We start from the raw sequence: 288,358 nt of genomic DNA, 5'->3' as shown, positions 1-288,358 counted from the left end.
TTGACAATTGAAAAGAACATCATATGCCTTTTTATACCCTGCTGCTTCAAATGTTGAATTATAGTTGCAATGGATGAAACTTTGCCGCTAATTCATGAGTGCTGCGCGAAGTATCAACTTTCAATACGGCGTTTAGCCTTGTGACGGGGCTAAAATCGCCCAAACTAACGACATTTTCATCAAAATCACCGAATGTATTACGGGCCGCTTCTGTTACATTTGTCCCCGGAGGATACTCATATTTACAAATAACAAGCATTTTTTACTTATCATAATTGAAAAAAATGTTCGAAGGAGAGGAAATTAAAAGATAATTATAAACTAACTAACGTTTGACAGAGTAAGAGTGTAACAACCCATTAAAAAATCAGGCGCTGTCAGTAAAACATATGGGATTTCGTAACTGTGCAAAAAAATTAAAATTTTTTAGCATTTGATACTTTATGACCCAATAAATCACGTGCAGATTTCACATGGAGAAGACTCACCATCTGCGCTAAGTCGAGGAGTATTTGGCTTGGCTGTGACAAATCTCATAGTGAAAGCTTGTACGCCAGATGCGCAGAAATACGGACAGGATTATGATGGTTTGCATGGGGCATTGGCCTATAGAGGACTATGCCGCCAGACTCGGCTTGCCCTACAATTCGCATACCTGAAACCGGGGAGAGGAGGGAGAAAGGCTCAGGCCCTTACTTTGCGATTGCCCTGTTCTAGCTAGCGCCAATCGTCGGACTCTTTGCAAACATCAAAGAGATCTGATATCTTTCGTAAATGGTTGGCTCTGAAAATTGGAGGCTTATATTGCTATCCACAAGACACTATTCTGAAATCATAACGTCGAATAGAAATTCACTCCAGCTGCATGTGCAAATGCGTACCAAATTTCAAATCAGCATTTTAATATAAATTAACATAACTATCAACTGTACATTTTAACTAGAGCATATTCCCATGCAGATTAATTAAATGAATTGCAGATTAATCGCACGGTATAGAAATATCGGTTTCCATTTCATTATTCCGAAGTGGTGGGAGATGTGATGTGTCAACTACGACGCGAAACTAGATGCCAAATTAGAAATAGTTATGCTACTGATGCCACTTTTGCCTACTGTCCATGAATATTAGGATAGATTGAGCATTGAATCACTAACATCATATTTCTTCGCTAATATCTCTTAAAGTGCCTAACGCTTCTTCGAAAGTGAGTGAAAACTAACATCTGTTGATAATAATCCACAGGAGGCCAAAGATCACTCATGGAATACGAGCATGATACCCACATTAAGCATTAATGAAAAGAAATAGCGGACACGATTTAAAAATAAGTTACTGCCTTAAGTCTTCTATTGATTCGGTTCGGTTACTGCCTTAAGTCTTTCGCCCAAATCGGCAAGCAATTACTTGGTTGCGACTTTTGTCTGCTGTAGCAACCGCCATTAGCACTCCACGGTGTGTTTTTCCTTTTGCGATCGATAAACACTACCCATTGAATGCGGGTTATGAATTTGACGCGTTAATAATAATTTTAACTTCCGAAAGTTTCTAACAAATCTAGACAGTTGGCCAATGATGAAAGCAAATTCTTCTGGTAGGCTTCGAGGCAATGAGTACAAGCGTAACTCTCATTGCTCGGCCAGATTGACCTATTTTCTTTTTTCCCAGGTGGAAGAAAATGAACCGGTTGTAGAATCTCGCGCTGCAACGTTAATTTGCAATAAAAATTATGTTTTCGGTGGTTTTCGTTTTATTTTCAGGTGTTGTGAATGCTTGTTTTCTTATTGAAACTTGAAAATCGCTGTTCGGGATTTCTCATGGCTATTTATCTGATTAAGAACACAGAATGAAAATGTAAAGTCTAAATTTGAAATGTAGGACGAGGAGGTTTGTTGGTTATGAATACCTTTTGGATTTTTGAGCTTTTACGAGCTTTGCTTCAGTTATTATATTGCAAAATTGTAGGTTATGGAGGTAGAATTTAGCAGGTGCATCCCAGGTGGTAAGTTTAATATACACACTTGCCTCGTGAATAATATCTAACCTCCATTGTCAATTGTATATTTGGTTTTTCAGCTATGCTTTAATTTATATGAAGTAATCTACCATCTTTAGATAACATCGAAAGATTAAACGCAAAAGAATGTAGAACGCTACTACAAGCTTTCTACTTTTTATTTTATTGCCGGCTGACGAATAACTGGAAGTGGATCTAACTTCGAAAGTGGTCAAAACGACGTAGTTCGGAGCATCAAAATACATTACTAATCCTTCTTAATCAAGAAATTCGGTTTGCACACTGACTGGTATTCTGCTCGGAGTATCATAATATAAAAGACGCCTTGGAATGCTTACATATTCACGGCATTCCCCGAATCGCGAATAATTTTCTCGAGAAACTCATTTATTAAAAAAATAGTATAAGATGGCTTCATTAGGGCCGAAGATTCTTTAGTACGGGAGACTTGGGAGAAGTTTTATTTTGTAGAATTGGCAGTACGAACTAGAATGTTTTGTTGGTAAACATGTTCCGCCTGTTTGATTTACCCTATACCTATCGTTCTTTGTGAGAGAAGCACCTAAGTACACCAAACCATGAACTTGTGATTGATGTATTTCTTCATATTTGTCTGATGATTTCAGTCCTCTTTTCATCTATTTTTAGGAAACTTTCCTTCCCCACTTCCCACCCTTTGCCTCCAACGTATCAATTTGCATAGACAACTATCAAGAATGATTTGTACAGTAGCGTAGATTCGAGATTTTATATTCCACAAACATATTGAATAATGCAGAGACCAGCCCATCATCCTTCGAAGTATCTTGTTAACTGATTTTGTATATTTATTTGAGAACTAGTCTGGCTCACTGCCGTTTTGATGAGCTTGGTTGGAACTTCAAATTCAAACAATATCTTTAACAGTTGCGAAGTGATTGATGAATGGTGATCAAAGTTATATCCCCAGTATTCCTCTAACATCTATTTCACAACAAATATCTAGTCAACCACTGACTTAAAACATTAATAACACTTTTTGAGACGCGTTCGAATCTTCTTCCGATTATTTTTGACAGCACTTTGTAGCATGTACACAACCAGGTAGAATTTTTCACCTGTTTTAAGGTTTCGTTGAAAACACTGTCTGTCTATCACACGTGGTTTTCGCATAAACACTTACACCTATTGACATGAAATTTGGTCCTAAGCCATACAAATAAGATGCTGACGTCATAATTAACGAGAATAATTGACATTCGAGGGAAATATTAAAATTCCATTCAAGAAGAATCTAATTTTCCCTAGCCCTTTTTAAGGTTTTGTATTAAACAAAGTTTGCGGGTAGTATCTAATTCAGAGAGAGAGATATTTGTACATTAAACCAGCGGTATTCAATATACGTACTATATATGTACATATTAATCCTTTTGTGCACGAAGTACATCGGAAATATGGGTACGATCAATTTATATACGTGCATATATATGTACAGGATTCGGATATAGGCAGTTTGCTTGTTTAGGGTGAGTATATTATTTATGTGGCTAGAATATGTACGTACGTCTTGTAGTTTGGAAAAATATAAAGGAATATGTTGGATTTGTAGCTATGTACGGATAGAAAAATGTGCCTTTATACCTGAAGCGCGAGCTTCCGGTATTCCGACTTGTTTATATTTGATGTTGATTAAATTCATGGCATTTGCTAATAATATTAAACTCAATGGCAGTAAGTGCCCAGAACTAAACGATTTCAATATCTCGGGTCAATGCTATCAGTCAATGGAGAACTATGTTATGCTCCTCATACAGGGAAACACAAAACCTTTAAGCGTCAAGCTTCCGGTTTCCCGACTTGTTTTAACTAGAGCTGATACAGAAAAATTGAGTCATTAATCGTCATTAAAAATTGGACTAATATCATGTAACATACGACAATCATCGAGCGGCATATGATAGCGAAATGTAACGCGAGGTAAAATCTCGGAGGATTTTGAAATCCGAAGCGGAGTCCGCTAGGGTTGCAGCCGGTCAACGATATTATCTTTTCTTGTTATCGGTGACGTTCTTCATGCTGCCTTATCCCGAAGACGTGGAGGAATTCTGGACGATAACATCTTTTCTCAAACACCCCGACTATCCTAATGACATCTGTTTGCTCTCACACCGGGCCATGGACCTTGGCCAAATGGCTCTGGATTTGGAAAGAAAGGCAAGTAGAATTGGACTGAAGGTAAACACCAACAAAACCGAGGTCATCGCACCCTCCCTATCCGCATAAATGGGCAAGGCATCAAAAGCGTCGATTAATTTGTATATCTAGGAAGCGTGGTTTCTATCGGCGGTGACATCGAACTGGATGTTGCCGGCCGCATTGACAGCGCTAGATTCGCTTTCGCTTCTCTCTCTAAAATTTGGAAACACAGTTATCTCAACATCAAGATCAAGTTGAAGCTGTTCTGTCCTAGTGTTCTTTCTGTGTTGCTATATGGGAGTGAGGTGTCCGGATAGCTCAGTGGTTAGAGCACTGGGTTGTCATACGGAAGGCCGCGGTTCAAATGTCGCTAGTGGCAGTGGGGTTTGTATCGTGACTTGACGTCGGATACCAGTCGACTCAGCTGTGAATGAGTGCCTGAGTCAAATCAGGGTAATAATCTCGGGCGAGCGCAATGCTGACCACATTGCCTCCTACAGTGTTCTGTAGTGTACCGTTACGGCCTTGAATGAAGTGCTCCAACACACTTCAAGGCCCTGATCCAATATGGACTGTTGCGCCAACGATTATTATTATTATTATTATATGGGAGTAGCACATGGAAAGTAGACTTCACTGTTACCCAAAAGCTTTCGTCAATACCTGTCTAAGTGATATTATAGAAAAACAAGTCGGGGAACCGGAAGCTCGGCGCTTCAGGTATGAAAGCTTTTGTTTGCTTCTTCTGTGAGTATATTTGAGTGTAGAACTATCCCATTTGTACGTAGCCCGTTATGTATATGCATTTAGCATGTCTGACTACCCACTTTAGTGTGATATTGATATTTAGCTGCAGTAAATTTACACGGTAAAGTCAAGTTTGAACTACTGTAACTTTGTTGCTAATAATATTATTTTGATCAAACTTGAGGATAATATGTTTCATATTATATTCTATACTATTACCAGCTTTTATAACTCTGGGGTAAACTTAAGGGGGGTTTTACTCAATTTCCCCAAAAATATATTAATATACTATTATCAACTTTATTTGATAAGATATCGATATGGAGAGTATTTTGAGGCTTGGGCACCATATAAAGGCAGCTTCATGATTTTTTCCGATTGTTCGGTTGGGTAGTTTCTGAGAATGGGTCCGTTAAAGAAATCATCACTTTCAACCCCTCACACTCCCCGCCTTTCTAAAAAATCACAAAACTAAAACCGGCTCCGAAGCCGATGCCCAGACATGCAGTGAGTGATATCCTTCTATGTTAGGATTAAGGGGGGGTCCTCATATATGCACCCCCCTTTCTCATATATGCGAAAGGGGGGTGCAAATTTTTTTTTAACCGAATTGGGTATCAAATAAAAGGTCTCGATTAGTACTTTCCGAAGCCGGTCTTAACTTTGACACTTGTTAGAAAAGCGGGGAGTGGGTGGGGTAGAAAGTGATGATTTCTTTAACGAACCTCAGAAACTACCCAACCAAAAAATCGTGAACCTGCCTCTATATGGTGTCCAGGCCCCAAAATACTCTCCGTATCGATAGCTGCTCAAATTAAGTTAATAATAGCATATTACCATATTTTTGTGGAGATTGAGAAAAAACCTTTATCATAGAGTTAAAAAAGTTTGTAATAATATAGAATATAATATGAAGCATATTATCCCCAGGTTTGATCGAAATCATACTATTACTAACAAAGTTATAGTAGCTCAAAGTTGAAAGTGTAAATTTACTGCAACTATCAACACCACACTAAAGTGAGTAGTCTGACATGCTAAATGCATATACATAACGGGCTACGTACAAATGGGAGTGTTCTGCACTTAAATACACTCGCAGAAGAAGCAAACAAAACCTTTCATACCTGAAGCGCCGGGCCAGGTTTCTCCACTTGTTTTAAATTATTCCAACAAATTCGTATTTTTCTAAATAAATAACTGGTAAAAACCTTATTTTTAGAACTTTTTTTTCAGAAACGCGTCATTTTGTCAATTTTCATAACGTTACTCACACTGATTGATAATTTTTTTTGGTTTTTACTTTTCGGATAAATATAACAGGCAAAATGGTTAACATGGTCCACGTCCTATTTTTCTGAAGGGTCAACTTCAGTGGCATTTTTACATTTTTTTTTAATTTTGAAGAATTTTTATTTTTTATGTATTTAAAATTAATGTAATAATAAGTCTAAAAAATTAAAATATCCTTTTTCTTTATTTTTATGATAAAAAAAAACCCACAATATTCAACGCCTAAAATTTTGGAGCTCTTGACTACCGGGTTGGTTGGTTATATATTTTAAGCTTCCATCAAAATCATATTAAAATTTCCTGTTCAAAAGCAAAATATGAAAAAACGTTGAAATTTCAAGCGTCAAACCGTACTACTACCTTAAATTACGCCACAGTGATCCCAGAAGTATCTAAACCTCACAATATTCTAGCTTTCAATTTTCATTGAATATTCACATTTGGTCTTAGTCCTAAGAATGGAAAATTGATATGCGCACACTTTGACTAATTAGTTACGATATATCCGAAAGTGGAAATTAAATATTTTCCAGCGTCGTTTTCAAATTGTTTTTGTCGACTAACGGTTATCCAACGAATACAATAAAGTTCATGTGCACATTTCTTGATATGAGCACACATTAATTTATGGAAATTCATATAATTTTCACTCTAATCCATTTGTTAATGCCATGCACAATTGAAAAATAAAAGATTAGTGAAATTTTTCATTACTGTGGATCATGCTCAATTTAGCAAGCTTTGCTTTACATTTTTGACAAACGTGTAAACAATGAATAAAAGAAAAAAATACAATAAAACGGAGTTATTCCAAAAGGAAAGGGGATTCACAGAGTAATAAAATTAATAGTTTCTCCGTTCAAATCGATGTATCAATTCATCAAATTCTAATTAATGAACAAAATCTAATAGTACCACCCACACGATCATATTTTATTAGCCAAACCAAATGTATTCCTGGAGAAAACATCATCAACTAATGTTACATATAAATCCAGTATTTGTAACAGACTTTGAATGTGTAATGTTTGGTTTTCTCGAGTAGAAATAATTTGGCGAAAAATGGGTTGAATTGTTAACAAAAATGAAGAGAAAAGAGAAAAAGAAAAAATATTTGCAAAAATGCTAAAATATGACACATCCGCCATTGTTGCAATAAATTTTTATGAACATACCCACGTTCGTAAATTGGTAAGTTTTATTTAATACATGCATTTATTTAGACCGATGGTCATTTAACACATAATCAATGAACTGAACTTTCTTTGCACTTTCTTCTTCAAGATTATGCTTTGGGATATCTGTTTATTAATTTCAATTAAGAGCAGCTTCAACGTGAAACAATGAACGCCCCAAACGGAATGCCTTTTTCATTTTGTGCATATATTATAGAGGTTTGCGGAAGACAAAGCTGGTATTTAAAACTGCAAACAGGCCCAAAATGTGTTAATGAAAGCATTATCAAATGGACAATATTTTGAGTTATGTGGTTCAAAGTCATAAGGCCATTATATTCATACTTTCATTATTACTTAGGCCACATATGAAAGTGAAGCGTAATTAAGTATTTTTCACAGACATACATTCAATGAAATTGCATATTGTTTGATGACCTAATGATTCGTCCGAGTAAAAAAGAAAGAATAATTCATTCCAGTTATATGTATTAATGTATGTAATAACCAAGGTTGCTTTAAACTGAATGAATCACGTCAAAACTCGTTATAAAGGAGTGAGAACTTTCGTCGCATGAAATCACGAGTTATTATTCTTCATTTCATGACCGTTTAAGAAGGGGCTCCCCATACATGTGAATTTAGGGTAGAAATTTTTTTTTACAGAATGTGGCCACGTGGGGTAACAAATGAAAGGGCTCAATTAGTACTTTTCGAAACACTTTCCATGCTATGTTTGATATCGGGAAACATTTCGTACTTTCTTATACATTTACATGTCAATATCAACTACTCGAGCCAGATATATATATGTATTTATATGGATAGGTAAATGAAGCTTTCTGGTAGTGCATAATTTAGATAGATATATTTGTACATTGAACAAGCGGTGTTCAATATATATACTTTATATGAAAATATAGTATGTATATTTTTATGCACAAAGTAAATTGAAAATAGGTGTACGATCAAATTGTATACATGCATATAGAATAAAGTATTCGGTAATAAGCAATGTTTGTTTGTTTATAGTGAGCATAATATCTATGTCTGTAAAATGTATGTATTTCTTATAGTTTGAAAGTATGAAAGAATATTTTGAGTTTGGAAAATATAGGAATGGAAAAATGTGGGTAGAAAGTTTCTCACATAAGTTGAAACAAAGCCTTTGTACCCGAAGCGTCAGTTTCCGCTATTCCGACTTGTTTTGGTATACATTATTGAGTTGTTATTTTGGTTTTAGTATTGTCTTAAGGTCATACGATTTCGTCCTGCATCAGAGCGGGTGACATAAATTCCCCAGTGAAGCTGAGAAAAATGATATTTTTGGTTATCGTAAATATGCACATTGCAATGGGTGGATAGTGAAACAAATTTGACATAGTTATGATATTATTCTTAAATTTGCGAAGAATACAGTAATTGAATAAGTAATTACTGTCGAGAAACCGGAAGCTGGATGCTTCAGGTATGAAAGGTTTTGTCTGTTTTTTTTATAAAGACATTTGAATGTGCATTTGTTCCTTTGGTACGTAGCACGTAATATATAAATATATTATGTGAGAATATCCACCTTCAGATGATATTAACATTCAAAGTCTTGAATTTGACAACCTTAACCTATTTTAACTTTGTTAGTAACAGTGCGATTTACACCAAACTTGGTAAGATCATTCTCCAAGTTAACCCTACATTGTTGCGTGATGCTAGGAGGAACTTAAGGGGGTTTGGCAGTCAATTACTAAAAATTATATTATAGTAATATACTATAGCTAACTTTATTTGAGCAGATATCTGTATAGAGGGTATTTCGGAGCCTAGGTACCATATAGTGGCAGCCTCTTGATTTCTTTTCAGGTTTTTTTCGGTTGGGTTGTTTCTGAGAATGGGTTCGTGAAAGAAATAATCACTTTCGACACCCCGCGCTTTCCATAATTCCAAGAAATTTCAAAATTAATGCCAGCTTCGGAAAGTACTAATCGAGATCTTTCATTTGATACCCTGCATGGCTATATTTGATGAAAAAAAATGTTACACCTCCTCTTGCATGTACGGGGACCCCTTAAAGTCAATGTAGAATTATGTACCTTACTGTATGCGTGAGCGTTCACAATTCCTACCTTTCCACCAAATTTGGTGTCATTCGCTGTAAACATCTCTGAGAAAAATCCGTGTGGCAGACAGACAGGCAGACAGACAGACAGACGGACAAACAGACAGACAGACTACCAAGGAGGAAATTTGTGCAGCGCTCAGACAGCAATTGAAACTGGATGACGTTCACGAAACGGATATCAAGAGTCTAAAGAGAGCGTACGGTGGAACGCAGACAGTGACCCTAACTATGCCTATGGCCTCAGCTATAAAAGCACTGCCTGCGGGTAAAATCCACATCGGTTGGGTCGTGTGCAGGCTACGCGAGCAAATTCCACTAAAAAAGTGTTTTAAATGCTTCGAATTCGGACATATGGCGAAGGATTGCACTAGCACCATTGATAGATTTAAACTATGTCGAAGATGTGGAGAGGAAACTCATTTGACGATGGACTGCAGTAAAAATCCTCACTGCCTTCTATACAGGAAAACCAAAAATTGCGATTGTAACAACACAACGGGGTCCAGCTTACAGGATTGCTTTAAGTACCCTACGTAGATGAGAGTCACCCAGGTGAATCTAAATCACTGCCAAGCCGCCCAGTCCACAGAAAGGGTATGAAGAGGAAATCGATGCTGTCTACGAGCAAAACAAAAGCCTCCATCACGGCTTTTGGGAAACAGACATAAGTGGAAAGGCTGCGTTGTGGGCTTGCGGTAATCGAACCTTACAGCAAGCAATGAAGCAACGCGAACACAATTTTATAAGGGTTACGATCGATGACCTCTATATTATACCGCCCCGAGTATGACAATACCAGAGTATTGCAACATGCTAGATGGACTGGCGAGAGACGCCAAAGATCGCAACCCCAAAATTATTGCTGGCGATTTAACGGCTTGGACAATGGAGTGGGGAAGCCAGGAAACAAAGAAAGGGGAAAAATCCTACTCGAGGTTTTCGCCTGTCTAAACGTCACCCTGGCTAACATCGGAAGCGTAAACACCTTTAGGCGTGGAGAGCTGGGCTCCGTTGTAGATTTTACTTTTGTAATTGATTCGCTGGTCAAACATCTAGCGAAGAATACATGCATAGCGACCACCAAGCGATACATATTACTATTGATAAGGGACTCAGAACAATAAATCCTCACCTGAAGAAGCCAGAAACAGGTTGATCATCAAGAGCACTTGATGAGGATACACTTCTGGAGGTATTGCAGTGGAACGCTGAGTTTACTGGAACCGCCATAGAAAAAGCTATGGAACTTAATCTATAATGGCGTTTTATGGTTTCGAGTAGCTAAACAAGCCGTTATCGTCGGATTCGCAGATGACGTCATAACATCCAATCACCGCGACGAAATACAGATATATGCAAATGAGATTATATGGACAACCACGTCTTGGCTTAAAGACTACGGGCTGGAGCTTGCCGACCACAAGACGGAGTTGGCGTTCTTTACAAAGCGACGGAAACAGAAAATTGTTGAAATTTGGATCGGGGCGCATGCTGGGGGGGGGGAATTAATATTCAACTCCAATTTGTGCTTTAAACCCCACTTAAATCTCAGAAAGCGGCGACTATCAACTCAACATTGGCAAGGATGCACAGTCGACAATTACTTTTTTGGCGAGTCGTCAAGTCAGTGCTTTTATATGCGGCACCAGTGTGGGCGTTGGCGATAAAAATCAGAGAAAATCGTAGACAGCTTCAAACTGCATGTCGATTAAGCGCTTTCCGAACATGTTGCGCCTACCGAACAATATCTTATGAGGAATCAGGAAGCGAGCCTAAATAAGCAAAGTGAGCGTATGCGGTCATTGGCTGCATGGTAAATAGAGTGAGACCAAGTAGAGAATGGCCGGTGGACACACACGATATGACTCTATTCTTAACCGGACACGGCGGATACAGGAATTACCTCTATAGGCTCGGTCTAGATGAATCGCCCAATTGTCCTACGTGTGAAGGTGCAGCCGAAAATGCAGAACACCTTTTGTTCGATTGCCCAAGATTTAAAAGCTCAAAGAGAAAGCTTGAAACAGAGCTAAATATCCGTTTAACGGTGGAAAATTTGATAAAGTACATGATGCAATCATGGGACGCGGTGGTTGAAACGGATCCACCAGCGGCTAAAGGCAGCAGAAGCGGAGCGGAGACATAGAAGGGAAGCTACTGCAATTAACGCCACGCAAAGTAGTAGCAGCTCGTTTACAGTGAAGAGCTAAGAACTGAACAGCCCCGCGAAGCAATACCAGAACGGTGGCCCGTATGGCCACAAATAGTGGTATGGCCCCCGACAAATGTGCATACTAAGGACTTTTTCGATGCTTGCTTACTTTAATTCTTAGGCCAACAGATTGCCATTTCGTCGATTTCGCTTTCAGCAAGATAATGACAACATCCGTTTATGATTATATATTTTTTAAGTTGATCTAAATCTTGATTATTGAGAAGATTTGAGCAATCCCTGGTAAGAGCTTAAAATCTCACTTGGTTTACTTGGGATGAATTATACAATAATTTGTTTCAAAATTTAGTCCATTCAATAGATAACCGCCTATCTGAGATAATTTTGATATAATATAATAATATATATATAATATTATAAAATTAAATGGTTGTTTTGCCAAGCCAAGTTGCAGCAAACGTGAATCCGGCGTCGGGTTGCTTCTAACGACTACCGCAATGTGCGCTCTCTTACCTACGAGCCGGTTTCTGACACACTTCTAACTGCAAGATTCCAGTCCAGGTTAAGAAGCATCACAATTGTACAATACGCACTAACGGAGACTTCCGATATATTGGAGAAGAATGCTTTCTACGAGCAATTAAGCACAGTTCGGGGGAGGTTTGCTAAAGGGCAATCTGATCGACCGCTTTGCGATGAGTAGCAAATTTAGGCATTGTTTCGTGGATGTGCGTATCACGAGAGGCACTAACACTGGCTTAGAAAAGAATCACCTTTTAATGGTTGCTTACCTTGGCTTGGATGTTACTCTCGCCACTTCTCGCAAGGTGGAGAAGATGGTTTCCCCTAAGTTCAACATCGACCGCTTGTATTATCCAGTTGTCCCTCAACAGTGGGATAGGCTATCTTTTCGATCGAACGGTAGATATCCTGAGTAACCCGTCTGATAATATCGATGAGTATTGGACCTCCATCAAAAATGCTCTTTTCTCGGGTGCTACACAGGTTATCGGACCCGTCCAAAAGGGCGTCATAAAATTTGCAGGGCTCTAAAGTCATGGAAGCAGAGCGATGAAAGGAAGTGAATGAAGGCTCTCCTGACCGCTGTGATAATTGGAGGAGTATTTGCGTGCTCTCTGTCGTCGCAAAAATAACAGTTAAAATGATCCTGCAGCGTATCAAAGGACATTTCGAAAGCTTGATCGACAGAAAGCAGGCTGGTTTCCACTCCGGATCCTCCTGTACTGACCACATCAACATTCTACAGATCATTTTGGAAAAGTCCGCGGAGTTTAGATCTTCACTCCACCAGCTCTTCATTGATTTGGAGAAAGCTTTCGGTAGAGTGAACGAGAAGCGTTTCTGGAGTACTCTACGCAGAAGGGCATTCTAGAAAAGCTAATAGTTATTATCAGGCCAACATATGATGGAACAAAATGTCACGTGCTGCAACGAGGCAAAATCTGGCAGGATTTCGAGGTCAAAAGCGGAGTCTACCAGGGTTGCATTCTGCCATCGATATTATTTCTTCTTGTTATCGTTGACGTTCTTCTTGTTGCCTTGTCCGGAGGACGTGGAGAAATTCAGTGGACGATGACATCTTTTCTCAAATACTATGATGATGCCATATGTTTGCTCTTTCACCGGGTTATGCACCCTGGCCAAATGGTTGTGAATTTGAAAGAGAGTTAGACTGAAGATAAACACCAACAAAAGCAAGTCTGGCGGGCCATCGCACTCTCCCTATCTGCATTAATGGCCAGAGCAGCGAAGACGGTGATCAATTTGTATATCTAGGAAGCGGTGGTACCGAACTTGATATTGCCCGACGCTTTTGCTGCCTTGTCTGAAATCTGGAAATGCAGTTAGCTCATCACCAAGATTAAGGTGATACTGTTCTGTGCTAGCGTTCTTCCTGTGTTGCTATATGGGAGTACCACATGGAAAGTGAGCTCCACTATTACATAAAAGCTAGAAGCTTTTGTTAATACCTGCCTGCGTCGTATCATCTGAGTGCGCTGCTCTGGCACTATCTCTAAAGAAGAACTTGGTCGGCGCATACACTTGTCACTCGTACGCACTGTGATCGGAAAATGGAAGTGACAGTGGAAAGGTCAAACATTAGGGAGATGCGACCATTGCATTGCTGGTCACGCCATGCAGTGGAATCCAGTCTCCCGGGATGGTCAACGAGTGAGTTTGGGGTAGAACAGTAGAGGACGAGTGCGAGTGTCTCGGGGAGTCGTGGGGTGTGCTAAAGGGCATTTTAGGTAACTGCAAGCGTGAGGTGTGAATGGGAATCATAAATGTAAATTAAACGCGTTTTCCCCTCAGTAAAGATGTAAGAAAGCATAACAAAATGATTGACATATTTGGTGATTTTTGCAAATGTATACCCTACCGATGTAAAAAATCTTTAGACGGAGTAATAATACCGGTCCCGGTTGTTCCTGTAAGTATTCAAATTTTTCCAAAGAAATATTTTATTAGTTCCCACCCCAATGCAAGCTCAATCGCAAATAAACATACCGGAAGCAGTAGTCCATATATAATCTCATAGGACACTTTTTTTAAGGTTTTGTGTGAAACAAAACCTTATTAGAATCGAGACGGTGTCTGTCTGTCCGTCTGTCTGTCTGTCTGTCTGTCTGTCTGTCTGTCTGTCTGTCACACCCGATTTATTCGCAAACGGCTAGACCGATTGTCACGAAAATTGGTGAGAGTATGTAATCTGGTGATTCCTTTACATGCAGTAAGTGGCGCCATCTTGTGTTAAGTTTAAGGGGGAGCTCCCCATACATGTGAATGGAGGGTGCAAATTTTTTTTTCACAGAATGTAGCCATGTGGGGTATCAAATGAAAGGTCTCAATTAGTACTTTTCGAACCTGGTTCAATATTTGATATTAGATGAAACATAGGAGAGTGAGGGTTCAAAATATGACCCCCAAAAAGTGTAACAGGTCTCGTTCTCAGAACCTATCCAACCGAAAAATCTGAAAAAAATCACAGTGGTGCATCTCTACGAAATCTAGGCCTCAAAATATATCCGGTTCCGATATCTGCACAAATAAAGTTAATAATAGTATATTTCCACATTTTAGAAATTTACCCGGCACCCCCCCTTATGTTTATCCCAGAAGTACAAAATTTGGCATGCGTGTAATGAAGAACATAATGCACAGTTTGGTCAAGTTTGAAGAAAATCCAACAATTATTAACAAAGTTATAGGGGGTGAAACTTTACATTTTTTTGTGAATTTCGTACACTCTATAACCTGCATGACGTCATCATCACATATCAATTCGTCAATACCACAACGAAATGAGTTCTTATGAATTGGGTCGCAGAGAATTATTTTGTTTTAGTTTTTTAGTTATTTGTCAGCCAGACATGTGTGTATGTAGATATATAATAGATGCGTGCTAATGAACTTTGCGGGTAGTGCCTAATTCAAATAGATATAGGAAGTAAATCGGAAATATGGGTACGATACGTATTCGATAATAGGCAGTTTGTGTGTTTAGGGTGAGCGTGATATCTATGGCTGTAATACGAGTATGTACGTATGTCTCGTAGTTTCGAAAAATATGAAGGATTATGTTGGATTTGTAGCTATATACGGACAGAAAAATGTGCGTTGAAGTTTCTCACATAAGATGAACACAAAACCTTTATACCCGAAGCGCGAGCTTCCGGTATTCCGACTTGTTTATAAAACTAAACCGACTACATGCAAGAAATATGTAGCAAATGTGCATTCTGCTTTATGTTTAGTTTCAAATTGTTTTTATTTTTAATTTAATTTGTGCCTCTTTACGGTATTACAAACGGATACGAATTTTGATGGCCAATGTTCAAAAGTGTATCAAATAGATGCATATTGGGCAACCAAAGAAAACACTCTTTTCTCAGATGCTTCACAGGTAATCGACGACGTCCCGGTGAAGACTGATTGATTAATCACTGCCGATAATGGCGACTGATTGATTAATCACTGCGGATAATGGCGAGCATAACGCGCTGGAGCTGCGATACCATGCGAAATCTCTCGAAGTTCGGCGTAGTGCGTGCCGTGACAAATAGGAATTTGATATTACGATCGTTAGGGGAACAGCTTCCAATTTCAGAATAATATAATATATCGCATCACGAAAGGACTCTGCTGTGGTCGATAATCTTTCGATGGTCTTGTGAGGCTCATTAACGAAGATGAGCAGCTGAAGAGGTGGAAGGAACACTTCACCATGGTCGTTAACAGTATCATATCCGGTAAAATTCCGCTTCAAATGGCTAGTCAACGCTGCATGCGAATACGGATTGCTCCTCCAAACAGAAAAAACATAATCTCAAACGGCGTGAAGCCGCCGCCGGGCTCTCCGCAGAGCAATTCATCGTTGTTTCTGAAGGTGCTACAAATTTGTTACTTGCATTTATACAAAAATCCCAGAAATCTAAAGTTTTCCCCAATGAGTGAAAAAACAGTGTGATCGTTCCAATTCTGAAGGAGGTCACCCTTCATGGGTGCGACAATTGGAGGGGCGTTTACGTGCTTTCTGCTAACGAGACTATATTAAGTAAAATAATCCTCGAACACATCAAAGAGCACCTTGAAATCTTGATCGACAGAGAACAGGCTAGTTTCCGCTCCTGGGCCGACCACACTAACCGCAAGTGCTTGTAATGTGCGGGGTTGAGATCTTCGCTCACCTGCTCTTCATCGGTTTCGAAATAGCTTTTGACAGCATCAACAGAGAGTATATCTGAAATGTTCTACGGGCGTTCCAGAGAAACTAGCCGCAATTATCAGAGGGTGATATGATGGCGCCAAATGTCATGTGTTGCATTGAGGTAAAATGGCAGAGGATTCCGAAGTTCAAAACGAAGTCCGCCAGGATTGCATCTTGTACCAGTTACTTTTTTTGCCATTAACAGTGATGTCACCCATGCTGCCTTGGTTGGGGAGAGTGTAGAAGTGCAATAGGCTATGTCAATTACGTTCTCTACATCCATCTGATAACTGACCAGCTGTGGTTCAAAGGGTCTAGATTTGGGAAATGAGGCAGTCAGAGATGCAATGAAAATTAACACCAACAATACCAAGATTTTCCCAAATTGTTGGGTAATATTCCATTATGATCCCAACGCATTATGCTTTTTGCATAATGTCAAAGGGGCTGAAATATCGAAAAGGATCCCCTCTCATCCTCCGCTGACATTCTGGAGTCTGGGTAATGCATAGAGGTGGGAACGCTTTTCGGTGAAACAATTTACTGAAGTCGCAGCTAGGAACTGACGGACTGACAGAATTAACGTTCGCCTCCTTTTCTGTTTTTGAGACAGCTTTCACCTCATGATTGTTCATAGTCAATGACCGTATCTTGGGTCCTTATAAGTTGCAATTTACGTGGACGAAATTGCCTCAATTTATTTATGATTTCACAAAACAAAACCTTAAAATTAGTGTACCTCATCCATTTGTCTACCGCAAACTTTGCTTGCAAGCAATGACACCACAAAAAATCTGGTGGAAAGATTGAAACTATGAACTCCCATATATGCCGGAAATAACGTGGTTTTCCTCCGAATTTAAGGGGAAGGATACCGATACGTGCAAACGGGGGTGTCAAACTGTTTCTACCGACCAGAGCCATATAGGGTATCTAATACAAGATCTGGTGTTTATAAAGGAGTGCCCAAATAAATCAAGGACCCATTCTCAAAAATTACTCAATCGAAAAATCTAAAAGCTATCATTATGCTGCTTCTTTATGATACTATATCACTATACTTTGGAAATTGAATAGAAATCTCTTTAAATAGATCCAAAAACAATAGAATATAATATAAATTTGCATTAATATAGGATATGGAGCTGCACCCCAAGATATTATAGAATGTCAATATAACAAATAAAGCGAATAGTCGGGTCTAGTCTTTTATTATTTATCACCTTTTCAAAAAAAATTGAAAAAAATCACGAAGTTACCCTCCATATCAATATATGTTCAAATAAAAGCAACAATAGTATGACATATTACCACAATTTGACTAGAAATCGCACCTAAAGTTTATACTGAAGTCATCAAAAATAATAATATAGACTATAATTTAAGGCACGATATTCCCACGATATAAGTTTGGTGGAAATCGTGTTATTACCAATAAAGTTACAGCAGCTCAAAGTATTCTCTTCCATGTAAATTCACTGCAACCCAAAACGCTGAATATCAACATAACCTTAGAGTAGGTAATCTGACTTGCTAAATGCATATACGAGTACATTACGAGCTAAGTACAGTGAAACAGTTCTATACTAAAATATATGTAACATATGTAGTTACAGAAGAAATGCAGAAAACTTCCATATTTGAGCGCCTAGCTTCCGATTTTCGACTTGTTTCCTTTTGAATTAATATGGGTTTTTGAACAAATATATGCCCTGGACGTCAGTCAGTCAACTTTTTTTTTAATAAATATAAATTTAATGGACGATAATGCAAAGCACCGCCTCTCCCTTCCCAAACTGCTTATCTATTGTTCGATTTATTATGATAAACATGCTCTTTTATTCTGATATATTCGCAAGCGGCCTTAATTCTGTACTATTTTTACCAGTTAAATTTGTTGCATAAATTAAACTATAGCATTAAAATTTGCGGTGTTATCTTCGTGTAACACGTTGGAAAGCTAAGTGAGCAATTATAGACTTAGATGTCGTAAATTTTTCGCTAACATAATTTCAAATTATGCAAATTAAATAATTCGGTAGAAACAGGAGTCGTGCCTTTAATTGCAAAAGAAAATAGCGCAATTAATTGTACAGATACGTATATTTTTAATTGCGAACTAGTAATTGCCATATGTGATTCTATTTAAAGGCTGCTTGTTCCATTGGTCCAATTTTTATCTCACTCAATAGCAATATAAAATTATAAAATGCAAAATGTGCTTCAAATGTATGCGTTAATATTATATGAAAATAAACACCATATGAAAGTATTGAGCGAAATACCAGAAAGAACCATAAGTGGCAGGTTTCGCAGTATGTGGACATATATGTTTATATTGCAAATATATTAGATTCTTTACCTTTCGTGTAAATCACTTTTTGCTAACATGGACTTGTATGTGCGTGCAACTGTTGGAATCGTCTGGGGCTAGTTACATACCTTGAAAATAAACGAAAATAGAAAATCTAATTAGTTAGTATCAAAATGGAAAAATTTCAATTTTAGGAATTTATAATCTTAACGTATTCTACATCCTCCTTGAACCTTGAAACGATGAGTGAATTTTATCACGTTTCCCACAAAAATTATTTTCAATATGATTTAAGTGTAAATTTGATATATTTGGAGACTCTTATGAAGAAAGAAGACGGGAAAACGGGAGCTATGCGTTTCACGTAAGGAAAGTCTGTTTTTAAGGTTTTGTCCAAAATAAAACTTTCTTAAAATCGGTTCATTCTTGTCTTGTCTCTGTAATATGATTGACGGAAACAGTGAACACTCAAATCAAATCGTCCTACGCTGAGATTAAGGAGAGGGGACAGCCCCATATATGCAAAAAGGCGCTGTAAACTGTTTTTTCACCAAATATAGCCATGCAAGGTATTAAATACAAGATCTCAACTAGTACTTGCCAAAGCCAATTTTAATTTGTTGGGGGGGAGTGTGGGGCTTCAAAATAATAATTTCTTTCACAGATCCATTCTCACAAAATACACTACCAAAAAATCTATCAGGCTTATTCGGATATCGATATATCAAACATTACCAACTTTTAGAAATTGACCACCGAGCCCTCCCCAAATTCATCCAAGGAGTACCAAATTACGCAGAAACATGGAGGATAGTATCGCGCACAATACCTGAATGTTTCGTGGAAATCCGAAATCAAAGTTATTAATAAACATTTCAGTGAAATACTAAAGTCCCGGCACGGTTGAGCGATCGCTGAGGTACAAACAGTATACCCTTGCTGCCTTCTTGGATATAGAGGGAGCTTCTAACCTGTGGGCTGCAAAATGCGGACTCAGCATAAATCCAACCAAAACGCAACTGGTGCTATGAACAAAGATTGATTTTTTTCTCTAATGTAAAGTGTCTGGGTGTAGTCCGATCCTAACGTACGGCTCTATTGTCTAGTGGCAGGCTTTGAAGAAAAAATACAATAGAACGAAGCTTAATAGAAGAACCGCGTATGCAGGTGCTACTGGGGCTCTGCAGTCCTGCCCGGCAGATGCTCTCAATATACTCCTGCATCTCCTCCCCTTAGACCTCCACATTAAATATGTTGCAGCGTGCAGTGCCGGCAGACTACGTGAATCCGGATGCTGGACAACGAAGTCCTACGGCCATAGCAACATCCTAAATGAAATACCTCGGGAAATCTGGGCATCCACCACGAACTATGCCACACGCAAGCTAAACTTCACGAGAAACTTTGCTGTGGACCTTCCAACCAGGATGGAAGACCGGGGGCCTGTTGCAAGACTATGATACACTATTCTTTATGGACGGATCAAAGATGGCCTGTGGAGTCGGCGCGGGGGTTTTCTCGAATACATACGGTGTATCCAAGTTGTATGGTCTCCCAGGTTTCGCCAGTGAATTCCTGGCGGAAGTACTGCGATATTGGAAGTCTGTCCATGGCAGGAGCGACATTCAAGCCCCAAGCGTAGCATAGCCATTCTGACCGACAGCCAAGCGGCCATCAAGGCAGTTTTACTCAGCGACGACATCTTCCAGGCTGGTGGGGCAGTGCAGAGACGCGCTGAACCGTCTGGGCGGCAAGACTATGATACACTATTCTTTACGGACGGATCAAAGATGGCCTGTGGAGTCGGCGCAGGGGTTTTCTCGAGTACACACGATGTATCCAAGTTGTATGGTCTCCCAGGTTTCGCCAGTGAATTCCTGGCGGAAGTATGGCGATATTGGAAGTCTGTCCATGGCTGGAGCCAGATTCGAGCCCCAAGCGTAACATAGCCATTCTGACCGACTGCCAAGCGGCCATCAAGGCCTTGTACTCAGCGACGACATCTTCCAGGCTGGTGGGGCAGTGCAGAGACGCGCTGAACCGTCTGGGCGGCACGCTAAAGGTCACTCTCATCTGGGTTCCCGGGCATAGGAACATAGCAGTCCTTCGGCGAATACAGTCGGTGTTCCGCTGGCGGTTGTCGGGGCCCGAGTCTACTCGTACTACCTAGCAGCCGCGAGTCTAAGATGGCGAAGGCTTACGGGCTGTGCCAAGTCAAGGAGAATTTGGCCCGCTTATAACATAGCCCGATTACGAGAGCTCCTGTGCCAGACGCGTGCAAATGTATTCAAGATTACGGCGGTCTGCACGGGGCACTGGCTCATAGGGGACCATGCCGCTAAGCTCGGCATACCCTATAATTCGCATTGCCGAAGCTGCGGAGAAGGAAGGGAAACCCTCATGCACTTTCTCTGCGATTGTCCAGCTTTGGCTAGAGTCAGTCTGCGGACACTGGGTAAACCATTCTTTGGGGACCTCAGAGAGATTTCTAGCTGCAGGGTGTGAGAGCTGCTTTCCTTCGTGAATGCTACGGACTGGCTCTGAAGATCCGAGCCGGCTAGACTCTGCCTCCCTACTCCAATACCAGCAGTGACGGTCTTAGGCTGTGGCATCAAAACGGCGCATCACAGCGCTAATTGAGCTCCTCCTAGTGGCCACTGATACCTACCTACCCCCTACTAAAGTCCCATATACGAAGAAGCCACTTTTCCCTAGTTTTTGTGTGAAACAATACTATATTAAAATTGGTTCAATGTCTGTCGCTCCTTCGGTCTACCTATCTGTCTGTCTGTCACACCCGATTTATTCGCAATCGCAAATGACTGAAGCTATCGTTATACATGCGAACGGTGAGTGTATAGAATTCGCATAGAATTTGGTCATGTGGTTTCTTAAATGATAGGGCTCGAAACTGTTCTTACTTCTGTTGCTGGGTGAAATAAATAAAGACTCAAAATGTGTGCCAAAAAAATGTAACAAGCCTCACTCTTAGAGCCTATTCAACCGAAAATTTTGAAAACTATACGAAATCTAGGCATCAAAATAAATCCCATTTTGATATCTGCTCGAACAAAGTAAATAATGGCATGCTACCATATTTTAGAAATTTACCTTTGTACTAGTACATCAGTGTAAAATTGTAAGATATAATTCTAGGAAATTTGAAAGTAATCTAGCTATTGCTAACAAAATTATAAAAGGTTTAACTTATGTATATCATGTCAATTTATTGCACTCTAAGACATGCATGACGTCGTTATCATGTAAAGTGAACTCATATGAACGGCGGAACGCATGGGAACATTTGAGTTTTCCTTCTGTTGGCTCTTTTTGTTATTTGCATATCAGTATCAATTACTCGAGGCGGAAGTTTTCTTGTGGTGGCAAATCCAGAAGATTATACAGTGCGGTGCACAAATGACTCAATGTTTTTTAAAAGCATGAAAATCCTGTCATTATAGTTTCTGTATTGATAACCCTCCCCCCCCTTTCTTTCGCACCAAACGAAAACTGTCCTTATAACATTTTTTCAGTATAGCTATTGTAATGGGGAAATAAATTTTTATGTTTGAAACGTGCTAAGCTATACTACCATATTTAGTTACAATAAGAGCGTTTAGCATTGCAATAACATTCGAAGCTATATTTGGTGCAAGGGAGGTAAATCAACCCGCAACTTATTGCCGATTGATCGAAAATCAATAACCAAAATTATAAATAATATAAATCCGGGGGGGGGGGGGGGGAGGCGGGGGTTTCTGGTAGGCTAAAAAAAACTAAGGAAGCCACTGCTTTTATGAATACCCATTAGTACGTGGACGAATTGATTGAATTGAAAGCTTTTGTGAAGAAGCTCAGCAATCTCAGAAAATAGAGAAATTTTTGTAAAAGTATGAATCATCTTTTTATTTTATTTCTACACAAAAACGAAATTGTTCATTGGTTTTTAGATAATTTGGTCCGACAAGACTAAAGTAAATAGGATATTATTGGGCAAAATGAAGGGATACTTTAAATACATCTTATGTGTAGCCTAGAGTGTAGCACATGTTCTCGCATAGTTTAAGAATGTATTATCCCAAGCCAGAGTAAAGGTATATATCTATTATAATAAAATAGATAGAATAATTCGTAATTAGTATTATTTGTGCGTTGTTGTTGATAATCTTCCAGCTGCACTTAAAACAAGTTTGGAAACCGGAAGCTGGACGCGTCAGGTATAAAAGCTTTTGTGTTTCCCTATGTGTGGCACTTTAAGTGCATTGCAGTTGCACTTGCATAATAATATAAAAATCAACTGCATCAGCAGCTATTTTCACAAATATTTTGCTCTGCAAAGTACTCTATCGCTTAACACTAGGAGTTCAAACAGATACAAATATAATAGCAACAAAGAACTGGGGTGCAGTAACTTCTTCATATATGGGACTTTAACATAATATTTCATTCAAATGCCAATTATTCTCGTTAATTATGACGTCAGCATCTTATTTGCATAGCTTCAGATGCAGTAAATTCACGCAAAATTGATAAGTTTGAATTGCTATAACTTTGGCACTAATGGCCGGATTTCCATGAAACTTGACAAAATTTGGTTGGCGGTTTTTTATCCAATTTATGAAAGTCGGTCATGTACCGTTAGTAAGTTTATTTGAGCAGATATAGGATTTCGAGGCTTAGATTTCAAATAAGTGCACCTTCCTGATTTTTTCGGATTTTTGAGTTGGGTCCTTTCCGAAAATGAGTCCTGTCTCACTCTGCCATTTTGTCTTCTTACTCGGACACTTTACATTCCACTAATATCAGATTTAGAAAGTACTAATTGAGACCTTATGTCAACCACTATAAGCGTGGGATTGCATAGTTCCCACATGTCCACCAAAGTTGGTTCGGATCGGTTTAGCCGTTTTAGAGAAAAGTGCGTGTGACAGACAGACAGACAAATCAAATAAAGCTTTATTTTACATAAAACCTTAAAAATGGGGGAGTATCGACGCGGGGTGATATTTCAACGTGATAATGACCTTAAACATACGGCAAAAATCTTGCAAGAATGGATTAGCAACCATTAGTTTGTGGAGTGGTAGTGACCAAATTCCTAGACCCCTGCACTTTATGGAAGACAGCAAAAGCCAATATTTAAAAGTCTGAAACGATGGTCTTTTATATATATATATATTTGGTTACGTGTCAGTTTGTATTAATAGGCAATGTTTGATTGTTTAGGATGAGCATATTATTTAGGTCTGGAATAGCTGCGTTCCATTTAACACTCCCATCGTTAGCTGCCCCTGCCTCATCTGATGACCGTGCTGGCATCAAATGTCGCCCGTGATGTTTTCGACTGCACTACTCGAGACAACCCGTAGCAGTTGGAGGGTAGTCGTGGTCGCTGCTACAAATGATCAGTTCCTTTGTCCCCTTGGAAAAAGTGTTGAATAAAAATTCAGCAATATGCGGTTCTGGGAGAGACGAAATCGTAGAAGTCATTGTAATTTCAGAGAATCTCAACTCGAAAATTTCTGCTGCAATTGAGTTCCCTAAAAACGTTTTAAACATGCCATAACAGTTAAGCGCCTACAATGCCAATCAACTAAAAGTGTCATTCAAAAAGCTCAAAAGCGCTAAATGGAACGCGACTAATATATATGTACATATCTGGTAGTTTGGAAATATGTATATGAAGGAATATTGTGAATTTTTAGCTTCATTCGAAAGAAAGCATTGAAAGTTCCTTCCATAAGATGAACACAAAGCCATTACTCCTGAAGCGTTCAACTTCCGATTTCCCCACTTGTTAACCTGTTACTCCCTAATCTTGCAATTGATATCAAAATCAATATATGCTAAAGAAAAGCATTAATTGACACCACTCATTCAAATCCAATACAAATACAACTTTTCCATGAAATCCATAAAAAATCATGTTCCTATATGTCTCCCAAATTTCGCTTCGATCGAATAGCCGTTTTCGATAGAAACGCCTATGACGGATAAACAGAGAGAGTGTAAACCGATTTTGATAATAATAAATCATCACTGAATAAATACTTTCGTAACTGCAGACTCTGTTCGACTCTTACTATGCTCCCAGTGCAAATAAATTATTATGTTGGGCATGATTGGAAACTTACATCTTGTTACTCGTATGTCCACATGTGTTCATTCATATGCAAACGATGGAGATTCAATATCAAGTGATGATAGGGATATCTATACCTATTTCTCCAGAAATAACCACATTAAATTTTGATAAATGATTCAAGCATTCCAAACGCAACTTCCAGTTCTTCCTCATTATGTTTTGGTTTAAAATTATCTCTCGAAAATGAAAGTTAAATTATTGTTGACAAAGCCACATAGTTTTGAACAGTAGTTTATTTTATATTTATAATAATTATGCCTAAATATTTTTTCTCTATTCATAGTACAAAAGTATAAATATCTACATTTCAAAAATGTATAATGCCTATGAAAGTGGGTTATCAAAGGTCGCTGTTAATGAGAGCGCAGTCAGTGTGTCTATCTCCATGTCGGTTATTATTAATAATTCGTTTCATTGCGCTCTATTTAGGAGAATAAACATGGTAAACTCAAAGCATGTCTGATATAATCGATTTATCTATGTAATTCTAGATGATCTTTTGCGGAATACCGTTAATGAAGGCAAATGTATGTATTAAGTATATCTACGACTATACACAATATTTTATCAAACTCATCTCAGTTTCCCTTCCTTTATTGTGGTGATAAAGGTTACTAGCCCGTGATGCATGAGCGCTTTAAATTATAGTCATTATTCAAGAATGCCGCCGTGATATTATCTGAAGTACTTTCATTTGATTAGATATGCTTTAACTAAATGATATTTAAACCAAATATTTACTTTCATTTTGCTTTCAGGATACTTGAATGAAGTGCTCTAACACACTTCAAGGCCCTGATCCAATATGGATTTTTGCACCAACGATTATTATTATTATTTCAGGACACTATTAACTAAAACATGAATAGAATAATTAGATCATGCAACGAAAAATTGTTGAACAAAATACCAATCAAAGCAAATGAGTAAGTTTCACAAAGCCATTTGAGTTTTTATATCTGCCTTATGATTGGAAATTAAAATCTAAATACTATATTTGAAATTGTATTTGAGAGGCAGCGGATCCGAATTACAAACATACTACTTATTGTCATCTGTTTTAGATTACCTAGTTTTATTTGAAGCACTCACTTTATTATATTATTTATTGTGTCTATGTAGCGGTAAAGAGTCAGCCAAGTCTACGCATTATCCTGAATGCGTTCTAATGATATTCGTCAGCTCCCTCAAAATCTATAATCTTTCGCGTTTCCAGGCAGAACTATTGCTGTTACCCCCTGAGGAGCATAACCTTTATGGCCCCTATTGGCGGAAACTAGACTATACAGATAAATAAATTTATCGACACATTTGATGCTCTTTTCATAAATGTAAAAGCAAAGAGTGACATGGTCGGTCAGACTGAAAATTGTGGCTTAGCTAGTATTTGCATATATTCAGTCCGATCATCTTTAATTATTTCTTCAAATTTAAATCCATAACTTGGCGAAGAAGCAAAAAATTGTCATCGGCGTAACGAAGTGGTTGAGGAAAAATATCATAGCGCATTGAACTTCTCCACTTCCTCCAGGCAAAGCACCGGTAACGAAAAGCAAAATGCTGGTCGCAGAATGTACCCCCAATGGACTTCACTTTCGACTTGAAATTCCTCCGAGATTTTGCCTCGATGCCACGACCACCAATCAGGGACGAAATGGTCATCGTAATTCATTGACTTAAGAATCATAAATGGCCAACAGCCGATTGAAATACAATCGGGCCAAAGTATAATTAGTCCATACCAAAAAGGCTTCACTCCAGGCAAATGAGCTATAGATCGACTTTCCTCTCTACCATCTTTTCATTAACTTTAGGGCTGTCAACCAGGGCAAACACTTTATGACCATGAAAGAATTTGGTATCCGGACTAAACTAACACGACTGGCTAGAATAACCACGGCTAATGTGCGAAGTCAGATAGAAGCAACATCATTCTCTTTAGCCTGGCTTTAAAAAAGAATGTCAAATCCACCAAATTAGCCTATGGTGACGCTATTACCATAATGGGAAGAACAGCCCGTGGTTGCACAGATGGCACAAGATCTTGGACTACACATTAATGGAGACGTCGACGAAGTACATGGTAAAAATATCAGCATCAAAAACAGAAGCAATAACAAATCAAACAGCATTGGTCAATTAAAATGATGACTGAAACCGTTGAAAATTTATTCTATCTAGGGTCGAAAATCACAAACGATTATTATTACACCTTGCAAAAACTGTGCCTCTTGAAATGTCTCATCACAGGGTCAAACCTTCTACTGTACCAGACAAAGCTCTTGCCAGTCCTTATGTATTCCTCTGAGACTTGGATTCTTAGAACGAAAGATTGCGAAATTTTAATCGCGTTCGAGGGAAAGATCTTCCGAAGGATTTCATGCTTATTACAAGAGAAGTGAACATTTGATTGTGGATTAAATTTAACTCAATCGGGTGCGATGGCCCTATAATTCTGAAAAGTATATTTAGATATGCGCCGAATGTCGTTGCTAACAGTGCCGGTAATAGATAGAAACACAGTTCATTGCAATAAGGCATGAAAACTTTTCTGCCTCCCTTTAAGCTAAGACATCATAGGCGAACATCATCGTAATGATATGTCGACACTGCTCATAAGCTGCGAGAGTTCGTTTCATCATTACCTCTACACATACATGTTACAGTTTTTTACATAAAAAAAAACCTCCCAGATATTTGACTTCTTCGTACAATTGAAAAATTGTTCCCCTCATTTTTCGAAGGTAAAGACCGTGGATTTACTATACACCATTCCGAGGTTTCGATTAATTGCCAGCAAAACCACGTTGACTGGTTTTTGCAGTGCACATAGAACGACCTAGACGCCTTTTCCCAATTTTAATGCTCAATCAATCTTTCCAGATATTTCCGCGAGAAGGATTTTAAGTTGATTTGTTTGAAGCTCTTTGGGTTTAAATAGTCATAAAGTTCTGAAGCCTACATTAACCCTCTGTCAAGACCTAGGCACATAATCCATAACATCGCTAGCCATCCATATCAAGGGCTTTGAAATTCTTAAAGATATTATAGCATGTTTTTCCACTAGTAACGACCGCTCTCGCAGTGTTCTAGTTTCGTTTGTAATACTTTCTTGTAGATATGTTTCCAGAAACAGCCAATTCTCTCCTTCACGCTTTTGTCACCTGTTCTCCCAAATTCTGTAGCTCCCATTGTGTCAACTCTGTAGTTCGTAGGAGTCCCATCCAATTTTCTATGAAAGTTCACTGCGCAGCCTTGGAGTCCCTCTTCCGTCTTCTAGTTCGTCACAGTATATTCTAAAGGTGATTTGATTTGCATTCTTCTGATTTTTTACTAGTCGCTTCTGTGCACACTGACAGTTTCTGAAAGTTAATCGGACTTAATTCTAATAACTTTTACAAGCACGATTCAGATGTCGCCCGGCTTTTGAGTTGTCGGTTCTGTTTTACCACATTTGGCTTCGATAATAGTACAAGCCTCTTTAAATTTCTGTAAAGATGTGCGATTCATATCTTCCAATTGATCTTCTATTGACAAGTGAGCCCTCATTCGCCCTGAAAGCTACCTTTTGTTGTCAGGAAGTTCCCTGAACTTCGTATATGCCGTTTTTTTCCAAAACCCCGTTTTCTAGTACAGTTTGTTTGTCCGCGATAAGTAACTATAGTCTGCTTCTAGCATTCAGCAGTCTTAATTAACCCTAATATTTTTGAAGGACAAATTGTTAAGTCAATTACCCCACATTTCTCTGGCCGGTGAACACTGCGCCACACTCCATGTTCACGACTATAAGACCAGTTGAAGTGACGAAATTAAATAACTTCTCACCTCCAGGATCGCATTTGCTGCTTTCTCATCAAATAAAATAAAATACACCCATTAAGAATTCAAGACTTCTTTTCTATACATACGCGTTTTTAGATCCTTTAGATTAGGTGGAGGACATGAGCAAACCTATGATGCTTTTCCTTTTACCATTTACATTTGTATAGATTTCGCTCGAAATTACGGGGAAAACAACCCGAGATTTACAAGCTGCCTTCGCCTAGATCGAGCAGACGCCGATCAATGCGAGATCTTAGGTCAGCAGCATCAAAAACGATAGAAACGACATAAAATAGCATTGATCAATTTAAGACGATAAAGATAATACGACTTTGAAACCGTTTCCAGGTTTTGTGTGAAACAAAACTAAAACTAAAATCGATTCAATGTCTGTCTGTCACACCTGATTTACTCGGAAACGACTGAACCGATTGCCACGAAATTAGGTGAGAATATGTAGTCGGTATGTCCCTTTACATGTAGTGAGTGGCATAATTTTTTATTGGATTTAAGGGGGAAGGCCCACACACACGTGAAAGGGAGGTGTAAAAATCTTCTTCACAGAATATGGTAAGGTGGGATATCAAATGAAAGGGCTCGATTAGTACCTGACTGATCTCGGTTTTCATATTGGGTGAAATGCGGGGGAGTGGGGGCTCAAAATGTGTACCCCGAAAACAGGTCTAGTTCTCAAAACGTATCCAACCGAAAAATTTGGAAAAATTCACACCGTTGCATCTACATGAAGTTTCAGAATACATCCCGTTCCGATATCTGTACAAATAAAGTGAATAATGGTATATCATCATTATATATTAGAAATTTACCTGAAAATCCCCTTAAGTTCATCCTAAAAGTTCAAAAACACCAGTGTAGTTTACAGTATAGGGCACAATTCTGGTAAGCTGAATGCGATCCAACTATTATTAACAAAGCTATTCAAAGCCAAAGTTTTGTATTTCAAATAAATTTATTGCAGGCAAATCAGCCACACATCAGATCCTCTTTCTATGGCAAGCGATGAAAAAACTTTTGGAATATGACCATTGCACCACATATTCATCGGCTTCAGGGCCGCCTATGTAAAACTTTTTACGGCTATGAGAGAATTCAGTATCCTGACCAAATTGATAATACTGATTAGGTCAACCCTGACCACTATGCAGGGCCATATAAAGACAACACGATCATTCTCGATACCATGCAACATCAACAACGGTCTAAAGCAAGGAGATGCCCTATTAAACATCCAACCGGCAAAGCGATTCGTTCCCTTTTTACCATCAAATCTGGATCAGTGCTGGCGAAGTGCTGGAAATGAAGTCCAGCACATGTTTATGAAATTTATGTAAGCATACGACAACAAAAATTGTACGAATGGAAAAACATGCATGATTTGCTCACATATGCGGAACACAAGACCTTTATATCTGAAGCACCAAGCTTCCGGTATTCGACCTATTCCTATCTAGTGTCGAAAATCGAAACCAATAACAGCTACGACCATGAAATCCAATTTTTGTTAGCAGCGAACATCTAACCATAGGGCCGAACTTCTTACTGTAGACAATGGTCATGACAGTCCTCGTGTATTCCTCGGAAAGCATGCAACGACCATTTGGTTGTGAATAAAATCCGGCTCAATAGGTTCCATTGGGCAGGTCATAATCCATATGATTCAACCCGGAAAATTAATAAGGTAACATCTATGGTAGGTCCTCAAAGGAAGTGATGAGCCAGAGAAGTTTTAAGAATATCGAATTGCTGGGGTTCGGGGCAAAACCGTGATGTCCGATCTCCTTGCTAAGGCAAGTCTAAACTTGATACCGATTATTGCGCCGCTGATGTTGATGATAATTGTTGATTCTAGCCAATTTGATTTCAGGATACAGATTCTAGATCTTGTGGATCTTTCGCGAAGAAAATTCTAGCTCCTTTTGTTGATTTACTACCACAGATGCTTTGAAGTGCTTGACATCACAGAAGCTTCGAAGCTAACTTAACAAACCTTTATGCTTTTAGACATAAATGTAGTTTTATTTGTGATGCAGAATCGCCATCTATTGCGTTCAGCCACCAGCTTACCCATGCTTTCCGCGAAGTTCCTGCTTCTTTGCGTCCGATTTCTCTGAAGCCGGTGGTGCATTAACGCCCATGTCCTCATCCCAAAGAGCGTGGCCTTCTTTTCCGTGCCTTTTGCTGCTGTTGACAGAAAGCCTTACCCGGTTCACGGTATCCGGTCTCCATGAATCTGTGTCCTCATACCGGTGTTGGACCAGTTCCATTCACACTACCAACTTTTAATTCTTCTTCTTTTCCTAGATTCATCTCGTAGTCCCCTATGGGAGTGGCTGTATTCTTCTTTCTGCGGCGTAAATGGTAATTGTAGGTTTTCCACTAAAATAAAGAACATATGTATCTTCCATAGACTTCTCCGTAAAGGACCGTAGTGGTGAACTACCATAGGCTGCCCGATCACGACAAGGTATTGTCTAAACAAAGCCTCAAAAGGAGGGAACTCAATTTATGTGGGACTTCGCAGGCCAATGCAATTGTAATAGATTTGCTTCATCCGCTTTTTGCGTAATCCTTCGTAAGAAGGTGCATCAAACCAACTATTCCCTTCAGAATAGAAGATAATTCATTCAACTTTGTATTTGTTGTTGAAACATGTTTCAACACAAAAGAAGTAATTTTATCAAAAAACTACGATGACTTTTTATGAATCAAATACATCAACCATTACTGACAAAAATAATTGGGTGGTTCCCAATTAAGATTGTTTCATATCTCATTACGTATTACCTTTTGTAAAAAAAATAGCAATTTAGATACTCTTGAATTGGCTTCATAAACTTCATTACAGGAAAAATGAATATGTGGAGAACAGGTTCATTTTATAGAACATTCATTCCTCGTATGAACATACCATAAGCACGCAAATATTCTATATCGCTAGTGTACGAAGGCATAGAAGACAAAAAACTACTTTTCATGGCCACGCAATCATGTTCTCTATGAGAAATTTACGGGAATACATGCATATTTTCCACTTTGTTATAAATTAAGGGCTACTGACTAGTTTACTCAGGTGTGCTTTGCTTCCAAGTACACATAATGTATCTACCTACAAATATCATAAAGCGCAGTGCCAATGCACAGCAAGTGCAATATTGCATAGAAACGAAATAACTGGACTAGGTGATGGATGAATTCGGTATGAGCTGGAATTTTCATCATGTTCTCATCAGGCAATATCTGAATCTGCTGGATTTATAATAAAATCATCTTTAAACTCGGTCAGATCTATTAAGAGCAAATTAATGATGTTATATTATACCAACCAACAGTTCCGGTAGAAAAATTTTATCGGGTTCGAGAGCGAGGTATGTAGAATGAACGTGTGGACTTAACAGTTCGGTAAAGATGCCTCCAAGGTGTTTTGTTGTGTTAAATATTCCGTAACAATGGAAATTGGTTTTAATTGACTTCTGTGTACTATATTGTTTCGCTGTAATGTTTCCAAGTATCCATCTATTTTAGCTCTAAATTCAACAGAAAACACGTGCTTGAGACACCACCGCTGAAGGGTGAATTGGAAGAACTTACTATCTATGTATGTATATTCTAAAAGTTTCTAGTTTGTGCACGTTGATTGCAGTGAAAAACTAATTGGAATACTGCAGCTTTGACTTAATGCATGATTTCCATCATGCTTACAATATGTCTTAAGACTTCAGACGCTGACTTTGTCAGATACATTTCTATGAATTCCGCAGTATTTTATGGTGAACGAGGAACTCAACATATCCCATCAAATAATTGTCAAAATCAAATTTTAAATACATGCTACAAGGAATGTTATGCAAATTATACTTCATCTGCAGTTACAACCTAGATCCATCTTTCAGAAGTTCACTTCTTTGAAGCGATCCATTGTGTAAGTCTAAACTGTTCTGATGTCCTGATCTGCAAGGGCTAACTGCATCGACCGGAACAAGTAGTAGTCTGACGTAGTTTTTGATGAATACGGCGGGTAGGGTAGAACTTCCCAGTCGTGCCCTTCCAAGCAATAACAGCAAAGCAAAATGAGGTCTGTTATCGTCATGTTGAAAAATTAATTTGTTGTGTCTGTCCACCCATCCTGGAGGATTTTCTTAAATACCTCATTTCAAACACATTAGTTGCCATCTGAAGAAATCGTCAGTAATACGTATATTCACCTGCTTCCAACAACTCGTAATACACCACACCCCCGTGACGCCAGCAGATACACAACATAACCTTACAACAATGAATATCTTGCTTTGGCTGCTATGGCTTTACCCACGCTCTTTCGGGTCTAAGATTGGCGTAGTATATCCATTTTTCATCTACAGTAATAATATGATGCAGAAAGCCCTTCTTTGTTATCATTGAGGAAACTTTTCACAATGTTTGAATTTTGAATGACTCCTAGCAGGCAGGCCATATTGTGCGCAGGCTAGACGCCTCAGATTGAAAAGGTCGTCGGCCGACCAAGAACGGTAGAGGCAAAAGACTTCGGGATGCCAAGGACCAACAATTGACACTTTCTATAAATAAGTTTCTTACTGCGGGAACCGCAGCTCCGAGCGCTCAGGCCATTGTACTATCCCCATAAATCGCCTATTCAATGGCTTCCCGCTTACGGCGTTCGCAGGCTTTAGCGAATTTGAGAACAGAGAGGCAGAGAGTGTACAGATTTTTCATCGAGAAAAACCTTACCAAGGGGTCTTCGTCTGAGATCTGAGGAGGTCGGGCAGCTGCTTAGAAAGTGTAGAGCCTAAACCTGGTTCTGGTCTCATCATTGTGGATCCATATCCTCGGCTAGCCAGTCTGTGAGCCTCCTCATTAGCAGCGATGTTTAAGTGCCCCCCCCCCCACATCAGGAATATTTCTTTCAGTTGGCCAAGTTTTAGCAGCACCTGATGACAAACCCATACCAACTGGCTTGATATGTCGTTGCTGTTTAGTGCTGATAATGCCGCCCGACTGTCGGAACAGATTCGAATGGTTCGGCCCCTCCATTTTTGTCGCAGACATTCTTCTGCTGCCAATGAAATGGCATACATCTCCGCCTGGAATATGGTCGTCATCTTTCCATGGGGTCGAACCAGTTCCATAATCGGATTCCCCGAGAACACCCCTGCACCCGACCTGCCCTCCATGACTGACACGTCGGTGAAGATTATTAAGTCTGTAATCTGAAAAGACTCATGGCCATTTATCCACTATTCTTCTCTTTTGGTGATAACGACTTGTCTTTTCAAAGACGAATCTGGAAACCGGATGTTTGTCAAGGAATTATGATTGGCCGTTTTTCCACGCTCCAATGGTGTCGAGTCTATATACGGCGTTGGCTGCTTTCCGTTTCACCTCCAAGTGAATGGAAGGTAGATTTAGGATAGCTTCAAGTGCCGCATTCGGCGTAGTACTCATTGCTCCAGTAACGCTTAAGCAACCAAACCTCTGAATCTGCGTTAGCAGCTTCCTGCTGTTAGCAAAGTTCAGTCTCGGCCACCAAACGATGCATGCATACATCAAAATGGGTTTTATTATGGATGTATATATCCAGTGCCTCCATTTTGATGAAGGTCCCCAGATCCTACCTATCGCATTCCTACAGCACCAGAGCAATCTGCAGGATTTCTGATATTGTTCATGGATATGATGCTTCCACGTTAACTTGGAGTCGAAATGTACTTCTAAATGTTTGGCTCTTTGTGCCAGCTAGATTTTCGCCCTTGCTAAGGTGGTAGTGTATAGCTGCCCCACCTGACGTTTCTTGTGAAAATAACTAGTCTAGTCTTCCTTGTTCACCGTGAGTGCATTGCGGAAGCACTAAGTGCGGATTTCATGCAGAGTTGCATTCAAGCGGTCACATACTATGTCCGCAAACTTGCCGATAATTATTATGGCTAGATCGTCCGCAAACGCTTGGCGCGAAGACTTTTTGTCTCCAGGACCCACAGTTTCTCTCAAGCTAGTTGTAATCATCTGGATTGTCTTCTTAATTCCAGCAATGATTTGATGCGCTTCCCAGGGATCGTGACTCAGACGCTCTATTCTATTTTATGCGTCGCTCCATGTGTTTTCCGCGGATTTCGAAATAGAGTCAGTGGAGGTGGAGTGGTGGAGTGTGATATCGTTTGAGGAGATGCCACCGTGATGTCGATGACCCTTCGCCTGACCACGTTGAAGAAAGTGGGTTCATTAACCAAACTAAGGATCTGCAAATCGGTTTCGCCTAGATACTCCAGTATTCTCGATCTTCCTGCATTGATTGGACTTTCATAACATATGTGGTGAGCGTTTATATCACATCCTTTACTCCCATGCCTTTACTTTTGGCATATTAGATAGGGTGAAATATGCAGACCATCATATCTCTTTATCTCCCTGTTAAAATTTTAGGTTAGTTTAGTCGATGTGGTGCCGCCATCATATAGGTCCTCAACCAAATTAGCCTGCAAGTCTTTTGAGACTACCATGCAGGAGCGGGGTCGATCACTTCCATTATCATACAACAGATCAGCATGCTGGAAGTTTAGACCCCTGATTACCCACCAGCAACCCACGGTTCTTGTATGAAGTATATAAATGTCAGTTGCGGCTTTATAATGCGGCAAATTTATTTGGGAAATGGGGCACTTCATCTACGCTTCAGAGGAAGATGCCGAGGGCTACACATATAGCTGCACTGAGAGAAAATTGGCGTTGAACAGGCTCAGCCTGCTGCTGGTGTCGAGATAGCAACCTTTCCAAATTTTGGACAAAACAACGAAGGCAGATTCAGCGCTGTTAATGTGGCACCCTATATAACATCCGGTAGAAACAAAGCTTCCCAAATATGCAAACTTTTCGATTTACTAAGACGTCCATATCCTCTATTATCTTTAAATTGGTATTTGTACTAGTTTTTGCAATGACCATTTATCACCTCTACTGTCTGGAGCATCGGCATCTCAATGGAACAGCACGGAACTCTAATTAACGAGAAAATAGGAAAAATGCCAAAAATGAAGACAATTTCTTTTATTGATTCTTTTTCATTGCCATCAAATGACATGAATATAGTACTTGCCGACTTTACAGTAAAAATTGGGAATATGGAAACAAAAAAAGGGATAACCGCCCTGTTGCCCTTTATGGTCCTCAGTGTCTTGCGGTAATGAAGACGAGGGTGTTGCATTGTACTAGTGGTGTAACATACCTTGATCACATCCGAAATGAGGATATGCACGATCACTAGTGGGTTGCACCGACCGTGAAAAAATTGCGAGAAAGGTGTTTTCGATGGTATAATTAGATAATTGGCGCTAACGAGAATTCACTCGCCAAGATTGATCTGAACATCGAAGTTGATGGTAAGCGACCAAAAGGCTGGCCGAAATAACGGTGGATACGCTGGAGATCAGGCTTTTGATCGAGAAAAATGGTGTAACCAATCACGACGAGCCGACTCCGCTGGTGAACGGGACAAAGGCTGATGAAAAAGATTTGAAGAAGGAGCAGCTAGTGAAAAAACCGGAAGGCATTAGTTTGAGAAATTTCAGTTAGGAAATATGGATCTTGAAAATGAGCTACGTGACCCGACAATTAGTTGGAGAAATGCCAGAAAAATTAGGTGCTCATTATTCAATTGTCTACGGTATCTGGATTCGATCAAGGGGTGGGTTCCACATCAATTGACGGAGTGGCATAAGACACGTCGATTAGAATTACGCACTCCTCTCTTTGCACGAAACAAAATGAATCCATTTTTACAAAGAATTGTTATATGCCATGAAAAGTAAACCCAGTATCAAGCACCAAGGCATATGCCAAAGGGAAGTCTTCACCCAATGAAAATAACGGTGACCGTTCCGTAGTCTGCAGTTAGTGTTAGTCATTATTCCTTTCCAAGCCCAAGTGAAACAATAGACGCCACTAAGTTCTATACCGTACTCTAAGAAATTTATAAAAAATAATTAACAAAACAGTCAGCATTAGTCAACGGACATGGTGTCATTCTTCTCCAAGGCAACACTAGGCCACATGTATCAAGTACAGCCATGCAGAAACTGCCTCAATTACATAGATTACGAGATTCTACCTCATCCACAATATTCACTAGACCTGTCACCCATTGATTATCATTTCTTTAAACATCACCACTGAGAAAATATTCAATGATGGAACAATTGTTGAAAATGACCTCAAAAAATTCATTGCTCCCAGAAATTTCGATTTTCAGAAAAATGGAATAAATGCACTTGTATCTCGTTGGGAAAGATGTACTAAAGGCTGTTGGTGATTATTTTGACTAAAGAATTTACAATTGGTTAAAATCAATATTATATCAGTTTATATTTTTCATAAAAAAACGGCCGGCAAGGAACTGCAAATATCTACGAGCTAAATGCATTATTCGTAAACCATTTAGATTTGCAAGCTAAGCACAACTATCTTCCGCAGCTTTCTCCATGAGTTGCTTATTCTCATTCTTGAATAAATTCGATAGAAGAATAACACGCAAACTCCGTATGTAGTAAAAGAAACTTCCCAGGCATATGAAGCACTAACCTTGGATTAATGTTAATCGCACGCAAAGTAAGTTTTTACTCAGAAACTCATCATCTCGAATACCAAAAACTAACAGTGCAGCGATCAAAACAGGTAATTTTCACTGCGTCTTATAAACACAGAAAACCAATTGAGGAGTTACGGGTTTTCGTTGACACTTTGAACCTCTACGGGTCGGTCAGGCTTTCGTTAGGAATTTATTCGCACTTCATGTACTCCTCAGGTGCTCCTTATAAAAATTCATTCCATTCACCGTCTACGACTTCTGGCCACTTTCTGACTATGCACATAAAGTCGCCAACAGCATTTGCAAGTAATGCACATCTCCACATTAAACGCGATAACGACGTTGATGATGCCAATGATATTTGATGTTGATGGCCCAACACCATAAAAGTGATCATTATGAGAAAGTTCTGTTTTCAGTGAAATTATTTCTCCATTTTTTACATATTTGGATACCAAACAAATCCAAGTGAAACTGTCTTGTGCAAGTACACATACAATGCATTGGCTTGGAGGAATAATAAGAAATGGATGATGTAGTGAATGAATTATTGATGCTGCTACCTTTTGAGACTTTTCTGCACCTCATCGGCGAATGAACCAAACAATGATGGGTCCCGTCTGCGCGGTGCATGATTCATTCGTAATTGTTTGACATACTTTTGGGTACTCAAACAGGTACGAGCGGAAGGTCTGTGGTTTACGTTTGAAGAATAAGCTGTTGGAAGCCAAGGAGAGCCATTTTTTGTGTGATTTTAAATTCCGTCAAAATAGTGAAATGGAAAATAAGTAAAAGTGCATTTAACCGGGCTAGAATGATATCACTCGCGGCCACTTTATTTCGTCACATTACCCTCTAATTGGGTTTTTAGTTTAGTAACATGTGTCTCATTACAATGCAAAATTAGACCATTTGGTTAATGGACTTGTATGCAGCTTGGAATTGAAGAGAAAGGTATTCTACCTGCCCGAATATTGGCTAACTAGAGAACTTAAGTACATTTTTAAGTTAAGTTTTGTAAGATCTGAGATAACCAATCCAAACTTTTAACAGCCAATTATTTTATATTCAATTTTATTTATTTGCACGACTTGACTATTATTTCAAATTGCAATTTTTTGCAGTTCGTTATCAAATTGTTTAGAAAGCATCTCATTCGTTGAAAATTTGCTCCGAGAAAATATAAAATCACTTTGCAAAGACTAGAAAATCGCTTCATGCCTCATTTAATTATTCAATTCTGCTTTTCTCATTAACAACAAATCATATTCTGCCCACGTTAAAATAGACAATTTCTTCTCCGAGCTAGATGCGTCCCTAATCACGAAAATCCAAAAGCAGACATTGCTTCATCACTGTCTGTTGGAAAGAAATGATGTAAATAGTGTAACAAATGTTCTCTGACCGCAACAACTGAATATACGTGGAAATGAAATTGTTTTGTGGAGATGTGGTTTTCAACAGTTTTTGTACGAATTACACTTTCTTATGTCGATATTTATGAACTTGACCTAATTTAAAAGATGAAAAGATGAGCTAGATTTGAGCAAATGGGTTTCTAATTTGATTTTGATTAAGAAAGTTCGTAAGCGAATGCTCCCACGTGTGTAACTTATGTAATCACATATATACCCTCCCATATTCACATAAATTTGAAAAGGGTTGTAAAATGCTCAACCTTTTACAATATAGCTAGGTCAATAGGAAATAAATAATAAATTCACATTACTAATATTTAAAATTACATACTCTGACATATCTTTAACATCTACAGAAAATGTTGCATATAGCAGGAGTACCAAAAAGGCCAGATTACATATGAGAACTTATACCTACATTCAAAAAATGGAGGAAAGGGCTGTGGACTTAGCTTCTTAGCACAATAAAACATATCAACTAAAATTATAGGACCCTAAATCCGTTTATACAACGTGGGGCCCAATGTTTTTATCTCCGCCTCACGCTCGTGAAGTTTCCCTCCTAGCTCTTTTTGTTTTTGTCAGACCACAATTTTCTCGGGGATCCCAATTAAAGATTTTAATAAAATTATACTTTTTGGGCAATCTAAAAGGACCCGCACTCATGTCCCGCGTGAATTTCCTTTCTATTGTTCTAGTCACTACCATTCACTCTGAATTTCACAGTTTTTTATATGAAATGAAGAGCAATAACGTCATAGAAAAGGGAATTTAGCCGAAGTGAAACTGGGAGGCAGCCATAATAATAAAGAATTTGTTACTTTAAAACCTTCTTAACAATAAGATGGTAATACTCCAGTAAAGTAAAAGTTAAGAATTATCTAGAAATTATTCCAGGTTAGTATGCCACAAGAAGTAGAATGCAAAAGGAAAGTTATTGGAAACGTGGCGTGCAAGCGTACTTCTCAGTTGTTTTATTGCATAATCATGAGGATTTCTAGAAAAGCACTCAATTAATAGTAACCGTAACCTGTGGATGTGGACTGCTCCTCCAAACGAAAGTGAAATCAAATCGGCTTTCAATATACTCAATGGGGCAAGGATTTTGCTCGACAGTCTCTGCCAAGCAACTTTCTCTATTCATTCGTAAATCGTGGACGTTTTAGATCTTCATCGGGGAGTAGAAGGGAGTTTCGCTAAGATTCCAAAGAAAGGCACCCTTCTTGAGTGTAAAAATTATTATTATTATTAATCGGAATCATCCTGTAACGAATGAATAAACACCTTGAAAGCTTGATCGACAAAGTGCAGGCTGGATTCTGCTCTTCGTTTTCCTGCATTGCCCTGCCAACACTCATTTTGGAATGGTTACCTGTTGACCTGCCCGTCATCAATTTCGAAAATAACTTCTGTAGCGTCAATAGGGAATATATGTGGAACACTCTACACAAGAGACGGACAAACCTATAACTACGGTTAGAACGACATAAGATGGGAAAAATACCACGTCGAGGCAAGATTTTTGAGGAATTTAAAGCCCAAAAAAAAGACCCCGATGAGGATGAATTCAGTTCCCGATCCTATTTTTTTTTTGTTATCGACGACGGTCTTTACGCTGTCTTGTCTTCAATGGAACATCGCATCTTTCTCTCACGTAGTTATGGACCTTGGTTAAATGGCTCTAAATTTGGAAGGAGCGGCAAACGGAGGGACTAAAGATAAACACTACCAAACCGAGGTTCTTAGTCTGATGGATCATCGCATTCTTGTTATGTACCTTAATGGGTAGGACATCAAGAGTGTTGATCAGTTTGCCTCTTCTAGTAGTGTTGTTTCTGCCCGCCATGGCCTTTGTTGTTTCGTTTAAAATCTACAAGCGCGTATAAGCTATTAAGGGTAATACCAACATCAAGTTCAGGAGTAGCATACGGAAAGTGACCCCACCATTACTCAAAGACTACAAACCTTCGCTAGCCCCTGTCTCCCAGGTGTCATCGCTGTGTTCTATATTAAGAGAATCCTGACTGAGTTCTTCAGTCTATGATATGCAATGCTATTAACATAGTATGCTGGTCCGAAGTCCATATAAACGAGGAGGGTTTGAGGCAACGTACTTTGTACTATCCTCAGTAAAACAAAAATAAAATGCTGAGACCAGGGAAAGAGATAAATAATGTATAGTTGGAGATGTTCCACTATACTAAATGCTACCTGATCTCTCTTGGTTACAGTTCCCGCGACAGGCCGACAAGAAAATGCGTCCAGTGTTGTTAGAAACAACATGATCGGATCGCGTAACAAGCCTCAGAAAAATGCTAGGGCGTTCACCTTAGTCGATGCGGCAGGACGGACCCTGGTCCTGTCGAGAAATAGGCAAGGGTTTTTGATGCATGGACGGTGTCAGGATATAAGTAAGTTAGTTCAAGCAAAAGTAAAACAAATACATGTCTGCACGTTAAATGTTGGCACCTTAACTGGAAAGACCGAGGAATTCGCAAGAGCCCTTCGGAAAAGGCGCATTGATATCTGCGCTTTGCAAGAAACTCGATAGTCTGGTGTCAAAACCTGCGACATAGAACGCGAACGCGGTAAAAATGGCTATAAACTTCTCTTTTTTGGTAGCCCACACACTAAATACAGTGTTGGCATTGTCATCTCAGAGGGTTTCCGTGATGCCATCAAAGAAGTCGAACGATTTAACGATTGACTGATAATGCTCACCATTATATCAGCTGATCCCACCATTCACTTCTTCATCGCATACGCTCCACAGAGAGGTCGACCTGATGCTGAGAAAGATGCCTTCTGGCAATTTCTCGATGAAAAGACTTGTCAAGTGCCTGCTGACGACTATATCAACATTGCCGACCCCTTGGTCATGTGAGTGAAAAGGCAGACGGTAACAGGTGCCATGGGGAAAGGGGTTTGGAGCGCGCAATGAGGATGGCGAGCGTATAATCGATTTTGCGGACAATCATGACCTTGGACTTATGAATACATGGTTCATCAAACGATTGTCTCATCTTCCTACATTTTATTGTGGGAACAGGAAAACACAAATCGACTATATTCTCATAAGAGGCCGACATTTTACCACTGATCGCAAAGCCGTTCCCCATGAGACCATCACACCTCAACATAAGCCGTCAATTGTCGTCCTGCGCATTAAGCTACCGATAAAACAGCGTGAGAAACGCACTGGCCCGCCGCGCATTAAATGGTGGCGATTTCATGAGAAGAAACAAGAGATGATCTCACTTACGCATTTACCAACCATTACGAAAGTGGAAGAAGAGTGGAACCAAACGAAAGACAGGATCTACAAAGCGGCCTCTGCAACTCCCGGAGTCTCCAAGCCGGGTAAGCGGTATATCAACCGCAGTACTTGGTTTTGGAATGACGATGTTGGAATCAAGGTCCATGAAAAGAAACGCCTCTACCACAAATTTCTCGACGATAAAACACCGGTTAATTGGCAAATTTATAAGAATGCCAACCGAGAAGCAAAGAAAGCGGTCGCTGTCACCCGAGCGGACCATTACAAAAATCTTTATGGTAAGCTGGACATTCGGGATGGCGAGAAATAGGACCTGACGACATCGCATCTTGAACTCTGGAAAGCGAAGAGCTGGGACCCTACACTGTGGCTCAGTGAAGGTAGAGCACCATCTGACTGGCAAGAAAGTACCACTATATGGAAAAAGAACGGCAGTCCAGCAGAATGTTCAAATTAACTGTGAATCAAGCCGGATTTGTCAAGAACTGTGGAAATACTGACGCAATACATGCTGCGCGGTTACTCATGGAGAAACACCGTGAGAAGCGTCGCCCTCTTTACATTGCATTTCTGGATCTGGATAAAGCATTTTACCGTGTGCCACACGAACTAATCCGGTATGCTCTACGACAACATTTAGCGCCAGAAGAACTCGTGCGCTGGGTTCAGTTGCTCTACCATGATCCGAGAAGTAAAGTTCGAAGTGTGGCGAGTGTATCAAAACCGCTTCGTGTCTCTCTTGGTGTTCATCAAGCAAACGCGCTCTCACCACTCTTCTTTGTTCTTGTTATGGATACTATCACACAGGATATCCAACGCGAAGCGCCCTATACACTGCTTTATGCAGCGTCTAATAGCAAAAATTATTTCGAGCAATTTCTCCGAAAATGAAATGATCGTCCCATGCAACACGGTCTCAGATTGAATTTGAATAAAACTGAATTTTTGACTACCGATCCCCTTGAAACAGACACAATCACTGTCAGCGACAGTGACCTGCTCAGAACTGAGCGATTTAAATAGCTCGGGTCAATGCTATCAGCAAATCAAGAACTACGTTATGAAATTGCGTCCCGCGTTAAGGCAACCTCATTATAAAATAAGCTGGAAAAACCGACACACACAACCTAAGAAATAACAATAGTATTTTGTGCAAATCAGGAATGTTTAAATGGCTGCGAATAAGAATAATTTCATCAGTCAGCAGTAAGTTTTTTAATGGTCAAATTAACGACGACAACGAAGAAAAAAGCGAACACCTACAATAAATATTTTATCGAAGAAATTTTCCAATATCCTAAAATTATCATTAAACTTTTCCTCTGGTTGTTGTTTTCAACATGCATCGCATGGCCAATAATAGATCTGATTACGCTGTGTATCAGAAATATATTTCTAGGGTTTATTTCTGTTTAAGGCGAAACAACACCCATGCCAATTTTGCTGGGGACGACAGATGCTGCCCCTCCAATTGTCACACTCAAAACAGGTCCCCTGATGTTGACGAACATACCCTTGTTCCACTGTCTGGGAAAGGTCTGGGACTCCCAAGATTTCCATACGGGTGGAAGCAGCGGATCAGCGTTAGCTGCAGGTACTTTACTTCGTCTGAGTGCATTGGCGGTCGAAATGAGTTATTTTTTGCTTGGAGGAACAGTCCGTATCTGCATGTTACGGTAACTAGCCATTTCATTCACAAAAGGAGGAACTTCACGGGATGTGATAGGGTTAAGAACCATGGTAAAGTGCTCTTTCCACCACCTCAGTTGTTCATTATCGTCGACCGTTGACATTGTTTACAGGACCATCGAAAGATTTGGTCTTTCGTGATGCGGTATATTCCAGAAATCATTGCGATCTGCGACATATTCGTGTTCCCTGACTAGTGCAATAGAAAATTTTCTCTTGTCACGGCGTATACTACGCTGAATTTCTTGAGATTTGGCTAAATATCGGAGCTCACTGTCATCGATATTCTCAGTCGGATTATTTAGTATATAAACAAGTATATATACCACCAAGATATCCCCCGAGCTGTCGAGCGACAACTGGGTCCTACAAGCCATCGATGTTGAACTTAGGGGGTGCCAGCTCTCTAACCCTACGGGAAATGGCGCACGCAACATGCAAGCGAACGTCAGCGACCATCAGAAGGTGATCCCTTTCGATGACGATGTCAGTGCCCCTCTTGTTACGCACATCAAGCAGACAACTCCCAAATCTACTGCTGATAGTGAAGTGGTCGATCGGATGGCTCGTACGGTGCGTCGGTTAGTTGAAACGTAACTGGCCTTATGGCAAGCTCTGTGCTCGAACACTTAGCTTGCCAACACAAACATTTCCAACCCCTTTTTGCAAGCATAAGGAATTTCTTCATTCACAATATCATACCCAAAGTGATACCATAGGTGATAGCACTCAAAATTAATAACCTAATGGTTATTGGATCTCAGATTTTTTGCCAATAACTTTTATATAGGTCCTCTTACCACAGCATAATCATTAAAGAATGGTTTTATATTATTTCCGACCGTATCCGGAAAGCTGAGTAGTTAGAGCACAAAGCTGTCGTATGGAAGGTCGCGGGTCAAATCTCACTGGTGCCAGTGGAATCTGTATCGTGATTTGACGTCGGATACCAGCTGTGAATGAGTACCTGAGTCCGATCAGGGTAGTAATCTCGGGCGTAGTGTACTGTAGTCTACCGTTACGGTCTTGAATGAAGTGCTCTAACACACTTTAAGGCCCTGATCCAAAATGGATTCTTGCGCCAACGATTATTATTATTATCCGAGATGCCTGATTTTACCTGATACTAGCACTATGCCAAGCATTTAGGCTCGGACGATCCTACCTACTTAAAAACTAAAGGGGCACTGGTGGTGGTGGCCGGTGGTAGGTCCGTGGGAGAATCCGTCGAGTACTCCCCGCAACATCGAGCACGTATGCAGAATAGTGTACTTCTGCATGGTTTGAACCAGACTGTGCGAAAGTCCCAGGACATCAAGTGAAGCCGTGAGGGATTTAGGTACAAAACCTGTAGCTGACAATATTATGGGAACTACAACTACCCGCTCGAGACGCCAAATTTCTTTGATTTCCCGAGCCAATGGCTCATAGTTCACCTTCTTCTCCACGTATTTCCGTTCAATGTTGCTATTATGGGGGATAGCAACCTCAATAATATACGCGGAGCGACCCGTCTTGTCAACTAACAGTACGATTATTATTTATATTATTTCATCCTACATGATGTTACCAACTAAAAATTCCATCTAGTCAAATTTGATGGTGAAGTGGCGGAGTCAGTGGAGTATCAACCCTTCGAACTTGCCTCCCAGATTTGACCATGAATGTTTATGTTTATCTGTGTGTTGGTCCCGTGCCAAGGCATACCACTTGAAAGCGAAGAAATTAAAAAGTGTCCAAAGAAGCGAATAGATGACGTAAATGTGAAGACATTAGTTCTATGTCAATCTATGAGGTGCCGACATTATGAAGTGTTATATATTCTCTAATCTGCAGCCATACATTTGATTATTTCACGGAAGCAACGAATATATTATGATTCTAAGATGAACTTAAGGGGGGAAGCCACATAAGAAGACCTTTTTGGACGTACCTTATTGAGATTTTTTTAATCGGAAGGATTATTCTGAATTCAATTGAATCAAATTTGGATATTATATAAGTCATACTCCGTACAACCTTTTGAGAATGTTTTTGAAAAGTTCAAGTTAAAAATGACAGAGTTACGAGACAATATTCTATTGAAGGACGTAACTTCTCCAAACGGCAGGACGTGTTGCGACAATAATTTTTATCTGATACCAAGTACTCATAAATCCACCATTTACATAACGCTACCAGGTTTTATAAGGACATAAAACGATTACCTCCTGGGCGGTGGACCCTGAGCCCGTACCCGATAATCGCTCGCTTCTACTCCTATAAGATCTAAAGTACCACAAATTTTGTTTCGAAATTTCGGGAGCGTATTCTGAAATAGCTGGGCTAACAATCTAATTAATAAAAAAATTCGATTCTGAAAACCTCCTAATGTGGTTTCCTCCTTTAAGAAATTTTGAGCAAAGCATAGTGCATTATCCTTATTCGAGCAGATATCAGCATAGAGGATATTTCGGAGCCTAGACACCGACTCCTGGCAGCTTCACGATTTTTTTTCAGATTTTTCGGTTGGATACTGCCTGAAAATGTGTCCGTGAAAAAAATGGTCACTTTATAGCCCCACACTTCTCTCTTCATCGAGGTAAAAAAAAATGTATTCGGTGAAAAAAAATGTCTACCCCATTTGCATGTATGATGACTCCCTGAAGCTAAGTAATGATGTTCCTGACTGTTCACAGTTCCCGCCACCCAACCAAATTTCATAAGTATAGAACAAACTGTTTCTGAAAAAACTGTCCGTAACAAACAGACAGATGGATAGGCAATAAACTGATTTTAATTAAATTTTCTTTGTACATGAAAACAAAAGCCTCAAGCCTTCAAAAATATCGAAACAACAGAATATCATATCCTACGGACACTAAAACAGCTCTAAGAAAATTACAATTTTTCCGCAATTAAAAAAGCCGAACGTTAAGGCGAAAACCTCGAGATTGAAGAAATTAATGGTTTCATGACGATTTTCATCAAACGTTGAAAGAGAAAAACACTACACACTAATAGTGCCAAGCACAACCAACTAAAGCCAAATGGAAAGAGGTCATTGGACTAAAATCCACAATAATTTTGGGCATATAATTAAAATAATTAAATGCATTGCATTTTTCGATTGGATAGGTTCTGAGAACGAGATCTGTCACACTTTTTGAGGGTCACATTTTGCACCTCACTCCGCTACATTTTAACCGGTATCGACACGGTATCGACACGGTATCGACGGGACTAGTTTCGGGAAGTACTAATTGAGCTGTTTCATTTGATACCCCACATGGCCATATTCGAAGGAAAAAAATTGCTCCCCCTTTCGCATGTATGGGGAATCCCCTCTCCCCCCCCCCCCTTAAAACTCAATACATAATGGCGGCACTTGCTATATCTAAAGGGATTCACAGACCACACGTTCTATCGAAATTGGTCTAGTCGTGACCGAATAAATTGGATGTGACAGACAGACATCTAATCGATTCTAATAAGGTTTTGCTCCACACAAAATCTTAAAAAATGGCTGCTGTCAGAATTAAATATACAAAGACATGACTATTATGTATGGGTTGTAAAGACCTACTAAAATAAGCAAAGGAATGGTGGAGGCATTTAAAAGAAATCTTTCTATACATTAATCGAAAGATGCCAGTTAGCTTAAACCGCACAATACTGTAATCGTCCCAGATAGTAGCCTATGCGAATGCGATAAATCATCATCATCATCATCAACGGCGCAACAACCGGTATCCGGTCTAGGCCTGCCTTAATAAGGAACTCCAGACATCCCGGTTTTGCGCCGAGGTCCACCAATTCGATATCCCTAAAAGCTGTCTGGCGTCCTGGCCCACGCCATCGCTCCATCTTAGGCAGGGTCTGCCTCGTCTTCTTTTCCTACCATAGATATTGCCCTTATAGACTTTCCGGGTGGGATCATCTTCATCCATACGGATTAAGTGACCCGCCCACCGTAACCTATTGAGCCGGATTTTATCCACAACCGGACGGTCATGGTATCGCTCATAGATTTCGTCATTGTGTAGGCTACGGAATCGTCCATCCTCATGTAGGGGGCCAAAAATTCTTCGGAGGATTCTTCTCTCGAACGCGGCCAAGAGTTCGCAATTTTTCTTGCTAAGAACCCAAGTTTCCGAGGAATACATGAGGACTGGCAAGATCATAGTCTTGTACAGTAAGAGCTTTGACCCTATGGTGAGACGTTTCGAGCGGAACAGTCTTTGTAAGCTGAAATAGGCTCTGTTGGCTGACAACAACCGTGCGCGGATTTCATCATCGTAGTTGTTATCGGTTGTGATTTTCGACCCTAGATAGGAGAAATTGTCAACGGTCTCAAAGTTGTATTCCCCTATCCTTATTCTTGTTCGTGCTTGTGTTTGACCAGTGCGGTTTGATGTTGTTGGTTGATTCGTCTTCGGTGCTGACGTTGCCACCATGTATTTTGTCTTGCCTTCATTGATGTGCAGCCCAAGATCTCGCGCCGCCTGCTCGATCTGGATGAAGGCAGTTTGAACGTCTCGGGTGGTTCTTCCCATGATGTCGATATCGTCAGCATAGGCCAGTAGTTGGGTGGACTTGAAGAGGATCGTACCTCTAGCATTCACCTCAGCATCACGGATCACCTTCTCGAGGGCCAGGTTAAAGAGGACGCATGATAGTGCATCCCCTTGTCGTAGACCGTTGTTGATGTCGAATGGTCTTGAGAGTGATCCTGCTGCTTTTATCTGGCCTCGCACATTGGTCAGGGTCAGCCTAGTCAGTCTTATTAATTTCGTCGGGATACCGAATTCTCTCATTGCCGTGTACAGTTTTACCCTGGCTATGCTATCATAGGCGGCTTTAAAGTCGATGAACAGATGGTGCAACTGTTGTCCATATTCCAACAGTTTTTCCATCGCCTGCCGCAGAGAGAAAATCTGATCTGTTGCTGATTTGCCTGGAGTGAAGCCTCTTTGGTATGGGCCAATTATGTTCTGGGCGTATGGGGCTATCCGGCCTAGCAAGATAGTGGAGAATATCTTATAGATGGTACTTAGCAACGTGATACCTCTATAATTGCTGCACTGTGTGATATCTCCCTTTTTATGTATGAGACAGATAATGCCTCGCTGCCAATCGTCAGGCATTGATTCGCTGTCCCATACCTTGAGCACAAGTTGATGAACCACTTGGTGTAACTGGTCGCCTCCATATTTAACCAATTCGGCTGTAATTCCATCGGCTCCTGGCGACTTATGATTTTTTAGCCGATGAATTGCACGGACTGTTTCTCCTAAACTTGGTGGTGGCAGTATTTGTCCGTCGTCTTCAGTTGGCGGGACCTCCAACTCGCCGATGTTCTGGTTGTTCAGTAGCTCATCAAAGTACTCAACCCATCGCTCTAATATGCCCATTCTGTCGGAAATCAGATTTCCCTCTTTGTCTCGGCAGGATGAGCATCGAGGTGTATAAGGCTTCATCCTGCTGACTTGTTGGTAAAACTTCCGCGCCTGGTGCGGTATGTGCGGGAGAATGCGATAAATATCAGGCTAAATCGAAAGTAAGTGCCGAAGAAACCCTATTAAAGATAGAGTTGACAACAAAAGAAGTCAAACTGAAAATCAGCGAAGGGAAAACTATGAACAAAATACAAACTAGAAAAGAAAGAAAACAAGTGAGGGAGGATGGCCATTAAGGAACCAGTTACCATGTTTCTTAAGCATGACGAGCCAGAAACCACACCACCAGATCCGAATTTGGAAACTCGTCCTAACACACCACATAGGGAGAACTACAGGAGAATTCCTAAACGCCTATTCAAGAGCAAGGTAGGCAATTGACTAGGAAGCAGCGAAGCAGGGAACTCGTTTCACAACCCAAATTACACACTGCTTGTTTTTGGAAGTTAGATTACGCGTTCAATAAAAAATGGGGGCAAGATACTTGGGAAATTACGGACCGACTTCGGACTCCAGCGCGATAGAAATAAAAAAAAATAAAATGACGATATAACTACAAACATTTACCTTATCTAAGCATAATTTTTGAATTGCTCACGGTGGAGATAATCACTGGTACCTGGTCATTGGGAAGAAAGTCAGATTAGAATACTGAGAACATTTATGACACAGTAGTTCAGACAAATGTGTATTTGCAGGCTAAATACTGGTACCCTCCCTGATAAGACGGACGAACTTGTAAGAACGCTTCACAAGGGGAGCATCGATATTCGCGCTCTGCAGAAAACTCGGTGGCATGGTCAAAGGCTAGTATAGGTGCCAAGGCGAAACGTTGAAGGGTACCCACGATGAAGCATAAAACCTGGGAAATGCCTGCTGAACCAACTCCAAAAGCTCTACTACCAAACCCTATCTCCAACTCCACGTGGTGACTGCTGGCAGCTCTTTCTTAAAGAAAAGCTGCAGACGGAGAAAGATGAAGGCGAGTCTCCAGCGCCTAAAAACGGAACAAATTGTACCAACTGGCCCCCCAGGTTGGGGGTTGGGTAGGGCTAACAACCCTACACGGAAAACAACTTGTTACGAAGCCACAACAGGAGCCTCGGACTGGACGGATTACACAACGACGAACCCGGCAACGACAACGGAATAACGATTTGCGGATTTTCTCATGGAACGTGCACTCCCTGTGCAGAGATGAAGCTGATGAGCAGCTAGCCGATACCCTATCCCAATATAGGGCTGATGTAACAGTGTTGCGTTGGACAGGGACCGATTTCATGGAGAAGAGCCGCCACAAACATACATGGGCCTCTCCAGACGGAACCACTTTCAACCAAATTGACCATGTGTTGATCGAACGCTGTCACCTATCAGCATTGATGATCGGATCACTATCTCGTTGACATGGTGCTCCGAGCTCGAATAACAACACCACCCAGAATCCCCTCTGACAATCAGGTGAGAGTCAACACTGAAGCCATCCACAACACAGCCCTCCGCGACACCTATAAGAGGAAAATGGATGCCGTAATAACTGCAGTCAACAGAGGACCTGGAGATGAAGCATCAACAAATGATTTTCACAACCACCTGAAGAACGTTATTATTGATACGGTCACAAAAATACTTGGCGCCAGCCGCAAAAAGAGTCGGAACCGCTGGTTGGACAATGAATGTAAGCTGGCAACGGAACGGAAGAATGCCGAATACCGAGTAATGTTGCATTCTCAAAGAACGCGGGCACTCGCAGAGACTTATCACGAATTCCGTCGAGCGGAGAAGCGATTTCACAGATGGAAAAAGGAAGGCTGGGGGAACCAACAATTCTGTGAACTCGAAAAGTACTGGGAGTGCCAATGACTACTTTCATCACATACCGACTTATTGTAGCATTAGCATTGTCATATTTGAGGGTGTTTGCGACGCCCTTAAAGAAGTTAAGGGGGTTAGTGACCCATTAATGAAGCTCACTAGTATATTTATTATATCTGTGTAGGTAAACATAATGTCCATTTCCATAAAGGCTTTGGGACACGCAAAGAGGGTGGCAAAAATGTCGTCGGCACTCACCACTTTATACTTATCAATACATGGTTTATTAAATGGTTGTCTCATCTTCCATTATTTTGTAGCGAGAATAGTTCAGTTCAAAGATTCAAACTGACTATGATTTGATAAGACGCTGCCATCATCTCGCCATCACTGACACCTCAACATCTGCCATTGAAACACAGTGAGAAAGTCATTGGCCCGACGCAAATTAAATGATGAAAAGAGGGGGAGAAAAATCCCTCGGGTCGAGAAAACGTGGAATTAATACAAAAATATTATCTACCATGCGGTCTATGCAACCCTGGAGGTGACTAAAACCGATAAGTGATTTTTCAAATACTTAGCTTTCGAATAACGATATCCAAATGAAAGTCCGTGAGAAGAAACGCCCCATTGCCCGGTGATTCATGTAAAAAAACCTGTAACAAGTGTTGCCCTAGAAAAGGCGTTTAACCGTGTGCCGCAAATTTATCTGTTATGTATTGCGACAACAGTTAATGCCAGAATGTGCTAGGTCAGTTTTCTCCACCGAGATCTAAAGATTAAAATTTAAAGTGGGGCAGTATAGTAAGCCGCAGCATGGCTTTGTTGGGTCATATCAAAGAAGGGCTCTCATTGTACTTCTCTTTGCTCTTATCATGGGCACAGCTACACGAGATAGATCATGTATTTCCAGTGTCCCGCAATTAAGCTGATCTCGAGCAACTCGGTGAAAAGTGGAATGATTACCACTTGTATCATGGTTTCAGCCTGAATCTAAATAAAACGGGATTTTTGACGACCCCCAATCCCTGTTGAAAAGCTACAGTAATAATTTAATTTATCATTCAGACACATTCCAAACCTTCCTCAACCATTCGCGACCAGTTTTCTAAACGTTCGCTTTCGTTCCTCCTTATGGAATTCCCACGAATCAATTCGTATCTACTTAAATCGATTGAAAAAGAAAATAGAACGTTTCCCTCTGAATTACGTTCTATTTCAAGAAAATGAACGAAAATATGCAATTCACTCAACTATTCATTTCCAAAGTTTTTTTCCATTATTTTGGTAGATTTACATCTTGATATTTTCTAAATGTGGACATCAACAAATTTATAGTTTCCATTTTACATTTCCAGACATAATCATTTACTGCTTCGGGTTCTTTGCATAAAAAGAAAGGAAATAACTTGTGTAACCAGTGAGTGTATCTTGGGAGATGTCATGTGTGACATTAAATTGCAAAAATATTCATACCGTCCCAAAACTTGATGTAATTCCACTGAATTTTGAAAATGTGCATTTGTATAAGAAGCAGCCGTTTCAGTATTCATGCGGAAATGAGTTTCTACATATTAATCGCCTCTAGAGAATACCTGCGTAAGTTGGATAGAATCCGTTAAGTGTGTAATGCATACGCAGATATAGTGAATGCGTTCCAGAAAAGCTGAACCCAAATGTACAGAAAGGTAAACAATAACAACAAGAGTATTTGGGCTTACCTATGCGTACAAATCTTGTAATCCTACTCCAAAATTTTCGGTTAATTATCCACAATCACAAACCACTTGATTCAGATGGTGAAAACTAAATCACTAGTGTCAGGCGCTTTGTAACTGCTTAAAACTTTATTATTATATCTCAATTAAAATTATTCAAAGGCACTCTCACATGAATAAAACAATTCGAAAATGTATTCACTTTACAACAATCGCAATGTAAAATTTAACCGGAACCAACACAAAATAAATAATACAAAATCATTGAACGTTAAACTTCGGCCGCGCAATTTGAAATTCAGCGAAAATTAAAGTAGTGTAAGTACGTGCTCCCGCTACAATAGACAATAGGTATTTGAAGATACACAGCCTGCACGGAGGGAAGTGCTTGAAATTTCTTCTTTGATTTGATATCTTCTTTTGAAATTTTGCGGTAAACTAGAGAGGATTTTCTTTATCTTCCACACGAACGCTATGAACCATAATATTAGCCGTTTCGAGCAACAATATTGCTTCGCTTCTTCGACGGCGGCTAGCAGACACGGTACCATTTGGCGGTCTACATAGTTTGTAGTTAGGCGGTTTGATATTCCTCCTTCTTTTCTTTCTTGGTCTTCGTCTTAAAAAACACCTGTTCATCAAATTAAGATGCTGGCATGTTCGGCTTATCACCTAGAGACTGTACCGGTACCTGGGAGAAAGCTCTCGCCGCCAGCAGGGTGTTACATGTATCCACTATCTTCACCGCAGAAAGGTGCATTTCGGAAATGGCCGTCGTAAAAATACATTCCCATTCATGTTAGCTTCTACGAGGCACATTTTTAGAAATATCTTAATAGAACTGATTATGATGTTTTGCAGAGATAAGCTCGCTACTGTTTTTGGTAACATTTAGGTGGTGTTACCATCCAAGAAATGCTTTAAGGGCTATGAGAAAGTGTATAATTGAATTTTCAATCAAGTATTAAAGATTCATCGTTTATTCTAAATGAAAAATTATCATCACCCATAACTGAATTCTATTTTAGGTGACAATAGTTTTTTTCACTTCCTTTTCATTGATGGACTGGAAGCATTGGCAATACCCGCATCATCAGGAGGATACACTCAGTTAAATAAAACAGTGTAGGGCAATACTCATAGTCGGCAAATAGTATAAATATTTTGTAATCTTATATACTTAAGAAAGCAAATGCGTGGAATGAAATTGTTGGAGAACTCAACATCGAAAATAAACACATACTTGCAAAATCCTAATTAGGACTTGGTTTTGACGGGGGAGTGAGGGACTAATTAAGGGGGTCAACCCGCGTGAAGGCCGTTTTTTTGGCATTTTTTAGAAATTTTTTGTGAAGGATTGGATAAAGATACAAATACGAATTTTTCACCATAGATTTACTAATATCTTGAGTGTGCATAGTAATTTTTTTCAGCTCGATCGCATAGTTCGTTATTGAAATACAGAGCAATTTATACACCCATCACCAAAAAAGCTGTTTTTCTGCTGCCACGCTAGAGGGCGTTGTGATCGTCTTAACGAAAAAAAGTAGATGGCATTTTAATTACAGACTTAACTACAGTCCGCAAACTAGGATTATTAAAAAACTTTAAAAGTCAAATTTTTGGTGCCGTGTTAAACTTTTTTTTGTGAATTTTGGTGTTTTTTTCGCGGCATCTTCAATGAATAAAAAAAACAACTGAATGAATCGCAATTATCCTAGTTTGCGGACCGTGGAAATCTGTTCTGAATAAGTGGTGAAAATTTCAAATAATTTCGTTGGATAGATTTTGGGCTATGGTGGCAGCCGACTTTCAACATGCAGTTTCGAGAAAACCGCATTTAAAAAGTAGAATGCAATTTTTAGCCATAAAACTTTAACTGGCAGTTAATCTGCTATACGGAATCCATAAACCTTAGGTTTCTTCAAGAAGCACATGTGCAGCCTTAGCTTCAATTCCTGTTCTTTTAGTGAAGTCATTCGAAGTTCTTCGGACTGATAAATACGCGGTTTATTACGGCGATCGACATAAATCTGGCATGTGACTTATCACATGTTTAACACTATAATTTCCGAACCACTCCGAATATCAATCACTTTACCCATACTTTACACTATATCTAGATACAACTGAAAAACTAATAATGATGCCGCTATACGACATCTGATTGCCGAAATGCCCTTCATACCGATATCTGCTCAAATAAAGTTTATAATAGTATATTAACATATTTTTAAAACTTACTGCGAACCCCGTTAAATATACACTTAAATATAGAACAGCTTACTGGAAAGTTTGATGGAAATCTTACAATTATTAACAAAAGTACAACAGGTCAAAGTTGCCTCTTTTGCGACAAATTGATACTCCCTAAGAGATAAAACGTCAGTACCACATTAAATTCAGTAACGGGTATGCTCAACGTATATGTACTACGGGCTATGCATAAATGAAACCATCCTGTACCTGAATATTATTACATGATAGATCAACAAAGCCTTCCATACTTGACGCCCCGAGCTTCCGGTTTTCTGACTTGTTTTCTATTGCGCCGAAGTGCTAAAACCAGAAGCAGCACCTCCTCATCTGAACTACTCATTTTTAATCAAATTTAATCAAATCATTTTTAAAGCTGGTTGTTAAAAAGCAATCGCTATACTAGATACAACATAACGCGTTGTGTGTTCGAATGCTATATTGCAGATTACCACGACAATCGCGCGATTTATGATCACCGCGACAGATGGCTTTTTGTATGGCAAAGGCTTAAGTGACGTTTAAACATATGGTTTTCATAATATAAAATATGCCCGCAGGTCGATTATCCACACGCATACGGTTTTGTGTTATTTGAGCTCCAAAGTATTAATTTTTTTAGATATCGCGAATTTACGTTTGACGAGCCATAACTCAGTCCAATTGCACTTATAAAAAAGTAGAAAAATTCATTCTCTTTGTTATTTAATATGCTTTGTTTCTTCTTAATATCATTTCTACATGAAATGCATAATTTCCGAGTTATCTCCAAAAAACCGTTGAAAAACATTTATTTTTTCGTCGAAAAAACGACATGTTTAAACATGAATAACTGGAAAACTATTACTTGTACAAAAGATTTTCACTAAACATTTTTTGTTTAGAATTGACCATTTAATTGATTTATATGGTTATTTCGAAAAAAACTCCTACCTCAGGAAGGGGGTGGCACACTTTTCCGGAGGGAGACGCACATCGGCGCGATATAACTTTTGTTTCTTATGCCACCTTCTACCCCTACTCCAAATTTCATGTGAATCGATCTGGACTGAAAGAATTCGGTGGTGGCACCCGATTTTCTGCTTTGATGACTGGACTATAATGGAATTGACATTAATTCTTAGCACGTGCAGTTCCGCAGTTCTCAAAGCGAATTGATTCCAATTAATTACATTCAAAAGTAACTGTCGCAAATGAAAAGCACCGTCAAATTGCAAATGGCGTAATATTCCATCAATACGAGCCTTACGGGCGTGGAGCCTTCCCAACGTGAAATCTTCATTTCACAGCGGGAAACAAAATTACGATGCGTGCGGAATGCGGACGAGAGAAGTTGCGAACCGCACGCAGTTTCAATGTACAATGAAGATTTCGGATCGATAAAATTCGCTCCACGTTGGCAAGACTCGTTCTGATGGCAGATTACGCCATTTGCAAATTAGCTGCGCTTTTCGTTTTAGGCTGCCACTTTTTAATGTAATTAATTTGAATGAATTCGTTTTGAGAACTGCGGAAGGCATTATTTGCGTTGCAAATGCTAATTATTAATGTCACTTGCACTAGCCCCGCTGCTTCCATTCATAAAAATTGAATTTAAGCCGGAGGTATGTGCACTCTTAGTGGCGTTTAATTGTATGATTTTCATAACATTCCAAATGACGTGAAGTGTTATCAAACTATTATCTGTCAATGTTCAATTTTAGGCAGGGTCTTCCTCGTCTTCTTTTTCTACCATAGATATAGCCCTTATATACTTTCCAGGCTGGATCATCCTTATCCATACGGATTATGTGACCCGCCCACCGTAACCTATTGAGCCGGATTTTATCCGCAACCTGACGGTCATGGTATCGCTCATAGATTTCGTCGTTATGTAGGTTACGGAATCGTCCATCCTCATGTAGGGGGCCAAAAATTCTTCGGAGGATTCTTCTCTCGAACGCGGCCAAGAGTTCGCAGTTTTTCTTGTTAAGAGCCCACGTCTCCGAGGAATACATCAGGACTGTCAAGATCATCTCATACATTGCAATTTTAAAAATGAAAAGGGGGACGAAGACGGCTACAGTTTCGTGCCAGAGCAGAGGTAACTCATTAGACGCTACTTCACCTCTGCCGTGGGAGTAGCGTGATCGAATCGGCTCGCAGGTGTTATACTCCCCACTATACTCCCTTTTATAATTCGCAAAACAGGACAAGGGTGCGAATTATATCTAACTTAAATCCGCCCACAGTTCGGATCAAAGCTTGGCCGGAGCTAGACAATTTTTTTTAGAGATGGAGGGTCCTTAAGTATGACACCTGCGAGCCGCTTTGGTCACGCTGCTCTCAGGGCAGAGATGATGAATTGCCTCTGCTCTGGTACGAAACGGTAGCCATCTTCGTCCCTTGGGTGTTAAACACAAAAGAAGGAGTCCGTGGACCATAAACAGTGGGAGTAAGTTGCTCTCCATTTGATCCGGTCCGACATCAAGGGGATGCGGACATAAAACTCCTCAAGCCCTAAACAAAAATTGCAGCTTTGTTTTTTTGTCACAATATTTTTAAGATCGCTACTGTGAAGCTTCGCGTGTTTAAAAGTCCCGTTATTGAAATTAAATTAAATTTGCAAGAAAGTGCGCGTGAAATTTCGGTAGTGACTGGAGTGTTAAATTGTGAAATCCCGAAAGTTACCCAGTGAGCAGGAATACATAAGTTAAGAGACGAAAATCTGTCATTGATCGCAATCGGGAAGGGAGCAGGACGTAGTCATGTGATTGTTTGGAGGTTTTTGGGCAGATATAAAAATAGTAAATCTTAAAAGAGAGCTTCTGGAAATGGAAAAGCGAACCGGATAAGGGCAGTGCGGAGGGATCTTATTTTAGAGAAAATTTGCATAAGAAACCGATTTCTTACATTCAACCAAATAAGAAGTGAGCTTTCGCAGTTTTACCAAATAGACAGCAGATCGAGAAGTACACGCTTGACGCTTACAAGAAATATGTGACTAAAATGTTTACTATTCCCTTAAAATTTGCAAAATAATTTCAATTTTGAACTCAGATGGATTGGAAGGGGGAAATATTTACGGATAAATCTATTATATTTACCAACCGGATGGAGTTCGCCGCAGGATGAATGGGGAGTTGCATCCAAGCACTGTGGTTTCCAGAAATAAGTTCCCTGAAAGTTACATGGTCTGGGGAATCTCATATTATGATTGTAGTAATTTAGCATCCATTGAAGATATTTTTTTTTGTAAGGATTGTGGGGTCCTAAGTCCGCATCCACTTGATGTCGGACTGGACCAAATGGGGGTCCAAACTTTAAAAAATATTAGGCGAAGATGGCTTTACGGTTTCTTACCAGGGCAGAGGGCAAATCGTCAGACGCTGCCTCACTTCTACCCTGGGAGCTGCGTGATCGAAGCGAGTCGCAGATATAAGTGCTTCTTCATATAATTTGCCTCTGCCCTGGTAAGAAATCGTAAAGCCATCTTCGCCTAATATCGATTAAAGGTTCAGTCAATGCAAACGGCATCATAACAAAAAATTATTTGGAGCCGTCTATCGACAGGCTGATTCCTCTCGCAATTGATCCAATCTTTCCGGATGACTCTACGCCATGCTGCAGGACGCAAAAGGTAACATCGCATTTTTTTGTGGTGATTATCATTATTGCAAGAAAATTAAAGGCTAATATTAAAATTACCTGCCTTTTTTACTGGGTAAAGGCAAATTTGCTAGGAATGCATCTCCCGACTTGAAATTGGCCCGGAAATAGTCCAAATTTAAATCAACTTGGGAACTGTTGTGATATCATATTTTTAAAAAAATATGTGAGTTGCAAAAACCCAACATTTGACTTAACCTCAGCGATAAATAATGGTATTTCACTCAATCACTACAGAAAATTGATTGATTTAATTCAAGACAGAATTAAGACAGTATTGAAGGGAGGGGGTGGGCCCAGCAAATATTATAATGCTAACATTTATGTATATATTATATTTATAAGTAAGTTGAAATCTGGTTTTTACGTCCACTTCATTATTAAATACACTGTTTTATTTTTACCTAGTTTTTAAGTTGTAATAAAAGGCCACATCAAGCAAAGTTAGAAAAAATGCTTTAATTAAAGATTAAGGAAAAAAAACCTAAAAAAAAGTCAATTACATAGTACAAGCTGCTCTGTAACATTTATCTGGCCACGAGTGTATATTAAAAGGTCGAAATCGTTCGTCGGGAAGTTGATACAATGGTTTCAACAGTGTTACTTACAACGCTTACTAGTAAAAGTGGGACAAGGGACGAAAAATTGATCGGGGCCATGTTTTGCAACAACCAACCAAAAATAAAACAGAAATGATTGGAACCATCCCATGAAACTATTCGAAAGCATTCGACTGCAAATCATTTCGAATGACAAAATGTTGTCCTAAAAAAACGTTACCAAACGGCTCGCTTGGGCACAGGAAAACATTGATCGGGGCTAGGGTAACGTGGTTGTTTTCGCCGAAGTTTCTTTTTCGGATCCTGAGGTCATACCACGTGCTTTGTGTTCCTCGCCGAAAGAATTTGTCCAGCGCACCGCAGGGTGGGTCATTAGGGCTGCTTCCCATCAAAAAGTTTTGGCTGTTTGCAGCTAATTGACTTCCAAGACGGTCGAAACTTTTAATAGAGCAGTGGTACTGACTACCAGGCGAAAACTTGTCTCAAAAAATGAGCATTGGATATTACAAGAAGAGAATGACTTCAAACATCGCAGTCGGCTCTGCACAGAATGGAAACAGAAAAAATGGTATAGTCGCATTGCACCTCACGCTAATGTGTTTGAAAGGAACAATTGAAAGCTTCGAAAAATCGTGTACTTTAAAACGGTTTTCCAACAAAAAAAACATCAATTCATTTGCAAATTAGACGGAAAGTATGCCTCGGAGATACAGAAGGATTATTCACGCTGGTAGAGAGTGAACTCTTTTCCGATATTATTGCGTATTACCTGGGAGCTCCTTTTATGCATGTATATATCACATAAACAAAAAAATTGCTGAATAAATTATGCTGCATCCTGTTTTATTGTACTGACTGTAAAATCGTTAAGCCAACAATTTTTTTTTGTATTTAGTAACATACTGTTTATTTTGATCGAATACCAATCTAAAATTTGATTTGCCAGGGGTTGTATGATAAGGAACTCGAAATTTTCTCTTGAATTGAAATAGATCCAGTATCATCATCATTAACAGCATAATAACCGTGTTGGTTCTTTGGTTTTTGGTGCTGACGATGCCAGCATATACTTCGTCTTGCCTTCATTAATGAACAGCTCAAGATCTCGCACCAGTTGCCACCTGTTCGATCTAGATGCAGGTAGACTGTCTTAGACCGCTGTTGATGATGAATGGTCTCGAAAATGATCCTGCTGTTTTTATCTGCTCTCGCAAATTGGTCGACTTTAGCCTAGTCAGTCTTATCAATTTCATCAGGATACCGAATTCCCTTATGGCCGTGTGTAGTTTTACCCTGGCTGTACTATCATAGGCGGCATTGAAAACCATGAAAATATGGGGTCATATTCCAACAGTTTTTCTATCACTTGCTGCAGAGGAAAAATCTGATCTATTGAACTGTTTCTTCCATGCTTGCAGGCAGCAGCATTCGTCCGTCGTCCTCAGTTGGCACGACTTCCAACTCGCTGATATTTTGGTTATTGAGCAGTTCGTCAAAGTATCTACTCAACTCGTCGCTCCAATATGCCGATTCTGTCGGAAATCAAATTTCTCTCTTTGTTTCGGTAGAATGAAGATCGAGGTGTATAACACTTCATCCTGCGAACTTGTTGAAAAAACTTCCGTACTCGGTGCCGTTGCTTCCTGTACTTCTCGAGTTTACAGTCTTATTGGTTCTCCCAGGTTTGCTTTCCCTGTCTGTGAAGTCGCTTCTTCAACCGTATTCGCATTCTTGACAACCGTATTGGCGAAATCGTGGAAATAACCGTGAATCAAGCTGGATTTGTCAAAAAACTGCGGAACTACTGACGCAATACACGCTGCGCCGTTACTCATGGAGAAACACCGAGAGAAGCATCGCCCTCTTTACATGGCATCTGGATCTAGACAAAGCGTTTGACCGTGTGCCAAACAAACTCATCTAATATGCTTTACAACAACACTTAGTGCCAAAAGAACTCGTGCGTTGGGTTCAATTGCTTTATCACGATCCAAAAAGTAAAGTTCGAAGTGTGGCGGGTGTATCGAAAGCGCTTAGTGTCTCTGTTGGTGTTCATCAAGAAAGCGCCCTCTCACCACTCGTCTCTGTTCTTGTTATGGACAAGGTCACACGGGACATTCAACGTCCCGCGCCCCATACACTGCTTTATGCAAAAATGATCTTGAGCACCTTGTCCAAAAATGGACAACTGATCCCCATGAAACCAAGCACAATCACTGTCAGCGGCAGTAATCTGTCCAGAACTGAGCGCAGCCAATGGAGAACTGCGTTATAAAATTGCTCCACGCATTAATGTAACCTGGATGGAGTGGTGTTCTTCGTGATCGACGTATCAACGAACGTCTCAAATCTAAAATTTACCGCAATGTCGTCCGTCCTGTCGCCCTCTATAGTTCTGAGTTTTAACCGACTATAAAAGACAATGAACGGCGTCTTGCGATAATGGAGACGAACATTTTGCGTTGGACTAGGCATTCGATAGAGCCAAATGGCGAAACCGATCACGAGGAGCCGACCCTGCTTGTGAATGGGACAAAGGCTGAAGAAAAAGAAGAAGAAGAAGCCGCTTCTTCACTTGAGTTTGTGATAGATCTCCGCGCGTTCTTTGAGAGTGCAACATTACTCGGTATGCAGCATTCTTCCGTTTTGTTGCTAGCTTACATTTATCGTCGAAGTCGTTCCGTCTTTTTTCGCGACTGGGCACGTTTGTGGCCATATCAAGGATAACTTTCTGAGGGTGGTTTTGAAGGTCATTTGTAGATACTTTATTTCCAAGACCTCTGTTAGTTGCCTTTAATACAGCATCTATTTTCCCTTATAGGTCTTACAGAGGGCTTTATTGGGAATAGTTTCAATACTCATCCTCATCTCAGAGGGGATTCTAGGTGGTGCTGCTATTCGGTCCCAGGACACTATGCCAATAAGATAGTGATCCTTGTCTATGTTGATCCACATCTATATCTACATTCCATGAGGAAATGCGCAAATCCTTCATCCGTTTTTGTTGCCACGTCCGTCGTTATAAAATCCGTCCAGTCGGAGGTTCCTGTCGTGGCTCCGTAACTTCAGTTTTCCGTGTAGGGTAATCAGTCCTCAATTGATACAATTTATCCCGTTTTTAAGCACGGAAGATTTGCCTTCATCCTACTCCGTCTGCAGTTTTTCATTAAGAAAGAACTCCCAGCGATTAGCACATAAATTAATACTAGCGAATAGGAAAAACAAGTTTTTATTATTTCAAATAATTTAATCGCTAGAAATACCACGTAGTTACGCTCAGATGCACATCATAGTAGTTCATTAGCATAAACAACTACTTTGCTATACAACAACAAATAAAAACTCGTCATTTTGGAATTTAACGAAATACGTTGTCCGCAGCACGTGAAACCGATGAATTTCACAGTGTCCGAAAATAAATGAACAGGATATTCTCAGCGAACTACCGCTTCGGTTTCAAAGCGAAACCAATCCCGCATCTAAACTGCGCGTACTGCGTTGTATCCTAAGCAGAAGCCACCCTGCTTTCTGCCGATCTTCGCGACGGCAGGAAACGTACAGATGCATCTCGGATGGTCATTCTCAAAGCAGACGTTCTTCTTTAAAATTTTAACAATCATCTTCTTCCACTCTCTGGGAAAGGTCGCGGATTCCTAAAATTTCCGTACAAGTGGAACTAGCGAATTTGGAGAAATAACTGCATTGCACAGTTAGCCGTCACCGTGGATGAGAAGACCACCTTTAGATTCCCTATCAGGACCATCGAAATGTTATTACTACATGCAAGTTCTTTCGTGATGCGATATACACTTCTGCAATTATTGCGTTCTGCAGTATCCTCTGCTTCCCTGACTAGCGCAATAACAAATTCTCTTGTGTCACGGCGTACACTAGGTTGGACTTCTCGAGATTTCGCCCGGTATCGGAGTTCACGCCTACCATCACTAGCAGCGGTCAACACAGCGTTCAATCTCTGTCGGGTGATCGATTTCGACCGCATGGAAGAGGCTGCTTTGCGCCTCCCCCCTGTGGAGCAGTGTAACCGAAAGCGATTGCAGGTGCTATTTTCTCTCTTTGTATGTAATCCGCAACCAAACGAGGGTATGCGTTAGCGCATAGCACTAAGCAATTGTGATGATCCTTAACTTGGGTCGGAAAGCGGCTCCCAGGTCAAGAGAGCGGTAACCGTCAGAAACAAACCGACACCGGATTCGCGTCTGCTACTACTAGTAAAAAGGACATTGCCATTAGTGTGGCAACAGGAGCAAGAGTACTTTCCAGAGTCAGATCATCTTACTTCGCTTAGGCCCAGAATGTCCAAATTTTATCGTTTTAATTTTCGCAAAAGTTGGAGAAAGAGAGCGTTCTGGGAACCCTTGACATCGTCGTCGGCGAGCGTTCGGACATTACAGAAACCAATCATACTCCATTTTCGATAGCCAAATGTCGAAACAATGTGGTGAGTCCCTATCCGAGGCGTTGTTGATTCGATAGCAGAAAAATTTCGAAATTTGTCAATTGCTGGCCTACAAATTTCTACCCCTTTTAGTCGTCTCTTACGACTTTGATTCTATTCTTAAGACTTAACTCACTGGGCATGCTCTGTATGGTTGTGCCCTAATTATGTATTATAATGTCCTATTTATGGGATTTTTAATGCGCTATTATGTTGCTGTATAAAATTTAGTGTCAAAAACGAGGCGGACGGCAGGATGGTCGAGTTGGTGGAATTTAAGCCTGTCAACCTTATTGGTTTGAATTTTAAAGAAGTTTGTGTTCGTCTTTGTGCTTGTCTCGCTTTTGTAGTTGCCCGACGCATTATATGAAAAAAAATCAAAAATAAAAATAAAGAAAATGTGGAAATATCCTATGATCCATAAAGGAAAAAAAAGATGATATACAAATGCGGGAAACCGTAGCCCTGATTGAAAGAAAAGTAATAATAATAATTAAGAACTCTAATAGTCGTTTTAGGGATATCGAATTGATGGACCTCGCGCAAAGCTCGTTTTTATCCCTGAGGGTATAGGGTAGGTTAGTGGGTATTAGTGGCCACTCCGAGGAGCTCAATTAGTTCTGCAGTATACCCTTTTAATGCTAAAAAATCTTAAACTATGCTTACTCTGGAGAGGTAAAAGGGAAGTAGAATTCAGCCGGCTCAGACTTGCACTTACTCAACCCGAAGAGAGCCCCGAACAAATTATTTATTTAGTCTCCGCAGTCTCCTCCTAGCTAGAGATTTGTTTTAATATCATTCTGATGCGCAGTCGGATGTCATTTCACTTTGATCTGCTTAGTTGCGGATACTAGCAACGAGGATTTTGTTATTTAGGTTTGCATACGGAACCGCAACTACATATGGATCCCCTTAGCAATGTTTTTTTTATGATCTCATTAGCTGAGTTTTTTGGCTACTTTCTGGACCCAATATTACATCTTTAGATAGACACACATTTCTGATCAGTTGAACCCAACTGATCTGATCAGCTATCCAACTGTGTTAATATTTACAAACTTTCGCATTTTTCATTTTAACGTTTACTAAAATGCTCCCATTTGCATCTCTGATAGCGCTTAGCAGAGCAGTGTCGCATGAAATCTTACTCAAATCGTAAAGTCATTCTTCAAGACCTGAGTGAAAATATAAAACCAAATTTTAAACCAAGTTTGAAATTTGTTATCGTTGTTGATACCGTGCGACTGCCGAGGAGATTGAATATCGGCCTCTTCATCTTGTGTGGCGAAGGCAGATACTCTATACTCCCTACATGAGCAAAGAGATGGCATAGTTTCATTACAGTTATAATTATTGCTCTTCTAGCTATAAATCTATAGCAGCAGGGCAAGTATGAATAGGCACGCGATTACATTAAATGCAATAAGGTGCGCCGCTTTGCAATTCTTAAACTTCTGAAATTTACGACTAATTGCCACTTGATTCAATTTATCTGCCTTCTTAAGAAACTTCGCTGAGTTTTCTAAAATTTCTAATGCTTCTACGGTCAGCTGAATAAGAAATTATTCAACAGGATTAGACATAGTATATGACGTTAAACGACGGAAAGGCTAACAACCACTTGTTACATCAATCAAAACATTGTTGCTAGCGCTGAATGTGTCGCATTCCAACATCGTTGCATGCAAAATTATAACTTGTTTTCAGTACAATCGCTATGTATGGAGATGAGCAGCATTACTTGTTACGAGTGCTATTATATGTAAACCTGTTCATCCTTTCCTGGAAGATGTTCCCCTTTTCTTTGAGGGCATACATGGATTTCCATAATAATTCAAATTTAGGAATTAAAAAAATATCTATTAATCTTACTATCGTCAATATGACTAAAATCACGTGTAAAAGTAAATCTTGCATCACAAAGATGCTGGTTTTAGTTCTATACAAGCTTTTTACGGTGAAAAAGAAAAATATTTTCATACATACATATGTATATATGTAACTCAATTTCATAAGTAAGTTTATCTACTTCTTTGGGGATAAACCAGGGTAATTTTCAGTCCACATTAACCCCTCATGTCAGTAACAGACCCTACTATTATTATCAGACAGACAGACAGACCGTAACCATTATTTTTACATGATTGTTGTGTAAAAATACATGACGGTAACTCTTTGCTTTTCTTTTCATTGGCTAGTTTTAATTGTTCTTCTACGCGAATTTTTGTTCAGGTTCATGTTAAGTTGCAGCGGTCTACAGTTAATAAGATAGATTTATGGTAATTCTGAGGAATTCGCACCTAGGGCAATGAATCAATAGGTTAACAGAGATGCTTGCAGGCAAATTGAAACTAGATGTTAAATTAGCTGTTCAGAAAACATTTTTTGAAATAATTAGATTTATCTGTAGATAAATACTTCATCATTTATTTTATGGGTCATAGATTTCATCAAAAGATCTTGCTTTGTACATCATGAGATATCGCATTTGATTTGTGAATTAAGCTTCAATCCATCTAATTTCCAATTAAAAAGTAGCATATGGACGCAATATATCTGGTAAATTAACTGCATCAGATATAGATAGTAATAAAAATTTACTAGTATGTATGTATATGCATTTGCGAAAGCCGTAAATGCAAATACTTCAAGTATGTACTTTCCAAACTCCGTTTCTCAATTTTGTTTAAGAACGGTTTTTAGCTTTAGCTACTCCCAGCCGGTGTTTTGAAGACTGGGTGCTGCATTTCCGCCACTCCATTATACATAATAATAGACGTTTTTGTAAGATAGATTTCATCGGGTATTTTAGATTTTGGCTCTGCTTTGGTGCTTCCTGGGAAGGAAGGTGTAGTGCTTTGCTGCGAAAACCAGTACGTGTTTAAAATCATGAAATGCTTTGTCCACATAATTTCCAGTTTAAAACACTATTTTAGTAGTCATTTGGATGGGGGATGCCTTCCGGTCTGGAATATTCTCAGGCGCCCGAATAGAAATTGTAATGAAAAAGTGATAATTATGATAGTCTTCACTTTCAATTCACTTCAATTAGACGTTCATGATTTTCACCAACAATGGATCAAGAGTACAACAATGGATCAAGAGTACATATATATGTATCTCACTTATAGCCTAATCAGAAATTAACGATAATCGATTGTTCCAAACCTTCGTATCACAAGTAGTTTCCCCATATCTTACAGAAAATATATTTTCCAATTCATTTAATCATTTGTGGTTGTGTCCATACCGGGGACTCCAGCGTGGAGTTGCGTTGTACAGTTCGGTCGCACGTACGCAGAGTTGTTAGATAGGCCCCACATCCAGTAATATAAGAGCAGAGCCTGCACTCATTATAAACCAGTACCGCTGCGCTACTGACGGCGATTGTGGTCTTCAAATCAATCTGTGTCCGAATAGTACTGTAGGATTATGCCTACATAGCAAGTATTCACGTGAAACCTCCAGGACCTTCATGTCAGCGTGACTGAATCAAACGGATGAAATCGGAAAAACAGCTCTAGAAAACGAAGAGCTCGGACCCGCCAGTGTGGCGCAATGAATTTTTCAGTCGGGTTATTGAGGAAGGTAGAGCACCATCTGACTGGCAAGAAAGCGCTACCGTTACAATATGGAAAAAAAGGTAGTCCAGTAGAATGTTCAAATTACCGTCCGACCCGGTTGCTGTCCCATATCATGAAGATTTTTGAACACATTCTTCACAACCGTGAATTAAGTGGGGATGCAACATTTTGGGAGGCTTCCAGAATCGTCTTTTTTTATTATATAGATCGTTAGCTAAATAACTCAGAATACACTGCCAAATTCGTGGTAATTTCGATTTCATAGGGATAGAAGTGAGCGATTATCGTATTCATAAATTCTTGGCGTCTGTCCCTTGCCCGAGCGCATTTGCATTTGTTATAACCGTAATTAAGAGTGATAATTATTTTCATATCGAAAAGAAGATTTTTCACGCAATTTTTTTTTTACAAACGTTTTTTTTCTCACAACAGTAAAACACAAAGTAATAGATCGATCATTATGAAATTTGGAGAGAAGAATATGAACCAACATTTAGGATGAAATCGTATTTTTAAGGGTGAGTGTTTTTACGTAATTAAGGAGAAAACAGTGAAAATAGAAATTCAGTAGAATCCGGATAGAATGCATTTCAAGGGACCGGCGAAATTCGGTCGCATTAACCGGACGACGCACAAAGCAACCGCGTCAATTAAGCTTATTTTTATTTAATATAGAGCATAATACGTAACTTCTATGGAAATGAAACCATCATTAATATTTATAGAAAACTTTTATGAAAATTGACCATTGTGCATACATATCCGTCTATTAGAAATCAGAGAAGGAACAGTGTACTTGTCTATAAATTCTTTCGTATATTTATTGATTTAAAAACCTTCGTTTGTTTGTAACCGATTTTTGTTCTGTACCGAGAAATTCTTACCGTATTGTTAACATATGACATCATACTTATTATAACATCATCACTGTCACTATCTTGTCTGTTGGCGATGATATTTTACACAATATCATTTTCTTCGTATGTGACAACAGCGTCATCGGTACACGCATATTGTTCAAGGTCCTCGTTTGTTTTAAGCAGCTGATTATCAATAGCCTCTGCCCAAACGCTCAGATCATGGTAAATGGCTAGAGCAAATTCACTTAAAAGTGGTCCTTTGCCTGAGTTCTGTCCAGGTATCGTGAATCATCAAAATTTTTAGATACTCAGCGCTGGTTCCAATGTTAAGACACTCGATAATTTTAAGGATAACATTTTAACGAAAATTTGATTTTAAAGCTCTAATAATCCCTTGATTCATGGGTTGTAATAATGTAGTGGGGTGTGTAGGAAAGTTATCTACTAAAAGCAGGATTTTCTTATTCATTAATTCGCAATCCCAAGCACGTTCCCATTTGGTGAAAATATCAGTGGTCATCCAGGCCTCGCGCCTTTTGTGAAACAAAACCTTATTAGAATCGAGACGGTGTCTATCTGTCCGTCTGTCTGTCTGTCTGTCTTTTTTTCTTGAGGAGGTGGAAATCTTCAAAAGACACTGGTCTGGACACACCAGCGTGTGGGATTTTTACCCACTAAAACCACCCCCGACCCCCTCCCTGCCCCGCGAAACCACTATAAGGTATTACATCACGGGGCGGAGTCAGCTCACTCTAGCTTAATCCCATTTCTTCTATACGCGGCGCACGTGACCGCGTTTTTCTCCTTTCCTCTGCCTTTCGCAATTTATCTTGAATTGATGCGATCATGGAGTTGACCGCATCCCAATTCTCTTGATGTGCTAGCATTTTCGGCACCAGATTTTCTGGTACCAGCACCTCCCCTAGAGTCTCTTCTAGGTTCCTCCTTTCTTTCACAAATCTCGGACAGTGGAAGAATACATGCTCTGGGTCCTCCGGGACTCCATCGCAATTTGGACAGTCGGGTGAGGTCTCCAATTTAAACCTGTGAAGGTATTGGAGATATCCTCCATGTCCCGTGAGAAACTGGGTGAGATTATAATTAATCTCACCGTGTCGTCTCTTCAACCACTCCTTGATGGCAGGAATGGGCCTGTGAGTCCACCGACCCTTTCCCGAGCGTTCCCACCGCTCTTGCCATCTATTTATGGATCTCTCCCTCTCAGCCTTCTTCGTCTGCAATAAGGGAGAGATTGGCTTCGCATGGTATATATTCGTCATCTCATCTGCCAAGATGTCAATCGGCATCATTCCGGAGATGACGAATGCTGCATCATCTGAGACAGTCCTGAAGGCAGAGCATACCCTCAGAGCTGTCCTCCTGTAGACTGCATTCAGTTTGCTAGTGTTAACTGACATCCCCAACGCCTCGCTCCAAACAGGGGTCGCATAGAGCATGATTGAGGTCACGACCCTATAAGCAACCTAGAGGTATGCCGTGGCCCTCCCACGTTCGGCATCATCCTGGTCAGGGCCATACTAGCTTTGGATGATTTATCACAAACATACTGTACGTGTTGCTGATAGCCGGCTTGGAAGTGATGATATGATTCCCGATTCTAACACAGGCGTAATTTCTCTTCCGGCGCTTCGTGATGAGGACCGCTTCCGTTTTTTCCTCCGCAAGTGTCAGACCAGAGCTCTCTAACCAGCATTTGATAGCACTGATTACCTCGCTTGAGTATAACTCAGCATCTTCGAGATGCTTTGCGACAACAACCAGTGCAATGTCGTCAGCGTAACCCACCACTGTGGCTTCCTCCGGAAGGGTAAGATTAAGTACATCGTTGTACATGATGTTCCACAGTAGTGGGCCCAATACGGAGCCCTGCGGGACACTCGCGGAAACGACGTACTCCTGCGGTCCGACATCAGTGTCGTACCAGAGCCTCCTTTCAGTTAAATAACTATCGACAATTGCGGCGAGATAGGCGGGAATATCAACCTTCGCTAGGGATTTCCGGATTAGATTCCAATTGGCCGAATTGAATGCATTTTTCACGTTCAGGGTTACTACCACGCATTATTTGCTGGTACTACCCTTTCCATGGATTGCATCTTCGGCCAAGCCAGTAACCAATTTGATGGCATCAATGGTTGATCTGGCTTTACGGAACCCATACTGCCGATCTGAAAGGCCGCCTTGGCTCTCAACTACCGGGAGTAATCTATTATAGATTAGACGCTCTAGCATTTTCCCCACCGTGTCCAAAAGACATATGGGTCGGTATGAGGATGGTCCACCTGGAGGTTTACCAGGCTTAGGCAGAAGCACCAAATTCTGCCGCTTCCATACCACTGGGAATATTCCCTCGGACATGCACGCTTCGAACAACTCAGCGAACATGTTCGGCCTGGATTTCACGGCAAGCTTAATGGCCTTATTCGGTACTCCGTCCAGACCCGGTGCTTTATTGTCTCCTATTCTGCCGCAGATCTCCAGGAGCTCGTCTCTGGTGACTGGCGGGATTGTCTGTCTGTCTGTCTGTCTTTTTTTTTTTGAGGAGGTGGAAATCTTCAAAAGACACTGGTCTGGACACACCAGCGTGTGGGATTTTTACCCACTAAAACGACCCCCGACTCCCTCCCTGCCTATCAGGTCTATCTGTCTGTCACACCCGATTTATTCGGAAACGGCTAGACCGATTGTCACGAAAATTGGTGAGAGTATGTAATCTAGTGTTCCCTTTACATGCAGTAAGTGGCGCCATCTTGTGTTACGTTTAAGGGGGGGCCCCCATACATGTAGATGGAGGGTGAAAATTTTTTTTCATAGAATGTTGCCATGTGGGGTATCAAATGAAAGGTCTCAATTAGTACTTTTCGAAACTGGTTCCATATTTGATATTGGGTGAAACATAGGGGAGTGAGGGCTCAAAATATGACCCCCAAAAAGTGTAACAGGTCTCGTTCTCAGAACCTATCCAACCGAAAAATCTGAAAAAAATCACAGTGGTGCATCTCTACGAAATCTAGGCCTCAAAATATATCCGGTTCCGATATCTGCACAAATAAAGTTAATAATAGTATATTTCCACATTTTAGAAATTTACCCGGGAACCCCCCTTATGTTCATTCCAGAAGTACAAAATGGCATGCGTATAATGAAGAACATAATGCACAAGCTAGTCAAGTTTGAAGAAAATCCAACTATTATTAACAAAGTTATAGGGGGTAAAACTTTACCATTTTTTGTGAATTTCATGCACTCTACAACCTGCATGACGTCATCATCACATATCAATTCGCCAATACCACAACCAAATGAGTTCTTATGAATGGGGTCCCAAAGAATTATTTTGTTTTAGTTTTTTAGTCACTTGTATATGAATATCAATTATTCCAACGAGACAGGTGTGTATGTAGGTATATAGTATATGCGTGCTAATGGACTTTTCGGGTAGTGCCTAATTCAGATAGATATAAGAAGTAAATCGGAAATATGGGTACGATCAATTTATATACGTGCATATATGTGTACGGTATTCGGAAATAAACAGTTTGTTCGTTTAGGGTGAGCGTAATATCTACGGCTGTAATATGTACGTAAAAACAACAATTTTTATTTAACCTATAAACATATAATGCTAAACTAACCTAACTTTTTTTTTTTTTTTTTTTATGGATGGAGGTGGAAATCTTAGAAAGACGCTGCTGCGCCAGGTTGCAGCAGTGTGTGGGATTCACACCCACTAAAACCACCCCCACTCTTCCGCCCCTCCCCGCGGGACCACCGTGAAGTATTACTTCGCGGGGGAGGCTCTGGTTCGCTATACCAGCTCGTCCATGTCACGTCTCCGTCGCGCCGCCTTCCGAGCTCGATCCAACTCCAGGAGTTTTGTCTGCACCACGGCTACTGCCTCATTTACCGCCATCCAGTTTTCCTCCGACTTCAACATCTCTTCCACCAGGTTGGAGGGCTCGATGTCCGCCCCTAAGATGCTGTTCAACCTCCTTTTCTGCTGCAGAAATCTGGGACAATAGAACATAACGTGCTCCGGGTCCTCGAGTGTAGCACCGCATTCAGGACAGTTGGGAGACTCGTCCAACTCGAAGCGATGCAAGTACTTCCTATAGCCACCGTGTCCCGTAAGGAACTGTGTCAGGTGGTAATTCAATTCTCCGTGCTTTCGGTTGACCCATTTCTCGATGCACGGGATCAATGTATAGGTCCACCTGCCCTTGTCGGAGTTATCCCATCGTTGTTGCCACTTGCCACACAACTCTCTCCTGATGGCTTTTCGGAAATCCGCATTCACCTCTGCTGGACTTGCCTTCCGTTTTTCGTAGAGCCAGTGTGCCTCGCTCGCTAGAAGATCTATAGGGATCATTCCTGCGATAACACACACTGCCTCCGTCGACGCCGTCCTAAATGCGCTGCACACCCTTAGCGCAATTGGCCGGTATGCCGAACATATCTTCCTTCGGTTGACAGCGTGGTTCAATGCTCCCGCCCAGACAGGGGCCGCGTATAGCAGGATCGACCTCACCACTCCCGCGATGAGTAGCCTGCGACTATACTTCGGCCCTCCCACGTTAGGCATCATCCTTGCAAGGGATGAGCTGGCATTTGCTGCCTTTTCTCGCGCATAATCCAAGTGTCCCTTGAAACTCAGCTTGGCATCGATCATCACCCCCAGGTATTTGACAACCGATTTTGAGACGACCTCACGATTACCAACCTGGACCTAACCTAACTTATGTGCTACCTTAACAGCCTAGCTTAATCTAAGGTATAATCTATGGCTTAAACTAACTTATCACTAAAGAATATATTGAAATATACATAATATGTACTCTGGAGGAAAAGTCGAAAAAAACCTCCATTAGTTAAGTTTTTTTATAAAAGCGGGCGGGCGGGGAAGGAACTAGGATGTGGGATGGGATGGGGGGCATGCGGGAGGGGTTTGGGAAAGGAAGCTAGGAGTGGCGCTAAGGATGGGTAGGTTTTGTAAACTGGGATGAGGAGTAATTACCGTTGTAGAAGATTACTCTACCGCCGGGGTCGAAAAGAAGGTTACGGGCCTGGAGAGATACGAGGATTTGTGGGAACAGATGAGTTCGTAGAAGATGCTCTTCGACGATCTCGATCTGCATGGCCTGGGAGATGAGTGGATTTGGGTGGGATATGGATTTTTCCAGGAATTTGAGGGCATGACGGGCTAAGACAGCGTCGATGCGGGGCGTTTGAGAGGAGTCGTAGAGGATCTGGTTGGAGATGTATTTGGAGCCGTCTTCGTTCTTGTAAATGTTGGTGCAATGGCGGAGGATTCTGCGCTCTTTGAGGCGGATTCGTTCCATTTGGTAAGGGGAAGTGTCGGACCAGAAGATGAAGCCGAAAACGAGGAGGGGACGGATAAGCTGTTTATAGCAAAACAGCTTGACTTTCTGAGGAGTTGGACTGGTGTATTTTAGGATTGGGTAGAGGGATTTGAAGGCACCTGTTGCACGGTTCAGTGCCTTCGTGATATGTGGGATGTGGGATAGGCGGGAGTTAATTGTCACCCCAAGGTAGGTGACTTCCTTGACGGTTGGGATGGTGTCGTTGTGGATCTTCAGGGATAGGGTTGAAATATCGTTCCTCATTTTCGGCGTCATCTTAGCGGTACCATGGAATACGATGGTTTCGCATTTTTGTGGATTCAGGGACAGTTTCCAGCGGGTGAAGTACCGGTAGAGCTCGTCCAAATAGGAATTCAGGCGGGCTTCACCGGCAGGGATGTTTCTGGTGGAGGTGTAGAGGATGAGATCATCCGCGTATTGAAGGATTCGGATTGGATTTGGGTGTGGAGTTGGTTTGGGAAGGTCTGCGGTAAACAGGGAAAGAAAGAAAGAAAGCTAAGAATTAGCTTGCAGAGGTGCGGATGGAACTGGAGGACTTCAGAAAGCTTGTATACGAGTCCGTATTGCCATACGGAGTCGAAAGCCTTCTTTATGTCGAGGAGACAGGCTATGGTCGAAGCGTTCCGGTTGAGACCGAGGAGGACATCCGATTTGAGCACGAGCAGCGCATGCTCGTCTGAATGTTTGGGACGGTTTGCGAATTGAAATTGAGGGATTGAATGATTGGAGTCACAGTGCTCGTCGATCGTGACTTTGATGATCCGCTCGAAAATCTTGGCGGAGGAAGAGAGGATTGAGATAGGCCTGTAGCTATCGGGATTTAGTGGATTTTGGTTTTTCTTGGGGATAGGAACAATTCGAGCACTCTTCCAATCTGTTGGGAAGTGGGCGTTGATAAGGCAGTGGTTAATGATGGAGGACATAATGGGGGCAATGCTTGCGGCGCATTTCTTAAGGACGATGGCGGGGATTTTGTCAAGCCCAACCGATTTCTTGTTTTTGGAGGCGCCCTGACGGAGTCTGGGCTGACAAAGTGGATGGGGAGGATATTCTCTCGCTGACTTGGGTCGGCGAGGGCATGGTAGTAATATGTACGTATGTCTCGTAGTTTGGAAAAATATGAAGGAATATGTTGGGTTTGTAGCTATATACGGATAGAAAAATATGCCTTGAAATTTCATGCATAAGATGAACACAAAACTTTTATAAACGAAGCGCGAGCTTCCGGTGTTCCGACTTGTTTTATCTCTACCACTAATTTAGGCTCCCACCATCCAAGCTACTCTCTCTTTTGATAACTTTCCTCCAGTGCATGATTCGCCCTTAAATTTCAAAGTCTAGTCTAAGGTTAGTTTATATAATAAAACGACCCAGTCTCATCCCCGTTAAAAATTTCTTCGTCACTAAATTGCACGTTTAAATTAGGCCAAACTTTTTCTAACCAATCGCTTATATAGCTCTGTTGAACCGCTAAAGATTCTCCGACAATCTTACCGAAGACGATGTTGTGTCTTACTTTAAAACGGTTTACCCAACTCATTGAGCAACTGAAGTTAGGGATATTCGACTCTTGAGCAAAAGGGTTAGCTTCTTGAAGCAGGGGTCCATTTAAGGGTGCTCCTCGGTTAGGCTCAAGCTTAAACCACTGTAACAGTGCTTGATCTCCTTGTTCTTGAGTGGATGTCCTCACACCTTCAGGTTTTAAACCATAGCATGGAACAAGGATTCTATCTTATCTTTTCTTTATTGTCGATATTGTAAAATGAGACACATTGAATTCATTCACCAACTTCTAAACGGTGTAATATTGCAATTGAAGAAAACAATTGAGAAATTCTTTCTTTTCCCGAAACTCATTTTAGTGCGCTAATCTCAATAAATGAAAAACACACTGGCCGTGATTTACCCGAGACAAACAATCTACTTGGGTTAAGCCCGCCATCCACGTACAATTCGGCCTGTCCACCAGTTGAACTGAATGCACCACTCGTGTCCGGGAAGCCGCAATATCATCTTTGGACGTGGAAAGCGTTGAGATGCAAATTTAAGATAATTTTGTTCAAGAGCATTTATCAAAAATGTTCATTAGCGATAAAGATGCCAATAAAATTCTCGCTCACAGCCTAAACAAATATGCCGGGCCGGTTGGCCGAATCATTTTTCATTTGATTTTCGGCTGGTGAACAGACAAAACGGACAGACCAAATACATCCCATCCACGTAAGAGCCGCCGTAAGTAGCTGGTCAATGCGGACTATGCAGGCGTGACTCACAGGCCAAACTATACGTGGATGGCGGGCTTTAGAGGATGCAAGCCGAAATCGGGCGGCGAGCTATTGTTTCTGCATAAGTAATGTAAACAAACGAGCGATGAGTGTGGTTCTAATCGAAAGATTATTAAACAAGTCGGGAAACCGGAAGCTTGACGCTTCAGGTATAAAAGGTTTTGTGTTTCCCTATGTGAGGAGCATAATGCAGTTCTCTATTGGCTGACAGCATTGACTCGAGATATTTAAATTGCTCGGTACTGTCAGCTTCAGTAACTTCCCCAGAACTTACCGAATTAAATATCTCAGGTCAATGCTATCAGCCAATGGAGACCTGCGTAATGAAATTGCTTCACGCATTAATGCGACCTGGATGAAGTATCAGCGAACGTCTCAAATCTAAAATTTACTGCAATGTCGTCCGTCTGCGGCTCTCTATAGTTCCGAGTGTTGGCCTACTATAAAAGACAATGAACGGCGCCTAGCGGTAATGGGGAGAAAGATGTTGCATTGAACTATTGGCGTGACACGTTTTGATCACAACAGAAATGAGGATATCCATAATCGATATGGAGTTGCACCCATCGTGGAAAAACTCCGAGTGATGCGTTTTCGATGGTATAGTCACGTAATCCGCGCTAACGATAATTTACTTGCCATTATTGGTGTGAACATCGAAGTCGACGGTAAGCGACCAACAGGCCGGCCGAAACAACGGTGGCTTGATACGCTGGATGGGGATTTATGCCTCGCGTTTGATAAAATAAAATGGCGAAACCGATCACGACGAGCCGACTCCGCTTGTGAACGGGAAAAAGGATGAAGGAAAAGAAAAAGATGTGGGGAGCGACGAGTGCATGACAGCTCCGTGCCACATAGTTAAAAATTCCATTGCCCTCTAGTTTTTTAAAGCGATTTAAATAAATCATTTGATGGAAAGCCAACTTCATACGCTTCACACTCTGAGTTTAATATTGTTTTATTAAAAAATGCGAAGAATTTAACCTACAACAGATACAAACAAGTCGGAATACCGGAAGCTCGCGCTTCGGGTATAAGGGTTTTGTGTTCATCTTATCTAAGAAATTTCAAAAAAATCTTTACCCCCTATAACTTTGTTAATAATAGTTTAATTTTCTTCAAACTTGACCAAATTGTGCATTATGTTCTTCATTATACGCATGCCAAATTGTACTTCTGGGATGAACATAAGGCAGGTGCCGGGTAAATTTCTAAAATGTGGAAATATACTATTATTAACTTTATTTGTGCAGATATCGGAACCGGATATATTTTGAGGCCTAGATTTCGTAGAGTTGCACTACTGCGATTTTTTTCAGATTTTTCGGTTGGATAGGTTCTGAGAACGAGACCTGTTAGACTCTTTGATGGTCATATTTTGAGCCCTTACTATATATATTTCCCCCAATATCAAATATTGAACCAGTTTCGAAAAGTACTAATTGAGACCTTTCATTTGATACCCCACATGGCTACATTCTGTGAAAAAAAATTTTCACATGTATGGGGAGCCCCCCCTTAAACTTAACACAAAATGGCGTCAGTTGCTGCATGTAAAGGGATCACATACTCCTACCAATTTTCGTGACAATCGGTCCAGCCGTTTCCGAATAAATCGGCTGTGACTGACAGACAGACAGACAGACAGACAGACAGAGGAGAGCACCGACATATTCCAACCACCTCTGAATATGACGGCAATTCCTCCAGTCACCAGAGACGAGCTGCTGGAGATCTGCAGCAGAATAGGAGACAATAAAGCGCCGGGCCTAGACGGAGTACCGAATAAGGCCCTTAAGCTTGCCGTGAAATCCAGGCCGGACATGTTCGCTGAGCTGTTTGAAGCGTGCATGTCCGAAGGAATATTTCCGGCGGCTTGGAAGCGACAGAAGTTGGTACTTCTGCCTAAGCCTGGTAAACCTCCAGGTGAACCATCATCATACCGACCCATATGTCTTTTGGACACGGTGGGGAAAATGTTAGAGCGGGTAATCTATAATAGATTACTCCCGGTTGTTGAGGGCCAAGGCGGCCTTTCAGATCGGCAGTATGGGTTCCGAAAAGCCAGATCAACCATTGATGCCATCAAATTGGTTACTGGCTTGGCCGAGGATGCAATTCACGGAAAGGGTAGTACCAGCAAATATTGCGTGGTAGTAACCCTGGACGTGAAAAATGCATTCAATTCGGCCAATTGGAATCTAATACGCAAATCCCTAGCGAAGATTGGTATTCCCGCCTATCTCGCTGCTATCGTCGATAGTTACTTAACTGAAAGGAGGCTATGGTATGACACTGATGACGGACCGCAGGAGTACGTTGTTTCCGCCGGTGTCCCACAGGGCTCCGTATTGGGTCCACTACTGTGGAACATCATGTATAACGATGTACTTAATCTTCCTCTTCCGGAACAAGCCACAGTTGTGGGTTACGCTGACGACATAGCACTGGTTGTTGTCGCAAAGCATCTTGAAGATGCTGAGTTATACTCAAGTGAGGCAATCAGTGCTGTCAAATGCTGGTTGGAGAGCTCTGGTTTGACGCTTGCGGAGGAAAAAACAGAAGCGGTCCTCATCACGAAGCGCCGGAAGAGAAATTACGCCTGTGTTAGAATCGGGAATCATATCATCACTTCCAAGCCGACCATCAAATACTTGGGGGTGGTGATAGACAGGAAGCTCAGCTATAAGCAACACTTACAGTATGTTTGTGATAAATCATCCACTGCCAGTATGGCCCTGGCCAGGATGATGCCGAACGTGGGAGGGCCACGGCATACCTCTAGGTTGCTTATAGCCAGGGTGGTGACCTCGATCATGCTCTATGCGACCCCAGTTTGGAGGGAGGCGTTGTGGATGTCAGGGAATGCTACCAAACTGAGTTCAGTCTACAGGAGGACAGCCCTGAGGGTATGCTCTGCCTTCAGGACTGTCTCAGATGATGCAGCATTCGTCATCTCTGGAATGATGCCGATTGACATCTTGGCAGATGAGATGGCGAATATATACAATGCAAAGCCAACCTCTTCCTCATCGCGGACGAAGAACGCTGAAAGGGAGAGATCCATCAATAGATGGCAAGAGCGGTGGGAACGCTCGGGAAAGGGCCGGTGGACGCGCAGGCTCATTCCTGCCATCAAGGAGTGGTTGGAGAGACGACACGGTGAGATTAATTATAATCTCACCCAGTTTCTCACGGGACACGGAGGATATCTCCAATACCTTCACAGGTTTAAATTGGAGACCTCACCCGATTGTCCAAATTGCAATGGAGTCCCAGAGGACCCAGAGCATGTATTCTTCCACTGTCCGAGATTTGTGGAAGAAAGGAGGAATCTAGAAGAGACTCTAGGAGAGGTGCTGGTACCAGAAAATCTGGTACCGAAAATGCTAGCACATCAAGACAATTGGGATGCGGTCAACTCCATGATCGCATCTATTCAAGATAAATTGCGAAAGGCAGAGGAACGGAGAAAAGCGCGGTCACGTGCGCCGCGTATAGAAGAAAGGTGACAAAGCTAGAGTGAGCTGACTCCGCCCCGTGATGTAATACCTTATGGTGGTTCCGCGGGGCAGGGAGGGAGTCGGGGGTGGTTTTAGTGGGTAAAAATCCCACACGCTGGTGTGTCCAGACCAGTGTCTTTTTGAAGATTTCCACCTCCTCAACAAAAAAAAAAAAAAAAAAGACAGACAGACAGATAGACAGGCAGACAGACAGCCATCGAATCAATTCTAATAAGGTTTTGTTTCACACAAAACCTTAAAAAGGGCTAGGGAGAAGTAGATTCTTCATAAATGAAACTTTAATATTTCACGCTAATGTAAATTATTCCCGTTAATTATGACGTCAGCATCTTATTTACATGGCTTTGGAAGCAGTTAATTTGCGCGAAATTGCTAAGATTGAATTGCTATAACTTTGGCGTTAATGGCCGGATTTTCATGAAATTTGGCACGTGTATATGAAATATTGTCCTCTTGCTGATATAGGAAGGAAGGAAGGAAGGAATTGGAAGTCCTAGGATGAATTTAGGGGGGGGGGGGGGGTTCAGTTTATTTGAGGAGTATCGGAATGGGACATATTTTAAGGCCTGGATTGCATCCAAGCGCATCAGCCTGATTTTTTCGAATTTTTGGGTTGGGTGGTTTCCGAAAATGAGTCCTGTCTCACTCTAAGTGCGTACATTTTGGCTCCTTACTGGCGCACTTTGCAATTCACGCCAAAACTAATGTCAGTTATTTTGTTTAAAGTAGGTTGCCCCCTAATTTAAACAAAGTATTTTTTCCAATTTTTTTTACTGAAGTGCCACCAGAAAGATCCTGTATTTTCAAGACATTTTTTAAAACCGCTTTTTGTATAAACGAAATTAATTCTAAGACAATAAAATTTGTTTTTCTTAGTTTTTCTTACATTTCAAGAGAATATTTATCCTGCCCAGAAAGAACAACATTAATAATAATAATCGTTGGCGCAACAATCCATATTGGATCAGGGCCTTGAAGTGTGTTAGAGCACTTCATTCAAGACCGTAACGGTACACTAGGAGACAATGTGGTCAGCATTAATATACATATTATATTGTGATCACTAAAAATATCGTAAAAGTGACCTATTTTACGAACATCTAAAATAGGTTACCCCTTAAGGCCCCATCGGTTTCAATATCATTTAGTGGTATTTCATAGAGTAGCTAATACTGGAGTTGGAGTATATAACCCTTGGTTTCTCAGGGTTAATACGCCAAATTTATCCAGCTTTTCGTAAGACAAGTAGGCTGATATTTTAAGTGCTTATACCATCAGAAAATTATACGCGATTACTTCTGATAAGTTGATAACCGTGAAACTTTGGTTTTATGGTCCATCTAAAAATGTTCAAGCTAAGGTTGCATTAACTGAGTAGCGTTCTGACTTTGTTTCATAGCTGCTAACCTATCATATAATTCCATAGCTCTCCCGTTAATTGATCTACTGAAAACAAATTATTTTTCTCATTGCTTGCTTGCTTGTTTCTGTTACTTAATTATGATTTTGACGTTCAATGTTAACTTCCGTACTTATTCTTACTCGGTTTTGGTTAATGAAGGGGAACTATTCCTTATGAGTTTGATGGACTGCTGATGCTTCTGTATGTAGTAGTTTATCTATCATTCTTCAAAAGTGCGTGATCAGTTTGGGCATTTGATTCGCTTCTCAAAAGGGCAACTTGCGTAATTATATGGGTCACGGCACATTAAACATTTTGAGGGTATTAGGCCAGGAATGTAGGTTAGACCACTGCTGTTGCACGAAAAATGGTTCTCATAAACAATTACATACTCAATAAACTTTAATTATCCGTATTCGAATGATTATCCCGTGATATAAAAAGTGTGATAGATGTGGCTGGTTTATCGTCATTTTCATCAAAAGCATTTGAATTGGTAAATTTGACCACAGATACTCTCCAAAAATTAGAATATTTCCCTTTCCTTTCCTTTTAGAATGTTCGTAGTAATGAAAGAGGAATCAAGTTTCACCCTCAGAGGCGGCCTAATTTGAAGTCCCATGCATACAAAGAGTTTGAAAGTTATCGATAAGTACTTGATATGATAAAGTCCCTGTACGACATCAAACCCTTAAAATAGCCACCATTCCGATATCTATAGTAATAATAATCGCTGGCGCGACAATCCAATTGAATCAGAGCCTTGAAATGTGTTAGAGCACTTCATTCAAAACCTTACCGATACACTACAGGATTACAGTATCCTCTAGGAGGGAATGTGGTCAACATTGCATTCGTCCATGTTTATTACCTTGATTTGACTCAGGTACTCATTCACAGCTGAGTCGATTGATATTCGCCGTCAAGTCACGGTACTAGTGAGATTTGAACCGAATACGACGGCCTAGTACTCTAAGCTCTGAGCTATCTGGACACTGATATCTGCTCAAATAGAATTAATAAAAGTATGTATATACATCCAAAATAAACTGGAATATTTACTGGAGACACTCTCAGTTCAAACAAGAAGTGGAAGCTGTTCCGCTCGAAATGTCTCACCATAGGGTCAAAGCTCTTACTGTACAAGACAATGATCTTGCCAGTCCTCATGTATTCCTCGGAAACTTGGGTTCTTAGCAAGAAAAATTGCGAACTCTTGGCCGCGTTCGAGAGAAGAATCCTCCGAAGAATTTTTGGTCCCTTACATGACGATGGACGATTCCGTAGCCTACACAATGACGAAATCTATGAGCGATATCATGACCGTCCGGTTGTGGATAAAATCCGGTTCAATAGGTTACGGTGGGCGGGTCATTTAATCCATATGGATGAGGATGATCCCACCCGGAGAGTCTATAAGGGCAATATCTATGGTAGAAAAAGAAGACAAGGCAGACCCTGCCTAAGATGGAGCGATGGCGTAGGCCAGGACGCCAGACAGCTTTTAGGGATATCGAATTGGTGGACCGCAAAACCGGGATGTCTGGAGTTCCTTATTAAGGCAGGCCTAGACCGGATACCGGTTGTTGCGCCGTTGATGATGATGATGATGATGACTACTGTACAAATAGAACCGCTATATATTTACCAAAAACCACTATGAGGAGCATAACACGTCAACTAAACCCATCACTGCCAGTTCCTGGTAATATGCATCAATTTATTTTCTAAGAAGCTTGCACATCTCCTCCACTGTTCTATGCAATGTCCGCAACATTGTCAACTTGATGTTGGCATTGTATTCCCAAATTTTGGACAAAGCACCAAAAGCACGCAGTCGGCAAAAACAGCATTTCATAAATATACAAATTGATCGGAGCCTTCGATGTTCTGCCTATTAAAGCAAATAAGAAGAGTGCAATAACCATGAGCTACTTGGTCAAACCCCAAAAGTTTGTAGGAGAGCAGACAGTTGTTATCAGCATAACGGAGGTTTGTTGAAAGATTGCATTTACCACCGAACCTTTCCACGTCCTTCAAGCAAGACTCGATAAGGAAAAACAAATCGGGAAACCGGAAGCTCGGCGCTTCAGGTAGGAAAGGTTTTGTCTGCTCCTTCTGTGAATAGAATGGATCCGTTAAAGAAATGATCGCTTTCCACTCCTTCTACTCCCCGCCTTTGTAACAAATGTAAAAACTAAGACCGGCTTCGAAAAGTACTAATTGAGACCTTTGATTTGCTGCCCAACATGACTATATTCGGTGAAAAAAAAATTTACACCACCTTTTAAATGTACACGGACCCCCTTTTATCTTAACGTAGAAAGATATCACTCACCAAATTTCGTGCCAATCGGTATAGCCGTTTCTGACGTGTGACAAACAGACAGACAGACATTGAACCGATTTTAATAAGGTTTTGCAAACAAAACCTTAAAAAGTATCGGCGACAAAACAGAACCCTGGCAGACCCCGCTTCAGATATTCAACTTCCCTATTATTTTACCTTGATGCAGTACGTGACATTTTCCGTGATCTCAAGTCCCTTTGCAGAGCTCTCCACCCTAGCGCATCCCAAATAATTGTTTAGACTTTCGAAATCTTTCTCAAACTCAATTAAGAACAGATGGGACGGTTATCTAAACTCAGCACAATGCACCACAAGCAATCAATTCCACATAAGTTTGGTATGGTGCAAAAGGATTCAGATTGGAAACCAGCCTGCTTTTTCAGAAACCAATCATAAATCCTTTTCGATAGGCAAATTTCGAAACCTGAGGCCAGTACCTATTCTAGGCGTTGTTGTCGTCTCGGTGCTTTTGCGACAAATAGGGAATATTTTAAGTGCATGCAGAAGATTATACGAATAAGGATGGCAGAGATTACTTCCTAAGTAATAGAGAATGAGGAGAGGACGTTATGAAAGTACCGTAACTGCAATATTTAATCATCGGTTTTACTTTGAACTTTCTTTTGAATCATATCTAATTTTCACATATCATGTATGAACCAGTGTAAGAATTTGTTTATCGCGAGCCCACCCAGATCAACAGAAGAAAAAATTGATATCTTTGCTGGTGCAACTAGGTGTACTGATGATCTTGCTCACGACGGTCATCTGTACATACGAATCTAACAACTGTTTACGTTATTTATGCTGACATTTTCCAAAGCTGAACCCAACAGTCGCTAATACAACGCAATTAACTTGAAGACATCAAGCTATCGGCGGTCAGGTAGTATAGATCCCAGGGCGAAATATGGATTGGTACCCACGATGGAGCATAAAACCTGGGAAACGCCTGCTGACCAACAGATTTACTACCAAACCCTATCTCCACCTCCACGTGGTGATCGCTAGGAGTTCTTTCTTCATGAAAAACTGCAGACGGAGAAGGATAAAGGCGGGTCTCCCGCGCCAAAAAACGGGACAAAATGTACCAACCGGTCCTCCTATAAAATCGGACCACGACACCACTAGCATTCCCTTCTGACAATCAGGTGAGAGTCAATACTGAAGCCATTCACAACACAGCCCTCCGCAACACCTATAAGGGCGAAATGGGTGCACCAATAACCGCTGTAAACAGAGATCCTGGAGATGAACCATCAATAAATGATCTTCACAACCACCTGAAGAACGTTATCATTGATACGGCCACAAAGATACTTGGCCCCAGCCGCAAAAAAAGTCGGAACGGCTAGTTTGACGATGAATGTAAGCTAGCAACGGAACGGAAGAATGCTGCATACCGAGTAATGTTGCATTTTCAAAGAACGCGGGCACGCGCGGAGACTTATCACGAACTCCGTCGAGCGGAGGAGCGACTTCACAGACGGAAGAAGGAAGCCTGGGAGAACCAACAAGTCTGTGAACTAGAAAAGTACAGGGAGCAACTGCACCAGGCGCGGAAGTTTTATCAACAAGTCAGCAGGATGAAGCCTTATACACCACGATGCTCATCCTGCCGAGATAAAGAGGGAAATATGATTTCCGACAGAATGGGCATATTAGAGCGATGGGTTGAGTACTTTGATGAGTTACTGAACAACCAGAACATGGGCGAGTTGGAGGTGCCGCCAACTGAAGACGACAGACAAATACTGCCACCATCAAGTATAGGAGAAATGTATGGGACAGCGAATCAATGCCTGATGATTGGCAACGAGGCATTATCTGTCTCATACATAAAAAGGGAGATATCACACAGTGCAGCAATTATAGAGATATCACGTTACTGAGTACCATCTATAAGATATTCTCCTCTATCTTGCTAGGCCGGATAGCCCCATACGCCCAGAACATCATTGGCCCATACCAAAGAGGCTTCACTCCAGGCAAATCAGCAACAGATCAGATCTTCTCTCTGCGGCAAGCGATGGAATAACTGTTGGAATATGGACAATATCTATTCATCGACTTTAAAGCCGACTATGATAGCATAGCTAGGGTAAAACTGCACACGGCCATGAGAGAATTCGGTATCTCCACGAAATTAATAAGACTGACTAGACTGACCCTGAACAATGTGCGAGGCCAGATAAAAGCAGCAGGATCACTCTCAAGACCATTCGACACCAACAACGGCCTACGACAAGGGGATGCCCTATCATGCGTCCTCTTTAACCCGGCCCTCGAAAAAGTGATCCGTGATGCTGAGGTGAATGCAAGATTTACGATCCTTTTAAATTCCACCCAACTACTGGCCTATGCTGACGATATCGACATCATGGGAAGAACCACCCGAGACGTACAAACTGCCTTCATCCAGATCGAGCAGGCGGCATGAGATCTTGGGCTGCACATCAATGAAGGCAAGACAAAATATATGGCGGCAACGTCAGCACCGAAAACCAACCAACCAACAACATCAAATCGCACTGGTCAAACAGGAAGAATAAGGATAGGAGAATACAACTTTGAGACCGTTGATAATTTCTCCAATCTAGGGTCAAAAATCACAACCGATAACAGTTACGATGATGAAATCCGCGCACGGTTGTTGTTAGCCACACAGCCTATTTCAGCTTAAAAAAACTGTTCCGCTCGAAACGTCTCACCATAGGGTCAAAGCTCTTACTGTGCAAGACAATGATCTTGCCAGCCCTCATGTATTCCTTGGAAATTTTCGCGTTCTTAGCAAGAAGAATTGCGAACTCTTGGCCGTGTTCGAGAGAAGAATCCTCCGAAGAATTGTTGGTCCCCTACATGAGGATGGACGATTCCGTAGCCTACATAACGACGAAATCTATGAGCGATACCATGACCGTCAGGTTGTGGATAAAATCCAGCTCAACAGGTTGCGGTGGGCGGATCACTTAATCCGTACGGAAGAGGATGATCGCACCCGGAAAGTCTATAAGGGTAATACCTATGATAGAAAAAGAAAACGAGGCAGACCCTGCCTAAGATGGAGCGATGGCGTAGGCCAGGACACCAGACAGCTTTTAGGGATATCGAATTGGTGGACCTCCGCGCAAAACCGGGATGTCTGGAGTTCCTTATTAAGGCAGGTCTAGACCGGATACCGGTTGTTGCGCCGTTGATGATGATGATGCAGACAGACAGTAAACCGATTTTAATAAAGTTTTGACTTACACAAAACTGTAAAACGATATTAAAAATGTTAGCTCTTTTTGTTACGACTAAAATACACCTAAAATTCAGCGCTGTAGGCCGCCCTCAAGCCTTGGTGAGCACTCGAAAAGAAGAATAAAAGTAAAATATGCCCACTAAAAGGAGAGGCTGGTCGCGGATGGACCACTGAATGCGATACGAAACACTCGCAAGAGTTTGAGTATATAAGCTGGCAATATATGCCGCGATATGCCCTCGTGTAGGTTTACAGCAACTGTAATTTAGCGGATTTTCAACCCCCAGTACCCACTCATTCGGAGAGATACCAGACTGATTTCTATGATAATGATTTTCATAATTAACCTTAGCCCCATATCTAAACAGTAATTATTTTAAAAACGAAATCTGCATTCTCTATCATTCATTCATAAATTCAATCAGCAATGACCCATCGCAAATGCTTATGATTCATTAATATTTGCAGCAAGCAGAAATCCTACAATCATTAAGCCCAACTGAAGAACTTCGGATGGTTCGCAGCGAAATGCGTTCCCAGCAGTTACACTTTTAACATGACGTTGGTATTTAAAGCATTTACTCCATTGCCCCATGGGGCACTTCTCACTTTTTTCGCGAATCTTAGCGAGGAACAATTACTCCATAATTTGCACCACTCACAATCGTAGCAGAAAACGATATTTTCTTTTCATTAGGGTTTTTCAGACGCCTAACAACTTATGATGAGAATTTAACCGCTACCACTTTCATTTTGCCGTTGAGAAATGAATGATTGAAACAATAGATTTTTACTTTTATTGCAGCATGTTGCCAGGTCTTTCAAGCTTTCGTTAGGAAAATCGTTCGAGAAGCTTGAGGTAGCAAACTTAACGATTCAAACTTTTAATAACGGAGATGGAAAAGCAGCCGAACTTTACGAATATTTACCAAATTCCTAACTTTCAATTTTTCCGATTTCAACCAGAGAAACTATCACGAAAGCTTTTGAAAATATAAATCGCAAGTTGCTTTCTTAAGCATGTACTTTCTATCTATTAAAAAAATTAAAATGCAAACTTACCTGATAGCATTTTGGTCCCGACAGCATAAATTCGGGATATTCTTCTCGGACTGGCACTTCGAACTGCATGCGGAGTCGTCACAATATCGACATTGGTTGAAACTGAAGGACGAAGTGCAGAGCGTGCAGAAGGAATCCAAGGCAGCTCCAGCAGAATCCTCCGCATCGGTATGTGCTCCGTCGGTTTCACTCTCCGTTTTATCCTCACGGTCATCAGAGGAAAACTCGAAACTGACGCTCTCAGAACCCCATTCCCGATTCGTATTCTGCCTCATGGTGAAACTGCTGCTCATTGGGCTTGTTCGGAAGATTTGTTGCTTGTAAACCGGAGAATAGTTCCGCATGTCATATCGACTGGTCATCGACATGTTTTCATTAAAGTAAATTATATTTAAATCGTTGTACTTCTGCATAAAGTTTGAGGAGTAATTGGTGGACATTTCCTTAAGGGATTTCTTTGGTTTCGGATTCGACGAAGGTCGGATCAAGTCCAGCAAACAAAGCTTCAAATCGAACATTTTCACGGATGATTGTAAATCAGTCTGAAAGTGAACAAAAAAAAACTCAGTCAATTGAAGTTTCTAAAAACGCATTTCTATTAAATATCAGTTCACAGTCTGATCAAAAATTAGTATTCATATCACAAGTAGTTCTACCATATATATTACATCTAGCAAGGATAAGGATACATAAGAAAGACTGATGACAACTGTATATTCCTTCTTTTATTCCGTTATCAGGCAAAAAAGGCAGTCCATCAAATCAAGGACCGAAACAGACTGCAACAAAGATACTCCTACGAAAGTACTCTTTTTTCTTTTGAGCTAGGAGATATGAGAAGATAGGCAATATCAACGAAGAGGGAGAGATCAAAACGCATTAGACGTTCTACGAAAAGAGACCTTATGTTGGCACTCAAGGAATCCACAGATGTAACAATGAACAAACTCTGGAGCCAAATCTGGTAGCTCCTAAGGCAGGAAGGCGACACAAGCTCTAACAGGCCGGAGACATACGTGAAATCACCACGAAGAAGCAGGTTCGGAAGGCCTTGGAAAAGGAGTTTAACCATATCGGACTTAACCACGCTAAAAAACTTTCGATGAAATAAAAGCCGCCAATATCAGTGTACCAGTAGAGGCAGCACCCAAACTGGAGACAGCTAAGAAAGAAAGAATAGGCTGGGTCATGTCTCGGTTTAGCATGAAGATGATACTTACATGGTGCTCAAGTTTCCGCCACATCACGCAGCCATATAGCAATATGAACAACAGGTCAAATCAGACCATATCAGGCAGGACTGTGGAGCTAACCTTAATTGCAGATTTAGCAAAGAAAAGGGCATTGCAGGCAGCAGCAGGTGGCCAGAGTAAACGAGAGCTACAAAAAGCAGATGAGGTTAACACAAATGAATCTCAACCACTTCCAGGCGGTGCCGTATCTACTCTCGCAAACATTACGCCATAATTAGTGACCCATATCGAAATCACGGTAGTGGAATTTAGGTCAAAGAAGGTACACTTTCCAGGAAATAATGGAGCATACGGAGAAGGCACTGTTCAGAGCGAAAGTGAAAGGATTTCACATATATATAACAGCTATGCTCCACCCTAGATCGCTCAATGTGTTACAAAAGACTAGTTAAACAACGAAATTGCGAATTGAGTGTGAATCCCACAGGCGCCCCTTCCAGTTTAGATGTTCGCACGGCTTAGCTGAGACGGACGTACCTTTCTAGAAAATTTCCTATGTGTAATGTCACCCAAGTAATAAATTCACACGAAACTGGAAATTCTGACCTATTACAACTTTGTTAGGAATTGTAGGATTTGATTATCATCATCACTGGTAGTGGTATCCGGTCTATGGTTGCCTTACTAAGGAACCCCAGACATCCCAAATTCGCGTCGAGGCCCACCAATTTGATATCACTCAAAGCTCCCTGCCGTCCTGGTCTATCTGGTCTTCTTTTTCTATCATAGCTATTGAACTTTTAGATCTTTGGGACTGGATTATCCTCCCCTTTACGGGTTAGATGTCCCGCCACCGCAACCAGGCGGTCTAACTATCGCTCATCAATTTCGTCGTTATGTAAGCTACAAAATCGTTCTCCCCCGTTCTCCGCTATTATTAAGCCTAATATTATCCTTGATGCTTGTACCAAATATACTTCTAGAATGAATTTAACGGTGTCTTTTGAATAAATTTTTAAAATATTGTAATGAACTATTATTATTGTGAAGACGCTAACAGACCACTCGTTCTTATCGAATTTCGCGGTTCAATCGTTTCGGAGTAAATTGGGTATGACAGACAGACAGGCCTTGAATCGATTTTAATAAGGTGTGGAACCGCTTAGGTTAGCGAAACTCACTACGGCTGGAAACTCGCCCTCCTGAGTGGCTCGCCTACTTGTTGAGGAGAGCTGACCAGGCAGACCGTGCAGCTGCATTTTGAGTCCCAGCCAGTAGACACAAGCCAGGTATGAGTGCGCCATCGTCCCCGATCTGCAGACGACAGAAGCTAATTCGCAGACACAACGGAAACCTGGTGTAGGACCTCAGTCTACAAAGAAAAGCCGACGACCTCCAATATGATCAGCAATACTTCCGCGAATTAACTCGACAATCAGAGTGAAAATTAGTAAATAGGAAGTGCAAGAAAATCAACACATTAGTGCGATTGCAGTGGTCTTTTTCCGCGTGATCGTGCGTTGAACTATTTTGTTTTGTTCTGCGGCATGTAGTTTGTGTGTACGGCAGTCACTGTCATTGGAAATTTTGATAATTTTCCCACTTGGTGAGAAGGTCTTTAACTCTCCTTCAATGCGTTGCTCGACCGCATGTTGACCCAACCCCAGTCTATGCAAGTTCACAATCAATCCCCATCAACGTACGAGCCTACTCAAAATCTCTATCAACCTTAGGGAACACCAGCTTTTTAGCCATCAATCATCAAAAATATCGACAGTGCTGTCGTGTTCGTGTGGCAGCCAGCATTCTCAAACGATTTAAAATCACGGCATCAGATTGCGCTCATTCCGCCAAAGCCTGCAGTTAAGTAGCAGATTTTATATTTACTTTTATTCTTATTATTCAATTAGTTAAATTTTTATTCTTTTTGTAAAAGCCGGAGGAGACGGCACAAAGTTTTTTTTTTTTAAAAAAAGAGGGGCAAAGTTAGGCAGGCTGTCGCTTCTGGCGCTGCGCTGGTGCTTGTGGTTTTGTCTGTTGTTAGCATTGAGGTTCGAGTGGTTCCGCTCCGGTAGTGAGTTCCGCTTCGGTAGTGATTAAATTTTTGCGTTTTTCGCTTCTTTAGGGGCTTGGACGACTCTTCCTTTCTTTTCAAGTAATCCGTCCAGTTCCGCAGAGATTAATAGATAATAGTGCGGCAAACGCCTCCGGCGACTTCGCACCCCCCGCGGTCACAATGGCAATACGAATGTCACCGTTTTGGTGACGACTCCAAGGCCTGGTTCTGACAACTGGAGGCGCAGTTTGCGCTCGCATCACTGCTGATGCTACGCGATCGTCGATTTGGACGGAGGAGACGACGTTCAAGAGAAGTGCTCCTACTCGAAATTATAAGGCACCCTCATCAAGCGACTGTCAGTAAGCGAATTAACAAAGCTGAATCATTTGCTGACGGAGTTCACATTAGGCGACCGCTCCCCGAACCGTCAGCTGCGTGAGATGTAGCAATCGGGAGCGGATAAGGTCGGGGTTGAGCTTCTGAAGTCGTTGTAGTTGCAGCGACTCCCAAAGAGTACCCAGACGATTTTAGCCTGTGCGGGCTGCGGATCCTTGGAGGTGTTAGCAAACAACGCGGATAAAATCCATGAGGTGCATGCGCGCTCCGTGCTCAATGAAGTGTCGCGGGAGGCTAGTTGTAGCGGATATCAGTTGTCCCATATTAGGAGCAGGCTTTCGAGGCCACTATGGATTGCTAGTGGATCTACAGAATAGGTCTCTTATAGAATCCGTAGCTTCGCTCAAGTCTCCAGGCAAACTTGTCACCTACTCTACTGTCAGTCTTTCAATTATTTTTGAAGAAGTAGCCGACCCCGGCATTCGCAGGCTACTTCAAAAATACAGCAACAAAACCACCGTAAGTATTCTCTCGCAGTCAGCTAAGCATGATGTATGGTACAGCACCACATCCACACTACTGACTCTCATATCTTCTCGAAGGTGTGTCCATTACCACCCCAGAAGCTCGCTGTTGCTAAGAAAGAATTCGGCATAGTTTTAAAGCAGGATAATTGCAGACCATCGAATGGCTGCCGATCTTCTCCACTACACATGTTCCCAAAGTCCAACGGCCAATGCAAACCATGTGGCGATTACAGACGTCTGTAGCTCCAAAAGATATTCCGAAAACGGCAATATGCATACCCTTTGGATTTTTCGAGTTCACACGGATGCTTTTTGGTCTGTGCAATGCGGCACAAACTTCTCAGACGTTCATCCACTCTGTCCTGCGAAACCTTAACTTGTATTTCGTATATTTGGATGATGTTTTGGTCGCCTCTTCTTCGGAATCTCGGAATTTGAAACATCTCCTTGAGTCGGTCTTGTGCTTAACGTTGAAAAATGCAATTGCTTCAACAGCAGGTGAAGTTAAGCCACATGATTTGCCTTGATTGAATCCAACTGGATCCAGACAAGGTACAGGCCATGATAGACTTTCCACAGTCTAAAACGACCAAGGATCTGCGAAGGTTTTTAGGTTTAATATGTTAACCTTATATCGTCGTTTCTTGCCTAAAACCGCTCAGCATCAAGCGATCCTCAATGTCTACTTGTCTGGATCCAAGACCAAAGACTCACGCCTGAGGCCGTCCAGGCATTATAACTAGCTAAATGACACCTGGTGGACACTACACTCTGGGAATTTCCTCAATAAGATACACCCCTAGCCGTTTCCGTCGATACCTCAGACATCACGGTAGAGGAACCAAATCTGAGAGCCATTGAGCTTCTTTTTTAAGAAATTGAATACAGCTCAACAAAACTACAGCACCTACGATCGTGAGCTATTAGCCGCGTACATGGCAATAAAATACTTCTGATATTCCCTAAAAGGCAGGGCGTTCATAGTGTTCACGAACCACAAGCCTCTTACCTTCGCTTTTAAGCAGAAGCCCGACAAAGGGTCCCCTCGCCAACTCCGGCACCTAAACCTTATAAGCTAGTTTACTTCGGATATCCAACACGGCAAAGACAATGTAGTTGCAGACGCTTTGTCACGCGTTTCAGAGATTAAAATTCCTGCCACGGTCGATTTTTCGGGAATCGCCGAGGCTCAGAAAGATGACACAGTACTTCAGGACCTCAGGGACAACTCCAAATTCAAATTTCAGGCAGTAGACGATGTTGCACATCCAGGTATTCGAACAATGAATAGGCTTACAAGGAAATATTCCTGGTCCTTATTGAAAAAGGATGTTAACTTCTGGGCCAGACAGTGCATCGCGTGCTAGAAGTGTAAAGTCACCAAGCACATACAGAAAGAAGTATGCTCATTCCCTCGGTCTACAAAGCGTTTTCACACGATCCACATCGACATTATTGGGCTCTAGCACGGCTTCAAATATTGTTTCACAATCATCGATAGGTTCACGTGATAGCCTGAAGCAATACCTCTGGCCGACATTTCCGCACAATCGTGTGCCGAAGCCCTTTCTCGGGAATGGATACCACGCTTTGCACCAGGGAATGCAGTACCAATCTACCCTGTTCTCGGAATTACGTAAACATCTTCGGACGACTGCGTACCACTCGCAATCCAATGGAATGCTAGACCGCTGGTATAACACTCTGAAAGCCGCTATAATGGCATACGATGCCCCTTCGGGGTCGCAAGTCTTGCTTTGCGTTTTATTTGGCCTATTTACAGCCCATCGTGAGGAGTTTACCGCCAGCTCCGCCGAGTTAGTATACCCTGTGTTCGATATCAGGTCAGCCCTTTCCACCACTGGGCTTTTGCGCTTGCTCCGGGACAACGTGACCCTATTAAAATCACCCCAGCCATCCCGTCATTCTGCGATGAAAGCTAAAACCCCCAAGGAACTGGACATCTGCACACCCGTCTTAGTTTGCGTGGATGCTTTCCGGAAGTCCCTGCAACCACCATATGAGGGTCCATATGAAGTGTTGAACAAAGAGGAGCACTTCCTTAGACTTGACGTCGACGGCAGGCCAAAGAACGTCTCCGTGTCCAGGCTGGAGCCATTTGTCCCCGGGGCTGAGGTCTTGGAGAAGAAAGGTGCACGGCGATTTGATCTGCTTGGGTAGAAATAGATCTCGTCACGGTAGTTGTTTTTGAATTAAAAAAATGCAGTGTCTGACTTAGTTTAGAAAAGTTAAATAATACTCATGTCAGTTAAATAAATCGTTATAAAAAATAATAAATTGGTAATTAACCAAATAACCATCTCCTGGAGGACATTGTATTGTTTCTTTATATGAAAAATTTCCCTCCTCCACCTTTTGTCGAATAAAGCTGAATTTTAATGATTTTGTTTGAATTCCTAGTTGTTGTGGCATTCTTTTCATTAAAGGGATAAAGGAGGGTTAGTACGAAGTACGGCGCTTCTTGTTATAAGAGAAATAACGAATGCGATTTGTCCCCCACCCCTTCCAAAAAAAGTCTTTCCTTTTTCTATCACCCAGTATTCTTTTCGTGTACACTGTGTTCAGCGGGAAACTTTTTATGGATGACGAAAATGTTCTCATCGTTCTAGCTAATCGATATTTGTGCATTTTTTCTTCTCCTTCTACTTCTTTATTGGATGACGTGCAGTTTTCCTATAGATGTCCCAATCTCCTTTTCGGCAAGAATAACACGAACAAAATAAGTAAAAACAATCCGGGGAGTGGTCCATTTATTTTATTTCAAAATCAAAATCGTTCGATAATCATTTCTTCTTACAGCAACAAGGCCAATATTTGGTTTTCTATGATAAATTCTGAATTTGACCAGTATTGACTTTGCACTTAACTTTTCTATTTCTTTTCTTGAACATTGGTATACCTATGTACAAGGTTTTGCAAGTCTGATTCAGAATTTTCCAAACTAACTTCATTTTTTTCAAATCCATTTCAAATTCAGACTTTCCCATTTCCAAACCAGAATTTTTTCAATACTTTACTATCAAGTTTTATATAAACTTTTGACATGCTCATCAAATTTTTATCATTATTTGTTTTAACATAACGATTTACTTTACGAAGTAGAGTTTATGAAAGCTTTTTCAAAATTCAAAATGCAGCTTTTCAGCCGTTCCGCTATAAAAAGCTCTCATGGTATAAAATCATACACCATGGTTTATGGTAGCACTGATGTTGTCAGATACATTTGACATCTCTAATGGAAATGTCATAACATTGCAGTTAGGAACATGTGCTACTTAGGTTTACGTTTCTAAATTGTGCGACTTCTACGATTGCAATTGTTTTCTCTTTTCTATTATTATTGGTAAGAATTAAGAGTTCTTCTAGGTATAAATAGTGAAGTAAAACTCATTTGTATCTATTCAATTACTGTCATGTTCTGTTTATTTCAGTTCGTCTGGAAATTTAGTAATGAGCACCCGAAAAGGAGCAACGACCCGTGCGCGTCCACAGAGGCATCAAAATAGGACAGCGTTTAAAAATGATTTACACGACAAAACCCCGAAGATGAAAATGATCAACAACCTCCACGTCTGTGAGGTTTGTGAGCGATGTAAAGCCCAGATCGAATGGAAAATTAAATACAAAAAGTATAAACCGCTCACGCAACCGAAAACCTGTGCCCGCTGCCAACAAAAAACCGTGAAAAAGGCTTATCATGTGATTTGCCGTGAATGCTCACAAAAGGATCGGGTTTGTGCAAAATGTTTGAAATCAGCCGATGAAGTAACGATTGAGCCACCCCGGCCGTCAGAGGAGGAGCAACTCCAGCTCCAGGTGGAGATGGATCGCCTGATCAAATCCCTGTCGGAGAGAAAGCGCCGGACATTCTTGCGGTACATGCGGAAAGGAAAAGAGGCGGAGCCATCGGAAGAGGGTGAAAGTAAAGTTGAGAACGGCGACGAACCTGACAAGAAGGAGAAACCAGATAGGGTGCCTCACACGAGGGAGGATCTTCTGAAGAAAATTGAAGAATTGAAGCTGGACGAAGACGACGAGGACGGTGATTTCAGTGATGATGATTTCTCATCAGACTTTGATGCTAGTGACTTAGATGAATTTTATGATTAAATGATAAGCAAAAGTTTTGGTGTTTAATTCGAAAATTGGGAGTGATTTTATCACAGTAACCATGGAACCCCCACAAGTACCACAGATTGGCAAGAATGAAATATCAAGCTGTAAGGATTGTAAGGTAGAAGCAGTTTTGGGGTTTTCCTTCGTTAAAGTTACGATACGGATTTGAGTATGAAGCAAAATGGGCTCGTGATCTTACAAAGCTTCCAAGCAGAATATCTTCCTTTTCAAGAAACCAGTAAACCTCACTCCGGAAAATAGTCAGTGTTCCGGGGACACATAAAGTAAATTCTTAAGAAGTTATAACTTTTTGGAACTCTTTTTCTTCATTGGTTTAGAATAAGCTAAAACATTTCCAGATTCATAGTTAATCACGTTTTTGTATGAAAACAACTACTAAGGAGAAAACTACATTTGAGTCGTCGATCACTCTTTCCAATGTTACAAAGAGATGTGCAACATTACAGCAACCAGAAAAGAATTGGAAGACCAAAATATAGCTGTGGAAGGGCAGGGCACTGGGATGAATGGGAAATTTCAAATGCGTGGTTCTCGAAATCAACGCGCAGTAGAACTGGAAGAGTGCTCATCTGATTGGCATGAAAATGTATCCTCTTTGTTTAATTATCGTTAAAGGATCGACTCTTGCCAAACTGTTATTTTATTGACATGAACGGCACGTAAACCATTATGCCACGTCGTATTGGATTTGCTGCAACTAAATAAAACTCCTACAGTATACTGTAGTGTACCGTTTCGGTCTTGAATGAAGTGCTCTAACACACTTCAAGGCCCTGATCCAATATGGATTGTTGCGCCAACGATTATTATTATTATTATTATAAATAAAACTCAGGAAAGTCTATAGCAGAATGTGTCCTTTATTCGCAAATTTCTTTCTTAAATACTAAACCTAGTAGCTACACACATGTTGAACAAAGAAACAAGATCGTTCCCGCATTGAATCTCGTTCAAATAGAGGCGCTGTGGAGGAGATTAGTAGTAGCCTTTTTGATGGGTGGTACGTCCTTCTGATGTTCGTGTTCAATATTGTCGGCAATGTAATTTCGATGAGGAGTGGAGCCAAACGATGAATAGGCCTTGGTTAAAATGTTGGAACCAATTTTGATGTTAACGACTTGCACTAATCCATCGTTGACTGGATAGGTACGAATGAGTCGAGCGAGTGGCTTTTCCATGACCGGTAAATTACCATCCTTGATGATGACAATTGTGCCGATCGGAGTGTTTGGGACAACTGATCTTGCCCTTCAACGGGTAAAAGGTCTGTCTCGTTTTTGCGAGGAGACCTTGGGGATCTATGTGCGCATGTCTTTTGTGAATGCCTTCTTATATTGCGAGGAGACCTTGGGGACCTACAGGTTGAACCCTGCCTGTCAGAATCTTTTCCTTCACCCTTACCAGGAAGAGCGGAAGAAAGGGAAGCTGGTGACGTGGACGCTACTGGCTTAATGCTGGTATAAGGAAATGGATCCCAGCGAGCCGGACACCGTGAACCTGGAAAGACCCCAAGCTGGCGGCAGAAAAGGGCTCTGCGAAGGAAGATAGAGCACCTGCGGTCCAGCGAAATCGGATGCAAGGAAGCGGAAGTTGGGTATAAACTGCAAACCCCGATGAGATCCACACTGCAGACACTTCTGTCAGCGGTAATGCGCGCAAGAAGCGTAAGACGAATACATCTGCTGTGGCCAACGCTTTATTGCGCTCCGCACCAGTGCTGACATCCACGTGTCCCGCGGGGATTAGGACCGGTGTGCCGGGAGGTGATCAAATCAGCGATGATGATGGTCTTCGACTTACAAAATGTAGAGCAATTACAGCATCTTCGGTGCGCTCTCCTACAATGGAGCTGCGCGCGGAGGATAGTGCATACAGGGGCGGAACCCCCGTATGGGGGCTCGTACTGGTGAAGGAACTACAGAGTGTATCCTACTTGCTAGTAACTTCTCCTACACCTTCCAGGGAACAGGTGGAAGAAAGGGAAGCCGGAGACGTGAACGGAACTGACTTGATGCCAATTCGAGTGATCGAATCTATGCAAACCGGAGACCGCAAACCACTCCAGGGGCTAAGTGGAAAACAGACGAATGCTCTGCGGAATGAGATTTTTCATGGATGAGGACATGGGAACTTTCCTCAGAAAAATCAAACACCAGGGGATCGAATCTCTGGCGGTACAGTTTGGGGAAAATCCCGTCACATGCGGAGCGCGGCATACGCTTCTAGCTGTTTTCCATAACACACTTGACTAAGTATAAGCCGAAAAACATAAAGATTGGTCAAATCAACCAGCAGCATGTCAAAGCCTCCTCCTATCTGTTGGCAGCGGGGCTGACAAAACTGCAGGACTTCCCCTGCAGAAGGGGAGGGGGGGGGGGGGGGGCACGGCCAAATACAGAGAAGCTATTTGATTTCATCACTTCAGCTGGTCTCATGACTGCAAACGTAAGGAACGCCCCTGCGTTTGTGGGACCGAGAAGAAGCGAAGTAATTGACTTAACGATCTGTACATCAGTTGTTGAGTTGATTACACATTGGCGGGTGCTAGAAGAGGTCTCACTGTCAGATCACCGATACCTAGAGTTCAATCTGACTATTGCGGGCGAACAGTCTGCAGTACAAAGACGGAACCCTAAGAAAACGGATTGGACCAAGTTCAATGAACTTCTTGGCAATAAAGTACAGTTCCCTAGGCGACTAAGGACTTTGGTGTTATATGATGAGATGAACTAGACACTCTGAACTGCACACTTTTAGAGTGCTATGAAGAGGCTTGTCCTATTTTCCGATGCCAAAGCGATAAAAAGGTTCCTTGGTGGAACCGGGAACTGCAAAAATTCAGGAAATCAACAAGGCGACTTCTGAACCGCGCTTGTAAAAGTAATAAGACCGAAGATTAGTTAAATTTCAGGAACTCACAGTGTGAATACGGGACTCCTTTAGAGCGTATTGTGAGGAACTGGAAGGCAAAAGATTTCAAGGCTGTGCAGAGTCCTTAAAAGGGGTGAGTCGGCCAAGTTGGACTCTCTTAGAAAACCCGACGGCACTTTCACGAGCTCCAGACTGGAATCAGTGCAGACCCTCCTGGAAGTACACCACCCGGGAAAACGGGTGAGAGAATTGGTAGAGGGAGAGTTAATATAAAAAAAACACTTTGTCCATATATTCTGCACTATATTTAGATACAATTGATGCCAAAAAAATTGATTCCTCGGATCCGATACACGGAACGACCCCCTAGAAGAATGTGTACGGATGGTTCAGTAGTTAAAGAGTTAGGCGTAGCGGAAGGTCACGGTTCAAACCTCACTGGTGGCAGAGATATCCTGATTGGTTGCCGGATACCGGTTGACTCAACTGTGAATGAGTGTCTGAGCCAAATCAGGGTAATTACCACACGCTTCGTCCTAAGTTTAATGCTCTAATTCCTGATCCAACTGCCTTGCCGCGACTATTAATATTATTAAAGAATACTTTGAAAGTTTGATTGAGAGCGAGCAGGCTAGTTTTCATTCTGGATCCTTCTGCGCCAACTTTGCTAACAATCTTCTGATCATTGAGGCACGGAGTTTAGATCCCGGCTCCCCTTTTGAACGCTGTCGAACATTTGCAGGGAGTGTATCTGGAGGCAGAAGAAGAGCTAATACGCTATATTGAGGAACATCAAATTTTGGACGAATACAATACAGTGATTGCACACTGAATTTGGAGAAGGAGGTAAATAGGATCCACCAAACCAAAGTTGCCAGTCTAACTGGGCATCGATTCTTCCTATTTGCAATTATGGATGAAATATCCAGGACGGTTACACGAAGCGCTTGTCAAAATAACCACCAAAAAAATATTTTTACATAGATAATTTGATGCGATAAATGATAACGCTCTTGTCCTAATTGCAATCATTTCCGGAGTACTTTTTTAATTTCTTAAGCTCACAAAATCGAATAACTTACTTCAATTTAGTAATCATAGCAAGATAAATAATTCAACTCGTTTATTATTGGTAACCGTTTCAGTACACAATCCCTGTGATCCATCGAGACTTCTTTACACAAGTTCATTATTAAATCATGATTTAATATATAATTTATCTAATGCTTGCGTGCCAATCAATAAAAATGCATACTAAACACTCCAATTAAAAACAATACTGTACAAATATTGAAAGGTCGTCGATTTTATGGAATTATTCATTAATCACTAAACAAAACAGTATCATTAACGATATTGTGTGTATAAAAGATGTATGTATGCATTCGCACGAAATTCAGGAAAAATGGTTGAAATGGCAATGAACCACTGTTGTAATTTGATTTCATTTTAGGAAGAAAAGTAGATAAAATCGGAAGCTATAATCACTGTAAAACCGGTTGTTTTACGCATCAGTCCTTGGTCTGTAAACGATTTATTGATCTGTATTACTTCGGACCTAGGCTGAAATTCCCATTGAAATTGAAAGTGTAACCAAACGGGAGAAAATTAAATCGGATTTATATTCCTTTATAAGAAGTGTTGCTTGTTGCTTCTGGTATGCGTGATTGCACGACTATATATGGGTATATGTATGATGGAAACCGGCTAAGTTTCAAACGCAAAACTCTGGTTTTGTTGCAATGAGGATCATTAGGAATGCTTTTAAACTTGAAAATAGATATTTTAGGCCGGAACACGGGCTAATTGGATGATTAGCATAAAAATGAAGATTGAAAAGCGATAATTTAATCTTTCCATATTAAACAGCATGTGTCTACCGCCAATGTGCCGTAAAGTTTAGAGGGGCCCCTTTCGAAAGAGAATATTTAAAATTGGAATAAGAGATAACTATAAGCAGATATTGAAAATGCATAATGCATTTATACTCAATGCGTGCAATATTTTTGTGAAAGATATGCGATTAGCTCATGACCATCGACTGCAACAGTCTTGCGGCTGATACTGCTCATGTCATCATAATAAAATTTTATAAAAATTGGGGGATCTCTCGAAGAAAGGGAAGAGAAAGGCACGATAAGGTAATGTTTCCTATGTTGTAAACTGTAGGAAACGAATCGAACGTCACGGTAGTGATTTGTATACATATGTTTTTTATCAGGAAGAAATAAGAGACATTCATTTGTTATGCTCCCAAAACTAAGTCATGTCAATATGGTCTAAGAGTTGGGTACATTAAAAACCTACATATATGATTTGTTACAGGAAAAATTTTACCTGGATATGGTTGGATTGTTATCAGTGAAGCAACAGCCGGACAATCAGAAGGCCTACTGGAAGACTAAGGCGTGATCGGGTTATCAAACCTGTTAAATTTTCGTCAAAACAAACTGACTCTTGCACGGCTGAGTTTTTGCATAAATATTCAACAAAGGCCGACAAATACAATACAAATATTGTCAGATTGCTAGGTGGAAGATGTTTTGAAACACGTAAAATTTGCATATTAAAAAGGACTTTGACAATTCGCATTTATATCCTCCATGTATACACGCTGTTTCCAGGCAATTCCTCATGCCATTCTAAGCAAATCCGATTTATATTTATTTTCAACGGTAAAAAAAAAATAACGGACACTTTGATAAATGAAAATTAAAAGACGTTATATGTGTTTTCATTTGATTTTTTATGAAAATGTTCGAAGTAACCACCCTTCATTGTTGCTTAACCAATAGGAGAGTTTCTTACTGAAATTAATTGTTGCTCTTGATAACGTTCTCGTTGGTGCCTTTGTTGCAGTATAGCTTATTTTAGGAGGAATTGCTTCTTAGGACTAATGGTGTCTCTATATATCATTTCAAATATCCTCACAGAAAGTGATCCAGGTGATCCAGGCCGATTTTGTAAAACAGTGTGCCGGCTCATAACAGTCTTTCCACTATTAACGATATTTTCGATTAATAAAGGATTTAACACTCCTGAAATTCAGTGCAAGCGTCTTGGAGCAACCATATCTTGCTCGTTCTGCTAAGTGGCACATCTTGTAATAAAGCGGGACAACCCGAAAGAAAAAGATTTCTACCCTTCGCCTCCCATCGGGTTTGGCAACATGATTCACGATTCAATTCAATGGTGACTATTGTGGTGATTAAAAGTCCCTTCTTAAGTAAAAACACCTTCGTGGATAAATAACATATTTTTAGTGAAGTAGCGATTTTCCCTGATTCATTTTTACCTTCTTGGCTTGAAATGGTTCAAATAAACCTTCTTATGCTTTATTGTTTATCATACCTCCCAGTTATGCTTGCTTAAGGTTACGATGATTTTAGTAACTTACCGGAATGGCACTCAGATTTATCGGTAATTTTTTTTTATTAATTTAATTTTTCAATTTCTAAGAACCCCTAATAATTAAAAACCATTTACAATGAAGTGCTAGTGGTGCTTCCCAATGAATCAAAGTTAACGAAAATCAATTATGTCCATTAACTAGAAGTTATAAAAGGTTATTACCTATTTTCTGCCTTTAGGTTTGGTATTTGGCGTGTAATGATAAAATGGGATAGCAGATAATCAGAAGGCCAACATGAGGGGCCGGGGACGACCAAGAGGAAAGAGCTATCCCAAAAACATAAGCCCGCAAATATTGAAGCTCTATCGAATTACTCCGTCGACACGTGCTTGTAGGTTTCTGTACTAAACAGGCTCGCGAATTTGGGGGTCCTTTGAGTAATTCGATCTTCCATACACAAATTCATGTATCCTTTTTACCGACGCATAGGCCAGCACCGAAACCTGAAAATTCCACCAGCAGGGACTTCGAGTGCATAAAAAATAACAGATCCACAGCCACGACAGATTGTATCCTTAATCGATGCTTTTCCTGCCTCTTATGTGCCTTGGCGTCCTCATATTGTTGTATTTCTTTATAAGCGTCACATTTGCTGATTACAAGATGGAGATGGGAAAGGAAGTCCTCAAACCAAAGAGACATTAAATCGTCTTCATTGTCAGTCCGAAAAAAAAACATAAATTTCATGCAGTGGCGGATAAAAATATATAAAAATAGGAAGAAAAACTAAAAGACCCCAATAAAGGTTTAAAATAAATAGAAAATCCATTAAATTAAAATAAAAGCATTATAATAAAAGAACAAATATTTGAGACACCATGAAAAAGTAAAAAGAGCGATTTTAATAGAAAAAGAGATAAATAAAACCAGTCGGGAAATCCCATTAGTAACTAGCACGTAATATATGCATATATTATGTGGGAATATCTACTTTCGTGTGGTACTGACATTCAAAGTCATGAATTTGCTAAGAAACAACCAAACTTCGTGGAATAATTATAGCCTAAATTACTACTTCGTGATTTGATAGGGTGGACTTAAGGGAGGGAAGGTTTGCTTTCAATTACTAAAAATTGTAGTAAGTATTATTAACTTTATTTGAACAGATTTCGAAATGCAAATGTATTTCGGAGTCTAAGTAATAGCGGCAACTCGATTTTTTTCAAATTTTTCGGTTGGGTAATTTCTGAAAATGGGTGCGTGAAAAAAGTGATCACTTTCAACCCCCCGCACTCCTCACCTTTTCAACAAATGCCAAAACTAAAACCGGCTTCGGAAAGTACTAACCACGACCTTCCATTTGATATCCCACACGACTATATTTGTGAAAAAAATGTATACCTCCGTTTTGCATGTATGGGGACCCCCAATTAAATTCGACGTAGAAAAATGTAATTCACTGTATGCGTGAGCGTTCAAAGTTTCTATTTCCACCAAATTTGGTATCAATCGCTATAACCGGCTCCGAGAAAAATGCGTGCAACAGAGAGACCGATTTTAATAATGTTTTGTTTTATACAAAACCTTAAAAGTTATGATGATCCTAAACTTAAGAATAATAAAAGGCATTGATCCCGAACTAATAAAGGTTTTGGCGACTTTCACAAAAGGGGGGCATACCACCTTATCAGTGCGTTCATCTGAGGGTGCCAATACCTCAGACCCTATCCATATGCGAGGAGGCATCTTCCAGGGGGATTCGTTAAATCTCCTTTGGTGCAAAACCACTGAACCGCTTTTAGGGCTACTGAATGACGTTAGAGGGCATGGTTTCGCCTACGTGCTAAGTACGAACTGACACATTTGATGTATCATACTTAGATGACATCAAGTTGTATGCTGGTACTGATGATCACCTTAGAATAGTAGGCATGTTCAGATGTGATATTCGAATAAAATTTGGATTAGACAAGTCCCGAATCTGAGCCATCCGCAAAGGTCATCACAAGCCACATGCCGAACATAGCATTGATGACCTACATATCCAAGCTATGACCGACACAGATTTCAACAGGTACTTAACAATTCTGCAAGGAACCCATGTTCGAGTTGACATTTTTCAAGCTCTGCTGCCCAAATACCTGCGACTTGTAAAGCTGGTACTGAAATCGCATCTCTCGGGGAAGAATAAGATAAGCACATTGAATGTATTTGCTACCCTTCACTAGCTTACGCATTCAAAATATTGCCGTGGACGAAAACCGAACTGAAAAACGTCCAGCGGCGAATACGGACTACTATGGCCAGATTTCGAATGTATTATCCAAAGTCTGCTGTAAAGCGGATGAACCTGCCTCGTAACATCGGAGGTAGGAGTGTGGTTGATGTGGCGGGACAACATCAGAACAAAGCCGACTCGCTAGGCGCTTATTTTTACAGCAAAGAGCATGCGACCGTTGGTAAGATATTTAACTTGCAGGATCGATCTTTCAATCCTTTGAGTGGGGTGAAGTCAGACCGGATCGATGAATGGCAGTTGAAAGCAATGCACGATAAACACGTGAATTGCCTTTGGCAGACACTTGTCGAAGAGATGGCTGTGTGAGCCCTTGGATTTTTGTATCCTCCGATTATGGACCATTCGGTGTTTCAAAAGAAATTGTTTTGCTACGTTGTTTTTTTATCAAAATAGATTTTTTACAAATTGAAAAATGAAACGACAATCAAATTTGTTACCTTAATACTCTGCAATTTATAACAAGAAACTTCGTCTTAATCTAGTTAATTTGTTTTGACGGCATCTTCACAATTCAAGAGGTGGTGGTGGTCAACACCCAGGTCGAACTATGCCACACCGGTTATCTTGCTACATTTCCCTTACACTTACTGGGGACACTTTAAATTAACATTCAAATGCAATTATTGCCACAGCTCTTCAATAACTGCTCTCGGTCCGGCTGATCACCGGTCCAGGCCCGTTATCAGGGTTTTTCAAGTCGGCGGCAGCGGCGGCAAAAAATATATAGCGTTGTTGGTACGTTGTCAAATGCATCTACATTCGTCCCAACTAGAGGCTCGACGTTAGGCTTGTACTCAATAACAGTAATAAAATTTCCTTTGTTCAATCATGGTTAGGAAATTTCAATCTATTAGGGAATCAGCATTATGTAAACATTGAAATTTTTAAATGAAAGTGGATTTTAGGATTTAGGGGAAAGGTACCAACTACATATTAGGTCTTTTTTTCAAATAAATAAAATATTAAATTTTTGATATCAATGAATGTCGGGATGGGAATTAGGAAATTGAAGAAATAATTTGGGAAATCTAAGGGGTGCTAAGCCGTGAGAGAACGAAGGAGCGTTGCATATTACTAAATGCATTCTCTCGGCAGATTTTCTTGAACGTGGCGAATAAAATAATAAATATGTCGCAAAGCCGCGTATAGCATAGCTGCTTCTTTTCAGTGAGTTGGTTACCATTTAACTTATTGTAACCACAAATTGAGCCTTTGGAATAATATGTTATTAACAAAATGTTACCACGATAAAACGGAAATTCAGTTTTTGTAAGAAAATTGGCATATTGTGCATTTTGGGGAAGAAAGACAGAATTTTCGCACTTGGAAAGCTATTACTTCTGTAAAACTTACTCTATTTTCACAAACAAAATATTGTATTCTAGAGCGAAGTCCTATCTGCGGTTTAACGTTTATTCCAATGCTGTAGTTAACGTAGGTTTTGAATTATTATGATTTTAATGGTGTAAAGGTTGCGATTTTTTAGACATTGAAATGCCTGTGGTAACCGTTTAGCGTTAAGAAATCGAAAAATATTTTTTGTTTAAAATTGCATGAGCAGTTGCCTGACATACGTTTGCCCGGTAATTTTAAAACACCCTACACACGTGAACAATATAAATGCTAATTGTCAAAATGTTTTTTAATATCCAAATTTTACGTGTCTTTTTCAACTTGAAGCCTTCCACTTCGCTTCTTGACAATATTCGCCTTGTATCTGTGGGTCTTTGATGGATATCTATACAAAAATTCAGCCGTACATTTTTTTGACGAAAATTCGACAGGTTTGACAGTTCGCCCACGCCTTAATTTTCCAGCAGGCCTTCTGACTGTCCGGCTGTTGCTTCACCAACAACAATCCAAACATTTCCAGATGATAAAGCAGGAGCTAATTCTGTGGAAATAATAACCGAGCCATCACTTCCGCTTCACTGCAATGTACTTCAGCTTCGTCCAGGGTTTGTCGAGAAACCTGCCCTTCACTTCAATTGTTCTGAAATAAACAGTTTGGCTTTAGTGAATAGGGTTATAGGGGGCACGGCTGAAGGGAGAAAAAACCAAGCCCGGAGCGAAAATCATGCCCATACCTTGAAATTGCATAATTGCTTTCATTCTGGTAACCACCGAAAAGACACTGGGCTAGGTGGGAATCAAGCCTTCTTCGACGGGCTATTTCGTGAGCTCGAATCCGGACCTGTTCGCTCGAAAATCGTGAGTTGAATACAACATTTGAAAATGAAGGCTAGGATGGAGAGACAGAAGTGACAGAAAGAGAGTTAATGTTAGTAATCTTTTCAGGATATTAATTATAAAGACATTACTTGCTGCACTGCTGTCCCTACTTCTTTGATGCAATTGGCCGAGCAAAAAATCTTCCCTTTAGACCTTGAGACCCCCGACTACATAAAACAGTGAATGTAGTGGATCCGTTCCTATAGCTCTCGGAGGGCTCCCCTGATGAACAATGTGTCATGAGGAATATTTAGGTAGCACTTATGCATCTCGTAAAATAGCAAGTCTCTGCACATATGTATGTATGTATATAAATAATCTGGACAATGACTTGCACTCCTTATCTATATAATTCCGAAACATAATTTTGAATATCAGTTAAAAAGTGTATCTCGTGAGAGAGTTCGGTAGTAACACGCTTGCGATATGAGGCCGGTTGCTTGGAAATCTCGCACCGTGATGGAGCACCTCCAAAGAAAAATTTAACCACTGCTATTATCAAAGCAAATAAAGTTTCCTTTCTGATTGAATGGAAGCAGCAAAACTGGATAATATATCCAATTTGTCTAGGAGGGAAATACATTTGGATACCAGCCCATTATTGTTATTGGATGATATTGATTGCATGTTTGATATAAAATTCGTTGATGAATGAATTATTGTCCGTAATTGTTTGCCCATAAGTACTTTCTTTTTTCACCGTTTTATTATCTGGGAACAATTCATGATGCACAACCCGTTATAATTGAGTGTCACCTTCCTTTTCGACTGAAAACTACTGTGTGTGGAGGAATGCATGAGGACTGGCAAGTCTTGTACAGCTTTGAAGGTTACCGACAACCATGTGTGGATTTTGTTGTCATAGCTGTTATCGGTTGTAACTTTCGATCGTAGATAGGAAACTGGATGGTGCTTCTCGCATTTACATTAGTATCACGGATCACTTTATTCAGGGCCACATTAAAAATGATACATGATAGGACAGTTCCTGGTCTTAGACCTTTGTTGATAGGGAAAAGTTTCAGAAGTGATCCTGTTGTTTTTATCAGGCCTTACGGGCAAGGCCTGCCTAGCCAGTCTTATCAATTTAGTCGGGATATCAAATCTCCTCAGGGTCGTTTACGGTTTTACACTGGTGAAGTCTGTTTGGTGTGGGCCGATGATGTTCTGGGCGTATCGAATTATCCGACTTAACAGGATAGCGGAGAATACCTTATGATGAGCAACATGATACTTCTATAATCACTGTGTGATATCCTCCTTTTTAAGATTTTGTGTAAAACTGCCTGTGTCTGTCTGTCACAAGCATCTTTCTTCATAACGGCTACATCAGCCGAAATTTGGTGGGCTCCCCATACATGCATTTTTCGCCTAATGTGGAAGTTTGTGTGGGGTTTCAAATGAATGGTCTCAATTAATCCAAGTAGATTTTAGTTTTGAAGTAAATTGCAAAATACTCGAGGAAGGGATGAAAATTTGCGCACTTAATGTGAGACAGGACTTCTTTTCGGCAACTATCTAACCCAAAATTCTGAAAAAATTCAGGCCATGTTTCTCAAAATAAATCCCCTTCCGATATGGGCTGAAATAAACTTGATAATAGTGTATTGCTAACTTTTCGAAATTGTCCGGAAACTCCCTTTAAGTTCATCCTAGAAGTATTAAATTTTGTAAAGGCATAGTGGAAATTCGGCAGTACAAACCTATCAATTTCGTGCATCTTAAGTCATGTAAATAAGATACTGACGTCATAATTAACGAGAATAATTGGGACACGAGTGAAATTCTTAAGTCCCATATATAAAGAAATTTCTTTCCCCAGTCCTTTTTAAGGTTTTATTTTCCACATTAAAATCAGTTTATTGTTTGTCTATCTGTCTGCCTGTTTGTCAATCTGCCACATGCATTTTCTCAGAAACGGTTATACCAATTAACTCCAAATTTGGGGGGAACTGTGAATGCACACGCATACATTCTCCGTGGAATACATGCAAAAGGGGAGTGTAAATTGTTTTCACTGAATATAACCATGCGGATTATCAAATCAAAGGTCTCAATCAATACTACGCTTGCTTCAGTTCTGATACCTAATGTACAAGGGGAGGGGCTGAAAATTAGTTATTTCCTCAATGAAATCTGACAAAAATTACGAAGCTGCCACTGGACGATGCCTATGCTCCGAAATACCCTCCATACAGATATCTTTTCAAATAAAGTTAAAACTTATACTTTTAGTACTTGGCTCCAAAGCAACCCCCTGAAGTTCATCTTAGAATCATGAAATTTTGGAGCAATATAGGCTATAATATGATCAGTATGATTTTACCAAGTTTAGTGGGAATCCTACTGTTATTGTCGTTTCAGTGCAAATTCTAAGCCATTGAATATCAGTAGCACGTGAAAGTGAATATTCTGATTCTGATATACGAGGGCGGTCCGATAAGTACTTAGCCTACCAAAAAAAAACGAAAATTTTTTAAAAGTGGCGATTTATTTCTCGACATAGTCTCCTTTTAACTCGATACACTTCTCCCAGCGATGCTCCAACTTCTTTAACCCGTCTCAAAAATACGTTTTCTCGAGGTCTGCAAAGTGGGCTTCCGTGGCGGCTATAACCTCCTCATTCGACTCAAATTTCTGCCCGGCGAGTGACTTTTTCAAGTTAGGAAATAAATAATAGTCGCACGGGGCCAAATCTGGGGAATACGGTGGATGGGGCAGCAGTTCGTAGCCCAATTCGACCAATTTGGCCGTGGCGACGGCGGAAGTGTGAGCCGGTGCGTTATCGTGGTGGAAGAGCACTTTTTTCTTCACCAAATGCGGCCGTTTTTTTCCGCAATTCGGCGTCAAATCGGCTCAATAATTCGGCATAGTACAGCCCTGTGATCGTTTTGTCCTTCTCCAGGTAGTCGATGTAGATCACACCTTGTGAATCCCAGAAAACGGCGGCCATCGCCTTTCCTGTCGATTGCACAGTCTTTGCCTTCTTGGGAGCACGTTCGCCGGGTAAAGTCCACTGTTTCGACTGTTCCTTGGTCTCTGGAGTGTACCAGTGGATCCATGTTTCGTCGACGGTCACGAAACGACGAAGAAACTCCTTCGAATTGCGCTTAAACAGCGTCAAACACTGCTCTGAAGTGGTTTCACGGTTGCGCTTGTTGTCCGGAGTGAGCAAACGCGGCACCCATCTCGCCGACAGCTTTCTCATGCCCAAAATTTTGTGCAGGATATGACCCACGCGATCTTTTGAGATGCCTACTGTCTCGGCTATCTCGCGTACCTTCAATCGGCGGTCTGCCAATACAAGGTCATGGATTTTTGTAACGTTCTTCTCCGCAGTAGCCGTTTTCGGGGCACCGGGGCATGGCTCATCAAAAACTGACGTGCGACCACGTTGAAATTCATTAAACCAATTTTTGACGGTCGCCATCGAAGGAGAAGCGTCACCGTACACAGCATCCAAGCGTTCTTTGATTTCGCTGCGCGATTTCCCTTCCAAAAACAAGAATCGAATCACCGACCGATATTGTTCTTTTTCCATTTTTCTAAAATTCGCCCGCACGCCCGCTTCTACACGCGCTAAAAACAAAACTACAAGTCCTATTCGACTAAAATTTTGACAGTAGCCGTCTACGAGAATGTTCTACACGACAGTAAATACTTCTTGCGATAGTAGCGCCATCGGGCGGAGAGGCTAAGTACTTATCGGACCGCCCTCGTATTGTATATTACGTGCTAGGTACTAATAAACACAACTCACCGATTTTTACATAAGGAATACACAAAACTTTTTAGACTTTAAGCGTCCAGCTTCTGGTTCTCCGACTTGTTTGTATCTAGTTTAGATGAGCTTCTTCGCACTTGCTAATAATGTTGAATTTTATGATGTTTGCTGCTATCGATACTGTACTACTTTCCAGATAAAATTGTTTGTGTAAATGGCTCTCTAAAGTATAGTTCGCATTTATATGTTTAACTATCTACACGGGAAACTTTCAAGTGCTTTGAAGTTTCCCATATAAGGAACAAGGGCGGACCAATGTTGACGAAATACACGAAAATGGCTTCCAAAAAAGTAAAATGCAAACCTTTTTCGGAAGTTTAGGAGCACTCCTCGGGAAAATTAAGTTTCTGGAAAACTGACAATGATCATCCAACAACTAATAGTTAACTTTCGTAGGATCCAGTTTAGGTATATCTAAAAATTGTGATTACCATTATAGGAAATCGTTTTACTGTTGTTTCAAGGTCCCCAGTATTTAATTCAGTATGATTGAATTGTGTCTTTGAATACATCTACATATTGTACCTATTTAAATCGATGGGCATTACTTAACTAGCCTTGCTTTAAAAAAGATTCATAGTGAAATATCATAAATATATTGACACAATTTAAATTAAGTATTGTAAAAAAAATCTAGGGCACATGAAGAAACGGATATGTAAAAAAATATGTAAAAGAGCGGTAATAGTTATTAACACAATATGGAAATTACACGGTTTGAAAGTAAGGTAGATGTCTCCATTACAATTTTTTTCAAATGCAATCTATAAAACATTCCGTCTTGGTTATAATAGGTTTATTATGCAAGTAACTAAATTCAAATATTATTACATATGAATATGGAAATTTCGATTAGATCGCCTTGAATTAAGCCAAATGAATACTAAGCAAACAATTAAAAGGGTTCCCGATTAAATTTTTTTCATCGAATTCTGAAATTATTGAAATACCACTCTGATGGAAATCAAAAGGAAATAAATATGTTGGCGCACCTTCCTGATTTTTTTTCGGATTTTTGGGTTGGGTAGTTTCCGAAAATGAGTTCTATCTCACTTTAATTGTGCACATTTTGACTCCTTACCCGCGCACTTTACAATTCACGTCAAAGTTAATATCAGATCCGGAAAGTACTAATCGAGCATCATTTGATACCTTATATAACTATATTCGATGCAAAAAAAATTTACATCCCCCCTTTGCATGTACGAGGAGCCGAGGAGCCCTCCTTTAAACTCCACGTAAATTTATGTCTTTCATAGTTCCCATATGTCCACCAAATTTCGTTAGGACCAGTTTAGCCGTTTTGGAGAAAAGTGTATGTGACAGACAGACAGACAGTGAATCGATTTTAGTAAAGTTTTGTGACTTAACCTTAAATTCAGTGTAACACTCCATTAATATTTTGTATGTCCAACTTTTGCTTTTAAAAATGCTTCCATTCGATGTATAGTATAAATTTAACCCAAATTCAGGGTCATGATAGAGGGCTTTTTTGCGTTTCAGCTAATACCAAAGGTATTTGATAAGATTTAAACTTGGTGACTGCGGTGACTAGTCGAGCAGTTCAAAGGACTGGCTTTGTGGCCATGTTTTCATTATCCTAGAAGAGTGCTTCGGGGCATTATCGTGCAGGAATATAATACCTGAAGCACCTTTGCCTGAATTTCGACAACTCCCATTCAAACCACTATTTAAAATATTAATGTAGCCTTACACAGGCATCTTCTCCCTATCCTCTCATACTTAGCGACCCCCTTTGACGTCATGCAACTCCACATAATCAAATTACCCCCGACGAACTTAAGCGTTTCTCTAATCATATGTTGTCTCAATTTTTCTCCCGGATCGAGACATGTCTATTCGCTTCCCTCCGATCTCAATCTATTTATTTTTATTTGTACTTTTTTATGAAACTATAACTTAGAATCCAACGATGTTTGGTCAACATTGACTTTCTAACCTTTGCACAGCCCCGTAAACCACTTTTACTTCAAACTGTACGAATTATTTCTACACTTATATTAATATTATATAATCGATCTGTTGTAAACTGTGGTGGATTGTAACGGTAATTTTTTTTTCTTCAGTTGTAATCGCTCGCACAAATTTGAGTGGCGTTACGTCAGATAATTTGAGTGACGGTCCATTTGGTGCTTACGGTATGGCTTCCAAGCCTTCTTATGCTACGATTGCCCGATATTTACTCACCGTGTTAACTGATATACCTAACTGGACAGAAATTTGACAGTGAGATCGTTTGTCCCTCAATTTTTAAAACTTTTGTTTGTAAATTCGGCTCAATGTCTGTCTGTCTGTCATACACACTTTTCCCAGGAGCGGCTGCGAAAGTTGGTGAAAAGGTGGGACATGTGAACGCTCATAAATTCAATAAGTTACATCTGTCTACATATATTATCTATCTGAGTTTAAGGGGGTCATACATGCAAAACGAGAAGGGGAGTGCTGCGGGTCGAAAGTGACGATTTCTTTAACTGGTCCATCCTCAGAAAGTGTTCAACCGAAAAATCTATACGGTATCCAGACCTCAAAATATTCTCCATATCGATATCTACTCAAACTAAGTTAATAGTAGTATATTGCTGTTTTTGCGGAAACTGACTAGAAACTCCGAGGACTACAAAAATGTGCAGTAATATAGACTATAGTATAAACTAAGATACCCCCTCCCCCCAGTTTGATCAAAATCGTTCTATTATTAATAAAGTTACAGTAGCTCAAAGTTGTCTTTTCCGTGCAAATTTACTGTAACCCATACTATACTGTATCAATATCACACTAAGTAGTTTCGACATACTGAATATATATATATACAGTTGAAATAATTTTTGCGTGCTAATTGTTGTTTAATTCGATCATTTTTCCATCATCAAGAAAAGGATTTAATGATCTTCGGACTAGTAAATGTTTATGACCATCCAAGGATCCTTTCACAGTGATACATGATACCTTTGAAAGGATTTTCCAGACAATACATCCGTAATTAGGAAAAGAAATGATTCCCATATGTAAGGGCCTTGGTATTAAGCAATTAGATACACTAATATGTTATAGTCTTAGGTATATGAGCTTCAAATAAATGAAATTGGAGTAAGTGTCTTGTAGTCCGTGAAAGACTTCAGTATTCTGTATTTTTAGTTTAAACCCCTTCCCCCGTAAATCAAACATATACATTACGGACAATTGGGATATTTCTGCACTCAAATATACCTACAGAAGAAACAAACAAAACCTTTCATACCTGAAGCGTCTAGCGACTTGTTCTTAATTTCCACAATCAAATCTGAATTTATTGGTTTTTTTCGTAAATGAGAATGTAATAACCAGAATCATAACTCTTAAGTCAAAAATTTTTGAGAAGAATCCAAAGAAAGTTTGAGTTAAAAAAGTAAGGAAAAACGAAATTTTGACTTATGGGGAGCTTTGCCGTCAATTATTAAAAATTAAAATAACATATAATACTATTATTGACTTTATTTGAACTGATATCGATATAGAGGGTATTTTCAACTCTAGGCACCATATAGTGGCAGCTTTTGATATTTTTCAGATTTTTCTGTTGTGTACTTTCTGAGAATGGGTCCGTGAAAGGAATGATCACTTTCCACCCTCCGCACTCCCCACTTTTCCAACAAATGTAAAAACTAATCGGTTTCGAGAAGTACTAACCGAGACCTTTCGTTGGATAACCCACATGACTACATTTGGTGAAAATAATGCACACCCCTCTTTTGCATGTATGGGGACCCCCCTTAAAATCAACGAGGAATGATGTAATTCACAGTTTGCGTGAGCGTTCACTGTTCCCACCTTTCCACCAAATTTGGTATTAATCGCTATAACCGCTTCCGAGAAAAATGCCTGTACAGACGGGCAGACAGGGTTTTTAAGGTTTTGTTTTACACAGAACCTTAAAAAGACAATGAACATTTTTTGAAATTTGAAAATTAAAGTATTATAATTGAAAAATCTTTAAATAGGTTTGAGAATTTCCAGAAATTTAATGATGAGAAGGTTTTATGATGAAAATTTAAAAAAGGACTTAAAATTATCACTTATATATTAAAATTTGAAATACGCTAATGATTTTGGGTGAAGCGAATTCGGGATGGGATTTGATAATTTGAAACGAGAATAATGGAGCTGCTAAAGGATGTTAGTTAGGAATCAAAAGGAAAATGTTGCATACAAGCAGCTACACCTGTTCGTCAGTTTGCTGCAGGATAAAAGTGAGACGAGGAAATCCATAGAGCGAAGGAAGGATAAGGATTTAGACGTGGAAGAAAATCCTGTCGGTCACCTTCCTAAAAAGTTATGGTGCTTCAAAAGAAAGATATTTTGATAATATCATAATGAAATTTGATTTGCCAACCTCACCCTCTGAAAGGAACAGGATACAGAGGGAATTTAGGAGGAAGAAGAAAACCCCCTTTCTAACATTGTAGAAGAATATTTGTAGTAGAATCGTGCAATCATCCCTCGACGAAGATTTGTGACCACCTGGAGAGTTTATTTTCTTATTGTTAATAAGATTATTGGAAAGGAAATCATCGCCGCCAGATGCAAGGATGTTACAGATGGAGGACTTTATATAAAACTTTCCAGCAGAATGTTCAAATTTTCGTCTGATCTTTTGCAAGCATTCTTGACAACGGTGTTAACGTCGTTCAAATAACAGTAAATCATACTGAGGTTGTCAAAAACTGCGGAAATATTGACATAATACACGCTGCTCTTTATGCTGCGGTTTTGGATCTACAGGAGGCTTTTGACGGTATGCCACACGAGCTCATCTGGAGGAACTTGTGCGCTGCGTTAAATTGCTTAACCACAATCTAAAAAGGTCGAAGCGTTGCAGATACATCGAAACCACTTCATGCTTCTGTCAATGTTCATCAGGGAAGCGCCCTCCTGCCACTGTCTTTTTGCCCTTGTTATGGACACTGCCACACAAGACATCGGTCGTCCATATATTATACACTGCTCATTACCGATGATATTTTGCCAGTGTTTCATAGCAAATCTGACCTCAAGCAACTTGTTCAATAAATCGGAAACCGGAAGCTCGGCTCTATAGGTTTGAATGGTTTTATTGATTTTGTATGTAAAAATAGTTGGCTACACGATGGTTTACTTATATATAACTCGTAGTATAAATACGTTATATGTACCCGGTATTCAATTCGACGCCGTACTTATTATCTCCTAGCAAGAAGTTACTTCAAGCAAATGGAACAGCTTTGACCTACTATAACTTTCTTAATAATAATACTATTTCCACTAAACTTCTCAGTATAATGCTTCCAACCAAACGCAACCTACTGCAATTTTACGGATCTATGATGAACTTAACGGGGTTCGCAGTAAATTTTCAAAATTTAAAAATATGAATATTAACTTCATTTGCGCAGATATCGTAACAGATATTATTTTGAGGGCTAGATACCATATGCTCAGGCCACCATAATTTTTTCAAAATTTTTTGGTTGGGTAGTTTTCGAATAGGGGTCCTTGAATAGTTATTATTCTGTTAGGGGAAAATCGCACCGCGTTTTGAAAGAACTATTGTATCCCTTTTGCTGATTATAGGGTACCTACTCATCAAGCAAGCCTTTAACCGTTAGGAATTTTAGTATATTCCCTACTTCCAGATATTTCAACTTTGCATCTGGTATTAAGTGTTCTACCAGATGCTTCGACCTACTTTGCACAAATGCAGAACATTGTCCCAGAACGTGTATATAGGTTTTATCACACTCTGCCCAGAACCTGCAGGCAGTGTCCCTAGCTTGTCAATGCGATAGTTTAGCCGACAGTGACCAGTGATAATTCCCACTATAATTCGGAGACTGCTCCATTCCTGGTAGGCCCGGTCAGTATAGTTCCCTTAATCGTTCTTCTTAAGTTTTTAATGTCATAGTCATGAACCGGTTTCTGATTCTGATCGGTGTAAAGGCGTTCCTGCCTTCTTCTTGGCTAGTTCGTCCGCTGCCTCATTACCTTCCAATCCAACATGGCCAAACATGGAACCCAAAGTATCCACACCTTGTTGGACAAGTGGAGCGTATTCAGTCTCTCAAGGCATTCCCATACCAATTTAGAGTTCACCAGGTTGGACCTAAGTGGTTGAATCTGATGCCAAAACTAATATCTGATTCGAAAAGTACTAATCGAGACATTTTACTTGATCCCCTATATGACTATATTCGGTGAAAGAAAATTGTGCTTCCCTCTTTTAAGTATGTGGGGACACCCACTTAAGTTCCACGTGCAGCAATGTAATTCATCGCATGCGTGGGGGTTCACAGTTCCCATCTTCCCATCAAATTTCGTGGTCGCCTGGTCTGAACATTGAAGTCGATGGGAAACGGCCAAAAAACCGCCCGAAAGAACGGAGGCTTGATACCTTGGATGGTGATTTGAAAGCCTTGCGACTCCATTTGGATCAAGCATTTGACTGAGTAAAATGGCGTAACAGATCAAGACGAACCGACCCTGCTTCTGAACGGGACAACGCCTGAAGAAGGAAAAGAAGAAACTCGGAATCTGCAGTTGTGCACAGAACAATTTAATTATAAAATCGAATTTCCGCATCGTCGGCATTTTATTGCCTTTGAAGTTCGTCAATATTTTGATTGGATTGTTATATAGAAGCAGCCTGATGAAAATAACAGTCACTATTTTTTAAAAGCTTCCGTCCTATATTAGTCTCTGCGTGATATATGTTACCACGATTTTTTAACTATTTCGAATAAACAGTTGCTATCGGAAGCCAATAAATGACTTATTCAGGAAGAAGGATGATTTATGTGTTATTGCTCATGCCGTTTAATAATACCCAAAGTGACAAGACAAGAAAGTGCCATAATAGAGCTTCGCCACAAATGGCAGGCAATGATCAACGTATTGTAATCACTGTCATCATTTATCCCATCACCTACAACTTTACAGCAACCACATCCAATTTTATAGCTTAGTTCGTTCAGTTCACGATACCCTTGCAGGTAGACCCATTAAGATAGTCAATTAAACCATAATTTTCGTGATTTCTAAAGAAAAAATCAAAAGATGTCATATTCTTAATTGACGATTGAATTGACCAGTTTTCTGGGGCATAAACCTTTCCATTTTCTACTGTTAAATTCAAATCTATAAAATTATGTGAGGTACCTTCCATTACATAATAAAGTCCCTACTATATAATAACAAATCACTTTCTCCGAAGCATTTAATTTCGATAATAATACATTTCTTTAGCTTGAAAGTGAAATTTCGCCCGGGTTGAGCACTTTGTCCATTTACCGAAAATTGTTTAATTTCTTTCTAGGAAATTAGTATTTGGCATTTCACTACGAACATTCTAAAATTACTAATAATGTTAATTGAATTACAAAAATCCTCTAAAACTGGAAAGTTCTTATCTTCAACTTTCGATAATCTTCTTTTCAAAAAGTTTTACTCTCATTTCATTTCCGCCTGAATTTCTCGGTTTCAAAAATTCATTAATCAAAATCACAGCTTTAACCGACACTTCAGCCGGTGATTAGGCGGTGATCTTGACACTAAGGGGATTACGGCAATTTGCAGAAAATAAGCTTCTTCAAAATTACTTTTGCCCGAAATTTCGAAGACAGTCTCGTAAAGATATGTATTTTCCAGAGGTGGACAGCAAAACATGCGGCAGATACGTATTAAAGAAAGTATTTCCGCATAATTCTCGTTTAACAACGTCTGCAATTATCACTTAAAAATAATCATTCGAAGTCCAATTAATTTGTTTTTGTTGGTGATCAATTAAAGAAAGGAAAATTGGAAACTAAAGGAAGAGTTACGTGTTACAGTTTCACCACGTACGGCATTTGAAAATATTAGCCTATATAAGTATATCATTGAGGTGTTATAGCACTATAACATTAAATTTTGATTTTTGAATGCTTCATTGTTTTTAAGGTTTTGTGTAAACACAAAACCTTATTAAAATCGGTTTACCGTCTGTCTGTCTGTCTGTCTGTCTGTCCGTCTGTCTGTCTGTCTGTCTGTCTGTCTGTCTGTCTGTCCGTCACACGCATTTTTCTCGGAAACGGTTATAGCGATTGACAGCAAATTTGGTAGAAAGTTGAGAACTGTGAACGCTCACGCATACAGTGAGTTACATCCTTTTACGTTGAATTTAAGGGAGGGTCCCCATACATGCTAAAGGGGGGTGTACATTTTTTTTCATCAAATATACTCATGTGGGGTATCAAATTAAAGGTCTCGGTTAGTACTTTTCGAAGCCGGTCTTAGTTTTGACATTTGTTAGAAAGGTGGGGAGTGCGGGGGGTTGAAAGTGACCATTCCTTTGAGGGGGCCATTCTCAGAAACTACCCAACCGATAAATCTGAAAAAAATCAGGAGGCTGCCACTATATGGTGCCTGGGCTCCGAAATATCTTCCATACTGATATCTGTACAAATAAAATTAATAATAGTATATTACCATAATTTTTAGTAATTGGCTGCAAAACCCCCCTTAAGTTCATGTTAGCAACATGAAATTTCGCAATAATGTAGGGTATAACATAGAGCATGATCTGACCAAGTTTGGTCGAAGTACCACTATTACTAACAAAGTTATAATACGTCAAAGTTGTCACCTCCTTATAAATTCAAGACTATGAATGTCAATGTCATCCGAAAGTGGATATTCTCACATAATATATGCATATATTATGTGCTACGTACAAAGAAATACACAAAACCTTTCGTACCTGAAGCATCCAGCTTCCGGTTTCCCGACTTGTTTTTGTTTTATTTACTATAACAACAAGTTCCGGACAAGATCAATTTTCATCCTAACAATGTCAAGTCTGGTTGAAATTGGAGAAGTCGCCTCTACAATTTTAAAAGACCAACAATAAACGCCTTACCAAGAAATAAGCGTAGTTTATAAAAGATATTATTAAGTTGTGATAACCTATCCTAATATAAGGCTGATGTAACAGCATTGCAAGAAATGCGATGGACAGGGACTGGCTTTCTGGAGAAGAGCCATTACGCCATACATTATAGCGACCATCCAGTAAACCATGTGCTCGGAGTAGGTTTCCTAGTGAGCCAAAAACAAAAACCCGCTGTTATCGGCTTTGAAAACATAAGCGAAAGGCTATGCACTCTGCGTTTGCATGACAAATTTAGAAATATAAGTCTCATTAACGTTCCCGCCGTATTACAGAGGAGCCTGCAGGCTCGGAGAAGGATACCTCATACGAGGCAGTTGAGCGGATTCTCGAAGCCTGTCCCAAGTAAGATATCAAAATCATACTTGGGAATTTTAACAGCCAGGTAGGGACGGGGCTCGTATTCAGCCGATACATTAGCTCCCATAGTTTACATCAAAATACAAATGATAACGGACTGCGGATTATTCAGTTAGTATCACACGAAATGGTTATTGGAAGTACCTGGTTTGCGCGGAAAGCGGTCTACAAACATACATGAGCCTCCCCAAATGGGACCACTTTCAACCAAATTGACTACATGTTGATTGAATGCCGCTACCTTTCACCCTTGATGAATACCAGAACATATAGGGGGACCAATATATAGACCAGTGTCCGAATAGCTGAGTGGTTAGAGCGCGAGGCTGTCGTACGGAAGGTCGCGGTTCAAATCTCACTGGTGGCAGTGGAATTTGTATCGTGATTTGACGTCGGACACCAGTCGACTCAGCTGTGAATGAGTACCTGAGTCAAATCAGGGTAATAATCTCGGGCGAGCGCAGTGCTGACCACATTGCCTCCTAGTGTACCGTTACGGTCTTGAATGAAGTGCTCTAACACACTTCAAGGCCCTGATCCAACATGGATTGTTGCGCCAACGATTATTATTATTATTATGATTATAGACTCGGATTACTATCTTGTTAGCATAGTGCTTCCAGCTCGAGTTATAACACCGTCTACAATCCCCACGGACAACCATCCACAGTGCAGCCCTCGGTGACACCTACAAGGGAAATGCAATAACCGCAGCTAACAGATGTCCTGGAGATGATGCATCAACAAATAATCTTCACAACCACCTGAAGAGCGTTGTCATTGATACGGCCACAAATATACTTGGCCACAGCCGCAAGAAAAGTCGGAATGGCTGGTTCGACGATGAATGTAAACTAGCAACGGAACACGGGCACAGGCCTATCACGAACACCGTTGAATGCAGAAGCGACTTCACAGATGAAAGAAGGAAGCCTAGGGGATCCAATAAATGTGCAAATTTGAAAAATACAGGGAGCAACCGCACCAGGAGTGGAAGCTTTATCAATAAGTCCGCAGGATGAAGCCTTATACACCTCGATGCTTATCCGGCCGAGGCAAAGAGGGAAATCTGATTTCTGGCAGAATGGAGATATTGTAGTATTGAATATTTTGATGAAATGCTCAACTACCAACATATCGATGAGTTGGAGGTCCCGCCAACTGAAGACGATGGACAAATTTTGCCAACGTCAAGCATGGAGACGTACAAACTGCCTTCATCCAGATCGAGCAGGCGGCGCGAGATCTTGGGCTGCACATCAATGAAGGCAAGCCAAAATACATGGTGTCGTCAGCACCAAAAACCAACCAACATCAAACCGACTTCAACTTTGAGACCGTTGATTATTTCTCCTATCTAGGGTCGAAAATCACAACCGATAACAGCTACGATGATGAAATCCACGCACGGTTGTTGGCAGCCAACAGAGCCTATTTCAGCTTACAAAAACTGTTCCGCTCGAAACGTCTCACTATAGGGTCAAAGCTCTTACTTTCCAAGACAATGATCTTGACAGTCCTCATGTATTCCTCGGAGACATGGATTCTTAACAAGAAAAATTGCGAACTCTTGGTCGCGTTCGAGAGAAGAATCCCCTGAAGAATTTTTGGACTCTTACATGAGGATGGACGATTCCGTAGCTTATATAACGACGGCTCAATAGGTAACGTTGAGCGGGTCACTTAATCCGTATGAATGAGGATGATCCAGCCCGGAAAGTCTATAAGGGCAATATCTATGGTAGAAAAAGAAGATGAGGCAGACCCTGCCAGAGATGGAGCGATAGCGTAGGTCTGGACGCCAGACAGGTTTAATGGATATCGAATTGGTGGGCCTTGGCGCAAAATCGGGATGTCTGAAGTGCCTTATTAAGGCAGATCTAGACCGGCTGCCGATTGCACTGGTAAAATGAAAACAATAAAGATAGGAGACTACAGCTTTGAGATCGTTGAACATTTCTCCTATCGCACGGTTGTTGACTGCCAACAGATCATATTTCAGTTTACAAAAACCTCTCTTAGCAAGAAAAATTGCGGACTCTTGGCCGCATTCGAGAGAAGAATCCTCCGACAAATTTTTGGTCCCTCATATGAGGATGACCGATTCCGCAGCTTCTATAACGATGAAATCTATGACCGATACCACGACCGTTGTGGATAAAATCCAGCTCAATAGGCTGCGGTGGACGGGTCACCGAATCCGTATGGGTGAGGATGATTCTGTCTGCGCAGGTCAGGACGTCGGACAGCGACATCACGATACCTAAGCATCCAAGATTTTTGACAGGATCGCATTTGCCAATGCACTGCTGTAGTATTACTGTGTGATAAGCCCTGTGAGAGAGAACATGCATCTGCTATTAGAATGAAGCAATTGTGGTGCATAATCCCATATTTTCCTCCTAGAGACGGTATTTCGTTTGTGGTTTTTCGATGCATACATGTAATAATGAGGATTTTCACACCATCGAAGGAGGAATTTTCACACATTACGTAACGAAAGAATTCACAGTTGTTTGTAAATCTTATGGCGACTCAATTATAGAGCTACATACCACTCACTCCTACAAAATACTCCTGTAAGTTGCTTTGTACTGATGAAGCGAGTAAGTTGCTCCCGAAATATATATACATAATAAAATAAAATTGTAGTTTGGAGTAAGCTACTGGTCTATCAATGTAAGTTGAGGTTTAAGAATAGAGTCAAAGTGATTTCTGTTGTAAAAGGCGACCAGGAGAGATAGAAATTTGTGGGGTAGAAACCTGCAAATTTCGAAACTCTCCTACTTCGGAAATATTAACAGTGCTTCAGATAGAGACTGGCCTCGCGACTATTAGCTCAGGGTATCGAAAACAATTTATGATTGATTTCAACACAACGGTATCGAAAACCTTCAGAACATTTGCCTTCTTCAATTTGAGCGCAGTCGGTAGTAGTTTGAGAAATTGTCTTCGAAATCTTCGTAATTAAAGTAGTACTGATAAGGGCCTCAAGAAGGAAGTGCCGAATATTTACGCATCCGTCTTGCTACTGCTGCCCCCTTAACAAGGAAGAGAGTATTGATGCTAAGTTCAGTATAGGCCGCCCCAGTGGCTTCATTGCCGTAGTGGAAAAACTTTCTTGTTACATAAACGATAGAAACTATAAACAAATCAACCGAGAATATTTGAAGAGTACAGGGTCATGACGAAAAGAATTCCAATTGCGTTGGGGATGTTGTAAATACCCTAGAAGAGCTTAGAAGTGGCCGTTGCTTTTCGATGGTCGAGTGAGGGACAATCATGGAAGCCACAAAACATTAAGAATGGGAAAAACTGATTTCTGAAATATAACATCTGTTTTATAAAAAAAAATTGTAGTCAACAAATAAAACCCCTTCTTTTCCTTTTTATAACAGATTAGACCAAACTCACTAGCCAAACATGACTAATTGGATTAATGGTAGTCTCCCCATCCACGATGATAAATAGCTGAAGAGATGGATAATACCGGGTGAAGTTGCACCCCTTGTGGATCATCTACCAAGGCATTGTAAAATGAGAATACGGAGTGTTCCTCCAAAGAGAAGCGAAATTGTCTTTGCCATCAACATGCTCGGACGAAGTCAAGTCGCTAGGTTTGATAGTTACAAAGCGAAACTTTCTCTCATAGCATAGTACAGCGTTGTTATTTCCACTCTTTCATAAATCCTTCGAAACTGAAGTCTTTTTCAGCGAGTCGAAAAAGGGAAGGACCCTTAAAACATCGGAGAAGGGCACCCATCTTAAGAACGACTACTGGAGGGGTATCTGCGTGCTTCTAGTTGCCGGGAAGGTACTAGTTAAAATTATTCCGGAACGCATTAAAGGGCGCACCGAAACCTTGATTAGCAAAGAGCAGGCTAGTTTCCATTCTGGGCTTCTTTGTACTGACCACGTTAAGAGTCTGCGCATCATTGCAGAACAGTGTAGCGAGTTAAGATCACTGTCTCACCTGCTTTTCAGGGAGTGTATCTGAAATTCTCTACGCGAGATCAACTTTTGCATGTATGGGGACCCCCTCCCCCATAAATTCAACGTAAAAGCATGTAACTCTCTGTATGTGTGAGCGTTTGCAGTTCCCCCCTTTCTACCAAATTTGGTGTCAATCCGACAATAAACCGATTTTAATAAGGTTTTGTGTTTACACAAACCCTTAAAAACATAGTTTCGAGATAAATATATCAAAAGTTTGGAGTCTCGTTTTGCAATTGAGGCACTCGAAAAACTTGCAACGTGTTCCATGTTATGAGGATTGTACGGGGCTTTTCTTTTTTGCCTATCAGGATGAGAAGTACTTCCTCTTCTACCTTTTTATCTATTTTGGAGTAAAATTTAAAATCACATAGTAAAAGCACATCGACAGTAGTTTTGCGTCATAAAAACAGCTGTAACTCCGAAAAAATTATTATTTCAAAATCCTTCTGTAGGCACATTTTTTGAAGTCTAAACTTTAAAAATATGCAAAAGCGAAAAAATTGATTTCTTTGAATTTCCAGTCCATTATAAGATACCAAGTTGCATTATAAGATACTAAGTCTTAACTTTTTCTTCTTCAGCCTTCGTCCCGTTCAGAAACGGGGTTGGCTCGTCTTAATAGATTGCATCATTTTGTCTGATCTCAATGGAGTCGCGAGGCACTTAAACCACCATCCACCGTATCATGCTAACGTTATTTCGGCCGGCCTTCTGCCCGTTTTCCATCGACCAACCTTGGCAAATGAGATTTCATTAGCGCAGATTACATCCGCATACCATTGAAGACGCCTCTCTCGTAATTTTTCGACGATCAATACAACCTCATATCGACTCCGAATGCCCTTGAGAGGGAGCGAGCGGAAAAGCAGGAGATTCCCTCTGGTCGCGGCTAAAAGAGAATAGAAGCGGCCAAACAACGGTTGACTACTGATAGATAGTTTATACAGTAGAATCCCTATGATTTGTATGGTCAAGGAACTGAAGGTTTGGTACGAATACCGGGATTATCAATTATCGGGAGTACAAAATAAAGAAAATTAATTCTGGAGACCGGCGAATTTGTACACAGCCGGAAATATGAATAATCGGGCCGCCACTATACAAGCAATTTAAGATTTAGAGAAATAATTTTTTTTCATACCTATTATCTTTTTTACTTTACATATGTATTTGAGAATTTGATACCTAATTAGAACTACTGTAATTTATTTGCTGCTTAACTTTACGAATCATATCGTAAAAAATCTAAAAAGGAAAGTCCAAGCGATATATACATCGCTTGTAATGAAGTATGAAAGTTTTTTTGACTTTTAAGGCTTTGTGGAAAAGAAAATCAGGCCACTATCTGTCTGTCTATTGTCTGCACAAATGGGGTAGTTCTACACTCAAATATACTCGCACAAGAAGCAAACAAAACCTTTCATACCTGTAGCACCCAGCTTTCGAAGAAGTTATGAATCATCAGAAAAGAGAGGGTTCAACGGCAGCCGCAGTGCCACCAACATGAAGAGAATCAACAACCAAAAAAACTGCAGCATTTGCAGCAAGCGGTGTCATCTAACATCAATAAAGGAAAAGCAGCAAAGGAAGATATGTCTCTGGAAGTAGACCTAGGCGGGGATGAAACAATGAATGAGGACCCTTTCAACTTTGTAGCAGTTCGTAGAAAGAGAACTAAGAAGCAGGTTAGTGCTAAGTATGTAAGTGTTATATAGGCATCCCCTTCCAACTGCAACCAGCAGACTATTCCGAAAAACAAAAAAGAAAAGATACCTCCCATCATCGAGTATAACTTGAATGTACCCTAACTATTGCGGGCTTTGAAGGAAAAGGGATTGAAAGTGATTCTGAAAAATACGAGGGCAGATAGGACCCTTATATTCCCAGAGTTCATGGAAAGATTTTCACTCTTCTCAAAGAACTATTGCTACACGCCACAACAAGCACCCGCTCTTAACTAAGGACACCGGGAAACATACCAAGCTGATATCCTGTCGAATTTCAAAGCTGAATACCCTCAGCTTCAAATACGTTCGGTTACAAACCTTGCAACTAAACGGGATCACACTATCCATTTGGAAAACTTTACGCTCCCGATTAAATCACATGAGTTTATTGAAGTTATAAAGTCTAAACGGTGTGAGAATGCATGAAACCCCCAGATGATGTGCCGCACTGTTGCAACCGCGGTCAAGCTGACCTCCTTGTCAGTTATTGCGAGTGCCCAACACTGGCGTGGTCCTTTTAATCAGGAAGGATAATTTTGAGGAAGTCTTTCGCTGCGGCGACGTTAGCGCAAAAAGCGGCAGATAATAGGCACAGAACAACTTTGCCAAGACCTGAAAGTCTTGAGCAATCTCAAGTTAAAGTTAAATACCTTATTTTTGGTGGCGACTTGAACTCGAGGCTGGGGTGATACGAGGGTCTTACCGAATTCACCAGCAAAACCTTCTAACCAATCCTTCTTTGACTACTTCTTTGAGGAAACAAAACAAAGCCCTGTCAAACCCTGTCAGGTAGGTCCGAACACTATGTAGTAACACTTAAACTGTCCTCGACCTCAGCACTGGAAAAACGAGTTATGACAACTGTCAGATCCGTCAACTAAACTCACGGTTTCGCGAAATTTTCTGAGTTCTCCACAACTCACCTCTTTAGTGGAAAACCGAAATGGCAAAAAGTCAGCCAGGCTTCATGAAATTCCTTGCGGAAAATCTGTCGAAACCACGATGAGAATATCGCATTGGGAATACCCTGGATATAGTTCAGTTGTTAAAGTCGAAAATCGGGTGCGACCTCCGAATTCTTTCAGTCAAGACCGATTGACGTGAAATTTGAGGTGAGGTAGAGGGTGGCATAAGAGACAAAAGTTATATAGCGTTATTGGTTGCCGCCCCTCCGGGGTGGAAATTTTTTTTTCGAAATAACCACAGAAATCGATTAAACGGTCGATTCTAAGCAAAACATGTTTAGTGAACATTTTCCGTACAAGTAGTAGTTCTCGAGTTATTCATGTTTGAACATGAATAACTCGAGAACTACACATGTCGCTTTTTCATAAAAAAAGCGGTTTTTCGCAAATAATTGGAAAATCATGCATTTCGTGTAGAAATTCGTAATGTCTAACAAAAATTAATACTTCTAAGGTTGGAGATTGATTTAACGCTCTTTTCAAGGCCCTTAAAATGGGGTACAATAGAAGTCAGTGGTATCAAAACCAGGTTTTCTCATATAAATTGCAAATAAGTCGAATCATTTGAGAATCCACTGTAACTGCAATAAATTTAAATTTAGTGCATATAGAGCACATCTTAATTTAAATTTAGTGCATATAGAGCGCATAATTTCAAAGAAAAGTGTGATTTACCCGAAAAAAAATAAATAATTTTTTAACGAAAGAACCATTTTTTTTTTAAATATCTCAAAAAATAAAAAAGACGGAAAAAATACTAGAGTACTAAAATGTGACCAAAATCAGCAGTTTTTCACTATAATTTTTATTTTTTGAGATATTTTTGAAAGAATGATTTCTTTTTTGGGAAAATTTGGGGGAAAACCCCTTTTTAAGGTTTTGTGTAAACACAAAACCTTATTAAAATCGGTTTACTGTCTGTCTGTCTGTCTGTCCGTCTGTCTGTCTGTCAGTCTGTCCGTCACACGCATTTTTCTCGGAGACGGTTATAGCGATTGACACCAAATTTGGTGGAGAGGTGGGAACTGTGAACGCTCACGCATACAGTGAATTATATCCTTTTACGTCCAATTTAAGGGGGGGGTCCCCATACATGCAAAAGGGGGGTGTAAAATTTTTTTTCATCAAATATAGTCATGTGGGGTATCAAATTAAAGGTCTCAATTAGTACTTTTCAAAGCCGATCTTAGTTTTGACATTCGTTGGAAGGGTGGGGAGCGCGGGGGGTTAAAAGTGATCACTTTTTAAGGGGGCCATTCTCAGAAACTACCAAACCGAAAAATCTGAAAAAAATCAGGAGGTTGCCACTATATGGTGCCTGGGCTCCGAAATATCTTCCATGCCGATATCTGTTTAAATAAAGTTAATAATAGTATATTACTACAATTTTTTGTAATTGGTTAGCAACCCCCCTTACGTTCATCCTAGTACCATGAAATTTTGCAGTGATATAGGCTATAATATAGAGCATGATCCTACCAAGTTTGGTGGAAATCGCACTATTACTAACAAAGTTATAATACCTCAAATTTGTTGCTTCTTTAAAAATTGAAGACTATGAATGTCAATATTACTCGAAAGTGGATACTCTCACATAAAATATGGATATATTACGTGCTACGTACTAAGAAATACACAAAACCTTTCGTACCTGAAGCGTCCAGCTTCCGGTTTCCCGACTTGTTTTACATTTAATCGATTCTGTGGTTATTTCAAAAAAATTCCACCCCGGAGGAGGAGTGTCAATTCGGAGGCTGAAGGAGGCTTAGTCACAATTAAAATGGATACAAAAACAATTCGGAGACCGGAAGCTCATTAAGGGTTTTTTTGTTTCATTATGGGAGAATTTTTAGGAAATCGACTGTTGGAGTTAAATGTGGCACTGAAATAATGGTAGGTTTTGCATTGCTAGCCCAACCTGGCTTGCACTAGTCGCCTAAGTAGTATCGGCGAATGCACCTTAGGTTTTCACCGTAAAATTTTGAATTCATTTGTGCTGCATCAATTTTCGTTTGGACTCTTATTTTTCATTTCAAGGAGATGTGTGGCTTCCCAAGTGTTTGGTAGGCATTCGCAGCTGCAGCGTTTACTGCAATTCTCTGATGGAAGTTGTGAGCTTATTATAGCCTACATGCTTATTGGAAATCTAAAAATATCGAACCTGAATACCTCGTTACCTGCTTCATTCATAAGGTGTAGAAAACTCTCTGAATCATTATCTCAATAAATCAAGTTGTCGTTAAACATCTGATCAGAGCTGATAAAGCACGTGTCCATCATCGTTAGTGGATCAACAAGTTTCGATTTCAAGTAATGGTTTCATTGATATCTTAATCTGTTCGAGATTTCAATTTTGCGGTGAAACCAGATCCGATGTTGGAGGCTGGTAGAATGTATCATTTGTTACGATTATCTGAGCATCGACATTGGCATTAGCAGCAACGTGTGCGACGTGTTGCAAGTGCAAGTAAGTAAGTAAGTAAAAGTTTTCTCCACATTGCAAAAACTAGTTATTGTCGTTTTTCATAATTTGGTCGGACCATTGTAAGTTTACACGTCGTTAACTGTACGAATAGAAACTTGGGAGAATTGTAACAGTGGGCAGTAGCCCAGAAAATAAAAGAAATGAGAAATTTATTGAAAATCTAAATGTAATCACGTTAAATTCAGCCATCCATAGCACAATCGCACGAAAGAAAGTAAATGGGTATTTAATGTGATTAGTTTGGAGAGAGGTCTCTGTGGCTAAGATTCTTTAAAATAAATGTGGAAAAATAAGTTGGTATTCTGGTCATTCTGGTAGTTTGCCTTAGATTATACACTTTCTAAAATGGAATTTTCTGCTTTAAAAGCTTCCTTTCATTTCATCCACTGTCAGTATATTAACTGAGATTTAAGGAAGATGTTCATTCAAAATGAAGGAAGTAAACGTTTTTTGCAAGGTGTTCAATAGTGACCAGTTTTGGGAAATGTTACGAGTATTCCTGTTTTATGGATTATTTATAAAGACCCATGCTAATATGCACATATACTATTGCCATATATGTCAATAATACTCAGTAGGTGGGATTGACCGTATTTCAAATTTGATTAGACTGGGACTAGTTATAAAATAAGAACGGGTTTAACTCTTACAATTAACGAATGGATTATGAGCAACACAGAGTATTGCTTTTAATGTTCCAGGTGAAATCGGAAAGTCGGCGAGAATTTTGAAGTAATAAAAAAATAATTTCGCATAAAAAATGCAAAAAAGGAGGAAAATATATTGTTGAAGGAGTCCGCTATCATCTTGATGGCAGACTGGATCAATTAGAGAGAGACTTTCACCCATTTTTCTTAGTCCATGGACCACCTTTTTTTAACTAAGCAGAAAATTTTTAAATTTTTCGCCCAAGGCAGAGACAAATATTCAACTCCTACTGTGAACTTAGATTCTAGCACAAGTGGGCTATTATCCATGCAGTATTTACTAGAACGAATCAGTTGTGGTTTTGAATTACAATTAAAAGCTCCTCGCGGATGAAAGGACAACACCTTTAACGCCTGGAAAATTAAGCATCCGCTTCAAGGGAGTTTGCCTTGTGAGTTGGGGCTTAAAAATACACTCAAAGTCTTCCTTGCTTATCGTAAGGGGAGACTAAAAGGAATAGAAATTTGTGGGTTAGCAGTCTGCAAATTTTGAAGCTTTATTGCGACCGAAACGTCAACAATGCCTCGGATAGGAAGTCACCTCACGCGCACGATCTTTGGCTATCGAAAAATGACTATGATTGGTTTCTGGAATATGCGCATGCTCCTCGGCAACGGTAATGACGGTTCTCAGGTTGCTCGCTTTTTCCAAATTGAGCGAGAATTCCAACGATTCTGGGCCTAAGCAAAGTAAGATTGAAAGACCCTAGTGAGTACCCTCTAAATTAAACGCAGTTCAGGGGAGGCTCGATAGTGTGAACAGGGAGTGTATCTGGATGCCACATGCTGCACCAGGGATGCATCATGTCACCGATATAATTTCTCCATGTTATCGATGACGTTCTTCATGCTAGTCTGTTCGGAGGACATGGAGGAATTTAGCTTCCTTAAACACCTCGACGATGCTACGTCATGGAGCTTGGTCAAATGGCTCTGGATTTGGAAGGAGGGGCAAGTAGAGTTGTACTACAGATAAACACCAGCAAAACCAAGATTCTCGGTGTCATCGCACTTTCTCTATCTACATTAATGGACTGAGCATCGAAGGCGTCGATCAATTTGTATATTTCAGAAGCGCGGAAGCACACCGAATTGGATGTTTCCCGGCGCATTAACAGCGCTAGATAGGCTTTTACTGCCTGTCTAAAATCTGGAAATGCAGTTATCCCAACACCAAGATCAAGTTGAGACTGTCCTGTGCTAGTATTCTTTCTGTGTGGCTATATGGGAGTAGCACATGGAAAGGAAATTCCACTGTTACTCAAAAGGCCAGTCTACGTCGTATCATCGGAATACGTTGGCTTGACACAATTTCAATTGGAAAAGTTGGTCGCGCACAGGCCTGGCATGTAGTGGAATCCACTCTCCCAAGATGGCCAACGAGTGGGTCGCCCCAAAGGAACTTGGCGCATCACAATAGAGGAATATGAGCGAGGAAAGTCGTGAAGGGTTTTGTGTATTTCTTTTATAAAGAGATTTGATTGTGAATTTGTCCCACTAGCATGTAGCAGGTAAAATATGCATATATTATGTGAAAATATCCACTTTCAAATAATATTGACATTCATAGCCTTGAATTTGCGGAGGAGCGACAGTTTTGACCTAGTATAACTTTGTTAGTAATAGTGCAATTTTCACCGAATTTGGCAGGATCATGCTCTATGCTGTAGCCTACATTGTGATCTGATTTGTGATTCTAGGGTGAACTTAAGGGGGGTTTTCCTGCCAATTACTAAAAATTATAGTAATGTACTATTAATAACTTTATTTGAACAGGTATCGGTATGGAGAGTATTTCGGAGCCTAGGCACCATATAGTGGCAGCCCCCTGATTCAGATTTTTCGGTTGAGTAGTTTCTGAGAATGGGTTCGTTAAAAAATGATCACTTTCAACCTCGCACTCCCCACCTTTTCAAGAAATGTCAAAACTAAGACCGGCTTCGAAAAGTACTAACCGAGACCTTTAATTTGATACCCCACATGATTATATTTGATTAAAAACAAATTTACATCCCCTTTTGCATGTATGGGGCCCCCCTTAAATTCATCGTAAAAGGATGTAAGTCACTATATGCGTGAGCGTTCACAGTTCCCACCATTCTACCAGATTTGGTGCCAATCGCTACAACCGTCTCCGAGAAAAAAGCGTGTGACGGACATACAGACAGACAGTAAACCGATTTTAATAAGGTTTTGTGTTTACACAAAACCTTAAAAATTGATCACACTTTGGCAAAGCATAGTGAAACCTAATAAAGACTTCAGCAGTAACAAGGAGAAAAGGTATCGGCAGTTGTCAGTAGTTGAGTCAGATGCAACCCTGGCGAATTCCGTTATGGATTTTTCTGAGATTTTATCTCGATGCAGCACATGGCATTTTTTATAATTATATGTCCTAATATATCTAACAATAGCTATTAGTTTTTCCAGAATGTCCCTCCTGAGTAGAATATTTTTCACTCCCTGTCGACGCTGTCACAAGCGTTCTCAAAATCGAACTCCCACGTTGTTCCACAAGGAAGTGTGATAATGTATAATAGTCAGTATAGGAGGATTCAGAGCCGAAACTAGGGTGCTATGTCTTGATAATGCTTTCGAGGTGTTCCATAATGCGCTTTACGATATTTTTTGGTAATATCTTCGCGGCGGAAGGAAACATGCAAGCACCTAACGCACTTAACGTACTTAACGCGGGTGCTCTTTATAAGAATTTTAATGATCTTCCCCTTTTTCCACTTACTGGGAAAGATATCAGATTTTGGATTTCGGATTATTTGAAGTAGTAATTCTGCAGAGAGTGCAGGGGCTATACGGAAGAGCTCTGCAGAGAGACCATCTGCTTTGTTAACTCTACTCAGTTCGAGTGCGGTGATGGCAAAGATAATTTTGCTTCTGTTTGTAGAAGCGGGTCGCATTCGCTTTTCATATTCTCTAGTTATTTCACCGAGTATTGTACGATTTAGAATCGCGGTGAAGGGCTTCTTACACTTCTTCAACTGCACATTATCGGTAATGAAAAGGCTACTGTTAACGTTCATCATGGGGGCGGGTTTGCGATTATCTACAAGCTTTTTCATGATGCGATATAGGATGGCGAAGTCATTGCTAATTGTGGCAGTTTCCGCTGCCCACACCAACGCAAAGGTGGAATTCCTTTTGATCCGGCATCCAACCTACAATGGAGCTCTCAGTTCTATACGTTCATGGATTCGGTCTCCTCCTGAAGTCAGCCAGGTCATGTAACGTTCTTTTGGGATGTGACTGACAATTTCATCCGCACTGGAGATAAAGAGACTTTTGATAAACGCGAAGTGCTCATTGTGTTTGTGTGAGGTTTGTACAAAAAGTAAATTTTAACTCACCAACAGCTGGATCGTAGAAACGGCTCGTAATTAATTTAGTAGACCGACGCTCTGCTCCCCCAAGAGGAAACGCAGCAGCCGTACACAAGCGAAGGTAAACGACCATCAGATGGTGGTTCATTTCGGGGGACGGATGATAGCACCTCTTTTGTAATGCATATCAGAAGGCAATTCCTAAATATACTGTTGATCCTCAGACAAAAGCCAATTGACCCATTAGTAATCCTTGAGTTCATACATTGTGGCGTCGATGACGAGGCGGTGAGAGTCGTCGAAGTGCATAAACCTGTTATAGTTACGATCACCAACACCACTCCTCCCAATCACTTATCTCAGCTCAGATCACAAATTACAATCAAAATATCATCTATAGCAACCATCTTTCAGATATTCCTTAATAGGAACTGGAATCTGGCAGTCAACATTCTGTGGAAAACCAGCTCGCAGGTCAAGAGTGAGCTTTTCTGTAGTTGTCAGTAATAGTTGGATACCGTATTGACGTATTTTACCAGCCTCCCTTGAAACTCAACACAAAACGACGCTACTCACTGCATATGAACCCATCTTCTCACCAAATGCCGTGGCAATTCATTCAGCCGTTTCCGAGTAAATTGGGCATGATAGTCAGACAAACATTGAACTGATTTTAATAAGGTTTTGTTTCACACACCTTACCCTACATCTTACCTCACCAACCTTAAAAAGCGGCTTATGCAACCCTCGAAGATACCAAGCCTGGTGGGCGGTTCAACGAGATACTTGGTTTTAAAATGACGATGACCAAATGAAGGTCCCTGAGAAGAAACACCTCTATCGTAAGTTTCGCGACGATAAAATACTACCACTCGGCAAACTTGCAAGAATGTCAACTGAAAAGCAAAAAAAGCGATCGCTGTTACCCGCGTGGTCCATTACAAAGATCTTTATAATAAAGTGGACACTCGCAATGGCGAGAAAGATCTTATCAACTTGTCAAATGCCAACACCAACGCATGTAGGATATTGAACACTTCCACAACATACAATTCGAGGAAATATTTCGAACAGATTTCAAAGGAAGAACTTGCTCATCCTCCACTTTCCCAAAGATAGCCGAAATTTCAGAAAACAATAAAAAGACTGAAATCAGGGAAAGCGACAGAGAGCACCATCACCACTCTTCTTTGCTTTTGTTATGGACACTATTACACGGGACATCCAACGTCCAGCGTTCTATACACTGCTTTGTGCAGATGATGTTTTCCAAGTGCCTAACAGTAAAGCGAATCTCTAGCAACTTGTTCAAAAGGGGAGTGATCCCCTCATGCAAAACGCACTCAGATTGAATTCCAGCGAATAAAACAAATTTTTTGACGAACGCCCCTAATGGAACAGGCACTATCGCTGTCAGTCGCAACGATCTGCCGAAAGTCAAGCGATTTAAATATCTCAAATCAATGCTATCAGCCAAAGGATATTTTCTTTATGAAATTGCTTTAAGGATTAGTGCAACTTGGATGAAGTGACGTTCCGCGACTATGTCTCTAATCCAAAATTGACAAACATTTCGTCTATACTGAAACTGTCTATATATTATTGGCACTGAAGAAAACTCCCGTGATAAGATTGATTTGAACCCGGAAGTCGATATGAAACGACCAAAACGCCATCCGGTACAACATTGACTTGACACCTAGATGGTGATTTGAGAGCCCTTCGACTCCATCCTGATCATCCGCAATCGACCAAGATTAACTGACCACTTTCCCAAATGGGACAAAGGCTGAAGAAGAAGAAGGCATTGATTGCTAATAAAAAATTGTCTAAGACATTCCAATGAAAAGCTTGGTTTTCGACCTTAATTTGCTTATATCTACCTGACGGGATCATAATCGATAAAAATGATTATACTATTTGAAAGTTAATAATATAGGGTAGCTTTCCTGAAAACGCTGTAGCTAAGAGAGTAGTAATATGATCACGACTTTAATCTTTCCAAACAGCATGGATTTCGTGATAAGTTATTTGCTTTGTAGGTTGCTGTGAATTTGTTTGTATCAAGTTTTCAACAAGCAAGACTATGTCTCGCTGAAAAATGTATGTTGTTATTAAACTTGTTTTCGGATAAGTTGCCGTCGATTTCTGGCAATGCGCTTCAGGTCCTTCCATAATTTTCCCGAAGAGCTTGTATTCTTAATCTATTGTTCTCCCACCAAGTAATTTTAAGGCGACCCATTCATTGGCCATCTTAGGTTACTGGTTTCTATTGCGTGGTATAATGTGGGGGGGGGCGAAAATGGAATCACAATGTATGACCTATCCACTGCAATTTTCGAATTCTCAGCCATACTTCCACGGGCCGGCGGGTCCCAGGGGAGATCCTCCATTTGTTAGACAAAAGTAACCTGATAATGGAGCGGAGCAATAAGTTGATTAAAATTGGAAATTAAGAGTGGAAGTCCTTCTCCTGTGCTACTCTCATGTTTGGCATAAAGAGATCATTGACGCGGAACAGATGTGTATATTTCCAGACTTTCGATCAAACAGCGAAGGCAGATTTAACGCTGTTGAATGACATCAAATTCGAAGCGTGTATGACGCCTCTGAGATTTTTCATCGATGCAGCACACGCCACGCGCGTCGTTGAATTTTTATTTCGAGATTATATTGGTTGGATAAAAATCAAGAAAGGGACGAAGACGGCCACGTTTTTGTACCAGACCAGAGGCAACTCATCAGACGCTGCCTCATCTCTGTCCTGGGATCAGAGCAACCGAAGCGGCTCGCAGGCGTTATAAGGTCGCTTTTATAACTCGCAAAATTCACCAACAGTTTGGACCAAAGCTTGGCCGGAACTAGACAATTTTTGCTTGAGGATTGAAGGGTCCTAAGTCCGCATCCACTTGATATCGGACTGGACTAAATGGAGAGCAACTTACTACTCTTTACGGTCCACGGAATACTCTTTTTAGGTTTAACAATGGTTTAATGTAGCCATATTTGTCCCTCTTTTGGTTTTTGAACTTTGGGCGTTAGACTCAAAAAAGGAGTCCATTGGTCCGGTCCGATATCCAGTGAATGCGAGCTTAGGACTCCTCAATCCCCAAAGAAAAATTGACTGGTTGGATAGTTTCTGAGGAGCAGACTTGCTACACTTCATGTGCCTACATAATCGCCTTATCCTGTAGTGGATACTGAAGGTTAGATCAATTAAAAAAAAACAATTTCATCGATACTAAAAGCGGGTATTAAATTCACTGATGATACAAAATCGTGCCATTCGCTGCATATAAGGTGATTCATAGATTGCATATTCTTATTAAATCTTGTGAGAATGAGTTGAACCACTTCCGAGTAAATTGCCTTCGGGTAGCAAACAGCCTCCGCGCAGCGGTCTTCTAACGATCTTAACTCTTCGGCTCAAATGGCTGCAAAGAGAGCTCGGCACACCACGGCCAAGTCTTCATTTGCAACCAAGGCTATCGTCTTGTATAACAACATCAATTCATTTGGTTACGATACAGAGCAGTACGAGCAGCTTAGGAAGAAACGACTCCTAGTTGTAGGGACTCCATCCTCGCAAGGGATTATGCTACGCTTTAAGTTGCTAGGTTTATACCATAAAATGTTATGGATAAAATTTGGTGACGAGAACAAGAATGAGTGGCTCAGACAGTACTGCTACTCCTGCAACGACGTGTGGGACAGTGCGCGACTGACCCTGAGCCTCTGGTTTCCAGAAGAGGAGCGTAATGGTGCTGAGGTTCTGGAACAACTTGGAGTCCAGAATAACCTCAACACCCCCGCCTGGATGCTGCTAAGCGGCAAAGTAGGAAGAAGAGCCGACAGGCTAAGAACCTTCCTCACTATTGGCATTCCCTGAACAGGATAAATAGGGAGGTTCGAGAACAAACGGGCTGCCAGGTTTACTACGGGCTTGGGACCATTACGTTACAAGTGTCGACTCCTAAAACCATCGAAGAGGACGTGCAGAAGGCATCTTCATCTGAATCGTAGATGAGGTGCCATGTCTCTCAGATAAATTTGCAGCATGGTCGCATTAATAGCTGCAAGACATGTATATACATACCTCATATAAGAACCATGAATTGTTGGTGGGGAAATTAGGAGCTTAAATTTCCGATATGCTGACTTGTTGTAAGCCAATGGAAGTGATAGGCTCCGCTCCGTTATGATGGTTTCAAAAAACCAAGCTATCTTGTGATGGCGACACCATAACGATCAAATTTCATGGTGCTCTGCTCACTTCTCTTATGACGTAAACGGAGTTCCCAATGGAACATTCATTAAAGCTAACCAATATACCAAATGCAAAGGCATTGGAATAATAGTAGGATGTGATGTTAACGTCCACAATATATGATGAGGCAGTTCTCATATCAACGTAGGAGGATCGAGAATACCCGCGCATCTAGTAGGAACCGAACTATTCTAGATCCTCAATTTGGGAAATGAATCCACTTCACCGTGGTCAGGCAAAATGCCATCGACATCATGTGAGTACAAACGATATCACGCTCTCAGATTATAGGCGCATTGATTTCGTAATGTGCGTAGATTCACCTCAACCCCCTCCATTTCGGAATGCACGTAAGATAGATTGGGTGACATACAAAACAAAACTGAGCGCCCGAGTTAGGATCCCTAGGAGATGCATCAAATCCATTGTAGGAATTGAGAAAACAACCCAGATGATTACAACTAGCATGAGAGAAGCTTTCGAAGAGATGGGTTATGATTCCAAAGAATTTTCGGATTTCGTGGATTTCGCGAAACAGAGGAGAACGACCAGCGTGCTTCTCAACCAAGCTCTACAGTCTGATTCAGCCGCTGGCTGGATTCGGTTCAAAGACGATCAAAAACTCGAAAGAAGAGCGTAAGTCCAAACGATCATCATGGAGATGCTTTTGCGAAGAGGTCAAGTCTCTTGAGGCACCCTCAAAGCTGAAGCGGATCCTTGCCAAAGAACGTAGCCAGCAGCTGGGTTATTGACATGTATAGAGCGGGAAGTATACAGAAAATATACACTCCTCAACCGGAGGATTGAACTATGGCATACAAAGTAGTTTCACTGGAACGAGTGAAATGGGCATTTGACCCATTCCATAGATGCAAGTCCACGGGTCCGGATGGAATTATTGCTGCTCTAATTGTAGAGGGAATGAATGCCCTGGGTCTACACATGCGGAATATGTAACGTGCTTGCCTAACATATACGTATATTCCAACCTACTGCCGTGATGTGAAGGTAATATTTATTCCCAAATCAGGGAAACTCACCTACACTTCACTAACTTCCTGGAAATATTAACAGATCGGTTGATAAGGGATACATATACTCGTATACTTAGGTGGCCACTTCACTGTAAGCGACATGGAGGCAGCACTCCATGAACTAACCGGAAAAAGGCGATGCCCGATAAAGAATAAACAGGCGCATTCACGAACATCAAAGGTGCCTTCAATTATGCCTCAATCGCGACATTTTGGACAACATAGAAACGATCCGCTGTTAATCAATTCGATATTTCACATGATAATGTGGAGAAAGAATCACATATTGGCCGAACAGAAGTCTATTGAGGCAGAATGTCTTAGGGGCTGCCGGTAGGAGGGGTTCTCTCACCTCTGTTACGGCTCCTAGTTATGGATACCTTGCTGTGGTTCCTGGAGGATGTAAAGGTCTTCGCACAAGCACTTGTGGACGATCTAGCCGCAATAATTATCGGTAAGTTTGCGGTCACAGTATGTGACCGCTCGAATGCAACACTGCATGTAATCTACAGCTGATGCTTCCATAATGGACTCACGGTAAACGTAAGGAAGACTGGACAGGTTATGTTCCTTAGGAGCAGGCTACCCACCTTAGCAGGGGCGGAAATCCACCTGGTACAAACAGTCAAATATTTTGAAGTGCATCTCGACTCCAAGTTAACGTGGAAGCACTATGTCTAGGAACAATACCCGAAGTCTTGCAAATTGCTTTGCTACTGCAGGACTGCGATAGGTAAGATCTGAGAACTTTCAAAAAACGGATTTATTGGATGTATACTTCCATAATAAAACCCGTTTTGATGTCTGCATGCATCGTCTGGTGTTCGAGACTGAATTTTGCTAGCAGCGGGAAACTGCTGACGCAGATTCAGAGGTTCGTTTGGTTAAGTATTACTGAAGCGATGAGTAGCACGCCAACTGCGGCACTCGAAGCTATCCTAAGTTTACCTCCCATTTATTTGGAACATTTGCACCATCCGAATCTGTTCCGATAGTCGGGTAGGATTATCAGCACCAAACAGCAACGACATATCAAGCCAATTAGTGTGGAGTTGTCATCAGGTGCTGCTGAAACTTGGCCGACTGAACGAAAGATTTCTGATGTGGGTGCCACGGAAACTCAAACATCGGTGGTAATTGCGCAATTACCATTAATTGTTTTATGAGATCATAAAAATTATTGGTATCTGAAACCGTGAAAGTTCTCAAAAAAAGATTTTTTTTCAACTACAGTTACAGAAATTTAATTTTTACATTTCAGTCTAGATTCAAATAAATTTCCGCATTTTTCGCTCATTCACTGGTAATAAATTACAACAATGAAAGTGCGAGGTAATTGCGTTGATCTAACGGTGTAATATCTTTGTTTCAATATAATTAATACTGGCAAGTGTTCCATGTCACCATGGTAGTCCGTTTTGAACAACTGATTAAGGTTGTTTGTGCACCACACCTGCAAAAATGTAGCAGTGACTGGGCATTTGGTAATTACCAATTAATGTCTTAGCAATCTTAGAATAGAACTTACGTTCTTTGTATATGAAAAACTATTGCAAAATATGAGAACGAGATGTGGGAATTCTAATTCCGGCTAGCGCATAAAATGAGTTTGCCCAGTTGGACGATTGAATTACGAGTAACATTATATCTCAAATTACAGTTCATTCCAGGTCACTGTAATCTTCAGGAGAGTTAAATCAGTTTAGAGATCAAAACCTCTAATGTTTTGATCAATTATGGTTTTTCATAATTTTTCAACGGAACTGAATTCAGTATTGAATGGCGGAGGACTCTTGGGCATTTTGTACCATACTATGTAGTACATATCTACCATAGTTTGTACTAATGAAAACCACTTGTAGAACTTCAGATGTTGTTGCATGTAAATTTTAATTTATCAGATGGAAGTGAAAGTTTCTTCAGAACTATTATACAGTGTGTCTTAAAAGAGTTTATATTTGAGCTTAAGAATTTACTGCCTGGTAATAATGTCATCTTAATATAAAGTGTAGCCTAATAAGTAAGCGTATTTTAGGGTCTTTTTCAGCGGGTAATGAAGTAAATCAAGATTTTTAATAACTACTTTTTTGAAAGTAAGTAATAGCAGCTACACAGCTTTTTCATAGAAGCTTTCTTTTTTGAAGGTCGCGCGGTCGAACAAATTGTATCTACAATTTTTAATTTATATAGCTAGAGAAGTACATAGGATTCTTTCCATTTTTCCGATTTTGCAAAAACGCCGCAGTTTCAAACCAAAATCAAAATTTTCGATAAAAATCATCCGCCTTACCCGCCAAATTACCGTCTCTCAAACATAGAACGCGCAATGTTATTCTTCTTTATCCTTTGCTCCATTCACTATCGGGATCGGCTTGTCTAGATACACAAAGAACGCACAGTAATGATCTGCAGAGCTATCAAACTTGTAGCTTATATGCAAATATTGACGTGGGGCAAAATGACTCTGGCTCTCGTGGGAATGTGCGGCAAACATGGCGATTATCTAAGATATGGAAATAAGAGGGGATGTTTGTGTATATGAAGTGAAGAGGCACAGTTTCTGAGCACTCAGACCTTAGAGGTCCATTATACTCGAGCCCCCGTCTAATATATTCCAGATTCGTTTATGTACTGCAGGATTTCCGCTAGTGGAGATGATGTTACCCGCTGTAACTAGAGCACAATAGCAAAAATCACATGTGTAATGTGTAAATATGCAGATGGCGCTCACATAGAAAATGTTTTGTGGATTGCGTTGCCTCATCATACAATACGCATCATCTTGTAGAATTGCTATTCTGAAGATACTGTGAGCGTCAAAAATAAGTAAACACTTAATTTTTTCGTAGCTTTAATTTCATAGCAGTCACTGATAAAAATTAACATGCTTCATCACCGGTTAAAAGTATTATATAATAGAAGTTTAAATCTGAAAAAAAGTTAAACAAAACAAAATACCGTTTCAAAAAATTATTAATGCTTCAAAATACTGCTGATTTTACGCGTCAAAAGAAAGTATACAGAATTTACTTCTCTAAGAAATAATATCCAATAATTAATTAGAAATAATTTTTAATATTTAGTTTGTTTTCCATGTGACTTTAGAACAGCATTCAGCCTTTTAGGCATTGATTTGACAAGATTTTTTGTAATATCTGGAGAAATGTTGTTCCATTCTTCGATTAAAGCCCTTTTTAGGTCGTCCTTGTTGGAAATGCTTCTTTGTCTGATTTTCCTGTCAAGGTGCTCCCACAAATGCTCGATAGGATTAAGGTCTGGGGACTGCGGTTGGTGATCAAGGGTTTTTGGCGTTCGGTATAACAACCATTCCTTAACAATGTGGGACGTATGTTTCGGATCGTTATCGTGCTGAAAGATCCAGTTTCCCGACAGCCCCAATTTGTCAGCACTAGGAGTGATATTGTCCCTCAGTATATTTAAATAGTTTATTTTAGTCACTTTAGACTCGATGAAAACTAGATTTCCAACTCCGGATGCCGCCATACATCCCCAGACCATAACTGAGCCTCCACCGTGCTTTATGGTGCTTGTAACGCACTTGTCGAAAAATGCTTCATTTTTCGCTCGCCATATTTTTGGTGGCTTTTTCGCCCCAAATATTTCAAATTTACTCTCATCGGAGTATAAAATGTTTTCCCAAAAGTTTGGAACCTCATTTTGGTACTTTCTGGCGAATTTTATACACTTCTTTTGATTCGCTTTAGAAATATAGGGTTTCTTACGTGGCGCTCTGCCATGTAGACCATTTTTGTGGAGCGCTCTTCGAATTGTGCTTGCACTCACTGATTTGCCTGTCTCAGCTATTTTCTTTGATATGTTTACTGCACTTGAAACTGGATTATTCCTTACTTCTCGTACAATTGTCCGCACTTCGGAGTCAGTAAGCTTCTTAGGTCGCCCAGACCGCGGTAAATTTTCAATAGTATGACGAGTCGTATATTTATCTATAATTTTTTTTTATCGTACAATGATTCCTTCTAACGATTTTTCCAATTTCACGCAAAGATTTCTTTTCTTTATGTAAATCTAAAATTATTTTTCGTGTTTCGTTTGTGGTTTGCTTACCCATTATCTTAAATGTTATACTTTTGCACTTATTCAAACAAAAACAAAGAAAATCTACGAAAAATATTAGTGCACTATATTTGCTTACTTCACTTATAAACAGTTTCAAAGAAATTTGTGTGATTCCCGGAAATAATTAAAAACAAAACGAGAAGTGTTGCCACTGTATACTTTCTTTTGACGCGTAAATTCATGAGTATGTTAAGACAAGATGAATTATTTTTGAAAATGTTTTGTTTTGTTTAAGTGTTTGTGCTGACATAAACTTCTATTATATGAGCCTTTCAAGCTATGATAAAACATTTTAATTTCTATCAATAAACATTGCGCAATAAAAGTTTAAATACAAAAAAGATGGGTGTTTACTTATTTTTGACACTCACAGTATGTCCGGCTGAATTATGAGCAGTCAGAATACATATGCAAGTTTTCCTGCTTTTCGACAGGACAAACTTTGCAGTATTTTTGTTTGGTTCTGTCAGGAAAATGCTGGTGTATTTAGCAGCATTCAGTTGCTGGTTATGTTGCCGGTATGTGGGAAATTAAATCCTCTTGGTTAAGGCATCCGAGATTTCATTTCCCACTACACCACAGTAACCAGGTATCCAGAGTACCACCGCATTGGATATAGAAATAGAGTGCAATCGTTTTCTACATTCTTGGACGATTTTGAATTGATCAAAGGACTGCTCAACTGCTTCAGTGCAACTTGAACATCGCTACAGATTGTGACGCACCTGCTCTTTAACCGTTTGCTAATCGCCCAGGTTACTGACCTGAGGATCGCATACACTTCAGTCTGAAAGATTATTGCATATTGTCCCAAGAGTAAAGTCAACTTCCGTTTCTATTCGAAAGATGGTTTCCAGCCCAGGACTCTGTTCTATTTTTGGACCATCGGTGTAGAAGACTTCAGTGTATTCTGTCACGCATTCTTCTGATTCGTTTCAATTTTCTCTATGTTTGTGGGCAATTTCCAATCAGATGTATGGGGATCTGAATATCAGAAGGCATTGCAAAAACTTGATTCGGTTCTCTTGGTAACTCTTCCATTGTTCCATTGTTACCCCATATATATAAACAAATTACTCTACCAGCTGTTCTTATTGCAGTGCTCTGAATAAATAAATTCAAGGGCTGCAAATTGAGTAATGCATTTATAGATGCGGCGGATGTCATGCTCATGGCACTAGTAATATTGAGACAAACAGTACTTTTCGGTAAGACCAGCTTATATTGAAGGCCCTTGTGTTTCACCTTAACCCATCACACTACGCATGCATAAGCGAATATCGTCCTTATGATAGTAACATACATCCAAGTATAACCGCATTAATACATGAGAGCTAAGTTCTCATGTAGAGGCAAAGGTCGTCCCAACAATATATTCTCGTTCCTCTTATATCCACGCTTTGAGCTCCTGAATTTAAACCACTCTTCATTTTTATAACTTTTACAAGCACGTTTTAAAAGTCTTCAGGCTGATTTTCCGAGGTTTGAAAGTTCTCGGTTCCATCGGGGAGCCATTTACTGAACTCGATGCAGAGCTTTTAATTGATCTTCTATGGTCAAAGCAGTTCTTAGTCGCCTAGGCAGCGATGCTTTGGAAATTCGCTAGCAAGGCAAAATCGGGGTTGCTATGTGATCTAAAGTATTTATAACTTTACAAAATGTCAATATTAAATTGAGGTAAATTGAGGATAACATTAATTAAAAACGGATAATATTTAGATGAGGAGATTTTGTTAATTTACCTCTGGATGATAGGGTATTAGGACACTGCAACGTTGGGAAAAATAAGTATATTTTGGATTTTTTTTTCGTCCATCATCCGAAGATTATATGATACTATATGTAGTTAAAATTTCTGAATCCAAAAATGTAGGTTCAGGAAAAACGAATTTCAAATGAGTCCTGAGGCTCGCATTGTAGTTTTTAGACATTTTACACTCTTTACATACAATCAGCGGTATGATTTGAAAACAAATTTTAGAAACAGATTTGTGGTGGAAATATACCCAGTGCTATTAAATTTTCTAGTATCGGAAGTATTTCTGATGAAAAAAAAGCTAACAACATTCATACGAGTACAACAGAATCAATGATTTGATACTTACAAAAGTTTAATAATTCACAGTCAATCGCTTCCATCCGCCCGACGTTTTAGAGAACTAAAACAAATAGAATGAGAGAAATGTTAATTTAAACCATAAGTAAGAATAATAATAAACATCTTCAATCAAGGAAAACGGTTCTTTATTACAAAAAAATTAAAAAAGAATCAATTCCCACTGATTGCAAAATATAGATATCTATTATTGTTCAAGCCTTTACTAATATGTCCATAAAAAATATATATACATATAATAATAATAATAATCGTTGGCGTAACAATCCATGTTGGATCAGGGCCTTGAAGTGTGTTAGAGCACTTCATTCAAGACCGTAACGGTACACTAGGAGGCAATGTGGTCAGCATTGCGCTCGCCCGAGATTATTACCCTGATTTGACTCAAGTACTCATTCACAGCTGAATCGACTGGTATCCGACGTCAAATCACGATACAAATTCCACTGCCACCAGTGAGATTTGAACCGCGACCTTCCGTACGACAGCCTTGCGCTCTAACCACCCAGCTATCCGGACACTATACATATACCGTTGCAAAAATTCTTCTGTGTCAATCAGACTACACCTACGCAGTCCTGATTGAATTATCTATTGGCTGCTAGATAACAGAGTTAAGGATTTTACTGAGCATAATAAGCATTATGAATGTAAGTTTTCTTTTGCGCAAAATACATGGATGACAATATTATCGAAGCCACTCAACCGCGAATGCCCTCGTTTCGGATATGATCATACCGCCTTACACTACTAACCCAACGCAACATTTTCATCTACATTTTCGAAAATCGACGTTCATGGTCTTTGAAATTCGATTAGCACTCAAAACATGGAAGGGTAATAGAATGAATGACCTAGATTATGAAGTTAAGGTGTTCGTTGATGCACACAATGCAATATCATCGGCATGCCAAGGACTAAAAGGAGTGGCGAGATACGGAGTGGCTTTGATATATCTGTGCACTCTCGAATCGCAGTAGATCAATTTACCCCGGGCACAGATTCATACCAGATACGTTTATGTACCATGCCTCCCTAGATTCAGGAATGCAATGCAGATAGGGTGATGTTTCCTATGGTGTTTCTGCATAATTACGCACGCATCGTATATTGCGTTGCAGCTTTCGGCTTTCTCTTATGGACTCTTCACAGGTTGTCTTCCGCCTGACAAGTTCTTACACTATGTTCTAGAGGATTTCATTTGAAGCCTTTTGCATTCACGCTGTAAGTTCTTGAAGTTTAACCAATCTTCAATGTTTTTACACGCGCGATTCAGAAATTATCTGGTTGATTTTCAGTTCCGCAAGGGAACCATTTTGCCGCATTAGCTGGGGTATTGGGGCAAGCCTATTCGAAGCGCTTTAAAAGTATGCTTGTCTGAGTTCCCACTAGATATTCCATCGATGAAGGACTCCTTAGCCATCTAGAAAGCTACAGTTTAATTTTAAGGAGCAGGAACGAGCATGGTCTCTATCGATTAGACTTTCGAGGAACACTTTGATGCGTTCTAGAATAATTTAGGCATTTTTCTTTGCTGCACTAAAGAATTGATCAACCTTAAAATGGAAGTTGTTCATGTATATATTTGTGATTGATAGATGCACGATTTGAGAACCTGTGAATTGGAGCTTCCAATTCAAGAGCGGCTGAAACATCTCAGCAACATGGTGAACGAATTACAAATCTTTTCATAAAAGTATCTATTTCAGAGCTGTTTCGAATCTTCAAGAGCAAGACATCCAATGTGGAGCTGAACGCTCACAACAGGCTCGCTCAAGATTGAGAATTGATCCCAACAAAGCAGTGTTCAATTACAATGAAGATTGCGATTACAAAGTGCATCAAAATGTTATCATTGTTCTAATGGCTCTATTGTGTTTACATTGTCGCACTTTGAAGCTCCAATAGGAAATGCCTGGTGCCTGCCTAGTTCCACTGGTAAGGCCAATTTTCCACCACTGATTGAGCCGCCAGAGGCACTTCGAACTTATATTGCACTTTTTACAGCATATTCGGAAGTACAAAGCATGCTTTAAAATGGCAATGTTTGGAGCGACGATATTTTAAAATATAGGAATTTCACACCTACATTCAAAGTGCAAGGACATGAAGGTTCTAGGGATTTAACATGAGTACCACAAGCACAATGAAACTCTCATAAGGGGGTCAACCGTAAATAACAGGGCCGAGAGCACATCTTCCAGGAATTCGCTTAGATTATATGCTCTCAAAAGGCCATTCTGGTTTCCACGGTACCAGATTACCTCCGCTTAGCGGCAAGAGCCACTTCAGATGAGTCCCTTATATTCTTCGATCTGATCGTCCTCCTCGAGCATGTGAGGAATTCCTTCCCAAGCGGTGTGGAGAACGGCAACGAAGCGCTTCCAACTCCCATCACTACTGTTCGCCAATCATACCGCAAAATAAAGTAGTGTCATGCAACCCCTTCTGTCGTCGGAACGCAGCGCACGCGTATTCATTAACGGGTCAAGGTGTATTAATGCTAGAAAGGCATTGGCTAAAATCAAAGATACCATTCACTACATGAATACCCATGTAGTATAGATGGCAAATGTCCCAGAAAGCTGGACAGATTTAGAGGATATGGGACCAGTCCTCTGAATCGCCCCCACAGAATATGACCTTGGCTGGAAGCAAGGTTCCGAGTGAAAGGAAACTCATTCAATCTATTACGCTCCGTCAGGAAGAAGTCCATCTTGAGCCTGAAGTACACGGCAGAACTTCCTCTGGTATACACAGTTGTAACGTACGCATATGTGACCCGATCTTTCCCACCTTCGATCCATATAAGCGGCAACTTAGATGTTACAATCTCGTCTAACAGCCTTTTGACCCCAAGCGGTCTTAATTTTTCCGTTTGCAACCAAGGTATGCCCATTCCAGATCCTGTAAGCCGTGACACCCCGGACTACCTTTAAATCAAGAGGAAGAGCACACAACAATACTTGCGTGGCATCGATCGAAACCATGGGCCATATAGAAAGGCATACTTACAACGCCACCTGCTGAAGAGCGTCGGGCAGGTTCCAACCTTTCACTGTTATCACAAACTAATACAACAGAGGCGACCCGCACGTAGAACATGTAAGAAAAAGTGCCGCATATATGGAATTACAATTGCTACTATCATGCTTAGATGTCATTCACACCTCATGACACACTTCAATATACATACTAACTTGGTTAAAGGCGCCCTGGACTCGATCTCTTGCGACATAAGCATATGTCTTTCATGACTGCGACAAGTGCAAGGACAAATGTATTATAAGATTGGTTTACTTCTTCCAGTACCTCAAGAAACTCCCCACAGGCAGAACCACGTCTGCCAGGTTCAACTAGTATTCTGCTGAAACCACTAGCTACTAACTACTAACAAATAGTTCATCTCCCATTATCGTCTGCCTACTACATTCCTAATTAACCATGATGACCATTTTCCCTGATGAGTGCTTAACAGTTTGAACAAGTCCTTCATAGTATCTCTAAACGTTTTCAGGCCTGTCTTTTCTTCGTACGTCTCGTAGCAGCTCCAGGTTGCTGATGTTCACGCTGTGTTTTTGCTTAACTATATGGGCTGCTGCCGATGATCGTATGACTCGTTGTTCACCGTTAAATGCCTCCCTCATGTGTTCATTGAATCATATGGTGATAAATAGCTTCATTTATCTGATGTACACTTTTGCTGCTTGCGCTTGACTCGACTGTTGTTAGTGTGTCTTTTTTGTTCCCCTACTCGAACCAACTATGTGAATATTCAATAACTTTAGGTATCGGATATTAGTGGGCCTATCCATCTTATGGCGGTCAAAGGGTAGTATAGGTCCCGGGGCGAAACGTGGATTGGTACCCACGATGGAGCATAAAACCTGGGAAATGCCTGCTGAACCAACACCAACAGCTCTACTACCAAACCCTATCTCCACCTCCACGTGGTGACCGCTGGGAGCTCTTTCTTGACGAAAAGCTGCAGACGGAGAAGGATGAAGGCGAGTCTCCCGCGCCTAAAAACGGGACAAATTGTACCAACTGGTTGGGGGTTGGGTAGGGCTGACAACCCTACACGGAAAACAACCTGTTACGAAGCCACAACAGGAGCCTCGGATAGGACAGATGTTAAAACGACGGACCCGGCAACGACAAAGGAACAACGATTTGCGCATTTTCTCATGGAACGTGCGCTCCCTGTACAGAGATGAAGCTGATAAGCAGCTAGCCGATACCCTGTCCCAATATAGGGCTGATGTAACAGCGTTGCAAGAGATGCGATGGACAGGGACCGGTTTCCTGGAGAAGAGCCACTACACCATATATTATAGCGGCCATCCAGTAAACCATGTGCTCGGAGTAGGTTTCTTAGTCAGCCAAAAAATGAAACCTGCTGTTATCGGCTTTGAAAGTATAAGCGAACGGCTATGCACTCTGCGCTTGCGAGGCAAGTTTAGAAATATAAGCCTCATAAACGTTCACGCCCCTACAGAGGAGACTGCAGAGTCGGAGAAGGATACCTTCTACGAGGCAGTAGAAAGAACCCTCGAAGCCTGTCCCAGATATGATATCAAAATCATACTTGGGGATTTTAACAGCCAAGTAGGGAAGGAGCCCGTATTCAGGCGATACGTTGGCTCCCATAGCTTACACGAAAAAACAAATGATAACGGACTGCGGACTATTCAATTAGCAGGGTCACACGAAATGGTTGTTGGAAGTACCTGGTTTGCGCGGAAAGCGGTCCACAAACATACGTGGGCCTCTCCAGACGGGACCACTTTCAACCAAATTGACCACGTGTTGATCGAACACCGCCACCTCTCAGCCTTGATGAATGTCAGAACATATAGGGGGGGCAATATAGACTCGGATCACTATCTCGTTGGCATGGTGCTCCGAGCTCGAATAACAATACCACCTAGAATCCCCTCTGACAATCAGGTGAGAGTGAACACTGAAGCCATCCACAACACAACCCTCCGCGACGCCTATAAGAGGGAAATGGATGCCGCAATAACCGCAGTCAATAGAGGACCTGGAGATGAAGCATCAACTAATGATCTTCACAACCACCTGAAGAACGTTATCATGGATACGGCCACAAATATACTTGGCCCCAGCCGCAAAAGGAGTCGGAACGGCTGGTTTGACGATGAATGTAAGCTAGCAACGGAACGGAAGAATGCCGCATACCGAGTAATGTTGCATTCTCAAAGAACGCGGGCACGCGCAGAGACTTATCACGAACTCCGTCGAGCGGAGAAGCGACTTCACAGACGGAAAAAGGAAGCCTGGGAGAACCAACAAGTCTGTGAACTAGAAAAGTACAGGGAGCAACCGCACCAGGCGCGGAAGTTTTACCAACAAGTCAGCAGGATGAAGCCTTATACACCTCGATGCTCATCCTGCCGAGACAAAGAGGGAAATCTGATTTCCGACAGAATGGGCATATTAGAGCGATGGGTTGAGTACTTTGATGAGCTACTGAACAACCAGAACATCGGCGAGTTGGAGGTCCCGCCAACTGAAGACGACGGACAAATACTGCCACCACCAAGTTTAGGAGAAACAGTCCGTGCAATTCATCGGCTAAAAAATCATAAGTCGCCAGGAGCCGATGGAATTACAGCCGAATTGGTTAAATATGGAGGCGACCAGTTACACCAAGTGGTTCATCAACTTGTGCTCAAGGTATGGGACAGCGAATCAATGCCTGACGATTGGCAAAGAGGCATAATCTGTCTCATACACAAAAAGGGAGATATCACACAGTGCAGCAATTATAGAGGTATCACGTTGCTGAGTACCATCTATAAGATATTCTCCACTATCTTGCTAGGCCGGATAGCCCCATACGCCCAGAACATCATTGGCCCATACCAAAGAGGCTTCACTCCAGGCAAATCAGCAACAGATCAGATTTTCTCTCTGCGGCAGGCGATGGAAAAACTGTTGGAATATGGACAACAGTTGCACCATCTGTTCATCGACTTTAAAGCCGCCTATGATAGCATAGCCAGGGTAAAACTTTACACGGCCATGAGAGAATTCGGTATCCCGACGAAATTAATAAGACTGACTAGGCTGACCCTGACCAATGTGCGAGGCCAGATAAAAGCAGCAGGATCACTCTCAAGACCATTCGACATCAACAACGGTCTACGACAAGGGGATGCACTATCATGCGTCCTCTTTAACCTGGCCCTCGAGAAGGTGATCCGTGATGCTGAGGTGAATGCTAGAGGTACGATCCTCTTCAAGTCCACCCAACTACTGGCCTATGCTGACGATATCGACATCATGGGAAGAACCACTCGAGACGTTCAAACTGCCTTCATCCAGATGGAGCAGGCGGCGTGAGATCTTGGGCTGCACATCAATGAAGGCAAGACAAAATACATGGTGGCAACGTCAGCACCGAAGACGAATCAACCAACAACACCAAACCGCACTGGTCAAACACAAGCACGAACAAGAATAAGGATAGGGGAATACAACTTTGAGACCGTTGACAATTTCTCCTATCTAGGGTCGAAAATCACAACCGATAACAACTACGATGATGAAATCCGCGCACGGTTGTTGTCAGCCAACAGAGCCTACTTCAGCTTACAAAGACTGTTCCGCTCGAAACGTCTCACCATAGGGTCAAAGCTCTTACTGTACAAGACTATGATCTTGCCAGTCCTCATGTATTCCTTGGAAACTTGGGTTCTTAGCAAGAAAAATTGCGAACTCTTGGCCGCGTTCGAGAGAAGAATCCTCCGAAGAATTTTTGGCCCCCTACATGAGGATGGACGATTCCGTAGCCTACACAATGACGAAATCTATGAGCGATACCATGACCGTCCGGTTGTGGATAAAATCCGGCTCAATAGGTTACGGTGGGCGGGTCACTTAATCCGTATGGATGAAGATGATCCCACCCGGAAAGTCTATAAGGGCAATATCTATGGTAGGAAAAGAAGACGAGGCAGACCCTGCCTAAGATGGAGCGATGGCGTGGGCCAGGACGCCAGACAGCTTTTAGGGATATCGAATTGGTGGACCTCGGCGCAAAACCGGGATGTCTGGAGTTCCTTATTAAGGCAGGCCTAGACCGGATACCGGTTGTTGCGCCGTTGATGATGATGATGATCCATCTTATGCCCCCGTTGTTTGTTTTATCGAATAATTTGGAGTGCCCAATTTCGTTAGCCACATACAGTTTCCTTTTGACGAATCGTTAGATTACTTCAGGCTATCCGTTTTCGACGAGTGTCTCGATGCTAAGCATGTATTTATATACGCAAAATTGTAGTAGGAGGCCGTTTTCTATTAAAGTTAAATTACAAAAAAATCAGGGAACAAAAACGATTATTTACTAGTTTGCTGACTGACATGACCATATCCTGAAAAAGTTTTCTGCTCCATTTTTTCATGCACTGTGTGACCCTCTGTTTAACAAAAGATCGTGTTACTCACTGTGTACGAAGGGCTGTGCACACTATATCATCACCAACGGCGAAACAACCGGTATTCGGTCTAGGCCTACCTCAATAAGGTTCTCTAAATTTCCCGGTTTTGGGCCGAGGTCCCTCAATTCCATATCCATAAAAACTATCTGACCTTCTGGCTTATATGCCATTGCTTCATCTGAGGCAGGATCCGCCACGTCTTCCGTCTCTATCATATATATATTGCCATTGTTCGAGATCATCCCTATCCAAAGTTTCCGAGGAATACATGAGAACCGGTAAGATCATTGTATTGTACAATAAGAGCTTTGACTCTTTGGTGAGACGTTACGAGCGGAACAGTTTTTGTAAGCTAAAATAGGCCCTGTCGGCTGCCAACAACCGTGCACGGATTCACGTGCTATTGGTTGTGATTTTCGACTCTAGATACGGTTTCCAACTTGTAGTCTCCTATCTTTATTGTTCTCGATTCACCACAGCAGTTTAATGTTGTTAGTTGTTTGGTGTTTGGTCCTCACGTTACCACTATACATTTCGCCTTGCCTTCATTGATGTTTAGCCCAAAGTCTGGTACTGCCTGCTCGATCTGGATGCAGGCAGTTTGTACGTCTCGGGTTGTTCTTCCCATGATGTCGATATCGTCAGTATAGGGGAGTAGGTTTGTGGACTTAAAGAGGATCGTGCCTCTCGCATTTTTTCCAGGGCCTCATAGGCGGCCTTGAAGTCAATGAAAAGATGGTGCAACTGATGTTCATATTCCGGCAGTTTTCCCATCGCTTGCCGCAGAAAGAAAATTTGATCTGCTGCTGATTTGCCTGGAGTGAAACCTCTTTGGTATGGGCCGATGCTATTCTAGGTGTATGGGGCTTTTCAACCTAGCCAAATAGCGAAGAATATTTAATAGATGGTACTCAGGTACTCCCTCTGGTACTCAGCGACGTGATACCTATAACAACCATTTCGTGCGACACTGCTAATTGAATAATCCTCAGTGCGTTTCCATTGGTAGTTTTGTGTAAGCTATGGGAGCTGACGTATCGCCTGAATACGGGTTTCATCCCTATTTGGTCTCCAAGTATGATTTTGATATCATGGGACAGGCTTCGAGGGTTCGTTGTACTGCCTCTGTAGGAGCGTGAACGTTAATATTCTCCTCGGTAGGGGCCTGAATGTTAATGAGGCTTGTATTTCTAAATTTGCCTTGGAAGTGCAGAAAGCATAGCCTTTCGCTTATGTTTTTAAAGCCGATAACAAGAGGTTCCACTTTTTGGCTGATAAGAAAACCTACTCCGAGTGCATGGTTTACTAGATGGCCGCTATAATATATGGTGTAGTGGCTTGTCTCCGGGAGAATGATTCTGTCCAGCTCGTCTCAAATAACGCTATTACATCAAACATAGAGTAGAACAAAGTATCGGCTAGCTGCTGGGCAGTATTCGACGTGTACAGGGAGCGCACGTTCCATGAGAAAATGGTCAAATGAAAATTTTGTTTGAGAATCGAGGGATTCCTAATTCCGCCATCCACTTAATGGCGGACCGGACCAGTTGGAAAGCAACATACCTTCTCGGTTGTGGTCCACGAAACCCTCATCCTTGGGCAAGCACCCAAGTGGCAAAGCATATGACTTGTGGTTTCGTGTTTTTGAATTAATATAAGGAAGCAAATGCCAACTTGTAACCACTTCGGTCACGCTGTTCCCAGTGCATAGATGAGGCAGCGTCCGATAAATTGCCTTTGCCCTGGACGAGATCGCAAGCCATATGGTCAAATAGTTCGTCTGTTTTCGTTGCCGCGTTCGTCGTTGTAAAATTTAATCAGTCCGAAGCTCCATTTGTGACATCGTAATTTCAGTTTTCCATGTAGGGTTGTCAGCCCTACACAACCTCCAACGTGGAGGACCAGCTTGTGTAATTTGCCCCATTTTTAGGCGCAGGAGACTCGCCTTTATCCTTAAAGGTCTACTTTTACGCTAAGGATGAACTCCCAACGGTCATCACTATAGGGTTTGGTGGCAGAGCTCTTGGTGTTGGCCCAGTAGGCGTTTTCCAGGTTGTATTTTTCCATCGTAGGTACGAATCCACGTTTCGTGCTGCCCTTAGACCACCAGAGAGTACATACCGCAGAGTACATACTTTCATTAAATTTCATGACAATGGCCTTAACCCTTGTTGAGTGAATTGGGTATGACAGACATTGAAGCGGTTTTAGTAAGGTTTTGTTTTACACAAAGTCTTAAAAAGAGGCGCTATGAGATATTTGAGTCTAACCAGTCTGTGGGCCTGTGGGCATTATTTTTATAATTACTTCTTACCTGAAAAAAAAAACAAATGGTCGGTGGAGATCAATATATCAAAACATAGAAAGTCTTTCCCGATGCCAGAAGCCAAACCAGGAGAATGGTATGCAATTTAAGAAGGTTGAAAGTATTACATGATCTCTCTGCCTACACGTTTTACAGAACATATGAGCTTTTTCATATTTCCGGTCTATTATTACGAGCACTTTTTGTAACTGTATTTTAAAAAAAGATACCTTTTTCCTAGGTTACCTTCTACCACGGACCAAAAATTGTTAAGTAAGCGTAAGTATTGGCAAATTGGAAATTGAAAATGAATTCAGCACAATAACTACATGAATCATTGATGTATCAAATTTCGCAGTGACTAAAAACGAAATCATAGCAAATCCATAGTATGTCTTCTGTTTACCCCTTTGTGGTGCATGGTTCGCATTCAAAAAGTGAAATCCACAGTACAGGTTGACTTATTCCTACACCTGGGAAAATATTCACACGAACCGCACAGAGAATTTCGAAAAATGCAACTTTTTAAGGTTTTGTGTGAAACAAAACCTTATTAGAATGGTGACGGTGTCTGTCTGTCCGTCTGTCCGTCTGTCTGTCTGTCTGTCTGTCTGTCTGTCTGTCTGTCTGTCTGTCTGTCTGTCTGTCTGTCTGTCTGTCTGTCTGTCTGTCTGTCTGTCACACCCGATTTATTCGGAAACAGCTAGACCGATTGTCACGAAAATTGGTGAGAGTATGTAATCTGATGATCCCTTTACATGCAGTAAGTGGCGCCATCTTGCGTTAAGTTTAAGGGGGGGCTCTCCGTACATGTGAATGGAGGGTGCAAATTTTTTTTTCACAGAATGTAGCCAAGTAGGGTATCAAATGAAAGGTCTCAATTAGTACTTTTCGAATCTGGTTCAATATTTGATATTAGATGAAACATAGGGGAGTAAGGGTTGAAAATATGACCCACAAAAAGTGTAACAGGTCCCGTTCTCAGAACCTATCCAACCGAAAAATCTGAAAAAAATCACAGTGGTGCATCTCTACGAAATCTAGGCCTCAAAATATATCCGGTTCCGATATCTGCACAAATAAAGTTAATAATAGTATATTTCCACATTTTAGAAATTTACCCGGCACCCCCCCTTATGTTCATCCCAGAAATACAAAATTTGGCATGAGTGTAACGAAGAATATAATGCACAGTTTGGTCAAGTTTGAAGAAAATCCAACTATTATTAACAAAGTTATTGGGGGTGAAACTTTACAATTTTTTGTGAATTTCGTTCACTCTACAACCCGCATGACGTCATCATCACATATCAATTCGTCAATTCCACAACGAAATGAATTCTTATGAATTGGGTCGCAGACAATTATTTTGTTTTAGTTTTTTAGTTATTTGTCAACCAGATGTGTGTATGTAGGTATATAATATATGCGTGCTAATGAACTGCGGGTAGTGCCTAATTCAGATAGATATAAGACGTAAATCGGAAATATGGGTACGATAAATTTAGATACGTGCATATATGTGTACAGCAGGTAATAGGCAGTTTATTTGTTTAGGGTGAGCGTGATATCTATGGCTCTAATATGTACGTATGTCTCGTAGTTTGGAAAAATATGAAGGATTATGTTGGATTTGTAGCTATATACGGACAGAGAAATGTGCGTCTCTTACATAAGATGAACACAAAACCTTTATACCCGAAGCGCGAGCTTCCGGTATTCCGACTTGTTTATTAAATGAAACGCCTAAATGCCTGAATTACTTATGAGTAATTGACCTACTCAGCTTTCCGATCATTTTTCAATAAACTACCGAATTTTCTTTATTGTGTTTAATCGACCTCATATAACTGTTTGATGAATGATTGCTATTATGGTAATTACGTTTTTCATTGAAACAATACATTTAACGTTATTTCAGTACAATTCGTCTTTTTTATCTGGATAATGGCAATGCGGTTGAATGAGAAAACACAGTACAAAAAGAGCAAACAGATTGTGAACTGTATATTTCGCAGAGCCAGAAGAAGGAAAGATTGGAATGATCCACTTGCGTTGCAAAATGCTATGGTGTTTAACAGCAATTACCTATAAAGATCTGGACTGATACTCTAACGTTACACCCAATATTCTGCGCGCTGAGCAATTAAATATAACCATGAGGCGGAATTAATGTCAAGATAACATTTGTAAAAATGCCTTTCACTGCAAATTAGCCGGTGTATGTAAAATAATGCTCTCTTAATGTCAAAGAGTTGATGAATGATCTTTTGATGCTTTATGATGCAATCAAAAGACATACACTCGCACTTATGAACCTCCGGCTGGGTCACGTTATGATGTTGTCAGCACGTAATCAGTTACTATTGGATTTCGAGTTAATCTCCACTAAAGCTAAATCATATGCCATCATAAAAACAACATGTCGCTTTTCCCCGGCATAATCATCGCATGTTACATCTTCGGAATTTCAAATAAAATAAAACGCAGACATTTGCTTCTCATTGTTATTTATCATGGACCACTCAAAAAGTTTTCTTTTTCTTTCCAAGCGGAGATGCAATAGTGGATAAATAACCGAAATTATTTTTTATGGAAGGGTTAAGTTGGAATGAACTCATCGTTCTTAAAATTTAGTGTAATTTTCACTTAGGGAAATCGTTATGGAAGAAGTCTTACAGCAAATTTCAGTAATTACGAAGAGTGGTGTTAAGTGTACTTCCCTACATTTGATGTCAAGTTCCAACTTAATGGAAACTGAATACTTTTTCCTAAAGCGAATGAAACGTAGTATGACTAGTTATTGCTTGTAATTAATAATATCGAAAGTGAAAACGTGAGAAAATCTAACTAGACAAATTCCAGGTTACTGGCTTAACTCTTTCGTTTTTACCGAAGATGTTCAATTGTTATTGATGTTCGTCTCTCCAATGCCGTAAGGAGATTGAAAAGTAAATTGAATTACATGGAATTTTTGGAATGTACTTTTTTTTTTATTTTCATCACATTTTACGCTCAATTTCGAATTATGAATTCAATACATTTGTAGTTCTTATCAAAAACTGTACGCTGATATTATCTAAGGTATGTATTTTTGAGATCCAATTAGCATTTAATTCAAAGTATCTATATGCATGCATATCTGAGCATAAGAATATGAATTTCTGCACCCGGTAATTAGAGGTACAACAGATTTGAACTAAGAGATGCTATTTGCCAGAGGGTCATGAACATATGCAAACTATTTCCGTAAATATCCAGTTAGTTGAAGTAGGACATGAAGTCAAGTGCCCATAATGTGCAGCGAATGCTTCAGCGTCGTCTTGGTAGCCATCATAAAATTGTTTGGCTAACGAATCAAATGCAATGTCTACATATCCCCAATGAGAAGCCACTTTACGTGAATGCAAGTGAGTAAGTGACAACATTCGTTTTATGCGTTGATTACATTGCATTTGCTCTTTGTTTTTCTCTTTCCGTATCTCAAATATTCATGTCATCTTCAAACTTTGTATACACAATTATCATCAGGTAATTTTCTTCAGGCGAGATGCTAACCTCATACAGTTATCAGGTTGAATGTGGACATTAAATGAAATTCAAATGACCCCATTTTAAAATTTGCATTTCACATGGGTATAAGTAACCGCGGGCACTCAATTTAGGCGGCATGTGAATATATTATGTCTACATATTTTTGTGTTTTTAATTGAGTGCTCACCTTTCGGAATTCTTTCAAGAGCATCACAAGACTGTAATCATTGCTATTACCACAATTAAATTGGTATTAATTTGCAATTTCTTTAAGCTGATTGGTTTATTGCTTGTAGTACCCCAGAGAATTATTTAAATGAACTAGATTCCAATAACTTGACGTAATGCCGGAAATATTGATTTGTCGAAATTTCACCGTTGGTTAGGTGTATTCAATATTATTAAACGCTCCAATAAAAGCTATGCAAATGTATATTAAGTCAAGCCATTGAATAGTAAATTAATGACTTCGCAACATGTTGATCAAAAAGACTGATGGGCTTCTAATGTGATTAGACGGTTAGGACAATATCCCTGGTCACTAAAACATGTTTTTCTGAGAGACGCTTTAGATGGGAGCAACCTCATATCACAAATGTACCCATTTGACTGACGCGAAGCTAAGAGAAACGACAACGTGAAGATTTCCAATAAAATTAAAACTGCCTTGTAAAATAATTCCGTAAATGTGGACAATTGTAAAAGCAAAAAAAAATTAAGTCGAGAGCAGCTATTTACACAGGTAATTTGCTCTGCAAAATACTCGAGCTAATTCCATACGTTTCACAGTAGGAGTTCATCATTTAACATTAATCTACTATACCTTCAGCTGTGTCTACTTTTCCTTCTGCGAAGGACGACCATACCAAGCCTCCCGATTCAGCACAATCACTGAACTCCACCGACAACGTGAACCGCAACACTGGTGCAGCGCCAAAAATGCAGCGATCGACGTCGTCATCTACGTGTTTCCGGCGGCTCAGGAATACTTCCGAAAAGGCGCTTCAACAGTGTAGCCTCAACATCATCTCAGGAGTCTATGTATCAAGCCTCTCAATCTGTGCTGAATTCGCCTGCAATGCCTTCCTACAGCAGGGTTGCTTCCACTGGCTCTACACCCCTTATCCAGCGGCCCCCATGCGACGAGTTACGGTCCACCGAGTCTCCGATCCTGTCTCGCTCCATTGTATCTACAACGGGACAATATCCGCAGCCTCGTCAGCAAGTCACGAATCGGAACACAGCCGCCCCACTTTTTGACATCGTTCCTGTCGCCAACGGCGCCCCGCTACTGCCATATATCCTGGCACTTCATCCATCCATTCAAGTGGCCCCAAGCTAAAGGTGGCATCCCACCTAAACAGCTCTTTATCTCCAGGCTAGCGTCCACAACTTCTACGTACGATGTTCTGCTCGCCTGCCTCGCCGAGCTATATAACTGGATCTATGTTCACTGTCCGTCTGTTTTATCGGAACGTTAGGGGTTTAAAAACCAAACTGGGGGCCTTCAATTTATCCGTGCTGGCTCAGCAACACCATGCCATCTGTATCTCCGAAACCTGACTGGACGATGCCATATTAAACTCCGAGTTCCCCGAAAGGTGCTCCACTTTCCGCTGTGACAGGGACCGGGATGCTTCTCGTAAGTCCACCGGCGGTGGACCCCCCCCCAACTCGTCTTCTCCTCCTCTGTCTCTTCGTGTCTCCCCGCCCAACTTCCTCCCGTTCATTGTTTCTTGCGTATATGTCCCCTGTGCTAACCCTTCTCACCTGTATGAAGAATTGTTTGACAGTTCGTCTAAACAACTTACCGTCAGATTCCCTTCCTTCCTTTGTGGAGATTTCAACCTCCCCATGCTCAACTGGCTTAATCATCCTAGCCTTCCAATTCCTTCCAACAACCTCTCCCATTCTTCTCTCCCACTTTTTTCTTTTATGTACACTTGCTCTGCCCTGGATTTCAATACCACCAAAAACTCCTTGGGCCGCACTCTTGATCTCTTCCTTTCTAACCTCGCCGAGCGCCACCTCTCTTTATTTCCTTGCACATCCCCGTATGTCAAAACTGACGCTCACCACCCCGCGGTTGAATTTGAAGCGGAGCTCCCGCAACTTCCGCAAAGCCAATTTTAACGGTCTGAACTCAGCTTTAGCGTCTTTCAACTGTGTATATATATTAAGCAACTCACCGTGTGATCAAGCTCTTAACACCTTCTACAATATCCTCTCTGATCTCCTCTCCTGTTATGTCCCTTCTTCCCCTCTCTGCCTACGTTCGTACCCAACTTGGTTCACAACGGAAATTCTTACTAACATTCGCTTGAAACATACCCTGCGGAAGAAGTTTCGGACTTCTAAGAATGACGTCGACCTTGCTCGCTTTAAGGTTATATGCTCTACTGTGAAGTCAATGGTCAGAAAAGCGCGTAAAAGGTACCTATTGAGCGTCGCAGCCGCCCTGCCCGCGTTAACTTCAAACCCTTTTGGTCTCACGCTCGCAATTCTCGTAATCCAACTCAATCTCTCCACAACAATCCTGCGACCTTCTCTGCAGCTACTTCTCTTCAGTGTTTCCTCCCTCGAGCCCTCCACCCTCTACAACTTTCATAACTACAGACTCCTCCGAATCTCTAGCCATTCCTCTCCTTACGCCTTCCTTGGCTGAGTTTCTCAGTGGTAATCTTGACCCCAATGTCGGACCTGGCCGCGATGGGCTTCCCAATCTCTTCCTCCTTAACTGTAGAAAACACATTCCCCTCCCCCTGAGTATAATCTACAACAAAATTCTAGATGGATGCTACTTTCCCCGTCTTTGGGAATAGGTCCTTATCATTCCTATCCTCAAGAGCGGCGACCCTTCCCTTGCTGCGAACTACCGCCCCATTTCTCTTATCTCCCCTTACTCCAAAATCCTGCAAAGATACGTCAACGACTGGTTGACCGCGCACTTCGGTCACTTCATTGTCAAAGAGCAGGATGGTTTCGTGAAACATAGATAAACGGCTTCAAATCTCTTGGTCTTTACCAACATTGTTGCTAAAAGCTTGAATACCCGACAGGAGGTACATGCTATTTATACCGATTTCTACAAAGCCTTTGATACCGTTGACCATAAGATTCTCCTCTCCAAGCTTTCATTATTAGACTTCCCACCCTCAGTCATCTCCTGGCTTTCCTCCTATCTCTCATACCGTTCCTGCAAAGTTTCTTTTCATAGTCACTCATCTGGTTCCTCCTCTCCTTCCTCTGGTGTTCCCCAAGGCTCTATACTTGGCCCCCTACTCTTCCTGTTTTTTATCAATGACCTCCCCTGCCCGTACTCGCTTTACGCAGACGACATTAAATTGTTTGCCTCTGTGTCGTCTCCTTTGGACTGTGCTCTCTTACAGTTCAACCTTGATAATTTAGTCCGTTGGTGTTCGATCATCAAGCTAACACTGAATGTCAACAAGTGCCACTGAATGCGGTATTCCCTTAAACCTTCCCCAACATGCTTTTCCTATTCTCTCAGTGGACAACCCCTTTCACTACTAACCTCCTTCAAAGACCTGGGTGTAATATTCGATGATAAACTTCGTTTCAATTCCCACTTCGTTGACATCATCAATACAGCTTCCAAAATGTCTGGTTTTATCCTAAGTTCCTCTTCCGACTTTACGTTAATCTAGCCCTCCTTAACATTCTTCAATTCCCTTGTCAGAAACATCCTTGAATATTGCTGTGTAGCCTGGTCCCCCTTCTACATTCGTGACTGCCGCGCTCTTGAAGCTGTACAATGCAAATTCACCCGGACCCTCTTTTACAAAAAAAACTTTCCACGGGTTGATTATCCGCCCCGACTCCGCACCCTCAATCTCCCCTCCCCGTTGAGATCCACACTGAACGCAGCGGACTTTGCAGTTAGCTGCGGTTTTCATATTGGACTTCAAATATGTCTACAAACATAATAGATTGTGATGCGGACGCTGAGCATATTTGTTGGGGCAGTAGCAAATGCAATCCTAGAGGAGAGAAGCTGTTTGATTTTATCACTTCAGCTGGCGAACGTAGGATGCGCCCCAACGTTCGTGGGGACAAGCAGAAGTAGAGTAATTAACCTAACCATCTGTACTTCAAAGTGGTTAGAGTTGATTAGAAACTGGCGAGTGCTAGATGATGTCTCACTCTCAGATCACCGTTACTTATAATTTAATCTGACTATTGCAGGCGAACAATCTGTAATACAAAGACGGAATCCAGGGAAAACGGATTGGACAAAGTTCAATGAACTTCTTGGCGGCAAAGTTGAGCTTACTAGGCGACTAAGGAGTCCATTGGCGATACAAGATCAATTGGAAATTCAGAATTGCACACTTTTAGAGTGCTTTGAAGAAGCTTGTTCTATTTCCCGATGTCAACGTGGTAAAACGGTTCCATGGTGGAGATGCTATACTATCATTTGAACACTTCAAAGAACCTGGCATGGATGGCATCTACCCACGATGCTAAAGGAAGGTATAGAGCACTTAGAGTGAAATCTAAGAAATATTTTTCGAGGATGCCTTGCTGTGGACTACGTGCCTTCCATTTTGCAGAAGGTGGAGATAGTCTTCGTAACTAAGCCTGTGAAAGATGACTGTTCAAATCCAAAGTACTTCAGGCAAATCAGTTTAACATCATTTTCGCTGAGATGTCTGAAGAGACTGGTTGAGCGTCACATTCGAGGGAAGGCGCTAAGCTCGCCACCTAATAAATGAAAACGTGGAAAGTCCTGTGAGTTTGCTTTTCATTGTTTGGTTTCCAAGGTAGAGGACGCAATTCTGAAAGGCGATGAGGGTATTCGTGGATATAGAAGGGGCTATTGACTATGCGCCCTTCCAAACGCTCTGTGATGCCGTCGAAGAGCATGATGTTGACGAAACTTTAATAAAGTGAATCTAGGCTATGCTAACGCAGAGATTGATGTGCGCTGAAGTGGGCGTTGATCGTTACTTAACAACGGAAGCCTTTAAGGAGGTGTGCTATCGCCACTTCCGTGGAGTATGCTGATCAACTCACTACTATGCGAACTGCATAAGCTGCCAATACATGCTCAAACTAATGCGGATGACGTGGTTGTGCTGGCTGTTGGTCAAGATCTCGTTGCAGTCTGCAGAAATATACAACAACCTGTTGATTTGACTCACAGTTGATGTCTTAGGCGCGGACTTTCAATCCAAATAAAATCACAACGGTATTAGTTACAAAAAGGAAGAAATATCTGCGAGTTATTCTTGACAAGCAGATTCTTTGGAATAAACATGTAGAGATAAAGATGAATCGAGCATTCACAGCTTATTGGCTGTGTAGGTAGAACTTTACCTCGACATGGAGACTTAGGCCTCAGGTAGTAATGTGGATATACAATATGTTACTATCATTAGGCCGATGTTCGCTTATGTATCCGTAGTGTGGTGGGTTAAGGTGAAACAACAAAGTTTCCGCCACACCCTATCACACCGCAAAGAACTGTGTATCTGAGTATCACGGCGCAGCTCTGAATGAACTAATCGCTTTGCAGCCCTTGGATTTGTTTATTCAGAGCGCTGCAATGAGAGCAGCGCATTGACTAATTCCATTAGATCTATGGGGAAACAATGGACGTGGGGGGCACAGAGCATTGGAAGAGTCATTAGGAGAACTGTATCCAGTTTTTGCAATGCCCTCTGATTCCCGGATCCCCATACATTCGTTTGGTAGAAGATATGATGTTATCTTGAAACGAAGAGAAAGCTGGGACGAACTAGAAAAATGCGTCTCAGGATAATACTGACGTCTTCTACACTGATGGCTCAAAAACAGAACAGATTTCTGGAGCAGGAGCCTACCTATTGAATAAAAGCCGAGAAGTGGGCCGTTCTTTTGGGACAATACAAAATGGTCTTTCAGGTTGAAGTGTATGCGATCCTAAGGGCGGCAACCTCGATGATTGAAAGGCAGGCGCATCGCAATCTGTAGCGATAGTCAAGCTACATTGAAAGCTTTGAGTAGTACTTTGATCATTTCAAAAATCGATCAACAAGGTAGAAACCGATTGAACTCAGTTTCAAGATTCAATACGGTGAAACTACTCTGGGTACCCGGTCATTGTGGTGTAGAGGGAAATGAAATCTCGGATGCTTTAGCAAAAGAGGGTTCAATTTTCCCCATGCTCGGGCCAGAACCAGCAATTGGTGTGTCAGTAGCATTGGCTGATACTGCTATCAAAAACTGAAAACACCCTTCCGACAATGACAGGTGGCTGAGCCTTAATGCTACTAGAAACACCAAACTTTTCCTGTCAAAACCAAACAAACATATTACAAAGTTTATCCTGTATAAAAGCGAGCAGACTTGCAGAAGTATTGTGGGCATTCTGACTGGCCATAATTCACTAGTTGCGCGTATGTTCAGAATAGAAATTCTCCAAGATGATACGTGTCCATCCTGTAATGAGGAATCGGAATCCACGCAACATTTTCTATGTGAGTGCCCCGCCTATGGACGCATCAGGCTTCAGATTTTTTATACTGATGTGCTGCAACTGCAGCGGGTAGCATCACATCCGTTAACGGAAATCCTGCGACACACACGAATCCGGGATATTCCCTTAAATGGAGTAATCGAGTACAATGGACCACTATGGTTTGAGTGCTCAGAGGCTTTGCTTCTCCCCCACCTCAAACACACACACACACATCCGCAAGCGAGTAAAGCTTGTACATACACATACATACATATGCTTACCTCTGCTAAAAAAACCAAGAAAGGAAAACTAAAATATCCTCACAAACCCGGCCGTTCATATAAGTTCATTTTATATGGTGATGACATAAATTTACCTGAAAAGCGAAATTTCAACCTTCTATAACTTTATTAATAATAGTTGGATTACCTTCAAACTTGTCAGAATTATTTCCTATGTTATCGCCTATGCTAATGTTTTGTACTTATGGGATGAACTTAAGGGGGGTTTCCCTAAAACATGGTAATATACTATTATTAATTTTATTTGTGTAGATATCGGAACGGAATGTACTTTGAGGCCTACATTTCATATAGATGCATGACTATGATTTTTTTCAGATTTTTCGGTTAGATGGGTTCTGAGGACGAGTCCTGTTTCACTTTTTGGGGTACACATTTTGTGCCCTATCTTCCATATGATTCACTCAAAATCAGAAATAAGATCAATTTCGAAAAGTTTCATATCATACCCCACATGACAACATGTATTGTGTGAGAAAAATATACACCCCTCGTTCGCATGTATGGGGAGCTTCCCCTTCAAACTCAACACAAAATGGCGGCACTCGCTACATGTAAGTAGATCACCAAATTTCATGACAATTCAGCCGTTTCCAAGTAAATAGGTTGTGACACACAAAAAGTTAAGAAGGGCTGGGCAGAAGTAGATTCTTCATGAATGAAATATTTCACTCGAATGTCAATTATTTTCGTTATGCATATTATTTGCATGACTTCAGATGTATGAATTCACGCGAAGTGATTGATGAGTTTCAACTGCTATAACTTTGGAGCTAATGGCCCGATTCCCACTAAATTTGGGACGTGTTTGCGAAATATTGTCCTCTGTGTTGCTGCACTACTACCTAGAATGAACTTAAGGAGGTTTTTCAGTCAATTTCTAAAGTTCTTAATACAGTATTAGTAAATTTATCTGAGCAGATATCGGAATGGGACATATAAGCGCGCCATCCTGATTTTTAGGTTGGGTAGTTTCCGAAAATGAGTCCTGTTTCATTTTAAGTATGCACATTTTGGCCGCTTACTCGCGTACTTTACAATTCATGTCAAAATTAATATCCGATTCGGAAAGGACTAATCCAAACCTTTCATCTGATACTATTTTTAATGGAAAAAAAATTTTATATCCTTTCTTTACATATATGGGGAGATCCTTTTAAACTGCACGTAAATTGATGTCATGTCGTGGAATTTCATAGTTCCCATCTGTCCACAAAGTTTCCTTTGCATCGGTTTAGGGGCTTTGGAGACAGTGAATCGATTAATAAGATTTACCAAACCTTAAAAACAAGTCGGTTTCCCGACGCTTCAGGTATGAAAGGTTTTGTGTGTTGCTTATATTCGAATGTTCACTTTAGTATGACACTCACATCCAAAGTCTTCGAAAGCAATGAATTCGCACAAAATTGACAACTTTCACTTATTATAATTATTTTAATAATAGTATGATTTCCAATAAACTTGGTAGTACCGTGCTCGATAGTGTAGCCTTCAGTACTGCAAAACTGATGATTTTAGGGTAAATTTAAGAGAATTCCCAGTCAATTTCTAAAACAATATACTTATAATCGGAGTCGGCGTGGGGGTTTTCTCGAATACACACGGTGTATCCAAGTCGTATGGTCTCCCAGGTTTTGCCAGTGTATTCCAGGTGGAAGTACTGGCGATATTGGAAGTCTGTCGATGGCTGGAGCGTGATTCGAGCCCCAAGCATAACGTAGCCATTCTGACCGACAGCCAAGCGGCCATCAAGGCCTTGTACTCAACGACGACATCTTCCCGGCTGGTGGGGCAGTGCAGAGACGCGCTCAACCATCTGAGCGGCAGGCTCAAGGTCACTCTCCTCTGGGTTCCCGGGCATAGGAACATAGAGGGGAATGAGCGGGCTGACGGTTTGGCCAGGCAAGGCTCTGCTCTTGGCAGTCCCTCGGCGAATACAGTCGGTGTTCCGCTGGCGGCTGTCGGGGGCGGAGTCTACTCGCACTACCTTGCAGCCGCGGGCCTGAGATTGCGAAGGCTTACGAGCTGTGCCAAGTCAAGGAGAATTTGGCCCGCTTATAACATAGCCCGATCACGAGAGCTCCTGTGCCAGACGCGTGCAAATGCATTCAAGATTACGGCGGTCTGCACGGGGCACTGGCCCATGGGGACCATGCCGCTAGGCTTGGCATACCCTACAGCTCGCATTGCCGAAGCTGCTGAGAAGGAAGGGAAACCCTCATGCACTTTCTCTGCGATTGCCCAGCTCTGGCTAGAGTCAGGCTGCGGACACTGGGTAAACCATTCTTTGAGGACTTCAGAGAGATTTCTAACTGCAGGGTCGGAGAGCTGCTTTCCTTCGTGAATGCTACGGGCTGGCTCTGAAGATTCGAGCCGGAAAGTACAAATAGAAACCTTTCATTTGATATCCCCCCCCCCTTCAATTTAATGTGAAACTATATTACTCATTGCATGAAATAGACTTCACAGGTCCCACCTTTCTGTCAAATGTCCTATCAATAGGAGTAATCATTTTGAGATAATAGGTAAGACAAGCTGACAGACAGATTCCCCATCAGACGCAACCCCAGTTTGCGAATAGGGGCATACCTATTGATGCACTTTTTTTTCTGAACGTTGGTGCGTGGATCAAAATGACTATGGAAAGGATACCCAGAACACAAAACCATCATTGAAGGCGAGAGAAAAAAGAAACTTACATTGCATAGGCTCGGAAACCCGATACCGGTGGCTTTTGGGAGTGTTTGGGAGTTTGCAAGCGGGCTCATGGTCGTCGATATCCATCGACCGCAGTGCATCGATGGTGAACAACTTGGCCACCGTGTCATATAATACTACAAGTGATTTGGATTTGGTGTTCAAGCGTAGTACCGCCTTACCGAGAACACCAGTAACAAGACCGAACAAAGATAAACTAAAGGCAGATTGTTGGTCGAACAAAACCTTGATAACACTCACCGCGTATGTTCAAGAGGCGCGATAGGAGAAGGTAGAAACATATTTAGAAGAAGGTCATTAACTCTGAGATCTCCAGCAATTTGAAAGACGAGAACGTACAGGGGTCAATAAATGCTAACAGTGAAAGAGCTCCGTCGGGGCTCATAGAGATCTGAGTCCTGATCCAGAGAAATCGCCCTTCACTCAGTTTTTGGCAAAAATAGTTAAGTTATCAAAGACCAATCTCTATAAAGAAAGTACTTTTCTCAAGCTTGGCTGAGTTGTGAGAATTAATCAACGAAATTCATCCACCATGAAAATACGGTTGGACTTTGTTTTTGTAGTGCTTGTTTGTATAGACCCATTCATTTCATTTTTGTGGAAAACTCCTGATTTCCTACTGTTAACTACATAGCAGACATTTTAAACCACTTGAGATGAATGCGAATTATTTAGTTAAACATTTGTTCCTACCCCAAAATTTGGTTAAAATTCCTTATAATAATTTTAAGAACTGTTGTCTTATTTTTATATAATATATTTTCAGGAATGCAAACCCCGCGGCGTTCCCTTTAATTGCGTGTTCAAATATGAACATATGTACATATATCTACGTACGTATACTACATTTGAAATATCAGGTCTAATTTCATCAAGCTAATCAAAATGATGAATAGTAAACAAACTTTCCCAAATACCCAAAATATATCTGTTCCGGTGATGGTTAATTCAATTTGAAGACTTCATAGCTGTAATTTGAACAGGCGGTCCAATCATTTCTAATGACTCTTCGATTTCATTTAGCTTCAAGGGTCAGAATCTGCATGATGAGCTCATACTTTCTCCATAATATTTGATTACACCTAATATCAAAATGAAAGTGCACCCTTAATGTTACTCTAGACATTTCCGCCTTAATTGTATAATTCAATTATGCCTCCATATACGTTAGGTATATCAAGATCGCATCTTGATCTTTCACTCATTAAGGCAATAACTTCACTTTTTGAAAATCATTCGCGTGGAAAACAACAAAAATAGTGCATTTACGAGTATATCAAGAACCATTTAGTGCATGCCCATGCCCACAAGAAACTATAGATTTAGATGAGTATGTAGTGTAGATGGATGGATTTAATGGTTTGCAATCATTGTAATGAACATTTAATTAGTCAAATGATTGATGTTATAGTTTCGCATGAAAAACTTACAAAACTGAGCAAAAAGAGATGAAAATATCTCACATTCAAGCATCACATCGCACGAAGGAAAAGTTGTGATGAACTGATTGTGGTGCGGCTAGTTGTTCAAGCTTCAAGCAATTATCTACCGTTGCTGAGCAGGCTGAAGATGTTCCTCTCAATAAGCAAACATATGCATGTACATACTATAGATATACATATGTGCATATAAAAGTAAATATTCTCAATAAAACTTTTCACAGCTTGTACTACACAGTTATGTAAAATAAAGAATGTTGGGTGATTTTCTTATGATTAAACATTTTAAAAGGGTTTTGGCAACAATATGATCATTTGAGAATATAACAATGTTTACAAAAGAGTTTTTTGTAAATATCATGTATTGTTTCACTTTCACAGCCATATCTATCGTAACTAGGAAAATTGCACATCATTACATCAAGGCAAAAGCTAACTGTCTGCTTCCTCACCGTTCTTCTCTTTTTAGTTGTGAATTTCATTTAAGGTCGATTCAGTTTTTAAAGTCATGTTATAATATATTTATTTAATGAGGACAATACACAGAAAACAAATTCCTTATTACATATTGACCGCAGAGGGAGAAGCAAGTCAATGGCTTATTTTACGCTTAAAACTAGAGAAGGAAATAGAGTCAAAGGACCCAAGCTGTAGGGCATTATATGACCGGCATAGCCTCGGGATCGGAGAGTGGAAGTAAATCTCGAGCTCCGTGAAGGGTACATAAAAAATGTTCGCACTACGTGTGTTATGAGATGAGGCGATACAGAAAGTAATATCCGAGTTGGCGGAGCAGTCCAACAGATAATTGCAGAGTTTGAAAGAGTACACATATCAAGGAGGATACGGCGTTGCTGCAGGAAGGGGAGATTGAGGGTGCGAAGCGTGGCGGATAATTAACCCGCGGAAAGTTCTTTTTGTAAAAGAGGGTCCGGGTGAATTGGCGTTGTACAGCTTCAAGAGCGCGGCAGTCACGAATGTGGTAGGAGGACCAGACTACACAGCAATATTCAAGGATGTTTCTGACAAGGGAATTGAAGAGTTTTGAGGAGAGCTAAATTGACGTAAAGTCGGAAGAGGAACGTAGGATAAAACCAGACATTTTGGATATTCTATTGATGATGTCAACGAAGTGGGAATTGAAACGAAGTTTGTCATCGAATATTACACCCAGGTCTTTGAAGGAGTTCAGTAGTGAAAGGGGTTGACCACTGAGAGAATAGGAAAAACATGCTGGGGAAGGTTTAAGCGCATAACACATCCAGTGACATTTGTTGACATTCAGTGTTAGCTTGTTGACCGAACACCAACGGACTAAATTATCAAGGATGGACTCTAAGAGAGCACACTCCGATGGAGACGAAACAGAGGCAAATAATTTAAGGTCGTCTGCGTAAAGCAAATACGGGTTCCACACCTTCCCGCATTTGGAGGCGAGGTCATTCATAAAAAAACAGGAAGAGTAGGGGGTCAAGTATAGAGCCATGGGGAACACCAGAGGAGGATAGAAGGAACGAAATGAGCAACCATGAAAAGAAACTTTACAGGAACGGTATGAGAGAAAGGAGGAAAACCAGAAGATGACTAAGGGAGGGAAGTATAATAATAAAAGTTTAGAGAACAGAATGCTATGGTCAACGGTATCAAAGGCAGTAGTTATTTTACCCTGGCGAAGAGTGAAATAGGCGAAGAATGCAGGCTAATTCGTGGTAAAAATGTGGTTGTGTTGAGTGAACGCAACGCAACGATACGGGGAGGGGCCGGATTTCGAGGTATAATACGGCACAAAAGAACTAAGTCATTGCCTAATAAAGATGAGCGAGTGATGAATGTAATATCACAAAATTTAATTAAAACACTTAAAAATAGATTCTATTTATAGTGAAGATTTTTTATTATTTAGGGAAACCCAGTAGAATTCTCAATAAATTCACGGTAATACTCCCTATAGACTCAAAATAGTACCGTTTTCTTTTATATCTTGTAATGTACTAATGAGATTGCGATGGTCACACGACCATCCTGACTGACCGAAGACGACCTGGAGGGAAGAGCTATCTCAAAAACCTTAAAAGGTTTGCGAGATTGACTGTGAACTTCCGCCCGCAAATATTGACGCTTTATCGGAGCGTTCGGTCGACACGTGTTTGCACGCCTCTGTGCTAGCCAGACTCGGGAATTTGGGGGCGGGGGGGCTTCGAGCGCTACGATGCCTCAGGTGTCATTACACAAAACTCACGTGTCTATACCACTGCGTGTGTCCGAATTGGATATTGAAAATAACACAAGGATTCGCATAGGCCTAACGAGTTAAACCAAAACGTGACCTAAAACCTGAAAAATGAAAATGAAGCTCCGGTTCCGAGTGTCGCGATCGACGATGGGAGATCCACGATGGATCGCAATCTTGATCCCTGTTTCTTCTCTCTATTGAGGCGCAGCCCCTAAAATTTCCTTCCTTCCTTGAAATCCTCAGGCCATTATTGTGGAGGACGTCTCTATAATGTGGCGGCTTTGCGCGGCTAAGGAGAGACGAAGGGAGTCCTCAAATAAGAAAAAACAAGTCCAAAAACCAAAAGCTGAACGTTTCAGGTATGAAAAGTTTTGTGTATTTCTTTTATAACGACATTTGAGTGTTGAATTGTTTCATTGGTACGTAGCGCGTAATGTATGTATATATTAATTAAGAATATCAATCTTCAGTCTTGAATTTGCAAAGAAACGACAAATTTGACCTATTATAACTTCGCTAAAATTACAGCGCCTTCCACCAAATTTTATAGGATCATGCTTTATGTTATACCGTACACTGTTACATACCTTTGCGGTGCTAGAATGAACTTAAGGGGGATTTCGCAGCCAATTACTAAAAATTTAAGTAATATTATTAACTTTATTTGAACAAATATTAGTATGTAGGGTACTTAACAGCCTGGGTACCATATAGTGGCAGCCTCTTGATTTTTTTCAGATATTTGAGTTGGTTTCTAAGAATGGGTCCGTTAAAGTAGTGATCACCTTCGACACCCCGAACCCCAACCTTTCCAACAAATGTCAAAATTTTCTTCTGATATCCCACATTACGCTCCGGTTCTGCATATATGGGAAACTCCGCTCCTCGCGAAATTACGGCGAGGCCCTTGTTACACCAGGGATTCGTCGAGCGTTTCCCGCAATTCGCGCACGTGACTGTGCAGGGCCATCATCAGGGAGCGTGTTCGACTTGAGGTTATCGCGGAAACTGTTGAACAAGAGTCGATGGAGAGCAGAGGCGGCGGCATCAACAACACTACCCCGCACTCCAGACAGCAGTTTCAGTACTCGCCAAAGCACTTTTCTCCACCGTCCAGCTGAAGTTTCCGCTGAGGTTCGGGACGAATTCCAAAAAGCGTGTATATATTCTCGCAAATGGATCATTTGCAAATACCAGGTATTCCCAGGCTCTATGCATCTCCAGCAACTCCGAGAATTCTATCTCAGATCAATGATGAGATTGCATCTCGGCTGTGTGCTGGTATGCTACTTCTGCAACTAAAATCACTTATGTATTGTGGTACAGTTACAGCTATCAGATCGCACGGTCAGAAGATTCGCTTTCGGGTTATTGGTTTCAGCGAACAAAGGGATCCACTATAAAAAATTCGTTCGAGGAACCAGCGGAGCATTTTTAGATCTCTCAACGAATCCCAACAGAGCGTTCAGACAGTGCAGTTTTCGGTAACAGAAGCGGAAGAATGCTGGGGTAAGCTTTGGGGGTTATCCACCCCGTTTGCTGAGCATGCTGAGTGTATCACCGCCGAAGGCACTTGCCATTTCACAACGTCTGGCATGAATTTTGCGGATGTTACTCATTATCGACTCGGTAGTTGCAACACAAGCAACTGGAGACCAAAGAAACCTCTTTAGTTGTTGTATCGATTATAACAAGGCTTCTGATAGCGTCCCGCATATATGACTAATCTATGTCCTACGTCTGTATCGCATTGATCCCAAACTAATAAAGTTTTTAGCGACAGTCATGGAAGTGTGGCATACCATCTTATCATCTTATGCTAATACCTCAGAGCTCGCTCATGTACGGAGGAGCATCTTGCAGGGAGATTCGTTGAGACCCCTTTGGTTTTGCATGACGCTACCGCAATAAAATATGGTCTACGTGCTAAGTACGAACTGACACACTTGATGTAATTAGAAGACATCAAGCTGTACGCTGGTACTGACGGCCACCTTCGAAGTCTTTTGCGAATAGTAGACATCTGCCCCGAAATGACAATCTCTCAATAAAATCTCGCAATTTCGTTCATTTCCTTCACTTCCAAATGTGATTTCTCGCGCTCAAAATCCTCCTCCTCGTCTTGGTCGACATTTTTGGTTTGCTAACTGTCAAATCACACTCACTTCTAGCAAGTCCGAAATCTGAACCTTTTTTTCTAACATCCGAAAATGATCTTCCCTGCTCAAGAGCTGTATCGCGAACAGCCGGCCCCGCTAAGCCTCGTCTTGAACTTCGAAATTCCTGCCGGCTAAACGACAGCAACAATACCTCATGCGTTGCGAAAACAACAACAACGCTAGTGTATTTAAACAAATGAGGTGGACGTACATCTACACGTTGTTCCCCAGGCTAGGAGGCTAGGAAATATTAGGATATTTTCAGAATGTTAATATCACATTAAAATAAATTAATAATAATAATCGTTGGCGCAACAATCCATGTTGGATCAGGGCCTTGAAGTGTGTTAGAGCACTTCATTCAAGACCGTAACGGTACACTAGGAGGCAATGTGGTCTGCATTGCACTCGCCCGAGATTATTACCCTGATTTGACTCAGGTACTCATTCACAGCTGAGTCGACAGGTATCCGACGTCAAATCACGATACAAATTCCACTGCCACCAATGAGATTTGAACCGCGACCTTCCGTACGACAGCCTTGTGCTCTAACCACTCAGCTATCCGGACAAAATAAATTGTCTGACATATATGAGTAGTACATATACACTATGAACTCAATATAGAAGCTTCCGGTTTCCAACTTGTTCTCTCTTGAATGAAAGGTTCATTTATTCATACCAACTGCGCTACTAAATATTTTACACTATGTGGCTAATGGAGGGTAAATATCACTCTATTGGTATAGCATGAATGGTTGGTGATATAGCATGGAATACACGGTTAGGATAATGAAATGTTCGTGGTATATGTTGTTGTTGTTTTCAAAAAAAGATGAGAGGTCACATCACCTTCTTATGATAAGGTGATATTTCACGCATCCTCAACGACAAGAGTGCATGATGATATTCCGTACTGAAGAAAGAAATACGATGGCTAAATGCAGAAGAATCCTGCGCAAAATGAACACAGCAACGCTGAAGCAGAGAAGCATCAATGCAAATCTAAAAGATGGTATCTCCAAGCATGTTGACATCGCTCACGGCTCTTTGAACTCATGAGGAAAACTCGAGAAGGCAACACAATGTACTTCGGCGGCGAAGTCAATAGCCGTTCAAATACGCAATGCGGAGATCGGTGATCCTTTAAATTTTTCTTCTTTCAATAGTTTTAACGTTCTCGCTTTCTCCCCCTTCTGAGGACAATGATTAATTGGATTTACTGTATTTGCTGTCCTTTAATGAATAAATAAATAATATTAAAGAATTTCAGGGGAAGTGTGACCCTACTGAGGGCAAAGGAGGATGGTAGGATAGGTAGCAAATTTTAACCCTAAAATCGTTGACTGAGTCATGCAAACGACGAACTGAAGGAGGTTTAGATATGGTAGCTAAAGTGGGGCTAATTTTACTGTACCTATCATCTCAAGCATTACCCCAGGGTGAAAGAATGGACAGTCTTTAAGGATTTTACCAGTAGTAACAACCAGTACATCAATGCAGTATCGACTCAAACAATCATCGCAATTTACAAATAAACAAGTTGGAGTACATATATGAGAAACCTTTTATGCACGGTTTTCCATTCGTACATAGCTAAAAATTCTTAATATTCTTTCCCATATTTCCAAACTTTCCAAACAAATTGAAGACAAAATTATTATGTTCATTCTAAGCAGACATTGCTCATTGCCACTTATTGACGCATACAGTACCTACATGAATAATATATTGATCTTGAGCACCTAAATACAGTGGAATCACAATTGTATGTACATCAGTTATTCGTATTTCCGGCTAATTCGTACAAATTTCCTGGTCCCCAAAGGTAATTTTCTTTGTTTTACACTCTTGATAATTGCTAATCACGATATTTCGTACCAAATCGTGAATCCCTTGACCAGACAAATGATAGGGATTCTACTGGATGTATAACATTCTTCACCGGCCAGTGACAAGTATTTGACCAAATCTTGGATATATTCAGCTGAAATTTCCCTCCATTATTCGAGAAGACGTTCCATCAAGTATTTTTTGTTCGAAATTGGACCTTCGCAATAATATTGCACTCCGAGGATTGTGAAAAGGCTTTGAGTAGCTTCGGACATTTGAACAGTACTACATGTGTCTTTTTTACGTTTTATGTTTCGGGTGACTGTTTTGGCATATCTTGAATTGGACAAACATTCTATTTAATTTATTAAATTATGTCGTAATTACATACCCTCATGATATTGTGCATATTAGATTGGCATTTATTAAAGAAGTTGACCTCCAGACGGTGGTCGCAGAGGTCAAGTTTTCCAGGAATTGGTCAGTTTATAGATGGCAAACAAGGTTTACCGGTTTCGTCCAGGGAAGAGGCAATTCATCAGACGTTGCCTCACCTCTGCCCTGGGAGCAGTGTGACCGAAAGTGGCAACAGATGGAAAACGCTCCTTTATACAGTCGCAAAAACACGACAAGGGTCCGAATTAAATCCCAGTGTAAACCGCCACTAGTTTGAGCCTTAGCTATACTAAAGCTAGATTTTTAGATTTTTTAAAACTAGATATCGATCAGTTATAATTAGCGAGCAATATCGAAATCATAGTTATGGCATTTGGGTCAAGGATTTAAGGTTTAAGGAGAACAAACCTTCTCGGAAATAATGGAACACTTGGAGGAAGGCTTCCGTAGAGCGAACGTGAAAGAAGTTCACATATAAAGCTGTTATGATCCACACAGCAGTATGAACAAATGTTGAGCACTTTGGTTTCGGATGCAAGAGGACGTTGGCCGATAATTAAAGCAGATGATTTTAATGAGCGGGCTCGAGAATGGGGCAGCCAGACAACGAATGTGAGAGGGCGAGTTTTTCTCTAAGTATTCGTGGAGCTAGACGTGGTACTGGCAAATGTTGGGATCTCACACACTTTTAGGGAAAGGGCCAAAGTAGACCTGACATACGTGAGTGCACTTTAGTCAGAAGGATTACTTAGCGAGTTAGTGAACACTACACTCCCAGGGTGGTTTGCCGAGATAGACGGCGAAATCTTTCTCTGCCGCGTGTGATATATCCTTGATTGGTATTGGCCCTATCACCCAAAAATGACGAAAGCATATGATGTCACTATGCCCAGAAGGCGACTGTTCCTCCTGTTGGCTACAATGGGGAAGATGATAGAAGGGTCATATATATCAGACTCCTACCTATCATCGGAAGCGGTAATAGTTTCTCGCAGCGCCAGTACGGGTTTCGACGCGTCCGACGTGGATGCAATGAGCCTGGCAAAAGTGCATTCAATTCCGCCAGGTGGAGCATTCCAAGCGCATTCAAATATGTGTTTCTGGATATTTGGCCAGTATGATCAGGAGTTACCTCTCAGAGAGAACTCTCTGGTACAGGACGGATGAAAGTCCCAAAGAGTATATCGTCACAGCGGGGGTCCCACAGGGTTCAGTACTGGGTTTCTTGCTGTGAAACGTCATGTATAATGGAGTGCTTATGTTTCCCGTCTCAGAGGGGGCAACGACTGTAGGCTTTGTCGATGACTTGACTGTAGTTGTTACAGCAAAACCCCCAGAGGATGTGAAGGTTTACGCATTGGGGACGTGAGAGTGGCAAAACCTGGTTAGAAAAAGGCGGATTGACCCTGGTGGACATAAAAATCAAAGCAGTCTTAATAACGAACCATAAAAAAAAACGCTGTGAATGTAGAAATCGGCGGACATATGGTCGTCTCAAAGCCGGCTATTAACTTGACTAGTGTGTGGGCGGAGACGCTCGCATACTCTCAAGGACAGAGCCAGGTGAATTTAGTTTACTGGATGATGACTTTGATAGTTTGCAGTACTTTTCGAACCACATCAGATGAGGCGTTGTGTCCGGATAGCTGAGTGTGCAAGACTGACGTACGGATGATCGCGGTTCAAATCTCACAGATGGTAGCGGGATGGGGTATCGTGATTTGACGTCGGATACCAGTCGACTCAGCTGTGAATGAGTAACTGAGTAAAATCAGGGTAATAATCTCGAGCGAGCGCAATGCTGACCTACAGTGTACTGTAGTGTACCATTACGGTCTTGAATGAAGTGCTCTAACACACTTCAAAGCCCTGATCCAATATAGATTGTTGCGCCAATGATTATTATTATTATCCAGTTCCCCACGGAACACTGTGATTGCTACAGGTAGTATTTTCACCGTTTTTGGCTGGGTGATTCTCCGAACTGTCCTTCATGCAGGGCCATACCGGAAAATGCAGAGCATGTGATTTTTCACTGGTCAAAGTTCACGATGGAGAGAAGGAACCTGAACCAAGCGCTGGGAAGGAACGTGAGCCCGGAGAGTATAGTTGCGGAGATGCTGAGATCAAGGGAAACTTTCTCTGCAATTGTAAAAATACAGAATGGGCTGGTGAAGTAAGGAAAGAGGAGGAAAACTGGAAGGACGAGGATCGTGACTACCTAAAAGCAAACCCACCCCGCGAAGTAATAATAGCTCTGTCGTTTGTGCCCTACATGAATACCACGATTTCTGATTGCATTTTTGAGGCATTCTGTTTTCGCATTTCTTCTTCATATTACGAGTATTATTTGATTTTTCGAAGTTTATCTAATTAAAATTTTAGTAAGACTGATGCTTAATGACGGAAGAAGTACACCAGAATTAGACATAAAGCATGAAATACAGTAATAATGCAAAGCATAGAATACCTGTGTCAAGATTTCAGTTAAGATGTACATTTCTCTGTCACGAATGTGTTTACGAACGAATAGGGGCGAATCCAATTAACTCTTAGAAAAGCAAAAATAAAAAATGCCGTTTCGACACGCTAATAACAAAAATATATGTAGGTAGTAGTTACAGCAAAATTGGCAAACATTAGGTAGAACTTGAGTGATATTTTCTCCTATTTACGGCAATAGTCACCAAGCGTTATTAACGAAATCGCTCATTATCACGACACCGTTGTAGAGCAAAAACAACTACATTCGTTACAACATGGGAAAGAATCTAGAACCAGTAGACGATCCACTATACATTTATTATCCACATTCTATCTTTCTGGTCTGGGACTTCCTCTACGATCGACATAAAAGTCCCGGGAGAATTTATTTTAGTGGATTTGAATGGATGACTGCGTATATATAGCATGTATTTTTATGTGCAGAATTCTACCTAAGGAATTCTGAGAAAATTCTACTACAAACTATACTCAGCATTTTACATCCTTGTTCAATCTGTTTTTCTATTTTGCCATTGTAATGCGTAAGTGTCTATCAGTGGTAATAGAAGTGAATGAGGTGTCGTTCTTTTGGCCGCCCATTCATTACAACTAAAAGTCAGCATAACATCAACAGCTCATTATGTTCACAAATTACCACTGCATAAATTCTAGTTAACCAAAGCATAATAACCGGAAACCATCGATGCAGAGAAGAAAGTGATTAAATATTAATCAGAAAGTTGAACTGACTGGCTTCTCAATTGGAGATTGTTCAACTCCATGTTCTTGTCCTCAATGTCAACGAGAGCAAATAAAAGTACCAGGTTATAAAGGCACGTAGGTTGCTGCTATTAGAAAGGTTCTTAGGTGATCATTAGACTGAATAGAAAATATCTGAAAGTAGAGAGATTTGAAGCTACATGCAACATCTTCCTAAGTACATAAATATCTGCGACACCTTTAGATCTGAAATTGGCACTTGTATCTCTAAAGTAGCCTACATCTATAGCTGCGTAATTATCTTTTATGTTGCTTAGCAGTTCACCAAGGAATATTATGAGTATTTCTGTAATTTTTTCTAATGACATTGCGGTCAACCTCGGATCGTAACGTTACTATCGATATTTATATATTCTAGAAATGAAACGACCTGCCGCAAGATGAAATCAAGAGTTCAATACCTTTCACGTGGAAACCATCTAACCATCTTTTGCCTTTCGATTGTGAATCTTTTCGCAGGGTCTATAGTGCACCTTTAATCGTTTATAACTTTCACATTTCATTTGCTTTTGTTACTTTTATAGATTAAATTAACTCCGTCTGTTCCGGTTAGCGGAAGTTAGCAACGCATCGCATAATTTTGAAAGCATGATAGCTTATAGCCCGAAAGAAATATGGGCACATTGATCTATCTGAAAACAATGGATGAGAACTTCATAATTTGCAAAAATTTTTAGAAAACATTTTTGACTTCCATATATTTAACAATTTAGATAAATAAATTTTGGATCCCAAAAAAAGAAGAACTAGCGAAAGGTAACTGTGAAGTTCCGCTAACATCGAAGTGTAGCTCTACTGAAGTATTCGAACAATGTGCGTTTGGTCGCCTGTGTCCGTGATTGAGGGGAGAGTACACTCTGCGTTCGGTAGAAATCGCGCCCAACGTGGGGTCAAAAATTCATTAATTTTCATGACAGGGAATTTACAGGAAATAACATATTTCAGTGCCAAATTTTGCCGTTGAGTTGCGCTCCCTCGGAGGGACTGGAAAGTTTATGCATAGGAAGGAGAACTCGATTAAAACTCGTGGTGGTCACCCTTTTAAAAAGTTATGGACTCTGGGTTTTTTTTCTATAATTATAGTAAAGTTTGAATTTTCAACTCTACTATGTTAAGGAAAGAAGTTAAAAAGGGTATGCAATAGGAAGGGGAAAGCTCCAACACTTCCATCCCCTTAAAAAGTTGTGGTTGTTATCCCCCTTAAAAAGTTCTGGTGCCTCAAAATGGGGCTTTTCCCATGTCGAAATGATAGGGTTTAACTTCGAAGCAGTAAATCTTCCCTCTCAAATCCCATTGAAGTCGAGGCGATCACACCTCTTTAAAAAATTATTACGTTTCAAATGGGGAGTATCTTGGTACCAACATGATAAACATGCCTCGAGCAGGCAGGTTCTTTCTTGGGGAAGGCAGGTGAATGCATTTATGCACAGAGTGTTGGACTCCCAGAAAGGTATGTCGTCGGAAAATCAACTAAACACCTCCCCATCGTCAGAAAACTAGCCTGGAACCTTTACTTCGAGCTAGCCCCGAATTCTCCCGCTTTGTGGAGCCTTCAAATCAGCGAATACCTTTCACCAACGGTAGCGGAGAGGAGGAAGGGAACTGTAAGTTCAAGGAACCTCCTGCCATTAGGCTCCCCATAGGTCTAGCACTACCTTCTTTGCAACAAGAAGAACCCGAACGCAATGCGTAGTACGGCTCCACCTGCCAGCGCTCCTCAGTACCTCCTCGACAGTGTTGTCTGTAGAGAGGTTCCTTGTATTTAAATAGAGCTTCTGACGAATTCCATCCCACCTTCCACAAGAAAAAAAGGTGTGATGGCCGTCGTCCACAACTCAATTGCAAAATACACAATCCGGTGATAGTGCCTTTCTAATCTTGTGCAGGTAACACTGAAAACCTCCATGCCTATTTAAGAACTGCATAAGGAAGTAGTCTGTCTCACCATGCTTCTATGCATCTAAGTTGCCAATGAGCTGCGCAGTACATCTGCCTCTAGGTCCATTTTCACATGAGAGTTGTGACTCATCTAGAGTGTGTTGCTACTCTTCACAACCGTTCAGAGACAGTGCGCAGACACCACTCGCAAAACTTCCCGTCTCTGTGCTTGAACGAGACGCTTACGATATACCTCCTTGCCAAAAGCGTCAGCCCGCACTTCTGCGCTGCAGAGCAAAGCTAGAGTTGCTCGGAAAACTCATCTTTGAGTCAAGAGTTAGTCCAAGGTACCTTACCGTTATTTTTGACTCGGTTATCGACCCGTGGTACGATATGGCATACAGGGTTGGAATTCCTTTTCTAGTCAAGGTGAATACTTCATTTTTTTCCAATACAAGGTTGAAACCATGAGCAGTCATCCATCTGCTTACAATTACCCGTCACATCAATATGCCAAGTCTGCTTTGCCCTGTTCAATAGTGCGCCCTGTAACAAGCGCCGCGACATCATCTGCATAACCGACCAGACTCTTATGGCATGTCGAGTTTAAGTAGATCATCATAGGAAATGTTCTAGAGGTCCGGCCCTAGAATAGATTCCTGCGCTATCTTCGACGTGACCTCCATCCTCCTCTGACAGTCCAGCGTTTCATAGAGCAGAGAGGGGTTTCTAAGATAGTCACTAATTATCGATACGTGCGGTACGTGGAAAGTATTGTCTAGTGTGCCTAGAGAGTCTTTCCATCTTACGGGTGAACGTTTTTTTGGAGGAACGTTGCAGATCGCATGCGCTTTACAAATGTCGCGCATTTCCTCTTCAGCTCTAGCCAGAGTATTCGACAGCGCTGCCGCTCGGCTTATATCCGAGACCATCTAGTTAGTTTCACCAGTTTCCACTGTGCTTTTTCTGTCTGAGTTGCGGCCTCCGCCGCAGGTACCGCATCACTTGGCGAGTCTTCTTCTCTGTTTGCGCATTCCGATGTGTCGTTGGGTATTTCAGCCCTTGATGCGTCCTTAGCTGCACGCTAGGGCGAGCAACGCTTCGTGCTGCATATAAACACAGTGAACACATTCGCCATTTCCATTATCTCCTGGTTTGCATTGTTGTGTGTGTGTCAGGAACGGGTATACCCTCGGGGACGAAGTCACTACCCCAGTTCTTTGAGGCCTGCCGTACGATTAGCTGATTCTGGAACTAATGGATGGATTAGCGCTTGCGCGGTTTAATGCACACTACCCGACCAGGGTCCTGATGGTACCGGCATAACTACTTATCCGATGGTTGACTTGGGGGCTTGTTTCTGTTAAATTGCAAGATTTCGGTCCAGGTTAAGCATAACAATTGTACAGTACAATGCATCAACAGAGATTTCCAATATAGTCGCCAAGGATACTAATGCGTGCCGCAAAACGTAATGAAAAAGAAGTGTATACCGCATCACAGACGAACTTGCATGTGACCGTAAACCTCTCGATGGTCCTGTGAGGGACATTAACGACCGACACCTCATCCACGATGACGAGGTGGAAACAACGCTTCATCACGGTTCTTAACTGTATCACATCGGGGGAAGTTTCACATCTTGTGGATGAAATCGCTAGTCACTGTAAAGTGCGGACGCAGGTCGTTCCTGAAAGCCATTTACCTCAACGGCCTCCCCCCGTTATTTACCGTTGCGCTTGGAGTCGCCGCAGATTTTTTACTTTTACTTGTACGAAAATACTGAGAATCCAAGACCTTTTCCCTGAGGGTGAAAGAAGGGAATGATGGTTAAGATTCCAAGGATAGGCATCCATCTTTGGCGCAGCAGTTGGTTTACGTGCTTCTTGTCGTCACAAAGATAATAGCTAAAATAATCCTAGAATGCATCAAAGAAAACCCTCGAAAGCTTGAGCGACAGAGATAATTATGGTTTTCTCTCTGGAAACTAAACATCAACATCCTACCAATCATTTTGGAACAGAGCGCGGAGTTTAGATTTTTGTTGTCCCTACTCTTCATCGATCTAGAGGAGGCTCTCGACAACGCCAACAGGGAATGTATCTGACGTGGTATATGTAGGAGGGGCCTTCCGCAGAACTAACCTATTATCAAAGCAACATATGTAAAGTGCGATGTGCTGCATTGTGGTAAAATTTCATATTAATTTGAGGTCTAAAGCAGAGTTCGTCAGAGTTACATCTTGTCACCGATATTATTTTGTCTTGTTATCGGTGACGTTCCTGTCCAGACGGCATGGAGGAGTTCAATGGACGATGACATCTTTCCTTAAATACATCGACTATGCTGATGGCATTTGTTTCTTTCTCACCGAATCATGCACCTTGTCCAAGCGGCTCTGGATTTGAAAATAGAGGCAAGTAGACCTGCGCTGCAGATAAACACTAACAAGTAATTGGCAAAGCATCGAAGGCATCGATTAATTGGTCTGTCTAGGCAGCTTGGTTTTTGCCGACGACGCATTATCAGCGCAAGATTCGCCTTCTTTTGCCTTGGAAATGCAGTTATCTCAACATCAATGTCACGTAAAGGCTGTTCTGTGCTAATATTCTTCCTCTTATAAAGGAGTAGCAGAGGGGGAGAGACTCCCACGGTCACATTTTGGGACTTATCGTCTCGTAGCAGATTGCCTTCCAGAAGTCTCTGAAAGTACGGACCTTTGTGGTTATACTCTGAAAAGGATAACAGTGAAGCTTCTGAGAAGTCGCCTATCCCTGTAATACAATCTTATTGTTCGTGGTTTCAGAGAGAATTGAGGAGTGGATTTTTTAAAAACTGTTCTGTTGTAATTGTGATGTTCTAGTTTGGAGAAATTACACCAAGGAAGTTCCTAGCGATTATTTTTATTGAAAATTCAAAAATAACATTTGTTTGATTCGGATGTGTGGTATGTTAATCGTAAATATTGGTAGAAAATGACGTCCGGACTGGGAGAGGCAATTCGAGAAGCTAGTTGCGGACGGGTTAATGTTGGCAGAAAGATTATAAAAACCTTAAGAAGAACCACAATCAGAACAAAATAAATAATACATTTTCCCTGCAAAGTAAATCCCTGAATAATTATCACCCAAGGAAGAAAATTGTGTGTGCGTTGTGTGAAAGTAGCAGACATTTGCAATGATTACACGCTTAATGAACTATCTCTATAAAAAGATGCACTAGCATACAAATTGTCATCTTTTGTATAATTTGGATGAAACACCTATTTTCCTATTATACTAAGTCCTACTAATGAAATAAGGTGTTCGGAGAAAATCACATATGAGTCTTTTTTGTCTATCCGCAATGTTAGCGTAGATTCTAGATTCCATTTTCTTGCGTTTTTGTGAGCTAAAGTTGTTTTGTTTTTGATAAAATGTGTCATGGAGTGTAAATTGGATTTTGGTTGTTTTTGTTATGTTTGTGAATGTTTTTCTTAGGTTTGTATTCGCAAAAAAAAGGAAGGCCGGAATATCTTAAAACAGCATATTTACATTATTTTAGATTCTTAATGAGGACCCAAGATAAAAAGTTGCTACTTCGCTGAACTTTGGTAGAGAAACTTTAGCTCAATTTTTTCCGATATAACTTGTTATTTTATTTCAAATCTTAGGAGCTATCAATTTAGTTTCTAGTGAATATTACTATTTTGATTTCGATTTTTTCTTCTTGTGTACTTCTTTTCATTTTGATTAAGTTATTAGTTGTATGCTTATTAGTTTCCTAATTAATTATCAGTTAATCATTTTCTTTATTATTTTTTTATTTTGTTTCGTTTATTATTGTCTTCCTTGTCATTTTGTTTATTTTTTCTTACTTTATTATATTATCACAATCTCGGCTGATGCTGAATTTTGCTCAACACTAGCACTAACTGATAAGCAGTTGGGCTTGGCTGCACAACGGAAGGGAAAAAATCCCTAAGCTTTTTCGACAAACAAGCTAAAGGCCTTAATTAACAAATATAGAAACGAGTCCTTCAGCAGGTATATCTCAAATCTTACAGCACAACAAGACAGAGGCCACTCTCTGTGAAAGGCCGCGAAAGATTTAAAAAGACTCAGACAACAAAGTCCATCTATTAAGCAGGAGAACGGAAAACGGGTTCGTTCTGCATAGGATATAGCAGATCTCTTCGCGAAACATCCAGAAACTACATTCTAGCCTCTAGATACACAAGCACCTACATGCTGAACCCCAGTCAGGAAAGTGAACGATTACCCAATACGCCGTGTCAAACAAAATGAGCTGAGGACAGAAGTTAAAACAAATGTGGCTCCTAAACAAGCTCCTGGCTATGAGCTTATTATAGGGACAAAAGTAAAAGAATTGCCAGAAAAGGGTCTAATTAAATTATTACAAATAATTAATGCAACTTCCGGATTAAAGTTCGTCTTTCGACAATGGAAAGTGGACGAAGTTATAATGATTGCCAAACCAGAGGAGGAGCCTAATAGAGTCGAATCGTATCGACCAATATCGCTACTACGCCAATTTATTTTAAAGTGTTCCTTCAAACGACTGAAGCAAATCATTGTGGATCGAAACCTAATAACACCTCACCAATTCGGTTTTCGCGAAAGCATTTCACAATCCAACAGGTGCACAGGATCACGAATCCCACAGAAAATGCAATAAAAAACAAGTCGGAATACCGGAAGCTCGCGCTTCGGATATAAAGGTTTTGTGTTAATTTTATGTAAGAAATTTCAACGCACATTTTTCTATCCGTATTAAGCTACAAATCCAACATAATCCTTCATATTTTTCCAAACTACGAGACATACCTATATATTACAGCAGTAGATATTACGCTCACCCTAAACAAACAAACTGCCTATTTCCGAATACTGTACACATATATGCACGTATATAAATTGATCGTACCCATATTTTCCGATTTATATCTATTTGAATTAGGCACTACCCGCAAAGTTCATTAGCACGCATATATTATATACCTACATGCACACATGTCTGGTTGGTAAATAACTAAAAAAACTAAAACAAAATAATTCTCTGCGACCCAACTCATTTCGTTGTGGTATTGAGGAATTGATATGTGATGATGACGTCATGCAGGTTGTAGAGTGCACGAAATTCACAAAAAATTGTAAAGTTTCACCTCCTATAACTTTGTTAATAATAATTGGATTTTCTTCAAACTTCACCAAATTGTGCATTGTGTTCTTCATTCTACGCATGCAGTACTTCTGGAATGAACATAAGGGTGGTGCCGGGTGAATTTCTAAAATGTGGAAATATACTATTATTAACTTTATTCGTGCAGATATCGGAACTGGATATATTTTGAGGCCTAGATTTCGTAGAGATGCACTACTGTGATTTTTTTCAGATTTTTCCGTTGGATAGGTTCTGAGAACGAGACCTGTTACCCTTTTTGGGGGTCATATTTTGAGCCCTCACTCCTCCATTTTTCACCCAATATCAAATATTGAACCAGTTTCGAAAAGTACTAATTGAGACCTTTTATTTGATACCCCACATGGCTACATTCTGTAAAAAAAAATGTGCACCCTCCATTCACATGTATGGGGAGCCCCCCTTAAATTTAATACAAGATAGCGCCACTTACTGCATGTAAAGGGAACATCAGATTACATACTCTCACCAATTTTCGTGACAATCGGTGCAGCCTTTTCCGGATAAATCAGGTGTGACAGACAGACAGACACCGTCTCCTGTGAGGAGTGGCCAGATCTCCCATCAGGCGCGACCCCAGCTGGCGGATTGGGGCATACCTATTGATGTGTAAATATGTGTTCATGCACTTTTCTTTTCCGACTGTGCCTGGGCTAGTGTTTGCTCATCTCTGGTGCGCGGACCAAAATGGCTATGGGAAGGATACCCAGAACATAAAACCACCATGGAAGACGAGAGAAGGAGGAAACTTACGGTGCAGGGGCTCGGAACCCCAGTACCGGCGGCTTTTGGGAGTGAGCAAGCGGGCTCCCGATCGTCGATATCCCTCGACCGCATTGCCTCGGTGGTGGACAACTTGGCCACCTTGGCATATAAAGCTACAAGTGATTTGGATCTGGAGAAGGAGGTATTCAAGCGAAGTAAGGTCCTACTTCGAGAACACCAATAACAAGAGCAAACAAAGATGAGCTAAAGGCAGCTTTTTGGACAACAAAAACCGTGACAACACCCACCGCACATGTTCAAGATGCTCGACAGCAGGAGGTGCTCCAGGAACAAGGAAGAGATCCATTCAAAAGAAGCTCATCAACTTTGAGATCTCCACCAATGCCAAAGACGATGAAGGATAAAGTACAGGCCAAAAGTGAAGGACCATGTAAAAGAAGTAACCCTGCCGGGACTTATAGGGAGCAGAGTCCCGATCCGGAGGAATTACCCTTCACCCAGCTTGGGGCAAAAATAGTTGAGCTGTCCGAGTTTATCAAGGACAAGCACAACGTGCACCAAGCCATAAAGAATATGGTGAGGGCTATTAGAGTCCTCTATAATAGGTCACAGATGGAGGAAAAGAATAATAAGGACACGTCGAACCCCGCTGTGCCAACAGTATCACAAGCGACCCAAGTGACGCCTAACCGTACTACCATCGAATCCCAACGAAATAAGCGAGTACGTGAAAAAGAGGGGGATCCTTTAAATAATCAGCAGGCGCCTAAGAGAAAAAAAGGCGGACAGGACATCCTGAAAATCAACGCCAACAGCTCAGAAGGAGGAAAACGTACAGCGAATCTAAGAAACTCGACCAGCGTTGCGAAGCCCAAGACCAGCGAAAACGATAGATGGACTAAAGTTATCAACAAAAAAGCGGAACAAAAAGCAAAAGTGCGAACTCGTCCAGATGTAATTGTTATCTCCAGTAAGGGCAATCTGTCCTACGCGAAGATAGTCAAAAAGGTCAAAGCGGATCCCGACCTAAAAGATCTGAGCGGAAATGTAAACCGAATACGAAGAACCCAGAAAGGCGATCTCATGTTCGAGCTGAAAAGATCCAGCGTGGGCAAAACTGATGACTTTCGCACTCAAGTGAAAAACTCACTTGGGGAGAATGCCGCAGTGCGTGCCCAAAAACATGAGATCTATATACAATGTAAGGATCTCGATGAAGTAACATCGAAAGAAGAAATTTGTACTGCTCTGAAGGAGCAATTCAAGTTGAAAGAACTCACCGAGGAGTCTGTTGTGGGCTTACGCAAAGCCTATGGTGGTACTCAAACGGCCACAATACGATTACCAGCGGAGGCAGCACAGATGTTGTTGGTTGCCGGAAGGGTTCGGATTGGATGGGTTGTCTGCCGGTTAAGGGAACAAATTTCACTGAAGAGGTGCTTTAAATGCCTTATGTTTGGGCACTTCGCGAAGGCATGCACCAGCAGCATTGATCGATCTGATCGATGCAGAAGGTGTAGGGAGAAAGGCCATATTGCCAGAGAGTACAATAGGGACCCCAAATGCCTATTGTGCGAAGTAAAAGAGGGACAGGATAACCGGCATATTGCCGGAAGTGGTAAATGTCCGGAATTTAGGAAGGAAGGAAGGAAGAGAAACTGAGGTTTATTCAAATAAACCTCAATCATTGCAGGGTCGCTCAGGATTTACTTGAGCAGGCCACGTTCGAATCTGAGATGGAAATCGCCATCATAAGCGAACCGTATAGACACCGTCACGGTGGCATATGGGTCAAAGATTCGACTGATGGAGCGGCGATATGGGCTTGCGGTCGACAGGCCATACAATGTACTGCAAGTCAGGCAGGCAGTGGCTTCGTGTGGGCGAAAATAAGTGGTGTATATGTATACAGCTGCTACGCCCCGCCAAGTTTGACACTGTCTGAATTCGAGCAAATGCTTGATAATATTGTTCTCGACGCGAGGGGACGTAGTCCAAAGGTGATTGCTGGTGATTTCAATGCTTGGGCCCTAGAGTGGGGTAGTAGGGAATCAAATGCTAGGGGGCGCAGTTTATTAGAAGCTTTTGCGCAGATGGACATAGTTTTGGCTAACGAAGGTGTTGTAAACACCTTCCAGAAAGGGGGGTCAGGCTCGGTTGTAGATCTGACATTTGTCAGCCCTTCGCTGGCGCGTGGTATGTCCTGGTACGTCAGTAAACGCTACACCCACAGCGATCACCAGGCAATCTTCTTTGAGATATGTGTCGAGCCACAGGCCAAAGAGTTTTCATGCCCGAAACCAAAAAAGATTTCAGGCTGGTTTGCAAAATCTTTGGATGAGGAGACCTTCATAGAGGTGTGGTTAGATCAGCCTGATAAAGCAGGTACCTCTACGGAAAGAGCCGTCCATCTGAATCAATGCATTGCCAAAGCGTGTGACGCGTCCATGCCTAGAAGGTGTTCATACCTCAGTAGAAGACCAAACTACTGGTGGAATGATGAACTGACCGGCCTTCGATCAGCCTGCCACCGAGCCAGAAGAGTGGCTCAGAGGGCGGTAGGTAGAGTCGAACAGGGGCAAAAAGAGCGCGCCTATAAGGCAGCCCGCAAAAACCTCAAGCTCGCCATCCAGCGAAGCAAGAGGGAGTGCTTTAAAGAGCTCTGCTCAGAAGCGAACATAAACCTGTGGCTACAGAATCGTGATGGGACGATTCAGAGGCCGTTCATCTCCGCAGATCACGTGCCCCACCCTCTTGCTAAAAATCATCCAGGGGTTATTCCCCCAGCAAGAGGAGAGCACCGACACATTCCAACCACCTCTGAATGTGGCGGCAATTCCGCCAGTCACCAGAGACGAGCTGTTGGATATCTGCGGTAGAATAGGAGACCGGACGGAGTACTGAATAAGGCCCTTAAGCTTGCCGTGAAATCCAGACCGGACATGTTCGCTGAGTTGTTCGAAGCGTGCATGTCCGAGGGGATATTTCCGGTGGCATGAAAGCGGCAGAAGTTGGTACTTCTGCCTAAACCAGGTAAACCTCCAGGTGAACCATCCTCATATCGACCCATATGTCTCCTGGACACGGTGAGGAAAATGCTAGAGCGGGTAATCTATAATAGATTACTCCCGGTAGTTGAGAGCCAAGGCGGCCTTTCAGATCGGCAGTATGGGTTCCGAAAAGCCAGATCAACCATTGATGCCATCAAATTGGTTACTGGCTTGGCCGAAGATGCAATTCACGGAAAGGGTAGTACCAGCAAATATTGCGTGGTAGTAACCCTGGATGTGAAAAATGCATTCAATTCGGCCAATTGGAAAGGGCCGGTGGACGCACAGGCTCATTCCTGCCATCAAGGAGTGGTTGGAGAGACGACACGGTGAGATTAATTATAATCTCACCCAGTTTCTCACGGGGCACGGAGGATATTTCCAATACTTTCACAAGTTTAAATTGGAGACCTCACCCGATTGTCCAAATTGCAATGGAGTCCCAGAGGACCCAGAGCATGTATTCTTCCACTGTCCGAGATTTGTGGAAGAAAGGAGGAATTTAGAGGAGACTCTAGCACGTCAAGAGAATTGGGATGCGGTAAACTCCATGATCGCATCTATCCAAAATAAACTGCGAGAAACAGAGGAGAGAAGAAAAACGCGGTCACGTGCGAGTGAGCTGACTCCGCCCCGTGATGTAATACCTTATGGTGGTTCCGCGGGGCACACACGCTGATGTGTCCAGACCAGTGTCTTTTTGAAGATTTCCACCTCCTCAACAAAAAAAAAAAAAAGACAGACACCGTCTCGATTCTAATAAGGTTTTGTTTCACACAAAACCTTAAAAAGCAGGTGTGCTCAATCATTTTTCTCGATATCGCCTAGGCGTTTGATAATGTGTGGCATGAAGATCGGTTGTTTTAATTTCGTAAGGACCTTCCAGAAGAATTTTTTAATAGCTTAAAATCATATGTATCAGAGCGCCCATTCAGAGTGAAATACGTAGGAACCTACTCTGAACTGAAAAAAATGCAGCTGGTGTACCGAAGGATAGTGTTTTAGGTATAACACTGTTCCTCCTGTATATCGATGACATACCTTGCTGTGAAGAAGCCAAAATAGCGACATTTCGGACTGCTATGCCACAAGCAACTATTGACAACATTGCAGAATGGACCAAGAAATAGAAAATAAAATTAAATGAAAGCAAATCAACGTACATACATTAACATCAAAAACAAAAATGAGAATCCAGTTGATGTCATCATAAAAGGAAAAGATGTGCCACAGGCGGGTGAGATCAAATATTTATGTATGACACTCGATATTAAGCTCAGCTGGAATGTCAGATATAAACAGGTGTACTGACTATTGGGGAGGAATTCTTAGCTGACCATAGGCAACAAGCTGCTAATTTATAAGCAGATCCTAAGGTTCATATGGACGTACGGCATTTAGCTCTGGGGAAATGCCAAAGAATTAAACTTGAAGGTCATACAAACGTTCCAAAATAAAGTCCGTAGAAGCACAGTAGACACTCCCTGATTCATTCGTAATGAGGATCTGGATAGACACCTGAAAGTAGAGTTGGTTAGTGAAGTCATCAAAGACCAAACAATTTAACATAGTCACCTACTGCGATCACATGAAAATAACGAATTCTGAAAATTGACAGATATCGCTAATATAATGAGACTGAGACGACTGAAAGGAGTAAAGCCAAACGAGTTGCTAACATAAAGAATGCCTTAAGATATGAACTATTAAGGAGCAGATAGTTCTTCAGCGAAGCCAACCAAAGTGCTGGGGTGGACCACAGGGTTTTCTCCCAATAAAAACGAAACTTAAATGTGCATGAATGCTACTGGATATGAAAATCTCAATCGTAGCTTGGCGAGAGATGGTTTTAGTGTGTAAAAATTCCACACTGAGGTTAATCTTTTGAAGATTTCCACCTCTTAAAAACAAAAAAATATCGACGAAACTTTTTTTGTTGAGGATGCGGGGGGTCCTGAGTCCGCACCCAATTGATGACGGACCGGACCACTTGGGAAGCAACGTACTTCCTCTCTTGTGGTCCACGGACTCCTCTTTTTTGGGTTAAACCCCCAAGTTCTTCAAAAAAGTTGACTGACAGTTTCGTGTAGAGCAGAGGCAATTCGTCAGACGCTGCCTCACCTCTCTTCAAAAAAGTTGGCTGACAGTTTCGTGTAGAGCAGAGGCAATTCGTCAGACGCTGCCTCACCTCTGCCCTGGGAGCAGTATGACCGAAAGTGGCGTAGTAGAGGTAAGACAGCGTCTGATGAGTTGCCTCTGCCCTTCAGTCAACTTAATTGAAGAAACTGCATGATGTAAAATGAAAACAAAAATCGTAAAAATCTTAATAGGACTGTAAACAATTCAACTTAAAAATTTTAGATGCTGCTATAGATGTTAGAACAAACAATTAATGTCGAGAAAATGGAGACGATAGTAGTTCGATATTCCTAGTTCTGTAAAACAGCGCAGAAGTAGATTATTCATCGTAGGAAAATCTACAAAAGTGGCTCTTTGAAGGCATGGCTGATAATGATAGAAGGAAGAGGAAAATAATCACAATGCCATTCGAAATCTAAATAAACTAATTGAAATTAATTTGCTTTTTAATGAATTAATTAAGTCATTACAAGCTATATTAAACCGTGAGCAGAAAAAAATAGAAATACGCTTATGGAATAACATAGTAAATTATACAACAGTTATTTTTGGAACAGATAACAAATTAAGACTTGTAAAAAATAAGGTCAACTAAATTCAAGATAATATGTATAAGCGACTCGCTTTAACGATGCATGAAATTGATTTCTGTGAAGTAAATTTGACAAAAATGATAATTTAAGAATAGAAAAATAAAAAAATATATTTTTATTTCCATTTAAATTCCACGAATTAAGTTACAACAGCGCTGACAATAATGACCCCTGTACCGAGACAAGTAGCGAAATATATATGAATAAATAGAAATGGGAAATAAAATATACTTTTTATGAATGTGAAGCAATATTAAACGATTGAGTAAAGATTGTACATTGATTGGAAATTATAAATGAATATTTAATAATAATACACAAATGCAAATTTTATGTGGAGAAAACATAATTCTGAATAACACTTCGCAGATAAAGTTGACCCACAATTGTGAGTAATTTTTTACAATAAAAAAGTCACGTAGCCGGAAGCTAAACGCTTCAGGAATGAATAGTTTTTTTGTTTTCTTATATAAGAAAAATTGTGTGTATGCTCTATTTGTAAACAAAAAGTCAATTATGGATTTATTTTTAGAACCCAGGTTATCTGCCTTCAGTCCGACAATTAAGCGTTATTTGAAAAGCATTCAAAAGTTTACGATTAGTTTATAATAGTAACAAAAAAAGAATGGAAAAAAGTAGCTGTTTTTTTTTGTTGTTCTAATCTGAGCATCTTTATGTATTCTCAAGTAACTCAAGTAAGTAACTTATGATATTGTCTAATAAATAGACTTCACTCCAGTCTGTTCAATACTTTCATTTCACCTCACTTTAAAGTGATACTGACAACCTGCGATGCCTTTGGATGCGAAAAATTCTTGCGGAAGAGCCAACTTTTATATAGTATAACTTCCATAATAATAGAGGAATTTGACAGGGGCTGTTGTATCGTGTCCTATGTTATGAATAACCACTCTCTACAACGCTTAACCTTCCCGATTATAATTGAATAATCTTCCAATAGTTTATAGCTGACAAGAATATTGTCGAAATACATATGTATATGTTTGCTGATATTATAATAGTCTGTCAGATTTTTTAACGTTTTCACGCAAAAATGAAAAATTTGCTTAATTTAAGTATTGACTTTGAAACACACCGTCCGCTTTTCAAATAACGTCGAACTTAATTCTGAGCGAAAAAGTATTATACTAACCAATAATAAATTACTCCCAAATAGAGCTTAAATTCTTAGCGGGAATTATTGACAGGAGGTTTAACTTCAAAACACACATTGAGTGCAGCTAAAGCATCTTCCATTCAGATAATTATGTGATTAGCACTTTAGTTTTACCCACAATAAAGACTTTTAAATTCATGATTCTTTTTAGGTTCATCTATATATTTTTCAAAAGATTTTTTAAGTACCACATCTAGAGCAATTACTAAAATCCAAAGAAAACCATGGTTTCCGTTGTGTTTCCAGGTTGGTTTTCCCCTCGCCAGGAATTGTCATTATTCAATCGTATAGCACATTAATTACTTCGAATATGATGATTTTATTCTGTCATGGATATTATGCATGGCAAATTGATAAAACAAAAGATGTCAACTGCAGTGTGTTAAGGCATCATAGTCTGCTAAAAGGATTCCCATAAATTTTCTATTGTTATAAACTTTTGTAAGTGGGGGCATACGTTTTTCATTCCTCAATTAAGACCTTTATATGAGACCTATAGCCTAGCCCAAATAGCTAAATAGAGGTTTGAATGAAACAGCTAAAAAGTTGAGATAAAAGTAATGACCGCTTAATCATGGAACATTCTAAACCCCCCAGTCTCGCGCCAAAGTCCTCAAACTTCTTATTCTCAACAAATTATTAGCGTCCTCATTTATCATTGGATTCTTCGTAGAACCTTCTTATCGACCGCGCATTTTTTTACTCATGACCCAACTGTCCAACAAATATATGGGGCTTGGCAAAATCAAGCATTTCCTGGGGGTCAATTCTGGACTGTTTGTCTTGTGACTAGTCCGCATTAATGTTAATTTGTCGGAAGGAAGGAAGATCTTTCCCGTTTGGAGATATTCAGTTCTGGATTGTATCTGGAGATACCCAGATAACCAGGTTCGTGTGTCGTTTAGTCTATCCGTTTACAAAAAAATACCTCTTTAATGTTTTAATGTGTTTGAGTTTAACAAATGGGGCTATTGGCTTTAAGTCAACCATATCTTCCTTTTTGGTGCACCAAATCTTTGCAGTCGCTCTCTTAGCAAAGCTTTAAAGCAAATTGACCGGCTATCATGATAAGCACATGTTGATTAGAAGTCTATTGACAGAACTGATGAATAGTCCTTCTCTAGTTTATCTTTGCTCCCTTTGGCAAATGAAGACTGTAAAACTATCAAAACTATGGAAAAATGTTGATACCCTTGTGGCTATGGGGCCAGGTTCCTTAAGGTTATGGGCCAGGTTTCTTAACGTTTAGTGTAAAACGAAATCTTACTAAAATTGATTCAATAGTTGTCTGCTACGCACAATTTACTTGAAACTGGATAAGCTTATTGTAACTTAAAGTCAGATATAATTTGTTTTCAGAAAATACCCGGGCTTGATTTGTGGAATTCTAAATCTTCTACCACCTTGCCATAGTATCATCTAGTTCGAGCACAGAGCTACGGTCAGTTGGGTTTCAACTGACGACTACACCGTACGAGCGATTAGATTGACCACCTTATGGTCAGCAGTAGATTTAGGAGTTCTTCTTCTGAATGTGCGTAACAAGAAAGGCGGTGACCAATATAATTCGTAGTCATGTCGTGTTCTACGAATTATATAAAGGAGCACTCAACATCTGCGAGCCGCTACGGTCACGCTGCTCCCAGGGCAGAGGTGAGGCAGCGTCTGACGATTTTCCTCTGCCCTGGTAAGAAACCGTAAAGCCGCCATCGCTTCTCTTTTTTGAAGGATTGAAGGCTCTATTCATCGCTGAGAGTGATGGTGGGCGTGATGTAGTCGCACTCCGATACAATGCAAAATCCGGGAAGTTGAATTTAATGTGTGTCGTGACTGGCAATTTTTTATTGCGCTGATCAGGGAAACGAAATATGTCATAAAGCATTTCCATGTAGTGGAACTCATTGTACCCAGATGGCCGACGAGTGGATCACCCCAAGAGCACTTTGCGTAGAACACTAGTGGAGGACTGCAGGCGTATCGGGAAGTTCCGGAAAGGAGTTGAAGTGCATTTCGTGGCCTGTGTATGATGGCGCATAGGTGTTGTTGACGCGATATGCCGAATCATTAATGGAAACCATACATATTTTTATTTTGTGTAAATTTATTATAATCAAGGCATCAAAAATTGGAGGCCTGAGATACTGTAATGATATTGTCAAGGGAAGTCGCACTGCGTCCTATTGCGCCACTTTTCTGGTTATAGTATACCTATAAACTATCGCACATCGTTCAAAACCTATAACCGACAGAAACTTTTCATGTTGCCTACTTCCAAGTGTTTCAACCTGACATCTGGTACAAAATATTCTCCCAGGTGCCTGAACCTACTTTACACAAGAGCCTGACACTGTCCTAGAACATGTGTAGAGCAACGAATATTCCCACTATGATCCGGAAGCTCTCATAAGAGTAATAATAATCGTGGGCGCAACACTTCATATTGGATCAGGGCCTTTAAGTGGGATAGAGCACTTCATTCAAGACTGTAACGGTACACTGCAGTACATTGTAGGAGCAAATGTGATCAGCATTGTGCTCGCCCGAAATTACTACCCTGGTTTGACAAAGGTACTCATTTACAACTGAGTCGACTGGTAGCCGAGGTTTGAACCTCAACCTTCCGCTACGACAGCCCAGCTCAAACCTCCAATTAAACCATCCGATTCCTCTTGGTAAGATTCCAACCATCTTCCGAAAGCTTAGGTTCATATCACCCCATGTACTGTTCTATTTCTGGTAAACTCCGGTAAATTTCCCTCAGCCGTTTCTTTTAGTTTATCAATATCGTGGCCATGAGAATGGCTCTGGCGCTTGGCTGTCGGTTAGAATAGCAATGTTTTACTCCCGATAGTTCCTTTCGAGGTTGAAGGAGAGAGAAATATGGTGGTATTGTTGGTATCCTTGTCCATTGGTTTTAAGTGTGTTTTTCTTGAACCAATGACCCCAGCACCTGCTCTCTCTGCTGCAAGGGATCCGTCAGTGTACCAAGTACTCAGTTGTTGGTTTGCGCCGTATGCCAATGCCATGCTTTCCCAGTTTACTCTGTAACTCGTTTTACCGCCTCTAATCTAATGGCTCTCAGGTGATCGCGCTTGCATTTCCTAGTGAAAGATACTATATTTGTCTTGGCTGGATTGATGCTGTGCCCCGCCTTTCTGCACAAGTTACTAGTGATATGCAGTCCCGTTTTGATTCTGGTACGTGGGGTATTTTTATATTGGCCACTACCTGGCCAGTGTTTGTCAGCTTTCCTAGGAGTCCATCGACTACTATGTTCCACATTAGCGGTGTTAATACCCAACCTCGTGGACAACCTTGAGTAGTGTTGATGACAATAGACAATTTGTATCTGCCAGCGCTTCTATTTGCCCACTCTATAACATTCTACCCATCTAGAGGGCCAGGGAGTTCCCCACCCTCTTGCAAATTAGGGCCTCTCGCATCTCTGCAGGCGATGTGTTATTGAACGCACCTTGGATGTCCAAAACGCAGTGCTATTTCCTTTGTTTCTACGGCATCCCGTATTGCATCCGTCAACCGATACAGGTCAACTCCGGTTGATTTTCGTATTCGATAAACGTGTTGACATGATGTGTGATGTCTACGACCTTTTGCACTGTTTAAGTATGAATGATACCAGGTAAATTGGCCTCTCTGGAGTAGTGCTGGAAAAATTTCATCTATTTCGGGTGATTTCAGTGGTCTAAAAGTTCTCACTGTAGCTTCCCAGCATACCCCTTTTGTTAGTTTCCAGTTTTCCGTTCTTCCCTTTTTGTTCGTTGTTGCGGTGTCAGGTAGAATGCTATCGCCTTTCACCGTGGGGCAGGATCCCGGGAAATGAGTTCTGAGAAGCAGAAGCATCCTGTCCTCCTCATTCTCGGTAAATGTCCTATCCTCCTTCTTCAGACAGACAGAAGATATTACCTTGTCTTTGGTTACAGCTTTTTATTGCCTGGATTCTTCTGTGGTTGTGGTTGTTCTATTCCTTCACAGAATTCCTAGAAGCTCTTTCGTTTTGCTTCCATGACGTTGCCATACGTCAGTGCTCTTTTATACCTCAGCCAGGCGGGTAGAGGGTTTTCGTACCTCTGTTCTCATTCTGGCTAGGTTCTTGTTCCACTAGGGTACGTCCGTTGATGACTTGACTGTCTTAGCCGGACAGCTGGCCTTATATCAATGACGACTTTGTTGAGGTTTTCCACCACTGTTTCTAGCTCTATTCGCTCTTGATGTCACCGCTCAATTGTAGGTGAGCCATGTTGTTGCTCAGGCGTCCTGTGTAGAAGTCCTGGTCTATTCCCCTGGAATTCCTTATTATTCTACCTACTTCCGAGTTACCCTAAATGTCGAATTTGATTATTCTGTGATCCGACATAGAAGGCTCGTCCAACACCCTCCAATTCTTGACCAAGCCGCTCATTAGAGTGGTTCCTAGAGTTATGTCTAGTATCTCTTGCCTGGTGCTGGTCACCAATTTGAAGTGCTCCCTGCGTTATGTATTTGAACTGATTAATGTCGTTGCTTCTCCAAACCTCATAGTAGCATTGTAGCCGAGAAGAGGTGGTGGCGGCTTTCTCTCACAGAACTTCTCCAGTGTAATGAATAATTCTGGTGTGATCCGGGTATCGTCTCCTGATGCCACGACTGCCTCTCAAGTCCTTCCTCTTGGCTTCCAATAAAACTTGAATAGCCACGAGGTCTCCAGTTAGAAACTCTGAAAGACATATGTCTCTTAAGATTGTTTTTAGAATGATGCAGGCCCTTGGTTTTTCATAAGAGGAATTCCAAATTATCTGCATACTTCCTTCTTGCAGACTGTACATTACAGTATAAACGACATTGGATATTACGACCAACCTTTTATAGCAACGAAAAATTCAGCGACGAATTGGCTGAATTGGAATCTTATAACGACAGTCTCATGAGCGCAGTAAGTAAACGCCAAGGAATCATCAAATTAAGGAAACTGAGTTATAAAAAGCCAGCAAAGACAGAACGTATGCAATCAATTCAGTGTTGTGTTCAGTGGACAGTTTGGCATCAATTTTCTCGGTCTCGGTGGGTACTTTGAGAGTGAAATTTTTGTTTTGATTGGGGTTGACGTTTTAAGAAAAGAGGGTGGAAAGATTATTTTTCGCGAAATGGAGTTATTAGAAACAAATTGGGAAAAACCATCAAAAAACGAGTTTGAAGTAAAAAATTTATTGTTTATTATTTCAAAACACACAAATAATGAAAGAATGAAAAAGTGAAAATATCGTAAACGAAGGAATGAGCGCTTACGTCGCTGGTGGAATCGTCAGATGAGGTCGACCATTCGGACGGAGCTCATCGTATCACGGCTAGTGGACGGCCCCTTTTTTGCCGACTGAGGAGTGGTGACGTGTGGCGGCCTTGGGTGAAGCGATTCTCACGGTAAATCAGGCGAGCTGATATTTTTTCCTGAAGTAAAATTCAATTTCATTTAATTTAATACGGTCAAAACAAGGTCGATATCGCGAGAAGAAAAGCCGAAAAAGCAGCAATTATTTGGCGTTTGGAAACTGGAAAGTCGAATGTCAATATTTCCAAAGAATTTAACGTAAGTTTTAAATAAATATGCGGTACGTACAAATGCGCATGCATGGTATCTTATTTTTTAAGTGGCACATTCAACCATTTCCACAATTTGGAAGGACCGTGATAAAATACGACTTCGGTAAAAGTAGAAAAGGTTAGGTCTTGTAACTAATCTAGGTTAGATGGTTTAAAATCCAAAGAAGCCGCAAATTTCCCATCAACGGTCCTATATTACAAGCAAAAGGCGGCCGAATTTGTTAGACACCTTGAATTAAAAGATTTTGAGTGCACGATTGGATGGATACAACGATTTAGAAAGAGGCACAACGTTGTTTTTGGTAAAATAAGTGGGTAAGCAGCAGATGCATCGAAAGAGATGGATAACCACAGTATGGCGAAATTTAAGAAAAGGATACAAGGACTAGTCTATATAAAACTATGAAATTTAAAGGAGAAAAGTGTGTTAGAAGTAACTTTTTCAAAGAAACTGACTGTTCTTGTAGTAGCAAATATGACTGGATCAGAAAAATTTACTCTTGTGGTTATTGTCTTAAAAATGTTAAATCGCTACCTGTTGAATATGAAAACAACGGATAACGTCAATATTATCTGAAAAAATTATTGCGCGATGAGGTAATAAACTTATTCGGCAAAAAAAGGAAATTGCTATTGCTTTTGGATAACTGTTCAGCTCAACCGAATATTGAAAATTTAAAAGTAATAAAACTAGTCTTTCTGGTTACAAATACTAAGGCAGTTCTCCAACCTGGTCCATTGGGGCGTAATAAAATCACAGAAAACACATTTCAGAAAACTTCAAATCATGAAATTTCTAGAAGACATTGACGAAAAAGTTGTTTCTGAAAAATTACATGTTCTTTAGGCCATTTTTAAGGTTTTGTGTAAAATAAAATTCAATTAAAGTCAGTTTACTCTCTGCCTGTCTGTCCGTCCGTCACACGCATTTTCCTCGGGGAAGCTTGTAGCGATTCATACCAAATTTGGTGAAAAGGGGGGAACGCTTACGAATACAGTGAGTTACAAAATTTTATATCGAAATTAAGGGGGTTCCCAATACATGTAAAGAGTGTACATTTTTTTTCTTCAAATACTTTTCCAAGCTGATAGTTAGTTTTGACATGTGGGTGGGGAATGCCGGGGGTTGAAAGTGATCTTTTCTTTAAAGAACTCATTCTCAGAAACTACCCGACCCAATAATCTGAAAAAAATCATGAGGCTGAGACTGTATGGTGCCTAGGCTCCGAAATACCCTTCGTACCGGTATCTGCTCAAATAAAGTTAATAATAGGATATTACTTTAATTTTTAGTAATTGGCTGCAAAACCCTCCTTAAGTTCATTCTAACACCACGACACGAGACAATATAGGGTATAATTCTAGCAAGTTTCGTAGAAATCGCACTATTACTAACAAAGTTATAATGGGTCAAAGCTGTCGCTTCTTTGTAAATTCAAGACTAAATGCAGATATTCTGACATAATATATGCATATATTACGTGCTAGGTACTAATGGGACAAATGCATAACCCAATGCCCTTATAAAAGAAATACACAAAACCTTGCAGACCTGAAGCGTCCAGCTTCTAGTTTCCGGAGTTGTTTTAATTTTAAAAGTTTGGGATCCAGTTTCTTCAAGCGCATTCACGATTTAATTTAAACGTAATAGAAGATTCTTTTAATAAAGATGATTTACTGCTCCTAGCGGAGTTACGTCGTCTGCAAAATGATCGAGATGAGGTTGAGGATACTCTACCTTTAGCTCAATGGGTCCACACTTTGGCTGTAGATGACCTGGCAACAAAAGAATCTTGGAAGCATTTTTCAAGTATTGATGGCGAACTTGAAACTGTCGAGGATATGGCTGAATATGAAATTTTAGCTTTCACTAATCCAAATTTGAATTCAGACGGGGAAATGGAAGTGGAAGAAACTATCGATTTCAATCCACCTACTTTAAAGGATGCTTTTTCAGGGATTCAAACGATTTAATATTTTTTTACATTTAATAAAGGTTTGAAAGAAGATAAAATAGGTTTTGTTTTATTACATTTGGAAAAAGCAATTGAAAGACACTTTTTAGAAAACAGGAAATCACAAAAACAAACTAAAATGAGGGATTTTGTTTTGTTTGTTAAAATGAAACTAAAATCATCTGGGCCATGTTGTTGAGTGAATTACGGCGAATGTATAATCTTTGTTGTACTCACTCTGTACTCTTTTCTATCATAAATAAAAAGTATTTTTGGAGTATTCATCTGGCGTATGCATATAGCGACCTACGGTTATAACCACCGAATTTCACCGGTCGCCTCGACGTCGTTATAAAAGATATATAATGTATTTAAAAACAATTTAGTATTTACTATGTGTCAAGGACCCATATAAAAGAGTACACAGCAAGTTGAAACATTAATGACTTTGCGAAAAATTATGTATAACGTTCTCAAAATTAAATTAAAAAAAAAATAATTTCATTTATAATCTTTTGAAAAAAAACAGTTCAAACCTTGCATATGCGTGGTGGTGCGTATTTACGCACCAGTAAGCGGTAATGGGCAATGTTTGTTTATTATAAGTATAATAATTATTATCTTAATATTATCTTATCAAGTTGTTGCAAATGAAATGGCCGTTTTGCTACTAAAATTTCAAAGGACAGTCCTTACAGCTTACAGAAATTTATTTATTTAATCAAAATATGTGCCAGTCGAATCAAAGCACTTCTTCCAGCGAGATTCAAGAGCATATATGCCAGTTTCGTAGAAGTCCAACTGTCGGGGGTTGATATTCGTCGAAGGCAATTTTGACAGCCTCTTCATTCCTAAATTGAATTTCTATCAAAAAATGATCCAAATATTCAAATATTTAAAAAAGTGGTAGTCGATTGGCGAAAGGTCCGGTTAATATGGTGGGTGAGGCAGAGTCTCATACTGCAATTCGTTCAACTTTTGAACCGTTGTTCTGGAAACATGAGGCCGTGCATTGTCGTGAAGGAGTATCACACCATCTCTGCTGACTAATCTCGGCCGTTGAGTACTCAATTTTTGGTGCATTTCCTCGAGTTGGGAACAGTATTTCTGTGCATTTATCGTTTCTCCAGGTGCGAAAAAAAATAGTGGATAACTCCAGCTGTAGACCACCAAACAGTCACCATTACCTTCTTCGAATGGAGCCATTGTGGTGATCGGCGACGATTGTCGTATATTATCCACTTTTTATCACATGTCACTATTCCGTGCAAAAAGGGATCGCTTCTTTTGCAGGAACCCATTTGTGGAGCTTTTTCACCTTTCCAAATTGTTGCAAGTGCCGGGAAACTGTCGAATAGTGTACGCCCAGTTTCTCTGCAATGTCCCTCACAGACTGACGTGTGTCGGATCCGACTAGCAAACGCAGCTCGTCGTTGTTAATCGATGATCCTGGATGTCTACGTGGCTCACTTTGAAGGTTTACGTCGCCTGACCGGAATTTTTCAAACCAGCTCCGTGTAGTTCGTTCGCTTACCGTATCAGCTCCAAATGCGCTGTTAATGTTCTTGGTCTCCTCCACTGCTTTATGACCGAGTTATACAGAAAAAGTATACGTTCTTGGCTCTTTTCCATCCTTTTTTTCCTTTTTATTCACTGTTTTCACAACGATAGTCAAAACTGAAATGACTCCTTGATTAAATGTAGGAGCATTTATACTTCATTATCCGACACCAACAGCGCCAACTGGTGGTGGTTTGATACAGGAAAATCGCAACTAACTTCACTCGATTGCCAAATCGGCCATTTCATGTGCAACAATCTAATAAATATATATAGATTTTGAAGTTTCGAAATCGCTCAAGGAATAATTGGTCAGAAAAAGTCTATTAAAAGTCCTCCCCATAAGAAAAACACAAAGTCGTCCATACCCAAAGCGATTAGTTCCTGGTTTCTCAAGTTGTTTTCTTGCTAATTTAGTTCATACTCAAAAAAATGGATCATGTCTTACAACTGAGGAGAAACTACTACTCTGTTATGTGCACAATTTATTAAATCCACTATATTTTCAGTAATAAACAAAGGGTATCTTCCAAATTTAAATTTGTAAAGACAGATGCAAATTAGGCAATTGGACAAACCATTAATTTATTCACGCTCGCCAACGTACAAGTAGCTTTCGCATCTAGGTAAGGCGAAATATGTCATCAACCTAAATTCATAACATTCGGCGAAAGTGATTCCGTAGTAGCTGGACCATACATCCAGCTTAAACCAAATGGATAGGTTCCATTAATAATAATGGGCACTCTTTTGCTATGCTTTGATGAGAATGGCGTACTTTCAATAACTTTTCATGGGTAATAAATACTAAAGTATGGACAGGTGCAAACATTAGCAATTAGTTTGTTAATCAAATGCTACTCAGCGATCGTAAGTTTCGTTACCGCTTGATGAATTTCTAGTTTCCATTACACTTCTTCTCTTTTCCTCTTTTTGGTCAAATGTGCATTTTGATATATAGATGAATTTCATTAAAATCTTCAGGATTAGTGCTATCATTGAACAAGCACTATCATTTTCTGTGGCGCTAAATTATTGTAGCCTTTCCAACTAACAATTTTTATTGTCATTGCTTTTTCTGAAATTTCACCTTAATTATTATAGATGAACATTTTAACCGTGAAAATCGCTGAGCAAGGTCGCTATTGTAAACAAAGTAATGTCCGTCGCGATGGATGAACCCACTCCTAGGTATTTACTGTTTTGCAAACTTTTTTGATAAAAATACAAACAAGATATGCTAGTTTTGCTGGGATATATGTGAAGTTTAAATCTATTTTTTCCACTGTTTTGTTCAAAAATAAAAGTTCACAAGTAACTTCATGAAATAACTCTCTAACGGCAGTCTGCAAAACTAGCGAAATACACATATGCTACCTTGCTTAAACCATTTGTAAAATATTATGATATGCAAAACATGAAATTTAAGTGATTTGTATATTTAGTCATAACCCCATGTGGAGTTGTTTTATATTGAAATTAACTAATTTTGAAACGGCGTCGATTATCATTTAATAGCGATTAGATTGATTGGGTGCAGAATGTTTTATGCAGATAACTTATGAAAGCTTCATTTAGTTTACCATTCTTTCGATTTTAATTGGTCCATTATGGACACTTTCAAACGTTTGATTTCATAATCCAAGCACGAGTGCTATCCGAAATGAAAAAGTCTAATGAGCTAATGTGATATGACTTCTCTCGTTTAGCTTGAAGTTTTTAAGTAAAGTAAATGATTTAGAAAGTCGAAAATACCCTTGTTACGAGTTACTTCCTATGCTTCTGTAGCTACCTTAAAATCGTGATTTTCTTTCTGTTGCATCATAAAATATCTAAAACAAATTATCAAACATTTGCAATTGGAAATATCACTGTTTTGTGCAATTTTCATCAATATCAACACGAACGGAATTGGATTCCAATTATTAGTTACTTATTTTTTCTATATTGTAGTATTTTACTTTCCTTTTTTCTGACCAAAATTTAAAAAGATGAACAAATGCGTGTTTGTTACATCTTTGAAAGTGAAAAGACATAAGTGGAGTAATTTTTGAATTATTTTTTTACATTCGTACTTCTTTCCATACGTTTTAAAAAACAATCGAGAAATTATAAATGTACATACGCCAATGACTGTATGTATTGTATTGGGTTATTAGTTCCGCTGTGGTCTGAGTCCACAAAGAAATTCAGCTGGACAACTTTGCCTTCTTCTGAATGTCAGCAAAAGCTTAGTTGTTTTTTATGAAGAGACATTCCTTTTTATGGTTTTTATATAAATTAGATAAAATAATAATGATATCTATTCTCTAAGAAGTAGAAACCTTCAAAAGACTAACCTCGGGGTTTATATGTGCTGTCAGTAGGATTTCCACTCAGTACAACCACCTCTCACTGAGCTACAACTGAAGTGTTCTCCATCCAGCACATTTCAACCTTTGCAGGGGAAAGGACCTGTGGTCAATGCCAGCACTTTGGTTGGTTTTACTGTGGAATTGGCTATTCTTCACAAACTTTAGTCCTTAGGTCCCCTTAAAGGGCAAACTGTATCACAATAAGTGTCCCCACAGACTTGTAAATCTATCTTTTAGGCATGGTTATTCTCATGGGGATAAAATCACTGATCACGTTTAATGGAATGCGCTTTGGTGACTTCACTGACCATCTGTATTAACAGGGGTGCAAATCCTCATTTCGAATGTACCAGCGAGCATTTATTATGCTTCTTATCACTTTGTTTTGGAAAGTTTGACCAACCTTTAAGTTAGTTTCCTTGGTGCAGCCCCATTTATTGATAAATTAGTCACTTGTTGTCGATGGTGTATATAACCTTCAAGTCTTTCTTCTTTTTTCGAATGCGTCTTTTCCTGCTGAAATTGTATCTTATTTAAACATTTCACTTCATTCGCCTATGCACGCCATATCCATTCATGATGGCTTCGACTGGATTAAATTTTTTGTGAGTGAAGTTACTGTAAGTCATCCGCTCGGACACCACCTTGTCGTGGTGAGGGAGCCTGTAGTAGTTTACTATTACACTAATGGTGTCCAAAAAAATACGAAAAGGTGGAAGCAATCGATTGTAACACTCCAAGTGATACGGAATCACACACTTCAAATTCACACGTGACTTTTAGTAACTAGTTCGCGAGCGAGGCATGGATTTTGGAAACCTAACCATATTCAACCCCGATGGAGAAATCTGTGGAAAACATGATGTCCACTTTAATTAAAAGCCTACACCCAGCATTTATAGTGGTCAACCAGCAATTCCCATAATGAGAGGATCTGGAAACCTGATTACGGCCGGCCTGTCGGTGACACTGCTGCCTAATCCTTCCAGAAAACGGGAGAGGAAGGCTCGGCAGACGGCCACGTAAAGGTTTGTGTGTCAAAACCTTCTCTTCTGTTGTTACCAGGAACTGTGGAAGAAAGGGAATTTGGTGATGCGAGTGCAACTAGTCTAATCGCGGTATGTGGAAACAAATCCATGCTACCCGAACACCGTAAGCCTGGGGAGGCTCCCAACTGACGACAACGAAAGGCACTGCGAAAGAAGTCGAAATCAGAGAAATCGAAAGCCGTATTTTCAGCGAACACTGAGGACAAGCTGATAACTCTGGATAGATCCATAATGTTTTCACGTTAGACGGCACTTATGTTTACAAACATAAGAGTCATTCAAATTAACCTGCAGCATACCAACGCCTCTTCCTATCTACTGGCACTAAAGCTAACCAACTTGCAGGAATGTCCTTGTATATTTCCGGTATAAGAGCCATGAGTTCCTTTTAACGAAATCTGTGGTATTGGATCAGTAAAAGGGATAGGATTTTTTTCCATGAAAGACCCTCTAGACCGACAATTTTTTTTTCCAGGACCTAGTTGGGGTCAAATTACAATACCAGGTTAATGGAAAAAGGAGAAACGTCATAGTTACCTCTGCTTACCCTACGATGCTTGTGTCCTCCGTCAACGCAAGAACTGAGAAATCTGGCAGTGTGTGCAGGAAATAAAACTGCCTTGAACTTTTAACGGGTTGTAAGGCGTACGCTCAGCATATTTGTTGAAGCAGTAGCAAATGAAATCCTAGAGGAGAGAAGCTGTTTAATTTTATCACTTTAGCTGATCTGATGACCGCGAACGTAAGATGGGCCCCTACGTTCATGACGCCAGGAAGAAGTGAAATAAGTAACCTAACAATCTGCACTACAAAGTTGATTAGAGACCGGCGAGTGGTAGATGAAGTTTCACTCTCAGATCACAATTACTTAGAATTTAGTCTGATTATTACAGGCAAACAGTCTGTGATATAAAGACGGAACCGTGGGAAAACGGATTGGACAAAGTTCAATGAACATAGTCAAGCTCCTTAGGAAAATAAAAACCCCTTTGGCGACAGAAGATGAATTGGTAGTTCTGAATGGCACACTTTTAGAGTACTTTGCAGAGGTTTTTCTTATTCCCCGAGGCCAAAGCGGAACCATGACATAATAGAATCGCGAACTGCTAAGACTCAGGAAAGCAACCAGGCGACTTCTGAGTTGTAGGGAGGAGCCTAGAATGGCTAAGTTGGAAGGAAGCAGGGCTGCGCAGATAAAATAATAATAATATTAATCGTTGGCGCAACAATCCATATTGGTGTGTTAGAGCACTTCATTCAAGACCGTAACGGTACACTACAGTATACTGTAGGAGACAATGTGGTCAGCATTGCGCTCGCCCGAGATTATTGCCCTGATTTGACTCAAGTACTCGTTCACAGCTGAGTCGACTGGTATCCGACGTCAAATCACGACACAAATCCCACTGTGTGAAATAAAAACTTATTCAAATCGGTGGAATGACTGTCTGTCTGTCACACCCGATTTTCTCGGAAGCAGACGGATTGTCACGGATTTTGTGAGAAGATGTGGGCTGTGTGTCCCTTTACATGCAGCGAGTGGCGTCAGTTTGTGTTGAGTTTAAAGGGGGGCACCTCATGCAAATGGAGGGTTTGTAAATTTCTTTATCACCGAATATGGTCACGTAGAGTATCACTGGTGGCGTGACACGTTTTGATTACGTCTGAAATGAGAATATCCGCGATTGATATGGGTTTGCACCGATTGTGGGCAAACTGCAAGAGAGGCGTTTTCGATGGTAATGGTAATTCACGCTAACGAGAATTCAACAATCAATATTGATCAGAACATCGAATGCAATGGTAACCAACCAAAAAGCCGGCCAAAACAATGGTGGCTTGATACGCTGGATGGGGATTTAAAGGTCTCGAGATTACATCCTGATCAGGCATTTGATAAAATAAACCGATCACCACGAATCGACCCCGCTTGTGAACTGAAGGCTGAAGAAAAAGAAAAAGATATGAGGAGCGATGAGTGCACGACAGCTCCGTGTAATATAGCTAAAAATTCCATTGCCCTCTGTTTTCTAGAAAGCGATTTAAATAAATCATTTGATGGAAAGCCCTGTATTGATAAGAGTCATCCTCATACACTTGACACTCTGAGTTTAGTATTATTAGCCAATGCCAACAATTTAACCAACATCAAATATAAACAAGTCGGAAAACCGGAAGCTAGACGCTTCAGGTATGAACGGTTTTGTGTATTTCTTTTATAAAGAGATTTGAGTGTGCATTTGTCCCATTAATATGTAGCACGTTATATTGTATATGCATATATTATGTGAAAATATCCACTTTCAAGTGACATTGGCATTCAGAGCCTTGAATTTGCACAGAAGCAACAGTTTTGACCTAGTATAACTTTGTTAGTAATAGTGCCATTTTTGACCAAATTTGGCAGAATCATGCTGATGATGTAGCCTATATTGTTGCAAAATTTCATGATTCTAGAGTAAACTTAAGGGGGGGTTTTCCTGTCGATTACTAAAAATTATAGTAATGTACTATTATTAACTTTATTTGAACAGGCATCGATATGGAGGGTATTTCGGAGCCTAGGCGCCATATAGTGGCAGCGCCCTGATTTTTTTCAGATTTTTCGGTTGGGTAGTTTCTGAGAATGCGTTTGTTAAAAAAATGACCACTTTCAACCCCCCGCACTCCCTATGTTTCCAACAAATGTCAAAACTAAGATCAGCTTCGAAAAGTACTAACTGATACATTTAATTTGATACCCCACACTATATTTGATGAAAAAAAAAATTACACCCCCCTTTTGTATGTATGGGACCCCCCTTAAATTCAACGTAAAAGGATATAACTCAGTGTATGCGTGAGCGTTCACAGTTCCCACCTTTCTACCAAATTTGATGCCAATCGCTACAACCATCTCTGAGAAAAATGCGTGTGACGGACAGACAGATAGCCAGACGGACAAACAGACAGACAGTTCTGCGAGGAGTGGCCAGATCTCATCATCATCAAGCGCGACCCCAGCTAGTGGATTGGGGCATACCTATTGATTGTAAATATGTAATCATGCACTTTTCTTTTCTGACTGTGCATGGGCTAGTGTTTGCTCATCTCTGGTGCGCGGACCAAAATGGCTATGGGAAGGATACCCAGAACATAAAACCACCATGGAAGACGAGAGAAGGAGGAAACTTACGGTGCAGGGGTTCGGAACCACAGTATCGGCGGCTTTTGGGAGTGAGCAAGCGGGCTCCCGGTCGTCGATATCCCTCGACCGCAGTGCCTCGGTGGTGGACAACTTGGCCACCTTGGCATATAAAGCTACAAGTGATTTGGATCTGGAGAAGGAGGTTTTCAAGCGAAGTCCGACCTTACCGAGAACACCAATAACAAGAGCAAACAAAGATGAACTAAAAGCAGCTTTTTGGACAACAAAAACCGTGACTACACCCACCGCACATGTTCAAAATGGGCGACAGCAGGAGGTGCTTCAGGAACAAGGAAGAGATCCATTCAAAAGAAGCTCATCAACTTTAAGGTCTCCACCAATGCCAAAGACGACGAAGGATAAAGTACAGGCCAAAAGTGAAGGACCATGTAAAAGGAGTAACCTTGCCGGGACCTATAGGGAGCAGAGTCTCGATCCGGAGGAATTACCCTTCACCCAGCTTGGGATAAAAATAGTTGAGCTGTCCGAGTTTATCAAGGACAAGCACAACGTACACCAAGCCATAAAGAATATGGTGAGGGCTATTAGAGTCCTCTACAATGGATCACAGATGGAGGAAAAGAATAATAAGGACACGCCGAACCCCGCTGTGCCAACAGTATCACAAGCGACCCAAGTGACGCCTAACCGTACTACCATCGAATCCCAGCGAAATAAGCGAGTACGTGAAAAAGAGGGGGATCCTTTAAACAATCAGCAGGCGCCTAAGAGAAAAAAAGGCGGACTGGACATCCTGAAAACCAACGCCAACAGCTCAGAAGGAGGAAAGCATACAGCGAATCTAGGAAACTCGACCAGCGTTGCGAAGCCCAAGACGAACGAAAACAATTGATGGCTATAGTTACCAACAAAAAAATGAAACGAAAAGCAAAAGTCCGAACTCGCCCAGATGCAATTGTTATCTCCAGTAAGGGCAATCTGTCCTACGCGGAGATACTCAAAAAGGTCCAAGCTGATCCCGACCTGAAAAATCTGAGCGGAAATGTGAACAGAATCCGAAGAACCCAGATAGGGGATCTCATGTTCGAGCTGAAAAGATCCAGCGGTGGCAAAACTGATGACTTTCGCATTCAAGTGAAAAACTCACTTGGGGAGAATGCCGCAGTGCGTCCCCAAAAACATGAGATCTATATACAATGTAAGGATCTCGATGAAGTGCCATCGAAAGGAGAAATTTGTACTGCTCTGAAAGAGCAATTCAAGTTGAAAGAACTTACCGAGGAGTCTGTTGTGGGCTTACGAAAAGCCTATGGTGGTACAAGTACCAGCGGAGGCAGCGCAGATGTTGTTGGCTGCCGGAAGGGTTCGGATTGGATGGGTTTTCTGCCGCTTAAGAGAACAAATGTCACTGAAGAGGTGCTTTAAATGCCTCATGTTTGGGCACTTCGCGAAAGTATGCACCAGCAGCATTGATCGATGCAGAAGGTGTGGGGAGAAAGGCCATATTGCCAGAGAGTGCAATAGGGACCTCAAATGCCTATTGTGCGAAGTAAAAGAGGGACAGGATACCCAGCATATTGCCGGAAGTGGCAAATGTCCGGAATTTAGGAAGGCGCTCACTGCAATGAGAAATTGAGGTTTATTCAAATAAACCTCAATCATTGCAGGGTCGCTCAGGATTTACTTGAGCAGACCACGTTTGAATCTGAGCTGGAAATTGCCATCATAAGTGAACCATATAGAAACCGTCACGGTGGCATATGGGTCACAGATTCGACTGGTGGAGCGGCGATATGGGCTTGTGGTCGACAGACCATACAATGTACTGCAAGTCAGGTAGCCAGTGGCTTTGTGTGGGCGAAAATAAGTGGTGTATATGTATACAGCTGCTACGCCTCACCAAGTTTGACACTGTCTGAATTCGAGAAAATGCTTGATAATCTTGTTCTCGACGCAAGGGGAGGAAGTCCAAAGGTGATTGCTGGCGATTTCAATACTTGGCCCTAGAATGGGGCAGCAGAGAATCAAATGCTAGGGGGCGCAGTTTAATAGAAGCTTTCGCGCAGATGGACATAGTTTTGGCTAACGAAGGTGTTGTAAACACCTTCCAGAAAAGGGGGTCAGGCTCGGTTGTAGACCTGACCTTTGTCAGCCCATCGCTGGCGCGTGGTATGTCCTGGTGCGTCAGCGAACGCTACACCCACAGCGATCACCAGGCAATCTTCTTTGAGAAATGTGTCGAACATCAGGCCAAAGAGCTATCATGCCCGAAACCGAAAAAGATTTCAGGCTGGTCTGCAAAATCTTTCGATGACCAGACCTTCATAGAGGTGTGGTTAGATCAACCTGATAATGCAGGCGCCTCTACGGAAAGAGCCATCCATCTGGCTCAATGCATCGCCAAAGCATGTGACGCGTCCATGCATAGGAGGTGCTCATTCCGCAGTAGAAGACCAAACTACTGGTGGAATGATGAACTGACCGGTCCTCGATCTGCTTGCCACCGAGCCAGAAGAGCGGCTCAGAGGGCGTTAGGTAGAGTCGATCAGGGGCAGAAAGAGTGCGACTATAAGGCAGTCCGCAAAATCCTCAAGCTCGCCATCCAGCCTAGCAAGAGGAAATGCTTTAAGGAGCTCTGCTCAGAAGCGGACGTAAACCCGCGGGGAAGAGCTTATGGAATCGTGATGGGACGATTCAGAGGCCGATCATCTCCGCAGATCACGTACCCTACCCTCTTGCTAAAAATCATCCAGGGGTTATTCCCCCCAGCAAGAGGAGAGCACCGATACATTCCAACCACCTCTGAATGTGACGGCAATCCCGCCAGTCACCAGAGACGAGCTGCTGGAGATCTGCAGCAGAATAGGAGACAATAAAGCGCCGGACCTGGACGGAGTACCGAATAAGGCCCTTAAGCTTGCCGTGAAATCCAGGCCGGACATGTTCGCTGAGTTGTTTGAAGCGTGCATGTCCGAAGGAATATTTCCAGCAGCTTGGAAGCGACAGAAGTTGGTACTTCTGCCTAAGCCTGGTAAACCTCCAGGTGAACCATCGTCATACCGACCCATATGTCTTTTGGACACAGTGGGGAAAATGTTAGAGCGAGTAATCTATAATAGATTACTCCCGGTAGTTGAGAGCCAGGGCGGCCTTTCAGATCGGCATTATGGGTTCCGAAAAGCCAGATCAACCATTGATGCATCAAATTGGTTACTGGCTTGGCCAGAGGAAGCCAGAGTGGTGGGTTACGCTGACGACATAGCACTGGTTGTTGTCGCAAAGCATCTCGAAGATGCGGAGTTATACTCAAGCGAGGCAATCAGTGCTGTCAAATGCTGGTTGGAGAGCTCTGGTCTGACGCTTGCGGAGGAAAAAACGGAAGCGGTCCTCATCACGAAGCGTCGGAAGAGAAATTACGCCTGTGTTAGAATCGGGAATCATATCATCACTTCCAAGCTGACCATCAAATACTTGGGGGTGGTGATAGACAGGAAGCTCAGCTATAAACAACACGTACAGTACGTTTGTGATAAATCATCCACTGCTAGTATGGCCCTGGCGAGGATGATGCCGAACGTGGGAGGGCCATGGCATACCTCTAGGTTGCTTATAGCCAGGGTGGTGACCTCAATCATGCTCTATGCGACCCCAGTTTGGAGCAAGGCATTGCGGATGCGAGTTAATACTAGCAAACTGAATGCAGTCTACAAGAGGACAGCTCTGAGGGTATGCTCTGCCTTCAGGACTGTCTCAGATGACGCAGCATTCGTCATCTCTGGAATGATGCCGATTGACATCTTGGCAGATGAGATGGCGAATATATACAATGCGAAGCCAATCTCTCCCTTATTGCAGACGAAGAACGCTGAGAGGGAGAGATCCATAAATAGATGGCAAGAGCGGTGGGAACGCTCAGGAAAGGGTCGGTGGACTCATAGGCTCATTTCTGCCATCAAGGAGTGGTTGGAGAGACGACAGGGTGAGATTAATTATAATTAATTATAATCTCACCCAGTTTCTCACGGGACATGGAGGTTATCTCCAATACCTTCACAGGTTCAAATTGGAGACCTCACCCGACTGTCCAAAGTGTGATGGAGTCCCAGAGGGCCAAGAGCATGTATACTTCCACTGTCCGAGATTAGTTGAAGAAAGGAGGAATCTAGAGGAGACTCTAGGAGAGGTGCTGGTACCAGAAAATCTGGTGCCGAAAATGCTAGCACATCAAGAGAATTGGGATGCGGTCAACTCCATGATCGCATCAATTCAAGATAAATTGCGAAAGGCAGAGGAAAGGAGAAAAACGCGGTCACGTGCGCCGCGTATAGAAGAAATGGGATTAAGCTAGAGTGAGCTGACTCGGCCCCGTGATGTAATACCTTATGGTGGTTCCGCGGGGCAGGGATGAAGTCGGGGGTGGTTTTAGTGGGTAAAAATCCCACACGCTGGTGTGTCCAGACCAGTGTCTTTTGAAGATTTCCACCTCCTCAAAAAAAAAAAAAAAAAAAAAGACAGACGGACAGACAGACACCGTCTCGATTCTAATAAGGTTTTGTTTCACACAAAACCTTAAAAAGGGCTAGGGAGAATTAGACCCTTCTTGAATGGAATTTTAATATTTCACTCGAATTTCAATTATTCTCGTTAATTATGACGTCAGCATGCTGTTAATTAGCACGAAAGTGATAAGTTTGAACTTCTATAACTTTGACACTCATAGTTGGATTTTCATGGAACGTGTATGCACGAGACTGTCCTCTATCTCGGTGCAAAATTTAGTACACCTAGGATGAGCTTAAGGAGAGTTTTTTAGTCAATTTCTAAAAGTTGATAATATACTATTAGTAAATTTATTTGAGCAGATACCGGAATGGGACATCTCTCAAAGATTAAATTTCACATAAGTATTTTACACAAAACCTTAAAAAGGGCTGCAGATAAATAGATTCTTCATAAATGCGACTTTAATATTTCACGCGAATGTCAATTATTCCGGGTAATTATGACGTCAGCATCTGATTTGCATGGCTTTGGAAGCAGTAAATTCCCGCGAAATTCCTAAGTTTGAACTGCTATAACTTTGGCGTTAATAGCCAGATTTTCACAAAATTTAGAACGTATATAGGAATTGCTGTCCTCTATGCTGATACAAGTCCTAACATGAATTTAAGGGGGTTTTTTAGTAGCTTTCTAAAAAGTAGTAATATACTATTAGTAAGTTTATTTGAGCAGATATCGGAATGGGACATATTTTGAGACCTAGATTTCATCTAGGCGCATCATCCTGATTTTTTTCGGATTTTTAGATTGTGTAGTTTCCGAAAATGAGTCCTGTCTCACTTCAAGTGCGTACATTTTGACTCCTTATTCAAGCTCTTTGCAATCTATGCCAAAACTAACGCCAGTTTTGGAAAGTACAAATGGAGACATTTCATTTGATATCCTACACAACTACATAACATTTTTGAAACCCCCTTTTGCATGTATGGGAAGCCCCCTTTAAACTTCACCTAAATTTATGCCACTCGCTGTATGCGTGGAATTTCATAGCTCCCATCTGTCCACCAAATTTCATTTGGATCGGTTTAGCCGTTTTGGATAAAAATACGTGTGACAAACAGACAGACAGACATTGAATCGATTTTAATAAGGTTTTGTTTTACACAAAACCTTAAAAATCACAGTTATGGAACTATATGAAATCTAGGCCCCAAAATAATTCCATTCCGATATCTGCACAAATAAAGTTAATAATAGTATATAGTACATGTTTTCAAAATTTACCAGAAACCCCCCCTTAAGTATGTATATGTATGTGCTAATAAAGCAATGGTTAGCAGCGGTTTTTAGTGTACGTGCATAACATATATATGTATATGGTTTTGTGCACGGAGTAAAGTAGAAATGCGTGTTTGATAATTTAGGATGGACACAGTATCTATATATTATACATATGTGTATCTTAGAGTTTGGCAAAATATGATGGAATATTTTGTATTCTTAGCTCTGTTCGAATCGTGCATAAGATACAAAGATTTCCAGCTTTTGTAACTGTAGGTGTAAATGTAAACTCTTCCAGTGAAAACTAATGTCGGTGACTATTCTTAAATAAAAGATGAAAAGAAATCTCAACATAGATAAGTTGTTTGCAAAAAAGAAGTATATCGAGTCGGCCAAGGTTCCCTTGATGTTTGATTTGTCCACTTTTAATTAGTTTCAAATATATATACATGAAGGCAGTACAACCAAACATGTCGAATGAAAAATACATACTTAACATCACTGACCGATAACAATGAAATTGTAACGTTGATTCTTTCAATAGAGATTTTCTCGCGCTCCACCGCTATAGTCGATGAAAAAAGCTTTAGGCAAGTTCTTTTTGAGTACCATTTTACTTTAGATCATAATAGTCAAGGTAGAGAGCGTATCGCCGCCGCTTAGTTTGTACAAAAAGTTAGAAATAAAAACAAAACTTTATTATATAAAACAAATTTGGAATTCAAAGATAAGATTTTCGGAGCACTCACGGATTTCGTAATTTGTAAAAAGCAGCCATTTATATCCTTTTTTACTCTAGGACACTTGAATTAATGTTTGCATTGCATTGAATACGACAACTGGCAAACTGATGACATTTTTAATTTTCATATTAATTTTACTTTCTTTTAGCAATCCGAACACTACTAGTTAATTATGTATACATGCCATATTTATTCTAGATTTAAAAAATTCTAAAACATAGAAAAGTGAAATTGTTTGAAAAGACTGGATGATTTTTACAAAAATGTAAAAACCCAGATACCTTATCGATATTCACATATGCATAAATTAACGCATTCCACGATTTCGTCTCAGCTGTCGCGAATAGGCGCTGAAACGAACGTTACTTTCGCTACGTTGCTTTACATTCGATAGATATATACAATTTACAATGTTTTACTGTTGGGAAACTCGTATTTCTTCTTTAATCTTGTTATATGCCAGTGGGACTGCCGATTTCCCTTCTTTGTCATATACTCGATATGCATGTATTAAAGATTTATTTCGGATTAAGTTTGTATTATTTAGTTTTAGCGAATTTTTGAAAAGTGAAAATCGAATTAAGAGAATAGAACTGCTACCATCAAATTCATTTCAGGCTGAACTTTATTAGTACCGCAAGATAATAATAATAGATTCGAGGGAAGTTGCACTGTGTCCCTTTAATGGTTATAGCACACCTATTAACTGTAGTATATGGATCAAGCCTATAACCGTATCTGGTATCTGGTTTAAGTTTTCTCCCGGATGCCTCAACCTACTTTGCATAAGTGCTGGACACTGCCGGAGAACATATATGGAAGTATTGTCACTTTCCTCCCGGGTGTTAATTTAGCCTGTAATGACCAATGAATATTTCTACTGCAATCATAAGACGCTTTCTGGTGACGTTTAAACAATTCTACCAGCGCTTGGGTTTGTATCTCTAAGCATCCTGGACTGTTTCTTTCGTGGTAATTTCGTCCAGTATAGTTTCATCAGTCGTTCATCTTCATTTCGCATCTTAGCCATGCATCTGTTTCCGATCTTCTTTCTGGTACATATTGCAGCGCTCTTGCCCTTTTCCTGTACCAGTTCGTCCACTGTCCCATGCCTTCTACGAGGCAGTAGAACGAACCCTCGAAGCCTGTCCCAGATATGATATCAAAATCATACTTGGGGATTTTAACAGTCAAGTAAGGAAGGAGTCTGTATTTAGGCGATACGTTGGCTCCCATAGCTTACACCAAAATACAAATGGTAACGGACTGCGGATCATTCAATTAGTAGTGTCACACGAAATGGTTGTTGGAAGTACCTGGTTTGCGCGGAAAGTGGTCCACAAACATACGTGGGCCTCTTCAGACGGGACCACTTTCAACCAAATTGACCACGTGCGAATTGAACGCCGCCACCTCTCCGCCTTGATGAATGTAAGAACATGTAGGAGGGCCAATATAGACTCGGACCACTATCTTGTTGGCATGGTGCTCCGAGCTCGAATTACGACATCCTCTGACAATCAAGTGAGACCGAATACTGAAGCCATTCACAACACAGCTCTCCATAACACCTATAAGGGAGAAATGGATGCCGCAATAACCGCAGCTAACAGATGTCCTAGAGATTAAGCATCGACAAATGATCTTCACAACCACGTGAAGGGCGGTATCATTAACACGGCTTGGTTACAGCCGCAAGAAAAGTCGGAACCGCTATCAACGGAACCGAAGAATGCTGCATACCGAGTAACGTTGCATTCTCAAAGAACGCGGGTACGTACAGAGACTAATCACGAACTCCGTCGAGCGGAGAAGCGACATCACAGACGGAAAAAGGAAGCCTGAGGGAACCAACAGGTCAGTGAACTCGAAAAGTACAGGGAGCTCTACCAACACGTCAGCAGGATGAAGCCTTATACACCTCGACACCTCGTCCTACCCAGACAAAGAGGGAAATCCACGACAGAATGGCCATATTGGAGCAATGGGTTGAATAATTTGAGAACTGCTCAGCAACGGCGCATTATCTGTTCTATACATAAATAGGGAGATATCACGCAGTGCAGCAAATATAGAGGAATCACGTTGCTAACTACCATCTATACGATATTCTCCGCTATCTTGTTAGGCCGGATAGCCCAATATGCCCAGCACATCATCCCTCTTCTTTTTGTTTAGCCTTTGTCCTGTTCGCAAGCGGGGTCGGCTCGTCGTGATCGTATCAAGACACCGCCGCTACGGCCGGTCCCTTGGTCGTTTACCATTACTTTGATGTTCAGACCAATCTTGGCAAGTGAATTCTCGTTAGCACGAATTACATGACCATACAATCGAAGACGCCTCTCTCGCAATTTTTCCACGATCGATGCAACCCCATAACGATCGCGGATATCCTCATTTCGGATGTGAGCAAAACGTGTCACGCCACTAGTCCAACGGGACATTTTCCTTTCCATTACCGCAAGACGCCGTTCATTGTCTTTTATAGTTGGCCAACACTAGGCACCATAGAGGGCGACTGGGTGGACGACATTGCGGTAAATCTTAGACTTGAGATGATCACAAGAACACCAGTTGTGGAACGTCACTTCATCCAGGTTGCGTTAATGCGTGAAGCAATTTCATAACGCAGTTCTCCATTGGTTGATAGCATTGACCCGAGGTATTTAAATCGATCAGTTCTGGGCAGACCACTGCTGCTGACAGTGATTGCGCCTATTTCATGGGGATCGGTCGTACAAAATTTTGCTTAGATTCAATCTGAGACCGTGTTACATGAGGCGATCATTCCATTTTTGGACAACTTGCTTGAGATCTTTTTGCTATGTGATGCTAAGAAAACATAATCTGCATAAAGCGGTGTGTAGGGCGCTGGATGTTGGATATCCCGTGTGACGGTGTCCATAACAAGAACAAAGAGAAGTGGTGAGAGGGCGCTTCCTTGATGAACACCAACAGAGACACGAAGCGGTTTTGATACACCCGACATACTTCGAACTTTACTTTTCGGATCGTGGTAGAGTAATTGAACCGAGCGCACGAGTTCTTCTGGCACGAAGTGTTGTCGTAAAGCATATTAGATGAGTTCGTGTGGCACATAGTCAAACGCGCTAGATCCAGAAATGCAATGTAAAGAGGGCGATGTTTTTCACGGTGTTTCTCCATGAGTAACCGCGCAGCGTGTATTGCGTCAGTAGTTCCGCAGTTTTTGACAAATGCGATGTCGTCAGGTCCTGTGGCTTTCTCCAACATCATTCTTTTTATTGCCTCCACGACTTCAGTTGCGTTGACAGGTGGAACTGGTCCAAATATCGGCAATGATTGTGGAAGTGAAGGATCAACTGCTCGAAGTATCCTCGCCATCCATACTTTGCGGCTCGACGGTTGGTAAGCAAAGAACCGTTCTTGTCATTAACAGAAGTGGTCGATATCCCGTGTACGTTCGTTACGGCTTTTAACAAGTCGATACAGATCTCTCTCGCCATCCCGAGTGTCCTGTTTATCGTAAAGATTTTTGTAATGCTTGGCTCGGGTGACAGCGACTGCTTTCTTTGCTTCCCGTTTGGCATTCTTATAAATTTGCCAATTGACGATGTTTTATCGTGGAGAAATTTGTGGTAGAGGCGTTTCTTTTACATCATCATTCCAAAGCCGAGTATCTCGGTTCATGTACTGCTTACCCAACTTGGTGACCCCGAGGATTGCAGAGGCCGCTTTGTGGATCGTGTCTTTCATTTGGTTCTACGATCCTCCCACATTCGTAATGGTTGGTAATCGTGTGAAGGAGATCGTTTCCTTTTTCTTCTCACCAAATCGCCACCATTTAATGCGCCGCGGGCCAGTGCGTTCCTCACGCTGTTTTATCGGTGGGTTAATTCGCAGGACGGCAATCAATGGCCGATGTTGAGGTGATATGGTCTCATAGGGAACAGCTTTGTAAAATGTTGGCTTCTTATGAGAATATAGTCGGTTTGCGTTTTACTGTTCCCACTATAAAATGTAGGAAGATGGGACAATCGTTTGATGAACCATGTATTCATAAGTACAAAGTCATGGGTGTCCGCAAAATCGATTATACGCTCGCCACCCTCATTGCGCGCTCCGAATCCCTTTCCCCCATGGCACCTGTTACCATCTGCTTTTTCACCCACATGACCATTAAGGTCGTCGACAATGATAATATAGTCGTCAGCAGGCACGTGACAAGTCTTTTCATCGAGAAGTTGCCAGAAGGCATCTTTCTCGGCATCAGGTCGATCTGTCTGTGGTGCGTACGCGGTGAAGAAGTGAATAGTGCGATCAGCTGATATAATGGTGATCTTCAGGAGCCGATCATCAAATCTTTCGACTTCTTTAATGGTATCACAGGAACCCTCTGAGATGACAATGCAACACCATTTTGAGTGTGGGGGTTATCAAAATAGAGAAGTTTATAGCCATTTTTACCGCGTTCGCGTTCAATGTCGCAGCTTTTGACACCAAACCATCGGGTTTCTTGCAGAGCACAGATATCAATGCGTTTTTTCCGAACGGCTCTGGCGAGTTCCTCGGTCTTACCAGTTGGAGTGCCAACATTTAGCGTGCAGACACGTATTTGTTTTATTCATTTAGTTCGGACCAACTTGCTTACGTTCTGACGCCGTCCATGCGTCAAAAACCCTTGCCCATTTATCGACAGGACCGGGGCCCGTCCTGCCACGTCGACTGAGGTGGACGCCCTAGCATTTCTCCGGGGCTTGTGACTCAATCCGATCATCATGTCCAGAACATCATTGACCCATACCATAGAGGCTTCACTCCAGACAAATAAGCAACAGTTCAGATTTTATCTCTGCGGCAAGCGATGGAAAACTGTTGGAATGTGGACATCAGTTGCACCATTTTTTCGTCGACTTTAAAGCCGCCTATGATAGCATAGCCAGGGTAAAACTATACACGGCCATGAGAGACAAAATTGATAAGACTGACTAGGCGGACCTGACCAATGCGCGAAGCCAGATAAAAGCAGCAGGATCACTCTCGAGACCATTCGATAACAATAATGGTCTACGACGAGGGGATGCCCTTTCATGCGTCCTCTTTAACCTGGCTCTGGAGAAAGTGATCCGTGATGCTGAGGTAAATGCAAGGGATTGCTCTTTAAGTCCACCCAACTAATCCCTATGCTGACGATATCGACATCATCAGAACGACCCGAACCGTACAAAGTGCCTTCATCCAGATTGAGCAGGCGGCGCGAGATCGTGGGCTGCACATCAATGAAGGAAGACAAAATATATGGTGGCAACGTCGGCACTGACCAACTGACCAACAACATCAAATCGCGCTGGTCAAACGAGAAGAAAAAAGATAGAAGACTACAACTTTGAGATCGTTGAAAATTCCTCTTATCTAGGGTCGAAAATCACAACCGATAACAGCTACGATGATGAAATTTGCGCATGGTTGTTGGCAGCCAACAGAGACTATTTCAGCTTTCAAAAACTTTTCCGCTGGAAACGGCTCAGCATAGGGTCCCAGTGTTTATTCCTCGGAGACCTGGGTTCTTAGCAAGAAAAAATGCGAGCTATTGGTCGCGTTCGGAAGAAGAATCCATCGAAGAATTTTTAACCCTATAACTATAAGGGCAATATCTATGGTAGAAAAAGAAGACGAGGCAAACCCTACCTGAGATAGAGCTATGGCATAGGTCAGGACGCTGGACAGCTTTTAGGGATGTCGAATTAGTGGACCTAAGCGCAAAACCGGGATGTCTGGAGTTCCTTACTAAGGCGGGCTAGACCGCAGTTGATGATGATGCTCGAGATCAGCTTGGTTATGAGATGCTAGGAAAACATCATCTGCATAGAGCAGTGTGTAGGGCGCTGAAGGTTGGATGCCCCGTATCACAGTAACCCTAACATAGCAAAGAGGAGTGGCGGGAGAGCGTTTTCTTCAGGAACACGGCGCGACACATGGAGCGATTTTTATATACCTATAGCATTTCAAGCTTTACTTTTCATATCGTGCTAGAAAAATGTAACCCTACCTCTGCGCAGAATTGGAGCGTCTGGAGTTCTTTATTAAGGCAGGCCCACACTGGATACCGGTCGTTGCGCCGTTGGTGATGATCCTCGAGATCAGCTTGGTTATGAAACGCTAGGAAAACATCATCTGCATAGAGCAGTGTGGAGGGCACTGCAGGTTGGATATCCCGCATCACAGTAGCCATAACAGTGCAAAGAAAAGTGGCAAGAGAGCACTTTCTTGATGAATACGGACCGACACGTGAAGCGATTTTGATATACCTAGCACACTTCGAGCTTTACTCTTCGGATCGTGGTAGAACATTTAGGCCACGAACGAATTCCTCTGGCACTAAGTGTTGCCACACATAATAATATAGCAAATAAGTTTGTTTGGCACACGATCAAAAACCTTTTCTAGATCGACAAATGCAATGTAAAGAGTGCGCTGCTCTTGCGGTTCAAAAATCTTGATGGTGCTGTCCAACCAAATTGGATGGTAATTAAAAAAATCTGCTGAACTGCCTTTCATCTCCCATATTGAAACGGTCGTCCTTTCTTGCTAGTCAGATGGTGCAATAACACGTTTGAAGAACTCAATGAGCAACAGCGTTGAGTCCCAGCTATTCGCTTTCTTCTTTAGTAGTAGCCGTTTTAGTATTGGACACCACTTCGTTAATTCCTTTCAATAGTCTCTCTTGGATTTCATTTCATTTCACTGTCTGAGTTTGAAGACCTGTTAGACAATCTTGTTCGCGAAGCAAGGGGGCGAGAACTGGTGACTTTAATGCGTGGGCCATTCAGTGGAGCAGCAAAGAGACTAACGCAAGGGGGAGGGGGGTGCTTATTAAAAGCGTTCGTCCCGTTGGATATAGTTCTGGTCATCGGAAAGGGGGGTCTGGTTCCATTGGAGATCTGAGTCAAAGGACAGGAGACCCGCACCCCGGAAGCCGAAATCCAAAAGAATACCAGAATGGTCTGCAAAAGCAATGGTTATACCTGCCTAACAAAGCAGGCACTTCCGCGGATAGAACTCTCCATGCCACACAATGTATCTCTAAAGCATGTGACGCGTCAATGCCTAAGAGATGCTTATTTCCCACTAGAAGACTCAATTATTAATGGAATAGTGAACTTGGCAGACGAAAGGTTTAGATGGCAATAGATAGGATCGATCAAGGGCAAAAGGAGCATGTCTAGAGGGAAGCCCGCAGGAACCTCAAGCTCGCCATCCAACGGAGTAAACGGCAATGTTTTAGGGAGCTTTATTTGGAAGCGGACATAAATCCTTGGGGTAGCGCCTATAAGATCGTGACACGACTCCACTTGTTAAAAATAATCCAGGGGTTATTTTCTCAGCAAGAGAGGGTACTGATACCTTGACACGCACCCTGAATGTGCCCAGTATGGGCTCTGCAAAGCCAGATCAACCATTACGTTACTGGCTTGGCCGAAAATGTAATTTACGGAACGAGTTGTACCAGCAAATATTGCGTGGTGGTGACATTGGATGTGACCGTGTCCATTCAACTCGGCCAATGAGGACCTTATACGAATGTCTCTGGCGACGATTGGTGTTCCCACCTATCTCACTGCTATTGTCGGTAGCGACTTTCAAGAGCGGACGCTCTGGTATAATACTGATGATGGACCCAAGGAGTACATTGTCTCTGCGGGTGTCCAACAGGATTCTGAACTGCACACACTACTGCGGAGCATTATGTATAATGATGTAATGATGGACGAAGCCACAGTGGTAGGTTTCGCCGACAACATACCACTGGTTGTGGTCGCAGAGCATCTCGAAGATGCTGAGTTGCGCTCAAGCGAAGCAATTAGTGCTCTTAAGGCTTAGTTGGAGAGTGCTGAATTAGAAAAGATGGAAGCGGTCCTCATCACTAAGCACCGCAAAAGAAATTACGCCTGCATTAGAATAGGGAATCGTATCATCATCGTATCAACCAACCAACAACATCAAACCGCACTAGTCAAATGGGAAGAATAAAGATAGGAGACAACAACTTTAAGATCGCTGATAATTTGTCGGGTCGGTCGAAAATCACAACCGATAACAGCTACGATGATGAAATCCGCGCACGATCGTTGGCAGCCAACAGAGCCTATTTCAGCTTACAAAAACTGTGTAGCTTGAAATGTCTCACCTATGGTCAAAGCTCTTACTATACAAGACAATGATCTTACCAGTCCTCATGTATTCCTCGGAGACATGTGTTAGCAAGAAAAATTGCAAAATTTTTGGCCCCCTACATGAGGATGGACGATTCCGTAGCCTACATAACGATGAAATCTATGGGCGATACAATGACCGTCAGGTTGTGCATAAAATCCGGCTCAATAGGTTACGGTGGGCGGGTCACTTAATCCTTATAGATGAGGATGATCCAGCCCGGAAAGTCTATAAGGGCAATATATATGGTAGAAAAAGGAGACGAGGCAGACCCTGCCTGAGATGGAGCGATGGCGTAGGTCAGGGCGCCAGACAGCTTTTAAGGATATCGAATTGGTGGACCTCGGCGCAAAATCGGCATGTCTGGAGTTCCTTATTAAGGCAGGCCTAGACCGGATACCGGTTGTTGCGCCGTTGATGTTGATGATTATGAATCGTATCATCACTTCAAAGCCGACCAGCAAATACTTGGCAGTTATGACAGACAGAAGACTCAATTGTAAGCAGAACATAGAACTTGCGAAAAACATTCACTACGTGTCCGAATAGCTCAGTGGGCAGCACTGGCTTATCACACGGAAGACCGCGGTTCAAATCTCGATGGTGGCAGAGGGATTTTTATCGTGACTTGACGTCGGATACCAGTCGACTCAGCTGTGAATGAGTACCTGAGTCAAATCAGGGTAATAATCTCGGGCGAGCGCAATGCTGACCACATTGCCTCTTACAGTGCACTGTAGTGTGCCGTTACGGTCTTGAATGAAGTGCTCCAACACACTTCAAGGCTCCAAGGTCCCCAAAAGATGATGATGCAAATGTAGGAGGGCTGGGGCATACTTGCAGGCTCCTTATAGCTAGAGTGTTGAGTTCTATATTGCTGTATGGAGTCCCAGTTTGAGGGATCTACAAAAGAATAGCCTTAAGGATGTGTTCTGCCTTCAGGACCGTCTCAGATGATACAGCGTTCGTCATCTCGGGAATGATGCTAATTGACATTCTGCCAACGGAGATGATGGACATATATATCTCTCCAAATTACGATGGAGCCCCCGAGAACGCAGCGCACGTATTCTTCCATTGTCCAAGGTTTGTGGAAGAAAGGAGGAATCGAGAGGAAACTCTAGGTAAAGTAATATCACCAGAAAATTTTGTACGATGAATGGTAGCCTGCCAGGAGTACTGGGATGCGATCAGTTCCATGTAATATGTAAAGGTGGTTCCAAACAGACAGACAGACAGTAATCAGATTTTAATAAGGTTTTATTTTACACAAAACTTGATAAGTGATAAGCCAATAGTTCCAAAACTGCTAATAATTGCGCAGCACAGGGGAGGAATTCAAGGAAAGAATTAAACCCGCTTTAATACAGGGTTTGCCTTGAGAATTCAGCCCTGGAAAATGGCTTAGAGCATGAAGCATTTTTAGTTTTGGAGAATGCACTCGGCTATTTGATTGCCTTGGAAAACCTTGAAATTGATTACCCCATAAATGATGAGTTTCTTCCTCCATGTATCCGGATAGCTGTGCGGTTAGGACACAAGGCTGTTGTACGGAAGGTCACGGTTCAAATCTCATTGGTGGCAGTAGTATTTGTACCGTAATTGAACGTCGGATACCAGTCGACTCAGCTGTGAATGAGTACCTGAGTCAAATCAGGTTAGTAATCTCGGAAGAACGCAATGCTGACCACATTGACTCCTACAAGCTATCCTGTAATGCACCGTTACGGTCTTGAATGAAGTGCTCTAACACATTTCAAGGCCCTGATCCAATGATCATTATTCTTCCTCCATATAAGGGTCTATTTTTGCAGTCTGCGAATCAATGAACAATCGCTGTTTTTAAGTCATATTATTTCCGGCGTAAATAGTGAAAAGCATTCAACTTTATATGAACATTAAAAACCTTAACTTTTATGGGAAGAAGTACGAATAAGTAGAACGAATGAATGGTTGTTGGAGAAAATGATAGCCATAAGTGACCAAAAGTGGTGAAATCGTTTAAATTTGATAAATCACATCGCAAACGCTTTGGGGCTAAATGAAGAATTAGTGAAAAAAAGGTATCATTGAATTAATCCAATCCAAGATGCAGCCTTGGATCAACGACATAAAACATTTTGTAGCGAGATTAACTAAGAAAGTAAAGTTAAACAGTTGAACAAAATTCTTCTTCGCAGTTACAGGTTTTATTATGTTTGTAACAAATGTATTCTGTGGTGAAAAATGATTGAAAACCACAATAAACGAGGAAGCTATTGGATGATTACTTTGGGATGGTGTACACAAAAGCCATTCAAGGGTAAAATTGATATCTAGAGTGCATAATCCAAATAAAATTCATTGAACACTTGAAAAGCATTTTCCTCTACTCTATTTTTAATGACCGGATATCAATTAATAAGCATTTGGCACTCGTTAATCACTCGTATTCTTAATTAAAGATACATATGCATGCGTACAGATTGCATCTTTGAACCGGTCAATTCTACGGAACCGGCAAACTGTAACAATCCGCTCACTCCTTTTGGAGAGTCAGCCTACTCTGGCATTTGTCCGATTTGTTTACATAATTCATATCTACTCACCTACATTCAGTTGAATTAAATTGTAATCCAAATTCGAAAGAGGCCGAGTCCGTTAATGAGAATAATCAGCGAGAATTCTACATGCTTTAACTGTTAACTCCACTTCTGATCAAAATCCCAATTTCTCCGTCAAAAACACAAGCTAATAAACGACACTATTATTTACCGTCACACACGCAAAGTACCGCGCACACACTTCACACCTTCCCCGCTCCCCCGATTTAACGGCCAATAATGGTTTTATTATCATTCCTTGTTGAGATTCACCACAAGCACATCACAGGCCCTAAAACGCGACCATCACTGCGAATACCTGGCGCAGACGTGTCGTACCGAAAGTGTTGATTACGGTGATGATCGTGTGCATTCAGTATTCACATTCATTCACCACTTTAATTACGTTTCCCTTAACGGTTTGCCTGCGCGATTGTTATTGTTATTAAAATATAATTCGTTCTAGAGCGGAATGCTGGTGAAATGATGCCTGCATGAGGCATTACTATCAGCTTCAGCAAAGCGCGAAACACCTGAGGCTATCGCGACCAGAAAGCGGTAAAGCAATGGTTGAGCACAGCGCGCCACGCGATGCTGGGTCCATCATGGAGATCGCGTCCGTGAGTGCGTTCGCAGTGGTCCGAAGAAGTTGGCGTCAGATTTGCAACTAGCATCAACAAACATTTCGCTCGACATCAGCTTCGGAGGAGACCAGATGCAAGACAGTTACCACGAGCGCACTGGAATCTTGGAATGATCGCCGAAGAAATGTTGCGGTAGACCATGGAGCGATGGATGGCTAACCATGGTTAAAGCCATGGAAGAGTTTCTTGGGTAAATCTGTTGGAAGTCGAGGGAACCAGGTAAAACATGTGGTCGGAAGAGAGATTTTCTCGTGGTCTCTGTTTTGAAGATAGCTAGTGAATATTATCTTACAATGACCACCAAAAGTCGTAGTACAAATGATGCTGCATCGGTTTAGTGGTAGAATTCTAAGGAAAGCTGAAAGAAAGAAGACAGCTTTACAGAGTTCTCAGAGAAAAAGCACATAGTTGACTGGTGGCGGAACAATCGGGAGGGGAGGAGGTAATATTTTTGGGGCCCTACAGAGGGTTTTAATGGTAAAAGACCAGCCCATCCTTGAAAAGAAAGTTCATAATAAGGAACTCCCATAAGCTTTGAAGAAATTCCTTCTTGCGGTTTTTAACAACTAGGAAAATAGCAGAAATCGTTTCTGTTAAGAAAACGATCATTCACCATGAATCACCCAACGAAAGGGCCGCCTCCCTGCAATTAAAATTAACCCTTAACTACAGACGTTTGATTATATAGACGCTATAACAGACTCCAGTTATACAGGGTGCGGCAGCATAACTTCCTTTTTTCAAAACTCAATAAAAACTATTGTATGCATCGGAAAATATTTATTTATTTTTTATAATGTAGGTACATGTCTAAAGTTTTTATTTACATTGTTTTGAAGATCAAATCTGTTAGGTGACGTCCCCCATTCTCCATACATTGCGTAAACCGATTTCTGGCGTATGTCATGACTCTTGTTAGCATAGCAGGTGTTATGTTGGCAATTTCTTCTTGGATGTTGGTCTTCAAATCTTGTAGGCTTCTTGGACGGTTCACATAAACACGGGATTTCAAAAAACCCCATAGAAAAAAATCACAAGGGGACAGATCGGGAGAGCGTGCCGGCCATTCCAAATCGCCTCTAATTGAGATAAGGCGCTCTGGAAAGTGTTCCCTCAAAACAGCCATCGGTGCTCTTGAAGTGTGTGCTGTTGCACCGTCTTGTTGGAACCAAGTGTCCCCCAAATCCAAATTTTCCAGCCGTGGGAAAAAAAAATTCTGTAGCATGTTTACATACCGGTCCGAATTCACTGTCACTGTAACCCCATTTTTCTCAAAAAACCAGGGACCAATAATTCCAGCTGAGGAAATTGCACACTACACTGTGACTTTGGGTGAATGCAAAGGCTTTTGATGCAATTCTCGAGGGTTGGTGTCAGCCCAGTAGCGCATTCGTTTTAGGAATGATGGGGTCCTAAGTCCGCATCAACTTAATGCAGGACCGGACCAAATGGGAAGCAACTTACTCCCTCTTTCCTGGTCCACGGACCCCTCGCTTAGGGCTTGCACCCAAACTTCTCAAAAAAGTGAAGCGATGGTGGCTTAACGGTTTCTTACCAGGGCAGAGGCAAATCGTCAGACGCTGCCTCACCTCTGCCCTAAGCGAAGGGTCCGTGGACCAGGAAAGAGGGAGTAAGTTTCTTCCCATTTGGTCCGGTCCTGCATTAAGTTGATGCGGACTTAGGACCCCATCATTCCTAAAACGAATATTTCAGCTCTGGCCAAGCTCTGGTCAATAAGGCGGATTTGCACTCAATATAATTCGTAGTCATATCGTGTTCTACGAATTATATAAAGGAGCACTCAACATCTGCGAGCCGCTACGGTCACGCTGCTCCCAGGGCAGAGGTGAGGCAGCGTCTGACGATTTGCCTCTGCCCTGGTAAGAAACCGTTAAGCCGCCATCGCTTCACTTTTTCCAGTAGCGCATGTTTTGTTTGTTAACCGACCCACACAAATGGAAATGGGCTTCATCGCTAAAACAAAACAATAGCACCCTCGGGAATGACATCAAGAAGAAGCTCACACGCGTTCATCCGAGAATTGAAGTCACATTCTGAAAGTTCCTGCACTATCGCCATCTTATAGGGATGAAAATGAAGATCATCACGAAGAATTCTTCTCACAGAACGATCGGATAGTCCAAGGGCAGATGCGTGTTTGCGCGCAGAACGCCGTGGCGATCGCAACATTGACGCTCTCACTGCTTCAATGTTCTCAGGTGATCTATCGGGCCGAGGGACTCCAGTTCTTCCTTTTGTCGCACTTGCAGTTTGTCTGAATGTAGTGACCCATGTAACCATTGATTTGCGGTCTGGGACGGGAGCCAACGGGGCTAAATTAAAGCGATTTCGAAATGCACGCTGTGTTGCAATAACCGAACATCCGCTTGAAAAGTAAACCTCAACGGCAAAGGCACGCTCCTCACTATTCAAACGCGTGATGGCGACTGAACCGTGTCGGGACAAAACTTTACAGTATCCCCTCTTGAACGAGACCACTAGCGCTCCGCTATGACATCAACTAACTGAGTGGCGCGCATTTTAAAAAAGGAAGTTATGCTGCTGCACGATGAACTAAATTTAAAAGTTAAAAAAATATCTGTATACTAACTAAAATCTGTTGCTTTCTACATTTGTTTGGAGTCTCTAGATTTGGTAAAAGCTGTTGAACGATTGATTGAGAGAAAAATGAAAAAAAAAAAAAATTATGAGAAAAATATGTTGAATGACACCTTCTAAAGATTGTTTTTTTAATTTTGCAGATAAACGTTTATAAATGACTTTTGAACAAACAAACGGTTCTTTTAAACAAACAAACTTAAAATACAATAACTCTAGGTAAAAATGGGCATTAGAAAGGAGAAAAAAACATTTAAGAAAAAACTTGCAAGGGGTAAAGTATTAAAAAAAATTAAGTCGCTCACTCATTGCAAATTCTTTCGGTGGATTATAAACGTATTGGAGCCCTACAAACTACGCAAATATGTGTTGTTTTTCTCTCTTTTTTAGATGGACACCTTCTACAGGTTGTTCCTTTAACATTTGGAGGTTGAACGGTTTCATAATTCATTTCAAAATTCGCTGCAGAGAAAACCTAATGTCTTGGAAAAACCCACATTTTGAAATTTCCGTTTCATTGGCTCGTATTACCAACATCATTCCTAATTGTTTGCCAAAATCATAGCGGTCCATTTTTAAGGTTTTGTGTGAAACAAAACCTTATTAGAATCGAGACGGTGTCTGTCTGTCCGTCTGTCTGTCTGTCTGTCGGTCACACTCGATTTATTCGGAAACGACTAGACCGATTGTCACGAAAATTGGTAAGAGTATGTAATCTGGTGATCCCTTTACATGCAGTAAGTGGCGCCATCTTGTGTTACGTTTAAGGGGGGGCTCCCCATACATGTGAATGGAGGGTGCAAATTTTTTTTTCATAGAATGTTACCACGTGGGGTATCAAATGAAAGGTCTTAATTAGTACTTTTCGAAACTGGTTCCATATTTGATATTGGGTGAAACATAGAGGAGTGAGGGCTCAAAAAATAACCCCCAAAAAGTGTAACAGGTCTCGTTCTCAGAACCTATTCAACCGAAAAATCTGAAAAAAATCACAGTGGTGTATCTAAACAAAATCTAGGCCTCAAAATATATCCGATTCCGATATCTGCACAAATAAACTTAATAATAGTATATTTCCACATTTTAGAAATTTACCCGGCAACCCCCCTTATGTTCATCCTAGAAGTACAAAATTTGGCATGCGTATAATGAAGAACATAATGCACATGCCAATCAAGTTTGAAGAAAATCCAACTATTATTAATAAAGTTATAGGGGGTAAAACTTTACCATTTTTTGTGAATTTCGTGCACTTTTCAATCTGCATGACGTCATCATCAGATATCAATTCGCCAATACCACAACCAAATGAGTTCTTATGAATGGGGTCGCAGAGAATTATTTTGTTTTAGTTTTTTAGTCATTTGTATATGAATATCAATTGTGTATGTAGGTATATAGTATATGCGTGCTAATGAACATTGCGGGTCGTGCCTATTCAGATAGATATAAGAAGTAAATCGGAAATATGGGTACGATCAATTTATATACGTGCATGTATGTGTACAGTATTCGGAAATAGGCAGTTTGTTTGTTTAGGGTGCGCGTAATATCTATGGCTGCAAAATATACGTATGTCTCGTAGTTTGGAAAAATATGAAGGAATATGTTGGGTTTGTAACTATATACGGATAGAAAAATGTGCGTTAAAATTTCTTACATAAGATGAACACAAAACCTTTATACTCGAAGCGCGAGCCTCCGGTATTCCGACTTGTTTGATTATCTCGATATGACATCATCATCATCATCAACGGCACAACAACCGGTAGCCGGTCTAGGCCTGCCTCAATAAGGAGCTTTAGATACCCCGGTTTTGCGGCGAAGTTCAGCAATTTGAACATCATTGTCCTTATTATGATACATTGACCACACGAGCAATACAGCTTTTTTTTGGGGGGGACATAAGACAATAAAATTATCTTACTTGTAAGGCCATAAAGAGACGGGTCAATTTGTTTTTATCTTGTCGGCAAAAACAAAGCTGGAATTTCTGCTTCATTTTTCTTTAATGTCCTCACACAGGTGAGCTTTTTTCTATATTCTATAGTTGAAAACCAATTATCGGCGTTAATATTAAGATTTGTGTTATAAATAGGTCATGCAAGCTTTAGCGCAGCCTGTGTGGGCTTTCAATATCTTTTTTCCTTCTCACTGAGGTCATACCAATCTAAATTTTTTCCACAGTAAATATAGGAATGAAGGAGGTACCCGTCCTTCCATCTGTTACCGCCATAACTTTTACTCCGTATTTAGCAGGCTTAAGAGGCACGTACATTTTAAACTTACGATAAATGCATTAAAAACTTCTGATATAACGGCTGATTGGTCTTGTTTTATCCGTTCGTTTCAGGTTTCCGTATCATCTAACCTTAGACAAGAAAGAACTATTTGAAATCGATTATCATTTGTTCATCATCATCATCAACGGCGCAACAACCGGTATCCGGTCTAGGCCTGCCTTAATAAGGAAGTCCAGACATACCGGTTTTGCGCCGAGGTCCACCAATTCGATATCCCTAAAAGCTGTCTGGCTTCCTGACCTACGCCATCGCCCCATCTTAGGCAGGGTCTGCCTCGTCTTCTTTTCCTACCATAGATATTGCCCTTATAGACTTTCCGGGCTGGATCATCCTCATCAATACGGATTAAGTGACCCGCCTACCGTAACCTATTGAGTGGGATTTTATCCACAACCGGACAGTCATGGTATCGCTCATAGATTTCGTCATTGTGTAGGCTACGGAATCGTCCATCCTCATGTAGGGGGCCAAAAATTCTTCGGAGGATTCTTCTCTCGAACGTGGCCAAGAGTTCGCAATTTTTCTTGCTAAGAACCCAAGTCTCCGAGGAATACATGAGGACTGGCAAGATCATTGTCTTGTACAGTAATAGCTTTGACCCTATGCGGAGACGTTTCGAGCGGAACAGTTTCTGTAAGCTGAAATAGTCTCTGTTGGTTGACAACAACCGTGCGCGGATTTCATCATCGTATTTGTTATCGGTTGTGATTTTCGACCCTAGATAGGAGAAATTATCAAGGGTCTCAAAGTTGCATTCTCCAATCGTTATTATTCCTATTTGACCAGTGCGGTTTGATGTTGTTGGTTGGTTGGTTTTCGATGCTGACGTTGCCATCATATATTTTGTCTTGCCTTCATTGATGTGCAGCCCAAGATCTCGCGCCGCCTGCTCGATCTCCATGAAGGCAGTTTGTACGTCTCGGGTGGTTCTTCCCATGATGCCGATAAAGTCAGCATAGACCAGTAGTTGGGTGGACTTGAAGAGGATCGTACCTTTTGCATTCACCTCAGCATCACGGATCACTTTCTCGAGGGCCAGGTTAAAGAGGACGCATCATAGGGCATCCCCTTGTCGTAGACCGTTGTTGATCTCGAATGGTCTTGAGGGTGATCCTGCTGCTTTTATCTGGCCTCACACATTGGTCAAGGTCAGCCTATTCAGTCTTCTCAATTTCGTCGGGATACCGAATATTCCCATGGTCGCCTACAGTTTTACCCTGGTTATGCCATCATAGGCGGCTTTAAAGTCGATGAATAGATCGTGCAACTGTTGTCCATATTTCAACAGTTTTTCTATCGCTTGCCGCACAGAGAAAATGTGATTTGTTGGTGATTTGTCTGGAGTGAAGCCTCTTTGGTATGGGCCAATGACGTTCTGGGCGTATGAAGCTATCCGGCCTAGCAAGATAGTGTAAAATATCTTATAGATGGTACTCAGCAACGTCATACCTCTATAATTGTTGCACTGTGTGATATCTCCCTTTTTATGTATGAGGCAGATTATGCCTCGTTGCCAATCGTCAGGCACTGATTCGCTGTCCCATACTTTGAGCACAAGTTGATGAGCCACTTGGCGTAACTGGTCGCCTACATATTTATCCAATTCGGCTGTAATTCCATCGGCTCCTAGTCAGTCTTATTAATTTCATCGGGATACGAATTCTTTCATGGCCGTGTACAGCTTTACCCTGGCTATGCTGTCATAGGCGGCTTTAAAGTCGATGAACAGATGGTGCAACTGTTGTCCATATTCCAACAGTTTTTCCATCGCTTGCCGAAGAAAGGAAATCACAAGTTGATGAACCACTTGGTGTAACTGGTCGCCTCCATATTTAACCAATTTGGCTGTAATTCCATCGGCTCCTGGCGACTTATGATTTTTTAGCCGATGAATTGCACGGACTGTTTTTCCTATACTTGGTGGTGGTAGCATTTGTCCGTCGTCTTCAGTTTCTGGGAACTCCAACTCGTCGATGTACTGGTTGTTCAGTAACTCATCGAAGTACTCAGCTCATCGCTCCAATATGCCAATTCTGACGAAAATCCGATTTCAACCTTAATCTCGGCAGGATGAGCATCGAGGTGTATAAGGCTTCATCCTGCTGACTTGTTGGTAAAACTTGCGCGCTTCGCGCGGCTGCTCCCTGTACTTTTCGAGTTCATAGACTTGTTGGTTCTTCCAGGCTTCCTTTTTCCGTCTGTGAAGTCGCTTCTCCGCTCGACGGAGTTTGGGATAAGTCTCTGTGCGTGCCCTCGTTCTTTGAGGATGCAACATTACTCGGTATGTAGCATTCTTCCGTTCCGTTGCTAGCTTACATTCATCGTCAAACCAGCCGTTCCACCTTTTTTGGCGGCTGGGGCCAAGTATCTTCGTGGCGTACCAATGATAACGTTCTTCAGGTGGTTGTGAAGATCATTTGTTGATGCTTCATCTCCAGGACCTCTGTTGACTACGGTTATTGCGGCATCCATTTCCCTCTTATAGGTGTCGTGGAGGGCTGTGTTGTGGATGGCTTCAGTATTCAATCTCACCTGATTGTCAGAGGGGATTGTAGGTGGTGTTGTAATTCGAGCTCGGAGCACCATGCTAACGAGATAGTTGTCTGAGTCTATATTGGCCCCCCTATATGTTCTGACATTCATCAAGGCTAAGAGGTGGCAGCGTTCAATCAGCACGTGGTCAATTTGGTTGAAAGTGGTCCCGTCTGGAGAGGCCCCCCCTCCATACTTTCAACAACCATTTCGTGTGATACTGTTAACTGGATAATGCGCGATCCGTTATCATTGGTATTCCTATGTAAGCTATAGGAGCCAACGTATCGCCTGAATATGGGCTCCGTCCCTACCTGACTGTTGAAATCTCCAAGAATGATTTTGATATCATACTTTGGACAAGCTTCGAGGGTCCGCTCAACTGCCTCATGGAAGGTATCCTTCTCCGACTCTGCAGTCTCCTCCGTAAGAGCGTGAACGTTTATGAGCCTTATATTTCTAAACATGCCTCGAAAACGCAGAGTGCATAGCCTTTCGCTTATATTTGCAAAGCCGATAACAGTAGGTTTCATTTTTTGGCCGTTATAATATATGGTGTAGCGGCTCTTCTCCAGGAAACCGGTCCCTGTCCATCGCATCTCCTGTCACGCTGTTACATCAGCCATATATTGAGACAGGTATCGGCTAGCTGCTCAGCAGCTTCACCTCTGTACAGGGAGCGCACGTTCCATGAGAAAATGTGCAAATCGTTATTCCTTTGTCGTTGCCGGGTTCGCCGTCCAGTCCGAGCTTCATGTCGTGGCTTCGTAACAAGTTGTTTTCCGTACAGGGTTATCAGCCCCACCAAACCCCCAACCTGGAGGACCAGTTGGTACAATTTGTCCCGTTTTTAGGCGCGGAAGACTCGCCTTCATCCTTCTCCTTCTGCAGTTTTTCATAAAGAAAGAACTCCCAGCTGTCACCACGTGAAGGTGGAGATAGGGTTTGATAGTAGAGCTGTTGATGCTGGTTCAGCAGGCGTTTCCCAGGTTTTATGCTCCATCGTGGGTGCCAATCCACGTTTCGCCCTGGAACCTATACTACCCATTTGTTACACATCTAAGAAAATCTCGATCAGTTCGATTATAGCGAAAATTGATTGCATATTTCCGTATTTTCATTTGAAAATTGAAGTTAATATCAGTAGTCCCAATATTGCTTCTAGTTCTACAATATCTAAATCTAGGAGGTCGGAGTTTTTTGAGCCATTTTGATATGTCTGCCTTATTTTCACAGTTCTTACATTTGTTGAATGAAGAATGAGATTTACACTGCCTTTATCATAATATCAAGTTAAAACATTACCGGTTGAGTATTTCTTTTTTCTTATTTACTTACGGCTAGAGTTCATTCAGAAAATGTGTTTCATATGATAAAAGCATTATAATATCTGTCAAGGCCTCATGGTTTAGACAAGGGTTGGCGAAAAATCCTGACGTCCTTGACATATTTTGACATAATTTTCGTTTTCAGTACATGAAATTACATAAGAATCAGTTGAAATCATTCAAACAGTTTTTTGGTTGCAGACTTGTGTAATTGGAATTTATTAGTGATTGTGTTAACGTATTATGACTTGCCTTTTCTTTTCGCTAGTAATATTTATTAACCTCGCAAATACAAGTATGATTTGTAGCACTGATGAAGAGAACAAGTGGTTCCCGAAATATCGGTATTTGCAAAGTAAATAATTTAATCACTAGAAAGACCACGAGATGACACTTAGATTTATTTGGAAGTAGTGGTAATAATGAAAGGGCTCAATGTAGTATTATCTTCCAAGACACATTCATTTTATCCACTACCGCATGTGAGGCATTCAATTTTCGAATCAATTCCCGTATGGCTTCATCTAAAGGAAGGATACTACGAAACCTGTCAAAAGATTAGCCCCCATTCTTGCTTTATATATCATTTCCTTCTTCAAATTTGAATACCATTTGCAATGCTTTAACAGTTCTAATAAGAAAAAATTCAAATATTTACTTTGTAGTAAATCTTTGAACTGCATACATTTAACTGTCTTGCAATTTGATGGACAACAAGCATTTGAACTCAAACTTGAAAAATGATGCGAATATTTTCAATTCAAAGTCTTTAATTATTGGCCAAATAAAGATAAGAGGCTCCCCGGTGAGAGGAAATCTACCATAAAATAGGGGTTGTTAATAAAACCTGAAACGATAAGCATGAAGATGACATTAAAATATACATGAGCTTTCTGTTGTATTATATAATGTTCCACAAATCTTCTGTGTTTCTTTTGTCATGTCATGTTTTGTCATCATAAGTACGCATAGTGGATATGATTCAGTTGTAGGACCCACATGGCTTTTCGATAGAAAGTTGATAGTGACAATCACAGTGTGAAAAATATTTAGGTGATGCGTTGGGATAAGTATATTTAACACTGCATGTCACTGTCAGGCGAAATACTCGCACTTCCGTTAGCTCCTACGTATGAAGCATGTTATTGTTTGCTTAATTTGCATCAGTTTCCTATTTAGATAGTAATCCAATATCACCCTCCATCAGTCTAAGTGGCAACACCTCAAGGGAAAAAGGAGGGTTCAGTGAACCTGGGTACAGAAATCTAACCAGGACGTAACCAATCTAGTTGAACATCGTCCATCGAACATAGGATTGTGTGCTCCAGAAGGATGTAAATAATGTTAGGGCCAGCCCATCCTCTTGTTTTCGTCGGGAGTCTGTGACAAAATATCTTTTTAGTTGGTTTCGAAACTTCTTCTTCTGGAATTTTTGCTGATCATTTGGCTAGCGACATTACGGCTACAGAGGTTCACAGTCTGATCTACGTTGCAGCTGCAACCGTTATTCGTCTCCATAATCAACTTCTTGGAGCGAATAACAGAGGTATGCGCAGGAGGAATTCAGAGTATTTGAGCTCAATAAAAGAGTCGAAAAGTTGAGTCGTGTCACGCAAGCACCTAAATCCATCACCCAGAGTGCACAGATGCGTTGCGAACATCATTGGAAACTACCATCTGTCCAATGATATCCCAATCGAAGAAATCCGCGAGGTGCTGAAGCAAAAACTTGCGGTATGCTGCAATCGCATCTGTAGGTATCAAAAAAGGTTTCAGCGAAGGACAGACAACACCTTGTTCTTTCAGAACCAACGGGGATTCTACAAAAATCTCACCAACTCAGATAGGGAAAGTAACCTCGATCTGGATCAGGCAGAAAACTTCTGGAGAAGTTTGGAAGTTTTGGAGCGAATAGAGCCGTTGCTATTTAGAAGCAGCGTGGCTCCCACACCTTATGCGTTCATGCGAGGCCCTCCCCGAAATGACCATGCCTGACGTAACTGAAGTCGACGTAGAAACAGCCCTTGACAAGGCAGGTAACTGGAAGGCGCCGGGAGTTGACAAGATTCACAACTTCTGGCTGAAGCGGTTCAAGAGCATTCACAGGATATTGGCAAATAATTGATTTAATCAGATGATTGCCGATCCTGATTTAGTTCCACAATTTCTCACTAAGGGGATAACTTTCCTCATCCCCAAGGAGCAGGGTGTCTCTTGCCCTTCAATATGTCGACCAATTACTTGTCTTCCTACCATCTACAAGGTCTTCACTTCAGTTCTGTGCGCGAACCCCTCAAAACATCTTCATGTTCATAAATTGATAGCTGAGGAGCAAAAAGGGTGCGTAAAAGGCTCCCCAGGTTGTAAACAACAGCTTATAATCGAGCATCATTAGAAACGAAATATTTCGACAGTCTACATCGATTATAAATCAGTCTTTGACTCCATCTCACATTCGTGGTTACTACAAGTGTTACGCTTGTACAAAATCAACCCGAATGTCGTTCTCTTCTGAGAACAGTGATGAAGAATTGGAGCACAAACATCAGGAGAGGTACCAATCAGGCGTGGTATTTTCCAAGGCGACTCTCTAAGCCCACTGTGGTTTTGTTTGGCTTTGAATCCACTATGTCATCTTTTGCATGAAAGCAAATACGGGTTCCAAGTCAAACATGGCATATTGTCGAAATGTACATTAAGCCATTTAATATATATAGACGACATGAAATTGTATGCCAAAGACGAGAACCAACTTCGCTCCTTGCTGGACATCACCATCCAGTTCAGCAGGGATATCGGCATGCAGTTGGGTTTGGAGAAATGTCGCATAAAAACAATTGTTCGGGGAAAACACACTGACAACGAAGGATACAGCCAAAATAACATCCGAATTGAGGGTATGGATTCGGACGACGTCTACAAATACCTCGGCATATTGCAAGCAACAACACCAGCTGTGGCAATAATCAAATCTAAGTTGCTGGGGGAATTTGAACGGCGTCTGGATCTTGTCCTTAAAACTGAGCTGTACGGGAAAAATAAAATCATGCCAATCAACACCTTCGCCATTCCCGTCCTTCCATACACTCTCGGTGTCATACAGTGGAGTAATACTGATTTAGAATCTTTCAACAGACGGGTAAGGGTAGTTCTTGCAAACAACAACATGCACAATAGAGCTACCGAAAAATTGAGGATCACTATTCCACGTCATCAGGGAGGAAGGGGGGTACTTGATTTAAAAACGATGCACTACAATCAAGTGCATTCTCTTCGCGAGTTTTTCTATGAGAAACAAAGTTCTAGCCAAATACATCAGGCTACCGTCATGGCAGATAATAAATTATCTCCTTTGAACTTGAGAAGCAGAGAATGGGATCCTATGTCGAATGTTACTTCAGTCCAACAGAAGATCGACATGTGGAAAGAGAAACCCATTCACGGAGGTCATATAAAAAATTTGTTGTTGTCAGGCATTGACATCGAAGCCTCCAACAAATGGTTGACTAATGGTGTAGTTTTCTATGAGATCGAAGCATTCCTAATTTCAATTCAGGATGCTTCGCTCCCAATAAAAAATTATAAACAGTACATTCTTCACGATTCCTCAATCACTAACTCCAGTTGTAGTCTATGCAACTGTGAAGAGGAGAACATCCAGCACATAGCACCGGCGTGTGGGATGTTGACCATTATCAAGTACGCCAATCGTCATAACTTCATCTGTGCTATAGTCCGAAGAGTGTATATATATATATGTATAAATAGTGTGTTTCCAAACTCCAACTGTGCTGCTCATATGAATTTATCTGATATGGTCTTCATGCGAAATACCCAATTTTTACCCTCTATAACTTTGTTAATAATTATTGGATTTTTGTCAAACTTTCCAAAATTGTGCCTTATGTTATTACTTCTAACCGTATAACCGTAATAACCAACGAACTGTGTTTCTAGGATGAACTTAAGAGAGGTTTTTGGGTAAATTTCTAAGATATGATAATGTAATGTTAATAATTTTATTTAAGCAAATATCGGAATGGGATGTATTTTGAGCCCCACATTCCGTATAAATGCACCATTGTGATTTTTTTTTTCAGATTTTTCGTTTGGATAGGATCGTAGTACCATTGGGATCTGTTCTTGGTGGACAGGTGATTAACGGCCGGTGAATTGTCAACTTCGTTTGCGAGACGGTGGATAGCCGGTCTTCCGAGAACAAAGAAAGAATCAACCGGTCCGAGTTTGTGAAGTGGCTAGGAATCAAGGACTTGAAGAGAGAACTACGAAAACGGAGTCATGATTGAGGATATACGGAAGAATGGTGTTCGGCGAAGGACACAGCAGAAAACGCAGTGCAGCGAACAGGGATTTTGAATGCTTCTATTTTTTACTTCCGACGCAAGACAGCCTGGGTACCGTTCACGGAGTCTGTTCGGTGGAGTGAGGAAATTGTCCAGGATAAGCAGTCGCGGCCGAAGCAACATCAACAAGACAAGACGAGTAAATTGATATGAAGTAGTCGATTGTCTTTAAAACGAAAAATTCCCGAGAGGATTAGCGGAGCGTGAAGCGAACATCGAGGAGGTGAGAACGCCGTCTCAGGTTGACAGGCCTGTCTCTGCCAGCTCACTGCCGGAAGTGAACTCAGGTGAGATTTTTTCTTTTTTCTCATTGAAGTTTCTCACGGAGTCGCTCGGCATCTTACTTCTTACAAAGTTATTGAATTGCACCGGCAAACACCTCAAGCTGTGCAAATTTAAAATGTCCCGTTAGGCCGACAGCTTTTGTGTGCCCAGACTGAGTAAGCCAAGTTTAAAAGGTTTTTATATTATTAATATTCGATATGATGACAACGCGGCGCGTTGGACAGGGACCGGTTTCCTAGAGAAGAGTCACCATATACAGCGGCCATCCAGTAAACCATTCCTCAGAATAGATTTTTTAGTCTGCCAAAAAATGAAACGTACGGCAATGCACTCTGCGCTTGCGAGGCAAATTTAGAAATATAAGCCTCATTAACGTTCACGCCTCTACAGAGGAGACTGCGGAGTCGAAGAAGGATATCTTCTACGAGGCAGTAGAACGAACCCTCGAAGCCTGCCCTAGATATGATATCAAAATCATACTTGGGGATTTTAACAGCCAGGTAAGGATGGAGCCCATATTCAGGCGATACGTTGACTCCCATAGCTTACATCAAAGTACAAATGATAACGGACTGCGGATTATTTGGATTAGTGGTTGGAAGTACCTGGTTTGCGCGGAAAACGGTTCACAAACATACGTGGTCCTCTCCAGACGAGACCACTTTCAATCAAATTAACCACGTGTTGATCGAACGCCGCCACCTCTTAGCCTTGATGAATTTCAGAACACACATGGGGGGCAATATAGACTCGGATCACTATCTCGTTGACATGGTGCTCCTAGGTCGAATAACAATACCACCCGGACTCCCCTCTGGCAATCAGGTGAGAGTTAACACTGAAGCCATCCACAACACAGCCTTCCGCAACACCTATAAGAGGGAAATGGATGCCGCAATAACCGCAGTCAACAGAGATCCTGGAGATGAAGCATCAACAAATGATCTTCACAATCACCTGAAGAACGTTATCATAAATACGGCCACAAACGTACTTGCCCCAAACCGCAAAAAAAGTCGGAACGGCTGGTTTGACGATGAATGTAAGCTATGATAGCAACGGAACGGAGGAATGCTGCGTACCGAGTAATGCGTAGCGAACTCCGTCGAGCAGAGAAACGATTTCACAGGCGGAACAAGGAAGCCTGGGAGAACCAACAAGTCTATGAACTGGAAAAGTACAGGGACCACCGCACCAGGCGCGCAAGTTTTACTAACAAGTCATCAGGATGAAACCTTACAGACCCCGGTGTTCATCCTGCCGAGACAAAGAGGGAAATCTCATTTCCGACAGAATGGGCATATTGGAGCTATGGGTTGAGTACTTTGATGAACTACTGAATAACCAGAACATCGACGAGTTGGAGGTCCCGCCAACTGAAGACAACGGACAAATACAGCCACCACCAAATGTGGAAGAAACAGTCCGTACAATTCATCGGCTTCAAAATCATAAGTCCCAGGGGCCAGGAGGCGATGGAATTACAGCCGAATTGGTTAAATATGGAGGCGACGAATTACACAAGTGGTTCATCAACTTGTGCTCAAGGTATGGGACAGCGAATCAATGCCTGACGATTGGCAACGAGGCATTATCTGTCTCATACATGAAAAGGGAGATATCACACAGTTCAGCAATTATAGAGGTATCACGTTGCTGAGTACCATCAATAAGATATTCTCCACTACCTTGCTAGGCCGGATAGCCTCATATTCCCAGAACATCATTGTTTCATATCAAAGAGGTTTCACTCCAGGCAAATCAGCAACAGATCAGATTTTCTGTGTGCGGCAAGCGATGGAAAAACTGTTGGAATATGGACATCAGTTGCACCATCTATTCATCGACTTTAAAGTCACCTATGATAGCATAACCAGGGTAAAACTGTACACGACCATGAGGGAATTCGGCATCCGGACGGAATTGATAAGACTGACTAGGCTGACCCTGACCAATATGCGAGGCCAGATAAAAGCAGCAGGATCACTCTCAAGACCATTCGACATCAACAACGGTCTAAGGCAAGGGGATGCCTTATCAAGCGTCCTCCGGCCAGGTTAAGCCCTCGAGAAAGTGATCCGTGATGCTGAGGTAAATGCAAGAGGTACGATGCTCTTTAAGTCCACTCAACATCATGGGAAGAGACGTACAAACTGCCTTCATCCAGATCGCGCAAGCGGAGAGGGATCTTGGGCTGCATATCAATGAAGGCAAGATAAAGTTTAGGGTGGCAACGTCAGCACCAAAACCCGAACAACATCAGATCGCACTGGTCAAACGGGAATAATAAGGATAGGAGAATACAACATTGAGACCGTTGATAATTTCTCCTATCTAGGGTCGAAAATCACAACCGATAACAGCTATGATGATGAAATTCGCGCAGGGTTGTTGTCAGCCAACAGAGCCTATTTTAGCCTAGAAAAACTGTTTCGCTCGAAACATCTCACCATAGGGTCAAAGCTCATACTCATCTTACCAGTCCTCATGTATTCCTCGGAGACTTGGGTTCTTAGCAAGAAAAATTGCGAACTCTTGGCCGCGTTCGAAAGAAGACGAGGCAGACCCCTGAGATGGAGCGATGGTGTAGATTAGGACGTCAGACAGCTTTTATGGATATCGAATTGGTGGACCTCGACGCAAAACCGGGATATCTGGAGTTCCTTATTAAGGCAGGTCTAGACCGGATACCGGCTGTTGCGCGGTTGATGATGAAGATTCGAAATCGTGCATTGACTAAGAAAGGTGAAAGTTGTTTTCTTAGTGCAAATTCTAAGATTTAACATACATTGCGTGCTAGGTACTAATGGGACAAATGTCCACTCCAATATTTTTATATAAGAAATACACAAAACCTTTCACACTTGAAGCTTACTTCTTCTATAATAGTTTCCCGATTTGTTTGTGTGGAGTTTATTCTTTATCTTCAAAATAAAGAAAACCGCAAACCAATAGGATATTTTATTTCTGAGAAATCACAAAAATCTCAAAAAATGAAGAAATGTTAATTCTGGTCACTGGATCTAGCAGACCATTCCAACTCCAAACAAACCTGGCATATGAGAAAGATCCAGAACAAATATTGGAAATGAGGTACAAGGTATCTTGCTCCGAATGTCTAAACGTTTACGTCGGAAAAACTGGTGAATGCAGGTATTGGAACAAGGTTCCAAACCTAATTTAGTGTCCAAACTTAATTTAGTTTCTTCTTCATGTAGAAGCAGTTAAACTCTTAACTCTAAGACAATTATCACTTTTAACAACAAAATACAGTTGCCTGGCCGATGGGCTCTAAGCGTAAGAGGTCGTGCTATACCCGATAATCGCTCGCTTCTACCCGCTTCTATGAATTTTGCTTTGAAATTTTCGCAGCTTATTCTGGAATAACTAGGCTAGCGGTCAAAGCAATAGAAAAAAGTCGATTCTGAAAATGTCTTAACCTGGTTTCCCCCTTTAAGTGTCCTTGTTGGCGTGAATCTCGTTATTCGTTTTATACGTGAGCCCCACATCAGCTTTTGCCAAACTTTTCGAGTTTTCTTCACCCAAAATTGAGCTCAATGAGATACGAAACTACGAACATCAAAAGCGGTTTCTTGCAACCGATTTTGATGCATTGATGCCAATGTACCTGTGGTCCATAGGTGTCATACAATCCCAATAAGTTATTATTGTACTTTCTTCAAGTACTTTCAAGAGAGTGCGAACGAGCATTATTCTGCATTTGTATCTACTTAAAATGACTCTATTTTATTGAAATATAAGCAGATTAACTTGGGGTTTCCCTATGATAAATGCATTAAGGGTGCCCGTGTGAAGTCCGTTTTTTTGGCTTATTTTAGAATTTCTTTGTGAAGAACTGAATGAAGATACAAATACGAATTTTTCACCATAGATTTATTAATGTCTTGAGCGTCCATAGCAATTTCTCCGGCCCGATCGCATGGTTCGTTATTGAAATACAGAGCAATTTATACACCCATCTCTAAAAAAGTGTTTTTCTGCTGACACACCAGAGAACGCTGCGATCACCTTAAAGAAAAAAAGTAAAGGGCATTTTAACGTAGACTTAATTACAGTCCGCAAACTAGGATTATTCAAAAATATTAAAAACTAAATTTTTGGCGCCTTGTTAAATTTTTTTTTTTAATTTTGGTGTTTTTTACGGCTTCTTCAATGAATAAACAAAAAAAATACAGAATGAAACGCAATTATCCTAGTTTGTGGACCGTAGACATATGTTTGGAATAAGTCGTGAAAATTTCAGAGAATTTCGTTGGATAGATTTTGCGCTATGGTGGCAGCCGATTTTCAACATGCAGTTTCGAGAAAAACGCATTTAAAAAGTAGAATGCGATTTTTAGCCATAAAACTTTAACTGACCATTAATCTGCCATACCTAGTCTATAAACATTAGGTTTCTTGAAAAAGCACATGTACGGCCTTGGCTTTAATTCTTATCCTTTTAGCGTCATTTATTCGGTAAATACGAGCTTTATTACGACGATCGACGTAAATCTAGCATGTGACTTATCACGTGTTTAACACTATAATTTCCGAACGCCTCCGAATATCATATACCATATATTCTACACTGTATCTAGATACGATTGATGCAAAAACAATCCGACACACGGGATGACCTCCTTTAATAATCTCAAAGGAAGTACGGGAGTACTTCTAGAGAATTTCTACCCATTTGTTCTCTACTTTACTTTCAAAGTTTCACTAGATATATTCAAACTTCTCTAATCTATTCTTAATCTACTATACTACACTCTAGATAATCATCAATGTCCTTTAGAGTAACATTGGCTATTTTCACTTTTAGCCGTAACATTCCCGGGAAATCATTTTCAATTTTCTTATCAATTTTACAAACGCATTTTTGGGCAACATCTGGTATCCCTACAATATAGGATGCTTTCAGTTTCAGATGGGAAGTAATCACACATCTCACACTCTTATCGAAATGTTGCACATAAACACAATGAATTCACTCATCCAGCTCACTGGTAATCGATCCAAAATCGATATGGGGGTTTTATTAGCGCTCTATCGTCACTTCCGGTGTCACGATATCACCTTCGTCATTAAGTGATTTTCATTTTCATATTGGGAATGACAACAAATTCAAAAGGCCCATTTCCTGGGTTGAGAGTGAAAATGGATCCGATTTCAGTCACCCCGTCTAGGTATAATGTGAACATTATCTCTCTTCAACAATTTCTTCATCTTATACAATAAAACTGGAAACACTTGACTTCTCTAGACCAACAGGTCCGTGCTTTCCAGAAACATTTTGAATGTTGGCATTTCTGGAGCTTGAACTATTTGTTCAAGTTTGAATAACGTATGATAATACTTTTCCCGTGGTGGCAATTGTACATACGTATAACGAAGTATTGAAGTAAGAATGATTTTTATAGATGAGGAGGATTCTGAAGAGCACTTTTTACCTTTTTGCGACCCGATGCTTTCCTAAATCTGATGCCGACAATTCACAATTCCGTAGGCAAGTGTGATCCAAGAGCCAGCATTTTGACTATGAGATTCTAGTCAGGACTAAGGATGTCAATGAATATTTTCATTGTAGAGGAGAGACATGCTTGGGTGAGCTGTGACAGGCCTCACTCGAAGATGCCGTGAACAGGTGTGGTTGTGGTGACCCTAACGACAACGGTGAGTTCTGTTGGTAGCTATGAATGAGATGTATGACAAGAGCACTACGTTAATATAGGTAGCAGAAGCTGCCATTAATTACTATGATTTCACCAAGTTATACCACATCCTGAAAAAGAGCTTGTCGGGGGCTGTAAACTTTACTTTAGTCCAGAGAGCAACTTGCGAGATGGAAAGGATACTGTCGTCTTCCCTTTGCGAAAATATTCGTTTTCGTTGTCGATGGCGTTATCAATACTATCTTATCCAGAGTGGTTCAATAGCAATAACATCGCTAATATCATCTGCCTGTTCTCAACCGACAATAGGCCTTTTCGCCAAATGGATCTGGATTTGGATGAGGAGCTAAACCGAGTAGAATATAAACAACGGATCATTGCCCATTTCGATTTTGCTTTAATGATCAAAATATCATGTGTGTATATGTACATCTGTGAATTATTGTTTTCCCATCGTGACACCGAACTTGACGTCCGTCAACGTATTAACAACATTAATTATGCTCAAGTGTTTGGCGCAACGTAACCAACTGAGCATCAACATAATTTGCGGTTTAGAAGCAACAGATGGTGGGGACTGCCACACTTACCCCACAATTATAGCTTCCGCCAAATGATGCGTTCAACGTGGGATGGCAATATTCGGGCCTAAACAGTATAAAACTACGTCACACAAGTTGATCCAAATTGGAAAGTGGCGGTGGATAGGTTAGATATTGAAACAACTAAACCTTAATACTGAGGAAAACGGCAAGTTGTCGTCAAAATATGCATATTTACAATGAAAATGAAAAAAAAGAGAATTTGGATTAAACAAGTGTCGAATCCAAGCTATCCGCAAAGGTCATCGCGAGCCGCATGCTGGACATAGCTTTGGTGACCTCCACATCGAAGCTTATGACGGATACAGATTTCTTCAAGTACCTAGCAATTTCGCAAGGAACCCATGTTGAGGTTGGTAATCTGAAGGATGCTCTGATTTGCAAATACCTCCGACGTATTGGTGGTGCTGAATTCTCGTCTCTCAGGGAAGAATTAAATAAGCGCATTTAAAACATTCGCTATCCTTTCCCTGGCTTCTGCATTCGGAATATTGCCGTGGACGAACACCTATCTGGAAAATGTCCAGCGGTGGATACGGACTATGTCCACATTCCGAATGCATCATCCAAAGTCTGCCGTGGAGCGGATGAACCTGCCTCGTGACTACGGAGGTAGGGGCATGGTTGACGTGGCGACAAAACAACACCGCTAGGTCGACTTGCTACGCGCTTATTTTTACAGAAAAGAGCAGGCGTTGTTGGAATACAAATGGGAATATCCTTCAACTGCTTTACCTTGTTTACGACGTTGAAACTTTTTAGCCGATTCATTCCATGTGTAGAATTTCGGTATCTCAGAATAAAGTAGAGTCTTTGCAAAAGGATCATCTTGGCACAATGACTAAAATGCGGTTAAAATTGTTGCCGGTGGAACCAATGCTCTTGCGCGTACATTATCTGCTGTAAAGCACACGCGCTGTCCATTCTCGAGATGTACCGCCAAGTGTACTACTTTTCGATATCGTTATTGATTCGAAATGATAAGATGCGCCATACAGCTTCATTGCTGCTAATGTAGCGTTCAAGTTGGTATTGGTTGATTTCATCGAACGGTGCGACCATATTCCCTCTCTTCCGAAGACTGCCATGTCGCTGACTTTGATGACATATTTGCAAATGTATTTGATCGACTTCACTGAATTGCAATACCCAGCATTAATGTGTGCTTTGAAGGTTTTTGAGAGCAACGGTGAATATGGCACTACCCAACCATTATCGACTTCGACATCAACGTTTCGTACTTTCAGAACGATGGATTTGCCGCCATCCTCAACTGATCGGCAACGATACAGTGGGTATCCATCATTGCCAGTGATGGTATCAGAAACCAACTCTCTTGGGTATCGTTTCGTGCATTTCCCATCAGACATGGATGGTGAACTGTTGTTGAATGCGCCGCATGGACCATGATTCATATTTTTGGTAACGACGTCGAATAAGTCTGGATAAATGTCCTTATTTGGTATTTCTGCTGAGATGATTTGGTCAATTTGATGTAGCGTAATTTTGTTGATTAACCAAAACCAAAATATGTGCATATGGCAATCCTCTTTTCTGCCATTCAATGAAAAACATCCAGCAGCGTGTCTGTCCAAAAATGTGATGCTTGATAATAAAATCCATCAATGATTTCAATTTTTGTTTAAATACGCGTGTGGTAATGTCATGGCGGTCTGAAGATGATTGTCCAGCTAACAGAAGTTCTTTAATCTCATCCCAAGTTGGATTGCATGCAAATGGGATGAACGAATCTGGTCTACCATATGCACGAACGTATGCCATAAAAGATTGGGAATCTAGTTTGTCTTCTAAAGGACCGAAACGAAAAGGGTAATATTATATTTATTTTCTTAACGACTGAATGCACATTTTTATATTTATTTGTCAGCACAATTTGATTGCAGCACTCGTCGCTCTCCCACGAAGATAATGTGGTGACGTAACTATATAGCGCATAGCATGTGCCATAGACCGGCTTGTACTAGCCCAAAAAAAGATGGAGGGCTGGAGGCAGTAGTCAAGTTAATAATAATAATGGTTGGCGCAACAGTCCATATTGGATCGGAGCCTTGAAGGGTGTTGGAGAATTTTATTCATGACCGTAAAGGTACACAACATTACATTCTAGGATGCAATGTGGTCAGCTTTGCACACGTCCGCGATTATTACCCTGATTTGGCTCAGATACTCGTTCCCAGCTGAGTCGAATGCTATCCGATCGATATGCAGTCATGATAACAAATCCCTCTAACACCAGTGAGATTTGAACCGGGACCTTCGCTACGACAGCCCAGCGTCAGTCAAAATTGGGATGAAGAAAATAATTAACTATTCTTAAGGGGGGGTCATCCCGTGTGTCAGATCCGCGGAATCGAATTTTTGTATCTTAGATATAGTGTAGAATATATAGGCAAAGTGATTTTTTGATATTCGGAGTTGTTCGGAAATTATAGTGTTAAACACGTTATAAGTTACATACCAGATTTATGACGATCGTCCTAATAAATCGCGTATATATCGGTCCGAATGGCGTTCGAATGACTTCGGTAAAAGGACAAATGGAGTCAAGGCTGTACATGTGTTTATTGAAGAAACCTAAAGTTTAAGGACTAGGTATAGCAGGTTAATGATCAGTTAAGACTTTATTATTATATTATTCTGCTTTTTAAATGTGTTTTTTTCGAAACTGCATATTGAAAATCTGTTGCCACCATAGCCCAAAATCTATCTAACGAAATTCTTTGAAATTTTCACCACTTATTCAGAACATATTTCTACGGTACGCAAACTAGGATAATTCGGATCTTTCTTTCGTTTCTTTTTTATTCATTAAGGAAGCCTTAAAAGCCTTAAGGATCACAGCTATGTCGTTCGTAGAATACCGAACTAACTTGTATCACAATACTCGAGGAAACACACCAAACTATACGAACAGTAATACAACTCGAGTAATCACCTCACTATTTTTCACTAAATAGTGCACTCTCATGCACACAATAAAATATTCCAAGTAAGTAGGAACGAAATCTGCTGTTGTAATCAAATCCCTGAACGAATTCATTTTTAATTAAGAATAAACCAATTGGATGAAAAAAAGTATGTACGTACCAATGTGCTGCTTTGCATTAGCTAGCGTTTTCTTTAATTGAAATTCAGGTAAATATATTATATCAAGGAAAGACTTTATTTAGTTGGTTTGCCCTAGGCAAATACACTTAAAAATAGCAAAATTTAAGGATATACATTTTAGTAGAATACTTAGAAAAAGAACCTCAAAGTCAGACTCTGATAACATTAGTTCCATTTATGCTATTACTAGTTCCTTGCTTATTTCTAAATAACTTGGTGCAAATTTCTCTCGCCACGCGTCTTTGATATTTTCCTGATGCCGTCATGGGAATTGAGTCTGTGAAGTAAATTCCACCTCTAAGTTTTTTATAATCTGCCACTCGACCCTCCAGATGATCAGCAATATCCTTTTCAGTAATATTGGATCTTTGTGCCTTTACAACTAATGCTGCTGGCAAATCGCTTCCATCTTCCTCTGGGATTCCGCAAACGCAGATTTGTGCAATATCTGGTATTTCCATGAGTACGTTTTCGATTTCGGATGGGAAGTAATGGTAATTTCGATATTTCAAGATATCTTTCTTCCGATCTACTAAAATCAAATAGCCTTGTTTATCAAAATGTCCCACATCACCGGAATGGATCCACCCATCCTCATCGAAGATATCTTTGGTGGCATCCGGTTGTCCGTAATAGCCTAAGAATGGATATGGGGGTTTTATCAGGACTTCGCCATCAACATCAGTATCCACGACATTGCCTTCGTCGTTAACGATTTTCATTTGTATATTGGGAATGGCAAGCCCAACAGATTCGAGGGGCTCATTTCCTGGGTTCAGAGTAATCATTGATCCGACTTCTGTCATCCCGTACATAATGAAAACGCTACCATTCTTCAAATACTTATTCATCCTTTGTACTAAATTTGAAAGTACTTTGCTTCCGCCGCACAGGTAGGTCCGGATGCTTTCCAGCCGGCTGACACTTATATGGGGGTCTTGTAGCAACATGGCCATTTGTGAAGGCGGAGATATGTAAAATGTGACTTTGTATTCCTCAATCAAGCGTAGAATCACATCCGAAGATACTTTTTCGGTGGTTACAATTCGTGTAGCTCCTGCCATCAAACTCACGATTAATGTAAATACACCACTGTACCAATACATGGTACTGAAGCAAAGTAGAATATCACTGCTTCTCACGGGACTGAAGAAATAATAAAAACATAACATTAAAGTATTTATATTTTTTATCTCTTTAACAACTTACGATATTTCAGCGCACAGAACAAGTGATGCTTGTGAGACGTATACTCCCTTTGGCAAACCCGTTGTTCCGGAAGAACAGATAATAGCCCCGGGGACATCCTTCGGGTCACCCAATACAGGACATCTATGAAAGTAATTAAAATAATTTATTGCGGATTTATGAGAAAAATGAATTTTTGAAAGAAAATTTTCATTGTAAATATCAAAACTTAATTATTGGTTTTTTAAAGCAAAATACTACCATTCTGTAGATTTCTTTTGAACCACTGATGTAGGGAACAAGTGATTCCCGAAATATTGGTATTTGTAAGGTTAATAAATATTACTAGCGAAAAGGAAAGGGAAGCCTTAATTAATTCATTATTTTTTATTACTTCCGAGCAGTTAAGTGCTTCGAACACAGTACGTCTCTTTCTTTAGTGCCACTTGTATACTGTAGTACTAAAGAAACAGTAAATGCATGAAATTGCAGACCGAGACCTCGAAACCTCTCGCTACATTTCTGGGAGAAATGTGATATACAGACGAACAGTAATAGATGGACGAACAGTGAGAAAGACAAACAGTAAGCGGATTTTGATAAGGTTCTGTACTACATAAAAACCTAGAAACCGAAACTATTGCCAAACTAGAGAACAGATGCTAACTAGATTCCTTTCAAATGAAAGTGTTAAGAGAGAGCTGAATAGTACATATGATGACCCTGAAATCTCTAATTTGATAAAATTGCAAAAACTTCTGTTAAGCTCACTTAGGGTAAAAACTCACACGTAATGGGATATTTTCACAAAAAGACGAGGATTCTATGTTAACAAATGCCTGGCTGGCCAAAGTGTAGTATAGGTCCCAGAGCACAACGTGGATTGGTATCGACGATGGAGCATAAAACCTGGGAAATGTCGGCTGAGTCAACCTCAACAGCTCTACTATCAAACCACCTTCATGTGGTGACCGCAGGGAGTTCTTTCTTAACGAAAAGCTGCAGACGGAGAAGGATGAAGGCGAGTTTCCCGCTCACTATACAGGGACGCAGCAATTAGCCCCAGTCGCAATATAGGGCTGATGTAGTAGCATTACAGGAGGTGCGTTCGACAAGTCCTTACACCATATATTATAATGGCTATCCATTAAACCATGTGCTCAGAATAGGTTTTCTAGTCAGCCGAAAAATGAAACCTGCTGTTATCGGCTTTGAAAACATAAGCGAACGGCTATGCGCTCTGCGCTTACGAGGAAAATTTAGAAATATAAGCTTCATTAATGTTTACGCCCCTTCAAAATGATACTTGGAGATTTTAAAAGCAAGGTAGGGACGGAGCCCATATTCAGACGATACGGCTCTTACATAAGAATCCCCCCACTGAGAACAATATGTAACAAGGAATTTGTTTTCGGTATTTTGTCTTAATTAAATAAACAAGTGAATACCAATAAGATCGGACTGCGGATTATTCAATTAGCAGTGTCACACGAAATGGTTTTTGAAAGTAGCTGGTTTGCGCAGAAAGCGGTCCACAAACAAACGTAGACCTCTCCAGACGGGACCACTTTGATTGAAAGGTGGCGGCTTTCAATCTTCCAATCTAGATAATGTCAGAACATATAGGAGGGTCAATATAGACTCGGATCACTATCTCGTCGTCAAATAACAACACCCACCCAGAATCTACTCTGACAACCTGGTGAGAGTTAACACTGATGCCATTCACAGCACAACAATAGCCGCGGTCAACAGAGGTCCTGCAGATGAAGCATGAACGAATGATCCTGAAGAGCGTTATCATTGATACGGTCACAAACATACTTGACCCCAGTCGCAAAAAAAGTCAGAACGGCTGGTTCGACAATGAATGTAAGCTAGCAACAGAACAAAAGAACGCTGCATAACAAGTAATGTTGCATGTTGAAAGCCGGCACGCACGGAGACTTATCAACAACTCCGTCGAGCGAAGAAGAAACTTCACAGACGGAAAAAGAAAGCCTGGGAGAACCAACAGGTCTGTGAACTCGCAAAATACAGAGAACAACCGCACCAGGCGCGCAGGATGCAGCCTTACACACCTCGATGCTTATTCTGCCGAGACAAAGAGGGAAATTTGCCACCACCAAGTATAGAAGAAACAGTCCGTGTAATTCATCGGCTTAAAAATCATAAGCCGACCGGGCCGGTTGGAATTATAGCCGAATTGGTTAGATAGGGAGGGGATGCCCTATCATGCCTCCTTTCTAACCTGGCCCTGAAAAGAGTGATTCGTGATGCTGACGTAAACTAGAGAGGTATCATCCTCTTTAAGTCCACCCAACTAGTGGTCTATGGTGACGATATCGATATCATGGGAAAACGACCTCAAGCTGCCTTCATTTCAGATCGAACAAGCGGCGTAAAATCAGGTAAAAAAAAAATTTTTGTTGTCAAAGATTGTCTTTCGATGTCATAACTAACGCGATTCCCCATTGCGTACGTTCAACACGCAAGTTTCTCGCTCCGTCACGAGATTCCAACTCCAGCTGAAACCACATGGGTTTTCAACGAGGAACCAGCCGCACGGTTCCCTCAATTCAAAAAATAGTATAAACTTTCAAGTGATAACACATGTATTTAGTCATTCATTCAACCATAAACCGGATGGACTAATAAAGCAGAACATATAAATAGGGGCTTGTACAAGTAATACTGTTCAGTTTTAGCAAATAGAATAGGGGTGTTAGAAAGCGAATCCCTTGTATTTTTATAGTTACTGAAGAACTTACTTTTTATGAATACAAAAATGTAACGATTTAACTCGCGCCATACTGGCTGTCTTCAGTGTCCGATGCTAATGTTCTAGCAGTTCAATAGACTGCAGATGGTACCGGATTGACCGCTTGCTTTTGAATCCAAAGATTTTTGCGAGCTTTGAGAAAATGGTGGATTTTAATTGGAATCTCTGCTATGTGATGATTGCGGCGGGGACACCAAAGCACGGAATCCTCTCTCGACAAAAGCCTTCAGCATAGGGCTATGCAGTAATGTCCTGCACAGTTAGTGTCTCAGATCACCGCGTAAACTGACCAATCATTGTGCAAACCAGCAGTCGGGTCTAGCAGCTGTTACTTAGTTGTCTTAAACGCTGTAACGGCTTTTGGAAACTATACAACCTCTTGTGATTTTTTGGTTTTAGAACCAACCAGGAAAGCCTTAAGTAAAGCCTGGTGGTAAGGGGCTTTGGACAGGAACCGACGGTAGAAGTTTACCATACCCAAGAGAGCCTTATAAGGTCTTCGACCGTTTTTGGCAGCAGAAAGCTCGCGATCGCTTGTACCTTGTCTGGGTCGAGCGTGATAAAATGGGTGCACTTTCCAACATTAAGAATTAGACCATTATCAAAGAGACGTTGAAAATGCACTCGAAATGTGCCAAATGCTTGGACTCGGTGGTGGTACTACCAGAATGTCATCCAAGTAGACGAAACGTGCAAGTTTCGTAGAACAGAGTGAATGAATCTCTGGAAGGTTTGCACCGCATTGCACAGGCCAAAAGTCATCCGAGTGAACTCAAAGAGTCCGAAAGGTATGTAAATTCCTGTCTTTCGAATATCTTCGGGAGCTACAGGGATTTGATGGTAGGTATTGGCCAGATCTAAGGTCGACAAACGACAGTTTGCTGCTGATTTGCTCTACTGCCAGTTTCGATTGATTCGAAACCAAAAAGGCAGCTTCGAGCCACTGTAATTTAATCAATAATAGCTTTGATAAACTTTTCAAAATCATGATCTACATTATACGCTATATTTTTTTATATTCTTAACACACAACAACTAGTGTGAAATTTTCAGAAAATCAAAAGAAAATTTTCTTGTGCATTTTTCGTAAGTTATATATCAAAATAATATATAAAATTTTCAAGATTGAATCTCAAATAGTTTTTGAGTTACAGCTTTCTAAAATTTGCTGCACGTCGGTTATAAATGTGTGCTACTAGAGGGGCCGTCTCTAACATATTGTCGCGTTAAGGACCCTTGTAAACAATTATAATAATATTAGGGGTCACATACAGAGATATGTATGAGTGGGTAATAATGTAAGGAATTTTTCGCATATTGTTTATATTAGATTATATAGTATATTATAAAATCACTACTTTTATCTCAAAATTACATTTTTCGAATTTGCTGCAGTTCTCGATAACATATTCCCCGGTCGACTTGGTTTTTTTAACATATTTGGCATATCATTCTCCAGTATTTGATTGGATGTAAAATGTAATTAAATTAATTAAATTTTTGGGGCAAAATTCAAATTTATCTTTTTAAAACTCCGCCATTTTGTTATCTTTTTATTTTTCACAATTGTGGGTCATTGTATAGACAATACCTTCTAGTTTAATGAACTTTTTTTTTAAATTTCATGCTACTTTACAACTTTTTTGAAGGTTCCGGAGATCGCTGACAGTTTGCGGGGGCTCAAATATTTTCTTGCCAAAATTTCACCATATACACATTATTTATTCAAAAATGTATCCTTTAAAATTGAAAAGATTTTTAAAAAATTCCTAAAAACTACCTTTCTAGGCGAACACACTAGTTGAACTCCCTAAGAAGAAACGTTTTCTAATGGATTTCTAAAAGATAATTCTTTCAGCCGTTATCAAGATGAGATGTATTTTAAAGGGTGTGGCAAGCATAGCATACGATGATCCACAAAATTATACCGCCACCCTATTTTTTGAAAATTGTTGTACTAATTTCTTTTATTTAAGAGAGTTGCATAGTGAAAAATTTAATTGAAGTACTGACTGTAGTACGACCGTTTTGCAAAACAACCTTTTATTTTTATAACATTGATGAAAAGTCAAAGTTAAATAAAAACTCAAAATCGATTTTAATAATGAGTAACATCTAATTTTTAGATGATTATCTGGAATAGGTGGTTATAAATCGAACGGACTAAATTTTGGAGCAAATTATCTAACAAGTCGGGAAACCGGAAGCTTGACGTTTCAGGTATAAAAGGTTTTGTGTTTCCCTATGTGAGGGGCATAACGCAGTTGCCCATTGGCTGATAGCATTGACTGGAGATTTTTAAATTGCTCAGTTCTGTCAACCGCAATAACCTGCCCGGAACTGCGCGATTTAAATGTCTCGGATCAAGCCAATGGAGAACTGTGCAATGAAATTGCTTCATGCATTAACGCAACCTGGATGAAGTGACGTTTCACAACTGGTGTTCTTTGTAATGGATGTATCAGCGAACGTCTCAAATTTAACCGCAGTGTCATCCGTTCTGTCGCTCTCTATAGTTCTGAGTGGTGGCCAACTATAAAAGACCATAAATGGGGACTCCCGCTAATAGAGACGAAGATGTTGCGTTGGACTAGTGGCATGACACGTTTTGATCACATCCGAAATGAGGATATCCGCGATCGATATAGGGTTGCACCGATCGTGGAAAAACTGCGAGACAGGCGGTCAGTGCGTTCAGTAAATTTCTAAAAGTTGGTAATATACTATTAGAAAGTTTATTTGAGCAGATATCGGAATGGGATATATTTTTAGACCTAGATTTCATCTAAACGCAGTTTCCTGATTTTTTTAGGACTTTTGGGTTGGGTAGTTTCACTTTAAGTGTGTACATTTTGACTCCTTATTCAAGCCCTTTGCAATTCACGCCAAAACTAATGTCAGTTTCGGAAGGTACTATTCGAGATCTTTCATTTGATACCCTACATGGCCATATTCCGTGAAAAAAATTCTTCTCAATGAGATTTGGACCAGGAAACTATGAAAATTTTTGAAGTAAATTGTTGTACGCAAATTCTAATCTTTAAGCTGTGTTGTCCTTGTGTAATACAGTTGGTTTCAACATTTTAGATCTTTTAATAATCTTGCTTTAGCAATTCGTTTGGCTTGCGGTCTCAGGCAGCGTATCGAGGTGGGAATCCACATTGATTTCGTTACATGGAACTGTCGAATTTGACTCTGCGTTCATGCTTTTTGAACAAGTTATTACTTTATGGTTTGTAAATTTATTAACAACATTATAACTACGTCAAATTTGTTTCACTATCCACCGATTGAAATGTGGATATTTACGATATTTGGCTTCACTGAGAGGTTACGTCGTCGCATTCTATGCAGGACGAAAGGATATCTTTCCTTAAGATAACTCTAGGATTACATTATCAATAGCAAGAAGGAATGGAAATATATACCTTAAATATAAAAAACCATAGCGGATGTATAAGGCCATTTTCGCAAAAAAGCCCCTATCTCTGCGAATCGATATTGAGTATTTTTTGTAACAATAAAGCAATTCTGCTTTATGCGCTAGTAAAGTATCGCAATAGACAAATTTCTCAAAAAAACCAAAATTAGAAAATTGTCAAAAATAGGGTGGACTTATAATTTTGTGATGGGGCAACAACAGGCAAAAATAAAAAGAATTAGTTTTTTGAGATCTTTTGCGTCTGACAACAATATTTAGAGATTTCATTGTTTTTGCATAAATGCTGTGTCATTAGAGGACAGATGGACAGATAGACGCACAAGCAATTAATCTATTTTATTACGCAAAACCTTAAAAATGTAACATTTCTAACATATGATCCAGAAATTGCAGTTAAGGCAAACAAAAGATTGTGTTGGTAACCGAAGCCCTCCAAAGAGCTGATAAGAAATAATTGATAATAATTATTTTTCATTACATTCGAAACACTTTCCAATCATTTGCTCCGCCGTCATGTAACGAAATGCATTTATTTAGAAGAATTTAATGCCTTGAATAGGTTTCTGTTCTGAGGTTTCGTCAAGCACGAGATCGATGGTTTAAAAAAAATATTGTGGTATAAAACGAAAAGTAAAACGAATGGGGTATATAGTTTTAGAATTTTGAGGGAACTTACCGTAGATGTCTGCATTATAGTGAAATTCTTATTTGATTTAAAATAGATAATTGCGAATAATGAATTTGTAGCAAATTTAGCCCAAACTAGAATCACAGTAATAGAATTATGAGCATTGTACTTACACAAAGTCATCAAGGAAGTCATCATCACATTCCAAAAATTCTGTTACATGAGGAACATTTTCCACGTGCCCGTTGATGATATAGATTGTAGAAGTAAGGCCGATTTTTTTCAAACCACTTTCCACCACTGGGTAAACCGCTTCGTCACAGAACACAATCTTGGGTTTCGTGGTAGCGTACATATGTTCAATTTCACCTTTAATTAATAACATTAATAAGTTTTTTCACTTTCTGAACCATGTAATGATGGATTAACATACTGCTCCCAAAGGAAACATCCAAGCAGTTGTATGGTATTCCAGTGATATATGACGCGAGTACAATAGGAGCGAGGTTCGCGGAGTTCGCGGCCATAAGGCCAATCACGTCGCCCTGTTTCAAGCCATATTTGTAATAAAATCTGCAGGCTCGAATGGCTCGGACTTTTATATCATGATTTGTGTATTTGATTCCACTATCGGCACTGATCTATTGCAGAAATGTGATTATTTTCCACAATTTGGTAATTTTGAAAATGAAGTCTGGCACCCACCTGAATGACCTTATCAGGGTCTCGATCCATCATATTCAAAAGGACATGACCCAATGATACTTGTGGATTAAGAATGGAAACATATTTTTTCCCTGACCAAGTTTTTTGAATAGGATCGAACTTGCACTGATACTGAGACATTTTCGCACAACTAGGACTAGAAATTAATCTGAATGAGCTGGTTCGTAACCCGCGTTTTACTTTTATAACGCCTTGTATACTCACACACTGCGGGGCATGATCAGCACTTCTTGTTTTCTACTATGAAATGATAATAAGAGGAATGATAACAAAAGTTCAAATACAAAACAAACCATTGATAACTTGGTCAACATCGTAAACAATATAAATCTCTGAAAAGATGTGTGTAGATAGAAGCAAAAGTTACTGGCTTATTGTTGTGAATCTTTTTGCGTATATTATATTCACAAATGGAAGTACGTATTAATTTTAGCTTGCTGTACATGTTCTGTGAGCCAAGTTCCGCATGTTCTTAAACTGTGACGTAGGAGGGCGTTGGAAGTAATGATGACTTGCAGTTGAGCGCTCGTTAAATTGAGATCAAGTAATGGTTCCGAAATCAAATTGGAAAATTCCATAATGAACCCCAGGCGGACATTGCATAATCTACGCAAGTCAGGAAAGGTTTCGTGTGCTTTTTACGGAAGAATATTTCGGTACACAGTTGTATTCTTTCCGTTTTTAGGTTGATAGTGTGGATTTAGTATTTTAGACTATTCCCTAATCTAAAATTAACATTATACACATGATATCTCTTTAGATAGTTTTGACATTTACAAGAACTGTGTCAAAATGTTATGAAGATCCGGAAAGCAGATTCCGCGCTCTTTGTTCTGTCAGCAATTTGGTTTTGACTCCACAAAAGCAGCAAGAGTCAACTCAGAAGGACTAGATTAAGTAAAAGTGAAATTTTCACAAATCCGAAGGTCTACTATTGTCGATTATCTGCAAGTTACAATTATCACTGATTTTCCGTTCAAAATAGTTAAACGCGTTCTTCTCGAAGTAACATTTTTGAACATTGTGTTGCAAATTTGTCCGAAACTAATCAACCGATTTGTTTGAAACTTTAACAACATATTTTAAATATGTGTGGTTATCGTCCCTACTACAATGAAATTAAAATATAAAATTTTATAACTTGTCTACAGGAAAATGTGCAAAAACCGCTGACTTTGCAGAATTTTCTGATCAACCCTCCGTCATGCTTTGCATACATGCATACCAAAATTTAATTGGGGTAGGGACATTAGTCATCTCCTCGAATTTTTGATTTCACACCATCCAAACCGAAGATTTTTGCAACCCACGTGGATTACTTTTGTTTTCAAACATTTTATAACATTGTAATTAATTATTAACAGTATAAAATTATTAAGAAAGGATTGGCCATTCTGTAGGTTTTGCACTAAAACCAAACCAAACTAAAATCAAACAAGCGTTAAGACGTACCCCACATAAACTGGCCAACCAGGCGGAAGCAAGTCTCCGGAACACTGACAGCCTGGTAATTATACCCATGAAAGGAGAAGCGGGGCGTCACACAGTGTAGCCAATGTCAACATCGTCATTCTGCGACGACTACAACCAGCAAAGACCGCTGCTCAAAAAGCAGGGACAAGTAAAAGAATATCTGAAATCAGTATGTGAGGCGTCAGGAAGGCGGCAGACCTCAGTGGCTCACGTGCTAAATGATACCTGTGTTATTTAAAGGAAGGCCTGAAACCAGGCTCAACACAGACCTAAGCCGGAGCCAAGAAAACAAAGAGCAACTACAGGGGGTGAAACGTTGCTATTCCGACTTACACCGAAACGTCGATCAAAGCACTTAGGTCCAACCATGTGAACTCTAAACTGGTATGGGAATGCCTTGAATGACTGAATAACCTCGGCTCGCACAACAGGTCTGGATGCTCGGGGTTCCAGGCCATGTTGGGTTGAAAGGCAATGAGGCAGTAGACGAACTAGCCAAGAAAGGAGGAATCGAGAACGGGTTCATAGCTATGACATTAAAAAATGAAGAGAAACGGCAGAGAGAGCTTTACTATGTGAGCCTACCAGGCTTAAAATACTTTAGTTAAAATGTACTCTTTAACCAATATTATTCGAATAGCTGAATGGTTAGAGCGTAAGGCTGTTGTACGGAAGGTCGCAATTCAAATCTCACTGGTGGTAGAGGAATCTGTATAATGATTTGACGTCGGATACCAGTCGACTTAGCTTTGAATGAGTACCTGAGTGAAATCGGGGTAATAATCTCGGGCGAGCGCAGTACTGACCACATTGCTTCCTACAGTGTACGGTAATTTACCGTTATGGTCTTGAATGAAGTGCTCTAACATACTACAAGGCCTTAATCCAATTGGATTGTTGCACCAATGATTATTACTAACTAGTTTGCCGGCTTTTGGGTTGCAGTAAATTTACACAAAAGAAACCATTTTTGGTACTATGACATTGTCAGTAATAACAACGTTTTCTTAGCCACATATCTATATAACTGTAAAATTTTATGATTCTAGGATAAACTTAATTGGAGAGATTTCAAAAGCGCTAATCGAAACCTACCATTTGCCTATATATCTCCAAATAAAATTATACATCTTTTGCATGTATAGGGACCCATTCACCGCATGCATGTTTGTTAACAATTTCTTCCCTGCTACGAAATCTCGCATCAATCGGTGCGTGTGTAGCAGAAAGTCAGACAAACAGACAACAAGGCAGATCTTCATTCAAGTCCGACCCCAGGATGCAGAATGAGCATAACTCTTGATATGTAATGTCCATGCCTTTCTTTTCAGACTGTGGGTACGTGTTTGTATGGACTAAAATGGCTATGGGAAGGATACCGAGAACATAAAACTCAAATGGAAGTTGAGAGAATGAGTAAAGTTAGATGCAAGGACTCGGAATCCTAGCACTTGAAATTTTTGTGAGTGAGAAAACGGACCCTTGGCTGTCGATATCCCTCGACCGCAGTGTTTCGGTGGTGGACAACTTGGTTCCCGTAGCATCTAATACCATAAGCAACTCAAATATCAAGACAGGGATGTTAAAATGAAGCACGACCCTACAACACCAATCCCGTTGACGTTGCAAACTAGGAAATGGGATTTTTTAGGAAAAGCTCATCAACTTTAAGATCTGCTCAATGTCAAAGGCTAAAACAGAGTAGTGTGAAAAAGGAGGGATTCTCCTGGAGTAGATGCTCTCAGCTAATCCCAGTTCTCATCTTACCTCCAGTGAGGATTCGTGACAACAGTTACTTCTGACGAGTCCAATGCAAACTCGTCTCTGATCGCCCTCCTCGAGGACAATAGTTTGATTGGAATCGGTCCCGTGCAGACAACCTTAACGAAATCTTTCTACTAGTCCATTGCCGCTCTGTGTACTGTGATAGGTTGCAGGAGGAAGAATTAAACTTTACACTGTTAGAAAATAAGAATTCGGTGTAGTAAGCAAGAAATAATTTTGGAACATCTCATCAGGAAGCGTTACCAAAAATTTGTTGTCAAAAAATATCTTTTACTTCGAACCATGTTTTCGCAGTTCCGGGATAGCACTCACAAACCCTATTCAACTGATTTAGTTGAAATTTGAATCTGTTAATCTACGCACTCATGCCAAGATGTATGATAGAACCTCGAAAATATACATTTTCTTTAAAAATAAATAGTTTTTTTTATCTAATTAGTATGAAACCTGTGAGTTTTCCATACTTGTTATAAGAAGCGACTAAAACTTCACCATGGTTCTTAAGACGAGTACCTCCGGTGAGGGTCCTCCTCTTGTGGATGAAACGGCTAACTACCGTAATATTTGCGGATACCGTAATATGTCGATGCTCGCATCGAACTGGATGTTACAATACTGATTAACAACGCTAGATCCGCTTTCGCTGCCTTGTTTAAAATTTGGAATGTATCTATAACACCAAGATTAAATCGAGGCTGTTGTTGTGCTAGTACTCTTTCTGTGTTGCTTTATGGCAGTAGCACATTGAAAACAAACTCCACTGTTACTCGAAAGCTCCAAGTTTTCGTTAATAGCTGTCTGCGCCGTATTATCGAAGTACGCTGGCCGGACACTATCTCAAACGAAAAACTTGATCGGTCCACAAGCATGGCATCGGCATGTGAGTGATAGGAAGATGGAAGTGGCAGTGGGTAGGTTACACGCTATGTAGTGGAATCTACTCTCGCAAGATGACCGACAACTGAGGCACTTGGCACAGAACAGTAGGGGAGGAGTGTGAATGTCTGGGGAAGTCGTAGGTGGAACTGGGTAACGGCGAGCGATGGTGCTTAACTTTATTTGAACAGATGTCGGTATTGAGGGTATTTCAGAGTGTAGGCACTGTATGGCGGTAGCTTCGTGACTTTTTTTCCGGCTATTCGGTTCAGTAGATTCGGAGAATGGGTCTGTCGAAGAAATTACCACTTTTCAACACCCCCCCTTCCCCCCCTCAGCAGCCGTGTCTAACAAAAATGGCTGCGACAGACAGGCAACAAAAAGGCTGATGGACTGATAGACAGACAGTGAACCGACTTCAATAAGATTTTGCTTTACACAACACCTGAAAGACAATTCAGAAAAAAACCTTAAGTTCGCCAATTACGCGGTTCTACATCTTGCGACCATGCTAATGAAATAACGTTGGCTACGGAACTTATTGTTGGATTAGTTTTAAAGACAATGCACAGAAAGTATTCCGCAGTTGTTAGCCTCGATAAGGGGGTTTTGTATGGGTATCACTGTTGTGTTACTCCAGTGAATTATCTTTTTATCCAACAGTCAAGATAACGCCAAATTTGTTTGTCGAGGTATTTACCGCATATCTTAAGCAAGAAGCAATTCGCGCAGTGTTGAAGGAACTGAGATTAATACTCATTCCCACGCCAAACAATTAATAAAGAAATGTTCGTCCTGCAGGCCGCTATACCCCCTAAATAATACCAGCAAATTATTCGAACGGATAGTCAAAAGAATACTTCCGATTGTCAAAAAGGAAGGTGGCTTCTCTGAGAATTAGTTTGGATTTCGAAAGACATGGTTTAGAGGCCCTAATTAAATTAGGCGGGCCATAGTGCCTTGTGCGCGTCGAGAGACTTCTGTGCTGCATGTGGAGGATGTAGCAGCGAAGGGATATAAATCCGGAGCGCTGTTGACGAAAATGCTACCGAATATTATCGGCCCACGGCCAAGCCATTGCTTCCTTGTTTCAAGGGTCGTCAGCGCGTATCTACTGTCGTGATCTTGATTCGTTTAATATTCCTTAAAATAGATTTCGTTCGTTTTATATTCCTTAAAATATGTTTCGTTCAGACATTTCGAAAAAAGAGAAAACAAATGTGCATGCTTAACAAAATTAAAAAACTTCACAAGAGAAGTTCCAAAGCGTACAACTATTATTCCTGTTGACGACTCTCTCTATTTTTCGTTGACGGCAGGCTGTTTTCTTCTAGTAGGCTGCTTCGCCAGTCTCGCAGCTGTCAACAGGTAGGCGAAAAAGTCGCCGTAAAGCGATTCAAGGTTACAGCGCCTCTACACTACTATATGCAGACTACAGTATGGACAGATTCACTGAGCAAGAAAGTGAACAAAATACAAATTGGAGAAGTATGTCGCCCAAGTGCACTCCAACGATGTCGTGTTTATTGAACAGTATAGGGCCAAATGGGCTGGATATTAGCAGGAAGGATCCTAATTGATATTCTGGCGAAAATGTGTTGCCCAAAGTGGTCGAACATTAGGGAGGACGCAGTACACGAATTATTTCAATCTCATGAGTCCCACTTAACCGTCTGAAAGGGGCCAACGACAGCGTTTGAGAAAAAAGAAGGACCGACAGACAGTAAACCGAGTTTAATAATGTTTTCTTTTACATAAAACCTTAAAAACTGGAACCAACGCGCCTAAGTTATCAAGCACTTTTGCTACATTAGGCAATGGCACCTCTTCCGTAAGCACTGTCGACATTAGAAGTAACATCACCTGACAGAAGTTGAAGAAACGACGATAGGCGACAGGACCTCACATTATTGTCCAACCTTCTGGTTCCTTAAATACTTTAGTCGCGATATATGGAATATCATACAATATTCAAGACATAGCAAAAAAATTAGTCAGGTGGCATGTTCCAACGACTGTTAAATCCGGCTTCTATTCAATGCTACGAAGATTTGGGATTCGTACTTTTAGCATTGCATATGGAAAACGATGCAACCTTAAGAACACTCATTGTTGGTCACAATCTAAGTGCACACCATTCGGTCAGTCGCCCTGGAAATTTTAGAAAAAATGTTTGTTACTTCCACTAAGAAATCATTGGCCTCATCTGTTGGGAAGATCATCACCATCAACGGCGCCACAGCCAGTATCCGGTCTAAGCCTTTAGTAAGGAACTCCAGACATCCCGGTTTTGCCCCGAGGTACACCAATTCGATATCCTTAGAAGCTGGCCGGTGTACTAGCTTACGTCATCGCTCCATCTCATGCAGGCTCTGTTACGTCTTCTTTTTTTGCTTTCGTCATCGATCGACCCATACGGATCAGTGTACAAATTTAGGTTAAAACAAAGAATAATGGTTTAAATGTTACATTTTATTTATTCGCCATTAAATCAATATGGTGTCCAATGTCATTACAGATAATCCCTTTACACGATGATGCCATTTTCCTCTTTACAGCTGGTACACAACTGACTGCGATGTTTGGGATAGTTATTCTCCTGCAAAATCCATTGGCTCGAATCCATTCCATACAACGACCCGACAAACTTCAATAATATTCTGGTATAATTTCACCGTAAATTCTGCGTCGCGATTTGTGGTGAAAGTATGAATCCTTCCTGAGGGATGGATCTGTAAATATGGACCTTTGCTGAGATGTTCAATCAACCGTTGCAGAATTGTTTTTCCTTTTTTTCTACCAAACTCACTACCATCATTTCCTAATTGTAAAAGTCGACTGGCCTGTAAATATTACATTGCTTCAATCCCGGTCATGTTTTCCTTGGCTTAACTTACACGTTTTTCAGTGTGCTTCACTGACAGTGCAGGTCTTTTCGTCGAACTCTTGTGAAAAATATCGTATTCTCGAAGTCCTTACCTGATTGTATTTAATGATAATATTGTTCTTCCTTCATGTACGCAAAGATAATGTTGGAAACTTCGTGAACAAATCGGTTCATCTTCGACATTGGCATCACTTTCAAACCTTCTGACCCATTTCATAACCAATGTCCTTGAAACTTTTAAATATCTAACTACTTGGACTAGTTGATATTTTGGTTGTTGAGCAGTTCATCAAACCACTCAAACCATCGCTCCAATATGCCCATGAAGTTGGCAGGATGAGCATCGAAGTGTATAAGGTTTCATCCTGTTGAATTTTGAGACTTTATCTTACCAACAAAGTCTCAAAATTCGTGCTCCTATTTTTAGTTCTTCAGAATTTATACAAAGAATTACACGACCAGCTAAGGTCAATATGACATTCCATTTTTTGCAAATCATTTATCTAACGAATATTTTTTGTCAAAAAAAAATTATAGCTTTAGCTTCACGTTCATTGGTTTATGTCTGTCCGAAATCATATTGCCAGGCAATAATTTGCGTAAGCCTCTTCCTAGAAATAGCTTGGAATTTACCGCGAGTATTCGTTATCAGCCAAGAAAAAAATAGGCACATATGGGAAATTAGTCACACGCGGAATCATGTTCCACATTCCGGTTCGACTATAACGATAATCATTATCATTTTCATTTTCAATGAATCGGAAGAAAATGTCACCTAAATTCTGATGGTGTATTTTTTGTGAAAAATAGGTTTTAATTGAGCATCTCAATTTCAGTACACGACATAAGAGGAGGTAGTGACGAAATTGCAAAATATTGGCTCATTCCTTCAAGCTTATCCTGAGAAATAGAAGTTTGACAATGGACAAAAAATCAGCGAGAGTCCCCTCAGTAGCAGGATCGGCTTCTGGACTGCCTACGTATCAGGAGTGCGCTTTGTTACTGCGCATAGCCGTTGGAGGAACTGAAAATCTTTATTATTCCCGCTTGAATCTTTAGATGTTTATAGTAAATTATGCTATTACCCCAAGTGACCTACTTTCAATCGCAAGGATTCACCTATTCCTCACCGCTGATCGTTTAGGTATACAGAAGTGAGATACGATACAAGCTTGTAGACCATTTTCCTTGCTAGGTAGCGTATATGGGCGGGGTCTGTCGCGCTTTTATTCTTCACACGTTATTTATTAAAAAACCCTATACAGCATGGGTGAATATGGAATTGCACGAGGCTTGGCCTTGAAACCCAAATAAGCGAAATCGCAACCAGTATACATACATATGTACATATGTATATAAAAGCTTGACTGCGCGTTGAAAATTAATCAATCGCTGAAGTGAAATTCCAAGACACAAAGCCAAACAAGTACACTAAAATTAAACAGCGTGACGAAAATATATGGTATAAAATACTAAATTGTAAATTCAATAAAAACGATAAATCAAAATGAAAAAATGAAAATAAAAACAGAAAAATAAATATTATTCAAATAGTAAATTGAAATCCACTGATTGTAAGAGTATGGAATGGGAAGTTCCTCATTTCTAGCTCCTTTAAAGTAGAGAGAAAAACCTAGAAGTGAATATGAATAATTAATACCGATGAACACGTGTATTACCTCAGAATAGTTCAGGCCAAAATTCAGCTTTGCTTTAAAGTTGCGGTGCAACAATCTTCGCCCACCGTGGTCCTAATCGAATCAGATAAAACCTTTAGGTTTTGATACTGCTTATTATTACTGCGGTTGTCATTGCACTCCTGTTGTTTCTTCCCTTGACTGCTACCTTGCAGATGGTTGAAGGATAATTGGTTGAAAAGAAACAAATTCAAATAAAAATGTTGTAACAAAAGTCGTGACTAGCTGGCACGCAATTTGAATGATAACTATAATTGTGTCATAGCCTGAAGCTGATGTGAGACTAAGTACAATTCCAAAGACGATAGGCGTCAACTGCCCACTTGAATACAAAAGCCAACCAGAACTTCGCTTCCCCGGGGGATGTTATATGAGGATAGATAACAACGGAACTTTGTGGAGACTTGATTTTAAGGTTCTGGGCACTGAAAGCTTCATTACTTCGGTCTCAATTCCAATCCGTTATATCAATTTCTGATCATTCTCCATGTGATTACCATTAGCGGCGTGAGAAATTCTATGTATTCTTTGCGGAATTGAAGTTTCTGTAATTGAAATTTAACAAAACCTTTTCACACCCAATAGAAGTCCGTTCAAATAGGTTCCACTAAGTTTTTTTTTTGGGTAGGGAGATGCAATATATTTACGCACAAAGTGGTGGACTCCTATCGGACAGACTACCGGCTAAAACACCCCCCTAGAGCGTCTAGGACTCTGACCTGGAGCTGTTTCACAAAATAACCTCAGGCCGAGCCTATTCAGTCTAGGAGCAAAGCCCGTGGATTCCGGGAGACTAGGCTTTCCCCTGTCCATTTCCCTCTTTTTAAAAAGAAGGACAAAACCTTGAATGTAACGCGCCACTTGGTTCCATGTGTCTTCGTTCTACAGCATGGCCCCAATTATGGTGTCCGGAGTCCCAAGACACTCTTCCAAACGTGATGGCGATTGCTGATGTAACAGGCATCATCCATCAGGTCCTTGCAATAAATACAGTCGAGCGACCGTGATTTCCCGATTGTGTGCAGGTAAGTTTGAAAATACCCATGTCCGCTGAGAAGCTGGGTTAGGTAATAGTCAACCTCACCGTGCTTTCAATTGGACTATAGTCGCACGTCTTTTATAAGATGAGTGGTCCATCTAACTCTCGATTCTCTTTCCCAAGATTGCTGCCATGTGCAGACATTGTGGGCTCTTTCTTCGCAAATGCCAGCTTCCTTATCTCCCTCACCTTTTCTGAGGTATATTACGCTCGGCTCGGCAGCATGTCGAACGATCAGAATTACATCAGTGCTAGCTCCGAGACGGCCCACCGGCTTCGACAAATCCATAGTTTCATCAAGCTGAATAGGGAAACCTGTGGGAACCCTCTCCTTGATCAGCATAATGACTTCGGTTTCCCCCAGAGCTAGGGAGAATCCATGTTCAGCCATTTATTTCTTTACTCGCCGTATCACCATTCCCAATGTGCGCTGGTTACTCAACCGTGCATGTAGTAACTACTGCCGCAACATCATCTTCGTATCTGACCAGATGCGATTCAGGCATTTCGAGTCATAGAAGCCTTTCGTATAAGGTGTTCCAAAGGTCTGGAGTAAAAACAGATCTGTGAGTTGGCCCCGATGTTACCTTCATTCGGCGCCATCTTTACCGGCTCTCGTAGAGTAGGACACGGTCCTTTAAATAGTTCCTCAATATTCGCAATAGATAGCCTGAAGTGTGGAAATTATGTTCCAGTGCGTTAAGCATATGGTACCACCTCACCTTACGTAAGGACGTTTAGGGTCACAAAGAGCATCACTCACCGAAAGTGGCGACTGTGTGCTTCAGTCAATTTTACCTCGGACCTCCTCAATCACTCCTCAAGCAGTTCCGCCTGTGTCCAGCAAACTGAGCGGACGATCCGCTGACGGCGCCTTTACCAAGCCTCAGCACAAACCTCGCAACTTCTAAAAGGAGGGGAATACACTGGCTGTCAAACATGCGTCGAATGCACCGAGTAGCAAGTTCAGCTTGTATTTTTATTCGAATTTAAACAATCCGATGGGAATACCAACCGATCCTGGCGGTTTTTTGTCTTTCATGGACGGGACCACCTCTCCTAGTTCCGTTGTAGCTGCAAGATGCCTTCGCGGCGCAGTTCCTTTTCCCACTCTTATACCCTGCGGATCTAAGCGTCACCACGTGTTGGCCTCTTGCACGCTGAACAATCCACCTAAGTTTGAGGCCGTTGCTGGGTAGAGTTGCAATTTCAGCCGTCCACCAGTACACAGGTAATTTCACGGGACTCGGTTTCCGTTTGGAAGCAGATGTATTACAAGTCACGGTGATAAGGTTCATTGTTGTTTCCCGATATTCCACCTAATGGTTGAAAACTGCAAAACGTTGGGAAGAGCCGTTAAATCTTTCAGGACCTTCAATCGTAGGACCGCTGACACTAAGGGCTCCGCACTAAAAGTTACGTCAGGGATAGTGCCCGTGCAATCGGTGTGTCGGTAAGTCGGAATACCACCGGTATTTAGGACAATAAGTGATGTCCTAACGGCCATCTCAAAAATCTGTGTGCCTTGAGAATCTGGTTGAGGTATACCCGATTCGAAGGCTCTGGCATTAAAGTCTCCTCCAACTAGAATATTCCCTTCCGTGTTTTTAATCTCGTCCTCCAAGGTGGCGAGTTTATTCCGAGAAGCTTGCGCAGATTCGTTCAGTGTGAGATAAGTGCTGAAAAAAGTCACTCGTATCTCAGTACTGTTGGCTGAGAACCAATAAGTCAGCTCTTCTTTCTTGCACCACCAAGTCATGAGCAGTTCCACTGCTATGTTTGTTTGGTTGTAGGATATGAATCATACTGTTGGCCTTTTCGTTTTCATTAACTCTTCATTAAAGACATGGGAACGGCCAGAACCGGGAACATGAAGCACATCTTCTTTTTGCAGACTACGGTCCTTGCGAAGGACACAGCACTTTGCCGACTCACAAGTCTTCGCTTTGTGCCCTACTCCGCCACATTTTTAACACAACGCGCTTCTGTGCTGCCCCTTGCAAAGCTTCCGCTTTATGTCCGTGTGCGAAGCACTTAAAACAGCGGGATGGAACTGTCCTTTGCCTGGAAATAATCCACGCGATCTTCATTGCGATGTGCTTTTACCTCAGCCCCTCTTCGGCCCCCTTCTAGGACTTTCACTGTTGTGTAATAAGGTCCAGCAGTTGATTCATTTCCATTATGCTATTTTTGACATCCATGGAGATGTTTCGCTGGACCCCGCACTTTTTTAGTAGTCTTTCTTCCTGCATCCTTGTCTTTCAGATGGTGAGGTGACTCCCATTGCGCGTCACCATCTTTTTCCTGGCCCGTTTTACAAACTCGAATTTGATGACTTCTTTCCTTTTTGGCCGGCCAGGACTCTTAGCCTTTACAGTGTCACTCCCTTTTTCACTTGCAGCCAAGATGGGAGCAGTGAGCTTTTCTTCTTTTTTAGTAGGTGACGGTTGTAACTTCGCATTTCTTGTAAGGGGATTTATAGTGGAATCTCCCATTTAAGCTGCCGGAAGCAGTAAGGGTGTTGATGCTCCTTCTAAACATTTTGATTTTAATTTGAATGCCAGTTGCAAGCTGCTATTTCCGCTAAGTTCATGATGTCCTTCCCGTAAGACAAATTAATCTCCTCTTTCCGTTCATCTAGGTGGGTAGATTGACAAAATAGAAAACGTAAACTATAAATGCTTATGCATCACCCATTATAAAAACATTAATTAGGTGGCTTTTTGACTGCGAGCCTTGAAAGCCATTGTGGGTTTAAACATCTTGTAAATGCGGAAAGTGCGTGTCATCTTTGAAGGAAAACCCTTCGTCTGAACCTTCTCGGCTCCTTAATCCTTTTCACATCGATTGCAATTGGCATCTTCCCAACTCCCAGGTGACGAATAATAAGGAAGTCGCTGCAGCGGCCTCTACCTCTTCCTGTGCAGCAGCTGTGGATCATCTCATCATAATGACGCATAGTTTAAGATCTTTCAATAACCAGTCCACTAGCCCATTAATTTCTTTTAAAAAAGGAAGTTGATTGATCGTTCAGACCCCAGGTAATTGAAAAAAAAAGCATGGACCACCTGCTCATGTATCAATTTCGTAATGTGAGGGTTTCCTCTACAGTATTGGTGATCTAAATTAGTAATAACATTTCTCACAAAGCCCAGCGTGTAAGCGTAAGCCCACAACCTTCCCAAACAAGTCGACAAAGCAGAAGCTGGATGCTTCAGGTATGAAAAATTTTGTGTATTTCTTACATATACTTGAGTGGACATTTGTCTATCTTAGAGTTTGCAATGAAGCGACAATTTTGACCTATTATAACTTTGTTAGCAATAGTGCAATTTTCACCGAAGTCGGTGTGATCATGTCTATATTGCTGCAAAATATCATGATGGTTTTGCAGTCAATTACCAAAAATTAAAGTAGTATACCAATATTAACTTTATTTGATCAAATATCGGTATGGAGGATGTTTTAAGCCTTGGTCCTAGCGGTAGCTTCATGATTTTTCGGTTGGGTATATTCTAAGAATGGGTCCGCAAAAGAAATTTCTATTTATTCAGCCTCAGCCTCTGTGGACTCAATGTCGGAATTAAGATCCTAAGAACTTTAAAAAGTAATAATCGACGCATTTCATTTGATGCATTACATGACTATGCCCGGTAAAAAATTTTATATCCCCGTTTTGCCTGTATTACGTTTCACCCCCCCCCCCCCCCCCCCCCTCCTTGAATATCACGTAGAACGATGTAGCTCCCTATATACCTTGCCACGAAATTTGGTGTCAGTGGGTACTACCGTTTCGGAGAAAAATGCGTATGGCAGACAGAGAGACAGACAGTAAACCGATTTACGGATAGAGAGAGTGCAGTGGCCTGTCTGACTAAGAATCTTGGTTTTATTGGATTGTATCTTCAGTTCAGCTCTACTCGCCTCTCTTTCCGAATCCAGAGCCATTTGGCCAAGCTCCATGACCTAGTAAGAAGGGAAATAGATGTCATCAGCATAGTCGAGGTGTTTAAGGAAAGATGTCATAGTTCATTGAATTCCTGTGCGTCCTCCGGACAAGCCAGCATGAAGAACGTCACTGATATCAAAGAGAAATTATATCGGTGACTGGATGCAACTTTGATATCTGGCGGATTGCGCTTCGGATCTCAATATCGTGCGAGATTTTACCTCGGTGTAGGGCGTAACATTGTGGCTCTGAGAATGGCTATTATTTTCTCCGGAATGTCCTTCCTGCGTAGAGCACTCTAGATACACGGACTGTTTACATTATGGATCACTTTCTCGAAATCGATGAAGAGCAGGTGGACTGAAGACCTGGTCTCGGCCCACTATTCCAAAATGATCCATAGGGGTTATGACGTCTAGAGGATCCAGAGTGAAAACCAGCCTGCTCACTGTCACTAAAGCTTGATCGACATTGATCGATGTTCTTTGAAGCATTCCATTTTAGCTATTATCTGTGCAACGGCAGGGTGCACGCAAATACCCTCCTCCCCCAATCTTCATACTCAAAACGGGTCCCTTCTTTGGAATCTTAACTATCATTCCTTTCTTCCACTCTCCGCCATAGATCTCCGATTTCCAAGATTTCCGCACGATTGGAAATACAGGTACAGAAATTAATTTCTCTTCTGCTTGGAATGGCAGTCCGTATCCGCACATTACGGTGACTAGCCATTTCAGTCAGGAGAGGGGGAAACTCACCGGATGTGAAACTTTTAAGAACCGTAGTGAAGTGTTCTTTCGACCTCCTCAGTTGATGGTCATCAGGGATGAGAAGTCGACCATTGACGTCCTTCACAGGACCATCGAAAGATTTGCCACCACATGCAAGGTCTTTCATGCCAGGGTACACACCTCAGAAATCATTGCGTTTTGCAGCATCTTTCACTTCCCTGACAAGCGCAATAGCAAATTCTCTAATCACGGCGTATACTACAATGAACTTCTCAGCGGTCAAGAGAGTCTTCAATTTCTTCCTTTCGTCGTTCCGCTTCCATGATTCCACAGTCAGCTAGATCTTACGACGACCCTTCGGGACGTGTTCCGAGAAAAGAGCATTTTTAATGGCGGTCCAATACTCATTGATATTCTCTGGCAGGTTACTCAGTATACCTGCCGTTCGATCAGCAAGATAGCTCTCCCCCGTCGAGCGACAATACAAACCGTCGATTCAGGTGATATCATTATTCTGATCATTGGTCTCTTATTATTTATATCATAGTTTGATGATTGTATGATGCTTCATTTTAAAGGCCTTTTCAAGCACTTCAGAAAAGCATTAGTTCAATATCACAAAAAAGATACCCGTTTTGCGTTATTTGACGTTTACAGTATTTATTTGGGCTTTAAGGAATTAAGAGTTTACCTTTGATATGTTATAACTCAGTTCATATTGCACCTACAACAAAATAAATAGGTCCTTTCCCTTTGTTGTTAAATATGCTTTGTTTCTTTTTGTTATCATTTCTACATAAAAACATGGTTTTCGAGGTATTTGCGAAAAACCGTCAATAATTCCAAAACTGCTAATTATAAGAAAAATCTTCGCAAAATTTGTTGTCTGCAATTATTTCGAATGTACAATTTTCCATCCCCGAGAATCCATGCTGCAGCCCCCCCCCCCCCCACATTGGTGTTACATAACTTTTGTTTCTTATACCACCATCTGCTCGCACCCCAAAATTTATGACAATCAGTCGGAATTCAGGGGTTGCCAGCCATTTTTAGAATCAATGATAGAACTAACCGGTGCCCCACATATACTAGTCTAATGGAATCAAATCGCAACTTCTTCGTGGCGAATTTGTCTCACCGTTTGGCCTGATTGTTCGATTTTCAAAAGGCATTAAGTAAAAGGTCGAATATGAGGTTAACTTTGCGACACGTACATAGTGCCGCCTAGTTGGAAGCAAATGCCATGTACACCATCCTCTTCAATTTGCAAGAAAAATCAGGTAAAAAGATATCTTAACGCTCACCATCGGCTGCAGGACCTACCCTACACAGTCAGTATCCGATCTAGGCCTGCCTTAATAAGGAACTCCAAATATTCCGCTTTTGCACCGAAGTCCACCAATTCGATATCCCTAAAATATGTCTGGGGTCCTGGCGAACGAGATTGCTCCATCTGAGGCAGGGTCTATCTCGCCCTTTTTTTCTACCATACGTATTGCCCTTATAGACTTTCCGGGTCGGATCATCCCCATTCATACGGATTAAGGAACTCGCCCACCGCAACCTATTGAGCCGGATTTTAAACAAAACCTGACGGTCATGGTATCGCTCATAGATTTCGTCGCAATATAGAATACAGAATCGTTCATCCTTACGTAGTCGGGCAAAAATTCTTCGGAGTATTCTTCTCTCGCACGTGGCCAAGAGTTTGCAATTTTTTTTGCGAAGAAAGTCTTCGACGAATACATGAGGACTGGGAAGATCATTGTCTTGTATAGTCAGAGCTTTGACCCTATGGTTAGACGTTTCGAGTGAAGCAGTTTTTATAAGCTGAAATAAGCTCTGTTGGCTGCCAAGAACCGTGCGCTGATTTCATTGTGGTAGCTGTTATCGTCTCTGGTCGTTCTTCCCACGATGTTGATATCGTCAGCACAGGCCGTAGTTGAGTGGACTTAAAGAGGATCGTACCTGTCGCATTTACCTCAGCATCACAGATCATTTTTTCCAGGCCCAGGTTAAAGAGGACGCATGATAGGGCATCCTTTTGCCTTAGACCGTTGTTGATGTTGAATGGTTTTGAGAGTGGTCCTGCTGCTTTCATCTGGCCTCGCACATTGGTCAGGGCCATTAATTTTATTATGCTATCATAGACGGCTTTAAAGTGGATGAAGAGATTGTGCAACTGATGTCCATATTCCAACAGTTTTTCCATCGCTTGCTGCACAGAGAAAATCTGATATGCTACTGATTTTCTTGGAGTGAAGCCTCTTTGGTATGGGCTATCCGACCTGGCAAGATGGAGGAGAATATCTAATAGATGGTACTCAGCAATGTGATACCTCTATCATTGCTGCACTGAGCGACATCCTCCTTTTTATGTATGAGGCAGATAATGTCTCGTTGCCAATCGTCAGGCATTAATTCGCTGCCCCACACCTTGAGCATAACCGCTTGGTGTAATTGGTCGTCTCCAAATTGAACCAATTCAGCTGTAATTCCATCGGCTCCTGGGGAATTTGATTTTTAAGCCGATGAATTGCACGGACTTTTTCTTCTATAATTGGTGGTGGCAGTATTTGTCCGTCGTCTTCAGTTGGCACGACCGGCCACTAGCCGATGTTCTGGTTGTTGAGCAGTTCATCAAAGTACTCAACCCATCGCTCCAATATGCCCATTCTCTCGGAGATCAGATTTTCCTCTTTGTCTTGGCAGGATGCTGACTTGTTGGTGAACTTCCGCACCTGGTGTGGTTGCTCCCTGTACTTTTCGAGTTCACAGACCTGTTGGTTCTTCCTTCCTTCTTTTTTTCGTCTGGGAAGTCCCTCGTCTTTTGATAATTCAACATTACTCGACATGCAGCATTTTTCCGTTCCGTTGCTAGCTTACATTCTTCGTCGAATCAGCCGTTCCGACTCCTTTTGCGGCTGGGGGCAAGCATGTTTGTGGCCGTATTTATGATAATCCCTGTTGACTGCGGTTATTGTGGCATACATTTCATTTTATAGATGTTGCGGAGGGTTGTACTGTGGATGGCTTCAATGTTAACTCTCACTTGATTGTCAGAGGGGATTCTGGTCGGCATTCCATTTTTGAATCAGTTTTTATCAGACCCCATCTCAATTACGCTTAGGGCTGACGCTGCAAAACCTCATTTATACTATTAGTCACAATTTTTCCTGTATTTGAATAACGTTTGCTGTACTTTAGATAGTCCACACAAAAAAGAATATTAAATATTTATTTTATATTATAGTAAATGTTTGAACCGAATAAATTTAACTGCCTTCCAGCTTGATAGACCGTATTTTCATAATAAACATGTGAACTTAAAATGATGCGAATAATTTTTATTCAAAGTTGCTATGTGGTCTCTAATTATTAGTCAAATAAAGATAAGATGTTCCCCGTGAAGAAGACATCTACCAGCAAATAGGGGTTGTTAAAGTAAATTGAAATGATAAGCATAATAATAGCAAGATTTAAAGTGGTAGTACAGTATGATGGATTGAAAAAATCGAGTTTTTTCTTTACATATTTTGAAAGTATAGCATATTAAAAATGTACTGTCAGCGCCGAAGCATGTATAGAAATGAACAACTAGCTGGCAGCAGCTGCTCCAGTTGTCCCTTTTATATAATATCCTCAATCATATATTTATAGTCACCTGATTCAGGTCTACGCATTATGTAAAAATACGTACTATCATAAAATAGTGCACAATAGTACACGTATACATAGTATACGGAAAAAAATCGGGGATCAGTAAAAAATCTAATGTCAAAATTTTAGCCGCGCTTCACTGAAAACCATGTTTTCAGGGAAGCCCTTACAAAAAAAATACTTAGTCGATTTATTTGAAATTATAATCGCTCATTTTACATACCCATGGCGATATGTGGAAACTCAAGCATATATATAATTATAAAAATATACTCATTTTTAAGGTTTTGTGTAAACACAAAACCTTATTAAAATCGGTTTACTGTTTGTCTGTCTGTCTGTCTGTCTGTCCGTCTGTCCGTCACACGCATTTTTTTCGGAGACGGTTATAGCGATTGACACCAAATTTGGTAGAAAGGTGGGAACTGTGAACGCTCACGCATACAGTGAATTACATCCTTTTACGTCAAATTTAAGAGGGGTCTCCATACATGCAAAAGGGGGGTGTACAATTTTTTTTCATCAAATATAGTCATGTGGGGTATCAAATTAAAAGTCTCGATTAGTACTTTTCAAAGCCGATCTTAGTTTTGACATTCGTTGAAAGGGTGGGGAGCGCGGGGGGTTGGAAGCGATCACTTCTTTAAGGGGGCCATTCTCAGAAACTACCAAACCGAAAAATATGAAAAAAATCAGGATGCTGCCACTATATGGTGCCTGGGCTCCGAAACACCTTCCATGCCGATATCTGTTTAAATAAAATTAATAGTAGTATATTACTACAATTTTTTGTAATTGGTTAGAAACCCCCCTTAAGTTCATCCTAGTATTATGAAATTTTGGACTGATATAGGCTATAAAATAGAGCATGATCTTACCAGGTTTGGTGGAAATCGCACTATTACTAACAAAGTTATAATACCTCAAATTTGTTGCTTCTTTGAAAATTGAAGACTATGAATGTCAATATCACCCGAAAGTGGATACTCTCACATAATATATGGATATATTACGTGCTACGTACTAAGAAATACAGAAAACCTTTCGTACCTGAAGCGTCCAGCTTCCGGTTTCCCGACTTGTTTTAATTATTTAATATAAAAAAACACAACGATTTTTTTCTAGCAAATTCCCCACTTTTTATTGTTAAAGAATATTTGCATATTTAAGGTTGTACGTACTGTAAAAAATCTACAGAATAAAAATAAATTTATTCTTTTGAATTCGGGCCACCACAGAAGGTAGTGTGCTTCCCCGAGTGACTTCACATTTTTAAGGTTTTGTGTGGAACAAAACCGTATTAGAATCGAGACGGTGTCTGTCTGTCCGTCTGTCTGTCTGTCTTTTTTTTTTTTTTTTCGGCGTTGGAAGGTGGAAAGGTTCAAAACCTACTGCTGGCTCCTGCCACGCAGTTATGTGAGACTTCTACTCACTAAAACAACCTCCTTCTCATTCCACTCTCCCCACGGAACTCCTATCAAGTATTGCATCGCGGGGCTGGATCAGCTTTTAACTGCGGCTCATTATGGTTCTCTCCCTTCCTTGTTTTCGTCGTAGTTCTTCCTGCCTAAGCTGTTGGTGAATAGCTTGCAGTTCCCTTACAACCTGGTTCCAGGCATCCGTTGACTCCAGCATAAACTCCACAATGTTTTCGGGTGTTAAACGCCTGTCTGCGACCGCTTCCATTCTTGTTCGGTGCGCGGTGAACCTGGGGCAATCAAATATGACATGCTCCGCATTCTCAGCCACGTTACCACATCTTGGGCAGCATGGTGATTCGTCGTGACCAAATCGATGTAAATAGGCACGATAACCTCCATGTCCACTCAAGAATTGTGTTAACTCGTGGCTTAATTCCCCATGGTTTCGTTCAAACCATCTCCGAATATCCGGAATGATGCGGTATGTCCAACGACCAGTTTGGGACTCGTCCCATCGCTGTTGCCACCGTTCGATAGATTCCCACCGTGCCAGCTGCCGTCGAAATGCGCTAGACTCTCCAGCTGCATACGTTTTGTCGTAGAGTCGCCGACTTTCCTTCGCCAAGATGTCTATGGGGAGCATCCCTGCTAGTACATATGCTGCTTCTCCTGATGTTGTCCGATATGCACTGCATACCCGGAGTGCACTTAATCGATATGCCATTCCCAATTTTCGGCAGTTCACTTTGTTATTCAGAGCAGTTGCCCAAACTGGAGCTGCGTAGAGTAGTACGGAGCTGACTACCCTGGAGAGCAGAAGACGTCGACTTTGTCTTGGCCCACCAATGTTCGGTAGTATCCTCGAGATCGTTGTAGCGATGGAAGACGCTTTAGTTGCGGCGTATTCAATGTGTCTTTTGAAGTTGAGTCTTCTGTCAATAATTACTCCCAAGTATTTGAGCGATGGTTGGGAGTAAATTGTTTTTTCCGCCAACTTTGATTTTCACAGTTGTGTTCTTTCTTCTCTTGCTAATGAGAACTACTTCTGTTTTATGCTCGGCAAGTGAAAGGCCAGAATTTCTCAACCAGGAATTGATCTCCCATATCGCTTCATTTGCATAGATCTCGATCTCGTCTTGGTGCTTTGCGACCACCGTTATTCCGATATCATCGGCGAAGCCAATAGTTGTCACGTTGTCCGGTAGGCGTAGCGTCAACACTCCATCGTACATAACTAGCCACAGCAAGGGACCCAGGACAGAACCCTGTGGCACTCCGCAAGTTGTCGGGAATATTTTTAACCCATCGTCCGAGTCGCAGTAAAGTCTTCTCCCAAGGAGAAACTCGACCACAATGCGTACAATGTACTTCGGGGCTTGTATCTTTTCGAGTGCCTCGATGATTTTATTCCATTTTGCACTATTGAACGCATTTTTTACGTCGAGGGTTATTACTGCACAGCATTTTCCTTCTTCTATTGCAGCCTGAGCCAAGCCAGTCAGCATGCTGATTGCGTCGACAGTTGATTTTGCCTTACGAAATCCGAGTTGTTTGTCGGAAAGGCCTCCTTCCTTTTCCGCAACAGCGAGCAGTCTGTTATATATTACTCGTTCAAAAAGTTTGCCAATGGTATTGACCAGACATATTGGCCTACATGAGGAGGGGTCACCCAATGGTTTACCTGCCTTCGGAATAAGTATTAGCTTTTGTACCTTCCATTGCTCGGGGAATTCTCCTTCCCTAAGGCATGCCGTGAAAACTTGGGCAAACATACCTGGTGCTGTCCTGGCGGCTACCTTCAGGGCAATGTTAGGGATTCCATCCGGTCCTGGAGTCTTTTTTTCAATCAATCTTTTTGCTGCGTCTAGAACCTCCTCATTTTCCACTATCGGAACTTCGTCGGGATTTAACTGTACTGCAGGCAAACTTGTACCATTCAGATCCACTGGGAATAGAGTGTTCACTATATTCTGCAACAACTCTGGGCAAGCAATCGGTGGGGAGCGCTCGCCTTTTAGTGATGACATCACTTACCTATATGCGCCACCCCATGGGTCAGAATCAGCTTCAGTACACATCCGCTTGAAATGTTCGGATTTGCTCTTTGCGATAGCTACTTGCAATTTTTTCCTCGCATCTTTATATTGCACGTGCAGCTCCTCGAACTCAGGTCGGTTTCTTCTGCGCTGGGAGCGTCTCCTAGCTTTGAGACACTTTTTCCGGCATTCCTCAATTTCGGAATTCCACCAAAAATTAGGATTTCGTCTTCGGAAAGTGCTACGTCGAGGCATAGCGGCATCGCATGCCCGCTGCAATTTTTCCACGACCTGTGAAACTTTGTTTTGTGCGCTTCCCGATAGCAATGTACCTTCCAGAAGTACCTCCTTGAACATTTCTGCGTCGAATTTCTTAGTTACCCAGCTCTGTCTGTCTGTCTGTCTGCCTGTCACACCCGATTTATTCGGAAACGGCTAGAACGTTGTCACGAAAATTGGAGAGAGTATGTAATCTGGTGTTCCCTTTACATGCAGCAAGTGGCGCCATCTTGTTAAGGTTTTGTGTGAAACAAAACCTTATTAGAATCGAGACGGTGTCTGTCTGTCCGTCTGTCCGTCTGTCTGTCTGTCTGTCTGTCTGTCTGTCTGTCTGTCTGTCTGTCTGTCTGTCTGTCACACCCGATTTATTCGGAAACGACTAGACCGATTATCACGAAAATTGGTGAGAGTATGTAATCTGGTGATCCCTTTACATGCAGTAAGTGGCGCCATCTTGTGTTAAGTTTAAGGGGGGGCTTCCCGTACATGTGAATGGAGGGTGCAAATTTTTTTTTCACCGAATGTAGCCATGTAGGGTATCAAATGAAAGGTCTCAATTAGTACTTTTCGAATCTGGTTTAATATTTGATATTGGATGAAACATAGGGGAGTGAGGGTTCAAAATATGACCCCCAAAAAGTGTAACAGGTCTCGTTCTCAGAACCTATCCAACCGACAAATCTGAAAAAAATCACAGTGATGCACCTCTACGAAATCTAGGCCCCAAAATATATCCGGTTCAGATATCTGCACAAATAAAGTTAATAATAGTATATTTCCACATTTTAGAAATTTACCCGGCACCCCCCTTATGTTCATCCCAGAAGTACAAAATTTACCATGCGTGTAATGAAGAACATAATGCACAGTTTGGTCAGGTTTGAAGAAAATCCAATTATTATTAACAAAGTTATGGGGGTTGAAACTTCACAGTTTTTTGTGAATTTCGTGCACTCTATAACCTGCATGACGTCATCATGACATATCAATTCAATACCACAACGAAATGAGTTCTTATGAATTGGGTCGCAGAGAATTATTTTGTTTTAGTTTTTTAGTTATTTGTCAGCCAGACATGTGTGTATGTAGGTATATAATATATGCGTGCTAATGAACTTTGCAGGTAGTGTCTAATCCAAATAGATATAAGAAGTAAATCGGAAAAATGGGTACGAATTTATATACGTGCATATATGTGTACAGTATTCGGTAATAGGCAGTTTATTTGTTTAGGGTGAGCGTGATATGTATGGCTGTAATATGTACGTATGTCTCGTAGTTAGGAAAAATATGAAGGATTATGTTGGATTTATAGCTATATACGGACAGAAAAATGTGCGTTGAAGTTTCTTACATAAGATGAACACAAAACCTTTATACCCGAAGCGCGAGCTTCCGGTATTCCGACTTGTGTTAATTTTAAGGGGGGCTCGCCATACATGTGAATGGAGGGTGCAAATTTTTTTTTCACAGAAGGTAGCCATGTGGGGTATCAAATGAAAGGTCTCAATTAGTACTTTTCGAAACTGGTTCAATATTTGATGTTGGGTGAAACATAGGGGAGTGAGGGCTCAAAATATGACCCCCAAAAAGTGTAACAGGTCTCGTTCTCAGAACCTATCCAACCGAAAAATCTGAAAAAAATCACATTGGTTCATCTCTACGAAATCTAAGCCTCAAAATATATCCGGTTCCGATATCTGCACTAATAAAGTTAATAATAGTATATTTCCCTATTTTAGAAATTTACCCGGCACTCCCCTTATGTTAATCCCAGAAGTACAAAATTTGGCATGCGTGTAGTGAAGATCATAATGCACAGTTTGGTCAAGTTTGAAGAAAATCCAACTCTTATTAACAAAGTTATATGGGGTGAAACTTTACAATTTTTTGTGAATTTCGGGCACTCCACAACCTGCATGACGTCATCATCACATGTCAATTCGTCAATACCACAACGACATGAGTTCTTATGGATTGGGTTGCAGAGAATTATTTTGTTTTAGTTTTTTAGTTATTTGTCAACCAGACATGTGTGTATATAGGTATGTAATATATGCGTGCTAATGAACTTTGCGGGTAGTGCCTAATTCAAATAGATATGAGAAGTTAATCGGAAATATGGGTACGATCAATTTATATACGTACATATATGTGTACGGTATTCGGAAATAGGCAGTTTGTTTGTTCAGTTTGTTTGTTTAGGGTGAGGGTAATATCTATGGCTGTAATATGTACGTATGACTCTTAGTTTGGAAAAATATGAAGGATTATGTTAGATTTGTAGCTATATATGGATAGAAAAATGTGCGTTGCAATTTCTTACATAAGATGAACACAAAACCTTTATATCCGAAGCGCGAGCTTCCGGTATTCCGACTTGTTTCTAAAGGGATCTAGTTTACATACTAGTACATTGATTAATTCAAAATTAAGTAAAAACATTTTTGTGTCTATTCTATTGTTCCATTAAAATTATATGAAAATTTCATAAAGATCGTGTATTATTTGCTTATTAGAAAAACATAAAATAAATAAATAAATAACATCCAAAATTCGAGCGTCAGACTGTACTACTACCTTAAAATATACAGGGTTTTTTGTACTATCATGCTTCACAAATTGGTAGTGCTTTCGTTGTCATGCTATTGGTCCAATTTGTCATAAGCATACACAGAGGACATGATTCCGGTGCAGGATTCGCATGATGGTTTGAAAAATGTTTATACTATATTTTAATAAGCATCGGGTTAAGTAGATTTAAAACTGCAGTGCCACCGTTAGGTCTTACGTATGAAGCGTAATTCCTTACATCAATTTCACATTTAAATGGTAATTCTGTATCATCCTCCATTCCCCATTGCAGTATCTACAAAGTCAATGATAGAGAGGAAAGCTCATAAAACAGGCGGGAGAGTTTCAAAACCTTCTTATAGCAAATTGTGGCAGAATCAATAATGTAGGCGCCCTGATCATACCAATTTGGTTCAACACAGATCGTTACTTCAGGTTCGGCGAAAATTGAAACGCAGGAAATTGGGACACTGCTCCATCGATAACGAAATAATAATATGATTTTGTCGATTTCAAAGGAGCAACTATTGCAAAAATAGAAACATATATCTGAGAAAATTTTCGCAGGATAATTGAATTGAAACGAAAAGAGCATGCTGATTTCATGCTTAAGATGAATTCTTTATTAGAAAACATCAAAAAGTCATTAAATGCTAATTTTCAATCAGCACAGGCCGTAGCCACTAGTGGAATATGTAATGATTTTAGTGAGTTGCCGATGGCAGAATGAGTGGAGAGGGTAGAGCTAGCCCAAAAACTTTAAAAACTGGCTAAATTAACCATGAAAGTCCATCCGTAAATATATCACACACGCACTAATTTGCAAATAGCTTTTTTGTCAATACAGATAGATTGAATACAATATTCTCTGTAGGGAATATAATCTTTTTTGGCAAAAGCTCCTCAGACAATAGTGTAGAAGAACATAGGGCCACCTCTGGTCGGACCTGTTTAACCTTTTATTCTAATCTCAGCTAAACAAAGCTTTTTGCTCTTGAAGACTGAAAATTTTATGGATCATATAATCGGAAAACGAAACTTCCCCAAAAAGTTCACCAGTCGTGAACACCGACTGCCCGAGATAATATTTTGAACCAGACGGCACGTGCTGGAACTAACACGAATGCTAGCAGTTCGGCGAGATGATTGCCGGGGTTCTTGGTTCACAAATATTATCTCTCTATCACACAAACACAGATTTTCTTACGTTACTTGACTCAATAGCCAAACAGCTAAACCCACCCGGGCCACTCTCATCTCGAGGCGCGTCGATACCACCGAAATTTCCTTTCCCAAGAAAGATAAACCGCCTAACTTCTTAATAAGGGACGGGATAAAATGGCAAAAAAACTAACGCCCAGAAGGATCGACAGAGCTCCGAGTTGACTCTTGCATCTATGCGACGAGCAGCTCCGGTCTTCCTTTCTTCTTCATGGAAAGCCCGATGGCAAATCACCTGAACGTAAATGTTTCCCTCCTGCCGCTTCAAATTCAATGTGGGAACCTCATATACTGAACAAGACTGATATTTTCCTCATTTCAACGATTGATTATAATTTATTTACCTACATATATGTAATCTATAATATTATGAAATATTTCTATAAAATTGTTGAATTTATCTGTTCTAAACATACGTTTTCTTTCTTTCTTTTTATATTTGAACTTTCCAGGAGATCTTTATTTTTCAGCAAATTTTAAAAGAAATATTAAACAAAAACTAAAATAAATGTAATTTCATTCATCACGCCACTTCAGATGATGGAAATGTTTTAAAATGTTTTTCATTTATTTTTTTTTCAGTTATTTCGTAGTTATACTATATAATTTATTTCGTATCTTTTGCCTATTGTATTCATTAGTATTTTTTGTGATTTTTTTCGAATTTTCTAATGGGTTGAATGTAGTATATCTCCATCATTATCTTGTTCTTCTTCATTTTTACTTTCTTTTCTTTTACTTAGTTCTCCTTTTGTTTTAAACTACTTAGACACAAACAATCTCATTGTTGTTAAATTAATATTTTTATTTATAAAATTTATTGGGTAATTTTTAGTTAAATTAGAAAGTGCCCGGTTTTTATGAGTTGTGTGTTTTCTTGAATTGTTATTTTTAAGTTGAAACAAGTCGGGAAACCGGAAGCTGGACGCTTCAGGTACGAAAGGTTTTGTATATTTCTTAGTACATAGCACGTATATTATATTATGTGAGAGTAGCCACTTTCGGGTGATATTGACATTCATAGTCTTCAATTTTCAAAGAAGCAACAAATTTGAGGTATTATAACTTTGTTAGTAATAGTGCGATTACCACCAAACTTACTAAGATCATGCTCTATATCATAGCCTATTTCATGGTACTAGGATGAACTTAAGGGGGGTTTCTAACCAATTACAAAAAATTGTAGTAATATACTATTATTAACTTTATTTAAACAGATATCGGCATGGAAGGTATTTCGGAGCTCAGGCACCATATAGTGGCAGCCTCCTGATTTTTTTCAGTTTTTTGGGTTGGGTAGTTTCTGAGAATGGCCCCCTTAAAGAAGTGATCACTTTCAACCCACCGCGCTCCCCACCCTTCCAACGAATGTCAAAACTAAGATCGGCTTTGAAAAGTACTAATTGAGACCTCTAATTTGATACCCCACATGACTATATTTGGTGAAAAAAAATTTTACACGCCCCTTTTGCATGTATGGGGACCCCCCCCTTAAATTCGACGTAAAAGGATGTAATTCACTGTATGCGTGAGAGTTCCACCTTTCTACCAAATTTGGTGTCAATCACTATAACCGTCTCCGAGAAAAATGCGTGTGACGGACAGACAGACAGACAGACAGACAGACAGACAAACAAGCAGCATGTGACGCGTCTATGCCTAGGAGGTGCTCATTCCCCAGTAGAAGACCAAACTACTGGTGGAATGATGAACTGGCCGGTCTTCGATCAGCCTGCCACCGAGCCAGAAGAGCGGCTCAGAGGGCGGTAGGTAGAGTCGATCAGGGGCAGAAAGAATGCGCCTATAAAGCAGCCCGCAAAACCCTCAGGCTCGCCATCCAGCGAAGCAAGACAAAATGCTTTAAGGAGCTCTGCTCAGAAGCGGACATCAACCCGTGGGGGAGTGCTTATAGAATAGTGATGAGACGATTTAGAGGCCGCTCCTCTCCGCAGATCACGTGTCCCACCCTCTTGCTGAAAATCATCCAGGGGTTATTCCCCCAGCAAGAGGAGAGCACCGACATATTCCAACCACCTCTGAATATGACGGCAATTCCTCCAGTCACCAGAGACGAGCTGCTGGAGATCTGCAGCAGAATAGGAGACAATAAAGCGCCGGGCCTAGACGGAGTACCGAATAAGGCCCTTAAGCTTGCCGTGAAATCCAGGCCGGACATGTTCGCTGAGCTGTTTGAAGCGTGCATGTCCGAAGGAATATTTCCGGCGGCTTGGAAGCGACAGAAGTTGGTACTTCTGCCTAAGCTTGGTAAACCTCCAGGTGAACCATCGTCATACCGACCCATATGTCTTTTGGACACGGTGGGGAAAATGTTAGAGCGGGTAATCTATAATAGATTACTCCCGGTTGTTGAGGGCCAAGGCGGCCTTTCAGATCGGCAGTATGGGTTCCGAAAAGCCAGATCAACCATTGATGCCATCAAATTGGTTACTGGCTTGGCCGAAGATGCAATTCACGGAAAGGGTAGTACCAGCAAATATTGCGTGGTAGTAACCCTGGACGTGAAAAATGCATTCAATTCGGCCAATTGGAATCTAATACGCAAATCCCTAGCGAAGATTGGTATTCCGGCCTATCTCGCTGCTATCGTCGATAGTTACTTAACTGAAAGGAGGCTATGGTATGACACTGATGACGGACCGCAGGAGTACGTTGTTTCCGCCGGTGTCCCACAGGGCTCCGTATTGGGCCCACTACTGTGGAACATCATGTATAACGATGTACTTAATCTTCCCCTTCCGGAAGAAGCCACAGTTGTGGGTTACGCTGACGACATAGCACTGGTTGTTGTCGCAAAGCATCTTGAAGATGCTGAGTTATACTCAAGTGAGGCAATCAGTGCTGTCAAGTGCTGGTTGGAGAGCTCTGGTTTGACGCTTGCGGAGGAAAAAACAGAAGCGGTCCTCATCACGAAGCGCCGGAAGAGAAATTACGCCTGTGTTAGAATCGGGAATCATATCATCACTTCCAAGCCGACCATCAAATACTTGGGGGTGGTGATAGACAGGAAGCTCAGCTATAAGCAACACTTACAGTATGTTTGTGATAAATCATCCACTGCTAGTATGGCCCTGGCGAGGATGATGCCGAACGTGGGAGGGCCACGGCATACCTCTAGGTTGCTTATAGCCAGGGTGGTGACCTCGATCATGCTCTATGCGACCCCAGTTTGGAGGGAGGCGTTGTGGATGTCAGGGAATGCTACCAAACTGAGTTCAGTCTACAGGAGGACAGCCCTGAGGGTATGCTCTGCCTTCAGGACTGTCTCAGATGATGCAGCATTCGTCATCTCTGGAATGATGCCGATTGACATCTTGGCAGATGAGATGGCGAATATATACAATGCAAAGCCAACCTCTTCCTCATCGCGGACGAAGAACGCTGAAAGGGAGAGATCCATCAATAGATGGCAAGAGCGGTGGGAACGCTCGGGAAAGGGCCGGTGGACGCACAGGCTCATTCCTGCCATCAAGGAGTGGTTGGAGAGACGACACGGTGAGATTAATTATAATCTCACCCAGTTTCTCACGGGACACGGAGGATATCTCCAATACCTTCACAGGTTTAAATTGGAGACCTCACCCGATTGTCCAAATTGCAATGGAGTCCCAGAGGACCCAGAGCATGTATTCTTCCACTGTCCGAGATTTGTGGAAGAAAGGAGGAATCTAGAAGAGACTCTAGGAGAGGTGCTGGTACCAGAAAATCTGGTACCGAAAATGCTAGCACATCAAGAGAATTGGGATGCGGTCAACTCCATGATCGCATCTATTCAAGATAAATTGCGAAAGGCAGAGGAACGGAGAAAAGCGCGGTCACGTGCGCCGCGTATAGAAGAAAGGTGACAAAGCTAGAGTGAGCTGACTCCGCCCCGTGATGTAATACCTTATGGTGGTTCCGCGGGGCTGGGAGGGAGTCGGGGGTGGTTTTAGTGGGCAAAAATCCCACACGCTGGTGTGTCCAGACCAGTGTCTTTTTGAAGATTTCCACCTCCTCAACAAAAAAAAAAAAAAAAAAAAGACAGACAAACAGTAAACCGATTTTAATAAGGTTTTGTGTTTACACAAAACCTTAAAAAGAACTAGGTTTTTTTCCTTATCCTGTAAATATTTTTATTTTTTCCGCATACAATCGTTTCGGAGACCACGTGCCTCCTCCCTCAGTGCTAGTACCTAATTAGTTAACCTATCTTAAGCTACCCTTATTTATATCGAAGCTTTTTAGCTCTTCTAATTACGTTATGATTAACCATATTTCCATATTTCCCACTTTTTTTTACTTTTATTACCTGCGGCATAGCTTTTTCACCAGGGTCATTGCACAGTTTCCCTCCTCGTGATTTAAGCTTACCTGTCTCCGTTCGGTGATGATGTATATGCTTTCTGCTGCATCTAAGAGATGGGGTTTTCGCACCCGCTTTATAATAATAATCGTTGGCGCAACAATCCATATTGGATCAGGGCCTTGAAGTGTGT

General features: G+C 40.9%; 3 protein-coding genes and 1 long non-coding RNA gene across 4 annotated transcripts; 1 reads left to right on the top strand and 3 right to left on the bottom strand.

The window, feature by feature from the left end:
- Nucleotides 1-87,289: 87,289 nt before the first annotated feature.
- On the bottom strand, nt 87,290-226,635 carry LOC119658184. Its single transcript, XM_038065451.1, has 3 exons — nt 225,994-226,635; nt 144,140-144,193; nt 87,290-87,835 (listed from the first exon to the last, which is right to left on the bottom strand). Exon 3 carries the CDS (start codon nt 87,809-87,811, stop codon nt 87,290-87,292), a length of 522 nt encoding a protein of 173 aa, XP_037921379.1. The 5' UTR covers nt 87,812-87,835; nt 144,140-144,193; nt 225,994-226,635.
- Nucleotides 94,677-95,553, top strand: LOC119658392 (uncharacterized protein C9orf85 homolog). The gene is made up of 2 exons (XM_038065779.1): nt 94,677-94,772; nt 94,861-95,553. Exon 2 carries the CDS (start codon nt 94,880-94,882, stop codon nt 95,537-95,539), a length of 660 nt encoding a protein of 219 aa, XP_037921707.1. The 5' UTR covers nt 94,677-94,772; nt 94,861-94,879; the 3' UTR covers nt 95,540-95,553.
- Nucleotides 226,636-249,503: 22,868 nt separating the features above from the next.
- Nucleotides 249,504-258,549, bottom strand: LOC119657735 (probable 4-coumarate--CoA ligase 3). The gene is made up of 6 exons (XM_038064779.1): nt 258,531-258,549; nt 258,217-258,474; nt 257,945-258,152; nt 257,685-257,880; nt 250,681-250,803; nt 249,504-250,617 (listed from the first exon to the last, which is right to left on the bottom strand). Exons 1-6 carry the CDS (start codon nt 258,531-258,533, stop codon nt 249,621-249,623), a joined length of 1,785 nt encoding a protein of 594 aa, XP_037920707.1. The 5' UTR covers nt 258,534-258,549; the 3' UTR covers nt 249,504-249,620.
- Nucleotides 258,550-266,780: 8,231 nt separating this feature from the next.
- Nucleotides 266,781-267,071, bottom strand: LOC119657736. The gene is made up of 2 exons (XR_005250165.1): nt 266,938-267,071; nt 266,781-266,870 (listed from the first exon to the last, which is right to left on the bottom strand). It is a non-coding gene; the product is annotated as an uncharacterized LOC119657736 (long non-coding RNA).
- Nucleotides 267,072-288,358: the final 21,287 nt, after the last annotated feature.

Source organism: Hermetia illucens, chromosome 5 (assembly GCF_905115235.1).
Source record: "Hermetia illucens chromosome 5, iHerIll2.2.curated.20191125, whole genome shotgun sequence".
In the NCBI taxonomy this organism is placed as follows: domain Eukaryota; kingdom Metazoa; phylum Arthropoda; class Insecta; order Diptera; family Stratiomyidae; genus Hermetia; species Hermetia illucens.
Note: the sequence above shows the minus strand (reverse complement) of the source record. Positions and strands in the feature narration are given on the sequence as shown.

Excerpts from the sequence above, each read along its gene's own strand:
- LOC119658184 (XM_038065451.1), bottom strand. The coding sequence starts at position 87,811 with ATGTTCGATTTGAAGCTTTGTTTGCTGGACTTGATCCGACCTTCGTCG.
- LOC119658392 (XM_038065779.1), top strand. The coding sequence starts at position 94,880 with ATGAGCACCCGAAAAGGAGCAACGACCCGTGCGCGTCCACAGAGGCAT.
- LOC119657735 (XM_038064779.1), bottom strand. Across the intron at positions 257,881-257,944 it reads GGATGTTTCCTTTGGGAGCA|GTGAAATTGAACATATGTAC; the intron begins GTATGTTAATCC and ends TATTAATTAAAG. Across the intron at positions 250,618-250,680 it reads GTTCTGTGCGCTGAAATATC|TCCCGTGAGAAGCAGTGATA; the intron begins GTAAGTTGTTAA and ends TTATTTCTTCAG.